Below are 257,278 nucleotides of genomic sequence, written 5' to 3'. Positions count from 1 at the left end.
GAATGGGAAGCAACTTTATAGGTCGTAGTTTCATTCAGGGACGGATTACGGACCGGGCCAGTGGGGCCGCTGCCCAGGGGCCCTTGGGGTGCAGGGGGCCCGTGGGGCCCCTAGCCCAAAACAATTTGCAACGCTTATCAACAATGTATTTTCGTTTGTCTATTTTAGAGGGCCTACATTCTTTGATCCTCTGCCTACAAGGGCCCCTGACCCTATAGGGAGGGCGTTTGGCTGCCAAGGGCCCTTGAATTGTGGTGGTGGTGGTGGGGGGGCTCGCGAACGTTTTGCCCAGGGGCCCACACAACCCATAATCCGTCCCTGGTTTCATTGGGCTTTTCTCCAGGAAAAAATTATGACATACATAAAATTATGGTTCAAAATAAGCAATGCTTTAAATAGGTTTCATGTGTAACAAAAAAAAATAAAACAGTCGGTAAGAACGAACACTTCAAATAAATTGTAGTAGGTGGGATTTTCAATGCCAGTCCACCTGAAACCCCGCTTAATACATCTGAATATAAATATAAAATCCACACGTACTGTGAAATAGCTGTCAAACCCAATTAGTGCTATCACTGCACCCGTATTTTCCGTAGAAACATTCAACTCAATGTGATTGATTAACCAGGAATAATACGCCAAGTAAAAGTCAAACTAATCCCTTCCCTCAGAAACCATTTAAAATTAAATATTGAAAAATTATTGTAACCGGCACCTTTTATTTTCAATGTGTAATGTTAGCGTGACTGTAATCAATTGCAAATACCGACTAACTAGTCACTATTACAGTATAAAATACAATATATTAAAATTAGTGTAATCATTAAGCCGAACTGCATTTCAGTTCATTAATTCTGGTTATTATATACTCGTCATTCAAAGGTTTTTGACTAATCACACATTTTATAAAACGAAAGTAGAAACATTTATTTTGATGATTGAACACTGAATATCTTGGGAAGAGCAAAAATGGGCAGGAGAGGCTTGTCGTCTTTCTACCACTAGATGTCAGTCTTGTATTACACGGAAATCGCTCTCACGATCTATTGCCATTCCTTAGTGACTACGATTCGAACATACACTGCGCTTTGCGAAATGGTTCAGTATTAACCATAGAAACGCATCAATCAAATGCTTGATTACGTATTTTCTCAACTATAAGCTACATTTTCTGAAACCACGATTTGTTTTCTTCCCGAAACATAAAAACTAAAAGCTTCAACTAATCTCCGAAACGCACCACCTTGCAAAACCGAAGGTTTGACTCAAAAACAAGGGAACTTTGTTCGCAATTAAAACTTTGCTGCCAAAGCACATACAGACTCATCAAACATATAGACCCTACTTCTATCAACTTCGCACTAGTGAACTGAAAACTACACAGGGGAAAGTGTACATGTGTAAGCCGGAAACGTAGAAAAAATAATTCATTCAGTAGATGCGAGTTTTTTTTTTTTTTAAGAGCACTGTACTGTCCAGGAATAACCTGAATAGAATCAAATACGAGATACGTTATAGTGTTGAGGTTTACAGAAAGAAAATACATTCATCATAGCAAATGGAATATAAAATACAGCAGATTTTTTGTGTCCTGTTGTTGGGCTACAGATCAAGTCAGAATGTTTTATCAGCATCACGTGCTATGCCCTCCCTGGCTGGACACTTTGGGAAATACTTCCTGCAGTGACAAATCCACTGAGAGAAGTCGTTTACAACTATGTCACCTTAAGCAGTGTGCAGCTCTGAGTGTTAACCCGGAAGGTCATCAGTTCAAATCCCATGTATTGCCGAGTGTTGTACCGATTGGTCGCTTGAGCAGGGATACGGTGTGAACCTGATCTCTCAAATGCATGTCACTTTGGAGATAAAGCATCTGCTAAATAAACTGGAAAAGCATGGAGAAAGAGTTTTCCATTCATAGTGCTGTCTGTCATATGCTTTCCACAGCTATGCCTGGAAACAAAATTGTTCCACAGGATTGAGAAAAGGGGAATAAGACCGAAGGAAGACATTTGCAAATCATCTATTCTTCTCAAAACACACACAGGACTTTGCGGAAAAAGAAAACTGACATCATCCTGAACCACAACGCAAGTACGCTCTGGCTGGTCGTGCCACCGATGTTCTTGTTCCTTCACAGCATCTCGATGACCACTGAGGAACACGTGTACATGTGTTAACTGTCCAACCGTAGCCTGGTGGTGAGGGATTTCGTGGTGGCTGACGGTTACCCAGAGCGTAATATTGCTCCCAAAGACATGTTTGATGACCATGCTCCAATCTCGCCTATGATATGGTGTCTTGTTCTTTGTCCTCATGCACGTTCTCCACTACACCTCCTCAAATCTACTTCTGCCTCTTCCTAGATTCCTTAACCAATTGCTGATCTCCATTACAGCAGAGCGCATAAACCTGAATGCATATATCCAAACAGCATTATTATTTTGTCATTGGTTTGCTTGCACTTTTAGAACAACGTATTAACTACTAAGCTTGTTAATGCTTAATCCATGACAGCTGTGTCCTCATGTTGTTTTGAGTGACACTGCTGTCTGAACGACAGCCTGAGGATAATGGTATTTTATGACACGTGCGCTTAGGGCTATGCAGAAAATATTTAAATCTGCAAATCTGTGTGTATCAGGTGATGCTGTCTAAGGTTACCATTTAGGGAACTGAAGAAAAAGTTTGGGGAAGCCGGGTTCAAAGTATCGGGTTCTGTTTGACTTTGAACAAAAAAAAAAAAACAAAAGGAAATTAAAATTCAGCTGAGAATTATTCTTCTTTGACATTAAAGGTACAAATACTGAGAAACAAACATTAAACTACGTTTAACTGAAATCCCAATTATTCAAATCTACACATAATTAGTGAGAAACATTTTAAAGCGGAAAAAGACAGGAATGCCGAATGAAAGGCTCAGCTGTTTATTAAGTCTCACCTCTCACATTTCTTACGATTCAGAGGCTTCGTACAAAGGCCCGCGAACGTGACAAAAATAAAAGCTATTCATACTTAAGTATAAAACAAACTTAAAAGCAATCAGTCCAGTTCCAAGATTATGGAACCATCTGTGAAGAGATGCGCGGGCCATCCGAGGTTCATGTTCCAGCGTTCAGGCACCGGCACGCGCACAGGTGGCAGTGGAGCCGACACAGTAATCTCCGGCATCTCACACCTGACCCAGGGGCGAACGGTAACCTTAATACGCCTCGGCACTCAGTTTCATTAAAGTCTTTATTGAATGGAAGGATAACGTCATCTGGCTTCCGCGGGCAGAAGACAGCTGCTAGGCTGGAAAGTGGCCCGATCGGTAAATGATTCGCGTCTGCGAACGGCGAATAATGTTATTTTCTATTCAAACAATGACAGTAATCAAAGTTAGTGCGGGCAAGAACAGATGAACCACTGATCCCGAGCCCCACCACTGCCAGCCTCTGTTCTGGGCTCTGAAACAATCCCAGAATCATGGGCTGTTGATAGGGGTCCTATCCGGCCCAAGCCACACGCCCGATCTAGCGGGGGGGAAATCCCCTGTGGGGTCCACCACGGCCTCGGAATCCCCCGCGGTCGCCACGGAAATTCGGACGGTTGCGCTCACGGCCCCGGTCCCCGCGGCCCGCAGAAGGCCCGCCCCTGCCACCCCTCGGGGCTCCACCACCCCGATCTGACTTAGATTTGGGGGGGGGCGACTTGGGGCGGAGCCTCTCGATCTCCTCCGTGCAGCCCGTCAGGTGGGAGTTTGGCGTGTTGAAGTGGGCCGCGTACGCCTCAGCGTTGAAGTTGCTGTTGGTCAGCGTTGGGCCCACTGTCAGCCAGCCTGAAAAACGACACCAAGATCTCCTTGCCATCATTATCCTCAACTTCGGAGTTCCCCCAAACCCATTATAAAGCACCCTTTAGCGGACGATAAAGGACGCTTTAGGGGACGATAAAGGACGCTTTAGCGGACAATAAAGCACACTTCATGCTCGGGAAGGAACATAAACACCAGGAGCTCCCAACCTTTTCATGATCGCAAAGAGGTTTGCTAGTCGTGTAAAAAACTCACAGACCGTTAGAGACGGGGGGGGGGGGGGGGGTACCAGCAGTATCATTTGGGAAGGCTTAATCTACATGAGAACGCATATTATTGCCATCACTTTAACGGGATGGTATGCAGGATGTCTACATTGATTTTTTTACGACGACGTCATAAAGACCACTCGGTGGGCTGTTAGCAGCCGCAGCTGTGTTACATTAGCGCAAACGTATGTAACAAACCCCACCCTAATCAAGATGGGCTTAGAGCAAGACCTTTCCTCAGGAGTCGTGATGAGATGGAGAACATAAAGATGACTTCAGCAATAGAAGGGATGTTTTATATGTAATAATTAGGGAAGCAGATTATGATAAGGGAGTTCAACCATGTCCATTTTGACAGAAAATGACTCAGTGGGTCGTGATGCGGTGCCTATAATCAGAAGGTTGCTGGTTCAAAGCTCAGGGTCAGCGGAGTGATTTCAGCGTCGGGCCCCTGAGTAAGGTCCTTAGCCCCCAACTGCTCCAGAGAGTGTGTGACTCTGCCTTCTCAGTTGCACATCGCTTTGGACAAAAACGTCTGCTCTATAACCTAAACGAAAATGTTTTACAGACGTTACTACTCTCATTAACGCATGCTAACCCTTAGCTTACAAGCTGAAAACAAAACGTTACAAATTTCTTTATTTAGCTTATAGGATACTTTCAAATGTATCAACGTTTGTATCGCTTAAAAATAACATTCCTTTGCACGTAGCTTTTGAGATCATTAAAAGAAGAAAAAATAAAGTCAGGGTAGGGTAACGGCAAGGACAGAAACCGATTATTCCTAAGCAAAAAAAAGACTGCGGCGAGAAGAGGGAAGTGTTTACGTTTGTTTAAATTACATCTCAATACAATCGAGAGCACTGCCTGTCCTGCAGATGTTGCCGTTGCGCGTCTGGAATAATGAGGCAGGACACAATGAAAAGGGTCCTTGGAGGACAGAGCCCCCAAAGGTTGCTCAGCACGCGGTTCAGAAATTCACCGTAATTAAGTAGGGAAACGCAGACAGAATGTTTGAGCGATGGTGTCCAAGACAACGTACTAAGCTGGTTTCTGATGCGTCTCCCCAGAAAGGGCTGACCTAGAGCGAGCTCGTGGGATACGGGGGAGGGGAAGCATCCGGCCAGGAGGCAGAGAAAGACGCCAGGACCCATTCGCGCTCACCTGGCCGGATCGTGCTGTCCCTTCCGAACAGGTGAAGACGCCTCCGTCCAAGGCAGAAGTGCTCGATGATGTGGAAGATCTCCACCGGCTTCTCGATGTTGCCGATCTCGGGCTCGTCGGTTATGATCAGGTCGATGTCCACGTTGGCGTGGATGAAGTCGCCGTCCGTACTCCTGCGCACGGTCCCTTTGATTCCCATCAGGCAATGCTCCTGGGGTGGCGGGGTAGAGAAAGGTTAAGTGGGCATCTAGATTACCATTAGGTAAATATCAGAAACATCGACCATCTGCTTTCTACATCTATCCCTATTCAGAAAAGTTAATAAAGCGAAAGTAATTGTTTTTACCCACAAAGTAACACACACACACACACCTCCCCGACTGAGACAAGCTCTGCACGTCGATGCATCTCTCTTAAGGATATTATGTCGCCTTTTAAATGTACAAAACACAGAGAAACGCTCTCAGCTCAATACTTAGCAAAACGCACAATAGCTGCATTTTCGTCTCGCCCTTTTCCCCTAGAAAGAAATTAGTTAGGTAATTTGAGTCCAATCAATAGTGATGTGGCCGAACAAAAGGGGAAACCAGTGAATGGCTTTTCAGGTCCATCGCTAGCGGCTCCCAGCGCAGGACAAACACTTCCAAGACACCCCTTCTCATCTGCATATCAATGACCATGCAGTTGGGGTAGGGGGCAGTCAGGGAAAGGGGGGGGGTGATGCATACTGTGTTTCCACAAAAGGGAGGAGGGGCAGGCAGAAATGATTATGAATTAATCAGGCCTTTCAATGGGAGAAAAGCCCCCCGCCGGCGCTGACCTGCTTCCTCCGCCTACCTTTGTTCTTTGGAAGACGGCTTTGGGGTCCAGCGTTTTCGTTTTCCCCGGGTTATTCTTGTTGGTCTTGATCCAGCAAATGTCTTCACATCTGCGGAAGCCCCATTTTCGCAGGCACTGGTGAAAAGGGGGGGGGGGGGGGGGGGGGGACTTCCAGATTCATATGAAGGCTTTACACTAGTACCAAGATCCAAGAATTTTATTTATCACATACATGAACAGAGCGGTGTGCAACAGCAGTGAACTGAAACCGGTGCTACTCCAGACTATATAAGGCAGAAGGGTAACAAAATAAGTACCAAGAAGTACACAAATATAAAAAGAAAAAAAAAAGATTATATTCAGAACATATTAGCAGGCAGATAACTTCCTGGCTTTAATAATGAACTGTATTTTGCAGCTACAAAGACATAAGATAAAAAAGCTCTCCGCACTAATGGTAATTTAATGAACATGGGCAGACGACACGGCAGCCTACTCAGGTGGCCCTCATCCAGAATAGCGCCGAGTGCTTCCTCTTCAGGTGCATGGCACTACTGTCGCTGTGGAATGCCATCAAAACTCTGCACAGCGCAAGGCCACCTTTTTGTTTAGTGATAATTTGAACGACTCCCATAATTACATAGTGGTGACAAAAGAAAACAACTGTTGCAATCAATCGAAGTGTTTTAGAAAGAAAGGTTATTTCATTAAATTAAAATTTAAGAATTACGCGTCGATTAAAAATATTGATGTCATCGGACTTTCGTCGTCGATGTCATCGGCTATGTTGACGAATCGCAGCAGCCCTAAAGCTGAACATCCTACAAAGCCGGCTAATTCAAGAGAGTAAAACTTTCCACTTTATCCAACCCTATTAATTATAAATCTGATAATCACATGGTCACACACCATGTGTGGGCTTTAGAAAGCTCCTCCCCCGATAAACCTGAAACTGCCAACACTGTAGTTTGATACGCTGTTAATTCAGAATATGACGGACGTTTCCGCAACATTACTGTTCCGGAAAAAAGGTTTGCAGTTGGACAAACTCTGAGCTCTAGTGTTGCAGTTACTGAGCTCCAGAGTTATATGAGGGAGGGAAAAAAAAACGGACAAACCTCGAGCTCGATCCAAACTGTTATGCGGGCACTCCCAAAAACGACAAAGACAGCTGTGGTTCATTTATAGAAATAAAAAATCAAGCTGAGCTTAGCGTTGCGATGGTAGCATGACCAGCATGGTGTCAGACACGAGGACCCCTCCAGAGCCGTCTAAGCTAATGCCAGATAATGATGAAATTATTAAAAACATTCCAAGCAAGCTCTGTCTGAGACTTAAGGGGTGAATCATAGAGAAAAGTTGCTCCGGTTAGACCAAGGTGGGGGGTTTTGGGGGGCTTGGGTTTGCCATCCAACATGATATTTTCATTAAACACATATCAAAGGACATTCAAAGCATAAGATTCCCAAAGTACCCTCAGAAGAAAATTAACTGATGCTACAGTAGGCCTGAAACTATTCCAGTATTCCGACATTCAGTCTTTCGACTTTAGAATATTATTACTTTCTGAAGAGTAATGCGGTTACTACGCCGCGCCTGTAATCGGAGGTTGAGGAATCGCAGGGTCGGCAGAGTGATTGCACCGGTGGGTCCTCGTAAAAGTAAAGCCCTTAACTCGCTTTCTCCTCATTAAAGTACGTTACTCTGGATAACAGCATTTACTAAATACATATACTGCTATATAAAATTAATAATAAACTAGCCAAGGTAAGTGAGCCCATAAAATTCTCTGCCACGGTGGGATATTTCCGTTTCAACGTCTCCTTCACACACGGCATGCTGTTGCATGATGGCAGTTTATTTTCTGCATATTTCACAACACACACAACCTCTGACTGTTTTAGCAGTCGACAGCAATGCCTCCTTTTGACACTTTTCTCTCTCGTATTAAATCAGTCACCAACTGTTGCTATTTTCGCTCCATGTTAAGAACACAAAATAAAATGGAATGGTTTTGTGCCTCACCCTCATGCGCAAGTGTCCGAGTAACCATTACAGATATTTGGAATGTGTGTTCTTTTCAAACATTTTCATTCCGAGATTTACTGAATACTTGTACAGCACCGTACCACAGTTTTGTTGAACAGCATAACCCAGAAGTTAAAACTACCGCAGGAACCCCAACCTCGGATCTTTACTTACCATCCTGCCGAGGTCCAGGCCTTCACCAGACCCGCACCAAAGAAAGACAAAAGACCTCAAGGCAGAAATCTCCTCAATTTCAAGTTTCATTATCTGTCGAGACACAAGAAAGCGTCACTTAAACGAGGGAAGCCGCATTCCTTTGGTAAAAAATCAATAAATCTTAACACAGGCCAGGACTCCAGACTAACTTTTTCCATTACAGCACTAATGCTCCTTCCTGAAAATTTTAGGCGACATGCAACGCATCACATTCATATTTTCTCCATCTTAACCGTATGACTGATAAATGCTTTGTTAATAAACATACGGCTTACAGAAATTACAATGTGATATTTTATTTTACAAGTCACAGTGTAAAGTTGTGCTTTTTAAATTTTTTTAATTATTATTTTTTTTTTAACAAATCACTAAAGATCATTTCATTATCACCAAAAAGGCCAAACAAGAGCACTTTTGGACCGGATAGATGACATCATGCACAGAATCATCCCCAACCCACATTGTTATGACGACTGCCTCGCGTTAGCTCTCTACTCTCACTCTCTTCTCAAACACACACACACACACACACACAAATAGGATTGGGGTAGTGTTTAGATTTTATCGAATCCAAATCTAATTCCGATTCTGTGCAACGAATTCGGTTCCAATTATGATACAGATAAAATTATGATAAAAAAAAGCTGAATGTTTCATCAGCAATACACTGCATTTATTTTCGTCTTCCTAAAACTAAATTAATGAATCAATGACCAAATTACTATATATGTACTTTTCCTGTGCAGCCTGCTTTTAAAAATGCATGAAACCCACTTAATCCATGGTTATCGCGCATTTAGCTGACATATTTGTATATAAAGACTGGAGTTAATCAGCAGGCAATTTCCAAACATACATTTGGTTCACAGTCTTAGTAACACAGTACTTTCGAATAAGAGAATAAGAGGTGGCTTGGGACATACATATCCAAAGTATTAATAGTAGCAGACCGTGTCTAATTTTTGATACCGTTCAGACATTACTTTGAGGTGTACGCTATTTTAACTATTTTAAAAAGCAATGCTATTCCTGTATCTTGAATTCCCCCAAAATAGAGTTTTGCTAAAAGGAAATGTTTCAGTATACTCTAGCGCCATTTTACCTCCCAAGCCAAAATAGTAGGTCTACTAATAAATATTTTCAGTTCATAAACATGAAAATAATATCAAGTACAAATGTGTAAGTGAAGCTCTCGTGCATTAACCCTTACATGGCTGATTAAATGTCTAGGATGTCTAGGAAATGAGAAGTGGAACCATAATTCAAATGTGTGAAATTGCTGGTTCTGAAAAATGTAGAACTGTTTCTAATTTGAAACCGGTTCTCAGTACCCACCCCCTCACACCAATTCTTACTCCCTCCTGGTGTTTCACGTAATAAACGATGATGGCGGGCGGACGACAGACAGACAAGCGAAGTCACGCTGGCGCGCATAGCTATAAATTTGCCGCACAGTTTCCAAAAAAGGCGACTAAACGGTCCTAGTCTGGGACACCCCCCAGCTAAATAAATATCGACCTGCGGCAGACCACTGCTACCAGCCGACACCCCAAATAGGACTCAGCCAAACCTAATGGCCGCAGGCCGAAGATCAACTAAACCAGTAGCACAGGCCAACTTTTAAGAATGACTCTCTACTCACATCATCCCAGGTCCAGAACTTCTCGTTGGCAATGATTCCCGACTCTCGGTAGTATTCCTCCAGCGGAGGCTCGAGGAGGATCACATCAAACTTACACTTCAGTTCTCGCAAGTCAAAATGTTCTAAATCTGCTTGTAGATACCTGAAACACACATAATACAATATCACCTGGGGTGATTTCCACACTGCTAGCACTAGCAGAAATTTATGCAAGACCGATATGATTTAACTTAAATAAAAAATAATCACCATAGTTTAATTAAAATTGAGAGAGAGAGAGAGAGAGAGAGAGAGAGAGAGAGCATTGATTCCCAAGTGATAGCTTTTGTTTACATTGAAATTGCAAAGAAAGGCTCAACTTTCTTAGGTGCTATGAAGGTATAACTATGGAGGCCTGTGAGCATGAAATGATTTCTGGCTTACATGGGTGGAGTATTCGTAGTGGAAATCAGTTCGTCTTTCAGCCTTATTAACTCTCTGAGTTTCGGATATTCCTCAAAGCGATCGGCAAGACCTACAGGCGGAGGAAAAGATTACGGAAACGGCATTGATTGTGACGGCAGAAACTCTACACAAGCTCTCCTCTTGCTGAATGAACTGATATATAGAATGCATCCATGCATACAAACAAGTAGGAACAGCATTTTTCTAGAAAGAACCTTAGGTGAGACAAAGCTAGTATGTCACATACCGACGTCCCGTATGAAGTTCTGCGGCCTGTGACCAGTATCCACAAAATGCTGACAGTAATCGTTGTGTGGATTCAAGCTTTGGGTTCCCTGGTATGAAGATTTGCAGACCATTAGTGTTATTACAGCATGACTAATGAAGAGTCAATTCCAGCCATGTTTATTTACAGGGCACATTTAAACAACGGGAGTCGAAGACAAAGTGCAGACGACGTGCCATTAAACACGGAATCACAAAACAAGAGCAACGTAACACACAATAAAAGAAACAATGGAATGAACAAAACAATGAGACTTAAAATCAGTGACAATTGATAAACTCTCAGACTGAATCAGAAAATAAGGAATAAACGTGTGTTTTTACACGAGATTCGAAAACAGGCAGTGAAGGTGCCATTCTAACATTTTGGAGTTAGCTATTCCAGGAGAACATTTTAAACTGGATCTGAGGAAGCACGTCTCTTCTCAGAGTGTAGTTAGAGTATGGAATAGTCTTTCTGTTACTGTAGTGCAAACTAAAACCCTGGGTTCCTTTACATCAGAGCTAGATAAGAATTTAACAACTCTGAGCTATTAGTTAAGTTCTCCCCAAACAAGCTTGATGGGCCGAATTTGTTCCACAGTTTAGAGCCTAGGACAGAAAACGCCTGGTCACCCCTCTGCTTTAACCCAAACTTTCTGGCAGATCAGCAGACCTGGAGGGGTATTTCACGAATAAGGATTTCTTGCTTAGCCAGATAACTTCTTGGATTTAAGGTAGTCTGGGCTAAATGGACTATATCTTTGACCACATAAATATAGCTCAGACTACCTTAAATCCAACAAGTTATCCGGCTAAGCAAGAAATCTTGCTTCGTGAAACACCCCCCTGAGAGATCTAGCTAGGGCGTAAGGAGTACTCAGGTCAGTAAGGCAGGTAGGAACAAGTCTTCGTATAGCTTTAAAGGTAAACAGAAGAACCTTGTATCAGTTTATCGTAAACTGCAAAGGAATGTGAGTACTGGCGTGATGTGGTCACGCTTCTCATTGCCTGAAAAGACCCATTCGCCATGGGAGGGATGTGAGTACTGGCGTGATGTGGTCACGCTTCTCAGTGCCTGAAAAGACCCATTCGCCATGTCTGAGCCCTGCAAACTCACCTTAAGGAACGTACTGGAATCTTTGTAAACTTCTTCATATGGCACACTCTCATCCGTCTGCTGCTGTTCCACTTCATCCTGTTGATAGATAGATAGATAGAGAGAGAGAGAGAGAGAGAGAGAGAGAGAGGGAGAGAGAGAGAGAGAGAGAGAGAGAGAGAGCATAATTCAACATTTCCAGCTATTTTAATGTACAGTCTTGGGGGGAAAGCATCCTGACAGCTATACCTTCTGTTCCTCTAAGTCTTCCTCTGTGTCCTCTCCTTCTGCTTGACATTTTCGCTTGCCACTCACAGCAGATGCATCAAATGAAGCCCTTGGATGGAACGATTCATTTTTACAGGTTAGTTGATTAGTAGTTGACTTTGCATTAAAAATTCCCTTTGAAGACAGCTGATTATTATAAGATGATGCAACTAAATAATACAAGGTGTTTTGCTGTGTGTTGCGACCCGTGAAACTTCCTCCCACAGCAAAGAGAAAAACGTCACCGTGGTACCAACTTTATCTCCACGAAAACTAAGCCTCAAGCCTGTCTTCGGAAATTCAGGCGTAATGTTATTCTTAATAGTTCATAGGGAATAGACAAATAACATAAATGCGAATGCAATTACGAAGAACAGAGAATACATGCAAATGATGCAAAATGTCACTGTTCCCCCCTACCCAAACAATATCTATAAGACTGAATAAAAACAATAAATAATAATATAAACACAAACCTGCAGGTCTCCCTGGTTTCCTCGATCTCTTTTTGTTCATCTTTGCTATTAAGTACAGCGCCGATACTGTCCGGATTCTCAGCTCCCAACTGCCGAGTACAAAAACCCCCGTGATTAGACCTTCATACGTGTTTTAAAGGATAAATACTGTCGGTTAATCCCAGCGCCAGTTCCTAAATACAATGAAATATACCCATATCCATATGCTGCAAACGTTAAAGTCTCTCAGCAAACTGTATTTTCGCAAACTGCAAACTTAGCATGCACGTTTAGCTAGCAGGACAGGCAGTAACACAAATGCACATGTTCCCACGGGATAATTTAAGGCTGTGTACTCACTACGAGTGAACAGTAATGGGAACTGCGTTTACTGTTTCGCTGCCAGTGGTGACTAAACGTGCTAATGCTACTGACATCTAACCCAGAGAGCTCACACATACTGAATAATACGATTCATAAAATTCAATACGCACGTTTCAGTGCATTACCTGCTGTGCTAGAAGTTGCCGTCTCAATTTCTGCCTCTCTCTAATCTCCAGAAGACGGCTATTCATTTTAATTCAAGACAAGTTGGGACTGTGTGTATTTTTGTTCCCTCTTTTTTTTCTTGTAAAACACATATGGCGCCCGAGAATTGCGTCACGTCCGGTTACTCGACACGCTTTATGAAAACTATTAATCGGCGAATTGATGAGACGAACAGTTAAATAAAAACTGTATAATAATAACAACAATAATGATATTTTTAATAATAATATGTTACCCCATAGTCTTTATATATTTAACACGGTATTGCAACAATAAGTCCACGATTAAAGAGATAAATCAATATTACCGCTTCTGTGGTGTTGTCCTTAATATCGTCCAATTTCGGTAATATTTCTTTTTGCAACCAACATAACGTTACAGAAGCACGTATTGATAATCTTCTCATGCAAACCACGGGAGGTTTATTAGAATTTACTATGGTGGGTGCAGCTGCTATTCACCGAAAAATAATATATTTCATCAAATAGTAAATGACACTTATTTACCATTTAAATTAAAATAATTTTGTTTGCTATTGAATATGGTACGACATCCACGCTGCAACGCGGATTCTATAGATTTAATTAAAACCGAAACTCCAATTCAAGTTGTAAGTAAGCATTAGTAAGTAAATCGTATTTATTCGATCCATTGACATTTTTTCGACTTTCAGATTCGGACTAAAGTGAGAAAGTTTAGCTTTCAAATTGAGTGTGGGGGCGCTGTACGGTCATTCTAAGCACCCCGAAGGTACAGTAAAATGTTATTATGAAATCGCGCAGTGCGCGTCGGGGGCAGCTGGGGAAGCGCATATCCTATAAGTTTTAGTTATTTTCATACAATGACTTCTTTTAAGTCTAACTTTATCTCAAAGAAGGAAGCGCCACCCCGTTAACGGAGGAGGTATATGTTTCGCTTTGATTCGCCGGCAAAAGAAGATTAAAAAAAAAAGTGTGGATCGTCGACAATTTTTTTTATTACTCACTTTCTTTGTTTTATGTTTTGTTTTTGTGGGTTTTTTTTCAGCGCTACTTTATTTTTATTTTAAAGTTACAGATAAGTTTTGGTCTCAGAATAAATGCTGGTCCTTTTTATCGTTAACATGGACACGGACTCACTGAAATTCAAGTAGAACTTGTCTTATTAAAGCTGCCTATCAGCCTGTTGCAGTTAGGGTGTCATTTGCGTTGAAATGCACTATATAAAAAATTTTTGAAGGCATAGCTAATTTGGTTGCAGTAATCTTAATGAAAACGAATGGGAAAAGCTTTCTAAGTAGTTTGTCCCTTTGGGACTTAATTAAGATGCATGAGGCGTATGGGTTCAGACAGTCCTGAACTGGGATTTATTGACCTGCTTCTGTGTGCCTCATTGGATTTGGGATCCTGTCGAGTTTGGTAAATGTTTCCCGATAAAGTGGCACGATTATGAGATCAGAAGATTTTAAAACCTAAACGAGTTTGCTGAGGGGTGATGGACGCAGGTTGAATAGCACAATGAGCGCATGTTTCCTTGTCGCGGTTATTGTGCTGATCTTCAATGGCAATCGCTGTTACGGCAGCGATCCTTCCTCATTCATTCTCCCTTTTACGGACTGCATCCAGAGCAAGGGCAAGGCGGGTTACTACCAGGGATCCATAGATGTCACCGAGTCTGGGGGAAAGTGCATGAACTGGAGCGAAGTCGCGGGCATCAAGGACAGGTATCCCGGAAAGGGACTGGGAGACCACAATTTCTGCAGAAATCCCGATGGAAGGATCAGACCGTGGTGTTTTGTCAGGAACAGCAGAGGGAGAATAGACTGGGGCTACTGTGACTGCAAACAAGGTAAACGCCAACGTGTTACTGTAACATCGCGTACTTTAATTTTCTGTGGCATTCCCTTTACAATATCGGACAATATGTTACACAATTAAACTTAAACATATTTAAACGTCACTGATATATGTGGTCGTTGAATGAGTTCTCGTTTTGTGTAGTAAAACGCACCTGTTAGCTTGGTGCACACCTTCTCTCTTCCTTTAGAAGAGCAACAAGCCTAGACACATTCAGATGGACCTCACTGGTATGCGAGTGTGTTTTGTTGGCTGAGGGCCCTGTCATATTTGGATGAGAAATAACGCGCATTTCCTGTTTTAATGGGCACAAGGGTATAAAACAATCTTTTTTTTATGCTACCAACTAACGTGACTTATTCTTACACCCATTATTGAACTTCAATCTTACAGTTTATGGATCCATTTAAGCGTAAATAATCAAAATACAGTCTTTTGATGTTTTTTATATATGGTATATATTGCTTTACAACTGTTTGAAATAACTTTATTTGTGTTCTTTATGTAAATATATGGATATTGTAAGTAATCTAGTAGCATGTCAATCATGGGTACTACCACCATATTCATTTTGTGATTTTAGTCTTTGACCTTTTGATAATCCAACCAAATTGTTTAAGCAGCCCACTGGACCCACAGAAACTATCTTTGGGAAATTGTGGAAAAGCCAGACTGCGTCTTAGTGGTGCAGTGCACCCCGTAGGCTTGTGTCTCTTGTCACATGACTGAAAAGTAAATGAGGCTTTGGTATTGGTTGTATACATGCATTTGTGGTTTATGGGCGCTTTCACATACTGCAGTGCATAATTTGTTTTGAACTGGGGCAGGACGGACCCCGAGAGCCTGTTCCGGCGAGACATGCTTTAAATAGTCTGTTTACATATAGGATGGAATTCCGGCTTCGTGTGCCAGCTTCCAGGAGGGGTCGTCACACTCCAACACGGCACGTCTATTAGACGTCTCCCTAACTTACAACCCGCTGATGAATCTGAGCACCATTAGGTCCTGGACTTTGCTGAATCTCTCCCTCTCTGACTAGGAGGAACACCAGCTGAGCTCTTAAGACCCCGGTTCAATTTATATTACATCAGCATGAAGTTTTAGCCCTTGTGCTGTCATTCATTAAGGGGCCAATTTGGAAATAGCGTCTAGCACCGGGCTGTGTTCTGCAGGGCAAACGCAAATTAGCAGATGAAATGAATAATTAGCAGTAAGCAAGGATCTGTGAATATTTCTAGCGCAAGTTTTGTTGGCAACCTTAATACTGTGCTCTGTATATCATCTGTTACTATTATTACTTCTAATTTTATCGCTAGAAGTTTTAATTATCTCTTCATTAGGCATATATATTGGAGAATGCTTAGGGTAGGTTTCTATCAGACATAATCAAAAAATCAGTCCCACAGCTACAATATAAAACAGGGGAAATTTGAATGTGTGATGAATCTTAATGAACTAAAAGGCTTAATTAGTGCTGTTGGTTATTAAATGATACTCCGGAGACCATCACATAATCTTACTTGAATGCAAACCCTCAGTGTTCTAACATACATGACATGAAAAAGAAGCTTATAATAAAAATGTAACTGAAAATGCATGTAGATACATATTCATTGCTCAAAAGGTTTAACGACAAATAGCATGTCATAATGCATGTCATAAATGGATGATGTCATAATGCATGTCATAAATAGATGATGTCATAATGCATGTTATAAATAGATGATGTCATAATGACTGGGTTAATGAATAATTGTGGATTCAGACATTACTAATGTGTCAAAGAAATGTGAGCTTTACATTAATTTATTTTAAATGTGTGTTTATTGCTAGTAATATTTTATATTTTTGTATGAGAACAAAATAGATTAGTTTTAATTTTTATTGTGTAGAACTTCTTTGTTTTATTACCTGGATGTTTTACATATACTTGAAACTTACCATAAAGAAACAAATATATTTTTTTGCCAGAGGTAGGTAGTTCAGGTGCAGAGAGTTAAAATCCAGACCAAGATTTAGTTTGAACCGACCAGCTGAGTTCTCTGTGTCTGTGACTCTTGGTTGAACCAAAACCTTGGTCTGGATTTTTACTCTCTGGACCTGAACTACCCACCTCTGTATACTGCTATATGTATCTGTCTCTGTTTAAAGCCTGGAGCCATGGAAGCAACATCTATTTCACCTTCGTAGAGCAACCAGTATGGTCCCAGACCACACACACCTCTGTCATCATCGGTTTTACCCTCTTTCCATCAGGCAGATCATGCAGGATTATCCAGGCCTGCATCTCAAGAACAGGGAAGAGTTTATTCCTGTTCTTCTGCTGAACCAACAATAATTAGTCTTGCTCGCTCTGCTGTCACGTATCAGACTGCCATATCATTTTTGTACCACTCTCTTTCTTACTGTCACATTGTCATGCTTGTTTTTACTGCCAGTTTACCTCTGTATTACCTCACGGTCATACATACCTCTTATTTTACTCATATAGTCTTTTAATCCTTGTACATTTTTAAATGCTTCTATATTTATGTAATTTTTGTATATAATTCACATTTTAGCTGTTATTTTCTTAATTTTTTTCTGCTGCATCGGCATGACAAATTTACTGTCACTGTACATTGATGACAAAGGTATTGCGTTCTATTCCGCCTGTTTACACAACATTCTTGCCGCCAGCAGGGATGCCTCTGCCCCCGATTACGGCATTAATGCATCTTTCCGCCTCCATTCAGGGTCGGTGCGTCTGCAGGGCGGCCGCAGCAAGCTGGAAGGCACGGTGGAGGTGTACCTAAACGGCGTGTGGGGCGCGATCTGCAGCGACGGCTGGGGGGACGAGGACGCGGCTGTGGTCTGTCGCCAACTGGGCCACGGGTAGGGGGATTACGCAGCGCCGTGCGCAGGCCGCCTCGCTAATCTGGATTAGCAGAGTGGATACAGGCTCCGCTCCGCCGGCTCACCATTATACTGGCGCGGTGGGACAGTCGTGTTTCACTGCTAAATCACACAGACCATCTAAGCCTCTTAGCGGTTTTATGACAAGCTATGTTAGAACACATTGTTTCTGCATTACCTGCCTTCTCAGCCAGAACCAAATATTCAGGGTCACTTAGCGCTAGGTAATGGACCATTTGGACAGACGGAGAGGTACAGTACCAGTCAAAGGTATTTGCACACACTCTGATTTTCTACATTTGCATGTTGCTCACTTAGCATTTACTAAAAATACCCTAACAAATTAATTTGCAGTATTCAAGTACCTTTATTAGCAAGAAAATATCACATCTGTGATTTGCCAAATTAACATCCACCAGCAGTTGTAACAATGGACAATTTGAGCCATTCTTTCTACAAGGGGCATTAAATACTGCTGTTTCATGGGATGTTTCATGGACAGTTAACTAGTGCATTGAAAGTTAAAGCACAGCCTAGAATGTGAATAGACCATCATCACACAACCGGTTAATAGGATGTCAGACATACAGTGACATACTCTTTCCGTGTTATAAAGGAAACTTGTTTTATTTGACTTATATTTTCATAAAAAAATTGTAGTTCATAAAATAATTGAACAAGTGGTAAAAACCTGTGGTTTGCAAAACCTTTTGACTCATTGTGTGCAGGTTGTTTACCATGGTTTTTAAAGGTATATCGCTTTAAGAACTTAAACCTGCCTGACCTCGCATGTTAAATAAAGTTCCTTAGCTTCTATGTTTATTCATATTATATTACAAAAGGGTAGCAAAGGAAATGACCAATAGGAAATTGGAATTTTTTTTTATCCTACTAATTTATCCTGTAAAGAGTTATTGGTGGGACGTGGGGGCCAGAGTACAGAGAAAGTAGGAAGAACATGCAAACCCTCCCCCACAGAAATCTAGATTCAACCCCCCAGCCGTGGTAGGTACACCAAGCCCCCTCATACTGCCCCCTAGTTGAGACTGTCCGTAAAATTTGCGGATGACGGACGAACCAGTTGACTTTGATTAAGTATATTTCAGATGCCTTTCGTCCAGTGTTTTCTGTTTAATATCAGTTTCGTGTACATTACGCCTCTGCTTTAAATCTGATATTAAAGGCTGCAGAGCGGGCCACGGGCTAAAAGCGAAGGAAGGATAACACATCTAGCACATGTTACCCATTAGTCTGTTACCCATCAGTGGAAGTTCTCCTGGTCTCCGCCCGCCTCGCATTCCAATACGGCTCATGCCCAAAGGTATTTGCCCTTCAAGCACCTGTGGTCTTCTTGATGCAACACAGATGAGGTCAGCTGAGTGGAGGCGATAATATTTTATGTCCCTAGGTGTTGATATGGGGGCAGAAGTGGGAACAGATACCTCAGTCCTGTCTGTTGAAAGGCGGTGAGAATTTCTGCAGGGTCTCCCTCCTTAACATACCACTGACATAATGACATTTAGCTGCTGTTAAAATTCAGCTATCTGAGCTCTTCATGGGGCATTGGTGGTGGGAGTCATTCCTGCCACATAGGCGCTAACCTTCTTCTTTGTCTTGACACAAAGTCCTCTGTGGGTAGATGGAAAAAACCCAGTTAGTAAAGCAGACAAGTACGATTTTTGATGAGTGTAGATTATGAGTTTGATCGAAAGATATTTTTATTTTCTTTTACTTCGTGGAAAATTCCTTAAAAATGTGCAAATCTCAGACTTTAATTGTCCATAAAATTCCAGGTGTTCATAATAGCACAGAACTCAGAGCTTCACATCTTTACTGTTCGTTTTCCTACATCAGGTTCAAGGGTCGGGCACGGCAAGGTCCCCTTTCCCGGCTGAACCTCGCCTTGGTTCACTGGCATTCGGTGCACTGCAGGGGACACGAGGACGACCTGCTGCAGTGTCCTACCGCCAGCTGGAATGGGGGGGAATGCACCAAGAAGCAGGCTGCCGCTGTGACCTGCTCCCCAGCAGAAGGTGAGTCCTGAGCCCCCACCACTACAGTCACTCTTACCTGCTTAGATGACAGTTAAATCAAAAGTGACTTTACAACTATGTTTTACTGGACTGATTCATGTGACATATCCTTCTCAGAACCCTAATGTCACTTCCTGTCACATGACAGGAAGTGACATATTTGTATGTCACTTCCTGTTATGTTTTTGTTTTATGTTATACCCGTGCCATACAGCGGATTATGAAGTAAGGCAGATTACCACATTGTGCTGTGGTGTGTCAACAATGAAAATTAGTTACTTTCACTTTACTTTAAAGCCTGCTGCTTATCCCAAGATGCACTGGGCGCATACGCATATGTACAGTTCCTTTTGCCTTGAAACCACATTATACCACTTGTGCATTTTCAATAAATAGTTCTTCTCTAATGAACTCCTAGCAGGTGAGTCTCTAGCTGTTTGTTCTGCCACAGTGATACCCATACATCTCTGGGCTTTCAGCTGCCCAGGACTTGTGCTCCATCGTTAGCGTACGGCGGCTTGCAGTGATTGGCTGCCCGTTCTCTCTTGCCCCAGCGGCCGCGTTTGTTCCCGTGCGCCTATCCGGCGGCGGTTCCGGGTACGAGGGCAGGGTGGAGGTATACCACGCCGGCCACTGGGGCACCGTGTGCGATGACCAGTGGGACGACGCCGATGCAGAGGTGGTGTGCAGGCAGCTGGGCTTTGGGTGAGCCTCCCCCCCGGCACTCATTTTCTGCTTTGCGATTTTAACTGCCTAAGTGGGAGAGATCGGCAGCCCGACGAGGCGAGAGGACAACAGGGAATGACAAGGCTGACACGTCCAGCATATGTGCAGGAATGTGAGCTATGCTCGTCGGAAAAAAAAATGTTTCCCTAAAGGAAAACGTGGACATTAAAGGTCAAACTGTGAATCGTCGCCATTGTTCCTTCTGAAATGCTGCACGGCCTTTTTCAGCACAATAGAGAGGATCGGCCTGAATTATTGTACAGAATCACTGCATATTTACAGGATACCGATTCAGAGCCCACTCCCTCTGGACTGAAATCTGCTCCGCGGTTCATTCGCGTGATCTACATTTTATAGTGTGTCTGTATTTTGAAATGTAACCTGTGTACCACATCCTTACAGTCACTGTAAGACCGGCTATATAATATACCTCAAAACAGCAGTTCATTCTTTATGTAAGTTCTGTAGTATGATTATGAATACTTAGAAGTGTCTGCGGTTAAAGGGGTGTATGGTTTAGTACCACGCACCGGCAAAGTAATTACATTCACAGATCTGCTTTAAAAAGTTTCCAGTGTAGCGATTATAGTGTTTGGGTTTGTTCTTATAAGCCATACTTGCCTTTGAGTTTTCCACATCGTCATTCTGAAATGGAACCAACCGCTCTTTCCCTGCAGTGGGACTGCGCAGGCCTGGGGCCAGGCCTACTACGGGGAAGGTTCCGGAAAGGTGCTGCTGGATGAGGTGCAGTGCTCTGGAAACGAGCTGTCCATCGAGCAGTGCGCTAAGCGTCCGTGGGGGGACCACAACTGTGAGCACCGGGAAGATGCAGGGGTCTCCTGTTTGCCAACAGCAGGTAGAGATGAAGGAACGTTCTTCCAGAATGTTACGTTGTTAAACTGCTGCTAATTCAGCCTTAAACGAAAATAAATCTCTCTTCTTTACTGGTCCATAAAAATGCTCCTCCTTTGAACAGGAAACACAGCTTATTTTTCTGCTACTGTTTGTTGTGTAAGTATGATCACTCGCCATCTTACCTTTCCTGTAGGACGATCGAGCTCTTTAACTCGCATTGATGCTTTTCTTAATATTTTACAATAGAGGCCCGTGATCTTTTCTTTTTCCAGCAGGAACAATGTGCCAAGGAGAACACTGGGGCTTCTGTAGAATTGAGAAACACACATGTTCTGGGGCTGAAAAAGTAGTGACGCTTCATAATGTGGCCAAATGTGACGTTAGCGCGGTAACTCGGGGCTCGCGAGTCCGTGACGAGCCCCCTGCCGTCCTGGGGGTGCCGTACAAAGCAAACACACTCTTTCCACATTCCATACAGCTGAGGTTGTCTCCTGTGTATTACAAAATATCAGCAGCACGCCCTGTAAAAGCCAAATCTACCTTGGAAACGCGTAAATTATCCATCTAGGTCTGTTTTTCTTCCCCCCAGACGGCTCCTTGAGGCTGGTGAATGGGTCGGCGCCCCACCGAGGGCGTCTGGAGGTTCACTACAGGGGCCAGTGGGGCACGGTGTGCGATGATGGCTGGACAGACTCAAACACGCAGGTGGCCTGCAGGCAGCTAGGTTTCAGGTGAGGAGTCCACTCTTGCTGTCATCCCCCGACAAGGAAGCTAGACGTGGATGGCACTTACACCGTTGTTTACAAATAGCGCCTAAGTTAGCTGCATGTACATAAGCCTCTCAGTTAGCTGCAAGCACATTGGCCTCTCAGGCGGTTGTGTCCCCGTAGCTTCTCAGTTAGCAGTGTGCCCCATAAGCCTCTTAGTTAGCTGTGCACCCTTAGCCTCTCAGTTAGCCATGTACCCTTAGCCTCTCAGGTAGCCGTGCACCCTTAGCCTCTCAGTTAGCCATGCACCCTTAGCCTCTCAGGTAGCCACATACCTGTAGCATCTCAGTTAGCTGTGCACCCCTTAGCATCTTGGTTATCTGTGCACCCCTTAGCGTCTGTTAGCCATACACCCCCAGCGTCTCAGTTAGCCATACACCCCCAGCGTCTCAGTTAGCCATACACCCCTAGCGTCTCAGTTAGCCATACACCCCCAGCGTCTCAGTTAGCCATACACCCCCAGCGTCTCAGTTAGCCATACACCCCCAGCGTCTCAGTTAGCCATACACCCCTAGCGTCTCAGTTAGCCATACACCCCTAGCGTCTCAGTTAGCCATACACCCCCAGCGTCTCAGTTAGCCATACACCCCTAGCGTCTCAGTTAGCCATACACCCCCAGCGTCTCAGTTAGCCATACACCCCTAGCGTCTCAGTTAGCCATACACCCCTTAGTTAACTGCAAGCACCTTATCCTCTCAGAAACCAGTGGCCCCATTTGCAAACATTCAAAAGGGTTGCTTGCCCCAAAAAGCACCATTAGAAGAAAGTAGTGACTAGGTAAAGAAAAAATATTTCAAAAGTAGTTTTGTAACAAAAGGTTATAATAATTTTGGCCAGCTGCCCAGAGCGGAGGCATTTCAAGACGGCGATATGGCGAGCATGTGAGGCCATAAGGCATCGTGAAATTTCATAAAGACCACCATCTGAAATGGGAGGGGGGGCGTGTGTCCACAGGCATGGCGAGGGAGGAGCGGAGCAGCAGTTCGGGGAGGGCATGGGTCCCATCCTGCTTGATGACATCAGCTGCATGGGGAAGGAGCCGGCACTCGTGCACTGCGGTCGCCGTGAGTGGGGGAAGCATGACTGCACCCACAGGGAGGACATTTCCATCTCCTGCAGTCCCGAGCGCCTGGCCCACGGCATCCCGACCAGTAAGCCCGCCTTCATCTGGCTGTACAGGAAGCAAAGCAGGGGACACCCTGGACAGAGCTCAGGTATACAGAACAAATATTAATTTAGCAGACACCTTATCCAAAGCAACATACATTCAAGGGACTAGAATCAGTGGCGCAAGTGAAGAGTGAATCCAAAACCCAATATGCGGGATACATTTTCTCAAAAATCTTCACAGATCACATGAGAACTGAATGAGTTTTGGTGAGCTTTTGTTAACATATGATGACAAAGCCTGACTTTAGCTCATCTCAAAAGCAACAAAATGTTGCTCTTCGTTTGGGGCTAAGGACCTTGCTCAAGGGCCCATTGGTGATCGTGGCATTTGCACCAGGGACTTTCCACATACCTCCCCAAATATACATCCCTGAAACCAGGCCTGTAGACGGAAGTAGATTTTGCCGGCGGGGGGAGTTATCAAACAAATTTCAGGGGGGCTTCTTGTCTCCTTGCCAGAAACCCGGAAGGATACTGTTGACTCCTGCCCTAACCCCCCCCAGCCTGTCCACACGCACAATTTGACATATGCGTCTACATCACACGCAGCTTAGAGACGGCGGTCTGCCTGACCTCATGCTTTGGCGAGAAACCGGAGTAGCTACAGGAAACTGACACAACAGTCAGTAGTGTGGCTGAACCCTCCAAGCCAAGCTGCATAGGAAGGTAGAACAGGCTTAAGTTAGATCACGTCTTGCTGACTAAGTTCACTTCAAATAATGTTTTTTCCAGCTTCCTACTCCGTTCTCTCCCCCCCATTCCACCTCCTCACACGCGCACCTCCTACCCTTGAGCCGTGTGGCTTCTGGAAGTAATTCCATGGTGGTATGATAATTACGGTGGCTGCTACGGTTCTAATTATAGACCCATAACTGCGGTTCCTTTCGAGAAAACTGCAGAAGTGTTTGTCTTTTTTTGTCTTTGTCATCGGGCTTCCGGAAATCTGCTCCCGCTGGTCGGGTTAGAGTGCGATCGAGTCGACTGGGGCCCTGACTTCGATCGAAACCCTTCAGGGCATCGTCGCTGCCTCCCGTCCGGGGAAGCGGTTTGTCGGCAAAGTGGATGCTTTGACGAGGAGGCTAATGGGGAAGGCCTTGTATTTTGAAAGGCGTTTTGAGGAGGAGGAAATCGTGCTTGCATACGCGGAGTGAGTAAGCTTACCTTAGGGAGAACAGGCACCCAGAGGGAAGCAGTAACTGAAGCAATGGAATATGAGCTGTCAGCTGACTGCATGCAGAAATCCCACCAGTCCTGGCGCAGGAAGCCGTCTTCTTCCCACCAAAATCTTAAAATGCAAAGACAAGAATCATAATTATCATCGAAGGTCACGTCTAGGTTCCTCTGTGTGTTTTCACACGCTATTTCACAAAAACCTGAAAGAAATTCCAACGCTTCATGAGGTTCACAGCACGTCGAGCTGACTGATTAAAAATAGCAGTCCATCTGTAGCATTTTCCTTTTTTACAGCAACACTGATGGCTTCTCGCTTATTGTAAGGCCATAATTAGTCCTTAAGAATGCAGCCAGGAATTAACACTGCTTCAGTGGCTTTTACCTACGTGATGCGGAGGTAATTATTTCATCTGTTTTGACTTTGCTGTCAGCATATATTTTCCTTGAAGTGCTAAATACACCAGTCGGATCGTGCGATTTGTTTGTGTGAAATTATATTCAGCTACTGGCAAAGCAATTATTAAAACCACTTAAAGGGCCTCTGATGTAGCAGTCATATAGTTTCACTTTGTTCCTTTAAGCTGTGTTTGCCTTTGAAATGTCAAAGCCATTCTAGCCTTCTGTGTGACACAGAACAGTTTGAGAACTTTGCTGGATTCGAAGTTCAGGGCGACCAGAAAATGGGAGCCTTCGTTCGTTTTCAATGTGACAAAACAGAATATAAAATCAATACAAGAGACGGGTCATGCCTTTCATATATTGTTTTTGTTTTTTGATAAGCATGCAAAGAACAAGGCTGTTGCTTGGAGACGTTTTTTTTTTTTTTTGGAAATAAACTTTATTCCAGTTAGAATAAACCCCAGAGTTATAAATGAGAAATAAATTAAATTAATAATAAAGGGTTGCAGGTTTGATTCTTGGCTGTGTGTGTGTGTGTGTGTAGGTATTTGTGCGTGTATACCTGCATGTGTATGTGTGTGTGTGCGTGTGTGTGTGTATAGACAGTATACTGTATGTTAAAGAAGCCCGTGTGTAATCCTGGGTGTTTGCATTGTGTGTGTGTGTGCGTGTATTTGTGCGTGTGTGTGTATATGTGTGTGTGTCTGTGTGTATAAACGTGTGTGTGTATCCGTGTGTATCCGTATGTGTGTGTGTGTGTGTGTGTGGAGTTCTGATACTTCTCCCATTTTTGCCCAGGCTTCCTCCATCTAATACGATTTCTTAGATGAACCCAAAAACATGTGGTTAGCTGAATCGGTGCTAACAGTGCTTACGTGTCCTGCAGTGGACCAGCCTCCCATCCAGAGTGTCTCCTACTGTGTGGCGTGTGCTTTGTGAGATCGCAGCTGTATACTGAGTAAGTTGTTATGGAAAATGCCTTCATTCATGGGTAAACAATTAGGGACTAAGTGGAGCAACAGTACCACATGTTATTTCGCAGTAGGTGTTCTGAAACTCTTCACATTCTAGTCAAAAGTTTATTTCAGGATGTTTTGAGTCTTTGGTCCAGTTTACTTTGAGGACCGTTGATGGAGTTATACTCGCAGCCTGTCGCGTGCATTGCTGACATGCGATGAGCGGACAATTTAGCAAGGAAGCTACGTAGCTTGTGAATCCTCTTCAACAGGCAGCCAATTAAACTGTCTCTCTGGGTATCAGTGAAAATCGTACCGTAGGTTGTAATCAAAAGTGGCATGCAGGAAGACTCAACGTAGTTTGGCACAGCATTAAGCCAGGTGTGGAGAACATCCCTAACATGTAGGAAGTAAACAATCTTAAGCTTGTTTAAAAAAATCACTGCCTAGACAATCCAAACGAAATTCATTAGACACCAGAACACCCATTAAGATCCCATCTGGGATGATGGCTGTAATTTTCTTCCCAAAGGACGGAAGTCATTGTGTCTATGTAGCACTGTCAGGAAAACAAATGATCATGTCACAGAAATTACTTCGTGACAATACTTCTGTTGTATTTATCATGGGATGATTGCGTTACGCATTTACATTTTCTGTGATTAGCAATAATTATTATTTCATTGTTATCTGAATAATTAATTTGTTGTGCATCAGTCGCATGCTTTAACAGTCTGCAGTTTCTTGGTTTGTTTATAGCACATCATTAATTTAATGTGTTGCATAAGCTGATGAATTTGTATGTCATTCAAGAAAACACGCTCAGAAAAGATGTTTCTCATTTGTAACTGGAAAGAACCAACAGTGCGCATATTTCATTAATATTATTATTTTATTTGTGTGCAAATATTTTCTTGATATATTCATTTTTCTCCCCACTGTACTTTTACATGATGCACACATTATGAGATGCTGTAAATGAAATCTCCTGTACATCCATTCCTGACTTCAGAAATATACTCCGTCCTAATCATTCCAGGGTTATTTTTGCCAGGATGGAATTATGCGTTTCATGTCTCTGGAGAACGATCGTACGCACAGGTTGCCCAGTAATCTCGGACGCATTCTGTTACCACAGCAACCCCGTGCAATCTCCATGACATCGAAAACAAATAGGAAGAATTTCTGCCTCTCTCACTACATACACGGTCATATGAAGTGTCACTGTGTCTTCTTGCCTGTTTTCATGTCCTTGTTGAGTGGCTTATTTATTTCTTATGTTTTAGGGTGCGCTTAGTTGTTATTTTACAACAAAAAAGCAGTAAAATGGTCCCAGTTGTGCAGTGGAAGCTAATGCTCCCAGTTGTGCAGTGGAGGCTAATGCTCCCAGTTGTGCAGTGGAGGCTAATGCTCCCAGTTGTGCAGTGGAGGCTAATGCTCCCAGTTGTGCAGTGGAGGCTAATGCTCCCAGTTCTGCAGTGGAGGCTAATGCTCCCAGTTGTGCAGTGGAGGCTAATGCTCCCAGTTGTGCAGTGGAAGCTATTGCTCCCAGTTGTGCAGTGGAGGCTAACGCTCCCAGTTGTGCAGTGGAAGGCTAATGCTCCCAGTTGTGCAGTGGAAGCTAATGCTCCCAACTTGCAGATAACTTGGCCTCAGGAACTTTGCTTGTAGGTTTCTGTAGAGCTGGAAAAATTCAAACTTTTTAAGAAGAATAATGTAATTAATCTGATAAGCCTAATAAGCTGAAAAGCTGCAGCAGTTTGCTTAATTACTATGCTTTCCATTCTTAATTAAAAATCCTGAAGATTCTACTGGTTTGACCCGTTGACCTGCATTGGGAAGGAGCTACATGAAGGAGATGAGTTCAGATCCCTTGCTATATAGCGAGGCTAGGCTAATGTATAAACCAAATCTGAACACTTAAACCAAAACACAAGGAAGGATTTCACCACCTCCTGCCACCTTGGGGAGTCGGTAGCCATCTCTTGAGATTGTTTGGTCTTGGTCGGTTACCTCAAGCACTGTACTGTATGCCACTGCTACCGGAGGAAGTGAAAAACGCAGTGCGTGCTTTACACTAACTACAGAGCTCAGTGCCAGTGTCAGTTCCGTGCCATTTTTGGGAAACCAGGAAGCCAGTGTGTAATTACGCTTAGGTAAATTAGATCTGCTGACAGTTCCAAGACAAAGCTCTGATGGGTACTCGCTAACGAGCGATGGTACGGGGTCGACTTACCATTGGGTAACCAGTGCGAATAAAGTCAACATTCCAGCGAGTCTTATTATTTATTAATAGCCCTGCCTAAGTCCATGTTTTTACTAAAGTGTTTTTTGATCTCATTTGAGATTCAAGACACCTTGTCCACCACCAGCTTGTAAAATTATTTAATTTCCTGGTGTGAAAACACACACAGAATAAGTCACGTCCTCCTTAGACTGTGGTTAGTGTGGAATCTGGGTGCTTCAACTTAGGGTGCTTGTCACCTCAGTGATGGAGGTGGTTAATACATTAACAGCTCATGTCACCCGTCAGGCGCAAATGCTGAGCCCCCCCCCGCTCCATTCCAGTCCACTGCTGTTTTCGTTAAATGTCATCGCAGATCCCCACAGAGTGAGACATGTATGCGTCGATGGTGAGATACGTTTAAAATGTGCCATGCTACAAAGTAACACTTCACTCTAACATTCGACGTGATGTCCGACGTCAGTCATCAGCAACTGATTCAGCTCCAATTAAACCTAATCCGTCTCTTTCGGAGTCAAAACTGTTATGACAAAGAGCTGTACTGATTTCGTCGGCTAAGGCATCTCACATGCAGTGAGAATCATAGATAACTAGCTTGTCTGAATTTCTAGTCTTGCTCTCCGATGTTAGGTGGGTCTGTAAAATGTGACACATGTGTCAACTATACCATTCGGAAAAATTTTTGTGGGGTCACAACTGCTCCACTCATCAATCTCCATGTCCCCACTGCTGTTGCAGGTTTGCCCCTCCGGCTGGTAGGTGGAGAGAATCCAAAGGAGGGCCGGGTGGAGGTGCTGATCAACGGACAGTGGGGCACCATCTGCGATGATGGATGGACCGACCGAGATGCAGACGTGGTGTGCCGGCAACTCGGTTACACGTAAGTGGTATTCATTGTTCCTGGAGCCCCAGTCAAAAAGTCACTTGAGTCAGAGGTGGAAAGTTCAGGTACAGAAAGTAAAAATCAAGACCAAGATTTTGTTTCAACCAACCAGTTGAGTACTCAGTGAATGTGACTCTTTATACTCAACTGGTTGGTTGAAACAAAATCCTGGTCTGAATTCGTACTTTCTCAACCCGAACCTGAACTTTCAACTTCTACTTTCTCCCCAAAGATGTTTTGAAAACTACGTAAAGTCAGAAGATCATAGCTAGCTAGCTGCTTCAGCATCTCATAAATAAGAAATGTATTTAAGAAATATTTAGTGTAGTGACTGTCTGTGGCTAAACCTCAGGGGCCCCATGCTAATGGGTGGTCTGATTGGTGGAGAACACCGCCGTTACTTGAAACTGACTGCCCATCACACGCCAGGGGTCAGTGGTTCATCCACCAAAGCATGTGCAAACCGGTGAAAATCCCATGTGTCTGGGTGTAGAAAGTTCTGACCTGAGTTAGAGACTGAACGGTGAGGCTGTGCGATGACAGTGAGTCAGGTTTCTGCTGAACAGTGAGGCTGTGCGATGACGGTAAGTCGGGTTTCTCCGGAATGGTGAGGTTGTGCGATGACAGTGAATCGGGTTTCTCCTGAACAGTGAGGCTGTGCAATGACGGTAGGTCGGGTTTCTCCGCAACGGTGAGGCTGTGCAATGACGGTGAGTCGGGTTTCTCCTGAACAGTGAGGCTGCGCGATGACGGTGAGGTGGGTTTCTCCGGAATGGTGAGGTTGTGCGATGACAGTGAATCGGGTTTCTCCTGAACAGTGAGGCTGTGCAATGATGGTAGGTCGGGTTTCTCCTGAACAGTGAAGCACTTTCCTGGGTTATTTTGTTATTATTCAATGTAACTATTGACATTTAACTAAGAGTTCATGAGATATTCCTTAAATTCAAATGGCATCCAATACAACATAAAATACAAACAATTATATACACACACGTGCACACACACAATTCAAATATTTTTCTCTTATATACTGAAAAGGAATTTTCCATATATAAGGGACGTGGCCTCCTCGGCTAATGCATTCTTAACATGGAAGTAACTCGACATCACATTTAGCTCCCTGAAAGCAGTGACTAAGCTGGTGCCTTTTTTTCCTGAGTCTGTGCTTCGGAAATTCCTGAAATGATATCAAACTCTTGTCATGCAAAAAAAAAAAAAAAAACGTTCATAGCTGAGATGGATGGGCAGCTGTTAGAAGCACTTCAAGCATGAGCATCTCGTTGGGGCCAAGCACAACACGTCGGCAAGGCAGTACTAGCACGCTAATGCAAATCATCGTTTCGTATCAGGTGAATTGGGCTTATTCAAACTCATCCAAAATAAGCCATTAGGATGCTGGGTGCTTGTGTTCGCTTACAATAGCCAATGAGCCGAATACTTTCCCACCTCCTTTTGTGCTCCCCTGGAGATAGATTAAAATCTCAGACACCTGTAGAGTATAACAGAACTCTAAACATGTAGTCATGGCGCACAGAAGCAATAGGAATTACCACTGGTTAGGTTCAGCTGTAGATCAGGGGAATTTCTGTGTACCAGATGACGGCTCTTTGCTGTAAGTGTGAATTGTGTATCCTATGAAAACTCCTGAGAGCGATTTTAGGATATTCTAATGTGGAAGGCATAAGAGGAGCCATAATTCATGCAGAGGGGCCAACCTTATCATTAGCCAATGATAAGTTTTGAAAAGGTGACTGACACGGGAGGAGAACTCCAAGGGCCAATCAGCTTGGGTTAGTACCTCTGTGGCCACGCCCCTGTACACAGCCCCTGTATGATGCCTATCGTGGGTATTATACTGACACCTTCTATTATAACTTCTATGATAAAATGAAGCGATGGCCTAATACTAGAAACATCCAGAATTTTTTAGACCATGTAGGTCACGGGGAAATTTCATGACCGAGTCTTTTTTTTCCAAGCCCCAAGTGGAAAGTCACGCCTGAAAGACTATTGCAAATATAGGTGCACTGTATTCGCGCATTGTGTCTCTCTTTGTATTGGGATTCTTTTTGAGGTAACCGTGTTAAAATCTTCACAGAGTATCTGTCCGCCTTGGATTCACAGTGCCGTGACAGGATATTAACACCAAGAACCTTGAAAAGCACCAAGACAAAGGCTAATGAGGCATGAATGTATGAACAGGTTAGAGGTTATTAGCGAGTGGTACCTCTATAATATTCTCGCTTCCTTATCGCACAATGCAAAGTCTCACCTGGAAGCTAGACTCTTGTTTTGCATAGCTATTTCCATTACAGGAATCTATCACCGCAATTATTTTTAACTGGGGGTAATTACTCACTAGGAAGAGTGTCTACATCTGTTCCCTTGTGAATCACAATGATCCAGGCTTTAATAACGTAATGACGACATTCTTCTCCCACAATCCCAAGTGGCCTAGCCAAAGCGAGGACGATGGCCTACTTCGGCGAAGGTCAAGGGCCCATCCACGTGGACAACGTGAAGTGCACGGGGGCCGAGCGATCGCTGGGGGACTGCATCAAGGAGCCGGTGGGCTTGCACAACTGCCGCCACAGCGAGGACGCAGGAGTCATCTGCAACTACGGCCAGAGCGGCACTGCAGCCACCAGCCAAGGTGTCGTTACTGCATTTGTTTTTAATTTGGCAATTTTCCAAAAATGTTTTCAAAACTGAAGAGTTTTAATAAGGTACTGCTTTACAATAAGGCTTCCCTTATAAAGGGTTTATGAATGGTTTATAAACCATGAAGGGTTGTAGCACCTCAGTATTCAGTAATCAGTATTCAAATTACTTTATTTCTCCCAGAAGGGCATTCAGTTCCACAACCAACCCAGTACATGTAAATAAAACTCAATGCAGAACAGCATTCAAACATTAACATTCCACAGACAACAGATCGGCATAAGGGTACAAGGACACAAGCAATGGACTCACTCTGATACTCATGGGTCTGAGTGAGAGAAAACAAACCAACATCCATCCATCCATCCATTTTCCAAACCGCTCATCCGTCAGGGTCGCGGGGGGTCCGGAGCCTATCCCGGAAGCAATGGGCACGAGGCAGGGAACAACCCAGGACGGGGGGCCGGCCCATCACAGAACAAACAAACAAATAAATAAATAAAGGAAGTCATTAATTACACTGATTTTATTTTTATATGAGTTACTTCTATTTATAAGTAGCAAAAGGGAGCTTCGTTGTAAAGCAGTACCTTTAATAGGGGAATTTAAGAAAAACATAGATAGCAAAGTAGCATTTTGCTTTATAAGCAACTGAAGTGCGAATTTCCAAAGCTCGGTCCCCAGGATACATTTTTATCAAAATTTCTGCGAACTCGCTTTGGATATAAGCTCGTCAACATCTTATAAAGCAAAATGCTTGTTTGCTAACTATGCGTTTCTAAAATCCCTTCTTTGGACTGCATGAGGTCTGAGTGAGTTTCGGTTGCTGACATTATAAAATGTGCCGAGGGAGCCTGGCTTTAGGTCATTGGCGGGTCTCATCTCAGAAACGACAAAACGTGGTCTGAGTGAGTTTTAGGAATCTGCTCTTCGGCTGCGTGATTCTGAGCCGAGTTCTGTGGCCAGACCTGCACTACTGTGCAAAGGGAGGACTTGGGCAGTGCAGGTCCTCAACCGGCAGCAGGTCAGTGCCAAAGTTAGCACTTTAAGGAGGTGACTCTGCCTTAACATACATCATAAAACCAGAATGGTTAGAGCCGTCGTCATTGATATTAGACCATCTGACCCAGTAACAGCCTCTTTCTGTCTGGCTTGCGTGAGACCACGAATCCGAAATTCTCCGTCTGATTACGAGAGCGTGACAGTTGGCAATCCTGCCACAGCTGCAAGCCTTACGTTAAAGAAAAAAAGGAAAAAAGAAAACGTTAAAGAAAAAAACAAACAAAAACAATCGCCATATTGTTGGACGGAGATGAGGCAGGGAACGTGTCAAACACAGAGAACACAAAACCAGAGACTGTTTTGGAGAATCTAAACATACATCACTAGAAAAATAATCACTGGCCTGAGAAGAGGTGTTGTGGCGGTCGGATTTAACACACACAGCCACATTGTTTAAGACAGATGGAGGGAATAATGAATAACAAACGGCTGAAAGCTCTGGGGCCTGTTTTTTAATACCGCGGCGTAGTTGGCTCTCTGTCACGCCTGTGCTCCCCTGTAGGATAGGTTAAAGCACGTTCTATACTTTCCCCATCTGGACAAAGCAAACAGTGTGAGGATCTCTTACGACTCACCCAAGAAGGGTGGTGTGGTGTGTGAGATAAAATGGGGGGGGGGGGGGTGGGACAGGTGTGTGGCAGATATTTCAACCAAAGCTTTCCGTGTAAAGAGTGAGAAGGAAATTCTTTCGCGGTCATTTGGGGGTGGGCGAGCTTTCTCGTATATTGTTCTTAATGGAATAACGTAACGTGAGGTCGCGTTTAGCTTAGCCTGTGGTTTATCCATTAGCGCATGAAACGTTCCCATGGAAGCAAAACTTGCGGTCTTAATATACGTTTGATTTTAACGAAATGCTGTGATTTCAGAGGCCTGATTCTGCCCCCCTTTCCAGATCCTGTGCGCCCAGCATGCGGAGTGCGCTATGTGCGGGCGCGGCAGAAAAGAATTATCGGTGGGGAGAATTCCTTAAGGTAAGGCTTTCGGAATGCATTGCAGATTAATCCGGGATGCCATCGTGAACGGGGGGAAAATTCCATCTGGACGGGGCTGATTTCAGCTCGGTTTATTGCTGCTGGTTTTGGATAAAATGCAGATGTTGTGTTTAAGGAGCTCAACATCAAGGTAAAAAAGAAGTGATGTGTGCCTTTGAGGTGAACCGCAAGTTATGTTGGATGATGGCTCCGATTGTGCTCTCCAAGCACATTAATCTGTCAGCGGGAGCCGTATTGTTCGAGACAGACAGCAAAGGGAGAGAGGGAAAGGCAAATAAGAACCTCATGAGCTGATGTGGATGTGGCCGGCTCTACCCGCATCGCGTCACGTGATGGGAAATGTGCTTCTCCTGAAGGGTGTGGAGGGGGGGGTCTGCACACTGGAGCCCCCCCTCCCCACCACCCACATCGTGCTGCCATAAATCTTGACTGGCCTGCGTGTGTCTGTGTGTGTGTGTGTGTGTGTGTCTGTGTGTGTGTGTGTGTGTGTGTGTGTCTGTGTGTGTCTGTGTCTGTGTGTGTGTGTGTGTGTGTGTGTGTGTGTCTGTGTGTGTGTGTGTGTGTGTCTGCGTTGTCCTGTGTGCTTCCAGGGGCGGCTGGCCCTGGCAGGCCGCCATCCGGCTGCGTGGTTCCCCGGGTGACGGGCGTCTGGTGTGTGGGGCTACGCTGGTCAGCAGCTGCTGGATCCTCACCTCAGCCCACTGCTTCAAGAGGTGAGGGATGGAGTTACAGTAAATAGAATAGAATAGAATAGAATAGAATAGAATAGAATAGAATAGAATGTTTATCTTTGTACATATACAATGAAATAGCAGTGCTACATATTATAAAAATATTTTTTGAAAAGATGACAGACAGACAGACAGACAGATAGACAGATAGATAGATAGATAGATAGATAGATAGATAGATAGATAGATAGATAGATAGATAGATAGATAGATAGATGAGTGAATAAACAATAATAACATTTATATCATGGTACTGTTCAGTTCTTGAATCTGATAAAGGGAAACTTAAAGGAAAATTTTAATTGTCAGTGGAAGAAACTTGTTCCACAAATAAATACCTAATAAATCTGCTCCGATCTGCTTCAGGTGGTTCTTTACCAAATAAATATTTAGAGATTGAAGTTGAACGTTTTGAGATTAAATTCGAAATAAACTTTTGCGGAAAAAGTGGAAAATTAAAGTGTTTTAGTTGAAGTGAAATCCGACGGATAGCTTCTCATAGCAGAATGAGCCCAAAACGCAGCTGAATGTCAGGCATCTGTATGGTGTCGTCGTGTGAGACGACTCAACTTCTACAGACGCAGCTCACGTTCACTCGCCGGTTCCTACCGTTTAACTTTTAACTGTTTTCTCAGAAGTTTATTTTGACTTTAATCTCAAACGTTTTGATTACAGTCTGAAAATGGTTTATAGTTGTTTTCCTTTCAGGTGACCCTTGTGCTCTTCTGTGGTTCTTGGCCTCCTCAGCCATGTTTTTAAAAAATTATAATGCACGACTTGTATATGTGCAGTATAACGCTGAATAGTGAGCCTATTACTGACAACACGGTTCGGATAGAAGAAAGAAGTAAAAAGTGGCTTTGGTTAGGGGGCCGCTGCGTTTGGACACGCCCCCACTCGAACCCATGGCCCCGGCAACACGCTTTTTAGTAGAGCGGCAACACTGCCATCCGAAACCTCTCAGGAATAGAAATGAACGCCCGGCGTTCCCGCGGCCCGGTTTACTGTTTGCACTTATCTGGGTCATAAAACGCCCCCCACAGAGAGCATGGAGGCAAATAAACGGCGTCCACATTGGAGCCGTTCTATGGGGATTCACGCGTAATGTGGCTGTTCCTGACTGGCAGAGCCCATCAGGGGACTGTAAATATTTGGGGGCCTCTCTGGGGAGGCACGCAAGTTTGCTCACCAACTGAAACGCAACCAGTCCGCAACTAAACCCCCCCAGCTCCCCAACACACACACACAGTCCCTAGTGGCTATCCTCTACCTATGCGATCGCTAAATTATAGGCTCTGGAACAGTAGTAAACAGCTGTCTGTCAGCCCCTAATAACTCTGTGCTATTTAGGATGGTCATAGATGTGGCCCAGAAAGTGACTGCATTTATCTAAAAAAAAGAAAGACTAAAACCTTCAGGCGTGTTTACTTACGCTAAAACCTCTGTACCATGTGACTTTCAACCTTATCTTCAATCTCAGGAAAAGAAATCTGGTTAAGGTCACTTTGCGGAATAAAGGTGGATTTTCCCATTGAATCACATTTTTAAAAATGTATCTGACGGAGGCTTGCTTAGCTTTCAACGTATTTATTTTCGGTATGAATCACAATTCCCCCGCACACCTGTTGAATCACTTATGCCTCTGTTTACTTAAGATGAACGTTTACATCGTATCACTAACATATAGCAAAACCCTGTCAAATTATGTTGATGAATGGAAACAGTGTAAGCTGTTCTTTTCCGTCCTGCGTTTTCAGTTGCTTTCAAGTCATTTATCATACAATTACTATACTTTGGCACGAGATGTTTGAAACGTATGATTTTGTGCTGTTGATAAGCATATAAAACATATAACACTGGAATTATTAGCTATTTGGCAAACATTGGCAAAAGAATATATTAAATTGCTTAAACTAAGAAAGTAAATCTGAATTTAGCATGATGAAGTTAGGTCTTTTGTATATTATGCTTCGCCAAAGATAATCAACGCATCAACAAAAAAACAACCCATTGATCAGTACTATTCTAAACCCTGATGGACATTTTGAAAGCACTTTTGTTGTGAAAGGCGCTATATAAAAAATGAATGTATGTATTGTATCAATATGGATTTTTTTTTTAACCACGGACATAGTATGTAAAAACATAACCTACATAGTTTTTTTTACCCGCATACCAAACACGAGTCTTGCCGCAGACGTGCTTGTTAGTTGACGATCCCTCGTGTAGCTAGAGCACATTAAGAAAGTGTTTGGTTGCAACTTGGGCACAGCACATGGCTCTCAATGTTTAGCGTTTCAAATCGGTTTTATGAAAATAGCCCGATGACAGACGCCCTGTGCAACATGACCGGGGACGTAGCAAAGTAAATGTCATATTATTTTTATGCATCTTGCCTCCTTTTGGCTGCTGCCCAAGGATAATGAAACGACAGTCTTCAGGCAGTAACAGGCAGAAAACATCGCCGCCACACCAAACACCAGATCTGAAGAAATGACTTGATTTAGAACCTTGGTTTGTTGACATAGCGCCACTTTAGAGTTTCACATCATAAAAATCAATAGCATTCACTTGTGCAAACATTACCTCTTCATGTGTCTCATACGATTCAGCAAAGACCTCCTGTTTACTCTTAGCAATAGACAGGAAGGGTCTGAATATTGCTCTTTGAGGAAAACAAAATATAGTTGCTGGGCAGTGAAATTATTTGAGAGACGTTGAGCTTTTCAGTGCTGGACATCGCAAGCAACATTAACTGACTAGGTGCCCAGAAGACTCGTTGACTCAATGCCATCCGACGGCAGGAAGTAGCTCTGATTTCAGGATGTTGATTTATTTCCGGAAGGATCCTGACAGCGCAACAAGCCACCCGTTTTTGGCGGCTGGCGATTCCCCCTCCCCCAGCCCCTCTTTCCATCCATGGCCTGTTGGGTGTAATTATTTTCCCACGAGTGCTGATCTGTGACAGTCGGCAGATTGGCGCTACATTCAAAACCACAAGAATGCGGGAGGGACCGCAGAAATGCCACAGCCGTGCTGGCGAACGCGTGGACCCCGGAGATCCGCATCCGAATAATCCGAAGATAAATCTGCATCTCGCGAACATTGTTAAGTCCCCTACGGGGGGGTGCCAGGGAATTCGCAAAGCGGAAATGATACTAAGGCGCTCGTACCGAGTTACGTCTTTGGTTCATTCGAAACTCTGACCTCCGGGGGCCTGGAATAAATGACCCCTATTACTTACAGCACGATATGAGATCAGAGGATATTCCGTGGCAGAACGAGACGCCGTTAATTTTGTAAGCGAGCAATCGGTGTAAATGCGGACCTGAGTGTTGTATTGATCTTCTGGGATTTCGGGAAGTTTGAAGTCTGAAAGTGTTACAAGGTTACAGGGGCAGGAAAATACCGTACAGTTGTTCTGCAATTGGAGTTTTCATATGGGGTCATTCATATATGTGTAGGATTAGAGGCACACGTACATAATTTATTTTATTGATATTTGATGGCTTTGTATTTGGTGATAAATAAACACTTCTGATTCAGTGACCAGAGTGTATCATTTCCAGTCCATAGTTATTTTTACTCAATTAAAAAGCATTCATTACTGGTAACCCTTCATGTAAAAATGGAGAGTGCTGTAATAAAAGCAGACTCCCATTCTCCCAGAGCCTGACACAGGTCCACTTGTGGAGATGGTGGGATTTTAGCGTTATTGTGTCATGTGACCCACACCCAAGCCGTGACCCGCACCGTGCCCCCTTCTCACACAGGTATGGGAACAGCACAAAGACATACAAAGTCCGAGTGGGGGACTACCACATCCTGGTGCCGGAGGAGTACGAGACAGAATACGCCGTGGAGGAGATCGTCCCCTACCCTAGCTACGAGGTCCATAGCAACGACTACGACCTGGCCCTGGTGAGGCTGTCTGGGCGGGAGGGTCGCTGTGTGACCTTCAGTCACCACGTCCTGCCGGCCTGCCTGCCCGGGCGCAAGGAGAAGGCGGCCCGGACCTCCAGCAGCTGCTACATCACTGGCTGGGGCGACACAGGTAGGAAGCCCCGCCCTCCGTTAACCTGGCTCACAAGTTCCCCGAGTCACGTGCGGGGCAGGCTAGCGTTTCAAGTCCCAGAGGCTTTGCACGACTTAAACACGACGGCACGCTCCGTAATCGAATACCATTAAAGGATCGCGCTTCAGGCCTTGCCAGCCGTTTCCGTGAAGGGAAGCGCACACTCCGTGCGCTTCTACCGCGGCGAGTTAGACGGAATCAAAGCGTTGCGATCCAAAGGTTCAGCGCATCTAATTCGGGAGCTTCAGTAACACATCCGTCTTATTCTGGCATCCCGTCCAGCGCATCCATTGAATTAATCCCTTAAATCTCTGAGTAGATGAGTCCAGGTTGGCTTCAGCCTCAATTAAAAATCAGTTTTGAATGACATGAGGCAGAGTAGATCTTTTTTTTTGGTTCTCCACCCTAAATATCACTAGGATTCACTTCTCTGCTTGGCCTGACAGCTGAAAGACATGGAATTGGACATTTTTGTGTAATTTATTTCTACAAATCCAGATTTTTTTGACATTCTGGACAGACAAAGGGCTGTCAGCATGAAAATCTTTCATGGTAAATGCGTCCACACCACTTTGACCTGCCAGAAACAATCTCACAGCTCCTGTCGCCTTCAAAATAATACATTTTTTTGGTTCAGTGGGTAACCCAGAGCAGATTTGTTTTTTTAAATAATAGCTTTTTCTTTCCAAAAAAAAAAATCATTATCTAGAGTCATATCCAAAAGTTCTGTCATCGAAACAATGATTTATAATACTTTGAGGAATTTTCTAAGGGTATATTGACTGTAATTTGTGACTGTGTTGAGAATTTGTCGTGTGGTGCAGTTTGTTCATGCTGAATACTTTGTGTGTGTGTGTGTGTGTGTGTGTGTGTGTGTGTGTGTGTGTGTGTGTGTGAGCAGGTATACCTATCCTTATGAGGACACAATGTCCCCATAATGTCATAAATATCCATTTTTTCCCTTATGGGGACCAGGAAACCTCTAAAAAGTCTATTTTATAAAAAGTCAGTGACTGCCATGAAAAAACTAAAAATGCAAAAACTCTTGGCAGGGTGGGGGTTAAGGTTGTTGTAGTTAGCGTTAGCATTTTTCCCATAGAAGTGAATGAGCGGGCCCCATAAGGATAAGTACACCCTACGTGTGTGTGTGTGTGTGTGGTTGAAGCCCTTGACATTTGGGTTGGTCAGATAGGATGAGAAGAATTGCGCTAAAGTATTAAACGTGTTTCTACAAGCTATTGACTGTTCTGCCCCAGTGAACAAACGCGTCGTGGTTGCCGTTGAACAGCCGGGAATCGCGCGTGAACGGCATCTGTCAGCTTTTTTGTTTGTTTTTCTGTATAGCTCACGTAGCTAATAAAAGAAACAGACTTTGTATAGCGCAAAAAAAAACTTCCGAAAAGGTGCAGAATATATACGGTACGAACCAGTTAGACTGTACAAGCAAAATTACACTCCATAGTGTTTTACGTAGCTCAGAATTTATTCCTTAACGATGAAGCAATTTAGCGTAAATATCTCGCGCGATGGCTGGTCTTTTGGTTCCCGTGCGCCGAGTGAGCACGTGTCTCTCCCCAGGGCGGGCATACTCTAAGACTCTGCAGCAAGCTGCCGTCTCCCTGCTCCACAAACGCCACTGCGAGGCCCACTACCCGAGCCAGTTCACCGCCCGCATGCTGTGTGCCGGCAACACGCCACCAGAACCCAGGGTGGACAGCTGCCGGGGGGACAGCGGGGGCCCACTGGTGTGTGAGCGGACTGGAGGCCGCTGGGTGCTCTACGGCGTCACCTCCTGGGGCTACTCGTGTCGACTGCAGAACTCACCTGGCGTCTACACCAAGGTGTCTGCCTTCATGCCCTGGATCCGCCGTGTGGCGGGGCTGTGATGGCGCTCGAGGGGTCAGCTGAGTGTGGCGCGTAGGTGGGAGCGAGACCCTATGAACAGAAGGGTGATACAGGGGCGGGGTCACAGGGGAACTGGCTCCAAGCTGAAAGCTGAATGGTACACTGTTCCCTGTCAATCATCAATTTAAAACATATGATTGGCTAATGATCATTTTCGCTCCTCTGTATGAATTATGGCCCCTTTTACACCTCCCCACCTTAAAAAAAATGCTCCAGCTATATTCCTTTACTACACATCAGCACTTCTCTGTTAAAAGGGACTACATTCCGAATCCTAACAAAGGCACAGAACGGGGGGGGAGTTTGGTGCTGCCTGTCGTTTTTTTTCTTCTTCAAGAAAAAGCCCAAGGAAATAAGAGTGAAACACATTTTTAATTCCTAACACGAAACTTAACAACGAACTTTGCACTTTAGGATTTAAGGAATTCATCGCAATAGTGCACTGTTAGGTGATGGGAACATTGCCTATTAAATAGGTATGCACAGTAAAAGGTGTATTCAAGGAACTCTTCATTAAAATGTCAATCGTGTACTACGTTAACGTTTAAGTGTCATTTACTGTGCCTTAAATTATGCTCTGCAGTACACTGTGACCGCTCGGCTATGGTGCTCGTACAGTATGTTTAATGCAACAGTTTTCTGCAATACTTCAGGGATTCTCCGCCTACCGATGTCCATTGTCCAGTCTGCATCGTGAGTTTCTAGTGATGCCGATTTGGTTACAACCAACCGCGATGCTAACGCAGCTGCTTTTATACATCTTAGTTTTATATTACGTTTTTGAATGTATTACTGGACTACCCCATATATGCTGATTTTACAAAAGCCTTAACGTGGTATGTCAGATTCGGAAGAAGTGAGGCGCGTCGTTAATGGATGTTGTAAAAAGTACAAAAACAAATAAACATTTAAATGCAGTGCTGATATCGGTTTGTTAATTCGTTTTGCTTTGTGGGAATTAGAAAACAATTTTCAAAACCAACTTAAAGATGAAGATTAATGCTCATAATTTGATTAATTCTCATCACTGTTATGTAAAATATACATCCAACTTTTTTCTGTAACTACTTGTCCTATTTAGGGTCACGGGGGGTCTGGAGCCTATCTCAGACGCAATGGGCTCAAGGCAGGGAACAAACCGGGATGGGGGGCCAACCCATCACAGGGCATACTGACACATGCACACCGATGGACAATTTTTGGTTTTCCCAGAGGAAACCTTACGATGGCACGGGGGGGAACATGCAAACTCCACACACAAGGAGCCATGGTGGGGTCTTGAACCCAGATCCTAGAGGTGCGAGGTACAGTAACAGTGCTAACCAGCACGCCGCCATGCCATCTCGGCCCGATGACGACTCGGCCCTTCCCCTGACTGAGGAGGGCTCGCCTGGCTGCTGACATGAGCTGTTACGGCAGCGTCTCGGTGGGAAGGAGCTCATGGAGATAAGCTGTAGCTTTCAGCTTCCTGTCCACTCTAACATCTCCGCTGGATTAAGGGGACAATTAGAAGAGGCATAAGCAGGAAGCAGGAGTCACAAGGAATGCAAGGCAGCCTGGGCTTCATACCCTAGTATCAGAACATAAATTTACCTTACATTTTTATCTATTTAGCAGGCGCTTTTATACAAAGTGACATATATTCTGCTCCCCCCCCCCGCCAGAAAAGGTCACCTTGGGCCCCCCTACCAAGTTTTACCTATTTATAGGCCCCTGTAACGTTTGGGGCTGCCAGAATCCACCAGGGTATTCACAGCCCTCTGACACCCTGTACTCAAGGCCCCAACAGTGAAAGTGATGGGACTTGAACCAGCGACCTTCTGATCAGGAGCCCATTTACATGGAAACATATTCCATTCAAACCCGGTTCTGTGCGTGGAGCTTGCATGATCTCCCTGTGCGTTTTCCAGCCCCTCCAACTTCCGCTTTCAGTCCAAAGACAAGCGGTAAGGTCACCTGGCATCCCTGAGACGCCGTTATGGTGTGATCTCCCGTCCCATCCAAGGTGTTCCCCTGCCTCGCACCCAGGTCTTTCGACTCATGCTGACCCTGTACTGTATAAGCTGTCGGAAGATGGTTAGGTGGAAACCTTATATTCACACAGGCAACAATTTACAGCCACTGCCGTGTATTGAACCAGATGTAGCTCTACAACTTCAGAGGAATATCAAGTAAGTGTTTGTCCTGCTACCGTGAAAGGATTTGATATGTCCTGGGTACGCCTGTGTTGCTGTGGAATGCATTCCGCCTTTTTCCGTCTGTTGCACTGCCTGCTTCCCACGTAAGTTGCAAATTTTTGCATTTCCAGTATGAAGCAATGCAAACGGAGGCCTGTTCACAAAAGCACTTAACACCGCGGCTCCAAAGAAAACTCACCGGCATAGCAAACATCCCAGCGTCCTCACTGTTGGCTGGACAAGCCAAATATGTTTACAGAGCGCGGTTCTAAAGGACACTGTTTGCTCGGACGTGCCGCCCGGCCACAAAAGCCGACACCTTTGCACAAGTATTCACGGGAAGTACATTCTGGTCTCCTGCGTCTAGTGTCCGGCATGACCCAAGGATCTTCAGCCTAGAAAATTCAGCCTGGAGCGAGATAAAGCAACACAGCATAGTCTATGGTTTTAATAGCAGAGGACACTTCAAAGGGCACCTTTTTATAAAGACGATGGTGAGATGTCTAAAGCACAGGGTGAAGAAAAACAAACAGGGGAAAAACGAGGGACTTCACTCGGATGCTGAAATGAGATAAACACCGACTTGCTCGACAGGAAAGTTAATTCAATTAAGAATGAATATAATTCGTAAGGCATTGGGTTAAAGGAAGATTTTTATAATGGTTTAGCGTTAGATAGTGAATACCAGCAAAAAATGTTCTTAAAATGCAGCAGTCAACACTATATGAATACGTCTTTTTAATGGTGCCTTAAAGTACTATCCATCCATCCATTTTCCAAACCGCTTATCCTATTGGGTCGCGGGGGGTCCGGAGCCTATCCCGGAATCAATGGGCACGAGGCAGGGAACAACCCAGGATGGGGGGCCAGCCCATCGCAGGGCACACTCACACACCATTCACTCACACATGCACACCTATGGGCAATTCAGCAACTCCAATTAGCCTCAGCATGTTTTTGGACTGTGGGGGGAAACCGGAGTACCCGGAGGAAACCCCACGACGACATGGGGAGAACATGCAGACTCCGCACACATGTGACCCAGGCGGAGACTCGAACCCGGGTCCCAGAGGTGTGAGGCGACAGTGCTAACCACTGCACCACCCCTCCTTAAAGTACTATGTTATGTATATATTATGATATTTTTAAGCGTCTTAGTCTCTGTTTTCAAGACATTCTGACACTTTCTTACTTTCCAAAGGTGTCCAGTCTAGGTGGAGTGATATTCCTATCTTCCTCATAACGTGATTTCCTGCGATGTGACTAGCACCCATCGGGGGTGTATCCTGTCCCCTCCTCCGTGCCTCTTGTGGATTTTTTTTTTCATTGCGGGACAATCCCGTAAAAAGTCCAGGTTTAAAATTGCATCGAACAATTTTAACTGAAGGCCGTGTACTGAAACCCCCCGCCTTTATCTGAGTACTAGAGAAATGTACGCCCGTATTTTCCACTTTCCTTAAAAAGGTGGCAAAGGTTTACAAAAAAAAAAATCAAAACAGAATAATGTTAGTAATATGGAACAGACAGGAATGATCATGCACTCTGTTCAAACTGCAAAACACCTTTAAATCTTTATGAAAGCTGAAATCTTACTGAAGTAAAGCACTTATTTAATTAACACGCACAAAAAAAACGTACAGTGCAGTAACCAAGTATCTCCTGCATGAAGAATACCGGGAAAGACGCTGCTCTAGATCCAGTAGCGCTCTGTGCTGGCAGGGATCTGTCCCGAGCCATCTGCAGGCTCCACTGTGGTGACATCTACAGTGTCACCGCCGGGTGCCAGCACCGGAGCTCCGGCGCCTCCGGCGAGCGCTCCCGCAGGATCTGGCTCGGAATGCGGTGCAGTAAATCGTAGTTTAGCACGCCCGCGTGTGAAACCGGCAGATAAGCACATTTAGTAGGTAGCTTAAAAAAAAGCTAAACCATAATATAATATAATATAATATAATATAATATCTTTGTGGGGACTCTCCATTCAATTCTATGGGGAAAACTCTAATCCCAACATAACGACCTTAACCCCAATGGGCCAAAACCGTGGAAACACTTCCCATTTTTTAGAGATTACAGAACTTTATTCAGCTGTTGCCCTAGTTACTTATTTAATCGTCCAAAGTATGATATATGTAACATTATTTGTTGATAAACATCACACAAACACACACACATGTAGGGTATACCTATCCTTATGGGGCCTGCTCATTCATTTTTATGGGAAAAATGCTAACACTAACTATGACAACCTTAACCCCCAACCTGCCCTAACCATAACCATAAGTAACTAAGCAAAATACAAGAGTTTTTGCATTTTTAGTTTTTTCATAGCACTCACTGATTTTTATAAAATAGAGTTTTCCCTTATGGGGACCAGGAAACCGGTCCTCATAGGGGAAAAAATGGATATTTATCACGTTATGGGGACATTGTGTCCCCATAAGGATAGGTATACCCGCTCACACACACACACACACACACACACACACACACACACACACACACACACACACAAACTAGAGAATAAAAAATAAAACCAGTTCGTGCTTTCTTTTACTCGCCGCTCTGTAAATAAACAGCTGTAAATGTTCATACAAAAATACAAGCATTAAATAAGTAATAACATCGTATTAAATCAGCCAAAATATTTAAAAGTATGAAGCATGTTGCTTTTGGATGTCATGTAGGGGCTGCCTCGTTGAACACTAGAGGGCACTGTAACACCGCCATATTTCAGAGCAGCGGTCAGTCTTGCCGGACCAATGCTGGTGTGTATGAACAACACAAGGGATTTATTCATTCCAGGCTGATTGAACCTCTACCACGTGACATTATTCTCAATACTAGGACATTCCTTCATACTTTTATATTTTTCAGCAATATATTGACATTTTCAGCTTTTTTGTCGTTTTATGAGAGGAATATAACATGATTAGTAAAGCCAAATTGAAAAAAGCAAGAAATACATTTTTGTATATATTTAAATGCTGTAGGTATGTGACAGATTTAGGACAAGTGGGTGTGGAAGGTGATCGGATGAGAAGGGTAGTTAATTGTGCTGTACGTTACCCATTTGTCCAATAAATGTACAAAATCATTTCAGGTGATCCTACTTGTTCAAGGATACAGAAACACTTCACTTCCTTGAGTATGAACCTTCCACATCCCAAGGAAAAAAAATGTCATTTTTTTTTTAAATAAAGAATAGTTCTTCACTGCATGGAATGAAAAAGAGAAAGACTTCCTGTTACAGTGCACAAGTATCACAGCGTCTGCCATGGGGGGCGGGGGCGGGGGGGGGGGGGGGGTGGTGGGTTTCGGAAAAGTAGCGAAATGCACAGGCACCGTGACAGGTGGTTTTAAGAAATCCTACAGATTTAAAATAAGCCCAAAAATAAGCCCACTGAGTTAATACTGCCATCTGCTATTGCCATCTTTCAGGACCCAGTTCTTCGCGATGCGACTCCAAGGCGGTTTAGCTAACGAAAATTATTTCTGCAGCACTTTTGAGTGAATGCAAATGCGATCTATTAAATTCACTGCACAGGCTTTACTGTTCACTTTTAGAACAGTATCTCATATTTGGGATGTGTTAGGAAGACGAATCAGTCCATCCATCCATCCGTCCGTCAGTCATGCTGATCTGCTGGTCAGTGTCATGAATGAATTGAATGAAAAAACGTAATTCAAATGATTAAAGTGTAATTAAGTGTAATAAAACATAATTTTCTTTGCTTAGACGATAAGCCATGTTTGTTCGTATTTATTTAGGTAGGCCTATTTTGCAGTGCAGGGTGGGTCTCTTCCTAAGGCTTTGACAGCCGTGTCCTTCCTGCGATTTGCGGTCGTCTGCCGTCATTCTTTAACCGTTGCCTGTCCAGACTCCTGCGAATCTTTCAACAGTGTTTAATTACAGCATGTCCCAGGTGCTCCCCTGGGGGCATGCTGTCATTTACCGATGTGATTTACACACATCCCGGCCCATTTATATACACAAAGTGAGAGATCCTATTAGTGTCAAGACTGCACTGCTAGAAAATCAAATGTTATTTTCGTTTCTAATAGACACGGACGATACAGGTCTCGCGCAGAATCGTTTCATGGTATTTTGCTACGATGTTTTACGTATCTGCAGCCATTTCTTATGACGATGGACATGTCAGTTCACCTATTGTCACTGCAACCCTGTACAGTGGCCATGGAAAATGGAGAGGTGATGATATGTATCCATCCATCCATCCATCCATCCATTTCCCAAACCGCTTATCCTATTGGGTCGCGGGGGGTCCCGAGCCTATCCCGGAATCAATGGGCACGAGGCAGGGAACAACCCAGGATGGAGGGCCAGCCCATCGCAGGGCACACTCACACACCAGTCACTCACACATGCACACCTACGGGCAATTCAGCAACTCCAATTAGCCTCAGCATGTTTTTGGACTGTGGGGGGAAACCGGAGTACCCGGAGGAAACCCCACGACGACACGGGGAGAACATGCAAACTCCGCACACATGTGACCCAGGCGGAGACTCGAACCCGGGTCCCAGAGGTGTGAGGCGACAGTGCTAACCACTGCACCACCATGCCGCCCCTATGATATGTATCCGAATTAAAAAAAAAGCTGTATACTTAACTTCATAAAATCATTTGTACACTGTACATAAAACTTCCACATGCTTTAAAAGTATTTCAAAAATTTAAAATAATTATAGACGTTACCATAGTACCATGCTTTAATTTTATGTATATGAACCTTCCACATTAATGAGGCGGTATTTGCTCGTGAGGATTTCAGTGATACAGGTTCGGGGTAGTTGACAGCTGGCCTTTGCAGTTCCTCAAGATGCCGTCCGGGCCAAACTCTCCAGTGCCCCCGTCCCGAGAGAGCAACAGCCGCTCTCCCTGCCAGCACAACGTGTGCGCCGACTCTATCGAACCCAAACCTCAGCCTCATTTCACGCCTGCACGCGCGCATACATACACACACACACACACACACACACACACACACACACACACAGTAGCTGCAGCAATAGAGCGACTTATTCAAGTAAAACCAAACCCTTTAAACAGAGCAATTTACTAAAACATGAACCAGTTCAGTGTTTATTGAATATACATACACTCTTTTGAAGCAATTACACAGTAAATTGAGGCAATTATTAACAAAAACACAAGTAAACCATCCAGAAAATATGCTGCAGTCCAGAGAGCGAGAGTAAGGCTAAACTGGAAACAGAAGTACACAAAGTGTCTCAGATCTTGGAATTCTTAGAATTAATTTTACATAAGGTATTTTCTTTGCTTTGTGCCATTATGGCAAGTGGTCTATTAATGATAAAAAACTAAAAATATGACATTACATTTGATCATTGTAGGCATTAGACTTCATCTCCATTCCTACCCTTAGTCTAGGTCTCATAAATACAATCAACTATGTTTCCCCCTGTGAGATGTTGGCCGCAACTCACGACCGCAACTCTCCGTCGTAAATTCCGAGTCCCTGTTACGGAAAGCGAATGTGCGCGACGCGCCGAGGTAACACGCTAAGGGGCGTCCGGGAAAGACAACCGCCGATGACGATCGACGCTCTTCCCGGGGTAATGTCCGTCCGTCCATCGAATTCGCACTCGACAGAACTCACCTTACGTGCGTTGCATTGGCTGATTGTCCACATGCCGGTGAGACATTGAACAACGAATAAATACAGACCTCAAAACATAAAAGCGGAAAGGAATCAATTTTGACGCTTGCGGTGGGACACTCAGAATTCCCTGAGTTCACATGAGTTCACCAAGGTAAGTCGTTTATAGGTCATTGATCCACGTAAGAATAGATAGCAGGCCGTGGATATTTCCAGAAGCCTCGGTACCCACATCCAAGAGCAACTCTGGACGACCGAGAGATGTCCGACTCCACATCAACGTCAGACTAATGTGCCAAAACAACCAGGGCTCCCAAACTGGAGACTCAAAAGGCTTCAGTCTCCAGACTCCATCTTGGGCTTACGATACACTCTTCATACTCATCCGTATCTACCATACTCAGCTGACGATAAACCTGTATCTTTTGAAACACAGCTGTCGTTAGGGCGAAACAAACCAAATGACCATTCTCCCTAAGCATTTTGCTTAATCGAGACAGCATAGATCCCTGCATACTCGTTAAAACCTGCATGTGCTGTGTGACCGACAGGACGTCTTCCAGGCGGCTATCGACGACGTCAATTTAAAGAAAATAAAAACAAAGTCTAAAAACTGCTTCACCGCAAAATAACCAAACAGAACCGTCTCCCGACAATCGGCTTCACTCGCACCCGTCTCCCTGCCCTTCCGTATTCTTAGTACACCCATATGAACGAGTTAGAAGTACTGGTGCATGTCTCTGTTTTTTTTTCTCAATTATTACTGTCTCTATAACGTACGAAACACAAAACACTCAGTGAGTGAGGCATGGAACGAAACTTAGTGCAAATTATCACCATGGAAACCAGACAGCTGGCCAGCACTGCACTGGAATCATAACGTAAGAGTCACTACTGGCACAAGTGCAGGCCCTCTCCAGAAACCGGAGGCCCCCCTCCGCCCCCAATACTGCTGCCTTTCAACCCCTCCACTCCCCCCTCCCCCCTCCATGGGGGACATGCCATATCTGCTCTCCACAGGTTCCTGTACTTGTGACACCACATGCCAGCACATGGAAACATTAAAACAAGGATTTTGTTTTCCTGAAGAGGTGTTTAAATCCAGGTCGGGATTCTGTGGTTCTTTTTTTAAAATTTATTTTCCCATTTTTGTTTTTTTTTTGGCAGCTGCATTTGAGGGTCGCTGGAGTCCCGTGACGAATGAGGTCCTCAAGGCTCCTGACGCTCCTTGCTATCTGACTTTCTGCAGCTCCTCCCGCAGCCAAGCCGGCAGCGGCTGGCCCAGGCGATGCAGCAGCTTGGACAGCTCGATGTTGTGGTCCTTGTAGTACTTGGACAGGAAAGCCCTGGACTGGGGAGACAAGGAGGACAGCAAGGGTGGGTCACTTCTTCGCCTTTGAAGGAATTTCAGTTCAGTAAAACTTTATTCATCTCCGTGGGGAAATTCTGTTTTCGCTCATCCCTTTGTACTCTCCAGGAGACACGCTTGGGGGTTTCAGAGAGCAGGGTCAACCAGCATCTGGCGGCTCAGGAGCAATTGGGGTTAAGGGCCTTGCTCAAGGGTCCAACAGTAGCATCGCTCTGACAGCCAAGGGATTTGAACCAGCGACCTTCCCATCACGGACACAGAATCCTAACCCGTGGAGCCGCACACTGCTCAGAATCTCAAACACTTACGCTGACGACCCTTAAATGGGTTTGTGGACTATGAACGGACGGAGAGACAGATGGACGCAAGCAAAAGAAAATACTTCCACAATATTTAAATGTATTAGTCACTTTATTTTTTATTTTCAGGGTTGGCATGTCAAAAAAGAAGCATCTTCTTTAACAGTATAGTAATAAACGTTACAATAAATATCTGTCTCTTCACAACTGTCTCATTGCTAGGTCAAGATTTAAGCCAGAAGACGAGTGGAAAGAGAGGCAAGATGTACCGGGCTGAGGCGACAAGACGGTAAGAAGTCTATAGCCTGCACTTCCCTCATGACCCAGTCTTAAGTTCTGGCTCCCCTTGTTTGAGCTGAAGCACACTGTAATTACTGACAGCGTGAAGGCAGTATAGAGACGCGCCGGGCGGAGGGGGGGGGGTGGCGAGGGGGGTGGATTGACAGCACAGCTGCAGAAGCCTCAGCCAGCTTATCTGCCGGTCAGCGCATGCCTTCAGAGAAAGGCCATGGATCTGTACGGATAGCGTCACGGTCCCTGTGGTCGTCCCTCCACAAGCCGGGCGGAATCTCTCACCAGTCCTCACCGCCATCATTTGCTATGCATTGGATGAGGCGGTTCTGTCCAGGGACTGATCCCTATCTGCTGCCATCTTTTTGCTTTGGGGGGCTTCGACGGAAGGGGCAATATGACTCCTCGTAATTAGGTTGTAACACCCCCCCCCCCCCCCCACCTGCCTCCCGATGTACGATTTTTCTGCCAGATGCTCTTCTCCTCGGGGGACTCTCGCCATGGCGATGGCGGAATGTCGCATCGCGGCATTGTCAGGGAGTCGGAAATGCCCCAAGTAAGAAGTTCAGGGGCACTTAAGGAGAATTGTGATTAACGGAGTTTTTAGTGAAATACACTAACTGATACCTGAGTAAAATTAAATACAGAGAAATAGGGCACGAACGAATCAGCTGCACAAAAGCAGAAGGCACATTTTCACATGACTGGGAATGCAAAATGAAAAAAAATGAAATGAATATTATCAGACATGCTAGACATAACACATGTGTGTGTGTGTATGTGTAGATTGTATTTAAATTACATTGTGGGGACCAAATATTCCCCATATTTGTGTGTGTGTGTGATATAAATAATACACACACAAACACACAACTCTGGAAAAAATTAAGATATCTGTATAATTTTAGAAAAATCTGCATTTTTAAATCCTGGTTTAATCCTGGTTCTGCTGTCAGAGGCTACACTGTGAGGCAGGCTGCGTCCAGGCTAAAAATTTCTAAGACAGCAGTACACGAGGAAAAAATGAAGCAGGAGACACTGGGAATGACCAGAAACCAGCCAGGTAGAGGGCAGAAGCGACTTTCTTAGGCCAGAGATGACTGTCAGCTTATCCGGCAGTGTCTCATAAATCAGAGGATGACCTCAAGTGACCTTCAAAAGGAAAGGGAAACATTAAATGTAGGTGTGAGGTGCACGGCTAGGACAGTGTGTGTCAGGCTCATAGAAGCAGGACTGAAGATCCACAAAGCAAGGAAGCAAGCAAGGAAGCAGGCAAGGAAGCAGTCTTTCATGAATGAGAAACAGGGTATGTATTACACACCGAGATACACGCACAGATTGAGAAACGAATGAAACTGAAAATTTAACTGTGGTCTCTTGTTTTAAGAGCTGCATATATTTAGGGATTAATACACAAAAAGCTGTGCATAAACATACATATATATATATCCAGTAGGATTTTATATATATAATCCAGTAGGATAAGCGGTTTGGAAAAAGGGATGGATGGATGGATATATATATATATATATATATATATATATATATACACACAAACACACAATATATATACAAACAGGTTAAGGCATGACAGTTTTTAATGCAGTTTTTAAACACACAGCTGCAGAGGCAAAGAACCAGCTAACGCGCAGCGGAATGCATTTTAAAAACGTTTAAAAACGTTTTGTGCACTAGGCCCACTACGGTACCTAAATTAGTTCCACACTTACAAGTTGAAAATGCATTTATTAGTAGAGCTACTTTCTTCTGGCAGAAATTGAACATTTCTTTTTAGTTTTTGTTAATCTGAAACGATTTTGTACGCATTGATTGACTACTGTGATTTACTGGTTGGAGCGACATGTGCGCTTATAGGAATTTAATCAATACCCTCCTGACCAATCAAATTTGAGAATTAAAAAAATGCTGTGGTATAAATATATATTAATTCCAGAACTTCCACCTGGGATCAAAAGTCTTCTTTTATCTTAAATAATTAAATACTTAAATAAGCAAAATTTTGAGATGTGTTAATATCTTTAGTATTTTAGCAAATGGACACACATAGTAAATTAACTTGTCTGTTTATATATTTGCAGAAACGTCTCACAGTCTAACAGCATCTCCTCTTCTTAGCTTAGCCCTGGTGTGACTGTATTCCTAGGAAACCCCCAATCAATCTGGCTGCTTTACAGCGTTCTGATGGGCCCTCTAGATTCACCAGCGAACATCGTTATTCCGTGCGATTCTACGCCCCCGACACTCCACAGACTCCACAATTACGACAATCAAAGTCAAATCAAAGCGAAATTGCGCAATTAAATTCCCTCAGGTAGCCGTAAGGCCAGGCAGACATTTCTGATAAAATAATTGCATTAACCCATGCTAGCTATTATTGTAATTTGTTGGAATTTCCACTATTTGTTTTCTTCACCTTTCACCTGGAAGCGTTATATCCAGGGGATTACATATATCCTCTTTCAGTCCTAAAGTAGTTTGACAAAGCTATTAGCAAACCACACTGCCAAGAAAAGAGATTCAGTTTGGCGGAGAAGGAAATAAGTTAATTAGCAATAAGTTGGGTTGGACTTGTTTTCCAGTCTACTGTACTCCCACTAATCAATAAACCTTTTAAATTTTAAAGCCCCTTTAAAAATGCAGTGTGCTTTTTTGGAACCTGGTGACAAGCTTGGCTCTCAGCCAGCCACTAACATGACCATGGGAAGTATAACATGCCACACATCCAGAGTTGGGAAAGTCCTGTTAAGTACGGATTCTTCATTTGTCTTTTGTTTTCCATTGGGCTGTTTGTTAGGGAAGGGCAGGACACACGTGCTGAAAAGGAACACTAAAATGTGATGTTTTAACGCTGAAATGTTTTAAATCGTTAAAATATACAGACATTAGGATTGTTACATTTCTTAGTTTAAATAATGCTATATGCATATTTATGGAATTAATACTACTTCATACGGGGGGAATTAATGCAAATGAATTTATAGGGAAAAGCTACTGTAACATTTTTCAAACAACAAAGAATTTATTTAATTGTTTTTAAAAAGCAGACGTTAAGTGTAACACTGGAAATGGTACAGTAACAACCGCATCTAGGGTTTTCGTTTTAATTATTGAAACTTGCTTTATGTAAAACAACTGTGAAAACGAAACACAACATCTATTTTTTTTTTTTGGAGACATTATGCTAATTTGTCAAATTAAGAGCTCTTTATTTTGAAGGTTTTTATTTTATGGCTTAAAAAAGGCCCCCTTACTCAGCAACAAGGTCTGTATGTAAACTGATACCTTTCAAAAGGCTTAAACAACACTCATAGCACTCTTCAAATGCAACTCTTTTTCTCTACAGCCATTTCTCTGTAATTTCCTTGCAGTCTCAAGTTAATTAATGCCCATAATCTCTCAGGCTCTCCGAATTCTCCACTCCAAAATATACGCATGCTACATTACATAATATTCGTATTACTGAATTGTTGAATTGCTATATGCTTAGGTATCAAATGTTTAAAGGCATGATCCATTTAACATTTGCGTGATTGTTGTAGGACACACCAGGGGTCACACAATGCTGGGCGAAAATGTGATTGGATCTATCAGCTTTTATCCAGGCCCAAATGACTTCCTGATTCCGGAAGAATCAGCTTTAGAGACGAGTCACCATCTAACTGCCACTTGTTGCCAAAAGAAGCGAATAGTTGGCTAGCAGGTATGTGCTATATTGAATAAGCTACTGGATAAAGTCTCTCTCTCTCTCTCTCCGTCCGTCCATCCGTCCGACCGTCCGTCCGTCCGACCGACCGACCGACCGACCGACCGATCGACCATCTGACTGACCGACCGACTGACCGACCGAAACAGACAAGAAGCTGTGATTTTCAAGCGCGCATGGTGAGATACCTCAGCGGTCATGGGGGGGTACTTTCGCCCTTTGCTCTTCCCTAGGCATTTTGTCTTCCCGCCTTCTAGCAGCTGACACCAAAATCCCTTCTGGGGATCGAACCTGAAAAAAAAAGAAAAGGGCGACAGCTTTACTCACACGGGGACCAATGGGATCAAAAAATGATTTACGCTAATCCAGTACTTCTCCCATCTGGAGGATTTTTCAATGTTCGTCTGTCTGTTTTTTTAAGGCCCTTGGCATTTCAGCATCGCCGCGAAAGTCGGCTGAACGTCTTGCTAATCATCAAGCGAGATCCTCACACCGAATTCCATTCTCTCAGGCATCCACATAGCTAAGCACTGAAAAAATGGTAGAATGTCAGAGGTTTCCACTTCCCAGAAAGAATATCTTGAGCTTAAAGAATACCGGTAAGATACACGAAAAACAAATGAGAGCGCGCTATACCCTCACCGCCAGTACTCTCTGACAGTCCATTAACACAAACCGAAATCTCAGCATCTTTGAAAACAAGGCACCTGTTTTCTTCAACCAATCAGGATAGTGCGGAGGTGAAGGTTGGATAACAGGAAGTGGCACTGGCCAAATGCCCTGGGGAGTTCCGCTTCGCGAGAGGCCACGTTCAGACGAGGCTAACCGGAGTGTAGTGCTGGATATTAATAAAGCGCCCTGCGTATCACATGATTGATGGACCTGTCGGGCTTGTGCATGCTGAGCTGGCTGTCGGCTGACATGGGAGCAGCGGCGGCAGAGCTTCCCAGTGCTGAGATAAGCAGCTATCTGATATCTGTATTACTGCCCGGCACCACTTCCTAAGCATCCAAACGGCACCTTCCATCTCACCCCGGGGGCATCCCAGGTGACGCATCGCTCACGCGGGCGTGGGCCCTCAGGGAATTCCTGTCCGCACAATGGAACTGAAATGGATGCGAGGCTCTGTTCAGCTGCTTGTCATCCCAAGCAATTTTTTTTCCTTCTCGCTGACCAATAAGGTGTGTTGTTTGCTAATTTTTGCAGTTGGGGACAGTGTCCATCAAAGCCCATATGGAGCACTAAGGCTGCCCCCCCCAGGATACATCACCAGCTAAATGTACTTTGTCTCAGAGGTTTACATACAGAGGTAGAAAGTTCAAATCCAGACCGAGATTTTGTTTCAACCAACAAGTGGAGTGCTCTGTATCTGCGACTCTTTATTCTCAATTGGCTGGTTGAAACAAAATCTTTTGGTCTGGATCTGTACTTTCTGGACATGAACTTTCCACCTCTGCATGTAAACTTCCGCATACGCGTCCAACCTAGCTGCAGTGAAAAAGAATGTGTATTGGGGAAGAAGATGCAGCCCTGGGCAATTGCTAGTATCAGCCCCTGATCGGAGAGTGGGGACATTATGTTTCCTACTGACTTACTTGACCATATGAGAAAAAAAAAATAGTAAAAGAGCTCATTTAATTATAACAGGATCATCCGGCTTAAATGCGGGTAACTCACGTCAAAGCCTGAGAGTAATTGTAATATGGAGAGACTCCTAAGAACTTCTGAACTTCATCCATGACTGCAGCAGGGTCGTTTCTCAACTGCTGGCCGTCGATGATCAGAAGCTATGAACACGGGTGGGGGGGGGGGGGGGGGTTCACCGGTTAGACTGCAGAACAGCTGAGATTTGTGCATTCCAATAAATCATACCCAATTGTACACAATTATAATATAATTAACTTAGATCAATCCAGGCACACCTAATATGTTCGGAGAATACTGAATGTAAATTTAGAATGTGTTCTTCACCCTGGCCCACCAGTAGGGGGCGGTGTATTACCTGGCTAGGGGGGAAGTAGGTGAGCCATCGCTCGAGGTGGGTGGCGTACAGGCCTGGGACAAGGCAGCGGCTTTGGAGGGAGTGCAGCTCAGCTGGGGAGTGGTGTCCCGCGGAGATCACCTCGTAGAAGCTGTATTGGAGGGCGGTGCGGTCCTCGTGGGCCCTCTGGTGCTACAGGGTGGGGGGGGGGGGGGGGGGGGTTAATCATAGGGTTTAGAGAGTGCATAAAAAGCAGCTGTTTACCGCGACAGGCCGCAAGTGTCCCCCCTCACAGGAGATTAATCCCCGCTAACGGAAGACCGATGCGTCTGGGAATCTTGTCTATTAACAGAAGGCGCAATAAAAGACGAGCTTCTCACTACCTCAACAAGCGGGCGAGCCATTTATCCTTTTCGAATCCCGCTGTTCGTTATCCGGAAGGGCGCCCACGCATCCCTGGGAACAAATGCGAGGCGAAAACCCGGTACGGATTCGCATTGGTCTCCGCGGATCGATACGGGAGCCTAGCAGGTGCTGATTTAGATGGTGGCAATTAAGGCCGAGACAGAAACTCATAAGTGAGCAGTAAGTCAATTAACGCCCGAGGCCACGCCCCTTTCCACGCTTCCGGGGGGGACGATGGAATTCGTCTCGAATGAAGCCTCATCCATTAACTGCAGGAAATTGAAGAGACAGCTTTTGGTGAGCGCAGCGCTCTCTCAGCAGTAATAATTGCACGCCGAGCCCGCAGGACATGCTGTTGATGAGATTTCTCTCCATTCCTCGGTCCCACCTCACCCCCCCCCCCCCACTCCCCCCACCTCCGTGCTGAACGTGCCTGAGTGTCACATGGGGGGAAACCAGAGCAATGTGTGGTGGTGAGGCCGACGCAACGGCAGAGAAAGCTATCGATCACGATACCCCTGATATGACTTTCCTTATGTCGGTTTTTACAAACTGTGTGTGTGTTGTATTATTTGGGATTGTATCGCTCCTGAGAACAATATATTGTACCAGAATTGCTACACACTCCATTTCATGATTAGCGATGTTTATGTTGGAATGAAATTGAAATAATTGAATTTAAAATTGAAATGAAGTTAAACTGACGCTGAAGTCTCCTTACATTTGTAGGGTTGTGGGTTCAAATCCCACGCCTGGGTCTGTGTGCCTGCTATCTGTATGTTCATCCTGTGTCAGAATGCATTCCCACCATGTCCAAAATCAATCTGAGCCTTTAAATGGTGTGTATATTAGTATATTATTTAAAATTTTCATTTGAAATTCAGTTCAGTTTTAATTAGTTCTCAGTGTGCTTTTATTACTTTTAATTTTAAAAGGTAAATTTCTGTTTAGTGCATATTTTAGTTTCAGTTCAAATTTCAATATTTTTATTTCTAGGGAGAGACCAAAAGTAGTAGAGATATTTTATGTGCCTGATCTGTAGAGAATCCTACATCAATACACAGTGCACATTACTAATTTCCTCAAAATGGGCAAAACATGCTGTTGGTATTATTAAAAGGTAATTAAAAAATTACTTCAGCCAAATAATATAAAAAATGGCAACTGAACGTATTTGATGTTTGTTAGTTTTGGAAGCAATATTTATTGTCTTCTTTGGTCGTAGCATTTATTTTATTTTCACATTTTACTTTATTTCCATTTTCGCTAATGTTTGCTTCCGGCTTTAGTTTTCCTTAACGATAACGACCCTGGTGTGAATGTGTGCCTGGTGACGGACTCACATGCCACCTACAGCGTTCCCACGTCTCACACCCAGAGCTTTCCGGGACAGACCGTCCGCTCACCATCACCTTGTACTAGATAAACTCTAAAGACGAATGAGTGATGGATGACCATCTATGTGTAATGTCTGGCCCAATGCTTAATCTTAGCTCTGAAAAATGTGAAGTTTAAACTTAAATTTAAGGTAAAACACAAAGGTTAGACATCGCCAACTGTGCTCCAACTACCAGTTCAGCTACTAGCTCTCAGGCATTCCTAGAAATGAATAATCAATTAAAACCAAGGAAAGCCTTATGGGAAAACGATGCGGATGAGATGTTTCACGTGGGGAATATTATGGTCTGTAAAAGCCTATACGGAGCCTGACCTTTCCTTAGGAGACCATTCTGAGAAAAAAAATGGCTTTTTAGCAAACACGTCACCCTGGGTATGGCTGCCATTAAGCCTCGACACAAAGAAATCAACACTAATGCTGCCCGGGGGCTCCGGGAGAGGAGGAGAAAGACATGGGGGGGCCCCCGGCTCTCTCCCCACACACCGATCAGGGGACTTATAATTTCAGCTGATGCATTCTGGACAGCAGCAAGTCAATAAAAAACGCAGAGCGTCGAAGTTGAAACTGAGGTCAACTCTATTTCTCTGCCACCCCCTCCCAAAACACATGCCTGCCTGAGACAGAGTGTTAAGGAGTTCAGTTCTTGGGGTTTGTGGCTTTGACCACCTTTATTACACTACCTCTTCCCTATTGGATGCCATCAGTCACATGACACAGATAGTCCAGGACCCTGTGCCAAGTCGTCCAGCACGTGCCTGACCACAACTCTGAATTCACACCCAAGGATTAATAAAACCCAGAGTGGAGATTTTGGCAAGCTAACCATGGCTGGTCTTTATAGAACGGTCATATCTGTGCAGATCGTCACCGCCGTTCACTATCAACACAAACGGAGCAATCCTCTTGAGGATCGTGGTGCTGTACTTAGCAGAAGGAACTTGAGTAGAAGCTGAAAGTGGAGTAGGGGATGGGTGCTTTTACCTGGTACCAAGAGTAAGCTCTGTCGGAGGGGTTGATTAGCAGCGTAATGATTTTGGCTTTAGGCAGCAGAGCAGCTGCCCGCCTGGGAGAGTCCTCAGACGGGAAGTAGTTGGCACTCTTTTCAAACAGGAAGTCGGTGGTCACGTTCGAAGGAACAGGGAAAAACTCCATGTACCTGCAGGAGGAAAAAAAAAAAAAGGGAAATAAAATATCCATGCATTTTGCAGAAATGCTTAGCAAGTACAGGATCGCGGTGAGCCTGGAGCGATTCCCAGAAAGCACAGGACAACAGGCGCAGGAGCACGCCGAGTCCATCACTGGGCACGCTCACACACAACAACAACACACTAGTCTGATTTAGGGACCGAAATCTGCCTAAACGCATGTTTTTGTACGCTGGACGGGAAAACAGAGTCCCTGGAGTAGACCTGCATGAGCATGGGGGAGGGTATGCAGACTTCACACAGGCGGGAGCCCCCGACCGTAGATATGGGGGCCATGTCAACATACATATGTATATACACACACATACACATCTATATATGTATATAAATATATATACATATATATACACACATACACACATTACCAGTTAAAAGTTTGAACAGTCCAACTCATGGAAAGGGTTATTTGAATTGTTTTGCATATTTTGGAATTATTATAAGGACATCAAAACTATAGAATGACATATATGTAATTATGCACTGACCAAAAAAAGTATTAAACAAAAAATAATAATTTGTTGGGAGGGAGAGGGAGACAGCTCTGTGGGTTGGGACTCAGAAGGTTGCTGGTTTACATCCCCATGGTCGGCGGAGGATTCCCACTATTAGACCCCTAAGCAAGTTCTTTAACCCCTTTTGCTCCAGGGTCTGGCTGACCCCGCGTTCTCCTCCACGCCAGTTAGTGTCCTCCTGGGATGCTTTTCCAGCTGTCCTGATCCTGAAGGATGTCTCCCATACATGCTGAGCACTCACTGCTTATTTCCTCTGGTCAAGCTTTTCCAAAAACATTTCTACTGTGTTTAGGTCACACGGCCAGGTCATGTGATTTAACACCGTCGGCAATTTATCTATCGCATTTTTTTCCCCCTCAAGATTATTTACTCCATCCCTCCATCGGTGCCACTAGAGATTTTGGAACCCATGACATAATATATTGGGCCCCCAACCACAAACCAATCCAATTATGCTCCAGTTTTTTTAGGGCCCCTGTCACTTGGAATTATGCCAACTCCCTTGCCCTTCACAGCAGCCCTCTATCTATCTATCTATCTATCTATCTATCTATCTATCTATCTATCTATCTATCTATCTATCTACACAGAATTATAATTTGTGAAAAGTGTACACACATATTGTCATAAGCCTCTATCTGTTGTCTTACTACTTTAGACCACTAATAAACTCTTGTGTAGCATCCGGAGCACAAGAATATTTGGAGGAAGTTCTGTTTTCGAGGCATGGCAGCCACACATTATGACCCGGCCATTTTAGCTGGCAGGCTAACTCCGTTCACTAGAGCGGAGCAAGGGCACCCCACGCCAGTATTAAACGGCCCGAGAAAGGAATTACCGATCACCGTGACTCTTCGGTCTGTCCCCCAAGCATTCTTGCCGAGCGCAGGCCAGAAGCAGATGAGTTAGTACGTCCCCGTCTTCCTGCAGCTGCCGTCTACGGTGCACGGTGGACGTGCGTTCAGCCTGAACAAACCTCTGATTTATTGCCCAGCCCAGTTTGTCTTCGGGCCCCTGTGCTCATGCAGCGGTTCCCAGTCGTCTCCCTGGATCTTTTGTCCTTTTACTCCCTTTCATTAACATATGTTTCACTTCCAGTGCCGCTGATTTCTGTTTATAAATCGCCTTGCTTCTACTCAATAGAAAATAGCTTAAATTGAATCTGGCCCAGGTTCTATGAATTTACATGCCCTTCCTGTGTTTTCCTGCGTGTGCCGGTTTCCTCCCACAGTCCAAACACAGCCGCAATATTTACATTTACATTTAATTTATTTAGCAGGCGCTCTTATCCGAAGCGACAAACATTCTTTTTGTTTGAGAGAGCGGGGACAGCCAGTCCCAGGCACGGCTGGGGGGGGGGGTTAAGGGCCTTACTCAAGGGCACAATGGTGAAATACTAACCCAGCCCACAATATATTTGTGAATCGCAAATCTGACTGTGACCATGTGAATGAATGGAAGTACAATCATTCGTCGCTCAACAATGAGGAAACATTCTGAGGAATGCGTTGTTAGACAGTTTCATCGTTGTGTGATCATCATAGACTGTACTTACACAAACCTATTAAACACCAAGGATTTATAGTATAGCCTAAAAACGACAGTAACTGTAACATATGACTGGCGGCTCAGTAAGGCTGCTTACACCAGCATCATGCGCTACGACGTCACTCGGCGATAGAAAATTCTCATCTCCATTATAATGTAATGGCACCAGCGTCGCATAAGCAGCCCGTCGTTGACCGAAACGTCATCATGCACCGCATGACTGTATGTTGGGATGCACTGCAATATACTGATTTGTACAGCGCCCCCAAGGGGACAGGGCCGGAAATGTTTCTTTCGAAACAGTTCTGCCTTCTCTCGCAAATTATTTTGCATTTACTCACTTAAACTTTGGCAATAACAAACCCATAGAAATTAAGCATTAATACTATATCTGTGTATATCAGTATATTAGTTCAAAGTGAAAGTCAATCAGGTGCTCCATTACCATTGGATGTGTGGGAATGTGCGTCACAGCAAAAGGTCACAAGGCAGAACATTTGCGAGAGAACACACAACTGTTAAAAAAATATATTTCGCAATGCTGTCACTTTAGGGGCTCCACAGATTTGCACCTAGTGCAAATGAAGTCAGACAGATGACTCAGAAATGAACTGAGAAATGGATTGAGATTAACCCTCAAAGACCTAGGCACTAAATATTTGAATGTCTATTTCTCGAACACACAAAACGGACCTGTTCATAATCAAGACTGCAAAACTCTGCTTTCGCTGCTCTTCCTCTGCCCTGATTTGTTCTACTAAACCTTCTTTCTTCATTGATTGCGACACGCTGCATAATATTCCTTGATATCACCATTACCCTGCTCTGCTGAAGTACGTCCAGGATCTGCTTTCTTTGGGTCTATTTCGCCTTCCATTCTGCCTTTGATTACAGACGGTAATGAACTAAATGCCCATTACATGCCATCCTGATCTTTAAAAAGTACTCTCAATACCACTGCCATGCTAAGACTGTTCGAGGACCCTCGGGGGGGGGGGGGGGGGGGTAGATTTTGCGTGATCATCACTTATCGAAAAGGGCTACTTAGAACCTCAAAAGACGGGCACAATCAATCACATAGGCAAACCGCCCCCCCCTCCCCGCATGTCCCGGCTCAATACTCCTCTTAAATTTATTGTTGGCCTCGCTGTGCCTGGTAAGCGTGAATATTCCCAGCTCACTATTGTGTATTGTTTCAGCATGCCATCCATGTGTATCCGTTCCCCAGCACACATTTTTTGAACACCGTTTTAAGACCATTTGTGTGGTATAGTGGCAACCACACAAATCGCCGATTAATGCATTCTTCATCTTCTAGCATTTTTTCCCCCCCAATTTGCTCTATGCACAGCGAGGACCCTGGGGGTGTCTAGGTTAATGCCAGACACCTCTGGTGCTAAAATATGGCTCTCCTCCCTGTTCCCTGTTTCCGCACTATGTGAGTGATTACATTTGCTCTGGACAATAGCAAACAAACACACAAGCTCCCAAATGGGAATCTGAAATATGCTTATGCAATATACCATGAGACTGGTATATTGATAATAGACTATTATGAAAGGATATCTATTTCTGTGAGAGCATCATCAGCCAGTGATAGCCTGGGCCATAAGATTACAAAAATAAATGAATACATATGCAAAACATAAAAGTAGAAACCATATGGGGAATATATATCGGAAAATCTAGTCTGCAATTGGTAGAAAAATATGCATAGTATAAAAGTCAGTCGTCAGCTGGGAATGGAAATATTGCAGTATACCAGACTAAAATGACTGTACTGGGATGAAACCCACAACCTCAGCGTGATTAGCACCTAATCGGCTGAGCCGCTTTCATTAAAATTCTTTACCTTTATGCTAGTTTCTGAGCTTAATATTTGTTTTAAAATTATTATTTGGTAGCTCATTTTATAATTTTAAGATTTTGAGTTCCAAGTATGGGTCAAATCGAGATAAATCATGTGTCAGTAAAGCATTGTTTAAGTAAAACTATTGGTGTAAGTTTCATTTTTGACCACATGAAATTATTAAAGCTGATGCTATTGGTAAAATGCTCCTTAACATCAGTTTTGGAAGCAAATTTAACGTCACTTAAAATTCGACATGATGTTCAGAAGCTGTAATTTCAGGTAGTGTGTTAATTGCCAGTAAGAGTAATTGTGGACTTGCGAGCGATTCGTTGTTGCTAACACGTGCGCGGGGTCGGCATCTCATTAACGACACAATGACATTTTAAATCCCTGTGTTATTTTATGCTAATCCACAGCTCAATGTGATGAAAGCTCAGTTCTGAAACGTGACCTTTGCAGACCTATTTTGATCCATCGCGGGGCTTTTTTATGAGTGCCGGATGACCAAAATGTCAACGTGGCACAGGCGGCGACGTGGGGGTATCCGGTCTCGCACCGGCCGACCCATGGAGGTGAATGGGACCTCGGGGACAGCTCTGGTGCCGAGCCTCAGGCGGGACGCCGCTCGATGAACCGTGTTCGCTGGAGATGACTGCTGCCGCTTGCGACTTGCAGCACCGGGTGACCTTGGCCCGGGAAGGCTGAAGCCCACGGGTCGAGTCCTGACAGGCCTGGATAAGCCCCACAGCCCACGGTGGCTCATCTCCCTGCTCTCGGGTGACCCACATGACTTGCTATGTTTCTCCTCTCGTTTAAGTTTCAAATGTTAAAGACAAGAGATGATGCTCTGAATGCAATGTATGAGATGCTGGGTGCATACAGGAGCCCCGCCCCCCAACTGAAAGCTGATTGGCTCTAAAAGAGCCCCTCCCTTACCACTCACCAATTCAAAACATATCATTGGCTAGTTCGTCCTTCCCTATGATTTATGGCCCCTCTTATACCCCCCACCTTAAAAAAAAAAATCCTAAAATGGCTGCATCATTGTGTTGTTTCAGCAATTTATAAATTCTTCCAAAAGGGCCCTCCAAGCTAACCAGCTACACCCTAACGCAACAATGAAGTTAATCATACGAGCAGAACAGAGCTGATGAAAGCACTGATCAAAAACGCTGCTTACCAGTCGATACCCTTGTGGTAGTTGTTGGTGTTGAAGAACTGAACTTCCTCGAAGGTCTTCAGACTGGGAAGGTTGCTTGATATGGAAGGGTGCATGATGAGGAAGAGGTACAGCGCTGTGGTTCCTGAGAATAAGCCATTTCGAAAGATAACGTTACGTGCTGATCGACAAGTTAGCCCCCAATTTATGAAGCACTATTATATAGTTCATACGCAAAGCGATGCTGTTGTGGTTGAAATAGGGATTACACATATCCCCAAACTTCATTTTTACTTATCTGCGCAATTATGACCATAATCTGGTCCATATTTCTATTCTAAATTTCAATACATCTTAATAAAACTCCATTTTCGCGAAATGCTACATTCTACACCATCATGGAACGTGTTATAACATGCAACAGGAGACCGAGATTTTACAGACTGAAACACTGAAAGATGGAAAACCACTAAAACTTATGAAAGAAAAAAAAAAACGCATTAGTGTTCAAATAAAATTAGCGTTCAAAGAGATCACTTTCTAAGACATCGAAATGTAAATTTACAATGGTTCCTGTTACGGGATATTACGGGAAATTTGACATGGAGCAGCTCTTGACATTTCGCATTCTTTACTTATGCCTCTGAAGACTTTTAAGGACAGTCAAGAGCTTTAAGATACGCATCTATATGTCTACAGGGCGAGATATAAAATACACAGAAATGCAAGGAGTTCTATGAAAGGACAGAGGTGTGACAGTATAAGCCATTAACACTAAACCCTCACGACAATGAGACGATGTAAGAGGGTACAAAGCCTGGAGTGTCACGCTGTCGAGTGCAGAGCGGGTCGGGATCCATGACGGTCTGGCATGCGCTTCTGCGCCGAGCTGAATTACATCCACGCACTGCCCCTCTGAAAGTCCCCTTTCATTCTGAAGTTAATTCATGTTAAACCAGCCGACTGGGGATCACAGTACAAAACGGACAAACCGGTGGAAGGAAAAGACATTCTGCAGGGAAACCCGATGGCTCACATTCCCCGCTTCACGTCTCGGACTTTAATAAACTAAATTTTTATAGCATTAGCGGGGCTTAGTGGCTGTGTTGGAAAACCGCGGAAGAGGTTTCCGATTCTCTCGACCGTGAGCGGATTCTGATTTCACTTTCCCTCCCCAAAAACACTGTTTCTGGGGCGGAGGGGGGGGGGGGGAATCAAGATGAAAGAGAAAATAAAACAGGAGTACGATGTACAGGTTGGCGTTCACTTAGGCCGTCCAGGAGCTGCGCCAGACTGCCTGGAGCAAATCAATCAAAATTAGCTCCTACGGCCCCCACATAAAGTGCCGGCGTCTGTTCTGCGTACCGGTTTTCTGCGGCCCGATCACCACGAACTTCGGCAAGCGGTCACAGGTCTTCTCTTTCGACCAAATGTCCTTGTGCCTCTTGTCGTCGCAGGGATTCTGTAATGTAAATTGGCTATTGGTCAGGCCCACAAATGGGCAGTAACACACACGAAGCCTCCGAAAAACACACATTTCAATAAAACATTCATATACTGATTTAGCGTATGTTTATATTGATTCTTATACCAATAATATTGATATTGGGGGACCATAAACTGATCACGGTGCTTTTAGTCACTTCAATCCAATGGTTCAATGTCAAACTATGCTAGGAAAGAGTAAAAGGTACCACGGCTGTATCAGGACCGGTTCTTGCTATAACAAGGCCTTCTTTTTGAAGCTCACCTGCCAGAGCGGCTGCCGCTGTTCAGGGAAGAGCTGGAAATACTTGTGAGCCAGCTGCAGTGGCGGCAGTGTGTGCAGGTTAAGGTTGGTCCAGCACTGGACGAAGTTAGCCAGGTTCACGAAGGTATAAAGACCTAGCCGGTCATTTCCGTAGTTGGATAAATGTGTCATAAAGATGCTGATCTGTAAAGGGAGGGAGAATTTTATCATCAACGGTTGGAAATGCCGACTCAGGACACCTTCCACGAACTCCCGACAGATGGCAGTAGGGGCTTCCTGAAGTACCTGGATGGGCACAGCTGTAAAATCAATCTCTGTTTGACCGCAATGGCTTATCTGACAGTTTTTAAGCTCTCGATCATCCGTTTTTAGCCGCTGATGAAGAGGGGTTTGAAAGCCCCTGTCAAAATTGTGTAAAACTGAGGGCCGCGTCTTTGTGCCGTTTAAAGCCAGTCACTCAGGAAGCCGGCTGGCGGCGCTTCTGAGAGGCGGCGATTTAAGCAAGGGCACGTCTTCAAGACGACATCGCTCATCGGTGAATGAACGGCACTCCTGCCTGACATAAGACCGGACTGATCTTTAGCTACCTCTGCCTCCAATTAATCATTTTACATTAATCCCCAGGACGCCTAAATCTAACGTATCAATTGTGCCACACAAACAAAAACACGACGGCACAAAATGCGCCGTGCTGCCGAGCTCCGGAATGTGGACGAATCGGATCGCAAAAGACACGTTTTCATCCGAGACGACCGGCAGCCAGACGATCCCACCGCTGCAACATGCCACTGCTCATCGTATTTATAAATAACGGACTGTACTTCTCAATTTGTTTTAGTACACAAGAAGGAAACTGATATTTCAGGAGTGAAACTGCAGACACTAATAGCTTTCAGTGATACTGATACAGATAGCTGGTCAGGACTTCCATTAAAATTGGTAATAATAGTGTAGATACAGTAATTAAATATATCAAATTCTCTTTGGAGAAAGTAAATATATTTCAAGTAGAGGTCAGACCTTCAGATGCTTTAAAACAAAGGACACTTCAGCCTTATCAAGCATCCCGACGACAGAGACATCTATACTGCTTATTTATCTTGCTTGGCTTTATTCTTTAATCTCCGGGAAATACACTATATGGCCAAAAATGTGGACACCGGCTTGTTCCAGGGGATTAATACAAAGTTACTCCACACTAGGCTTGTATAATAGCCTCTGATCTTCTGGAAGGCTTTTCATTAGATGTTGGCTGGTGGGATTTGCTGCCATTCAGGTTGGGTATTGATGTTGGATGATCAGGTCCCTTTCTCTGAGCGTGTGTGACTGAGCACTTCACAACTTGTTCCCAGACATTTTGACCTTCACGGTCGCTTCACCTGCAGCTGACCAGGGCAGCTCTAGCCGGGCAGATATATGGTGAGATGATTTTTTGGTAAGATGGCGTCCTAGGATGCCGCCAAGTGGGACGTCACTAACCTCTGTTTGACCTTCCATTCTGCTGCTGATGCTTGGCACAGGAGATTATGTGACCGTGTGGTTAATTAAATTCCTGTGTCAGTAATGGGTGTGGCCTAATGAGGCAGTCCTTCTAATTAACACGGGGTCCACACCCTTTTGGCCATATGGTGTAATTAGCAGAACCGCTAACTTCAGGATCACTAATACGTGCTACGCACGTCAACGTTTTGGCCCTTCTGCCATGCATGGCCATGTGCCCTGTCGCACGGAGATTTTCCGCATTGACATGGAGCCCCCCGACGAGACCCCCGTGGTGAGGTGCTGCCTCATTTGGGGCGACGAAATCCAGAGCCGGTCCAACTACCTTGACAAGCCGCAGAACTTCCTGCGGTGACTGATGGAGATATATGCATGATGTAAGATGGAGAGAGATGGCATGAAGTCAGAAGGGAATGATGCACGGGTGTGTGTGTATGTGTGTGTGTGTGTGCGTGCTCGAGCTGGTGCATGTGTGCGTATATGTTTGTGTGTGTGTGTGTGTATGTGTACGCATTATAATTATTGCCCCATGGAGACCGGATTTACCCACATTGTGATAAAAACCTGAATGCAATGACAAAACTAAAACTGTACTTATTTGGTTATTTATAGTTATGCTTACGGATGAGTAGGGATTAAGGTGGCCATTGTTGGGATTACAGTTTTTGCCCATAGAAATGGGTGGATGTTCCCCACAAAGAAACGAGTACAAGTCTGTTTGTGTGTGTGTGTGTGTGTGTGTGGGTTTGCATAGATCACATTTGGGGACCAAAATGCCCCCAAAGTTTGGTAAAACCTGAAACTTCCTTAGTTTTGGGGACACGTCTTCAGGTCCCCATTTGGATAACCTCAGTGCTATAATAAATCTGTGAATGCAATCAAAAAAGTAAAAGTGCCAAAAGTCTTGTATTTGGGGTGGTTACTTATGGTTAAGGTTAGAGCTGGGTAGGGGTTAAGGGTGTAGTGATTGGGATTATGGTTTTTCCCATAGAAATGAATGGACGGTCCCCAGTTAGATAGGAAGACCAACTTGTGTGTGTGTGTGTGTGTGTGTGTGTGTGTGCGTGTGTGTGCGTGTGTGTGCGCGCATGTTTGTGTGTGGGCTTGCCAGGCATCAGCCAGCTGTTTTTTAACAAAATACTCCAAAATCATTGGAAACTGGGGCAATGGTTCAAACTGCTCTTTTTCAATCTGAAAGACAGTACGACTTTCAGTTAATGGAGACGCAAGACAATATATAAGCTTAATTTAACCTCAGAAAAAAAAAAATTTCAATACAGCAGCCCACTTTTTTATATGGACATATATCACAGAAAGCAGTCCAAAATTATCCCTCTCATTACCAGTATTAGTGTATTTCTATTAACATACTTGCTCTTAACAGCTTTACGGAATATTTTTAAAGATCTTGAGGGTAACGATCCATTCACAATATCACAAAGGACTTCCTTTCAATACTGCCCTAATTAAACCTCAGTAGCAAACCCCAGAATCCATTTTCAGCTTCATTTCGAGAGCCTGAGGGAAGTCTGTCATCGAGAACTACTTGTTCGGAATGTCTAAATGTCTGTACTTCAGAACGACACAAATGGGCGACATCTTCTTGTGGATCTAAAACAGCATTAAACAAAGCGTTGGGCATTTCATTCATTTTCTCACTCTGAATCAGAAGTAGGAAAAAAAACATGCCTTTTCTGCTTGGTCAACCTCTAAACTTTCCTGAAAAGGGAATTTCAAGGACAAAGAGGGGGTACAGCTTCAGTAGACCTCTGTTGCCCAACAGCTATCCGTCACGGATTGAGTCACGCCGCGTTACAGAGCGATCGCTCACCGACGCTAATGCGTCTCTATCCGTGTGCGGGAAATCGACATTATCCTCCAGCCAATCAGGTCGCCGCATGCTGGCCACAGCATCCCGTCTTACCTGGGCCCTCCCCCTCCCAGCAGAGCAATGCAATTACACTCCTTTGTTACCCAACAGCTGGGAATCAAGACAATTTAATTAGCTTTGAGTATTCATAGCTGTTTGTGTCTGTCATCATATTATTCTTCATCTTTATCTGCCGCACAATAGTGTACATGAAGACATAAGTAGGAGTATGTGCTGTGCCCTCCAACGATATCATTTCATGCATCACTATATGCAATTCTGTCTTACTATGTGCACTTCACTTAAAATGCGACAATCTAGTTATTTCTGATTATTTCATCTATGTATCCATCCATTCATCCCTCCATCTAAGGCAGCATAAGACACAGGGGACGGGGACAGATTCCACATGGTGTCAACCTATCACAGCACAATTGTTATTGCTATTATTATTATTATTTTCCTGTTATATATAGTGTTTTCTGTAGAGTTCTTCAGGTATGGAATGCATAGCCTGCTGATCGGGAACAATCACTCCGGTAACTACAACCTGCTATCGCACTGTGCAACATGGGGCCACTCAATCCTGTTTGCCGGCACTCGTGCTCTGTCATATTGCATGTTCACCGGAATACAAAACGGTCCGGCTGCGGAGAGAGTGTAAAGCGAAACCGAAAAGGCCTGTCGTGACGATCAGCGACGGTAATGAAAACGCTTACAAGGGAATAAAACCTGTTCTTTTGTAATAAACTGGCGTGTCTAAAACCGGTTGATAACACAATGTTAAAAAAGCCGCCTTCTACACGTTGTCCCTCTCTCTGTAACTGCATGATACACCGTCGATATTGTGACATAATGACGGAAAGGAACCCTCTGGCTAGCTGATAACTGGTTAGAATTAAAACAAAATCTTCCTCATAAAAATCACAGTGGGTTAAACATGTGATCAGAAGGTTGTCGGTTCAGATCCCATCCTCAGTAGAATAGTCACATCACCGTTGGGGGGCAGATTAATGTCACTCAGACCCCAAGCTTCACTCTCACCTGCGCATATATATATGGTCCTTAGTAATTTATTACAACAGAACAGGTTTTATTCTCTTGTAAGCGTTTTCATTACCGTCGCTGATCGTCACAACAGGCCTTTTCGGTTTCGCTTTACACAGCCGGACCATATATATATGCATAGGTCTCGGAGGAGAGCATTGTGGAATATGCGAAAATAGGCAAGCACGTACCTATGCTCGTGCAAATGACAAAGCATCAAATCATGATAGGAGGATGGATCTGCACACAAGAGAACACCTTTGAACACGAACACCAGCATCTCCTTGCTGTTCCCATTAAGTGCTCACATCAGTACAGATGACAATTTATTCTTGGCTGTTCTGCAGGTCGTGCAGAAGTGTCACATCTAAAAGTTTATACCGCAGTTTAATAAAGATGCGAAGATGGCAACATATGCAGAGCTTATTACAGCCATGACAAAATCACAAATTAAATGTCGCGAGTACCTGTGCAAGGTGAGGAAGGAGACCCAAGATTGCCAGAGAACATTCTAGAATCATTCCACCAAAAACCAAAATTTCACCAAACTAATCTGGCAAATAAAATCAGTATTAACTTGCCTAACAGTTCATCTGCTTTCATACGATATTTCATCCCACCTATTAATCCATCGTGTCTTGAAGAAAATCAAGCTTAATAGCATAACAGACCAAGGGAATTTGGTGTGTTAATCTCGTGGACAACCAGTTCACAGTGCGGCTTCACCTTTCAGTCAACCGGCATGCTGGCAGCTAAAACCACACTCCGGTTTTGTGATTTTACACTCCAGTGGTACAAGGGGAAGTTCGAGCTTTTTCCTCCATATACGGAAAAATTCCCTAGTCAATGTCAATAAGCCAAGTTCTCCGGATACTGCGCCACAAAGGCAAAAACGCAGTTACTACGCTGGCGGTGAAACTGTGTAAAAAGCGTGTTTCACCTTGGCCGTGGTGTCGATTCTGTAGCCTCTGTAATCTTCACACTCCGTTTTCTTCCACACCGAGGGTAGCTGAACTAACATGTTTCGTCACGAGATAAAAACGGAAAGCCGAGAGATGCGATTTCCGTCATAATTCGATTGTGACAAAATATGCAGTTACGCCGTTTTGACTTTGTAGGGCAGAGGAGATAAAAATTAAATCTTTTTTTTTTTTTGGGGGGGTGGGGGTGACAGAAAAACCAAAGGAAAAAAAATGCTCAAAATGAAACTGTATATAATTACCAATGACTATGTGTGATTATTATACCGGAATTATTTCTGAGGCGCGCATTCGCCGAGCCTCGTTAATGAGCTATTTTCGGAATGACCCTCCTGCGCCCCCGCATCCGTGGTGCACCCCAACCGTGTGCCCTGTGCTGTCTGGGATAGGCTCCAGCCTCCTCATACCCCCCCACCAGGATAAGTGGCTATATGATGGATGGCTAGCACTCCTGCACTTTATACACTAAAAACAGAAACTATTAACAGGCGCATTTTAGCAGCGCGTTGAGTTTCTCTTCGTTGCATTTTGACTCGCGGAGCTCGGCATTATAATGGAAGTCCTTCGACGGATCGCGCTGCTCTCTTGAGTTTTATGAGAAAGGATTTCATAATGAAATTTGTCCCTGCCTTGAAGGGCCAGGTCCCAGCTTATATTTTCCAGCCTCGTTTAGGCCCTCAACTTAAAGTGTCACTGGAGTTTCCTTGGAATAATGCGTGACACCTTTGCTGGCGTCCTTATACACCGTAAAGGTGCCCATTCCGAAGGCCGAGCTGGACAGGGGGGCCATTAACGCACCCGCCCCCGTGGAAACGGCAATAAATATTCAGAAGAATCCATGTATCACGCCCATCTATCGCTGTGCATTTTATTTTGCTTGTTAGAAGCTACTACTGGCCACCCTGCCTTATGAGGCAGAAGGCACGGCCTGTTCGCGAGGTCTGTACAGACAGCACAACACTATTCAGTCAATCTTGTTTTTTTTTTTTTTTTTGCCTTACACTTGTTTTTGGCTTGACCCAATTTCAAGTGACAGTTGTGACAAAGAAACACACAGGCAGACTGGGTTTTAAGGGAGCCGCAGGCAGAGAGGCCTGTAATTTCAGCTCGAAGCCGGGGGGGGGAGGGGGGGGGGGGGGTCGGTACACTTCGAGACTGAGGTGCGTTTGTCAGACGCTGGGGGTAGAGAATCATGTCGCCACCACGTGACACCCCTCCCAACCCCGTTCTGGTCTCGCTTTCCTGAAGCGGCACCAAGTTCTGGGATCTTCTGCTGCGGGAACTTCCTCGATCCGTGGATTAACATGGGCTTGGGTGGTAATCGGGTATACCGCAGTATTTTGGGTGTACCACGGTATTTCGAAATCTGGGTGCTAAAAATTCACTGAGCGGAAGGGGGTGGGGGTGGGGGATGATGTAGTTGGCAAATTTTAAATTGCCATGATTTCAAAATACCAGAATAGCATCCCTTTTGATACCTCCATAATAATACAGGTCCCAGAATAATGTAAAGGAAGATTTGACAGGTTGAAAAATTAGACACTGCCTAACCCAACTTGAACTCCACCTCGAGACCACTTCACAGCAAGGGCGTAGATTTGTGTACGGACAGTAGGTGTGTGTCCTTGCCAATATTCTGGGAGTACCGTGTGTGTTTACGGGGGCGGCGGGGGTTCTGGGCTCATTTGGTTGAAACTAAACCAATGCCCTTGCTTCAGAATCACTGGCCCACATTAATTTTTCTACACATTATGCATCTTCCGCTAAAAATATTTCAAAGTGTTTTAATCCCACTATTATAACCGCTTGCGCTTATCCTAAGAGATTTCGAGAGCTTAGGATTACTTTATACTTTAAAACAACTGGACATTTAATGAAGCAATTCACATTTGGCGCTTTGTTCTAAAGTACAACCACCTCACTCTTCGGTGCCTCTCTGAATGACAGCACTGCGGCTGTTCCATCCGGTTCATTAACCACTATGCCCCCTAGAGGCCATATACTGCATGCGCATAAAGGAGAGGCCTGGCACCACTGCTTCACAGTTCCAATATCTCATTGGAGGCTCAGAGACATTATAATGCCAACTCCCTTTGCCAAATTTGTCGCCAGTGCTAATATGGCAAAAAAAAAAGACAAGTGTGGTATATGGGGATCAGTGGTCTGAAGATTTCAATGGCTCTTTGTCAAAGTGTCCAGCCCGGGCTCGTTCTTCTGTTGGATTAATTAAGAGTCAGCCAGAGCCAGTGATGAAGACAAAGTGCCAACATGTGCAGCTCTAATATTCATAACTGAGTTCTGCTGCTGCCCCAGCACTTTTCGAAGGTTCGGCCTTCGTTGTTTTCCTGAAGCCACAATGGATGATTAATTTACTTTATTCCTGAGGACTGTAAGGATCAACACGACCCCATACTGATTTATTTATGTCGTTCCACCTTCACCAAAAGTGGAGGGAGGAAGAAGCGGTTGTGCAGCTCTCATTTCACAATTATTTCTGGTGGGCAGGGGGGGTTATAATTTGGTGCTTTCCTACCTATTCCATCTGATGGGTTACCAGTTGGGATTCCAAGATTCCCCAAACAGCTGCTCCTCCTGGACTAAGTTCAAGACCGGACAGGATAATAAATTGCTCCTCTGAAACGTTCACGGTATTGACTAATGACAATGAGGGCCCGTCCATCGCCACCATTTCCGGACTGGAGGTGCGGAGTGGACACAGAGTTAGATGCTCTTGAAGGATAGCGCCTTGCCAACAAATCCACCCGAGCCGCGCGTTTCCCGGCAAACAGTAAACGGCTAACAAATATAGCCTCTATTCCACGGAGGGCTGTCCCGCTCGCATCATTAAGGAAACTCCCTTCGAAGCGTGATGACATCATCTTGCAGGTAAAACATAATAGAACAAATGCCACATTCGCTCTTTTGTTCTTCTGAGCATCTTCATTACGCTACGTAAAAAAAAAAAAGTAGCCTGCTAATTACCTTATTACTAAACAAAATCACAAGAAGAGAGGGTATCCATTAACTCCTAGGGACAGTTTGTTCTGTGGTGCTCAGGAAAAGCAGCACTGGAAATTCCTAAAATGCTGTGCACTTTTATCCAACCAATTGAGAGGGTGCTTTAAAAATGAAGCATTTGAGATGTCGTCGGCTTTTGGCAAGTCAAGTTGAGCTGTCACACAAACTGCTAATTGGTTCAATCACACATTAGGGCGTGTCTTATGATTTCTCGGCAACAGATGGCGCTTTCGCTACCTTAATCCCACTCCAGCTGCGGCTCGGCCGCCGTGCCATTTATCTGTTTAAGCGAAATATCCAACGGTGCTGTGTATTTCAGGGCGGGATTGTCGTTTCCGGGGCCACGCTCAATGTACCCCCTACCCATAAAGCCCCTACCGTCTGCGCTGGTGAAGTCCGCTGCATCCTCGTCAGCGGTTTTGCGACGAAGAAACTGGTCAAATGTAGAGACTTTGTTTATTTTATTTCCTTCGTTGGTACCGCCACGATATAATCGCTTCATGGTTGCACGTAGTATTATCGTTAGCTAATGAGTAGAGTAGGAGGATCGCAGTGAGCAAAAAAAGTGGTATAAGTGGTGGTAAAGAACGGCAGAGCTCACTTTTACAAGAGTATTTTTAACTTTTTTTTTTCCCCTACTTTCTTTACAACAAAGAACAATTGCAAAGTAAGCATATGGTGAATGTGCCCTTCATTTTGGCGTCATAAGCTAGACAAGACATACTGAACGGCGTGAGGTGAATTTAAATCCTGTGATAAAAAAAAAAATGAATAACAGGAAGGAGGATATCAATGGAAAAAGTCTGAAAAAAAGAATTGCTGGTAGAAAGATTGTAGTTTCTTGCTTAGGAATACAGCACACAAATACAATAGACTTCTCTAAATCCAGTCAGGATTACCCTGACCCAAACCTGTTGAATGTTTTCATACAAACGAGAATTTGACAGGAAACTGAAAAGCATGCTGTGACAAACAGTACAGTGGGGGATTAATTGTGCCTTAACCTGCACATCCCTCATCTGTTCACCGCTCAGTGAATCCAGCCAAATAGCATTCAAGTCACCAGCTCGTTTGGTCTGTGATGTGGAGTACAGAAGCCTGTCCCCAGTTACGGGGTTTTAGAATCTATCTTTCAGGTGGATGTAGTTTTTTTTCTTCTGTTCTCTCACTCCCTTTCTCTTCTGAGTAGGTTGCCATGGAACCCTGAATAGTTTTATGAGATAGGAAGCTCTGATTGGACACTCTTTTCCCACTATGGAGCATTAATTTTGAAACAAGTATCTTTTTCCAGTTGAAAATCATATTGCCTCTTAACCTAAGTGCTCCTGCACCTCCTTGGGAGCCTTGGGCTCCTTCCTATTGCGATGACCGACAGCTGAAGGTCAGTAAGGAATCTGGTGCCAGGTAACCTTGGTTCTCCCTAATCGGCAACCGTCTGTTCGGTTGGCATATCCGTCCTCAGACGTCAGGACCACGTTCTGAGAGAAAACGGTTATCCGCGGACATACTCCAAAAATGATCCCACTCATCCTCGCATGCTGAGGTAATCCAAAGCGAAGAAAACTGGAACTACAAAAAAAAGTGAAACTGAATGCAAGGCTGCCCAGGACAAGCAATAAGGCAGAAGTGTAAACCACTACAAAGTCTAGATCATTTGACTTTAGTCGGGCTTAATGTGGTGTTTCTCGACCTAGTCCTTGGAGACGGTGCACGGTTTTTGCTTTTTTTTTCAGCTCCCAAAACACCAGTACCAGATAGTTAGTATTCTTGATTGGCTGGAAGCTGGGTGGAAGCAAAAATGTGGACTGTCTGGTGGTCCCCAAGGACCAGGTCGAGATGTACTGGCATAACAAATGCATCCTCAAGGGTCATCCCAAGGCACAAGGAGCACCAGGCGTATGACGATCGCAGAAAGGGCAGCCGTGCCGCACTGACGGCACAGCCCCTCAAATCTCGTCTCCGCAGTGTCACTTCCGCAACATTCCCACGGAGGACGCCCGAGACCCCATTCCTGACAGGATGTGAATAGCGACGTGCCAAGATATTCTTGCGAGGCAGCCGAGATGCACGGCCCTTACGTGCCGTACCATCAGTTATGCCAACATACGGCTTCAAAGAGTCCGTGTTGAGCTTTGTGGCCACAATGAGGTGTACCGTTATATACATTTGGAGAGAGAGAGAGAGAGAGAGAGAGAGAGAGAGAGAGAGAGAAAGGGAGGGAAAAAAATTCTGCTGATATCTGGGATTTTTCTAATAAGTGAGGCAGCACTGCTAACCACTAAATGTCAAACCTGATTCATTTATACAGCTCTTTCCAAGACAGCCACATGAACACCGAGGCTGAAAAAGCCCCTCAGAGGGAATTATTTCACACAGCTTTGCTTCCGAGCACCAAAGCTTCTTTCCCATTAATATACAGCATTGGAATCGACTGAGGAGGCCATAAAACGATCAGTTTCCCTCCATCCTCGCCGCACCGCTGAACGTCGTAGTGCCCATTGATCTCGACACGGCGTTTCTATGGCGCTATTATAATGCATTATGCATAATTGGGTCCCGAGTGAAAATTACAAAAGCTCCAGCAATAAGTAACAAAAACTCACGGCGCCCTGCAGCGGCCGTCTAGAGTTTCCGCCGTCTGGGCTGCAGCTGGTCTGCGCGTCGCGACTTGGGTTCATCCTGGTGGACCTGCAGAACCCCCAGGACCGCGGCCATCGAACCATCACCCCTCAGAGCCCAGTAATCGGTTCTTAATCAACTGCCTCCTTTCACACCGACTTCAGCGTGTCACTTGGCCACCAAGATGAGCATGACAACGCCTACTGTCCTACACAACGAGCATGTGACCCCCCCCCCCCCCCCCGCCCACCGCAACAAATCAGTTCATTTCATTGCTTTTCCTTCTTGACTAATGGCTGACCCTATTGGATTTCTGTAACAGCGGGGCTACATCTATTGATTTGATGGCTGTTTAATGTAAGAGAAAACAGTTGGGTGATTGTTGATGTTTTCTGGCTGGAACGTGATCTTCAGCGATTCCCTCCCAGGCCTTGGCACACGGAAGAACTTTTCCGACCCCTTTTCCTTCTCTGCCATGAAATATTTATGTCCAGAAAGTGTGTAAGAAAATTCCGGAATCAGGGAATAAATGCGTTTTCTAGCTGATATATTTTTATAGCTGGTGTCTCTTTACGGATCATGTCGCTTAAAAGCTTAACTCTGTTGCTGTCAAAGAGCTGATGTATTTGACATAAGAATGATCTAGAAACCAGGAGATACCAGTGGGTAATGGGTACAGACAGAGAACATATTTTTAAGTGGGACACTTTTAATGAGGTGTGAGTTGCCACTGTTGCAAAGATTCCCTTCTTCCCCAACTCTCTCAGTGGGGTCACTTTTTTAAAGGCAGAACAACTGACATGAATGCCAATTGTTATACCTCCCAAAAATGTTTACTGTTCACACATGTCCCATTTTCTTGTTATAGAAACTGTTCGTCCATCCATCAGAGTATTTACCCATGCATCCATCCATCCATCCATCCATCAACCCATCCGTAACAGTTTATCCGATACAGGGTCAAGGCTGTAGTCTTTCCCAGAAAGTACAGGGCATAAGGCAGGAGGCGCCCTGGAAGGGGAGGAGGTGCCATTTTCCAGGTAATTTCATGCAAACCAAAAAGATTTTAGAATATTCAGTCATTTAATCATTAATGCCCCATCTTTGTTCTCCGGTTATCAAGCCTTAACGAGATGGAGGGAGCAACTCAGAAGCTCAGATGAGAACACAGGTACAGAGGGGCCAGAAGTGCGGCCCAGGTCCCGCCCTCTGCGGCAGCAACTGAAACAGGTAACATGGTCCAAAACCAGTGCATTACATTTCTGTACAAATTCATAAATAATACTCCAGCAATGCAAGATGAAAAATAACCGCGCATTCTGCCAACAGGCTCCCAGGTTTTAATATGTTGCATGCTGTCACTTATTTGTTAAGTATTTAAAGGGACCTATAGCAGCATCTCTAGTACACGCTGCCAGTTGTGTCAGGGCAGGATCTGCAGGAAAATGTGATCCTCTGTGAAGAGGGAACGCTACAAAGCAACGATCAGAGGTTAAAACTCTCTGTCATTTCGGATTATTTCAAAATTCAAAAACAGCTGGTGCAGGTTCTTTAAATAAATCTTAGCGGAATACAAATAGAACACTACTTAAAAAGAGCTTCATAGAATACCTTAGAAACACTTATGATGATGAGGTGGTATGGTGACTTGCGGGTAGCAACGTTGTTTTACACCTGCAGGGTTGTGGGTTCAAAACCCACCTCCTTTTGGTGTGTATGTGTGTGTGTCAGTGTATGTCTGTGTGTGTGTTTGTGTGTGTGTGTGTGTGGAGTCTGCATGTTCTCCCGGTGCTGCAGAGGTCTCCTCCCACAGTCCAAAGGCTAAGTGGAGTCTCTGTGTGGACGCCTTGTATTGTATTACCATCCTGTCCAGGGTGTACACAGCCTTGCATTCTATGCGGACTGGGATAGGTTCCAAACCCTGAGCAGTATAAGCAGTTGGAAGACGGGAGGATGTATACTGTGATGATCAGACACATATTCATACAAAGGGATAATTTTCTCCAAGAAAAAAAAAAACATTTAAAATCATTTTCCTCTAGTCGGTATTTATAATTGCACAGTGCTTCTGTGTATGACTTCTTGTTATGCATCTTGCTGTGCATCCATATTAAATTCAATATTTGAATTATCCAGCCCCTTATAAAAAGAAGCTTAGCAGCTCGTTGAATTAGGTTGATTAAGAGCATCTACAAAGCAATTATGTTCTTGATGTACCCAGTACTACAAGTAAATTCAGATCCTTTGGTGTAAATATGCAAGTGTGCGTGATTTTAACAGCACACGTACACCTGCTTGTTTCAGTAATTGAAGTTCTCCAGTTATAAAGGGCCCGTCGGATTCTGCCACATCGTTAAGTCGGCAAATGAAGCAAAGGAACTGCAAACAAAAAGTACTTGGTAAACAAAGGTAAACAGTTTATGTTCAATAAGCCTTTGCTTGTGCAAGGGGGAGCTTCGAGGGAGGAGAGAGTGGATTCTACCTCAAAAGGACAACAAAGTAGGTTGAGCTGAGATAGGATTAAGCTGGGAAATGTAATTTTTCTCATCACTGACCCACTGCACAATTTCAGAGATGTATCAAGGAGCTGCAAGTGCCTGTTCCGTGTTTAAGCGACCATGGCAGGTTTATAGCATCGCTACGCGCTATCCGTTCATGCATATTCTAGTAAAATAAAGTGCTGCTTCTAGATCCCGCGACTTCATAACTTTGAGGTTTCCTTCAGTCGTTGGTGTAGAGATGAATAACAGATGGTCTAACTCCAGAAAGTGTCACTCATCCTATTTAAAGTTATCCTCTTTATAACACATCGCTATATATTTCCGTGTGTGTTTGTATCTTCATTCATCTTCCACAACGGCTTATCCAACCCAGGGCCTGAGGTTATAAACGTTCTCTCTTAATGAATATATGGAATTAAATGCTGAAAATAAAAAATAAAAAAGTCAAATAAAGAATAACATTTAAAAAAAAAAAAACACGCCATAGTTTGGTAAAGCAATCACGTGACGATAGCGGCATGGCGGGTATCAATGTTCCGGGTTCGAATCCCAAATTTGCTCGATGTGTTGAGATTGCATATTCTCCAGGTATTGAACAGGTTACCTATGGGTACTACAGTACGAGTCAGTGTGCTCTTTATCCTGTATTCCCTGCGACAGGTTTGAGGATAAGTAGGAAATAAAAGCATATAAATATAAATATATAAATATAAATGTATCATTGACATGTATATATCGACAGTGGCAGATTAGAAAACAGACCTGTAAAGAAATGAATGCGATACTTAAAAGTATTCAAAGTTTCACTGATTATTTACAACAATTATTTTAGTATTTTACTTTGTGTTAGTATTTCTTAGTATAGCATTGCCGTGCACATTTCGTGTGATATTTTTTTACTTTGCTCAGTGTCCAATATTCAGTTATTTTGTTAGAGACAGACATTAGTCTTTGTTGCAAAACCAAATTCTGAACATGAACTGCACTATAGTTCAAAATGGCTTGAATAGATATGTTTCTCAGTCATATAAAAAATAGCATAAGAACTGGATACAAATATATATCTTTGTATAACGATATGACACTTATTTTAATGATGAAAACGGAAGAAGGAAAAAGAACTGGCAAACATTTAAGCTTCCATCTATACCTGTTATCAAATCGTAATATACTCTCTCCCGCAGGGATATGTTGAGATCTTTACTCTCACTCCAATTCCAGGGGAGTTTTAGAAAACCTTGACATCAAACTTGGAATTAGACATAGCATTCTCCTTTGACTCACAAGATATCACAATCTGCTGCCCCAAGCTACTCTGGTAATCATCTAGCGTCAAGGGCCAAATCTGGATTACATGCTTCCAGAACAGTCCGCAGAACTGATGATGCCTCAGTTTCCCCCCCCCCAAAGATGTCAGAATTTCACCTGCCCTATAACTAGGGACACCTGCCTTTCTCAGCCGCCTGTTGTCATGTGTGAATAAAGTGCAATCACCCCAGATGCATCTAGTTTAATGACATGTCGTGTGTCAACAACGATCTAAAAAGGCATTTCAAATGTTTTGGCAACAATAATCAAATAGCTGGCTGAAATATCTGCAAAATTGCTCGGCTCCGAGGCTGAATTCCAAAGCAAACCGACACTTTTGTGCCATCAAAGTAATACAGAAGCGTCACGAAGAATGAAAGGAAGAGGGATGTTAATGATTGAACTTGTCACCACTACTAACACCATTAGTGTTGATCGCCACCATATCTCCAAGGGAAACAGCGCATGAATATCAGATACGTATAATTATTTAAAATGACAGCAGACTTCCCTTCTTCTTTTCTAGGTCCTAGTTTGGGGGTAGAGGCCCAGAAATTAATGAATCAGTATTTCAAAGGATGATATGGAGTCAGGGGTTTGTTCCACACATGAAGACTAACTGTTGGATGTCGCCCGGCCATCTTTATCAGACATCGATGCTTTGGATCTGAACAGCCATCAAGTGAAGTTTCATTCATTCTTCAAGGTTTTATTTTTTTTGCCCCCTGGGGGAAGGTCACAGTCTGATTTCCAACGCAGGCTGAAGGAGGCGGGACCTGGGCCCTGATTATATGTGTGGCAGCTTGGTGTAAGTAGGCGTGAATATTTCTGTGTCACAGTAGGAGAGCCAATCAGAGGTCGCGTGCCACTCGGGTCAGACCCACCACCGTTTGCTCTACATCCCCCAACATCTGGGGGGGGGGACCTTAAATAAACCTGGTAGGGCAGAGTCACTTTCAGGGTTGCGCACATCTGGAAGAATCTGGAAGATTCCAGCGATGCATACAAACAAGACAGAACAAAAACAAAAAAACATGCAGAGGATGGCATAAGGAAAAAGAGAGGAACAGAGAGGTATTAAAAAGATACACAATTGCAGGATTTCTATTATTTAGGGCTGTAGTATTTTCTACTGTGTTTCAGGACTGTGTTTCATTGACACATTTTCAGGGTCAATAAATGTGATACTTTTCCCTGTCTGGCCTTGAACAAAATAGAAGGAGGAAATCTTATTGGGTTCACTTGACTTAAATAGCGCGAGAGCGGCTTTGACACGAGGCACTCTCAGAGGCTTTCGTCAATGACCATTCAGCGTTCGGAGAATCATCGCAATGTTTGGCCACTGCAGTTTGTCCACAGAAAGCTACAATTTTCTGCTCAGTGCTGTCTGTCCAAACACAAGCATGCGTACAAAGCCATACACTTTTGTCCACTGAGGCAGTGAAAGCGTTTGCCTATATACATACACACACACACACGTCTCTGTTTTTGTGTATGTATTAATGAGGGAAAATAATAAATGCTGCTTTAATCACTGAAAAATCACTTCCGAAGGGAAATATACGTACCACTATGCTATTTCGAGTCTTTATTACACGTTACTTACAAACGCTTTCAAACAATTCAAGTCAAAGGCGCACGGAGAATATGAAATTGTTCAGAAATTAACGATTCATTAATACTGACAGGATGCATCTCGCTCTTGGATCCCTTGAGAGCCGACTGAATCGTAAGAGAGAATTCGACAACTTTCACAATACCAGCTTCACGTGATTGCTTCTCATGATATTGTGAATAACTCTTATTTTGAAAACATTTTCCCTCCATTATGCTTAATCACGATTCTATTTTCTCAGCTACAGAATTCCTGTGAGTAATTATGGCCAATAATTCCAGCCAGAAAGCACTGTTCCCCTACATCAATTTAAATGGGCTGCCATTTAAAACACACTTTTGCATAATTCATTCCGTCAACAATTCAGACAAGCCAAATAGTTAATACAAAATTTTAAATGTTTACTGCTGCGAATTTCCAGTGCTTTCTATAGCAAAACCACGGAAACAATCCCAATTCCAAACGCGAACGATATGGTGCTTCTGACCCCCATGTTTTTAAGTTTTAATTTCATAGTTTTCAAACAGCCGCTGCAAACAGTTATTTCAGAACGACGCGAGTAACACTGTAAAGACAGCGTGCGGCTTCCATTAAAGCTCGCCTTAAAATCCATGGAGTCGGAGCGCTAGTCCCTCGCTGTGAATTCTACTGCTGACACGGTAGGGCTGTTTGTATGTGTGTGTTTTTTTTTTTTTAACCAAAGCACAGCCTTCGGAGAACACAATTACGGGCACAGTCGATTACTCACCAGCGTGACAGCGGAGAGAAATAACACAATATCACGCCGGAATCTTATACACTATTTATGTGAGCGCATGTACAAACCGAATTAGTACATGATAAGACAGAGGCAGACAAGCGTAGACGTTTATGGACGGTTGCCGGGGATGGACTCGAACAACACTAAACGGCAGGCAAGGTCTACAAGGCAGGAAGTGCTGCTGTAGGAATAATATCTGCTTTGGCTAAAATACTGTTTCTTCTGGAAGCGCCTGGTTTAGGGTTCTGTGACAAATGTGGATAACGCAGAAGAAACAGATTCTCCCTGACACATTGACATATGGGGAGTAGGTGGAAACCGCCGCTAGTTTGCATATGGTAAAAGCTCTCAACTCGGGAGCTCACGCTTGCTGGAATGATCTGAGGACGAGAAGAGGCCGGGCCTGCAGGGGTGCACACCCCCACTTCTCCGCACCTACACAGCTCTCTTCTACTGAGCTGGCACTGTTAGTTAGCAGGACGCCCCCAAGTGGGCCTTAGAATAGAGGCGCACTCTGAGTCACTGACATGGTCATGCCAGGTTATTACTACAGCTCTGCTCCGTCAGATGCTGGAAATTGGAAATCATATCGTCACTGTTTGCTGACTCTGGACAAATCCATCTGCTCCTGGATAAGAGTTCCCTGTCTTCACGCGACTTCACCAGCCACCTCTGCCTGATATTAACAACGTGACTCTGCAATACCGGATTTTATTACGTGTGATTTTTCCAGCAGTGCGTTTATTCACAACCCTAAGCAATTCCAGCATGGTGTTTTCTCTCACAGTACATAGTCACATGAGAAGTGACATCACTGAGGTATACCCTGGAGACACGAATGACTTTTGCACGTATGGAAATTCTTCTGTGCATCTTAATATCCCATTTTACCGTTTATCGTAACAGCGTTACGTAATGTATTATTATATTGCCATCTTATTTTCCTTAGTATATATGAAATGAATAGTATTTGCTGTAGTAATGGTACTATATCATCATAACGAAGTCTGTGCAACATGTTTGCGTTATCGATATTATTGTATATAAATAAGCTTTTTTTGTATATAAACACCTCAAAAATTGTTTGGCCCCAATTATTACAACATAATATTTAAATGAAAAGTTCTATATGTCTGTCTGTGTATTATTGGAAATAAACATATTATTGTACCACTGCTGGTCAAGACATTAGGTGAGGCAGCCTCTTAGGGCACCAACTTTTGGGGGGGCACAGACTTAGCAAGTGAAATGTATGTTGTCGCAGATGAGGGGCACTGGTGGGTATTGATGGGTACTGAATGGAGCTCGCAAAAATCACATGACGTACCAATAACATGCCTGATACTGGACGGAGTGGTTTTTAAAGGGGACCTGTTATACTCATTGTCAATGTTCATAATTTTTTTAGGCGTCAACCAGAATAGATTTACATGCTTCAATGTTCCCAAAACACATTCTTTTTCACGTACTGTACATCTCTATTCACCCCCCCCCCCTCCCCCGGTCTGAAATGCTCTGTTAAGCCCCAACCCTGATGAGCCCCGTGTTCTCCGATTGGTCAGCTTGCCCTACACGTTCCGCCCCTGTCTTGCAGTCTGCAGACAGATACTTGCAGGTAGGCAGCCAATAAGGATTGCGTTACAAGGTGACCTCACCACGTCGGGGAAGTATGGGCTGGAATTCCAAAAAGGCGTTTTAGGCAGATTAGAGAAGAGTGGTTTCTGTGGTGAGAGTTACTCTCTTTGTGTACTTTGGGCCTTACGACTTTGCAGACCGTTTACATGCACGCGAAGCTATATAACGCACAGAAGTAAAAGGGAAAACCGGAAAAGCATAACGGGTGCCCCTTAACGTTTATAACGAAAACTGGGGCAGGAGAGGAAGGAGGTGACACATTTGCTCTTGACGAAGTGTGTGATTAGCAGAGAAGCTTGGAAGCCCTGCAAGGGTAGAAAACAGGCATGGTGAGGGAAGCAGGGTGGGGGGGGAGTGGGGGGGGGGTCATACCGGGTTCAGCAGGACGGTGAGGAAGAGCTCCCCGCCTCTGATGCTCTTATCCAGCTCTTTGGGACCCCCGGGATACTCCTTGTAGAAGATGGTGTGTGTAAACAAGCCACAGGTTTGCCGTGGAAGTACCTGCAGGGACGAAAGCATGCAACTCAACAACGCGATTCTCCAACATAAGCAATTTATAGCAGAACAGAGGATATGAAAATATCTATGTGCAAATGCACCAAACCTCTGAGGTCCTGTTACATTTTTTTTTTCCACTTTCTTGTAAAACAGTAAGCCAGTACGTACCGAAAAACCTGGCATTATCCAAGAGATATATAATACAATCCAAAAACAAATAAATATATATATATATATATATATATATCACTGTTAAGTCACTGCGATCAGCAGAATTGCCTTTTGTTGGAAAGTCTGGAGAACAGCTGTGTTTATCTTGTGTGATTTACACAAATGACTATTTTTTTACATCTCGACGCACGAGTCCTTCGAAGGAGAAAAAAGGCTATAAACTGAGATGTGAAAAAGAATAATGTCATGAACAGTATTATTTCTTTACCAGCAGTCGTACAACTAAATGCATACTGCGGATATGGACCGTGGAAATGGAATTAGTGTGGGGGTCTTTGTCGCCTTCCGGTTTCGCCATTCGTAGACCAGGAGAAACCCAACGGAATGTCACTTTGCGCAAACCTGTGATGTCACAGCCCAGGCTGTCAGTCGTCCATGGAGACATTCCACACCCCTCTCTATTTCCCCCCTTCTATAAGCGAGGGCTTCTCGCTACACATCTGGCGGAGACCTTTTGCATAATAGGATATCATGCAACCAGAAATGATATATAATAGCAGTCACGGCTGCTGGGGACTGTGAACTGATGTCCTCAGAGGCCAGCTGTCAAAAAGTAGCTCTGCATTTTCCCCATTGCATTCTGGGACTGACTTTTTTTTTCTGTTTCATTGCTGCCTAAGAAAATATGTGCCTCACTGTTCCGATTCGGTGGTTTCATTAAGTCAGGTACGATTGGCGTCTTAAAAAATGTACGAGTGCCTTCATTTCTGATGTAAGGATAAAGACTTACGTGCGCATATTTCTGCATTTAATGATGAAATTCATTGTTTTGTTTTTTTTTTTTCGTTAAGGAAGTAGGGGTATCAGGTTATTTATGATACCAGTAAAAAAAAAAAAAGACATTTATTTGGGCTTTTTGGAAAGACACAAAGATACAGGCAACCAGGCTAGGGAACGTGTACAGCTTTGTTAAAATGACTGAGACTTCCTGCAAAAGTTTTTTTTTATTATTATTCAAAGTAACACTACTCCGTGATACGCAGCACAAAACAAGAACCTTTGTATAGAACCTGCAAGAGTGGCTAACTGGATATACTGCGTAAATGCGATATCTCTGCAATCAGGAAAACATACACAGCTACAGAAATTGTCTTTATTGTCTTAAGCCGCGGTAAGTAGCGGCCGTATACTGACTTGGCTAGTTTTGATATTCCTGAAATACTGAAAGTCATTCAATCTGTTCTAACGGGTGGCACAATTCTTCTCTATGACCAGCGTCCTGCAGAAAACCGCTACAAAAAAAAAATCTGTATTTCCAGGGAGCAATTCATGTCACTTGAAGCAGTACTGAGCCCCCCCCCCCCCTGAAACAATGCTGAATTCTCCCGCAATGGGCAAATGGGCAATACCAGTACATCACTGTGACATGCTGCACAATCTCATTTTTTTCTCCACACTGGGGCTAGAAAGGCAGCCAGGCCAAATGGGCAGGAGTAAAAAGCATAGCGTGAGGAGATTAACCTGACACTGGCTCTCAGCAACTCCCACAACGGTATCAGAGTCCACCCCCGTACGCGCTGCTCCTAGGCTGATGCAAGTTCCAGTCTTCTTAGTTCTCAGCTTGTTTCTTTTCTTTATTATTTTATTTATTTTATCACTTGCTAGCGTTTATACTCTTTCTGTAGTCCCTCGGGAGCGATATAAATCAGCTGCTAATATTTGTTTCCGCCGCTCTACCTGCGCTAACAGTCGAGGCATGCTTGGAAATCTAATGAGAGGATTTTTCTGCACATTAACGTTGGCGAGGAGCGCCGAAAACAGCGCCACTTCCCATCACAAACAGAACATTTAACATTTGCAAGGACGTGTGCAAATTACCGGAGGGGGAAAAACAGTTTATACGCTGTGTTATATAAGACGTCCGCGTACACGCATATTATTACAGATTTTATTTGCTCATGTCGTCCTATAAACACACGCATTGGCCTAATTGGTAGGCTGTATGTATATATGTGTGTGTGTATATGTGTGTGTGGGTGTGTGTGTGTGTGAGCGGGTATACCTATCCTTATGGGGACACAATGGCCCCATAACGTGATAAATATTCATTTTTTTCCCCCTATGGGGACCGGTTTCCTGGTCCCCATAAGGGAAAACTATTTTATAAAAGTCAGTATCTGCTATGAAAAAACTAAAAATGCAAAAACTCTTGTATTTTGCTTGGTTACTTATGGTTATGGTTAGGGCAGGGTGGGGGTTAAGGTTGTCATAGTTAGCGTTAGCATTTTTCCCATAGAAGTGAATGAGCGGGCCCCATAAGGATAGGTATACCCTACATATGTATGTATTTGTTCGGGTCGTTTGTGGTTCCGTGCACCGATATCAGTCCCTGCGCAGCTACGCGCTTCTGAAGCACGGGCGGACCCAAAGCCGCGGACGGTCCTGCCCCCCCATCCGGGGGGACAGAGCTCGGCATGGATGCCGTGTCTAGGTACTTATTCCTGCTACCTTCATTGATATGCAGCCTGTGTAACGCTGAATCCACAAGACATTAGAAACTTTATATAGTTTGCTCAAGCTGCCCGATTTACAAAAGGTAAAAAAAGCATTTGGCTTTGATTTAATATTTTAATCTGCCCGATGCCCTAAAATTGAATTCTGCGCAAAATGCAGTAAATCCTTCATACTGAGAGTTATGGGATTGTCTTGGCCGTCCCTCATTCCTCCACGCTGCCTTAAATGTGGAAGCACAACTGCGCTACATTAAGTTGCTCTTCTGGATCGGGTCCTAGAAAGGGCTAGAGACTTCGAAGCATCTTTCTTTGTGTTTGTGACACTATTAGCTAACTACGTTTTTTTCTAGATTTCCAGAATACCAGCGTAGACCTGCTTGAAGTTCTTTCGACGGTGATTTACGCTATGGGTAGATTTCGGAGATACAACTGCTGAGTATTGAAGCAGCTGAAAGATTACCGACCTTTAGAGTCCATCCATTAATATGAATAGCGGATCCATTTAAAATGGTAATGACGCCGCTGTCCCACAATTTAGACGAAAGAATTATATTCTGCCCCCCTTTTGTAGCACTTTTAAGCCACCGGCTCCTTTCTCCACGGTTTGCTAAGATAAGAAGCGCTACTGGGCATCTTTCCCACCTACTGACACCAGTCGCTGCAATGCCAGCCCTCACCGCCAGTCGTAACACATTTATTTGTAAACCAGGTAGTACATAACTACACATACTGTGTAAATCACATGTACGGCATCCTATTTTTAATTGTTCTATTTATCTATTCATTACGGCATTGTAGTTTTGCAGTATGTGTATTGTATCTGCATTATGTCTTGAGTTTCTGCTTGTGTATGTTACCTGTGTGTGTTATGCTCCTCTGACGCTAGCATGACAAACTCCTCCCCTGGCAGCAATAAAGTGTGCCACCCATACATCTGCAGACTGGTTGTACAGTTCACAAAATCAGACCAATCAACAATGAAGCTATAGTCTCTATACTGTACATCTTCACTGTACACTGCATAGGCCCTGTTTACACTTACTGTAGTATTAAAATGAGTGGCCGCAACCACGATCACGATGACGCGTCGTGATCTGACCATTCAAACCATTTGCCAAGGTGGTCTGGGATACATTTGACCACATACCTTTTATACTGTTAATGCTAGTGTAGAGGTCTTCTAATATGGCCCTCAATTTCAAATCCAGGCCGTGTTTTCAGTTCTCCCAAGTAGTTGGTGTAATAATTACTGATTCTGATTGGCCAGAGGCTTCACAACTGGCTCACGGGTAAAGGAAGGCTGGAAAGCCAGCAGGGACTCGGACCTTGAGGACCGGGATTTGAACAGCCCTGCCCTAATGCGCCCCCATGTCTCAGCTGTTTGCTTGTGATTCAACCACCCAAGATGCATTTTAAGATCAAGTGTAAACAGGACCTAAGTGTCCCCGAAGAAATATACCTTTTCCAGAGCTGCATGAACGGGCCAAGCAAGACCGAGCCAAGTCCTGGGGTGTGCCACTGAAGTTACTACAAAACCACAGCCAAAGAACATATTGCGCAACTTCTCAGGAGAGCAGTTCCACTGCGTTGGTAGGGCAGGACAGGATTTGCAAGTGTACAAGCCGTTGACTGTGTATTGCACTGAAAAAAGCCACAGACATCTGATAATCGTCAATATAAACGTAATATAAAATAAATCAAATATGATACAAACTAATAAGACATAAAATAAACTGTGTATGTATATAAACTTCAGATGTACAGAAGTCTTAGGCAGGCAAAGAAAATGACATTTAAATGATCGCGTTGGTGTAGAACCACATGCCTGTCAAAGTCACCACTAAAATCACCACAGTATTTGCAGCAACCATTCAGTGCACCAATGTATTTCTTGACCGACCACTAGCAGGCCTCGTGCGGCTAATTAATATGTCATTGAGTTATTTCACTAATTAAATTCAATTAAATAATGAAGTGACCCTGGTGGTGAAGTTTACCAAACACATGGAATGACGGAATTGCCCCCGAAGAAATGTCTGGGAACTGAAGCCTTGCTCATCTAGCCGTCCAGCAAGATCTTCTTCATTTTTATTATCTTACTGTTCATTTGTGTATTGTCTAACGTGAAATTGTGGGTTTTTTTTCTGAGCAAATACACACTTACTCCAGAGATAAATAACTTTAAACATTTTCTTTAACTGCCTAAGACTTTTGCACAGTGCTGTACTCGTGCATTCACGGCTTCAATGCCACAAAATGTTTGAAATGTGCGGGAGTTGACATTCAGATGAAAACAAAGCCAGATCCTACAAGAGTTTTAGGATGTCAAATGTGCACTTCTGTAAGTCTGGCACTTGATTTGAATAAATCCATTTTTCACTAACACAAGCCTTTGTCATGATGTGGTACTCCCACTGTCTTATCTACAAGCTAATTTGTACAGGAACTAAAACGCTTTCATGTGTCACCTTCACTCCTGGAACGAGCCGTTCCATTAAAACACATTTGTCTCACACAGCTGAAGATGCAAGTCAGGGGTCTTGTCTTCTGCAAGTATTTAAACAGCACAAAGAACACTTTTACAAATGACCCCTGACAGGAACATGTACTATCACTGCCCAGAAAAATCAGTGGTTAATTTCATAGCTACGCCTTATTAATACGGCATCTATAGTAATCATGAGTAGCCCCACACAGTTGAACCAAAGCTGTCATCTTGCATCACGGCTAATAGGGTATTACTGCAACACAGAGTTATTTACACTTGTTGATTGGTTGCTGCGATCCCATTACATTCTGTGCAGGGAACAAATCAAGCATTTCAAAAGTTCAGGCCAAGGTTCAGCCTTATTTTTCTCATTTAGGTTCAACTCCAAGGCTGAAGCAATCCCATGCTAAAGCACTCTTTTAGGAAAGCAGACTTTACTGCGAAGGCATGTAAAGTACCTCTATTTCATTCATGAAAGAAAAACAACAAATGGAATATTTTATTGCTCTGATATACATGGATTCCATTTTTAAGAGTGTGAATACGGCAAGCCGATTCTGCCCGCTCGCGTTCACCACTGGGAGACGTATAACTGCAATTTCAAGGGGAGATAGAAGCAAATAACCATGAAAAAAAAGCAGCCTTAGATTTGTGTTCTGAGGAGCCGCTACTGAAGGCCTTTGTAATATATAAATTTCATGAGTCAGGACAATTAGACATGAGTTAACATTTCATTTTCTATTCCCCCTGTGCAATTTTTTTGTGCTCCCTCCTGTTCAATTCAGATGCTGATTTCCCATCCCAATTAAAGTGGTGTGGTAGTTCAGTGGCCATCACTGTTGCCTCACATCAGCAGGTTCGGGGCTTTGTGCATGTGTGGACTGCAAGTCACATGAGGTCCCCTAGTCACATGGGATCCCCTAGTCACATGGGGTCCCCTAGTCACATGGGTTTGCTCTTGTTTTCCAAGGACATGCAGTAGAGTAACTCATGTCTCTCAATGGCTAGTAGAGTGTGTTTGTGTTGTGCAACAAACTGGCATCCCTTCCAGGGTGTTCTTCCTGCCCCTATGCTGTGTGGTATATGCACCAGGCCGCCCCCAAGACCTTGCTCAGGATAAGCATTTTGAAGATAGAAGGATTACAGCTTAGCGTCGCGGCAACTGCCAAGCACTGAGCCAAAATGAAAGGGCTCAAAAGGATATATGCTTTTTTTTCCTTTTTTTTTGCCAGCATCAAAAGGGCCGCCATGGCGATGACATGGAAACACAGAGAGCATTAATACGCCGTGCATCCGAGCGCTAGCTACTGTGGAGTACGAGCCGTCTGCAGAGCGCCTCGCTTTAAACGCGGCTGACGACAGGCGCGGCTGAAAGTTTCATGAGGGCACGGATGGGGGGGTACCGCAGGGTGTCTGTTAGGCCCGTGCTGCCGTCGCCCTCCAGCAGACACAAGCTGGTGACTGCAAACTGAGGCTCAACTGCTTCTACACATAACCGGCTTCCATTTGCAATCTTTTATACCCCTTTGTGTACAAAAGAACTAAAAAAAAAAGAGAATGTTACAGTATTTATTAGTCATCGGTATGTCAACCAATCAGAGTTACTTTGTTTTTTTTGTAATAAGGAGAAAATGAAAACACAAATATACAAAAGGGCTCTAACGGGAGACTCCTTGTTCTTTTCGAAATCACATTTATCAGAACCACCCCATGCTGAATGGGTCCATCCACAGAAAATACTGGCTGAGAAGTTAAGCATGAAAAATTCAAATCGAAGTATTTAACTCGGGCGCCTTCAGTCCACATCTCTCGAACTAAAGACACATCGGCCCAAAATGCCACACGAAAGAAATTCGTACAGAAACACCCGGATTACGAACGGCGATCCAAGCCCTGTCGGATCTGCTGCCGTCACCGTGCCAGGTCCAGGCGCTGGCGGCCCGGTTGCTAACGCACAGAAACCCGAGCGCCGCGCGTGACGATCATAGGAGACGTTGTCTTTCTCTGTGCTGGAATGAAAGCCAGGGCGGCGCTATTGTGGAGTTCCCATGAGGACTGCCTTCCGGAACGAGCTTCGGCGCTCGAACGTAGCGCGGTCACAGAGTCAATACATCGCTGCTGTCCGCATTTTCCATCAGCCACTTTTTATAGATATTACTAGGTTTTTTTCCGATATTTTTATACGGATGTTAAGGGATTGTTCCTTCATTCAGTTATTTATTTGCTTTTTGACACTCCTTTTAAGTAATATATATTACGAAGCCATTCTGTACCTTCCTTAGGGTCCTGGTAACCACATTAGGTCCTGGAAGGGCAATGGCATAACTCATGAATCTTCATTAAGGTGTGTGATGGCATGGAAGCCTATGGGGGTGGGGGGCACAAGTGTGTGAGTCTGGAAAATGGTACGTTTTGGCTGAAGAAGTGGGGTGCCCATTCAGGAGAATTTCTCATGGGTCCAGTCACGTCCTTCTGTCTATAGGTCCTGGAAGGGCAAGCGCGTAACGCGTGTATCTCGATCAAGGTGCTCAAAGGGGCGGATGCTCACCATGATGTTGCTGTGGATGAAGCCCTTGCGGTAGCGAGCGGGCTTGAGGTGCGGGTACTCCTCCGTACTGGTGACCCGGATCCCCCAGGCTTTCTTCCAGGCCTCGTACAGCTGCATGTGTACCGGGTACACCCCCGAGTGGTGGGGGGCCACTGCGTAGCCCATGTTGGTGGGGATGCCGTGTTCCTGCCAGTGCGTGACGTGGACACACACACACACACACAGAAAAACGAAAAACAGCAACATTAGGAGGCGGAATACGTGACAATAAACACAATATGGAAAAACAGCACTGAAGTCAGAGGCTTTTCGAACGACAGCAACAATAACAATAATAATCTTTATTCATATATCACTTTTCATGCATGAAATGCAGTGCAAGACAGACAGACAGATAGATAGTATTAAGAGTAAGGAACAAAGAAGGAGGGAAGAAAGGAAAGGAAGGAAACCTATTTCACTTACATGAAGCAGTGGAAACATAAGGGTTCTGTATCTAAATAGAAAGTTCAGTTCTGAATGTGAAAATACATGCTCTCTTCAATAACTTCCTGCCCCCTCAGCTGAGATTCATGAAAACACTACTGAAGCCATTCGTTTATAATTTATAACTCCCAGCGGGGCGATCCTGACCATAACATCAACAGCTTGACCTTGAGATGGAGACGGCCTTTTGGTGTGTCAATACAGCTCCGCCGCGCGTTAGCCGAGAGCTAACGGTGCGGCGTTACACCCCCGCGAGCGACGGCGGACAAGGCGCGCTGACTCGGACCTGGCCCAGCACCGCGCCAATCTGGCCCTTCCCCTGAAATACAATGAGTTTAACCCCCTACACCTGGCTGATAAAAAAAAAAACACATTTTCCAATTCTCCGCCAAAGCAGACGGAATTCGAAAAAACAAGAGAATGAAAATCTAGAGGATTATTCACCATAAAATATTCATGATGACCTTTTAGGCATTTCCAAATAGATAAATAATTAAGTGACCTTATGAAGCCTGCATCCCAAGTGCTCTCACAGTATTTCTGTACATTACGCTCTCCCTAAAGTCTACTCTCATGCTACTTTCGTCCTCTGCTGTTCCTTTTTCATTCGGAATTCTTTTCAAAGTTTTTCTAAACAAGCACAAGCCTCACTAATGTTATTTGCAGTATCTTTACAGACAGGCGCGGGTTTGCCCAGAATACACTCAAAAAGTTACTTCAGGCCCAGTCCCCCTGTGTAGTGCCTGTCTGTAGCCAACAGGGGGCGCCCCTAACACAAATGCATGGTTTGAGTGGCAGTAAACACCACCACTGTTTATTGAGCAGCTAGTAGAAAACCACAGCATGGCCCTTTGGAACCCGTCATCTAACAGAAACCGACTGCCGTCTAGTATTAAACTCCTAGAAAGCAACCTTCTCTCCAGCATCCCATGAATCACTAACTTTTGCAGCACTTATCTTTCATACTTATTCCCTCATTCTGCAGAAACTTGTTTTTTTATATATTAGCACTGGGAGCATTTTTTGGGATAACAAAAGCACATCTTTTTGCATTTTTCCATTTTATGAGGAGGGTGGGCGTTCACAAGAACGTTCAAGAGAAAGGCAGGGGTGCTAATCAATTAAAGCGGACATCAAGCGTTAATGCGCTTTATTGACCACACGATGCGCCTTTACTGGATTTAGATATATTACTCTCAGAGCAATTGGTTTGGAAGAAAAGGTCAACACAGGGTCAAGTAGGGCCACTTTTAGTTAAGGCTACTGACAAGCTGTGACACTTGGAATAATCATTCATTTATATGATATTATTATCGTAATTGAAAAATGTAGGGCAGGCGCACTTTTGGAAGGAGATTTCATGCTTTAACAAGCCCTTTCATGAGGTCCAGTGGCTTTTCCGTTTATGCCGCTGAGACCGATTAGCTCTTTGCGATTTTCTTCATAGATTTTCACCTCCCATTTCATCTCTCGCCTCGGGTCAAAGCCTTGACTCTGGCGAAACGCGTTAAAATATTTATAAACATAGAGCTGCATTAGCTATTACCTCACCACATTCTTATCTAAACAGCTGAAACATGTTGGTCTTTGTCACCCACAGCTGTAAAAATGTTGATCCGGCTAGTCCGTCCGAACCTGTGGGCGTATGGGTTACATTTGGGCACGAACCGCATCGTCACTTCGCTCGAATCTGCGGATAGCGCATGGGGACCGTGTCAGGATGAAACCCGTTACATCTCACACATAACGTCTACCGGTAACGTAGCATTAAAAAAAAAAAAATTCATAAGATGGACAGAAAAAAGTGAAACAAAATCCCAAGCCTACAGAAGCAGTGTCATGTGAAGACAAAAAGTTCGTACGACGTGCTATCTATCTCTGTGTGGAAACGGGAACAAGTTAATGAGTGTGAAAGCCCACTGTATTTTCTCATATGATTCTCAAAGCCATAGATGTCACCTATCATCAGAGCTTAATCTAAACTCTCCTGGACTCCCTTATTCGGCTGTATTTTTCCTTTCAGCCGAACACATGGGCTCTTGCGATCTATTGTTTTCACGTCACTTCAGCTGAAAGCTGACTCCTCTGGTTACGGCTGAAGAGTTGTGCTGTAAAAGGTTCCGTACAGCACAGGGGCCTAAAGATTTTAGTCTTGCAGAATGGCCCGCTGTTTAATTCGCACCCCCCCCCCCCCCATGTTCCCCTGGCAAGACTGTCGCTCACCAGTGCAAATTCTTTGTTAAGTATCATCTGCTCCATGAGCGACGACTCGTTGTGGAAGAGGTGCGGCTGCATGTGGCTCCACATGTGCGGGAACCACCAGAACTCATCCACGTATCTCAGTAGGAGGTCATCACCCTCATCCTCGTCCTCCGTACCTGCAGGAGAAGCCCAACAACATCGTCTAGGGCAATGTTTCCCAGTCTGGTCCTTGGGGACCCGCAGACGGCGTGCATTTTTGCACCCCGGTAAATGTGGACCGTCAGGCAGGAAGCTGGGAGGGAACAACAACATGGACCGTCTGCAGGTCCCCGAGGACCAAGTTGGGAAATACTGGTCTAGGGACGGAAAATAAATCACGTATAACACCCAGCACTGTTAAGTACAGAGGTTGGCACCATACCCAGAAGGCAAAAATAAAAATGCTTTACAGCCTCAACATGTGACAGAGACATGGAAATGCTTCAAAATCTTATATTCTAAATCAGCGTTTCCCAATCTGGTTTTCACTCCCCCCCAGCTCCCGTTAGGGAAGCAAAAAAGTGAATTGTCTGGCAGGGAGCTCAGAGGGAGCAAAAACATGGACCGACTGTGGGTCGCCGAGAACCGGATTGGGAAACGCTGTTCTAAATTATAACAAAACATAAGCCGCACTAGCTAAAGATGATTTATTTCATGCTGAAAAAATATTCAAGTTTCATGTATGTTCATCGTATAATCGTATAACGTATAAACGTATAATCCTAAATAATTTCTACAGAGTTTTATTAGTTTCATAATACCACACAAATACAAATTCTGCTCTATAATTTTACCTTTGTGCCTATAACTTCTCTCATTTAAAAGGAATTACCAGCTAGTGCCTGTAAGCCAGCATGAGCTAAAGGGTTATGGAAATAATTTGAGGGAACACTCAATTAGTTTTGTGAGTCTGAGAGTAATTGATGCCCGTTTCATTTCCGTCATCGTAATCCTCTCAGTTTCATGTAACCCACCAACCCCTCCATTGCACAAGGCTTGAAGGCTCCAGTCTTTTACCTGTGTTATCTCACAATGTCAATTATAGTCAGACACAGCATAATAATTTAGGTGGTTCTATTAGATTTTAATACACCTGGCAGTTAAAGTACTGGGAACATTACCTTGGCTCACCTTATAACAGCAACGCGCTTCTTCAGCCGGCAAACAGACATGGGCAATTCTAGGCAAGACAGACAGATGCGAGGGATCTCACCGGTATGGTAGAACTTCCCGGAAAATCCGAGGTTGAACGTGAAATTGGTGATTTGAGATCGGAGAAGGTTTTGCGTGTCCAGCAGGGCCTAAACGATCGCAAAACACAAACGAAAAATGCAAACAATGAGATTCAACGGACGATTGTGCTGCTAGAGCGAGACTGCCGAATTTTAGCGGTTCATCCGCACCTGGAAACCAGTTGCTACGGAACCTCATTTCACTCCTTTATAAATGTCACCCACGGTTATGACGAGAAGGTTTGCAGCTAGAAAGCAATCTAGTAAAACATTACCCAAGGAAGCAAAGTGAATACAATTACATGTGAATGTGTTGTTTACTGAGGCATTAAAACGATTGCACAAAATGGGTGGACAGCCCAGTGTAAATCACATTTTAAGACGGCTATAATTCAGGAAACGTAAAAGGACCACATTGTGCATAATGCTGCAAAAGCGTCCGACCATCACTCTCAGCAAGCCTGTGTGACCATGACGTTTGTTTACATTTGCCTGCACTGGCTAAAAAAGTGGAGACTCTTCTGCCACTTTTAGATGTGTGATTACGCGCAACTCCAGGTATATTTCTTAGACCTCGCATAACAGACACCATTTCCTGGGTGTCGGTGCGACATAGACCTAAATTGCCTTGCAAAATTTGTTTGGTGTCTGACCGACATGTCTAACTTTCACTGTCTGCAGATTAACTCTGGCTGTCGCCTATGACTGATCATGCAAATTTAAATGTATTTATATTTTACACGCCGATGGGCTTGGCAGAGGTAAAGTAAGAGTATGTGCGCATACTTATTGGCTGCCAGAAGAATTCTGGCTCCTATTGCCTTAAATAAGCCTTTTAAATTAGTTCATTATTTCTGGCTCTTAGACAAAATACAACACATTTCGTTTAACCAAAGGTCAAGGCTCCTAAAGCTAGGCAAACCAAGGTTTTAATAGCATTTTTCGGGTTCGGCCTGGAGAAGGTTCCAGGGGGCGGATCCTGTGTTTTAACGACCTGTATCCTGCCCTCATCTACAGAGAATGTGGTATCTTTGGAGACAGCTGCTCTAATTCCGAGCGGCCATCAAGCGACGGTTAAAACACTAAAGGTTCAGACCCTTCTACCGGAAGAGAATGAAAATCCAAAGTCAGCCAACTAATTAAATACTCCCTTCTCGGGCGAAAGGGCTGTAACGATCAATACGGCCCTAGTTGTTTTGCAGGCGGAGGATGATTTATAGAACGCACCGGGCAGATGGCAGATTCATGGCGCCAACACGAATTTTCTGATATCTTTCTCATCGAGAGCGCTTGAACGTGATCGACATCGTTCCACAGTGCATGCGGCCGTGTTCATTTTGCAGAAGGTGCGTATATACATGCCTGTTTGTGTTGGCCGGAGGTCTGCAGCCCCGGCTGCGTTCTTCGCCGCATGTATTATATGTTTGCACTGGGCATGGCGAAGCGTGCTGAACTTGTTAGCGTTTTTCACTGGGGATATTACTCAAGCTGTTATTGAAGTACCACAATGGACCAGGCAGGGACATATGAAAGTGGGACAAGCTCCAGTGGAGATCAGTACAAACGTCACATGACCATCGGTGATCTTATTCAGACGGACCGACTTCACAGGCCAGGTGGAAAGGGCATGTTTAACATGAATCTTTTCCTTGGTTTATATACATTTTTTTTGTTTGTTTGTTTCAAATTTTGGTAGTCATTGGTTAACTTCAAGTGAACCATAAAAGCTCATATTGCAGCAATACTGTGGAACCCAAATTACTGGATTAGCCGAGTCGTTCACTTTGATCAGTTGGCTGGCGTGAGATTTTCAATCCGAGACAAGTCCGCACACACATGCGCGCGCATTTACATGCATGTAACAGCTTGATTACCTTGTAAATCTGTCTGTAGGGTTGCAAACTACCTCAATGCTTTGGATGTAGCTAGTTTTAGGTTTCTAACGGAATAATATAAATTTGCCTTAAGATTTCTTGCATGGGCGCAAGAATGTGAAAGCGTGACTTGGCGACCCAGGATTAGTATTTTTCAAGGACACATAATTCAACATCTACACTTCAGAGCAATTATTTACACTGAAAATTAAATTAATTACGTCTGCAAATTCAAAGTATTAGAATTACACCTTCTTGGCCAAGAGTATAACTTGTAGATGAAATGTGCTACCGGTCTGAGCTCCTGTTACAATGTTCATGCAGACACTCACACAAACAGCGTTTTAAACTACACTGAATCTCCAGTCACTTTGCAGACGTTTTTATAAAGCAGCATCCATAAAAACCCATAAGAGATAAAGTCACATTGTACCCAGGGCCAGATTCAGGCACAGGCAAATTATGCAGCTGCCTAGGGCCCGATCTGCACAAGAGGCCCAGACAATGTCATGAAAAAAATATATTATATTATACTATACACAGGGCCGGCTCTAGTTACAGGCAGAATAGGCAGTGCCTCAGAGCCTCGGTTATCTATGTTGTGGAGTAAGCGAAATGATTGTCAGTTTTCTTGGTGGGAGGGGCCTCTCAAGTAAAACTTTGCCCAGGGCCCCTGCAAAGGCAGAGTGGGCCCTGATTTTACCACAAATCAAAAGGCATTAATTGACAAACTCCTAACGTAAAGTCACGCTTGTCTATCTGCCGAGTGGCCGCTTACTGTAAAACCCAATACAGTAAGATCAGTAAGCGGCAGAATCGGCGCCATCGAGGAGCATAAGTACATGAATATTTATTCCGTCATGCTCATGTCCCCAAAACCTTATGGGCATATTCCGAGGAGAACGATAAGGGCCTATTAATTAGCGAATGCCGAACATCGATTACATTCGTCGCATATTAAAAAGTTCTCATAGAAGAAAAAATAAAACGTTTCCAGCTACATATCACATCATCTTTGTTTATTTCCTCGGTATTTATGTCTGTGTGAAGAAGGAGAGAATGAAATTTCCCTGGCTGGCTCTGTCAGATTCATCTCAGTGTAATATGGCAATGGGAAAAAAAATGACATTCCGGAAGGTTAGTGGACGTGACAACTTTCACTGTCGTCCCTATTCTGACAGAATATCATGTCTTCCGTTCGGATACAATATATGGTAATAGTGATAAAGAATTCACCTCTGCAGAGGGTAGAGGAACCCTGAATTCATCATCTACACATCTATCTCATTCTCAGTGTTTATTGTCTAGCAAGCTTTCGCTGAAAGTGCTGGTCTTACACGTTAACACGTTCTCCTCCTGCTCTATCAACAAAGGTAAACATTAATGCAGCTACACGCTCACAGTGCCATGCCTACAAGGTCACACTATACACCGGTGGAGATTAAACCTTTATGGAATTATAACCTTTTGTATCCAGTACACAAAACAAATGGTGACGGTTTTGTAGCGAGGGTCACGGTGTGGAATTCTCGTAATATAAAAAATTAACAATTGTCCTTCGTACGAGAGGCGCTGATTGCGATTTACTTAGTGTTAATGCGCATCTGCAGCCATTATACTTCGTAAAATGACAAGATAAAGAAAGTAGGCACAGATAAACTGCAAAACATGTTTGTTTGTTGTTTATGTAATAACCTGGGTTAGTAGCTAAAAGAGAGATGGAGAGTCCAAGCTTATTCTGTTTTCGGGTAATATGTTTTGACGTAACACTGCTATTGTAATCAGGCCCGAAGACTAGTATTAATGTGTCCGTATTCGATTCTGTTCCGTTGTATGACAATAAAGATGAACTTTGCCTCAGAAAGCTGAGCTTGTTCAGGTTTAGAAGAGCAGGTGAAAGGAATACAAATGAAAACTCACCCACTGTAAGGCAGAAAAAGGTCTGTTTGGAGACAGAAAGGACTTCGATGGTGTATTGATGCTGTTAAACTGGACTATTAATATCTGCTACAGGCTCAGCGTCATGTTTGCTTCGCGATAATCGCAATACTGAGAAGTGTCTTCCCAGGCAATGGGAACAGGTGGGTCGTCTCGCACGATGGCAGTGCACTTGCGGGCAGAATCACCGCAGCGACGGAGTTCATTATTCTGCGAAGCGTGACGCCCGGGAACATCAGTGAACTCGCTTCATTTTACGCACGGAGGCACCGCTGGAGTGGCGGTCTTTGGTACCTTAACGCTTTGCGGCCCCTCCCCCCACCCGGTCTTGGCAGGGGGGGCCACGGGGAAACATGACAAGAAGCCCAGGCCTGTCAGTCTGCATGCAGTCAGGAGTCGTCCCGGCAACCTCAGTCTGAAGGCATATCCATCACTACCTGTCTCCAGCGAGGAGGAGATGACGGTGGGAGAGGATGAGTGCCTGGCTGGAATATTTATCAGTGCACGTTTAAGGAAGAAAGGAAACGTGTGAACTAAAAGAGTTCTTTTATGATGTCAAGGACTGTGGTTATTGTGATTTTTCTTGTTATTATATAGTATTCATTCATCAATTATATAGCATTCATTCATTATGTAGCATTCATTCATTCATCAATTATATAGCATTCATTCACTCAATCATCCATCCATCCATTCATCCACTGTCTACACCCATTTGTCCTACGCAGGGTTGTGAGTGTCTGGAGCCAATCCTGTAAGCAACGGACACAAGGTAGGGAATAACCCATGGTGGGGTGTCAACCCATCATAGGGCAGTGATTATTTATTATTATTATTGTTATTGTTGTTGTTGCTGATGCATTATATGTCTTCATCGATATCAATACATCAAACATCAATACTAATGCACATATTTCTCCGAGAAACAGAGCCGATCTTTTCACAGTTCAGAAGTGCTGTGGTTCAATATCTCTCCTGAAAGTTTGAACAAGCTGATGCTGGTGAGGATCTAAGTACACAAAAACCCAAACAAATATTTTCGCATGAAAGTAAAATGCCTTGTGTACTTTGGTTGGGGATATTAATCAAATGATTTGCATGGTGAGCTGTTACAAAACAACGGAACATTAAAAATAACCCGACGATTTCTTTCTTCCTCCTCCAGAAAATGTCAATCAATATCTATTAATTTTCATGAAAACCTCCATGGCATCATTTTTCAGAACATGAAGCTGTGTACAATTCAGAAAACTATGCAACTCTGCCAGCACAACTAGGCTTGCAGCTCCGGGTAGCTAATCCTGGTTTTGGCACCGAAGTATATTTTATTAATGCCCGACAAAGTGTTTGTACTATTATGCTATTACAACCTAATGAAGAGCAGGCAGCTCTGAGAAAGAAAATTACCAGCATAAGGTTTATCAGCCTTTAAAGCCTCATGGAGGCTGCGATGTTCATGAAAGCTTCCATGCAGAAGAGAGAGACACGAGGAGCAAAACAGAGACAGTTACAACACAGACATCAAAAATAAAATCTGGATCAGAAAGGACGCTGCAGGTAATGCAGCGAGAGGCTCGGGCAAAAGAAGACTTGACATGACATAGAGAGTCCCAATGCTGGTCTGATGAGGCTACTATAAAAGGTCAGCTATACGAAGAGCTTCTTCATCTAGCAAAGCAAAACACCTACAAATTTTTAGATGAAAGCGAACCCATGGCCCTCTTATCAGCCTTGCGCAACTATGATGCAATAGTGACATCACAAGGAACGCTAAAAAAAATAAAGAAAGAGGACAGAAAGTAGCGACTGCAGGCACAGTTAAAATTACATGGATAACTTGGCAAAGTGCTGCTCAGTAGATTTTACGACTTCAGTGGGAGCTGGTATGGAAGTTCTCAGTCCCGTTTGGCTTCTACATCGCTCCCAAAGGGGATGGTCAACACCGCACACACCTTTATAGCAGCATGGAATTTTCAACAGAGCGTACTACAAGCTTTCTTGTTTGTCAGAATGATTTCCCACAGTAGCTGTCAAAATCTTGCTGAGTTGAACGCGGCTCTTGCTGGGATTGGTTATGCGATGCTGTTTCAGTAATCAGATGTGTCCATTGGTGTCTCAATTCATTTTAGTTCGCTCCCCAATAGTGTAAATATCCTGCCTCATCTCAGTAGTTTATAGTGTAATGGCATCTCAAATGGAGAACCAGCCCACACCAGGACTACGAGACAGGAGAGCCAAAAGACTCTCACTGGGTTTTCAGGATGCTGTTCCTTCATATTGCATCTTTCCTCAAGTATCAAAACAGTAGCTAAATAGAACACATCACAGAACAACTACTCTGTCGGCCCTAAGGGTGTCTGACAGGCTTTTTGGGAACTTTGTTGTCAGAAATTGTGTTGTTTCAAAATGATCTCTGTCCACACTGGTGTTCCAGTTTACAGGCTTGCTGTGTATATAGCCACTCGGGCAGTCTTGAGACCACATAAACAGTGAACTCATCGGGAACTATTAGCTTTGAAAGGTAGACATTTTGTGATGCAGCACTGAAGACAATAAGTCCATTTGAAGGTTGACTTAGCAATTTCAGGAAGAAGGAGAAGATTTCCATCTACTAGATCATTCCCATTTAGAAGATACCACAGAACGTAATCTCCTTCTGGAATTGGCCAGCTATGTCTCAGTAATTTCACTCTCGTTAACCTCAGATCACACTGTATGTGGCAATAATAATAATAATAATCAGCATTATCATTCTTTTTGCAACCAGTATGGGGTCACAGAGAGATGGATCAGCAAAGTAAAACAGCAAAGGGCAGGGGGATACCCCCTTCAGGGAACCCACACAAACACAGGCACAAGCACACTCAATGAGCAATCCAGAGACACCAATTAGCTCTCAACGGAGTGTTGGAGGAAACCGGAGCATGTGGACGTAACCCACGTAACATGGGGGGAACGTGCAAGCCTCATACATAGAGTAGGGGGGACAGGAAGACGAAGAAGGAGAAACACGGGTTTCCTGGTGTAGAGATAACTGCTACTGTGAGGTCATGCATGTAATTTTTCTAGTGTCTTTTGCACCTCCCTCTGGTCCTTTTAGAATTTAGTGATCAGTGATCATTGTTGACACACCGCAGCACACAGTGCCCAACAACGAAATGTGTGCTCTGCATTTAACGAACATGTGACGACATGACACAGCAGGGAGCAGTGCTTGGGGGCGGTACCTTGCTCAGTGATGCCTTTACAGGTTCGAACACCCGGCCAGAATCTTTCAGTTACAAGTGCGCTTCTCTAGGCGTTAAGCCAGGACTCTGTCAGCATTAGTTCAACTTCTCCAGCACATTTGCCGTGATGCTAATTTTCGCCATGTCCCTCCTTAGTTTGTCGACATTCCTCAGCCTTTATGCTGGTTGTTACCTGGCTTTATCCACGTAAAAAAAAAAAAAAAAAAATGCAGCATCTAGCTACATGTTGAATTTTCTCGCCGGTGGTGAGAATCTCAATCACATATAGAGATTTTGAGGTGTGACGTTTCAGTACGTCGTTTAAGGGAGGCTCTGGTTTGCTCATGGGGGCATTGGGCAGGGATAATGTAAAGCCCTTTGAATCAATGTAATATTGTGAAAATGTACTATACAAATTGGATTGAATTATGTCAGATATATTAATAATACCATAAATGTACTCTTAGATTACATTATATCATATAAGGTGTTTAATAATACAAGTGTAATTTCCCCATAACAAAATACACAGAAAATATGATTTTCATTTTTTTTTTAAGTGTCATTCCTACACTGAATTGAAATATTTTTTAGTTATTTATTATTTTATAACAAACATGAAATCCAAATTATACGTGATTTAACAGTAAATATGCTTAGTAAATAATTATTTTTGGCCTTGGATCTGTAATTTTTCCAGCTACAATATTACCTAAGCCAAGATTTTACGGGATAAGTAAGATACATTCTGTCGCTGTAATAAGCCACCACACATTTTTCTTTGAATGGGATATTTGGCAAAACAGAGTGAAATGTAAGCCAGCTCGGCCCTTAATCTACAACCGGATGCAATTGATAATCAACGCTAATGAAATCACCGATTTTATTAAGTTAAACCTTGTCCAGATCATATTTACATGGAGAATCAGCTAGCTGTGTCATTCATTAGGAAATAATGACGCTGGCTGTTTCCTCAGCTCCTGCAGAAAAGGCATTGAGAATTAATTAAAATAATAAAAACAAAAAAACATGCACATCCCTGAAAACCGGAACGGTTCCCTCAGCTCCTGCGCCAACCCCCCAGCCAATTCGCAGCAGTGAGGCTGTAAATAACAACAGTTAACAACAGGGGCATGAGACAGAGTGTATTTGGTGGGGGGTGGGGGCAGTAGCAGGGGGGGGGGGGGGGGGGCACAGAAAAACATGTAAATCACCATCCATACGGCGATCAATTCCCAGCATGGAGAACAACATGCCGGAACCATGAGAGGAAGCTGAAGTCGCCTTCGGAAAGGAAGGAGGAGGAAAACAGCTCCCCGGGGGACGCGGTGATTCTCCAGTGGGACTGCGATCGAGCGAAACGCCGCGAGTAGCCAATACCTGTAACGTTCACCACGCGGACGGGCATCTGCGTTCCCACCTCGCCGCGTATGATCACAGACAGCAGGACGGCTGAAACGCTAATAAGATGCAAACAGAAGGCTACGGAGGACTCAAGACTTCCAGAGTCCTTCTCTGTGATTCCTTCGTGTGAAACGACACTGGACGACGAGAGCTCTACGGCAGCGTTCCGCAATTCCAGCTCCTGGCCGCGCCAGTCTGTTCAAACACACCTGACTGTGTTGCACACCGGCCCTCCAGGACTAGAATCGTAGAACCCTGCCAGAGAGGACTGATACACCGAGATCTATGGCGTATCAATTACCAAAAATAAGCTAGGCGTAACAAATTAGACATGCAAATACTTAAGAGATTAATCCTGACACAGTTCATCAAGAAGTTCTTTTAAAGCCTTATTACAACAGCAGTAATTACGCTGAACAATTCAGGAGGCCACAAAACCCATTCCCGCTTCCTATAACTGCCAGCAAAGGTATCGATTTCCGCCCCCAACAATAATTTGTCGTTAGGGGCTTTCCCTCATAATAAAACTGTGGTGCGATATTATGACATTCCATTTCCTCTAAGAAATCGGTAAATATACAGAAACACATAATTCCCATAGCAAGCGCCCATTCGAACAGAATCGCTGAAGCAAATGATAAAGCAATCGACTGGAGGCAACCGACAAATCCAAGGAAATATTACATCTTCCATCATATGGAACCGAAAATTTTTGTCTCCATCAAACTGTCGCACACAGAGCGACATGCGGGGCGCATGTGATTAAGCTAGTCAGCAACAATTTAATTAGAACAAAATGTCACTATTGGAGCTGGTGCCGGCGGTCTGAGTGCGGAGAGCACACCGGTAACCATTACAGCATGCACATGAAGCTTCATTACCGGCCTGGCGAATTATTCTCCCCTGCCACCAGGAGGATCCATTGATGAGAACATTAGCAATGGGAGGGCTGCATATTGCAAGTGTGATATCATCAACAACATATTCCAATAACTTCCCGCAAATGAAGACATATGGACGTGCGTCTGAGGGGCGGACCACTTCAGACGCTGTAACGTTGCAGCGTTGTATCGAGTAAGTTAATTGTCTGTTTTGATTTCCCGACGTCACACACAAATTGTATTTCTTCCATTTATTCCCCAAATGTAATAAAATACCACTACATTTTATTTATTTATTTATTTATTTATTTATTTATTTATCTATCAGATTTTTTTCCCCCCAAAGCAACATATATTTTTCAGAAACCAGGGTGAGACAGTCGCTGGAACAATTAGGGGTTAGGGCAGGGATATTCAAATCACGGTCCTCAAGGTCCGAGCCCTTTTCCAGCCTTCCTTTTACCTGTGAGCCAGGTGTGAAGCCTCTGGCCAATCAGAATCAGTTATTATTAAAACTAACTACCTGGGAGAACTGAAAACACGGCCTGGATTTGAAATCAAAGTCCAGATTTGAAGAACTCAGGGTTAGGGCCTCACGGTAAAGTCACTGTGCTAACGCAATAAATAAAACATTCAAGGTATACTTAAGAACATGTTATAATATACCAATGGCTGGGTAACATGTTTACAATGGAAGTAAAACAAAAAGACTGATGTTGTTCAGATCTCTTCTATTTTTTTTTTTTTTACCTGACTGCTGCAGTTAATGCTAAATTGTCAATTAAAGAGGCTGGATCTAAAAGGTTGTTTCTAGTTTCAAGAAAATTATTCATCGCAAACCCATTTGGAAGCAGCACAAAAATCTCTGCCGTCAGTTTCGTTGTGATGTAAAAACGTGCGCTATAATTACACCGCCAGCACCTCACAGCAGGATTTATTTTTTTTTGTTGAGATAACGAAAACGATCAGTTAGGAACAGTGATTTCTAAAAACATCTTTAATGGCTCTTTGAATTGATTACTCATTCTCCAATTTAAATAAATACATTTTATGTTATATATAAAAGCCACTGGGTTTGGTAATATAGGACTAATGTGAAATAAATATGCCAAAGCAGCCGAGATCAAGCAATTTAGGCCCAAAACGTTGCCACTTGTCGCATACAAATCTTCAGTCGGTCACATGCGTAGGAGCACAAATTCCATTTTGCAGCAAATTCACTTCGTATGAAAAAAAAAGAGAGACCCTGAAACTGGAGACAGACACAATAGCACGGCCTGCGTTTCCCCTCCATCCCGCTCTACGGTAAGCATGCAGAGCAGAACGACTCTCCAGTCGCCCTGCGCCGCTTGACCTTGGTTGACCTCCGCAGTGCACATGCGGTCCGAATCATATTTCAATGCTAAGTCGCTCATAAAATATCGGCGGGCGACAATGAAAACAATCTGCTTCGGAATCACTTCCCCCGAGATGACATGCTCTTCGTGCAATAACCACGTCCTCATTTCCAGGAATCTGGTGCTTTCAGAAAGATTGCTAGCCGTGTTTTAAAGTGTAATATAACAGGGGGCTCTTTAACCGGGACCCCTGGCGAGTGTGGACACAAGGCCTGTCCACATTTCCTGCTAAAGACATGCCTGCATGCGCACATAGGGGCGAAGAGTGTTGCGGAGGGGGTGACCGTGGGGGGTGGCGGGCCAGCAGCAGGGGGATGGGGAGGTGGTCCTTCACGGGGAGAGGCACAGCTGGTGAGATGAAACCACAGAAAGATACGGAATGACTGAAGAACTTCCGAGGTGAGCTACTGAACTATAACACCAAGCTACATGAACCACTGCAGTAGAAGTGAGGAGGACTCTCAAATTCTCTAAAGACTCGCTAATGAGCTTCGGCCGTATTTTGCCGCTGTGCTCTCGACTCAGCTGAAAATGTCCAGGAAAAAGTAAACGTTTTCCGCCTGATCTTAACCAGTAGGTTCTCGCTCTGCAGCTCATTCTCCCATTCTCCTTAAGGCTGTACTGCCTTAGCTGCTCTCATGCCTAGTTGACTCTTTGACAGCATGTATGTTTGTAATGTGGTATTTTCCTGACTCGTATACAGCTTTGGACAAAAGACTCTGCTAAATAAAGCTATTTTTTTCCCACATACAATTTGGCCAGGTCATCTTCTGAGTGATAATATAAGGTGAGTCACAAAAAATAATGGTACCAATGTGGGAAAGGTGCTGCCTAATTCTTATAAACGGTGATAAACAATCAGGTCTAATTTGGGTCGGCACTGCCCAGTATGAATCTGATTAACTTACCTTGGGTGTGAAGTCACCAGCTTACAGGATCTACACACCACAGTTTTGTTGAAAATCAGTCAAGAAAGGGTTACAAACCCATTTCTGAAACCATACTGGATACGGTCAAAGACATATTGTCCGCATGGAGAAAATGCGGGCCAGTAATACCCTTCCCAAGAGTGGCCACTCTGGCAAATCCATCCCCCAAAACAGCAAGCCATTAAATTGCCCATGAAGTTACAGAAAAACCTAGAAGAACATCCAGAGAGCTGTGGGCCTCTTTTTCCTCGGCTGAGGTCACCGTTAATGTCTCCACCATCAAGACACCAGCGAAAATGGGCTACATGGCAAAATATCAAGGTAGAAACCACTGCTTGGTAAGAACAGAGCTCTTGCTTTTGTTGAGAACTCCCTATACAATCTTTTGTCATTGTACCAAAATTGCAGGCCTGTTTGTTGTTTTAACTATATGTTTTCCGAAAAGCTGTAGCAGTAGCACCTCCACTTGCAACGTGAATGCAATCCAGCATCAGATGAGGTCACGTTACATCCGTTTAAACTGCCGTTTCCTTTTGCCACGAATATCAAGTGAGCTCCGCTTTTCCCTCTGCTGAGTTTCTGCACCGTCTGAGGAGGATGATGTCAGATGATATCCGACACGACATCAAAACCTCTGCCACTTCATCCAACACGGGCCCCCGCCACAGCGCCATCGGGGCCGTACATTCCGTGGGAACAAATCACACGTGGCAGCCCTACAGAGCCACAACTTATCACAGCGATGGAAATTACGCCCCCTGTCCCCTGTCAGAGGGAGCTCATTCAGACACAATTCTTCCCCTTTTCAGCCGTCCCACGTACCCAACCCCGACTCTGTTATGAAATGTAATAATCATAATGGAGTAAGTACACTCTCGGGACCAAAGTAATATTTACAAGACATTGGATTAGCGAAACCATAGTAAAACTGAAATCTCCTTGAACGGACGAAAGAGTAAAACCACATCCTTATGCCCATGCTTATGAAGGTAAAGTTGAAGAAACTGATTCTTAAATTTTATCTATAGTTACTGACAATACTGATATTCAGTCAATCAATTCATCCATAGCTGCTTATCCAGTCCAGGATCACAGTGAACCTGGAGCCAATCGCAGGAAGTACTGGACACAAGGCAGGTGACACCCTTGATAGGATACTAATACTGACAATAATGACGGTTACGATGACGTTACAGTATTATCAGTAATGACGGTTACAGTTACGTTACAGTATTATCAGTAATGACGGTTAGTTACGTTACAGTATTATCAGTAATGACAGTTACAGTTACGTTACAGTATTATCAGTAATGACGGTTAGTTACGTTACAGTATTATCAGTAATGACAGTTACAGTTACGTTACAGTATTATCAGTAATGACGGTTAGTTACGTTACAGTATTATCAGTAATGACGGTTACGATGACGTTACAGTATTATCAGTAATGACGGTTACAGTTACGTTACAGTATTATCAGTAATGACGGTTAGTTACGTTACAGTATTATCAGTAATGACGGTTACAGCTACGTTACAGTATTATCAGTAATGACGGTTACGATGACGTTACAGTATTATCAGTAATAACGGTTACAGTTACGTTACAGTGTTATCAGTAATGACGGTTACGATGACGTTACAGTATTATCAGTAATGACGGTTACGATGACGTTACAGTATTATCAGTAATAACGGTTACAGTTACGTTACAGTGTTACCAATGATAACATTACAATTACATTACAGAACTATCAATATAGATGGCTACAATATTATTGTCATTACTTAGTCTTCAGCATTACATCCTTAGTTTCAGCTACTGTTGGAAATAAATGGAAACAAAGTATGATCAACTAAAGACTTGTTCGTTGTTTTAATGCGCATCAAACCTCCAAAATATGAAGAGATCTCCTTAATTGCAAAAAGAAAGATTAAATACCTAACATGTAGGAAATAAGAGTATTCCGTGTTACATCTGAATATCTAGAACAGTTTTTCGCAACTGGTGTGTCACGATTTAAAAATTGGAAAGTACGTATATTGTTTGAATATGTTCCATTTACTATTATTGTACTGTATTTTGTGAAATAAATTTGGATTTTTTTTTTTCAGTTGTGTTGTGACTTAATGACTAAGGAAAAATGTGGTTCCTGAGGCCAGACCAATGAAAACCACTGATCTAGAGTATTAAATGCAACATCTGACTAATCTAAAGTATGGTTTGCAGCATCTGAGTGTCCAGAGAATCCCATGCAGGATATCATCTATTATGTTTAATATGTTTCTAATAACGAATGTCAGCTCATACATAAACATGAAATAAAGCTGTTCTTTGTAAGGGCAGCCCAAAGCAGAGAATCCATTTGAATGCTTTCCCCACACAGTCAAAGCAAAGCCGACCATACATCAGTAGAATGGCTTAGCTTTCTTGGACTCATTGTAAAAAAAAAAATAAAAAATAAAAAAAAATAATGTCACTCAAATCCAGACAGCCAAAATCTTTAGCATCCATACAGATACGCCGCCTTTGATCTCCTGCCTGGCTCCTCCGGGGCCTTTTTAACACAGGGGTGCCCACCAGAGCATGTGACACCGCGTGACGTGAATCCGCAAACGTCACGGCCTTCGGTTCCTGAGAGGCGTCGCATTCAGACATGCCTGAAAGTGCGTCTCAGGGCTCCGTTTTATGCATCAGGAGACAAAGAGGGGCTAAGAAGATTTAAGGCTATGTGCGCTATGTAAGAACGCGTGGACAGGCCCAGACAAAACACTGGCTCGGCTGCCTATAGCATTTTGGGGTTAAATGTCCAATCTGGTCGTGTGAACCAGGCGTGTGCCATTGTTCCTCCAGAGAGTGAACGCGTTTTCCAGCACAAATATGACTTTCTATATGCAATTCCTGCCTCACATCACCAAAAAAAAAAAGGAACAACATTTTTGTGTCTGCTTACTTTTTGCATCACTTATGACTCATTTTTGCTTCCCTGTGATGAACCTACAGGGTAAACGTTAGAGCGCAAATGTTTATATTTTGTAAGATCCTCTCGAAAGGACTTGTTTACTCACAAACTAAACCTGAGAAACCCCAACATCTGATTTAAAAAAAAAAAACACACACACATTAATGTGTTATTTTTATATTTTCTGGGATAATTTTTGATCCTGAGAGATGCTTTGAGTATGATCTCCGGTGAAGCTTCGGTAGATGAAAAACTCAATACTACACAGGTGCTCAAAGCGTGTCGTCATAGCAGCCAGGCTCCAGCTTCCGCCCCGTCATCCTTTCACACACACAGACGGCCATTTGAGGCAGAGAAAACTGAGCACTTCCTGCTGAATGAAAGCTTTTGGATTCGTTCCAACGTAAAGATAAATACAACGTAGCCATATGCATGCCAGTACTGATATCCATCGCTTTTGTAACCATTGCTCTTGATTTTAAATCACTTATGGTTTTACAAGGGAAAAAAATTATATTGTATAAAATTATATATATATATATATATTTCCCGCAATTGTAGCATCAATCTTCAGCACTCTAAAGCTACCCGAAGAAGGATAAGGACTCTGCAGCGTTTGGATAATGGCAAATTTCAGCTGTTCCTGGTTTCCTGAGTGCAAGTTTCAAACTGAGTCTTTTATAGGTTAAAAAAAAAATAATAAAAAAGTGTTCGGCAAGCAGAAAGGCGGCTTTCTTCCGTGCTCTTTTACCCGCAGAGAGGTGCCCTGAGCTCCCGGAGTAGCTGTTCCCCAAACAACGCTCTCACACAGGCGGACGGGGCGTAAGGTGCGTCGCATCTTCCGGAGTGCAGAGCCACCCAGCCAAAACAAGTGCCTCACCCAGCAACATTTTCAAAAAGCGCATGGAAAAGCATCCGAGTCCCATGATGCACTGGGATCCCAGTAACATCACACCCCGCCTCGCACCCTGTGCTCCCCACAAAGTAGCCCCAGATCCCAACATCCCAGGCTAGGTTTCGAATGGGTGAACGGCTGACGAATAAATAACTTTGTCCCATGAGACAGACGTCCTCTCAACACCAGCTGTGTTAATTATATTAATTATTTTCGCGCGCAGTAATATGTTCTCGTTTCCCCATGAGAAGCCGGTTTATGGATGCATGCTACTTCCCAATGCAGCTGCTAGAATTGTGGTTAAAAGGATCTGCATCAGATAAAGCCAAAAGGAAAATGCATATACGCCCCGAAACATATATATCTCATTCACCCTGACATGAATTATGATTATGTGCCACATCGGTTGAAGTGAGATGTCATCACTAGGGCCTTACTACAGCAGGAAAGTAATATATACAGTTGGGCCTCACAGAGCTCTGCTGATCTATGATATCGTTATGCCATTTCTTTGCTAGAGCTAGGATAACCCTACTGTAGTCCACGATAGACCTCAAGGCAAAATGAATAACAAGTGAGTCAAAAACAAAAAGATGGCATTAGCTGTTAACTGCAACCTTACAGCGAAAACTCAAAAAGCATTAGAGTGTATAGTCTTACTCTCTAACAGCAAATCAAATAAAGTACTCGTTGTCCAGATGCACTGGGAAACATCCATCTGAGCTCTACTGAAAGATTGCAAGATCGTCTCTCCCAGTAGGTTGGAGGTCTGATTTTAAATCAGAGGCGGCTGGTCCATAGAGGCAGAGGAGGCAGTACCTCTATTTAAGGTCAAAACGTGAAACAAGTCACTCTGAAATAACCATAATTTTAAACTGCCGTAACTTCATTGTCATTTCAAAACACGTTCTCTCTCTTCTTTTAGAAGATTCACAATTGCGACATTGTAAAATGTATCATCGTCTTACCTTCTCGATTGTTTTTTTTTTAGCCACCAGTCGCCATTGCATTTAATATAATGGCAGTTCACACCTACTGTCAGTAACACATCAAAGTACAAAGGGCTTGGATGGGGGTGGTGGCGGGTGGGGTGAGACCACAGCTTTGTAGGAATCTTCTGACTTTGTAGGAATCCGAAACAAGCACGCGTAAGCAATAAGACTTCTTTCAATGTTTTTTTTTTTTTTTAAAAAAACATTAGAACAGGCCATATTACACTTCCTCTAAACCTCTTATAAGCACAAAGGGTATAAAACTAGAGTACGACAACGTGTAGTACAATTACTGGGAGGAAGAGAGCAAAATAACGTCTTTACTCTCTCAAATCCCCGTGTGCTTGTCCCAGTTCTTTCAGTGCGAGTTTCTCATTTTAATGAAGTCTGGGTGAGGCCTTCTCTGTGTGAATGAAGATCCCACTTAGGAATCTCATTTGTTTCACGGCGCTATCAGTACACGGGGCGGGTTTTAAAGAGCCAGCCCCGACATACGTGGCACTTAGATTAATGATTCGAAAATGATCGCCGAAGAAAATGTACTTAAGCCCCATCCCTCAAATATAATTGTTTGGGCAGGCAGAGCCGCAGCCTGCCCTCAAAGGCCTTCCCTCTCAGGGAAGGGTTGCCGTACATCTAAGCGACCCCATGGCGCCCGAGGACCACAATCCCCACCCCAGTGGGAAAACAGCGTCCCAGATTGACAGCCAGTGACCCAGGAGACAGGTACACAATCATCCCCTGCGACTGGGGGAGCACCAGAGATACGACAAATTCGGATTTCTCTCTGGGATGTTCTGCGAAACGGTTACTGCCTGCGACTGGCCATTCGGAACGTTTTATTTAAAATTTTCAGGCAGGCTTCTGCTTGAAAAGGGGCCCGCTGAGGAGAGACATCCGAGGGTTCGTCACGTGATGCGTCAGCTCGGCTTAGCCTAGCTCAGGTAGGGCCGCGATTAAAACCCACAGAAAAGACCGGATGTGGTAAGCCATCAGACAAAGCCTTTAAATACAAATCATACGCAGACACCAGACACATGCTAATTTGTGGCTTCTGTTTCTGCGGCAGGCAGCAGTATCCAACAGTCCCGATCTGCTGCAGAGATCAACAGCTTAGCACAAAAATATGAAACCTACAGAGCAGAAAACACACCTGGCAGCTCGCAAACGCTCATTTGCATGCATTTGTCAGGTGGCACCGGCAGCTTGGTTATCGCAGAACATGGAAACGTGCAGTGTTACAACAACATAGCACGCCGCGATTAAGAATATGGGCTTTCAGCTACTAGGCCCATGGCAGGAGGAGAAGGGGGGGAGGTCCTTTTCAGTCTAGACTTTAACAAAGCGTTTAACCCCGAATTCCTTTGTCAGAGCTGCAGTTACATATAAACGCAGAAGTACTACTGTCAAAATGTATCGATGCGAACGTGGCGGTGCTGCTTACGTAAGTGTTAATTCAAAAATTCATTCCGGTACCAAGAATCTGCTCGGATAAAAACTAATGTAGCAAAAACAAAAGTGTGGCATTTCAGGTCAGAGAAGTGTGATCTGAACACAGAAGTAGAAACTTAAAAAAAGAAAAAAAAAACTGGCTTTTTGCCATCTTTTTCCTCGCCTCTTCGAAACGACTCATGGCCAAGAGCGCGGCGATGGCTCCGCCAGCCCCATGACTTCACTCGGCGTTTCAGTTTTCATCCTCGCTCCTTGCTGATAACTTTCCCCTGGGCCCAACTTTCAACTCGCGCCGCCTTTGAAAAGCACCAGGAAAAGCAAAAACACAAAGACGCACGTTTCCCGTGTCAGAACACTGTGTCAGGTTTCTTTACTCCCCCCCTACCCACCCACCCCCCCACTTTTTTCCGCCCGTAATCCTCATGTATATGCATGCTGGCACCTTACTCCTGGCGAACGCAATGGGTGAGACGTATGTTAGGGCAGAACCCATTCTAGAGATTCTGGAAGCTCTAGGCAAAAAAAAATAAAAAACTCAATGGGGCCCAGCAGCTCACTCTCCGCAGACTTCGTCAAATTTATTACCACTATTTTAGCGTAAAGTCCAAATAAATAACATCAACTAGGGCAATTCCATAAACAAGTCCTTTACTTTCCCTTTTGTAAAAAAGGGAATACACAAATATAGAAGTTTTTTTTTTTTTTTTTTGCAATGTGCTATAAAAATTGGCCCTCAGGGGCCTCTTCCCAAATCTGGGCCCCAGGCGACTGCCAGCCCTGCCCGTCCTATCGCTACTCCTCATCGTTAGAGCAAAGTTCGGGCTTTCCCCTCGAACTATGCATTCGCATAGCCTAGTTCAGTCCAGCCTGAACTCTTCCCCAAAAAAAAAACATTACAAATGTGACCCCGATGAAAAAACTCATCAAAGCTGGAAGACAGGGGGAACAAATAAATAAATAAATAAATAAAATAATTGTACGTGGAGGCAATGAGATATTTTATGCACACGGTCAAAAATCTTTCGAAGGCAATTTGTCAAAAGCCCCAAGACACTTGAGACATTACTCAGTGCCATAATGGGAGGAGATGTCAGTGGTGCACGGAGAGTGACATTCTAATCTGCGGCGTCGGCTCGCTGACTGATGACACGCGCTGACAAATCAGCCGGCGATCCTGTGCTGCCGAACACAGTCCTGTCTTGTGTGGCCGGGTGGATGCGTCTTGTACTGAGCCTCTAAATGCAAATCGGCTTCTCGCGGCTTTCAGACGACAGGAAGACAGTAGCTCCCGGGTACCTTGCTACTTTCAGAAGCGCGATGCCACCCTTAGCGTTAGCATTCGTGATAAGATGCCTTGCTTTAGCTACATGCCAAGTACCGGTGATTAACCGAATATGACAGTATTGGGTTCAGTCTCGAGAAATCACATCGTATTACAATCAGGAAAGACGAAAAACCTTCAGCCACACAGTTTGGTGTAATAGTGTGCTTAGCAAATGCATGCGTTTCTACATCGATAGCTTAATCTGCTAAATTAAATTTCATCTCGCTTCAGTAACTGATCGGACATCTTGATTGCGCAAACTTCTGGTGAGTAACGGAGTTAATGGAGAACTGCTCCGCTGTAACTTCTGTCGGCGGTTTGTTTTATGGTCATGCCTGTAAAAGACTGGTATGTTTGTTATTATATTGAGAATTATTTAATAGTGAAGGCATTAATTAATTAAAATTCAATTGTACAGGTTTAACCCTCCGGCGGGGCTCCAGCGAAATCTCCAAGGAAGCCAGCGCTGGATTAAGGAAACAATTACAAAATAATCCTTTCGAGTTCCTTCTCTACATTTTTAAGGGTACAAGCAAATTAATAAGAATAATTATAATTAGCAACATTTTACCCATCTATATGATGATCTGTCCCATCCTTTTCAGAATTGAACTTTATTGCTGTTGGCCAAACTCCCGCCCTCTTAGCGGACTAGTTTCTGCCCTAAGATCCAAACACGAGCCAAATATTAGTTTCTAAACTCTAAGCATGAGCCACATATCGGAACAGCCACAGGGGTATATTAGGCATCACTCTTTATTAATGTATTTTATAGTGGCAGAAGCTTCCAGACCAAATCAAAAATTCCTGTTGTTATGCATGCCATCGTGCTGACAGCCAATGGCAGCTTCCACAACCTCTCAGTATTATCGCCAACCGGCATTTTTATTTTTTGTCTTCTATTTCCACAGCAACAGTTACTAAGTCAAGCCTGAGCTACCTTTCTAAACTTGGCAGAAAGAAAAAAACAAAAAAGGAGAAATCAAGCCAGCGAGAACCATAAACTCCTTTCTATGGCAAAGCCATATTAAACTAGTTGTGGAGACATTTTCCGTAAACAGAGGCTGAGATAATTGAGGTTTATGGCAAATACATGGTTGATAATCAAATGCTGGCATTCAGCAGGCGAGCGTAGTCGTACATCACACAATTCTGTTGTTGGATTGTATATTTATAATTATATTTCATACATCTTTCTTTATACGTTTTTTATACTGTGCTGTTATCCTATACAAGACTATGTGTATATAGTCACTTTGCAGCTGTGAAGCAGCACGCAGCTAGATGGAGGAGGAGAGCACGGCTGCATGGAGATGTTTGACATAGGGCTGTCTAAGAGTGCCGTCCGGCTGTGCAACATCTGCGCAGGAAAAGCAAATTAAGTGCTACAAGTTGCCACTCAATTACGGTTTCATAGAACGGTCAAATATATCTAATTCTTATTCCCGTATCTTACAATTAAGGGATTAAAAATTTGTAAAAAAAAAAAACAATATTGTGGCAAGTTATGCTGTCTTACAGACATGTTCATGAAAAAATGACATAATTCCAGGCGTGTTTTTGACTGACCCAATTCTTTTTCTTTTCACTCTCTTCTTTCCTTGGAACCCATAACTCTTCCCTAGTCAAATCAAACATGGCGCTTCATTGATTAGCTACTTCCTTTCATCCAGTTCCAGTGGCTTAGTTACAGACAGACAGGCCACGGAACAAAAAGAGGGGCCGGCTCCCTCCACATCTCGGCCGTCCACCTGTTCCCAGACCGGAACGGGGCGAGAGCCACAAGCAGATGGTTCTCTGGAAGCCGGAGAGCCGGGATATGCAAATACCACAATGGACACAGGATCAAAAGACAATTTCCAGGGTCTAATTTGATTTGCTTTTGCCATCCCTCTAGGAGTTTGACGCTGACATTTTAGCTGCCCTGTCACATGGCCTAATTCCTCTGTGATCGCTCTGGCCTGGACAAAACTGTTGCAAAAGGCAATTCATATCCATCCTTTAAATTAGCTGCTCAGGGCAAATCCGTAAAAAAAAAAAATGTATGCGGATAACCTTTTAATACATCTCAAATGAATAGTTCAGAAATTAATTTGCAGAATTAGCCTGGTAAAATAATTCATCGCTGTTTCCTTTTTTTTTACTACTGCATCTGCTACTCAGCCTGTAAGTTATTCTTGGTCAGGTGTAGACATAGTTTAGTATTCAAATTATGTTTCCCACTAATGCACATGCATGATCTAACAATCTACGACACGGTCTTGAGAATGCTCTTTACTAATCAGTCTTGTAAAGTCAGACATATCTGACTGCAGCACTTGCAATCTTGTGGCCACATAATAAATATATTTCCTGTTAAACTATCATGCTGAAGGTAACGTCTCACAACTTTCATTCTGATGAAAGCAATTGAAATAATGGATTTAGTCAGCTTGGATTATATTATAGTCATATGCTGTTACATTTCAGATCTCAGACAAGGGGAATTTAAAGACTTAAATTCAATATTTTCCCTTATACATTGCAAAATCATAATCATTCTTTTCAGCATAATAATTCAACCCAATGCATACACTATAACACATCACTTGAGTAATATTAGTAAGTACTGCAATATTACTTTGGATGCAAAACTTCTGGTTAGTTAGCAATGTCCCCAGTAGTCAAAAACCGCAAAACTGCTCATGTACTGTGGTAATCCAGCAACAGCACTTTATTCTCAGCAACATTTAGGGATTAATCTACCAACACTTCCACCCGTGCTCTATGAAAACAGGACACTGTCAGCACTAACACTGAACTGCTCAACCCATTCTAAAGGTACCCTGGAGCGTAATAACTTAGAGAGAATAGCAACTGCTTCTGAGATTTCTCAGCGAGAGCTACCGAATCACTTTGCATAACTTGATGGCTTTATGCTGTTGTCACACGTCCAGCCATTGGCCTGAAAAGCCCTCAGTAAGTCATGAAGTCACAAGACAATAGACCAAGTAGAGGCCTTACACTGACTCTATAGTGACTGAGTGCCGGAACGTGAGAAAGTGTGAATGAAAGCCATCGAGGCTTTTATCCCTCTTAATGGGGCCCTTGGCCTGGCAAGAAGAGGTTGATGATATCTCCTCAAGTTTCTCTTCCCTTACCTTAACGTCATTGACGTTCATCCTGGTGCCTTCTTTCCCGACAAATATGTCGTCAATGTCCACCAAAATGTACCTTTCCAAGGACAGAGATAGCGTCTTTCCCGAGAGGAAGGAGACGGCGTCAACGAAGATGAGCCGGTGCAGCCAATAGCTGAGGCTGTGGCCGAACATGACCCGCTGGATGCCGTCATGAAGGCCCAGGTCCTGGATGACTGTGACATGCAGAGATTGGCCAGAGGGGGCCGGTCCATTGCTACTGTCCAGCTGCCTGGACTTGGCCAGAAGCACGGGTTCATACGTGGAGTGGTTGGATTGGAACACCGTCCAGTCTTCCCCAGGGAGCGGACCTCTATCTGCTTCCGCTTTTGTGATGTGGAGCAAAGGTGAGCGGGGGTTGACACAGCAATCCTTAAGGCCAAGGTTGGTGTGAAGGTACAAGGGGAAGCCCTTGAGCTTTACAACCGGCGGACTGTTTTCATTCGCCTTGTGAAAGCCAATAATTCCCACACTATACTCCACACAGTACTTGTCCAGAAGGTCCCTGTTCCACAGGTCCATGTTGACGTACTTCATCATGTTCTCATAGATGATGAGCGCATACCGTCCTCTACCCTTGTCGGTAAGGGGTGGAATGTCGCCTTTTCCCGGCGCAATCTCCGAGTGATATCGAAATTGGCTGGACTCCAGAATGGCTATAATATCCTGCCCCAGCTGGGAGTACTGACTCTCGACAAAGACCAGGACTACGGGCTCCTTCCTAGACGTGTCGATAGGCTTTGCCGTCTTCAACTCCAGAAGCCTATAAGGCAGAAACTTGAGGTCCCCACAATCCATGCCAGCCGCCCGGTCGGAGATTTCCAGCTCTTGGTTGTTGCCGCTGTACAGGTAGTAGGCCGACACGATGATGCTCACCATACAGAAAGTGGCGAGCAGGATTACCAGACGCCTCAGGTTGCGGCGCATCTTGGTGACGAAACTCATGCCGAAGCGGCGAGCCGGGCCCGTTGGTTTCGCTTTGTGTGTGTGTGCGCTCTTTCACGGGTCACGTGTTGCACAGTGGCGACGTCGCAGGGCTGTGTAGCATTCAGAGGGTTTTCATGTAACCATTGCAGTGCATGGAGGATCGTCGTTCAGAGGCGGCAGTGAAAGTGGCCCGCTTTTGGCAGACGCTGGCGGGAGGACGATTCACTGGTCGGTCACACCTTTTTCTTGAATGGGGATAGACGACGTAGGCAGCTGAGGCCTGGTGCAATTTCCTCTGTGTTATCTGTAGGAAGAGAGAGACAGAGAGAGAGAGAGAGAGAGAGAGAAGGAGGGAGGGAATGAGAGAGAGAGAGCGCGGTCGTGTGAGTCTCACAGAGGGAACAATCATGTTATTTACAACTCGAGAGGCCCCCCTTGCCGCCTTTCTGAATGTGGGGCTGTCGAATCATCAGCCACCCCTGAGCCACGGTCGCCATGTGTATCGGGGGGTCTGGAGGGCCCTGTCAGAGGAGAGGTTAATCCTGAGGACCAGAAAGAGCCCTCCAACCCCAAGGGCATTTCCTCTGCCACTTGCCAGCTGTGACCACAGGTTCCCCTGAGTGGCCCCGTGCAGATCCCTCCCGACGACAACTTCAGCAGGCAACAGGGGACGTTCACAACAGCAACTAGTAGCTTGATTTAAACACATACGAACAAAGCGAGAAGCAGCAAAAAAATGTCTCAATATTTATTTTTTATTAAACGGCTGACTGGCTTGGCCCAAAGCCTCACTCGTCATCATAACTGACCCGCTAAGAGAGACGACCATTTAACTACAGAATATTCTCATTATTTTTATAATATTCCACCTGTAGTCCACTTGAGTTTTTCAGCCGTGTCTCTGTGCTATCTTTATTCTGACAGAGATGGTCAGACTACGATAGCAACTCACTGTTGGTTCTTAATTCCTTTAACGATCTTAACAGGAACTTATGCAGCATGCAGCTGAAGATTCGCAGCTCGACGCGCACACACTGAGAGCCAACTGGTGTTTTTATCCGGAGGAAGATCTCATTCAGTCATCTCGCTCGCTGGAATAGACGCGAGAGCCATCCTCTTTAACTCCTCTTTCACAAGTAATGACACCTCTTTCAAAGAACCACTTCAATACACAGAGGAACTCGATATAGTCACACAAATAAAAGGCTTTTGGTGTCTTATTTTATCCCTCTCTTGCAAAGTGGGAAGTAAATCTGGACAAAAACCAAGCACTTTCACATGCCGTGGCTCCGTATGATTTATGGAACGCGTCTCAGGACTTGGCCGAGACTTGGGGAAGATATACCTCTGCTTTTCTGCGGTGTCATATTAGCTAGGAAACACGCTCTATGACTTATCTAGGTGGCAGATGAGCGATGTCCACTAACCGGATGTCTCGCGGTGTGAGAGGTTCTGAAAAGCCTCTATTTACATGCAAATTGGGTTTCACCACCAGAGGGCGGATATTACCAACTAGTTCCAAGAATATATAACTTTAGTATTTTTATATTACTGTATTTTAAATAATACAGCACGTCTATGAAATAGCGTATGTACTTATGGCATTCGCAAATTGTGTCACGCAAAAACTACAGAAGACGAAAAGCCAGAAATCGCAACCTCTCGAGCAACTCTAAATAAAACAATCGCAGATTGTTTCTTTTTTCCCTTCACCAGTATTTATAAGTGAGTAATTCTTAAATCTAACACTTGCAGCGCCCTGAAAGATTCATTACACACAGCCGTTTACGAATTTCAGCAGGAATGACTGAAAAGTTTTACATCACATGCTCCACATGTCCGCCTAGCAAGACTACCTTTCATCTAAATACACCAAGGTTAACTTGCCTATGTTTACATCTAAAAATAAATATTTATTCACAGTAATAACAATTAATTTCCGTAATTTGAATTAAATGCAGCGCTACAACGGTTTATACTTGTTCATAATATATGCTTTCTATAAGCATTTTTGTACAAATTACGTTTATTGACATTCACGTAACACGTATTGTGTAAAGGTTAAATGCATCGTCAGTGCATTGCAATATATGAATATAAACATATAAAAAATATATTAAAAATATAAAGCGCTCTCCGGATGCCCCTATCTTTGATCGGCAGCAGCATTTGTGCTCCCCACAGATAGACACAGGACTGCCCGTCTTCTCGTCTGTAGAGTTACAGAACCAACAAGGCGGAGATGCTCGCGGCGGCGCCTTAAAACCCGCCGCGAGGCTGCATTGCACGCGCAGACGCTCGCGAACTGGCGAATATGCATCAGTATTTCCTGCCCGTAGCCCCGGAGTCAGAGGCTGGGAAGCAGCACGCTCACTTACCTCCAGCTGAAACGGGACTCCTGCTGGGGGAAGAGGCAGAACAGAAGCCCCTCGTTCTGGAACAATTTCTGGGAGAAACTCCTTAAAATGCTGCTGCTCTAGTGACTGAACGAGGGAGTCCAATCCCATTCTCTACACAGTGCTATTTGAGGTGCAGCCAGCTGGAATGATTCAGAGCTTCATTCACCATTATTCTCCCGCAACCTCTTTCTCTGCTACACGGATTATAGCAGCGGCAAAAGACACAAGAAGTATTTAATCACCAACACGAGGGGGGGGGGGAATCCGGGCGGCTGCTGCCTCCGTCGCCTCCGTTAGCTGAGTGCTGCCGTCTCCCCGCGCGCACCTCGGGAAGTGAAGCACGAGCCGGTGTGGGAGAGTGATTGACACAAACAGCCAATTCCTCCAGCTAATCACGCTAGTATTTCAAGGGCTAGGAGCCATTTTGGTATCACTTAGCCGGCGGGATGTTACACATCACCACATTCTACTGGGGAAGCCAGCTCAGCGCTTCTGCTCAATATCCTTGTGCGTTTTTTCATGATTGATTGCATATTCCCAATGGGTGCCCCAGACCTGTCACCCTGCGCTCACATAACTTGTGCTAGTGCACGTTTAAAAAAATCTGGGTGGAGGGGTGTAAATAAACTGTTTCATAGATTTATTAAGAAAAAAATATATGACATGCCTAAATAATGTTGTTATTTCCGCGGTTTCTACCCTGGGGGTATGACTGAGGAATTTGAAGCTTTAATTAATATAGTTGATAGGAGATCTATGTACATGTTTTCTAATGCTTACTGAGCCATTAATTGCAAAAAAAAAAAAATGTAATTAAACTCTTACTTCCTGATTGATTTCCCTCATTTTTCTGCATATGGTTTCTAGAATGTGTCTCAGCAATGCAACAGCAATAGGTTGATGTAATCTATGTAAATGGAGACCAACACATGGCATACGAAGATGCAGGAGCGAAACGTCGCCTCGGAGGCGACAAAGTACTTCACGGTAGGTGGATCTGTCAGAAGTTCTGGCTTTCCCTTAGCAGAGGAAAGCTCTGCCACTTGCACAAAGCTACTTAGTCCTAAGACGGAAAGTATAGGAATGTAAAGTATTTATCGCCAAGGTGCATCACTCCTGGTCGATAACTTTATCAAGGGGGGATCAGAAACCGAGCCACAAAGGGGTAAATAAAGGTGGAGAGGTGCGTAGGAGGAGCTTCTGATCTTGCCACATGTTTTCTGGATGCCCTGACCACTGGCTTTCCGCTGAACGAAAACATTATCGTACATCGAGACAGACACGCGTTTGTTAGTGGAATTCGCAGAGAGTAAACACGCAGGAGTTATTTGTCCTTAAAAGAGGCCCCGGAGGTCTTGAAGGGCCACTGATTTACGATTTAAAGTGCCATTCGTGGCAGCATAACGCACCAAGGAGGGCCTTGTCTCAATGCCATTCTCCCTCATTGTGAGAGCAAGGGCTTTGAGAAGCCAGCTATTGTTCCTCATTAAAGAAGTTCCTAGATATTTCGCCGGGCCTTCATTACTGTCGGCTCATTTATACCGCAGCACTGGCAACATTCCAGGAACCGCTGCCACCCCCAAACGTGCCTGAACACCTCCAATAACAGACGCAAGTCGGCAAGTACGACACACCCGCAAAATTAAACGTTTATCTAATTGTCCTTTTTGGGTCGGCATCCCCGGTCCGCCGCCTACTGTGCGTCGCCGGGGCGATTTGCCTGAGAAAGTTGGCAGCAGCAGGGGAAGTTAATTTTGTAGCGATGAGCGAATGGCGAGGTGATTGCCTCCGATTCAGATTGAAATCCACAAACAAAGGGGACCTGGGTGCCATTGTTGTGTGGTGAAGTAGACAGTTTAGTTTTAAGGGTCTGACAATACCCCTCTAAAAATATCTTTTCAGGAGAGGATTGCCTCAGTGAATCAAAACAATCGGAGCACCCAACTTAAAGCCTCCTAGGCCGCGTGGGGGGTGGGGGTGGGGGGGGGGGGGTAGCTAAATATAAGCTATGCAGGGGATTTGCATTCACCTAGATTCAAACGCAACCCTTTAAAAATGTGGGCCATCACGCTGGACAGTACAGCATTTGGGAAGGACTTCACAACTGCATCAGCTGCCTCAGCTAACAACCACCTGACTAAAAACCTACAATTTTTCTCTCACTACTACACATAAACAACATGTAGATATTGCATTGCAGAGCAGACAAATCGTGGCTGATATAATCCTTTATAGCTTTTAATGATGCATTTATATTGCATTATAAATAAAAACTAGGATACCAGCAAACAAGCAACAATTTAAAAATATTACAACGCATGATTCATCTTTTAAAACTCCCAAGGCAGAATTACATGTCTAAACGGACAAATATTTGCATTCTATATGCTACAAAAAATCTTCAGAGCCCTAATAAAAACATTTATCTTATCTCAAAAACATGAACAGTCAACGCACGAGTTACGAAGCTTAAGTTAAAATTGCATTAATGAACTTCTGTGTTAAGAAATTGCTTTGTGATGCAAGAGAATCCACTAATTGCTGAAAAGTTTTACGTTGCATAAGCACCGCTTAAATATGCTGTCATCAAAATATCTTGAAAAAGACTGTCATGCTAGCATGAGTAATAAAGAAAGGCAAGCAGCACATCAGCTTAATTGGTTTTAAAAAAAAAAGTTTATAGAGCCGAACATAACATGCACACATAATGTTCATACCCAGTTATTAGCAATCGCAAATGAAAAAGGATGCAGTCACCGAATGTATTGTAAAGGTAAGCATATCAGCATTTAAAAAAATAAACAATCATTGTGTGCAGCGGCAGAGTCAAGTTTTAGTGATGATCTTAGACAGTGTCCAGGAGCCTACTTGAGATGTGATCTATTTTCGGTATAAATTTGCCTTGTGTATAATCAAACAAGGACAAACAGACCTGCACAAACAGTGTGATTTTGATATTTGAAGAGCGGTTTCCTATGAAGGAATCCTGTATTTGACAATGCCCTACAGGGACAAGAGGCTATTTGTTTCTTATCTCCTCCACAACTTAAACTCTTTGAACGGGAAATAGGTTTAACACCGGCATGCTTCACATTTATGCCCTCTGAGTCAATGGAATTAGGGTGAGGGAAATTTCCATTATCAAATCTATTATAAGTTTAATGGGATCTAGCAACCTCTTAGTCACAAAGGGGCGCTTGTTTTTTGCCCCTACTTATTCCAAATGCTAGCTATGACACCCCATGGCATAATATTGGTTTGGGCCAGGCAACTGTCTGCAGGGTCACATGACAGCTCTGTCCTCCTACATGTTCCGAAAGTTATTAATCTACAACCGGATGTGATTGGGAGAAGTACCCAGAGATGAGTGTCTTATTTACCACATTTAATGCGACACTTAATGCGCAGTCGAAGAGGTGTAACCAGGGATGGATTGCGGACCGGGCCAACAGGGCTGCTGCCCAGGGGCCCTTGGGGTGCAGGGGGCCCGTGGGCCCCTAGCCCAAAATAATTTGCAACGCTTATCAACAATGTATTTTCGTTTGTCTATTTTAGAGGGCCTACATTCTTTGATCCTCTGCCTACAAGGGCCCCTGACCCTATAGGGAGGGCGTTTGGCTGCCAAGGGCCCTTGAATTGTGGTGGTTGTGGTGGTGGTGCTGGTGGTGGGGGGGGGCCCTCACGAACATTTTGCCCAGGGGCCACACAACCCATAATCCGTCCCTGGGTGTAACGTAACACCGTGTAGCAGAAATAAAAATAGTCCGGAGCCCTTTTCATGTTTGATTCCAGACATTTGTCAGCGTACCGATTTATGAGGTGCCTCTGCATGGTTTCTGGTCGGAACCTGACTAGTTGTGGTCTTTGGTTATTTTCTATTGATGACACCTGAAAAAAAAGCCAGGAACCGTATGGCAAGAAGACATCTGAAGATATTTACACCATCCAGACACAGCTTAGTAAATAGTAAGAGGATGCCAATTAAAATGTATCACCGTGAAACACAGGCAAAATTCAGTTACTGCTAGCATGTTTAGAATCTGTTGAGCAAGATAACAAAAGCAGTATAATAATAATAATAATAATAATCCTGGATAGGTGGTTGGAAGATGGAAGGATGGATTGTTATACCTGGCCACAAGGATACATAATTACATGCAAATTTTATTTCACATGATTGTGTTAAACGAATACATCCCTGAAGTGTTTTCTGTTTGTGGCGTGAGGTTTACTTAGAAGGTGAACCGGTAAGTGTGAGTCACACTCACTGGCATAGATCAGTTCAGGGCGGACTAGTAGCCTGGCACAGAGGAGGAGAGAAAAGGACAAATGATAACGACTGACGTAAAAAAGGAAGACGGCATCAGAAAGCGTCTAGGCACGACTGCTTTTTGACAAACTTTTTAAATTCTCAAAATCGACGGGAAACGATTTGCACGCGGGCGATGTTTTTCATCGCTTCATCGCAAAAAAAAAAAAAGCGCTGCTTTGCCGTCTAATTCATTAATGGGTGAATGGATTTGCGAATATGCACAATTACTCACTGGCACTGCAACGGCGACTTTGAAAAGGCCATCGCCGCAGCCTTCAAAGAGACAACAACCTCTTCACGAGAAAACAAACTGACAGTTAACCTCTAAATCTCACATAAGCTCCATGGCAAGGCCTGCTGTAGTACGTTACACAATCTACTTGTGTTGCCTTGATTTTCCCTCGGCCTAGAGGAAACAAACGGGCCAAAAGCGGAATTTTTACCTTTTTCCTTTAACGTATGTGACCAACATACCAAGCAGCTCCTGCCCTATCAGTTATACTCCAAGCTGAATACAAAATGTACAGCTTCAGGCAACATAAACCTCTGGGTGACCTTATACTTTTGAGAGCCGTTCAGAGCGGCGGCTCACAGTAACGCAGAAATTTGTACATTTTAAATCACATTAAATACTGTGATGAACTGGCCTCCCATCCAAGGTGTCATCTTGTCAGGTATCCTCTGCTACTTGGCAAGGAGCCAAAATCCCGAAGACTCTGTACTAGATAAATGTATATAAATGGATTGATATAAATTTGATATAAATTTTACGATCATAAAATTATAATAGAGGACTAGTTACCACAGAAACAAAGCAAAATTACACAACTTAGATGTAACAGCGGCAGGGAAACGCGAAGTGATGAAAATGCCGAGAATGATCACATCACGCATGAAACCCCACGGTATCTGACGTTAAACTCTCTGCTTCTGAACGATCGTGGGATCGATATCTCAGAGCGTGCAGAATATACAAACGCTCCATATTTACATAATAATTGATAAATCAGCCAAGAATTTCACTGCATACAGTTGCATCCCACGAGGTCCAGTTCTTCAATACTCCAGAAATATATGCATCTTCACAAACACACGTGAGTTTGCACTACAGTCAATAGAAAGCCTGCCAACTGCAAAAATGCATGCATAGATAGATAGATAGATAGATAGATAGATAGATAGATAGATAGATAGATAGATAGATGGATGGATGGATGGATGGATGGATGGATGGATGGATGGATGGATGGATGGATGGATAAACAAGCAAATATGAATAAAAAGTTCTTAACGAGGAACAGGTTGTGTGGTTTATAAGGGGGGAACATTTGAGATTAAAAATAACATTTTGTTATATCTTTATATATTCACAGTCTATAAATATTTTACCGTTCCCATTGACTAAAGAGCTACTTGATATCTGACCAAACACTTAGCAAAGCAGCGCTATCCAAAGACTGTAAAGTTGACTTAAAGCGTGCGCTGATCGTCCTGCTCATTGGCGTCTGAAGTGTCGGCTTACTTCAGCTTGATCGCCCAGCGTTACCAAGCGAGGTCAGTCTCTACAGTCAGCGCGTATTTATAGATCCGCATTTATCTACCTTGTGTGGGAGTGCGTGCTTCCCCCCCCCTTTTTTTAAGGATAGTGAACTGCAAATCACCGCAACGTCTCCATGCATGGTGCACGATTTGCAGGTGGAGCGAATAAAAGGCCGGGCACCTTACCTGGAAGCTGGACGAGATGCTGCAAGACTACGCGAACTCAAAGCCTTTATTTAGTTTTCCCTTTTGCGTCCCGATCGAGCGTGGAGGCTGCGAGGCGGGGGAGGCTCCGACCACAAGAAGAACGAGAGTGGCAGCTTTCAGACACTCACATATACACACAGAGACACACAGACACATGCATATACACACAAAGACACGCAAACTCATATATAACCATCGACGCACACACCTGCTTCACAATAACACGCCTACGACGCGCAATCTCATGTCAACTTTCTTATTAAGAATAATAATTCTCCTTTTTGAATATAAATATATATTTCTCCATTGATTTGCATTGTTCAATAACAGGTTGTCATAAAATTGTCGCTGCCAGTTCTAAAGATAAATTATATGTATAGAAGTTGTTTCATAATGAAATTGGTATCCACAGTGTATTTAAATTTTACAGTACATTTAAAACACTCAAAAACTCTAACAGAAAGACATACTTATTTGAAGCGAAATATTACAGAAGTTCAAAACAGGCAATACTACCATTACATCTTGCCTTACTATAAATATAAAAATTCGACTAAACGAATCAAACGAACAATTTACAGCTGAATTTGGCCACAACAGACGTAAATTCGTTCATTTACCGTACACCTTATCCAGTACAAGGCTGGGGTATCATCATAAAGGCAATAAATCTAAAAGAATTATTCTAGTTCCGAAGTGTTTTTAAAGACCTTGTTTATAGCCTATTTGCAAGATCATATTCATTAACACTGCACAATTATAGTTCATACAACTTCATAACATCATTAGAAGGAAAATGATGCGCAAAAACATCATTAGAAGGACTGTAGGGTGCGTTAAAAAAGTGTACATAAGTACATAAAAACGTGCAAGACGCCCAATTGTCCTAAAAAGTCACATTTTACACATACCACAGGTGCACATATACATTTCAAAGTCAAAACAGGGAATTTAATTCAGTTTCAGTTCAAAAATAATTTTAGATAAAAGTATTATAGGTGCCTTCCGTTACCTTGGAAACTGTGCTAAAGATATAAATACACAACTACAAAAGCATTGTTTCTTCTCCTATAGTGGGATGGAAATGGGGCACTCTGCCTGCGAAAACCGAAAAAGGTTTGTGTAAGGAACACTTATTCCGAATAAATATAATGGAAATAGAGTTTTTTTTTTTACATAACAAAAAAAAAAAAAAACAATTATCCCCCAGCTTAATGCAATCAAAATAAGCAGTCATGTAATTGTTGTTTTACAGCCAGAAGCAAAGTAGTTTGCAGAAATGCGAAATAACTGAAATTACTGTTGCGATTGTAGGCACAGCCTCCGGAGGTTTCAAATGTTATGCATCTTTTATAACAGGGCATCTCCTAATTAATTCTGCTTTTGAAAGACAGAGAGAGAGAGAACCCCGTATTATACTTTCACAAAGATCTAGCAATGATGACGAACTTCAGTATGAACAGGACTGCCGTGCAAACGGAGAGCAAAAAACAAGCTTTCATGAAGTACAAAGGAAGAAAATAGACCACGTATAACTATGTATGTACATTAAACTGTGATTTACATTTAGGTAAAACGGTGCAAGCTAATCTATAAAATGGGAAAGCAGTTTGATTATTCACAGATGCTGAGCTTCTCCTGGTAGTTCTACTTACAGAATAATGTTCTGAGGCCAGAAGGAAAAATGATTGGTAGACAAAGATAACCAATCAGATTGTAGAGGAGGTGGCCCAGGCAACTAGAGGAGGCAGGACCAAGACATCTGATTGGTTGGTCCCACCTCTTCTAGTTCCTTGGACTCACATCCTCTATAAAAATAAAATTAGTTTCCAGCCACCTGACAGGGCACTTTAGTTTCTTATGCACTGTCCATGTAATAAAAGTAAATGTTGACTAAAAAGCAATTGTTAAAGCTACGTTTACCTCAGTACCACTGCACTAGAATAGATGCAGTTCAAGACAATAGAAGATGTTTGTACTTCGGCTACTGTTCAATGAGAGAGCAGTTACCGCACGCCAATCAGTGGAGCATTATACAAACTGTCAGAAAAAATGGTACATTCCTGGTATAGTTTTGTTGCCTCAAAGTACAAACAAGATTAATGTACCCTCAATGGTACAAAAATGTTTCCCACAGTCAATTTCAATACATTTTCTGTACATTACTGTACATCTACCTACAACTAGAACACGATTGGCAAACCCTTGGGGGTGCAGCCCCAGTGACAAGTAATTGTACCCTAAAAGGTACAAACCGGCACTTTTTTCTGACAGTGCAGACTGTCCTGAAGGAATCTCCTCCTAGCATCACTAGCCAGAGCTGAGCAACAGCAACCGAGCCAGCAGATCATCTGATGAAGGACCGGCACACTTGAGGAACTGACGCGTTTTAGCAACGTTCGACCTTCTTCCTATGCCTTTGCATGCCTTTCCCAAAAAGGTGTAGATGTGTGTCTCTGCAGGGTGGAGTAGTGGGTGTATTGAAAAGTAGGCATGTCAAAAGGTGAGACGTGCAAACGTGCAGGCATGTCCGAAAATGCTGTCAATAAATGATATTTCAAAAGGTGACCAAATATTCACCTGACATATAAATCAGGCGATGACTAGGATTAACAGATATCTGTAATGAAATGCCTGTTTTATATTTGTTCATATAGCATAAGACATGTGCTATGCTTGTTTACGTTTACTACCATACTTCCAGAAAATGCTAAAGAATTGAATGTGCGTGGCTCCACCCACTTCGCCGCACTCTATTCCTGTTGACACGCCCACAAATCTTTCGAGATGCACCCTTTCAACACCTTTCAACACACCCGTAGACCTTTTGACACTCCCAAAAACCTTTCGACACGTCCACGAACCTTTCAACACACCAACAAAGCTTTGACACGCCCATAAACCTTTTGACATGTCCATAAACCTTTCAACACTCTCACAAAACTTTTGACACGTCCAAATACCTTTTGACACTCCCACAAACCTTTTTACACACCCACATATCTTTTAACACTCCCACAAAACTTTTGACACTCCCACAACCCTATTGACATGCCAACAAACCTTTCGACACACTCACAAACCTTCTGACACACCCACAAACCTTTTGAGACACCCAGAAACCTTCTGACACTCCCACAAACCTTCTGACACACCCACAAACCTTTTGAGACACCCAGAAACCTTCTGACACTCCCACAAACGTTCTGACACACCCACAAACCTTCTGACTTATGAGTTGCACAGCAAGATATATGGGATATGAAAAAAGGCAAGTATGTCCAGCTATTAAATATCTCAGTTAAAACTGCTGGATCACTGTGCTATGAATTCATTCACAATACGCGTGGTCTTACTCTGAATGAATGAGGTAATTCTTTAGTACCCTGCAACAGCAAACAGTGCTCCCTAAATTTCTGTAATATGTGTCAAAGGTCTTAGCAAAAACTGGTTCAGTCACTTGCTCAAAATAGATGAACTGAAATGTTATCATGAAAACATTAAGAAGGAAGCATTCTGACCTGTGAACGGTACTATAACATAAATAGATATAGTGTAATTTTTACATATTTTTTTAAAAGATGCAGAAGACAAGGCATTAAATGAAAATAAAATCAGAATAAAATGTTTCACATATTTAAATATAGTGCACACATAGTTCTTTCCTTATAACGACTTCTATTCTTGTGTTTTTATTACATTTTCCAGCCAAAGGCAGCAATAAGAAATGTAAGAAAATTTCCTGTTTATATAAGTCAATATTTAACCCCCACGTCAAAATGACATCTTTTGGGCTGCCGATTAAAATCGGATTTTGATGTGATGTCAGCTCTTTGTGAGGACGGCTGTGAGAAGATCACCAGAGAGGCTCAACCATTCTGCGCTCCAGTTGCATCTCAGTGCTTCTGGGTAAACATGTCAGGAGACGGCATGTCAGCCACTGGGCTCCGCCTCCAATCGCTCCATGTGACGCGGGTTGAGCATCACAGGTGGCGTTTGCGCGAGACTTACTGCTACTTTTGTTTCATGGCCAAAGTTGCAAATAATGTGCATTTCCATTTAACGTCTTCATACTGTGTTGCTTCAAGCGTTACTGTGACACTAATTGTTTGTTCGTTAAAATCCAAGACAGGTGGCAGAGCGATTAGTCCTGTTGCCCTGCATTTCGGGGAATAGGGTTCAAGTCTTCGCCTCTACTTGTGTGAAATTTGCACTCATGGGAATTTTACTTACGCAGAAATGTTCTGAGGGCAAGAAGAAAAATGATTGGTTCAGGGAGATAACCAATCAGATTGTGGAGGAGGTGGGTCCGAGCAACTAGAGGAGGCGGGACCAACCAATCAGATGTCCCTCCTCCTGACTATGTAAGTAAATCTACCATAAGTGAAATTTGCAAGCATTCCTCAAGTTGTTGCTCAAAATTAACTAACGCTAACAAAATGTATGTACCGTGAGTAGGCGGCCCATCTGGGGTTATCCTACTTTTGAACCTTGGGGTGTTCCACAAAGCAATATTTCTCAGTTAACTTAAGCTAGTAGTCATTATTGTCCTAAAGGGATGCTCCTTACTGTCATGACCTGCTCGTTCGATCCCCCTGCGTGCCACGCCCCCTTGTTATCTCATGTAGAATCCCGATGTTCTCAGCTGTGCCTAGTTGTTGTTAATTGATTCTTGCATTTAGTGCTTCCAGGTTTGTCTTACCCCTGTCCGGTCATTGACGTTTTGTGTTTGTGTGATGTCCTGTGGTTCTGTCTTTTGCTAATAAATCGCAGTTTACCCGATTTCACGGTTGTGTGCTGCTTTCTCGGACGCAGTCCCTGACACTTACTTAAACTCTTATCAGGCAATCATGACTTGTAGCTTAAGCTTAAGCTAGCTTAACCTAGCTAACTGAGAAATCTTGGACTAAATACTGTCAGAATCTGTATATTTCTTATGTAATGCTTTGCAAAACAGGCAGCATACGTATTTCCTACTTGCTATTTAGCATAATATAGCTATCAGCTATTGTGTGCTACAGGGATCCATCCACCTAATAGTTAAAATTCATATTAACTTTGTGGATGCGACGCTGAATTCCTCAGCATCGCGCGCCTTTGCAGATATTTCGGGTTGATGTAGAGACCTTCAGCAGGACGTCAGTGTGAGAGAGTCACAGGGAAAACAAGTAGCCAAGTGGTAAATCGCTGAGCTCCTCATACTGTGTCATTCAGAGTATTAAGTTTGACTTTAATATCTCACCAATACAATATGGTTTTCTGTGCTGCTGTGGAGTCAAAAATGAGACCTCTAGTACAGATATTCTATATAAAACACCGGGCGTTTGGGGAAAATCTTTTAATAATGAAATTGTGTGTGTTTTACTACAGATAACCTTTGTTTTCCCCTGGTCTACAAAAAAAACTCCTAGAAAATACAATCTTCCACATTTTACACATTTGTTTGTGCACATAAACTTCCAATGTTACTGCCTGACAGTTTGAAGGCAGGACAAATTCTACCTGGATATCGCAACATGAAATGACATAGAAGATTATTAAAGAAAAAATACTTCTTACATGAATTGCCATGTTTCTTGTTTTATAACGCTTAACACGTTGTTTTTTAAAAGCAAGGTATGAGTACCACTGGTAACTGGTAAAAGGTCATTCCAAAACTTACCCAATAAATTTGGTTAAGAGCAACATATTAACAACCTAACTGTGTATGTTCCACAATATTTGACAGCAGTATTTGTATACAAACCAAGTAAAACAATTTTCTATGCTGTAAATATACAGTTATTTAAATTATTTATTAAAAAAAAAGAAAAACATGATACTTCTTAAATATTAAATACTTATGTTGACAGTTTTTGACTTAATTATCTTTATGCAGCCAATACAAACAGTTCTTGGCTACAGAACGGTAATCACTTAAGCCGAAAATTAACTGACGAAAACACGATGGCGTTGATTTAAAGATTAAAAAATCTCAGATTGCCATGCCTCGTTGGGAGAGGTGACTCAGCAAAAGCGTCACAGGAATGATGTAGCTCCAAGTGGACTGACCTTGTTTCCTCACGAAGCTTGAGTTACAACGCGAAATTAAATACGATCAACAACTTCTGCCCCCCGCTAATAAATTCCAATGTAATTACCAATGGCGATCAATACGTATCACATCATCACTCTTTCACTGACTTGATTGCTACGTGTTCATCACCTTCCTATCCCAAGAAATATAGATTTCTTGTTGATGAATCGTATGCTTATTTCACCAAAAAGAGAACGAGATGCAGGAAAGACCGTCACAGCTATTAGTAGGTACACAAGTGGCAGCAGTAGCATGTCTTTTAGAAATGTTTGGTAACGCTTTACCAACCTTCATAATGCCTTTATAATGCATTCATAGAACTTCAGTGCACCTTCATAACGCATTCATAGTCATAAGCAGCATGTAAGTATACATTAGCATCCTAACATACTTTAACAGCTTTAATGGCAAACATTATATCACTATAATGTTTGTTATTATCATATGATTCGTGTTATTAATGTATATTAAAGCTATAAAGGTGTGTTATGATGTTTGGGCATACTTACATGCTGCTTATGAATGCATTATGAAGGCATTATGAAGGTGCAGTTAATGTAAAGTGTTACCAGATGATTTAAATTTGTTTGAAATAATTGGCAAAATGGGTACAACCCTTTGACTCAATCCAGTTCTCAGGGACCACCCCTCCCAGACAGTCCACATATTTGCTCCCTCCAAGCTCCCAGCACACAAGACCCGAACAATCAAGAACAAACTAAACGATCAAGAACTCTGAATATCAAGTATCGGTGCGTTAGGAGCTGGGAGAGAACAAAAATGTGGATGGACTGGGGGTGCCCAAGGACTGGGTTTAGAAACACTGCTTTAACTGGTTTACCACTGGAAAAAAACAAAAAACAAAAAAAAATCACAATCCATTTGGAGAAATATCTTTCCTGCTGAGTATTATGATGGCTTGACCTCACTCAGATGTGCCCTCCCCCTCCTCCTCCCCCTGCCATTATCTGGGATTGGTGCATTCCGCAAGTCCAGCAGGTATCAGCCAGGTCGTGAACACTTTCACGTCTCCTCCATCCACCACGCGTCATGTTAATGGCGGAATGTGCCGGAGAACCAGGCTGCTTAAAATGCCGGCCTGCATGCAGCAGAAGAGCAGAAAAATCAGTCATAAATATGGCTCGTTAACTCGCGTTCTAAAATCTACACCAGGGCCAACAAGTTACCACAATGATGCTAAATGATGGTTGTTTAAATTACACTTACTCTATTAACTAGCAGAGCTTAAAATGGGAAGGGAAAAAAAATCGGATTTTTCATGCCACATATATATATTTTCTCACAGCGCAGTCTCCTTTACGGAAAATAATCGCGACATGAAAGAACACAATTCAAATGACATCGTTAAAACACCAAAGAACTGATTGCACATATAGCATCAAACAAGCATTATTAGCTGGCTCTGTGATTTCTTACACTTGTCCAGTTATTGTTGTTCTTATTTTCATTTTTATGACCCAGTAATGCTGTTATCATTTACGTCATTTAGTCATTTTGTAGGCACGCAATTACCGCTTTGTGCGATTATTTAAAAGCAGTTGTGTAATCTGTAAGCATTGCTAGACCCTGCTCAGTATTCACATGGAGTCTGCTTTCCTTTATAATATTGCATCGTTTGCAGAGGTCAGCGTTGGGTGTCCTCTGAAAAGGTGGCTTTGAAAGTGAATAAGTTCAGTCCCAATCTGGTGTGTGGGTCTGTGGGTTAGGACCCGATGTCCATGCTCAGGAGGTTGTCAGTTTAAATCCCATGTTTAGCGAAGTGAGCAAAGCCCTTAACCCCAGTTGCTCTGGGGACCGGCTGACCCCGCTTTCTTTTACTGTACGTTGCTCTGGATTAAAGCGTCTGACGAATAAGTACAAGCAATCACAGGATTAGAGCTTCATGGAAACATTAAGCTAGCAGCAAATTTACATGGGAAAAAAAACAAGCCAAAAAATGCAATGAAATGACAATAGGAACTGTAATGTTCATTGAATGGTGCAGAATGATGTAGCCTCAGTCCTGCTTGGGAGTTTGAGTCCCATCCTTGGCTCCCTGTGTGGAGTTAATATGCTCCCTCCGTATTGCCAGAGGTTTCCTAATGGAGTCTAAAACATTTAGTTGTGTCAGCTGATGCCTCTGAATGGCCTGGTGTGTGTGTGTGGATTACGTTTATATTACATCGTGGAGACCAAAGGACCAAATGTCCCCCGCAATGTAATAAAAACCGGTTTTGTTCCCCACAAAGATCAGTTAATGCAATCAAAAAAGTAAAAGTTTCGTATTTTGTTTGGTTACTTATGGTTAAGGTTAGGGCTGGGTAGGGGTTAAGGTCATCATGCTGGGATTAGAGTTATCCCCCTAGAAATGACTGGAGAGTCCCCACAAAGATAATTACAAACCTATGTGTGTGTGTGTGTGTGTGTGTGTGCACCCTGTGATGGACAGGCACCTCTAGCAGGGCGTCCCCTGATTCCTGCCCTATGCTTCCTCGATAGCCTCCAGCCTTATTGCAACCCTGCACCAGATAAGCAATTACGAAAGACGGATGGACGTATATTGAACATAAACTGCCTCGAGAAACATTTCCATTAATATTTTGATCCATCTGAAGGCAAAGGCCTTTCTCCCCCCCCCCAGCCGAAACACAGCGCAGTTTTTAAGCGCTCAGATGTGTACGGGAAATAGCTTCATCGGCAACGGAGTGGGGAGTTGTCTCTGTGAAAGACGGGCTAAGCTCGAGCAAGCTCAGCGCCTGGGATCTGGGCGGGAGGAAGTCCGCAGAGCGGTTTAGCTGCGGGAGGGAGCGTGGCGCTGCGTTGCGCATGCTGCTCTTTTTTAATTATTATCTAAGCAGCTCGTTGGGGCTTATTCGGTGGAGCCGGCTGAGTTAATGCCCGTCGGCGTAGCTGCCCCCCGTCACTCACCCGCGGAGAACGGGCGTGCTGTAACGGTGGGACACAACCGACATGCAGACCGGGCCGGCCAATCACAGCTGTGCCCCCGCAGAAAAATTTCGGGCACCTGCTCCTTGCCTGTGACAGAGACATGCCCAAATGCCCCCCCCCACCCCCCCGCCTTCTCTGCACTGTGTGACTCGGAGTGTAATAAATAGCCACCAGCTGACAGGAGCATGTAGCGGGCTCCGTGTATCCTTCACTTTTTGTCCTCGCCACTTCCTGCCACCTATAGCAAGGGGCGTGGGATTTAATACAACACATCAGAAAATACCTGCTCAAACCAGGCAGACTGTCTAAGTTATTACCACCACTCCTGAATCGCCCTTCCTTTAGGCCTCTGTATATATAAAATTCTATATCTACAAGAATTTCCCTGCTGGGATCAATAAAGTTTACTTTAATCTTAATTTCAATCGTTAAAAATAAAACTCTCCAAATAAAGTTCCTGTTTTTAAAAAAACCCTCTCTCTCTCTGTATAAATGAACTCCTTGTATTTAAACAACAATAAAAATTTTACTATGACAATCAGCTGTAAATCACAGAATTGGTAAAGGTTTTTATTTGCGCTCCTGTCTGCCTAATGCGTAACGGAGATGGATATGGCCGGATGAAGCCCGCCTGTCATGATCCGTAGTTATCGCACATGGGATTCTGCTCGTTTGACGGACGGACGTGTCGGAAAGCCCTCAAAGAAAACGGGGGAACCTCGCGCTCAATTACTTCTGATGTGCAGTCTTCCGTAAAGATGCATTTATATATATACATTTTTTTTTTTTTTTTGGGGGGGGGGGGGGGGGGTCAAAATATACAAATGGCAGAAAAGTTGACAGGACACAGATATCTTTGCATGCTGTGCGTACTGACAAGGTGACTTCTTCCGCTCATCTTTGTTCTACGTGGGCTGGAGTGGATCGCTTTCATACGCTTTACGTGGCTGTCACAAAATTTGCAGCCAAAGAGGTAATCTGAATGCTCCAAGGAATGGGGATATCTTCTGGATTGCAATTACCAGCTGCGAAAGAAGGCTGTGTAAACAACTCCGAGTAATTTCCATTAAAAAGTAATTAAAAATGTATATTTTATCAGTGCATAATTATCACTGCATTTTTTCAGGTACACGACGTCATACACATTGAGATGTAAATCTAAATACTGTTTTGGGTTAATATTGATACCAAGAACGAAGTACATATAAAATCTGTCAGGGAAAAAAAAGTATTGCAATCAGATGCTGTTATTATGTCTGCGATACCGATAAAAATATTTATAAAGCTATACCAATTAAGCATTATATTTTCCCTATTTTTATAGAGGGCAAATATGTTCCGCGGCACTTTGCAATCGCACGTACATCAAACATGCTGACTTGGTTCGTCTTGCAGTCGGATACGCTATCAAACGACATTATTCACACTTCTCTGGGTCTTATTAAACAGGTCAAATTTAGAACCGAGTCAACCTTTGAAATTATATGTGAGGTAATAAGTATGAAAGACAGTGATGAATGAAGTAATGAGCGGCATGATATTGTGTTATTTTAAGCATTGCGGGGGCTAAAGTTCTGCTCGCACCTTTTTAACATTGATTAATCTGAAAAGTTGCACCGCTGAGATGTTATCGATTGCGAAAACACGCTGCATTACCCGAGTCTTAGATGGTGGAAATCTTATTAACTTGAAAACTGTTGTTGAGTTTCTTTCGCAAATAAATGCAAACACAATTTCTTTTGATTAAAGGGCACATATCGGGCTCGTAGGCGATGCTTCACGGCACCCCGAAATGGAACCACTTAGGCCTGCTTGAAATTCATCCGGAACTCTTAAATCTAATAAAAGCCGGTTCGTCTCCTGCCATTAGAGGGCGTGCTCATAAACGTCCGTTTGTCTTGCTTTGTTCCAGCATCAGACAGGCGCCATATGCGCTAATACCAAAGGAAAAACATCAAGACCAATGAAGCTTTCCCTGTTTAATTTGCTTACTTAGATTACATTCGCTTCCTTCAAATTCCCCAACAATCGGGTGACACAACAAGTTCATTCACGACAGGCAGGCCCTCCTGCTGGCCTAAGCTGCTCCCCGGGAGCCCTGCTGAGGTTTTGTGCCCGATGGGGGCGAGCAGTTTCCCAGGGCCTTTACGGACCAGTACGCTATTCATTAATAACCACACTGAGCTCAAACCACATATTTACTGCATGTACAGAGACTGCAGAGAGAGAGATAAGCTACACATATACTTAACGTTGTTACGAGGCTTGAGAAAGTTTCTTAGTGATATATATGTATGCTTAAAATAACCGATTATCTGGAACAAGGCAAAAGGGCTCTGATGCTATTTTCCTTAATTCCTTCGGGTTTTACTCATGGTTTTACTTAAATGACAAACTGGGGGATCAGTGGGTTGATGATTTTTAGCGTTTCTTTATTTGTGTGTTTTATTTGTTAGCCTGCCATCTGTTCCTTTCTAGGGAAACATGCCTTGCTTACAGTTTACTGTCATTACCTATTAAAATGTTTTTTTTTCTTCCTTCCCTTCTTTTTAATGCTGGAAATTTACCAGTGCGATAACTGCGCAGGCAGTCTGCTGTACCATCACTCCCTCTGGTCCCGTGCCAACATCACCTTTTCGCATCCGTAACAATGACCCCACCCTAGTACCTGATTGGATGAGAGGATCTGTGCTCCTCTTATCCTGATTGGTTGAGCGGACCTGCGCTCCCCGCAACCTGATTGGTTGAGAGGACCTCCGCTCCTTTCATTCTGATTGGATGAGAGGACCTCCGCTCCTTTCATCCTGATTGGATGAGAGATTGCTGGAAATTAAAGAGTGCTTATGATTTGCCAGAAGAGCAGCCACACTTCAAAAAGGTTTGAGTATCAAAGTGCTGGTAGCCTGCCACATTTTGCCCAGTATGTGTCTTCTATATTGGCAGATATTTGCTAGCAGTGACATTGAAAATGACAGTATTACCCATCAACTGTGTTATATCTCAGCCCCAAGAGAGCCCTAATTATAGATATCTTTAGAAATCACTATTGACCAGAGGATTCACCCAATAATTAGTGCTTAATAAGTCAGGATTTCTTTTAAAGACATCGTTAAGATAACTGATTTCTGAGCAATCCACTTTAGACATTAAAGCCTTGTCAAGCAGAGTTTAAAAACCTTCTCAGATCAGATGTCTCAGGAACAAGATTTGACAGCCCTGTTATGGTATCAGACAGTACGCATATGTCAGAGATGCCTGGATTTGTGGTATTAAGATGCTGAGTAAAGTCATGAATTGTTCAAGGAAGGCAGCTCAAAGATGTGATTGTAAAAACAGGCCATTCAGGGTGATTTCTAGCAAGATGGATCGGGCTAGACCCCCAACACGCTAAAGAGTATGTGAAATTTCGAGATTAAGTCATCGAGTAATGATGACCTCGTGTCCTCCAAGATCACTCCATCTTCTTACAAATTATTATCTACAAAATTATCTACAAAACTTCAGGACACACCTTTCTACATTTCTGAAACTGAGCAAGTGTGAGAAAATTATGCAGCGCTCTGTGTACTGATACTGGGGTTACTGTTTGATCAGCTCTCACCCGAAAACTCTCACGCTTTTCCTGTTGTTGTGCAATTAGCTCTTACATCTTAAGCACTTCAGAGCTTTAAAAGTCGTACGTTCCAACTCAAAACCTGAGCGAAAAAGTAACACTGAAGCAATCCTGCCTTCAGCCTTATTTTTAGACCATTTAATAGATCCATGTAATTTGCTGAAATAATATTTCCATTATGTAAATTGTATCACTGGGGCCCTGCATGGAGGTTTGTGTCCAAAGTCATTTGATAAAGCAACAAAAGTCTTTAAATGAAAATATGTTTGTACTGAAAATTGTAATTAAATGTTTTGGCTACATTTTAAGTCACTTTCTGCTGGAGCTGATCTTATTAAAATATAATAAATATTTTATTGATATCAATGGTAATTAATTTAGTGTTATAATTGAAAGGCTTTATAAAATACTAAGTAGAATGTATGTTGTTTCCAATAGCAGTGCATATGTCTATATATAGAAAGCATATATTGCTTTTTTATTTTTTACAGTTTTTTGCATATTGTTTTCTTCCTTGCCATTAAAAAAATTAATATATAGTATTATTTCATTAACAGACATGTAATTCAGCATGGCGCCCCACCTATGCTGTTCCACTATGAAGGACAGTACATTAATAACGTCAAATTTAATCCCTTGATTGCCTTTTCTTCATAAACGTTTTGCGAATTAAACCTATTGGAGTGTAGGCTGCCATTCGTGTAATTTTTGAGAAGCACATTAGATGTCTGAAAATACCTGAAGCAAAGGTCTGCAAGCTGGATGAGATTTTAGTTGTATGCCAGATGAAACCTCACGGACGCGTTACCATTTGCCCCCCACCACTCCGATCTTCTTCCGAAAATCCCCCCCGACTTCCAAGTGCAAAGTTGGCAACAGCGACTACTTTTTGATTTATTACACATGTTGAGAAATTAATTCCAGTAGGTGTTTAATTGGCCTCGAAACAACTCAAATGTAAATCCTAATTAAAGATGCACAGACCAGGATGAGTCACTCATTAGAGGGAAGTCTCTGCTCCTGCCAGCATTCACTCCCCCCCCCCCCCCCCCCATGACTCGCACCACCACTATCCTCCACACGCTACCGACTGGGTGTAACGCGACAAATCCAGAACGGTCAAATCTATCACCGTCCCAAAGTCACGAGTTGCAAAAAAAGACTGCGAATCATCTCTGTGGAGAGTCCGACCAACCGACTCGAAAGTACGAAGCCAAGTATAGCTGCGGAAAAAATGAAGAGACCACAGCGTCATTTTTTCGCTTCACTCATTCCTCAATATATGGGTGTGCGTCTGTGCAAACTACACATTCTTTTGTAAACTGCAGCCTGGCTCTTCCCTGCTTCTCATTAATGAAGGGCTTCTTCCTTGCTTTGTGGGACTTCAGTCCTGCTTCTATGAGCCTGACACACACTGTCCTAGCAGTGCACTGCACACCTACACTTAATGTTTCCCATTCCTTTTGAAGGTCACTTGAGGTCATCCTCTGATTTATGACCCTTATGAAAATTCACTATGCTTTCCTATGGTTTTCATGTGGTAACCATAGTTTTACTATGGTACCTCATGGTCCTACACAGAGTACTACCATGGTTTATCCATAGCACTTCATGGTAGCTGTGGTACTTCTATGGTTTTACAAAGAACCCAGCAAATGTGCCCTTGCGGGGCCCATCCGGGCTTTTGTCTGGAAGTGTGGACTAAGGCCAGCCGACACCAAACCTAAATGGGCCCATTGCGGACTGTGATGAAAATAATGATATTGCAAAACACTGTATTACAAGCACTTTTTTTAAATTGTACAATCTTTCGATAGACTGTACATTGGCTGTAGAATTTATATCTTTAAAATGATTTCATTCAACATTTCTTTCAACATTGAACACACACACACACGCAAGCAATCTTTAATCTCGAATATCTGTCTCTCCTTCTGTTCCTCTCTCTTATACACACAGAGTCAGACCCAGTGATTCCATCCCAGACAACTGAGAATGAGACCTGAATGCCTTGCATGTCATTTAATAAAAATATATACAGATTGAACGATTCTCCTCCTCTTATGATTTTTGGTAGTTAGATGGAAGCATGAAGTAGGATTTTTAATTACATTTGCTGTCACATTACAAATAGCCTATTAATTGTTTGATGTCTGCATTATTGCACTACAGTTTAGTGAAACCAGATTAATGGAGCTAGAGATTTAAATAAGAAAACCCTGGTTTGTAAAAAGCATGGTTTGGAAAGACCATGGTAAAACAAAAACCATGGTTTAAAACCAAGATTATACTAGGCTTTAACTGTAGCATGATAAAACCATAGTTATGGTTTCCATAGTTACCCAAAAAACATGAAAAATGGCAAGCCCTTGTAAACCATGGTAATTTAAACATAGTAAAACCATGGTTAACTTTCATAAGGGGATCTAGGCACTGCCGGATAAGCTGACGGTCATCTCTGGCATTATAAAGTCCCTTCTGCCCTCCACCTGGCTGCTTTTTGGTTACTGCCAGTGTCTCCTGCTTCACCTTATTCTTGTGTACTGCTGTCCTAACTTTGAAACTTTCAACCTAGAAGCAACCTGCTGCTCAGCATAACTATCTGCCAGCAGAAGCACGAGTAAACCAGGATTTAAAAAAATGCAGATTTGTTTAAAAAAATAGAGTGGCATCTATTTTTTTTCCCCGCTGCCGTATATCATCCTCTGTTTTTATGGAAAATGAATAAAGCTATTTTAACAGTTCACGGAACGTGCCATTTAGCTACTTGGTAGCTAAAGTGAACCTTACGAACGGCATGCTGAGAGAGCGCACTTCCCCCTCCCATGAAACTGTAAACCGCATCCCTCATCTTCAAGCTACTGCATTCTGTAGATCCACCAGCTAAAACACCGACGTCGGAGCGACTTCCTGTTGTTGTGGTCGCCCCTAACCAATCAAATCGCATTCTTCATGAGGCCGAATGCCAATTAGCTGCAGTGAGACAAACAGCGTGAAAGGTTTCGTGGGACTACGCACTGTCACCGCAAATCACAGCGGGCCCTTTAGCCGTAACCTATTTACCACCGGAAGATGGATGCGGCCATGAGGAAACACTCTGACATCTGCGGCTGCCTATTAGTTTGGCAGCCGCAGCGCTTATTTGCAGCAGATGTTTTCCCATTTGATTGCCACTTAAGACAGATGTCTATTAAAATGCAGCTGTAAACGTCCAAGTAAATGCATGACTCTGCAAGCCGCGCGCCGGGCTGCGATGGTACCGTCGTTCCCGAGAAACACACCCCTCAGACTGTTGACATTTTACAGGGCACGAAAGAAAAATAAAAATAAAGTAATACGACGGTTCTCGGGCCACGGCGGAGTAATGTACGTGATTATAAATGCGCTTTGGTGAACTTGAACTGCAGGCTGATAGGAGCACGTGTCCAATTAGAATTCACGGTGTTTTTAGCTGATACATAATATAGTCTAGATGGTCTTAACAGGAGAGTAGCAAAGATGTGATCCTGTGAGATGGTTTGAATATTACCCGATGTTTTATATTACAAACAGAAAATGGCAGCAGTAAAATCAATCAACGGCTAAATTTATAGGTGTATTTTGTAATATATTCAGCTGATGACGATTGCATTAACATCCTCATTTAGTCTCAAAATTTTGATTCATCATCAACATCTTGGTAAATGCTCAGTCTAGATCAGTGTTTCGCAACCCAGTCCTTGGGGACCCCCCAGACAATCCACATTTTTGCTCCCTTCCAGCTCCAAACGCACCTGGGCCATGTATTTGGTGTTCTTGATTGGCTGGGAGCCAGAAGGGAGGAGAAATGTGAACTGCTGGGGGTCCGCAAGGACTTGGTTGCAAAACACTGATCTAGAGAGACAGAGAGCAACCATATACTGTAGAATGTGTGGCAGTAGGCAGTATAGTCAAGAACTTCATTGCTAAGAAGGGATGCAGTATGAAAACAGGCCAGCTTACACATTATGCTCCATTGTGTGACTGGAGAACTCTGGATGCTGAATAATCAAACTTTATCAATACAGTGCATCCATATGGCTGATGGTGATTAATCGTATGAAGGTTCATTTGGTTCAATCAGAAAATAGGGTATTCAGTTTAATTGGATAAAAAATTGGACAAAAAAATCCTATTTCTATGCAGTAACACTAAACCCCTTCGTATCTACATATTTAAACATGTGCCATAATTACAATCAATTTCCCAAGATAGATCTTTCCATGGCAGGACCTATGGAAAACTGCCAGGGAAAAAAGTCAGTATTACAGAACGATATGAGACCATCTATATAAAGTACTACGCAAATCATTCACGCACTGGCAAATTTACAGCCGGCAACTCACTGGAATTATGCAGTGTCTGCAAATACAACCTTGCTCCGGAACACAATCACATCTCACTTTTACTATGAGTTAGAAAGGTCCCCTGCCAAGTCCATCAATGGCAGCTACTCTTAAATTATACCGTTCATCAAAATTATAATTCAAACCAAGAAACACTCTATGACGTTTGTGACGCGAGGTCAGATAGTCACAAAACTTTTTTAAGCTGCATGAACGTAAGACATTCATTAAATTAGTTTAAATTACCATGTACGACGATCAGCCATAACATTAAAAACACTGACAGGTGACGTGAATAACATCGATTATCTCATTACAACAGCACCTGCCAAGGGTGACGTTATATATTGAGCAAGGGAACAGTCAGATCTTTAAGCTGATGTGGTGGAAGCAAGAAAAATGGGCAGGTGTAAAGATCTGAGCCACTCTGATTGTGATGGCTAGACAACTGGGTGAGAGCTTCTCAAAAATGACAGGTCATGTAGGGTGTTCAGTACCTACCAAGGAAGGCCAACCAGTGATGGGGTCATGGGAGCCCAAGGCTCATTGAAGCGAAGGCCAATCTGTCTGGTCTGTCCCCACATGAGAGCTACTATAGCACAAATCGCTGAAAAAGTTAATGCTGGCTATGATTCAAAGGTGTCAGGACACACACTGCATCACAGCTTACTGTGTATGGGGCTGCACAGCCCCAGACCAGTCAGGGTGCCCATGCTGACCCCCGTCCAGTGTCAAAAGCGCCTACATGGGTATGTGAGCGTCAGAGCTGGACCTTGGAGCGATGGAAGAAGGTGGTCGGGACTGATGACTCACATCTTCGGTTATATCATGTGGATAGCCGGGTACGTGTGTGCTGTTTACCTGGTCCAGGATGCATTATGGGAAGAAGGCAAGCTGGCGGAGGCAGTGTGATGCTCTCAATGCTACGAAATCTTGGGCCCTGACCTGAGATTCATACAAGGGAGCAGATTTGGGTATGGATGGTAGCGACGTCCTCCAAACCTTTTCACAATAAGATCACGCATGAAGGTTTCCTTCTGAAATTTTGTTGCGCAAAATGAACGTATCCCAGTAGTGTTTCATTTTCTTCCTTTCGTCCGTTTCAGTAGCTCACCGTTGTCCTTTTTAAGCTTCACGGGGGAGACAGAAACTAAAATAATGAAATCTATCCTAATGTGCAGGTTTGTGTGAGGTTTGTGACTCCCAGTAGCCAATGGGAGTGTGCAGCCACTCGAGACGAGAGTGCAGCTACTGATCACCAATGTCATTTGATTTCTTAATTATAAGCGCACACTATGAAAATTTCAAATGATTGTTTGGTGCAGTTTTTGCGTACTGCATGGTTTCAGCACAAAGCACTCGTTAACACACAAGCTTCTTTGACATTAAACATTCACTCCACCGGCGACAAATCGCACAGCTAATGTGGTATGATCTTCTTATGTAAAACGCGCCTAAGTGTTTCATTTTGCGTTCCCCAAATAATCTATTATTGCATCTTTATCCCATTTACTTTAGTTCTTTCACTTTGACTTTGATATTTTTGTTTTTGTCAGTTTTGAAATGTATTTATTTTTAAAGATTAGTTTTTTTTAATAGATCTGTTGTCTAGTTGACAGGATTGCAATTCTGGTGTAATGCTCAATTAATATCTTTATGTATAATACTTATGGTTAAGTTTAGGGCTGGGTAAGGGTTAAGGTTGTCATGGCTGGGATTAGGGGAATGCCCACATAAACGAATGGAGAGTCCCCACAATGACAGGAATATATGAACTAAGTGTGTTTGAGAGGACATGTGTGAGTGTGTCTCCATATGTATGTGTGTGTGTGTGTGTGTTTTCATGTGTGTGTGTGTGTGTGTGTTCAGGGGAGCAGGGGAGTTGGAGACTGATTTGGTCCCTACTGATGTTGACACCAAACCTACGACCTTGCAGTAAGAATCTGAGCAAACCTGGACACAGCCACAGTCGGCGAGCATAGCCGGAATTGAAGAAGGATAATCCGGAAGCGTAATATGCACTCCTCTCAAGTTACTCTGACACCTATTTAAACATTGTCGCAGACCTTCACGGCAGCGGTATTCCCAATGGTATGGCCTCTTTCAGCAGGATAATGCGCCCTGCCATACTGCAAAAAATTTCATCAGGAATAGTTTGCGGAAGATGGAAAAGAATTATTAAAGGTGTTGACTTTACCTCCAAACTCCCCAGATCTCAATCTAATCGAACAACTGTGCGATGTGCTGGATAAACAAGTTCAATCCTTGAAGGCCCCATGTTGCAACTTACAAAGACTTAAAGGATCTGCTGCTTACGTCTTGGTGCCCGATACCACCGGGCACCTTCAGAGGTCTTGTGTAGTTCAGGCCTCAGAGGGTCAGAGCTGTTTTGACAGCTTATGGGGCACCTACTCAGTATTAGCCTGGTGGTTTTAATGTTATGGCTCATCGGTGTGAAGTCTCTTGTTTGAAAGAACTCCTTTATATGCCTTTAATAATACAGACCTCATAATGTTAGCTTTGTACCATGCTTTAATGCATTTTAAACTTTTAAGTAAAGCATGAACCACATTCGGTGTTAGGGTGCTTATCTCGTACTGTACAACAAAGTTCCACGATTCACCTCATTATCCGAACGCCACACAAGCTCCTAATTAGTCTTCAGTAAATGAAATTAATTTGCGTAGTTAATGGCTTGCATTTCTTAACAAATGTTTCTAATCTGATTCATAATGTAACAAAAAAAAGAATCATTTAATCCCTCATTAAAATGCTGTTATTAAACCATGCGGGACACTTTAGATACACCAAATGTGGTTCCATGCTTTTGAGTGTACGAAAACAGCCGATGTACTGTCAAATTACGGTGTCTGTATCACCTTGAAAATCTGGAAATAGTTCCAAATGAATGCAGACCGGATTAATAGAAGGGACTGGATAATATACACCCCACACTGTAGAGGCAGTCGTTATAGGTGCCTACAAGATAGAGCAACCAGGGATTTAAAAATCACTGGCAGTCCTCTTCACGTCCTCTTGCGTTTTAATGCTCCGTATTTTATGATTTTCTTATGCTGTATTTTAAACATCTTAATAGGGAACGCCAACTCATTAACATCGCATACAGTGCAGCTGTTTGAGTAATGTGCAGTGGTTTAATTGCAGACAAATCACTTTGCCACACACAATAATTTAAGCATTTTTGATGTTTAATTTCACAACTTGATTACTCCTAGTTTAACTCGGCCATTGCTCTTTTGCATAGACATGTCATTTGTCTTACGCGGCCAGAAGTGCCCCGCATACCCAATGAGCTTAGCAGCTACTGACGAGATTGATTTAATAAATCATGAGCTTGTTTGTAGCGGATTTTTTTTCTAGCCATCTCTTGCAATAAATTGGACCCCATTGTCGCAGGTAATGCAAGCTGACAAACATACTGGAATAAGCGGTAATAGACTTAAGATGTGTCTGCGCTTTTTAATTTTAATTTTTTTGGACAAAATATGACACCGGCTGAGCACAGGAGCAGGGCCAGAGATATAGTGGGAGCGTCGGGGGTTAAAATGCCAAACCTTCAGATTCATTTGGTCAGACTTGAAATATATTCAAACAAAGGGGAGGTGATGCATGGCTCAGTAGGGTAGACTAGGCTTACTAGTAGGGCCACATGTGTGATCAGACCAAGGTGGTTGCATCACCACCATCTGATTGGTTGAAAGCACATATATCAATGATCTGCATCACTAAGCGTGGATTATCTAAAGGGAGAAACAACATGTTTTATATATTATTAATTATAAGTAGTATTGCACATTGTGCTGTATTGATGCATTCCCCATAACTAGGAACTTGAAAATTTCCAACTTCGTACTTTGAAAAGTACTATATCAAGTAACAGCTAAACAGGGGTTTGAACCAGCAACCTTCTGAGTCCAAACCCACAGATCTGCCCCCCAACAAATTATAATTTTTTGTTTAATATTTGTTGGTCAGTGCCTAATTCCATATAAGTTATTTTATAGTTTTGATGTCCTTATAATTATTCTAATTAGAACAGTATAAATAACTCTCCCCTTGTGTAGATGTGTCCATACTTTTGACTGTACATTCGTGTACTGTATGTCTCAGAGGAGAGCATTGTGGGATATGTGGGGAAAAAAGCATTACCATGTTTCTGTAATTGTACAAATGGTAAAGAAATCTGCATTTCATATTGTGTTCATTTTGGGTCAACTCATATTCCCCCAATAAAAAGCTAGTGAAATTATAGGATGTTTCACAAACTGGCTGTTTGGTTTCTTAGCTTATGGTGAGTTGCTAATGGACCAGAGCTGCCTGGGGACCTCAGACAGCAAAGCGGGGTCTTAAACTCTCAGGGGCTTTTCTCACCTCAGCTAAACGCCGAATGAGTTTCAAAGGTAACAGCGGGGAAGCTGGTGCATTTCAGCCGCCTACAGTGGTAATTCAGATGGTGAGGTCAGGCACCCGCCATCCAAGCAGCCCAAGCCTAAAGGACACAGCACAGTTAGCTTAAAGCTAATGGCTGCTAAACCGCGGCAAAAACGCTCAGCCCTTGCCATTAAAATATTTCACGTCAATCCCATAATACACCGGGAACAACTTGGCAACAAGGAATTATCCACGTGGTTTTGAGAGTAGGTGTTTTGGATCACAGCTGATGTGAGTGTCTGGGAAGCCACGTGCAAGTGACCGGGGCTGACATTTCATTTATGGAGAAATGCAGCAGGACTAGAGATGAGTTTGAGGTTAATTCTGATGTCAGGAGGCCAGTGTTGATGGAAAACCTACAGCTAGCTATACTGCACCAATTCCCAAACGAACGGCAGAGATCACTGGCTTTCTCTGATGACCTCAGAGCATCCAGGCAGTATGTGACCCCCCGTGACTCCACTTTCCACTATGTGTATCATCTCCATTAACATAAAAACGGCAGCGTTAATTTATCGCAAGGTGTATTTAGGAAGGGAAGTAGCATTTATTTATTTTTTTGCCTCACTAGTTCATCTCAGATATAAATTCTTGTAATTAGTCCAGAGCAGTGATAGAACATCCGTGGGTGTAAGTGGCATTTCGAGCAATGGAAATAAATGTACCGTCTGAAAGCACGTCCGCGGACAGCGAAGTCTCCAAGAACGGCGGATCTTTTGTTATGGGCACCGAATATAGCGGAACGTGATGGTAAAGTAGGCTGCAGCGACCTATGGAAAGGCAATAAGCATCCCCGGAGTTATTAATGTGATGATAGTCACTGAAAAGGAGTGAAATTTAAGGTGGCATTGCTAAAGTTACCACTTTAATCAAGTCTTTAGATCAAAGAGAAAAAAGAATCACCTATTTCTGTCCTTTAGTGAGACTGTATTTCTCGAAACCTTACCGCATTATTTTTTTCCTTGAGAAACTTAAAGTTGCCAGTTTGATGAAATCCTATATATTGCCTTTCTCAGCTTTTGAGGCCGACTGTTTATTTGTTGCCACTAAAGGCTTGATGCATGGATTATTATACAAGCGTGACAAAAAAAATTAGTTGCGCACAGCCTTGCTCGGTTAAAGGGAAAGGATGGAATATTCTCATCGATTCATAAACTCACAATATTGCTTTCAATTTCTGGGAGAAAACATAATTTTTATGCCTGTTAAAATGCTTTATATCTGTTGACTATTCAATAATAAGTATCATAAAAAATACGGACAATGCGTTTTACAGAATAATCAGGACCCAGATAATGTGTTGTTCGATGATGTGGTTCAGCTTTTACTGCTTTGTTTTTTAATTTATTGCTTATATCTATTGTTTTACTTTCTGCTGTTTATGGTATATAGCTGCAGAACATGACCTTTTGCAGAGCACACAGAGGCATCTATATCAACTTACTCTGTCCCAGACTAAACATGAAATCTTCCAGTAGTATATCTGTCTGGAATAGTGATCAGCCTATCCTGGGAAATTCTCCCGTAACTGGTATTTCATTAAAGCGACCTGTTTTTTTGGTTTATTTTTTTTCCACTAGAGTATTTCCTACAGAATTAAAATTGTGCTTAGGTGACATGCAGCCAATTTGGAGAAATAAAACACGTGTGACAACAGAAAATAAACGCGCTAAAAATAAACACACAAGCGCAGAAACACCATAAACCTGCTAACCTTAAAGTATAAATAATTTTAAAATTGGATTAAGCGTCAAGCTTAATGATAACATCCAGTTTTTAACATAAGAATTCCACATTTTCAGATTTATTGAGGAACTCTGAAATTGAAGAAAAGAGTAACTGTATCTGTGATAAAAATCCTTCCAAGCTGTTGAACGTAAATACCAGTAAATACCCAGTAATAAACTCTACACACCACCGAAAACAGGCGACAGATTTACGTTATCCATAAAAGAAAAAAGCATATTTACAGACAGCATGCACACTTTCATCCATCCATCCACCCATTTTCCAAACTGCTTATCCTACTGGGTCACAGGGGGGTCCAGAGCCTATCCTGGAAGCAATGGGCACGAGGCAGGGAACAACCCAGGATGGGGGGCCAGCCCATCACAGGGCACACTCACACACCATTCACTCACACATGCACACCTACAGGCAATTTCGCAACTCCAATTAGTCTCAGCATGTTTTTGGACTGTGGGGGGAAACCGGAGTACCCGGAGGAAACCCCACGATGACATGGGGAGAACATGCAAACTCCGCACACATGTGACCCAGGCGGAGACTCGAACCCGGGTCCCAGAGGTGTGAGGCAACAGTGCTAACCACTGCACCACCATGCGTGTTTCTACAGACTCTCCCTGACAATTTATGCAACTCAGGTCCATAGTAAGCCTCCACAACATATTCAGGCTTTGCTTCAAATAGCTATATTATTATAATTGTTTTAAAATATGTGCCTTTCCAATACAGATGCCTTCTTTACTGAGATTTGGCCGGGTTTTCCAAAAATAATGGCCTTGTCAAATATATAATGAAACCAGGCAAAACACTGTTAATCTACAGATGGCTATACTTCCGGTTATAACTACATTAGTCTAGCGGATAAATAAGCTCAGCAAGTGAGCAGGCAAAACAAACTTTTCCTATAAATCAAGCAGAAGGGCATCTATACATTAGATTAAGACTGGAATTAAACTGTGTTAATATGGTAATTTTTGTGATGGTCGCAATGGAAATCTTTAAAATTTTTGGAGGTTATTGTTACCTGTTTACATCTGAACCATAGTTTATTCAAACTGCCTCTTAACAAAGTTTACCAAAACCCATTTATATATTGAATGAGCTGTTTGAGTAATCAAAGGTGAATATTCCTATCTAACCATTGAGCGCCCTGCGTTCGGTGGACGCCTCATCCTGGGTTATTCCCTGCCTTGTGCCTGTAGCTTCCTGGACAGACTACAGACCAGAGGTGAAAAGTTCAGGTCCAGAAAGTATAGATCCAGATCAAAATTTTGTTTCAACCAACCACTTCAGCATAAAGAATCACATCACAGAATTCCCAATTGGCTGGTTGAAACAAAATCTCGGTCTGTATCTGTACTTTCTGGACCTGAACTTTTTGTTTCAGCTGTCCAGTTGAATCACAGTACTCAACCAGTTGGTTGAAACAAAATCCTGGTCTGGATTTTTACTTCCTGGCCCTGAAATTTTCCCCTCTGCCCATTACTCTGCATAGAACAAGCAGGTATGGAAAATGGATGAATGGAACTATTGAGTGTTTAAATTAAGCTGTATTACGAAGTGCAGTAATGAGGGTCTATGGATATAAATCATGAGTATGAATTACTCTTTCAGGGGAGGAGAATAATACTCAGGTTAACGTGCCTGATAGATGGTGGCAGGATGGACGGAGGTTGAACTCGATTGGTCTTCCTCAGTCTTCTGCGGGACGTGATGAAACTTTCCATGGGGACAGCGGACAGTCCCATGGGACGTTGGAGGATGGAATGGGCAGTTTATTAAGGGTTTAATTTAGGATTTTGATAGTTTAACAAACCTGCAGAAGGGAGAGGAACACAAAGGACGGCCTTCACGGCATCAGCTAAAGCGAAAAAGCAGGAGTCGAGACACGAGGGCTGAGTATTTGGTCTAGTCTGCCTGGAGGCTGAGAGGGAAAACAGGCAGCCGGCTCATGACATTTGCTACACGGCTGCAGGTGAATGGAGGGTCACTGGTCTTTTTCTTCCCAGCCTCAAACACACACCGTCCTGAATTCTGGAATTCTTTACAAAGAAAATTTCTTTATTGAGAAATTGGCTACAGGTTTTCGCAGGAAGACGCTGGTGTAGGTCTAAGTCCTAAGTCTAGTTCTGAGTCCTGGTGAAGGGTGTACAGGGACTGCAGAGCTGTTCAGGGATAGCTGCTTCATGCTGACACATTGGGGGCCTTATCCCTCTCTAGGATCAACTGCTTAGAGAAGCCCCCCCCCCCCCCCAATAAGCCCCAGGGCCCACATCCTCGCAACAGTGTGTGTGTGTGTGTGTGTGCAGGGTGACACCTGCGACTAAAGCTGTCACACACCACTCCAGTCAGCTACTTCCCATACTTTACAAAGGCAGTCGGGGTTCCAGACAACCCCCCCCTCCATCCTAAAAGCGAGTCGTACCATTAAAAGCCATCAGACGTCAACTTCACTGTTTCAGAAATGCATGAGAACGCCACAGACAGGGAAAAAAATGTGACCCGAATCGCTGGGATGAGCGGTGCCACATGAATACTTTATCTCGCCGACCAACGCGCTCTCAAGTCTGACGTCCCGCTTTTCGAGATCGATATTTCAGCTACTTTCGGTATTTAGCTACTCCACTATTTCTTTATTTCCACTGTCTCCATAAGCAGCTACTGTCTCCATAAGGAGTGCGCCGTGATTAACGGACGGCTTGCCGCTGCTGACATTAATACAGCTCGCTCCCTACAAGGGTCGGCTTCCCTCTCATCCAATCATATCGCGGGCGGCCGGATGCCCAATCACCTTCCCCACTCTTGTTGTTGACAGGAACAAATAAGGTTACGAGATTTCGCCCATTGAGCCGTGGATGAATGTATGACTGACCAGAAATTGGAAACGCGCGGCGTCCCCTGACAGGCCTATTCATCAGGACGCCTCCCTTCACGCCACACACAATGGAGAAACTGCAGCGTGGCACGTGAATCCCTCACATCCATTATTCCATTAAGAAAACCCAGCTGATGGTAGCTTAATGACTTTTACAGTACTTGAATGAATGTAGGTGTGACTTACAGGTCAGAGTTCCGTACATTCAGAATACGCTTATGAAAGTCTCACACGTCTCTGAGAGGTTTGTAATTAAGGAACAGACTGGCATTATGGTTCATCAAACGAGCCTCTTTCTTTCCCACACTTTGGTTTATTGTCTCCTGAACACACTCCCGGCTTGTTTATGCATATCCGGCGTCTATAAAGCAAACACTGCCGGCTGCTTCTCCGCCTCGGTCCTAATCAGCCGGTGCCGTCTCTGACTTTCCAGCCAAAGGCTCTGCCACAGGTATCGATTATTCTGCCGGGTCACAGAGGAGAATTGGCTTTTTCTTTTGGGGGGGGTCAGTAAAGGAATGAATCCCGAAACCTGGCATGTGGCACACGCGTGACAGGGTGCTCTCGCGCTGGCATGTAAGCGTCAGGGAGTGCGAGTCGCACGTGACGGTAAACGTCATACCGCCGTGCTCGTGTCCTTTCGCACCAGCTCGTCCTAATATGAGATGTGGAGGTATTGATCGCTGCCTCTGGCCTATTTAAGATAATGTATATATTGAGAAATAACAATGCATTCCCCATTAAGCGGATCAATGGATTGCCCCCCCCCCCCCCGCTCGATTCTCATATCTCGCATCCATCAGAAATGTCCTATTAGGCGAATTCCCAGCATCCTGAACTTCCTGTTCCTCCCTCTAACCTCTCCATCCATCTACACCCCCCCCCCATTCAGACTCCCTCCCCCGACGTGCTACCCCCCCTGAAAAGCCCTCGCTGCCTCTGGAATATCCACCCCCCACCTGTTTTCCGCCATTTCTCCCTTTGTCCTTACATGTTTGCCTCAACTAACCCTCCCCCCCTGGATTTCCCACCCTGATCCTTTTTACTATAAAACATGCCCCCTTCCACAGCCGTCTGCGATAGTTTTTTTTTCTTTTAATTCTGTTTAGATATTTCTTCAGCCTTAGTGTCATACCATCCATATACAGGCATAGCGTGTCACACCGTAATGTTCTCCCAGGGCCACGGTGTGACATATAAACATTGAAGGGGGGAGGGATCCAGGACAGTACAAAACACAGGATGGCGGGGGCTAGACACAAAGGTTTATACATACATACAAATATAAAACCTTGTGGTGCGTGTGTGTGTGTGTACTTTATATACATAGAGGGGTGGCTTAGTCACCTAAGATGCTCCACCTGTGATCAGATGGTCACTGGTTCGAATCCCAGAATCAGTAGAGTGATTGCACCATTGGGCCTCTGAGCAATTCCTTAATCCCCAGTAGTTCCTCAAACTGTATGATTCTGTCTTCAGGCAATTTTACGTAGCTTTGTATAAAAGTATCTGTAAAATAATATAAATGTAGTGCAACGTGTAAATAAAGAAAATGAAGGCTCCTCTAATATCAACAAGCACTGCCCCAGCAGCCTCAATTCATATTCCGGGCAGAAAATCTGTTCTGAGAGCCTTTACAAAAAGCAGCAGCCCAGGTCACAGCAGTGGGGTTCCAGGAAAGAGATGGAATGCCATTGGAAGGAGGCCTGCCAAGTGCAACATGAGGTCACCTCAGGAAAGCCCAGGCCGCACATGAGCCGTTTGGGGACTTCACCCCTCCACGTGGTACAGCCCACGCCTCCCCGTGCTGGTGGGAGGAAAAGTACATTCCGAAGGGATGACAGGGACTTGTGGCTCCTTAGTGCTTTTCCAGCGCGCGCCGGCGTGAGGCTCTGATCAGAGCTGTTGGCCAGACCTGCTGGCACGATGGTCGCTTCTCCGGCACACGCCGCTGTTCCCGGAGCCCTAATAGAATAACATCCACCATCTGCAATTTTCAAATTGCTTTCAATAAAGCAAAGAGGATAGGGCTGGGTCGATACTCCGTCGGAGATTACGATCATATTTGGGAGAATAATTCATCAGATTTCAATTTATGCCTTGCATAATGGTTTTCATCTAAAAGCTAATTTTTATAAATCATCGCATTACGCGGGAGGTAATAAAAGTTCATTCGATAAAAATTTCACGGACCTGCGCGAGTAAACGGGGTCTTCATGCATTATGTCGTGCTGCCTCTCTTTCAGCGCACGCTTCCAAACACTGTCACTAATTAATTGAAGTGGCCCCAAATCGATATAATGCTTGACACAGCAGATTCCAAACAACAAAAGAAAAATTTAATTTGAATTGTAACAGTCTGTCAGTGCCACCCATCCTTGTGGTTTTATTTCATTTTATTCTAATAACATGGCTTGTTTTTATCTTATTTCATATTATGTCTTTTCTTTTTAAGCACAGTCTAGGTACCATGAAGTAATAGCATGTCACTGTTGGATTGAATCGAACTGAAACTTCGCTCAGTCAAGGTTTAAAAACATGACGTCTATGGCATTTAAATGTCTTCAGGTGTTTACTATGAAGTAAAAGAAATGGATAAAAAGACAAACAATGTGATTGAGTGATAGTCAAACAAGGTGTTTGAATGTCAGAGGTAGTTATGGGGGTTTTTGGGGGGGGGGGATTTTAGGAATCTGAATCCACTATATACATGCTTCACTGTATGTACCTGAAAAACAAAACTTGAAAGTGAAAAAAGAATGTTTACTTCCCGCTTCCCCCTTTTCAGGTTCCCAACGACACCCCGGTGTTTTTAAATCATCACCCCCCCCCCCCATCACTGCCGTGTCGAATTTTCGTATCTGCAGTCCATTAACTTAGAGGAAAGCCGAGAGCGGTGGCTGCAGGAAAGTTGCAGAGAGCGGGTCACAGGCTGGCACAGTGAACGGCGAAGTGCTCGTACCCGGCTGGCCTGCTACATATTTCTGTGCAAAAAAAATAATAATAAAAGACTTCGATTAGCTTCTTATTATTTTGGAAGGCTATTAAGAATTAAAGGGAAACAGCAAGATTACTCTTCAGATTAACTCCGCGGTCCAAATAGAATCGATACCGTAACCCCAGTGTAATTTTCGAATACGAGTCTGCTGTAATGGCATCTATTTCTTGTCTGTCAGGTGCCTGTTTCAAACCAAGAAAATAGCTTCAAAGTTATTAAAATGAAACAGATTCAATCTATAGACGATGAAGTCTAGAGAAGTCTGCAGACGGGTGCGTGTAGATATAACTTACAAACCGGCGATTTCTTAAGAGCCGTGCAGGTTAAATCGCTGCCGGTGTTCGTCATGTGCGCGGAGGGAGCTGGGACTCGACCCGACGACCTCCAGGCGCTCTCTGAAGGTGCATTGGCGGGGGTTAGGGTTACCGTGCTATTCAGCCACGTAGCACTCAGATGGATAAACATGGCAAACTCAGAATCCACTCCATATATTTCCATGGCATTTTAGACTCTACATTTGATACAGATGACCGCAGCAAGCATGTAGGATGTACTTCATCATACGTCACACTTAATATAGTGAAACGCGAAATTCCATCTACCAGTTTTCCATAACTGCTCATTCACTACACCAATGTTTCTTAGTCTGGTTCTTGGGAATCCACAGATAGTCCATGTTTTTGCTCCCTCCCAGCACCCAGTAGGATGTGGACTGTCTGGTAGGGAGCCCGGAGGGAGCAAAAACATGGACTGACTGTGGGTCCCCGAGGACCGGATTGGGAGACACTACAGTAGAGGAACGGTGTGAGCCTGGAGCCAGTTCCAGCAAGCACAGGGCACAAGCCCGTAGGTGTGACTGGTGCATGACTGTGCCCTGCAATGGGTTGGTCCTCCATCCTGAGTTGATCTCTGGTTCCAGACCCCCTGCACTAGGAAAAGCAGGTACGGAAAGCGGATGGGTGGGATTATGTGACAAATGTGTTTGGCTAATTTCACTTAAGGTGTAAGTATCCTTCCTTGTATTTTTTTGTATCAAATAGTTGCAATTTTAAGGGCGACACTCACAAAGAAAAGTTTGCACAAATTAAGAAACTATTTCATTAGCAGGTGTGTATGAGCTGACTTTAATCGCTGTCAATCAAAATACATCTTTAAGACAATTTTTAAAAGCAAATAGGTTTGCCTTATAGCATTAACCAGAGGAATTTTCATCTCTGACTGTTAATTGCCCTTGAAATTAAAACTATCTTGGAGTTCAATAATGCATAGCAAAAAGTATTTAAATAATAATGCATATAAAATGATTCCTATGTGGTAATTTGACATACATGTAAATGACATTTATAAAGACAATGACGTTTATTTTATTTTTTTACTATTCTCAATCAATTATTATTATTATAATTATATATTTTATACTTGTGATTTTTCATTACCTTATATTGTATTATCTTATATTTTACTGCCCTCTAGTAAAACTACCTTAAGTTTTATGGTGTAGTAGCTAATTAATAATCATTCCACCTATGCATCTAACATCTCCTGTACTGTTAGATCTCTGGGTACTTTTCTGCTTAAATATCTCATTGTAGCGATCTAACGTGAAATCAAATACATCACCCACTTAACAGAAAATAATGATAAAATACATAGCTTGAGCTCACCAGCAAAGAATGCAGCTTGTTCATACATAGGAGGATGAATCATACCAACATTAAAATGGTTGCAATTGATTAATCAACTGCACAAGATACAACCAGTCCAGGTTAAGAATGTGTGCAAGCCTGGGTTGTCCTCAAGTAAGTCAAGCAGCAATAGAATGTCATGTGTACCTATAACCTGAGACTTGTATTGTACAATGTAGAAACAAAGCTTTTAAAAAGCATGTTTACACAAGGCCTAGAATGATCTAAATTAAATACCGTGTTTTGTACGCAGCAGAACAGATAGGTGAGTCACCGCAGATGTCCAGGAGAAGGGGACTGAAGATGGATGGATGGATGGACGGATGGATGGATGAAGCACGGATGGAAGGATGGATGGATGGAAGGATGAAGGACGGATGGATGGATGGACAGAAGGATGGATGGATGGACAGAACGACGGATGGGTGGACAGAAGGACAGATGGATGGATGGATATACAGCCAAACTGGGCCACCACTGCATCAGGCCGGACAGAGGCAACTATGAGAGGTTTGCATTCAAACAGTGAGCAAAAGGTAATAAATATTTTAGGCTCTTTCGAGTAGCTGTGCACTCAACTTATCAAATTCCAAAGTTATTTTCTTTGCTTTTCATGCTATTGTTTTTCTTGATGAATTAATTAAGAGATTCTCATCATGAGTCGCAAGACACCGAGGGCAGGGGAGAGCTGAAGATGTTTTCCTTTAACCAATAAGGCTTCCCCCTGCCCCTCGAAACGTAGCCCCTCATGACCGTACATAAACAAGGCTTCTGTGTGACACCACAGACTTCCGATATATTTATCAAAAGAGAACAATGCAAGTAAAAAAGGTGACGCCCGTTAAGAAAGGCTGCAGTAATTCCGTTCAGTTACTGTTGACGCAAGAACCCTTATGCTGATACAAACTGAAGGACACTTCAATCCAACCCTAGACTACACATAATGAAAACAAACAAGCTAGCCGCCCCAGTTCAGGATGACACGCTCACAGACATTGACACGATGGCTTCTGAGTGGGCAGATATATGCTCGCTTCACAATGCGTCTTGTGGTTTTCACACGCTTAGGCTGCAATCTCTGTTATCAAATGGCCCTTAAGACACCAGGGCTGACGAGCTTCATTTAATTGCATTTAAATATCGCAAAAACACTTGTTGATGCCATAGGGAAAAACGATCTGCATACGCATTGTTAGATCGCCAGGCACGGACGCACTTCGGAGCGCAAGGAACACTGTGAGAGTGCACCAAGAGTCCACTGATGAGGGAAGCACAGCTACTTGAGAAATCTGTTCCTCTGGACTCAACCTGAACCCCGGACAGAACCGAGAGATGCGAGCTATTGAAATGTTACCCGAGCGCTCATTATCAGCGCTTTCAAAGTGCTTCGCAAAGTGAAGGAAATTCAAAACCAAAATAAACGATGCTTAAAGCAAAAATGAAAAGAAATTAAAAAGCAGGCTTCATCCGAGGTGTCTATCGCGATCCTCCTCCGCTTCAGAGCCACGGTGGGGAGCCAGAAAGCCCCTGACCAGCAAATGAGTGATAAATTGCACGCGTAAGAACATCAGACACCTGTCACCGCCACCTCACCCCAGGTGAGCTCCAGCGCTCCAGGAAAACGGCAGGAAGAGCTCAACTCCGGAGATCCACTTTGATGGGAGAAGCTCACAGAAACGTGCATCTGGCCTGAACGAGAGGCTTGGGCAATATTGTGGAATTCTCCCCCCCCCCCCCGCCCATGAACTAGGAACAGGGCTGCGGCCTGCGCAGAGTGGGGGGGACCGCGAGCTCACGGCAGCGCTAATCTTATTGTTCGAGCCGCTGGCATCTGTCACAACCTATGACTTCCTTCCTGTCTGCCTGCAGAATCTCACGTGACTGTAATCTGAGGTCACACGGCTGGTAAGTTCATTAGCCCGGCCTGCAGGTTTTGACGCTAATGCAGCCCAGTGCTTCTTGGGAGTGTGATTCAGCAGGTGTACTTTCCTGTAGTTCAGCTCCTTAAATTTTTAATGCTTTTTATAGTGCTTATTCTCCAGATGTTGAATTCTGGGAGAGGAAAAAACAACGGAGTACAACTATAACTGCTAAATTACATTCGTACACAGTAAACAAACGGAAACCGTGCCGGATTTCTTTATTTTCTTTTTCCTCCCTTAATAACAGCCATGTCCACAATTGCGATCAACTCTCGTGTAGACGGTTTGTACGATCTGAGGTTTGCATTTACCCCGTGGAAATGCATGTGGGATAAAATGGTATCATCACCAGTAATTTAGCTGTCACTGTAGGAGTAAAACGTTCAAGCACCCGCTGAATTAGAAACATACGCAGCAGAGTGCAGGATGGAAAGTTCTAGAACGTCGCCAGGCAGTGCGGTTCGGGGCGATGACCCGCGAGTCGGGCGCCTCTTCGCAATGCTTCTCGGCAACAGGATGCATTGTGGCGAGCGCTCGGTAAATCGTCTGTGACCTAGATGGCGGCGTTGCGGTTTTTCCGTGTTTGCGTGGGAGGGAATTCGTATACGCAGGTTAGGCATGGGGGAGGGAGAGAGATGAGGATAAAACATGCTGCGATAACAATCCCCACTTCATATCGCTCTGATGTCCTATTCTGAGACACTAAGAGACTTTTGTATGTGTGGGGGGGGGGGGGGGGAATGCTATGTAGCTATAATGCTGGTATATTCATGCAAATCTGCACCAAGGCGCACTCTCTGGGTCTTAGCATGAAGGAAACTTATCTCTGAGTTGCAGATGCCCCATTGTAGAAAACGTAGTGCATCAATGAAAGGGGCTGTACACTATCTCCAAACATTTATGCTTGCCCTGCAGTTTAAATCAGTGAGTCGCGTAAATTTGTATGAAATGGAAAGATACTGAGTGAGTCTCGGAGTGAGTATCTCCCTCAAATGCGGTGGAAGGTAATTTAAAAATACCCCAGCAAGAAGAGGCTCCGGGAAGCCGGGAGTAGATCAAGCGAGTGAGGCAGTTCCGTAGCCGATTCGGTGTTAGCAATAATAAGGAAAGCCGGTGATCAAATCGCCGAATATCCCCGAGCACTCCAAAACACATCTGCGTAATGGCTCCTTTACAATGGGAGTTTTATTATTTTTTTCGTTTTTTTGCACACATGAAAAGCAGAAACGTAGCAGCCTGGCTCATGGACTGATCCCCGCTTACCTGCACGTGCCATGTCCAAATTGCGACCTACAGTATCTGACAAAGGCGACCGCCCCCCCAAAGGTATCAATTAACCCCATTCGTCAGCAGGGTGTCCAGCTAAAGGCGAAATCCTGCTGGCAGGTGGCAGCTCGGCCTATCACCCGTCAGTTCATCTCCTTCATCGTTTACCTCGAGTGGCACAGACAGCTAGATACGACATGTTACCGTGGATACCCTTCATGCACTTATTCCTCCCACTCCCCGTCTACCTTATAACCTCCTGGGCTGAAATATTGGATTTCATTAAGGCCTGATGGAGATTATATTTAGTGCCGGCACAGGTGGGTCCTTGCTACTGATTTTAGAGTGGAGGAGGCTACAATTATTTTAGGCTAGAATACAAATGAGGCACCTGATGCATTTTATAATGATGTAATCTGCATACCATTTCTTTGTATAGTGAAGAACTATTGAAAATTCAGGAGGTCGGCCATTTTGGATCAACAGCCACATATATAATTTGTGTACGAAGGAACTCCGTGTATATGTGCCATATATATGTGGGATGTATATAGCTGTGTCGTTTTTGTGAAATAAGACCATTTCTTTAACTAACAGACAGAGGCATAGACAGGGGCGGGGCCACAGTGGCACAGGGTCCAGCTGAAAGCTGATTGGTCTCCAGTGTGCCGCCTCCCCTGTCACTCAAAGACTCAAAACACATCATTGGCTCATGATAAGGTTGTCCCCTTTGTATAAATTACAGCCCTACTTATGCTCCCAACCTTAAAAAAATCCCGGAATTGCTCCTGCCAGTAGACTAGCTGTAGGGTCAATGGTATGATTTACTGTTTACTCTGAGGATTTTGCCCCAAATCCATGGTGCCACCGCACTCTGGAATCCACTGAGGCAGCTGAGGGACAGACACTCCACAATAAAAGTTTATATTACACATTTATTTCTCCGTACCGAAGCAATTTTGACCGTGACAACCAGCTAAATTTGGGGGGAAAATAAAATATCGCAAATATGATGGAAAAAATATGCTTGGGAATGAGTCTCTGCAGGACTGAAAAAAGAGTAGAGATCACAAAGAAACTGGTCTTTTTATGGACAGAAAGCCTGAAATGCCCTTGGAGTGAAAAGAAATAAAAACGATGATGAAATTAACAATCATTATTTGCCATTTACCTTATATGCAAATACTGTATGTACATTTCGAAATGAGTCCAAGTCTACTATTTTATTTATAGACTTTCAGTGAAAGTTACAGGTAAATTCCACGGTAATAAAATTTAAAGTTACGACGCAGCAGTCATTTTTATCCCCTAATCATACAGACAATGACGCAGAATTGTGGTCCGTAAGCTTCCGACAGCTCAGACATTTATTTAAAGAAACATTTTAACACATCAATTCATCGGCTGCTTCTGGGGATCTGGGAAAAAGCCAGATCGCCTAGTACTCTTGTGATAATCTATTATCTTCTAATACTGCTTTGGCAGCACAGCTAAGCATCACAGGGAAGTCAGTACAGTGGCGTTAATCCATAAAGGTGTCCAGCATGTAAAAAATGATTTATCTGTCACCGTGAAGATGTTTCAATCTCAGAATTACTTTAACGAAAAAAATGGAGGTTTTTACATTAATTCAGCCTATTAGTTTTCATATAGAACAAAGTCAGCTCCTCTTCCGTTCCAAGATCGTCCCAATTTGAGTCCTATAAACTGTAGTGGCACTATTATAAATCATATTAAGTGCTAAACAGGCCAATATTGCTATAGACGGCACAGATTTTAATCATTACTTGGCTTCTTCGCTGGCGATTACAGGGCGTTGTAAACATTAGCTGTGATGATTGCCTTTCCATCATCGCCTCACTTTCTGTTGCACACCAGTGCAAAGTGTTGATAGACGGGTGCAGGATTTCACTTCCGATACAAATGCAAGAGTCCTATATGTAGAAATGCAAAAAACAGGGTAATGATAATATGTCAGTATCATTAATATGCCACAATGGAGCTGTGTTTTTAAGAAGGAGCAAAAGTGGAAGATTATTTTGATGTAAGAGGTAGATTAAATTAGGTGTAATTTTTAGACATATACAACTATGGAAATAAATTAAGAGACCACTGCTTATTTTCTGTGAATCTGCGTTGTTAAATCCTGGTTCAACCCTGGTTCTGCTGGCAGAGGCTACGCTGTGAGGCCGGCTGCTTCCAGGCTCAAAGTTTCTAGGACAGCAGTACACAAGAATAAGGTGAAGCAGGAGACACTGGGAATGACCAGAAACCAGCCAGGTAGAGGGCAGAAGCGACTTTCTAATGCCAGAGATGACCGTCAACTTATCCGGCAGTGTCTCATAAATCAGAGGATGACCCCAAGTGACCTTCAAAAGGAATGGGAAACATAAAATGTAGGTGTGAAGCAGGACTGAAATGAAATAAAGCAAGGAAGAAGTCCTTCAACAATGAGAAACAGAGAAGATCTAGGCTGGAGTTTACAAAAGAATGTATATTTTACACATAAGGAAAAATTGAAAAATGAGTGAAACTAAAAATTATGCTGCGTAATAATTTTTTTTTCCAGAGCCGGATCTGACATTAAAAAGTACCAGAACACCTTAGTAAGTAACCCCATCTCACACAGTACTTGCAGCTTGCATCCTCTCCCGCGTTCGCAGAAAATCAAACTCCAATCTCTATAAGAAAAATTGTGTACTGAGTATTCACTCAGCAGAAATGCACCCAAAGCAGCGGGCACTAGCCGGCACACTATTTCAAGAGACATTATTCATTCATGCACCAAAATTTCTTACCAAAGCAATTCAGGGGCTGTAGTTACCTTTAAAGGTACAAGAGAAATTCCCATATGCGTGAGACACAGCTCAGCAAACGTTGAGATCACAAAGCCAGGCCGGCCCAATATGCTACCTGCGCTGAAAAAATTTTCCGCCTGAGAAGCCTTTGCGATTAAAGCACGTGCATTAAAAGATTTCAATGTGCACCCACCCCAAACATCTTATGCGGCTGGATACTCTAGCATTTAAAGGGCCGTTAACATTTTCGATGAACAGCAGAAGCACAGACCAAAAAACAGAGTGAAAACAGAATAGCCGAACATCAGAATACATCGGGCTTTCGCTTTCGGCGTGACAAGCTGCCACGTCCCGGAATGCTCCATGCTGGCAGAAGTCAGCGCGCACATCTACCGCAGCCAAAAACGCTGAAGCGGGACAAAGACACGCGTGTGAAGCTCCTTCTATTAATGCAGGACGCGGAGTGGGAAGTCAGCTGCGCCTCGGTCGCGACATTTCAGTGTTTCTCTGAGAACGTTTGATCTCTTTAACCAAAAACCTCATTTTAAACGTGCATATTCGGTTTATCAAATGCATGTGTCGTATGCATAACAAAGATAAATGTTCTGTCACACAAACAGTGTGAAACACAATGACATAGGAGAGGGTTTGACATTGGAGGGAAATAAGACTTAATAAATACAAAGGTCTACTCATTTTGGGGGGTGATGAATAAAGTTAAATATTGGGGTGTACACCCCTCTCCCATCCCCTGGGTCCAATGTCCCATGTACACATAACCATATTTTTGCATATTTGTGAACTATCAAACACAAAATACACTACAGTTATATATGTAGGACATGTATCAGTATTTAAACATGCATAAATTAATATTTAAATATACCAGCATTATGATTATTGAGAAAAGTGCCTCTGAGCTATGTGAATAAGAATGGCACAGGTCAACCACTCTGAATACAATTAAAAAACAAACCATCATTCCCCTTCATAGATATAAGAAAAGACTTTGAAGAATGTATCGCTTTTCTCGAATGTCACATGGATGCTGGCCTGAGATCATATAAACACATCGGCGGAACACCCCGCACGCTCTTACCGACGCGCGTTTCATAATATGCTATGGAAACTGCTGTACAACTCTAACTTTGTTGTCTTTGATTCCTTAAAAGGAAACATTCTGTCTTCAAGTCCTTTAAACACCAGGCATAAGCACACAGTTCTACTGATGTGAATTGCATCGGTTCAGAACAGATTGCCATATCTGCCCCTGCACGTTACAGAAATAGTTTTTGATGAATAAATGTGTAATAGGCGTCAATTAATTTTAACAATAGACTACGTCTCAAATCCCTTGGAGTGTTAAAACGAGGTTTGTATATCTGCTGCTACCCAAAAGTATTCCCTGCGGTTAATGATTCCTCATTTGTAAATTGTTAGGGTAATTTGTAATATAAAAGCGGTATATTTTTTAGCCTTTGGCTTCTGTAAAGTGGCTGAGAGCTTGCCATATTAGCTGTCGTAGCAAGAAGATGTGAGAATTCCCACAGTTCGTTATTTCCTGCATATGTGAGAATCGAGAGTGTGTGTGTGTGTGTGTGTGTGTGTGTGTGTGTGTGTGTGAGTGGGTATACCTTTCTTTAATGTCCCCATAACGTGATAAATATCCATTTTTTTTCCCTTATGCGGGCCGGTTTCCTGGTCCCCATAAGGGAAAACTCTATTTTATAAAAATCAGTGGCTGCTATGAAAAAACTAAAAACTCTTGTATTTCGTTTCTTACTTATGGTTATGGTTAGGTGGGGGGTTAAGATTGTTATAGTTAGCGTTAGCATTTTTCCCATAGAAGTGAATGAGTGGTCCCCACAAAGATAAGTATACCCTACGTGTGTGTGCGTGTGTCTGTTTCTGCCAACATGTCTGATGTGTGTCAGTGTGCCCGTGTGTGTGTCTGTGTGTGTGTGTGTCTGTGTGTGTGTGTCTGTTTCTGCCAACATGTCTGATGTGTGTCAGTGTGCCCGTGCGTGTGTCTGTGTGTGTGTGTGTCCGTTTCTGCCAACATGTCTGATGTGTGTCAGTGTGCCTGTGTGTGTGTCTGTGTGTGTGTGTCTGTTTCTGCCAACATGTCTGATGTGTGTCAGTGTGCCCGTGTGTGTGTCTGTGTGTGTGTGTGTGTGTGTGTCTGTGTGTGTGTGTGTCTGTGTGTCTGTTTCTGCCAACATGTCTGATGTGTGTCAGTGTGCCCGTGCGTGTGTCTGTGTGTGTGTGTGTGTGTGTGTGTGTGTCCGTTTCTGCCAACATGTCTGATGTGTGTCAGTGTGCCCGTGTGTGTGTGTGTGTGTGTGTGTGTCTGTCTGTTTCTGCCAACATGTCTGATGTGTGTCAGTGTGCCCGTGTGCATTTTCAGAAACTTCTTTGATTAGACCCAGCGACTTTTGTATTTTTCGACAGCAATCCTGGCGCGAAACAACTAGAAACATAAAAGGAGAGTTGCGCTATTAATTATTTATACAAGCAATTTAACTCCAAGTCACAGGAATAACAGACCCACACGCAGGCTTCCGTCGGCAAAGCCACTCGCTCTCCGTCTCAGAATGTTTCCTTTATTTTCACTATCGCGCTCCTTTCTATCTGGTCTGAAATAGGTCACGGCTAAAAATAGGAATCCATCGTCATGTTCAAAGTTGTTGCTTGAAGAAAGTTTTTATGCCAAACTTTTAGGGGACATGACAGCCTGAAGTCTATTAGAGATTCCCCCTCACCCCCACACCCCCCCCAAAAAAAAAACAGATCAACCTCCACGAAGATGATACAAACCTCGCTTATCGAGGGTGTGACAGGCAGGTCGTAGCAGCACTCTGAAGAAATGAGTTTAGTGTGGTGTTTGCTCCGCTAACCCCAAACCAGAGAGTCCTTCGCTCCGTCCAGGTATCTCCCATCTCCTGACTCTCGGGTACTCATGGGTAAGCCAAAACATTATGGTCCACTATCCCAAGGACCAGCTCACAGTCTCAATGACCTAGGTCCCCATGAATGCCTTGTGTCGATTTGGCCTGCAGCTGTGAGTCACAAAAACATTCACACTGACTAGAACAATGTAAATACTAGATCGGCATATAATGACCAGACTAAACAGAAGTGCAAAACCCAGAGGTTTCACCTCTGGTATACTGATGTTTAGGGAGGTGGATGAGGGACAAATGGGAGTAGGGGGTGCTGGCAAGGTTGAGGCACTGTCATGGTCATACCACATCATTTTCACTTGAAAATATGCCCCACCCCCAGGTAAATTTGATCGGGAAAGGCCAGAATAGAATCACTTTTTAAAATATCGTCAAAATACCGTAAACCGCGGTATAATGTCTGGATGGTATGACGGTATTAAAACTTAGATATCGTCCAAGCTCAGTGCGGGCTGGGGTTTGGGTAAATAACTTCTTGTTGGCTAATTTTACCGCATAGCAGAACGAGGGACATTCACAGCAGAGGTGGGACGTCTGAAATCCCAGGCAAACCCAGGGGTGTAAATAAGCAATATGGTGCCAGCTCTGGATAGGGGGTGTCGCACATTGTGGGGGCCTGATTGAAGGAATTTTGTCCCAGGCAGGCCAGATAACATGTGACTTTTTAGAAACAGACTCCTAGCTTCAAATTAACGGAACAGGAGTAAAAAGTGCTCAAAAAGAAGCACAGAAGCAGGTCCTAGGGGAGGGGGGGGGGGTCCTGTTTTGGTTGCCTCGGCGTCACATTTCGTGGAGGAGTTTGACGCCGCGGATACGGAGGAAGACGGAGCGGCTCTGGAAACCACGAACGCTGATCGCGCATCAGGAGACGGCGCGGGGCTTTGAGGAGCTGGAGAGGTGAGCGGGAACGTGGGCTTGTGTGTGTGGGGGGGGGGGGGGGCGAGGCGCGCCCGAGAGCGGTAAGCGTGACACGGCGGGGTGGGCGGTAGGGTGCTGCGGGGGGGATCCGAGGCGAATGATGCAAGTAGACCCGCCACGTTTGTAGGGGTGGCCGCCCCCTGGAGACAGCCTGGGGGGTTGCCGCATGGGGCGGGACACGGAGAACATGAGACTCTCCTGTGGGATCATGGGTAAAAGGCAGAACGCATACAGCTTCCAGATCAGGCCAAGCTGGCTTGTCCACAACATTTAGATCCTTTTGTTAGTTTATAACCAGGATAATCTGGTTTGTGCCCCTTAAACCCATCTGGAATCATTACAATAGATCTTTACTATTTTTTTTCAACAAAATTCTGCATCTCCTGTTTCTCTTCCTGACAAATTTCAGACTGCAGACTTACAGCAGGAACAAAGATCCACTTTGTGTTTTTTTTTTTTTTTTTTTATAAACCAAACCTTGGCTGTTTTTTTCGTCCAACGCTGACGGACCCCCTGACTGCGACACCCTCCTGTACCAAAATTATTACGGTCCTTCACGCGGTTGTCGCCTGCGTCTGACCTCGGCCGAACGGCAAAGGAACTTTGAGTAGCAGGATGACGACTCAGTTCAAAAGCACACCTGCTGATACATTCTCGAAAAACACACCCACTCCTGCTGTCTCTGGCTTTGTGGGAGCTGTAATTATGGCGGTGCAATTATGAAGTTTGCTTTCAGCGACACTTTTTTTTCGGGAAAATTAAAAGTGACATGACAAAACCTGTAGGGGCTCGAATTACAATGTAATGACAGGAAAGGCAGCCTTTGGAAGCAAACGCAGACTAAAACCAAGAAAAAGTATTCCAGATATATTCCAAATATTCAAATCAAACCATAAACGTGTGAACTAAAAGAAATCACTGTGTACTTAATAATTAAACTCTATTTTTCCCAAACAGCAGAGTAAGTATTACGGCAGATTATAAATATATTATTCAGGTCCCCACAAAGATCTGGGAATGCAATCACAAAAAGTAAAAATGCCAAAAGTCTTTTCCTATTTTGTTTGTTTGTAAGGGCGTCATGTTGGGATTAGAGTTTTCCTCATAGAAATGAACGGAGAGTCCCCACAAAGTTATAATTACACACCTGTGTGTGTGTGTGTGTGTGTGTGTATTATAATGTGATTATGTACAAGTACTTGATATCTTACTAACTAGCTGCCATTTGAACTAAGGTAAGAAGGTAAGGCAGTGCATGAATATATGTATTTTATATAATCAAACAAAAGATACTTTGTTGTATCTTAAGGCTGCAAAACACCACATTCTATGTAAATGATCTGAAGGGTTTTTTTTTACTCCTTTTTCTCCTTCATCTGGAAAATGTTACAGTGGCCTTGGGGACATTAGCTGGAATATAAATTAGCAGAATGTACTGCCTGATGTGAAATATGATCTTTGATATCAAACAGAAAACCAAGACACATGACAAACTAACTAAGGCCGAATGTACGATGCTTCACGGAGCCCCAGTGATTATTCTGCATTGGGTCTTGGGTCAAATTATGCCAACTTGGGGCTTTTTATCAATGTAAAAGCGAAGGTTTTTCTGTTCGACGGACCGGACTGAGACGGGATGGGAGTGATCCGTTGTTCTGCAGATTCGGCTGCAATTAATAATGTTGTTATTCCTGTACAAGACATGGGACAGAATCGATATTCTTTGACAAAGGGATAGAGCTTGCCTTGTGTACAGGATGACAGTAACCGGAGTCTCGCTGTTAATAGCTAAAAACCACAGCGGAGAATAGGGTTTCGCTTCTACATCTGGAAAGCATTCAATCCGACACCGTCTGCAACATCTGATACAGAACGCGCTCCTCTCCGTTCGGTAAGCCACAGGGCGGAGCAAGATAAGGGCACTCCGGAATTAGATTTCATGCATCGACTTTCAAAATTATTGTCAGAGGCTGAAGCGGAAGGGCTTCAAAAGACAGATCACCCCCCTCCCCCCAGCACGCAATCGGACATAGCATTCAGCTCCAGTAGCAGCCAAGGGGTGAGGGTTGAGGGCACTTGGTGGTGAGAGTGGTAATGGAGGTGGAGGTGCTGTTTCAGGGGGGGTTTGGGGTGCCAGTCACCGTGCCTGATGCGAGCGGCGATAATAAAGGATGTAGCTGAGAGGAGACAAAAATACCAGAAGCATGAAAGCGGGAGTAGATGTCTTGTCTCCCGGGAGAGGACAGCATGTAGCCCTGCCTCTCCGCGGCTCTCCAGCGACCGCCGCTGTCTCGGTGCCGCGCACATAGTGTGCTGCCCTCAGCTGACAGAGCCCCGCTGCCGTGAAACGGGCAGCAAATCAGATATCCCCCCTCCCCTTCTGCTTAAGAGGTTTCCTTTTATGCTAATCGGGCTCCAGATATATATCTAATCATCTGAATTTCAAAAGGGATGGATCGCAACGTGCCGTTAAGTAAGCTTAATAGAAGTAAAATGAAAAGGGACAACTTGCATAGCCTGTGACATGAATGCGTTATGTGTGACAATGACAGCTAATTGCTCCACCAATCAGATAGCAGCTTCAATAAATACTCAAAAGTATCAAATAGAAATTGCAGGAATTCCAGGAGACAGGACTGTAAACAGCAGCTGGATTGGAGAAACGGGGAAGATGGTACCTTCTGGAAGGCAAGTGTCTAATCTGTCTCACTTTACAGTCACTTGTTTGGCGGACCACAGTTCATATCATTTACGCTAATTAGTTCCTCCGGTCCACTTAACGAGTAAAAATAGCTAATGGTTTGTCGAATGGGCAAAATTTTCCCCAAGCATCTGACGCTGCAGTTTGCGTTTGCACACTCTAACGTAACACCTTTTTGCCACATCCTGGAGTGAAACGTTTTTTTTTTTTTTAAACAGACTTCAAGTTTTTTAATTCTTAACCATGCATGCTAATCAGCTTCATTGCTAAGAGTGTGCAGTGTTAATATGTGACAGAAGAAATTAGCGGTATTGACCGCCCTCGCTAATGTGTAATAGCGCCAGGGTGAACTTGCCAGCGCTTTGTTCCTGCAGATTGTTCGCCTTTTAGGGGGCGTGTCTTAAATGAACCACGACAGCTTCCCCCAAACTGCATATTCATGTCAGCATGGGTGCCTGTGGCGGGATCCTTTAATTAAGAGGGAAATAGGAACTTGCAGATTGAAGGCCCCATCACCTCCCTGACAGCCTGACACAGAGATGCTGTAGTTTATTTCGTTCCCTGAAGTGTGGACAGACATACCCTGACAATCCCACGCTAGGGAGGCCTTGTCTGGCTTTAAACGTAATAGCAATAAATATTTAATAGTACTCCTGACCTATGCCTAAATTTTTTTTTATTATGCATGACATAGACATATTGAAACAAAAACCCAATTTGATACATGTGTAAAACACATAACTGAAATGTTATACAGTATTTAAGCAAGATGCTATAATGTATTAAGTCATCCGGTGACCAGTATGCAATCTAAACGATAAAAGTCACAATAAATGACCACGAAACAAATAAAAGTCATAGAAAGCTGAGAGGCACAGATAAAGTAAATCAGAAAACCTCAGACGTAGCCGACTTTTAAGAGTAATGTGTAGCTTATTAATAATGTCCAGTTTGTTTTAGTAAACAAAAATAAAGAAGTAAGGCACAACAAAGTGATTTGAAAGGCAGGTTAATGATGTAAGAGTTAATTATTCTTTATAGACTTTAAAATGGCACAAGGCAGAAAACACCATGCTACTTAACAAGCGACAAGCAACAAGTTGCCAATTTGTTTTAACTGGTCTGGTCGTAAACTGCATGAACGAAAAAATGCTACAGAACTGTTCTAGCGTAAGTACCCGCTTAAGCCACTGAATATATCTTCGGATGAGAAATTTGGGGAATCATATAGTCTGAGGACTCACAGTCATATTTTAATCATTGTTAGACTTTTCAACCAGACATTGAATACAATAAAGTTGTCCAGTAGCAAATATATACAGAGCTTTTTGGCATTATACTGTTACATAGTTCATACATTTTGTAACCAATCCAGAAAGTTTGTTATTCATATAGTCTCCATTCTATATACTCTCACTCTATATACTCTCAAAAAAAAAAAAAAAAAAAAAAATATATATATATATATATATATATATATATATATATATATATATATATATATATATATATATATATTGGCTTGAAAACTGGGGTGTTGAGGTCTTCATCAAGGGGGGGTCCAGGGGATTCTATTGTCTGGTTTTGATTATTGGGTTACACTCTCCCCCCCAACAATTTACACCAATGAGATAGACTACCAACGATCTACAATACCTACTTTGTCTGGGCCACACATACTGTGTTCTTATTTATAGCTGCTGTGCATCATCTTTGTCAGAGGAGAGCATCAAATTGATATTGCTTTGACCGATGCACAGAAACCGGGACATGTTGACATAACTCATGAATTTACAGTGCAGCATTTACATATTGCAAAGTGCTGAGTTGCATTTCAAAGCGGTGGCCGGCCTATCAGCTGTTCCCGCTTAATCGCCCAATCAGACTTGGCGAGACATAAATTGCCCGACGTCGGTGATAAAGTGTATCTGTGCATTTCCTTCGGCACATGAGTCAGGTAGCCAGCAACTGTGTTAGTACCTTTAAGATCAAGCGTAAAAAATGAATAATAATAATAATAATAATAAAAAAGGATAATTCATTATGTGTACTGCTGGTTCCCAAGCGTGCATCCCTTAGCGACGCTAATGTTTGTGTTTGGCTGGTAGGATGTTAACGTGAGCCCCAAAATAGCATGACGCTCTCGTAAGGTATGGACCGGGGAACAGTAGAGAGTAGCTACCTCCACAGCAGGCTGCCTAGCGCATCATCTCTCCTTTTTATTACTTTCATTAAAACCAGCCTAAAATAAATGGTGTTAAAAATAATCCTGATGGTGTGATTACCAGAGACCCCATCTCTGCATAACTTAAGGTTGGTACTAAATGAGCATAGCCTTGACCTTAACGTTTATTAACAGGTATCACCTTGAAGAATGCAATCACAAAATGCAACGGTGTGACCCGACTAAATAATCCGAAAAGACAGGAAATAATCCTGGTAAATCTGGTGCCATATATAGTACGTACACAACACAATACAGCAGAGGGAATTAAAATATTAAACTGAGCTATTTTTTAAAAATCCTATGTTTGTTTTTTCCCCCCGTTGAGTATGTGTATTTGTTGTATAATAAGAATATCTTTGCCTTTAGGATGAAGCTCTCAGACAACAAGAAGCATTAACATTTCCTTTGAAAGTTAGCAATTTATTTCCATATGCTTTGTATTGGTGAAAATAACATTAAAAACAGAGGTTAGAAAGATAATGAGGCATATTTTAACTTTTAATTCTAAACAATAACTCAAGCATAGTGAAAGCAAACATATAACAGTATGCAAATTTTATCTGTGAGCTAATTATCTTAATAGCACCTATAACAAAAGAGAACGACAGCAACAGACAACAAAGCGAGGCCTAGTTTGTGACCTTTGATGTCCAATCAAAATCAGTTTCTGATCTGAACACTCCACACAGGAACTCATCTGACTCAGCGCTCAGCTAAATGTGGTGACTGCGGGCTCCTCACACCACTGTCTTTCGACGGACACCCGCAAAATTTTCACATCCATCTGAACCGAACAGATGGCAGCTTATGCAGAAAAGTAATGCGTCTAAATAATATAAAATGTGTTTTAACATAGCCTCATCTAACGCAAAACATGTTCCTCCGCTGCTGTGCGAGAAGCTAATTTGCAAACACTTTGATTGCATTTTTGTCCGTTTTAAAATTGAAAACAGACCATTGTTTTGCTTCGGAGTGTGAAAATGAGGTATTTGTAAAACATTCAAAACAGATAGATGGCGAAATGCTGTGCCAGGTTTGCTTTCCAATTCAAAATGTGCATCCTAAATTCATGGCAAACAATATGTTGTTTGACTGCCTTAGCTAATGACAAGTAGGGCCACTTTAAAATATTCAGAGGTGAACAGGCAGCACAGAGATTAACGTTGTTGATCCCATGAGAGGATCTAAGTGCAGTAGTGCTAGGTTTTATTGGTAGGATAATGATCCAAAAATAATCGGCAGTAGGTCATTGGGCAGGGCCCTGGGAGATGAAGAAAGCTAAACCCAAATTTTGATTCAAATCCACAGTCCAAACAGAGACAAAATGTCACAAATTCGCGAGAGCAGCACCGGAAAGTCACCAAATCACAAAATAAAGAGCCAGAAATCCCGAAGACCGAACACAAGTCACGCAAAGCACCAGCGCAGCCCCAACAACCACTCAATATGGAGGAAAACTCGATACAAAAGTTAACGGAAAAGCAGGCGCTTTTAATCTCTGCCAGTTAAGCAGGTCTGTGCCTGTAATTAGGGGAGGCGGGGCAGGAATCGACAGGGCGTGGCTTAATGGGTGACATGTTTGATGAGGGTGTGGCAGTCCTCCAATTGGATAGTCAGAGGTTTGAAACCTTGGCTAGTTGGGATGTTCCGCCTGATACTTAACCTCAACATGTTTATGAAAAACATCACGTTTGGGGAAAAAAAAGTCTCAGCGAAGAAATGACGTAAAAATTAATGTGCAAAACAACGTCGCACATTATATCTATATGGGTCAGCAGGAAAGACAGAAAACCTCGCAGTCACAATCGCTCAGTCACTAAAAATGCAAAAAATAGGGAAAAAAAAACACAGGATGTCGACACACTCCCAGTGCGTTTAACGCTCGCCCCTGTTCACTGGGCTTCAGGGAGCAGATCTAATTACGCACTCGCTGTTTCCGGGACCTGTCACTCTTTCTAATTTGCACTTCATTATCTTAGGACCAAATGGAGCATCTGTAAACCATAGGCCTATGAGCTTAAGGTAGAAGCCTAAAGCTCTACTTTGAAGCGAAATGTATTGATCTTGGTGTCAGCCGATGCACAACAGAATACAGAGTGCAATCCATTAACAGAGAGAGCTGCGCCATTACACTCCTCCGGCGTTCAATTAAAGTAAAACATTATCCTCCTTAATTGATGCAGCTAATCGTTTCTTGACTAATGGTTCGGAATACTGAGGAAATCTGATTGTTTAATGAGAGACTGTTAATTTAGGGTTGGAGGTTGATATCGACACAAAGACAATCAGCAAGAGCCTTGATCTATACTTAATGCTCCGGCATATTATTTCCGCGCAAATGTCACCCAGTCAGCTCACGCCGCCTTGCCGTTAGCGTTTGGCTAAAAACACTAGCTACCGCAGAGTGTGGCAGCGTGTGTATCGCCGCCCCCTTCGTGACCCGGCCTTCCCCCAATCCTCTGCCACTTCAAGCCGCACGTCGGCGGGCCCTTTCCGCAAGCCTTTGATGTCCCCACCAAAGCATCCAAGGCCCTGTGATTATGAAGGTAGAGCTGATTATTTTGTTTTTTTTTCCCCTCTTCTTGTTGAGCTTGCTGTTTTGCTTCCCTCAGTTAAAACCCTCTTTGTTCTCACAGAACAAAAAGACTCGTATCTGAGATTGAGGGGGAAAGAAGAACATCAAGCAATAGAATGAAGTGCAGGGTTGCTGCACCACAGAAGTCTCACGTGTTGTCAGGTATGGGAGCTCGTGGGAGTTTTCCTCACATATAAATGTAATGGAAAATGATTGGTTCAAGCTGATAACCGATCAGATTGTAGGGAAGGTGGCTCATATGTCAATCACATGTCTTGGTCTTGCCTCCTCTAGTTATTTGGATCCCCCCTCCTCTACAATGTGATTGGTTCTGAGAGATAACCAATCATTTTTTTTTTTCTGCCCGCAGAACATTTGTAGGTAAACCTGCCAACTGCCATGGACAGCAGGCAAAATATAAGATGATTCTAATGGAAGAAGTAGGCTTTCAGTTCCGAGACGTCCGTGACGTTTAACGCAGACAGCACTAGCAGATGATTGTTAAGCCAAGACTAATGTCATTTTTTTGAAAAACTAAATGTGCTACATATGCTTGGACTATTTTCATAGATACTATGCTTTTCTGAGAATCAGCTGAAAACAGAACAAATTAAATGTATGCCTTGTAACCGCTGGACATAAAAAAAAGCAGGTTCAAATGCATTTGGTTAGACAATCTGTGTTTTTTTTTTTGTTTTTTGTTTTATTTGAATTTAAGCACTCCCGTCTTCAGAAGCACATGTTTGCTAAAGACAAACATGCCACATCCTCTTGGTTTATCGAGATCTAAGTTGTTTCAAACTGAAATGTGCACCGCTGCCTCCGGTGGCCACACGGGAACAAGGCGGAGCCGGCCAGTGGTAAACAAACATCCGGATGCACTTTAGACCCCCAGAGTGACAAGAGCGAGAGGCGAGTAAACGAGGGCTTGAATGTAATCTGCCTAGATGATGGCGTTTTCGCATGATGCCGGCGTTCAGGGCTGTGTGCCCTTGTCCCCCGGCACCCAGATAAAAACTTGACAGGACAATTGATTGCCAGGCAGTCTCCCCCCCCCCCCCAATTTCCTTGACGTTGTTCTGCAGGCCTGTTTATCTTGGGACGTGTCCTCACTGCAGCATTTTTCCCATTAACTCACACAGCGACACAAGTTATACGGTGCAGAGCGACACCAAGAACAGCCAGTGCGCATGCAGTCAACGGCACACAAATAGAAATCGAAGATCAAATTCAAATTTTATTTGTCACATGCATCATCATGCATAGCACAACATGCAGTGAAATGCGTACTGCGATGCTCTGAGGAACTATGGGTAAAAACTATATAAAAATAGACTAGATATAGACTAACTATACTATCATTTACTGGATAAATTTACACTGGATAAACACATGCTACTAACACATTTCACGCTAACGCTATCAGCAGAAACATTATGTGCTAATGATAACAGGTTAAATATTTCTTGCTAATGCTAATGAGATGTATAAGTATTACATGCCGATGCTAACAGCTGCGACATTTAATGCTAATGCTAACGATCACAATATTTTTATTTTTTTTACTAATGACAGAAATACAGCCATCCAATTTTCATATCTGTTTATCCAGTGCAGGGCCCGGATAAGCCTTGTGCCCAATGATGAAGATTCTCGTTTAAATAAGTACATCAAAATGGTTTGTTAATTTCCATCCATCCATTTTCCAACCTGAATATTTTGTGCAAAAAATATTCTACTGGGTCGCGGGGGGTCCGGAACCTATCCCAGAAGCAATGGGCACGAGGCAGGGAACAACCCAGGATGGGGGACCAGCCCATCACAGGGCACACTCACTCACTCACGATAATGGCCTTATGACATATTAATAACATAATTATTGCAAATAAATGCAGAGAATGTGGCCTTTTTACAGTCCGATTTATCAGAAATATTTATTTCTAAAGCTTTGCCTGCATCCCCAGTATGAACGTTGTGACTTGCATTGGAATGAATGTGCATTTTGTGAGCTGAATTATCAATAAAGACAAATGACTGAACTGACCCCAGAACAGTAAATGCGGTTAAGGGGAGTTCCCAGGGAATAGGTGAAATTTCGCCCGCTCCATCTATCATAGGCAGCGGCTGTGTCGCTTGGGCTATATTGGATCTCGCCCTGAGATTTTCCTGAAACCCAAGTGAAGATGGCACACTATGGGTACAACCTTGAAACAAATCTTTTCATCGCAAAAGACCCGGCTGTATACCTGCCGACGTATTTCGGATGCTGAATTGAAACATTTATGCCCCTATTATATTGCTGCCACAGATAAAACAAAGTAATAAGTAACCTACGCTATAAATACTGGTTGTTTACCCGTGCAGAGTGATGCTCCTGCAATATGCTAGCTAATGAAGGTACGTAACGTTCGGATGTATAGAGCGGTGAGTCGGCTAAATGGATGTGTACAGTCTAGATGTGAAATGAAGTGACACTGAATTGAAAGCGGCGCACGGTGGAGCCCCAGAGATTCGGTAAGTGGTCCTTCTTTTAGAAAAGCCAGGTCCTCCAAAGGACCTCGCATCATGTTATCTGACACCATGCTAATGGGTAAAAGTCTTGTGCTCCAACTCCCACCCCCCCCCCCGCAGAAGTGCTTTCAGGGGGACCGTGCCATCATGCTGGGGGGGGGGGGGAATAAGAACCGGAAAGCACTCACCCTGGCCCTGAAGATATGCAGCACGGGTCAAAGGGGCTGAACCACCCAACCCTGATGCCAGAATGTCAGTCTGTCCAAAGTCTTGGAGACCTGGACATTTTAATAAATAGCAGGAACGATACATGGGGATGTTTTAACATAAAATTTATTTATTTATTTTTTTTAAAACATACTTTAAATCCCATTCACACCTACTGAAGACCAGTTCCTTAATACAAACTAAAAGCCCTCCATCCCAGCGACATCATTTCATTGAAAAAAAAATCCATTTAAGAGGATAAACACGTATTGCAGATATTGTTGTATCTCATGCTTATCTAGAGCACAGTATAGGGTTGAGAAAGGTAAAGCACTGGCGATCTGTTAAGAATGATGAAGAAGTGTAAGTCCAACGCATGGTGTTTGGTGGTGCATCATGGCGGTAAATGCCTACTTAAAGCAACTAATTGGCAAATGATTGCGTGCAGCAGTAAAATTAGTGACACTTAAATATGCCCGTGTTTTGTAAACATCCATAAATACGTATAATGACCAAACAGCACTGAGAGAGGGGAGACCATCCGCCTGTGTTTTACTCTCCTTTGTGAAGCTGGTTTGTTTAATGGAGCATTTTGCAGTTAATTAATATAGCGGCTAAGCATGAACAGTGTCTCTTGGCAGTGACCTCATCCCTTTGGGGGGCCTTACATAGAACTCGATGGCAAACCACGTAACTTTTTCAGGGAATTTATGAGGTGGCGGGGTAGAGGAGACCGGCGAGAAGCCACATGTTGCAAAGCTATCCAGGTGACGTCTAATTTCTCGTCGCATGATAGCGAAAGAGGTTTTAAGGCTTATGGGACTTTAACCTCCGAAGGATTGTTCCTGGGCAAGAAAACCCGAAGCAGTCAAGCGAAACTGAACAACCCGATGAATCAATTTAGGAATAAACAAACAAACAAACATAAATACACCTACTTCACACTCAATTGCAGATATTGTGTGATGGACGTGAGAAGCGTGTTTGTTATAATTATGAATAAATTATTATTTTAGAATGGAAAATCCAGTGTGTATATTTCTGGCATTTTCACAACTTAGCAGCTAAAATGAATTGACATGCCTCACTCAATATTTTTTCTTTTGGTTTGGGAGTTCTGCTGTGATCAAGAAAAGGCAACAAGCAATTGCTTCAGTGAAATCCAGTAGCCGATCACTGGGTTCTGTGCAGGCCAAGATTAATCCAGTGAGCTGTGGGTGCTATGAGGCGAAAGTAAAACTAGATTTCTGTTTTGTTCAATGTTATCTTGCAAACTGACTGTTGGCCCTTGTTACCCACTTGATATTTTCCCCCTTTCATCATGCTATAGCTGGCTAAACTGCATCTTATCTGTGGAGTGATTGGGGTGGGGTGGAGTGGGGGGGGGGGGGGGGGGAGTTGAGCCACTTTTTGTATGCGAGTCGAGTGGAAAATACTACACAGGTGCTAAAAACTGAAAGTTACACCCGCAGAAGTAAATTAGACTGAGATAAAGGTAGAGTGTTTTGGTTTTTCTTTCCCATAAAGGCTTTTTACAATTCAGCTGAAACGCTGGTGAGATGTTTTGTACGTCAACATTACCATACCATTAAAAACAAGAAATCCATAATTCAGAGCAAGCACAATTACAGCTTTATTTTCATGTCCGTGCGCTTTTTATAGTTACACTTACTGTCCAAATGCCATCCATCCATTTTACATAAATGCTTGACCGGCACACTATCGAATCCTGGAGCCTATCCCAGGAAGCACTGGGAACACCATGTACAGGATACCAGTCCATTACAGGGAACAACAAAGCATCAGCAATTTAAAGATGGCGGGTCACATGACCACATTACAAAGTCCCCCTTTTGAATCCAAGGCATTAATTGCAATTTAAAAACAAGCTCATGGGAAGTTTGCTTACACAAAATGTTCTGAGGGACGAAGGAAAAACGATTGGTTATCTATCTGAACCAATCAGATTGCAGAGGAAGTGGTCCAAGCAACTAAAGGAGGTGGGACAAACCAATCAGATGTCTGTCCCACCTCCTCTAGTTGCTAGGACCCACCTCCTCTACAATCTGATTGGTAATCTCTCTGAACCAATCATTTTTGCTTCTGCCCTCAGAATATTTTTGTGCAAGTAAAACTTCCACAAGCTAAAAACAAATCTTGACCTCTTTATTCAACTAAATGAATGGTAAAATCCATGCGAAGTATAAGATAGATTTCTTTTTTGCTGAAAGTTTGATTATTTATTAAAGATCTACTTAAATTCTTGCCGGAGAAATGGAGCAGCGGAATTCTCATGAAAAGGTGAATCATACGTGAAAGCAAGCAAGCGAGCAAGGCCCATTTGTCCTTGGTCGGGTAAATGAATAACCTGCTGTGGACCGCAGGTAACAACGATTCTGAAATGAGGCAACGTAACAAATAGAGGAAGGTTCTGCCCGCAAGGTGGGTATAAACCTCAGGTCCTGGAAAACAACGGGGTGGAGGTCTTCATCAAAGAGAGGAAAGATGGTAGGGAAAAAAACAGAAAATAGCCAGCCATCTGAGTTTGCGTGTGCTGGGTGTGTCTTTAGTACTGTGATGGATGCGATATGTATGGCCAGTGCAGAAACTTTACCGAATGGTAAAAGAAATCTATTCTATTTCCATCAATACCACTTAGAAGCCTCATCTCCAATGCTACCCAAAATAAGACACTTAATTATTTCTACACCTTGAAGGGAGGAAAGAGAAGGGAAAAAAAAAAACTGTCGACAAAAAGGTGTTTGCTTAACGCTTAATTATGTTCAGGTAGCGCCGAGCCGAAGCAGCAAGATGATTTCACCCGATTTAAGAACTCGACTGCCATGGCTGGTCAGCTTCTCTCTGACCTCATTAGCCAAACTTTTTCGTTGTGATAAAAGTGTACAATAAAAAGTACTTCTGATGTGTATCCGTGACTATAATAATTATGGTAAAACACATGTATTTATTCAAGAAATAAAGGATTCAAACACCATGCTTTGGTCTGGCTAAGTAAATTTAATATAATCTAATATACAAACCATATAAAAATAACTCGATAATAAACAACAACAACCTAATAATCCATCGTCCAACTGTTTAGCCCGTTCAGGGTCATGAAGGGTTTTCCCACAAAGAAAAAAATTCCCAATTAGTTGAATGACTTATGTGAATGCCGTCCAACGGGAGGAGAAGTATGTAGCAGTTCTACTGGACAATCCTTACCTGGCTAATGAAGAAATCCTGTTTTGTGGAATACCCCCATGGTGACGTTAATAATAATAATAATAATAATAATAATAATAATAATAGGGGCAGCACGGTGCTGCCGATGGTTAGCACTGCTGCCTGGTTTCTGTTCAGCCTGTCATGTCTGCCTGACCCTCCTGCCTCCTCCCTACCACAGCCCAGATGAGTCATGCATGTTAGTTGTTGCCTCTCATTAGTCTTTGCATATAAGACCCTGCTTGTCCCGTCATCCCCAGTCCAAACATTAACGTCAGCCCTCCTGTTGCCCGTGCCCATCCCCAAGTCACTCTTCCCGTTTTGATCCCTCGTGGTCCTGTTTGTTTCCCTGCTCCCGTTTTGACAACGAAGCCTCCTCTGCTCTCCTGACGCCTTCCCCAGAGTCGTTCGCCCCCCCCCCCCCACCCCCGTGTCATGAAACCTGGCTCCACGCATGTGGATTTTGCCTGTTTTTTCCCACGGGAATTCCTCCCGTACCACCACCCCCCAACCCCCATTACCCCGAGTCCAAAAACATGCTATGGTGGATTTGCCAGATTGTCCGTAGGTGTGAATAGTGTGCATGCCATGTAAAGGGTTGGTGCCCCATCCTGGGTTGTTCCCTGCCTTGCATGCATAGCTTCCCCCACGACCGTGTATAGTCATGAGCCGGCATGGAAAATGGGATGGATCATAATAATGATGAAAACAAATAAATATGGCCTTAAACTGCGTCATTACTATCTGGCAAACACCCCTGTGCATCACATCTTCTCAGAAATGTGCAGCTAAGGGTGATGTCACACACGCTCTCTCCCCTTTGTCCACATCCATTATGGAAGAAAGTATCTGCTGTTATTGCAGATACCTTTGTCATACCATGGGGGAGTGTGACATAAGGAATACAAATTAACGTGGGGGTACATTTTGAGTAGAATCTAAAATGTAAACTAATCATGCATTAATAATGCAAGACTCTGCTAATTTTAAGTCAACAATCCAGAATGATAACAAAAAAAAAAATTACATTTTGTTCAAGGAAAAAATAATTAAACCATGCAGTCAGTGGAAAAAAAAAGTGAGAAAACAGAATAATGAAGTAAGTGAAAAACCAAATAGTGAAGACGCTCTACAGTGATAAATATGCATGAGCAGGATGTTGTCAAAATGACAGCAGAAGTGACAAGCCTTGGGTTAAGGTGAACGATATAAAACGATGCTTATATCTCCAGAAATCATGAAACTTTTGGCATCGTTTTCGCCAACTTTCTACAGTTTATCTACTCTTCAATGTAACAGCGCTGTAAGTGCAATTTACCATATGGCTGTGCTTTTTTCAGAACATGCGTGAGTGACACAAAACAGCTGTTTTCTGATACCCTTTAACATATGGCGTGAGTGATAACATTTACTCAGCCATTCCGCATGTAGATTGCTGCCTTTAAACCTGTCCACTTTTCCCTCCATTACGCAAAGTTACACATTCCTTAAGGGCTTGGCAACCTTCACTGGTAGAGAGGAGACAAAACAGCAGCTCTGTGCACAAACTCCACTATACTGAGCTCCACAGTCTAGGTACTTCAACTGGACCTAAACAGATTTTGAGAAGGGGGATGTATTTTCATGCCTGATTCTAGGTCATTTACTGATGGTAAGTGATAACGGAAGATCTTTATCCTTGTCATTAGCTTACTCCCGGTTTATTATGATGTCATTGTTTAAAGGAGGTGCAGGAACTGAAGTGCTACAGATGACTTACAGCTTGTAGTGTTTCCCGTCTAGTGATACGGTGCTTAGTTAAATGCATATTTACTACTACTGCAATGCTTTAACCATACGAACAAATACTCATGAAATGACAATTTATACCGTAGTTTGTGCGAAGACAAGACTGCAACAACCACTTTCGTGTCATGTACATCAGTCTGGTGTTTTTTAAATTCTCTTACCAGAAATATTATTTGTCGTACTTTTCTAATAAAGTATCCGGGGATGTGTTAGATTCAATAACCATACATATCTATGCTATAAATGTCAAACCAATGACATGTGGAAGACTGATATTCTGCCATTAACACATATATTCCAAAAGTCACACGTTTCCGTACTATTGCTGAAAAAAAGCCTGAATAGTTTCTACCTCAAGGGAGAAATAACTAAAGTTATACAACGAGAAAACCCCAATAAAACGTGAGAAACGTAATTGTGGGTCAAAAGATCTCAATGAAACGACAGTTCAAAATCTCCGATGCATGTTTGCTGCAAGGAAAATAAAAAGATTTTAATTATGCAATTAAACTGTTCTTTTGCATCATTAGGTACACAATATGTTACAAATCTCTCTCTCTCTCTCTCTCTCTCTCTCTCTATATATATATATATATATATATATATATATATATATATATAAACTCTCCCCTATAAAATATGTATGTCATCTGTCAGTCCATCCATCCATCCATCCATCCATCCATCCATCCATCCATCCAGGTCAGGGTAACAGGGAGATCTGGGCCCTAGCCCTGACAAAAGGCTGGGGTACACCCTGAACAGAATGCCAGCCTTTCACAAATGTATATCAAATATTAAATGCGAAAGAATTGAATAAACAAACAAATAACATTTAACGATTTTAATTTCATGAAATTGGCACGCTTAAATAGCTTCACTTACTTTTTGCAGAAAAGGTCTATAAAATCTATTGTAGGGCATGATTAATACGCTTAACTCTTCTCCTGAAAGTGGGTGACACAAAAACACTAATGATAATGAACATACAGACAAGCTAGTTATTAACGAATCACTAGCGCATTGTACGTAATGTACACAGCGCGTGTGGATAACTGCTGATCTGAACGGATCAGGAGATCTGCTCCTATTTAACAAGAAACACTAGGTGTAACAGACCATCAGATGGTCTGCTAGGCTCAAGATGGATCAGTTGTGTCAAACGTGCATGTGCATCTTTGCAAATGATCACACATGTATCACTCGCCATTTTTTAAATATCGCTTGCAGACTGGCAGACATAAAAAATAACCTCTGTCAAAATTGATCCATGCTTGATTATTTCCTTTGGTGCGGCGTCAACATTTTACCTACCACATATATAAAAAACCAGCCCTAAATTCCAGCTCTGACTGGTAATATTGGCAGGTAGTGGCCTGAGATCTCCCAATGGTTTTCTGACATTTTAATCTTTATATTTTCTAATCTGAATTTTCCAGTCCCCCCCCCCCTCTCCACCAGGGTGAGATGGATTACCTAACAGGACCCAGACCTGTCTGACTTTGACAAACTGACACCCCCACATATATCCTGACACGCCTCTCGGCACCAGCAGAAAGTCAAGGCGATAAAGCTCGTATTGTCCGCTCGGTCCGAGCACGACGGGACCTCTTCTGTCACACGGTCATTCTCAGCCATTTTCCTCACAAAATGGCTGCCGTTGTCAGATATGAGATTGCACACTTAGAGAATGTACTTCCTCTTCCTGACCATTTCTTCCCCCAACACAGCCTCACCCACTCTGGCATCCTGGACAGCACGTCTTTCAGCATGAGAACTTTTCTCCCATGATTCATGTTTTTGTTTTTTTCCCAACAGAACTTCACCTTGTTACGGATCTCATTGAATCTCACTCTCCATAAATTCAATCGAAAACAATTAGTCACAATTCTTGCGAGGGTCAAAGTGTTTCAGAAACAAAGCAAAAAAAAAAAAAAACTGCCTTATTGTTATAATTTCCCGAGTCAAACTACCTGACAGATTGTTTCATCGTTAAATTTACCTCTTCAACAAGCAGACAATATGCTCCTTTCCATCCAAACCCAAAATAGCACTTCTGCATCGGTTTCAGTTTCCTATCCAATATGCCACCTACTGCCTCGGTCACATATGATTTCGGGATAGTCATAAAAATGATAAAATCAGATGACATTTATATATGTAGCCTCACAGTTAAAGATTGTAATTCTGTTAGCTAATAAAAAGCATGCTTTATTTTTTTCATGAATTATCCAGAACATTCAAGTGATCTGCATTTGTTATAGTGTAACGTTATGACGGAATTTTACAATATTTAATGCTGGTACAAGTCACAGCTTATTTTATTAGTATAAATAGTAAACCTACTTCCTTCACATAACCAAGATTGTGTTTATCTGATAATTATTATGTGATTTATGCAACACCCCCCGACATACACACAGACACACAGATACACAACAAGTACTCAATGCAATCATCGCACAATTCTTGCATGTCATAAATTGTCACCTTCACAGAAAATCCCTAACTATCCCAGTGAGTGCAGTGCTCTGCTTCGTCTAGCCCTGCTTTGTCCGTCTACGTCAACCTGCACGGTCTTACAGTGTCATGTCTTGTCTGTCCTACCTGCCACGTCTATTTGTGTACCGCTAGGTCATAGTGGGTGGGGGGCAGGGGTGAGCGGGGGAGGGCTGGACTGGATTGGAGTGCCTTCATTTAATGCGTTTATTTGTTCTTCAGTAAATTAAAAATAAAAGCTGTCCTCCAAAGAGGGGTGACTTACAACAACACAGCAAATTTCACAGAATCAACCCACTGGGATGATTATTGTTTTTGAAATGGTCCTCACCCCAAAGATGTTTAAGCATTCTCCAAATCCCGTCGTTTCCCTTCAACCAGGTCCGTCAAACACTCTCAACTCAAGTGTTTGATTGAAGGAGCACCTTCGGGCGTTGAAGCTCTGCAAAAAATAGCTCTCATCCCGTCTCAACAGCATCCTCCGCGGAGATCCCGGTTCTTGAAGATGTTCAGAGAGAAATCGGCACTAGCCGGCTAATGCAGGAGGTGCTCAAATCCATCATCGCAACCAATGAAACACAAGCTTGCCATCAGCTATCGGCTCCGTCAATTAGTTTGTTCAGACGAAGCGCGGGCACACTATGTGCGGCGGCGGTCGCAGGCCGTTATGTGATTGCTCGCTCATGGGTAACAGAGGGTGCAGGATTCGATGAAACATCCCCGCAAACCTAAGCTCGGGTCCTTTCATTTTCTCTTTCCCTGGGGTGCGACGGCCAAATGAGACACGACTTAAGATGTCAATATCGTGGCAGGGAGCATCAGTACGTTTTAAGGTGAGCCACATGTGCGCAGACAGCGGCTCCGGGTTTCACGAGCTTATGAGCATAGCTATCAGTCACAACAAGGATTCCTTCAGAGGTGCCGGTCTGCATGAATGGTAATATCTCCCGGGGGCACCGGCCGTTCTAAGCATAAAGCATTGAGGCACTTCTGCTGTAAGAAGGCCATTGTTGCGAAGACTACATTGGCTTGATGACATCACAATCCCCACCTGGAACAATGGAATGCATTGTGAATTCATGAATTATGCAGCTAACATAACATTGTTATGATATATAAACTACTAAACTACTATAAAAACAAAACCATTTATTGTTATAGTAACAAATATGACATATTAAACAGATTTGGACATTAATAAAAAATGCAGAGTAAGCATTCTTCTTTAGTAAAATGTTAGCTTTAATTTATTTGGGAACATTGTTTTTTCGTTCTTCATACACTATGAATTTTAATTTGTAAAAGATACACATCTTAACGCTCTCATGGTAGGTTACTGCCATATGATTCCATCCATCCATCCATTTTCCAAACCGCTTATCCTACTGGGTCGCAGGGGGTCCGGAGCCTATCCCGGAAGCAATGGGCACGAGGCAGGGAATAACCTAGGATGGGGGGCCAGCCCATCGCAGGGCACACTCACACACCATTCACTCACACATGCACACCTACGGGCAATTTAGCAAGTCCAATTAGCCTCAGCATGTCTTTGGACTGTGGGGGGAAACCGGAGTACCCGGAGGAAACCCCACGATGACATGGGGAGAACATGCAAACTCCACACACATGTAACTCAGGCGGAGACTCCCAGAGGTGTGAGGCAACAGTGCTAACCACTGCACCACCATGCCACCCCGCCATGTGATTCCTTTCAAATTATACATTGTGAATTCATGAGCATTTTACGTTTACAGCTTCATTTAGAGACCGCTTTACTTATTTAATAGCTTGTGCCACACTTTCTTTTTACCATGTTGCAAAGGCAATCAACCGGTCCTTAAAAACTCAATCAACAAGTGTGTAAAACACTGCGACTAGATATACCACTGATTAGCTGAAAATGTGATTTATGCAAACAATTGTATGACGTGTACAAATGTGTTTCGGACTGACAGTGTTCAAGAACATTAAAATGGAATATGAACTTTAAAATCTAAAACTAATAGCTAATATTTGAGCCATGATATTTAAACCAGCCTTATGTGTGCATTATATCAGGATTACATTAGAAATGTCACGACATGAGCAAACTTTCTTTCAGGAAATGACAGAACAGCAGTTTGCTCCATTATACAATTTCACAATTCAGTCTGGCAGAGTTTATCCGTAACACTATAAACACAGCAGGAGATATTAAATGCAAAAATGCTACATATCAATATAACCTCGGAGTCCGGAACCCAGGAAGCAGCTACAGTGAACTGCGAAGTTAGACTTTAGCCTTTCAATGGTGGAAAACATCTTTCGGAGACAGTAATGCATTTGTCTTGTACGTGTATGACAAAGATTATCATTCAAAAAACAGCTTTGTGTCTAGAGTTTGCGCGACCAAGATTTTTATAATTTATTCAGCCCGCCCCTGCGATTATGGCAAAACCTGGAGATTAATCTGTCCCCTGGGTTGCTTCAGGGACATACAAATACTGAAAAAAATCTATTTTTTTTTCCTTAGGATTTAGCAGAGCATCGAGCAAAGAGTGTTTACCGTGTGTTTGTTAATATATAAAGATGAAATCAGAAATGCTTACCATTTTAGATACCACTGTACAATCATTTAATTCTTAAAACAATCCTGTATTTTGAAAATTCCTTCAACTGTTGGGAAAATGGTCTTATATTTAACCGTAGCACATTTGCTAAAAAGATTGTTTGGTGTGGCATTCTGCCTGGCTGGAAACACCTCCACAGGAGTTAATACAGAAATAAAAGCAGTGATATAGACTGTGCGCTTCTGCCAGACTGAAATATCAGTGTTTACGGTATTATATATGTGTGTATATATAGTATTATTTTTATCAAAGAAAAATGGGAAGATATAATGAACATCTTACAGACCTTAAGGTTAGTCATTGTTTATTTCTTTTCTGAGTTTAACATTCAGACTACTTATTTTAAACTAGATTTCTTCATTTGCAAGTAGCTATGAATCACTTCACTAGTTGAGGTGACGCCTTCCCTGTCCTTCCATACAATTACACTTAACATGGGTACGAGAAGAAATGGAATGTTTTATCAATACGGGACTATGCAATCCTTCTGCGGCTGTGTTGGTTTGTTTGCGTGACATTTTCGGCGATGTCATCAGCTGGTAAACAAAAGGTTAGCAGGGAGCTTTGGAACTTGCAATATGTCATCACACGGTGCCAAATCCCAGCTGAGCTCATATGTCTAAAAAAGGCCGTTGAAAGCAGTGTTGTGTCACCGCACCTAGACCCGTAGCCGTACCTCAGGTGTCACCTCATTGGCTCTGTGCAAGTGAAATTTGCATGCCGTCCCAGTGGTTCCCTCCCACAGTCTAAAAACATGCACATAGGCTAATTGGTTTCTCAGAATCCCTATAGTTTATGACTATGTGGCCTGTGATGTACTGGCATCCAGTCTTGGGCATTCCCTCTCTGGTTTCTGGTGCTTCTTGGGACAAGACACAAGCTCACCATGAGCATATGGGAGTTTTACTTACACAAAAAATGTCCTGAGGGCAGAATGAAACATGATTGGTTATCTGTCTGAACCAATCATATTGTAGAGGAGGCGGGAACAAGATATCTGATTGGTTGGCCCTGCCTTCTCTAGTTGTTTGGACCCACATCCTATATAATCTGATTGGTTAGAGATAACCAATCATTTTCCACTTTGCCATCAGAACATTTTTGTGTGAGCTCACCATGATTCCAAACTGGACAAGGGGTACAGGAAATGGGAGAAGACACACAAATAGCTAGAGCATATTATGTGTATTTGCGGGCCGAGTAGTGCGGTCTACTCTAAATTGAGTTCCACTGCTTCAGCTATAAAAATCTCCCAGAAAGCAATCAAAATCTTTCAGGACAGAATCTTCAGAGCTGCATCCATGTCATTAAAAATTCCCTATTAAAAACTCGACATCTGAAATAATAATAATAAAAAAAAATATCTCCACAGATGAAGGCTCTTAATTAATATGCATTACTAGAGGTAAAACATTTCCACCAAATTAGGCTTTCGCCATCATTATTCAATAAATATCACATTTGCAGGGTCAACAGATAACCGTCCAAGATTAGAGATCAAAATCAGCGAGCCTGGTCACCAGTGTGTTGTGTCTCATTAAGATCCCAAACATGGAGCAGACACCAAAACATAATGAAACAAAATAATCACATCAGAGAAGGAAGGAGGTGTTACTTTATTAAAAGATACACAAAGGATCGTTATGTTGGGCGCTTTTAAGGGCTGGTGACAAAATTAAATAAAGCGTAATAGCTAGGCTTAATTTAAAGTGTAATTAAAAGAAAATTAAGGAAAATAAAAGCAAGAATTGTAATAAGTTGCATACTTCTAATTAACTATGGCTTTATTAATACGGTAGCATGTGTTTGTAGACATTGCGGCCTGGGATGCTAACTACTTGGTACCGTCTACAAGAATCGACACCGGAACTATGTAGCTAGTCAAAGGAAATAGTCAGGGTGAGTGGATGTGCCGCAGGTGTCCTTGAAGGTCTTAATAAACAACACCTATTTTTACACCTTGCGCCAGCTCCTGTGTGGTTGGAACTGTGTTCGTCTAGAGATGGGCTCTGTTCTGCCTGCCGTACCTCTGACCCCACCCCCTGCATCCCTCCCTGCGTGCATGCGTCTCTCATTCTTTTGCGGTGTCCTTGGACTATGGGCCAACTCGGAAAGTTTGCAGGAAGCCGTGGAAGTCGTCCAACAATGCTACATAACTCCTAAGTGTAAGAGGAAGAAAAAAACAACCTGAAATACCTTTGGGACTATTCTTACTTTATAATGATAAGTACACAGAAATGTACCCATCTCTCACTCTCTCTCTCGAGGTATAAATTTAGCTAGACATGCAGATCCACTGACAGCGCGCAGACAACAAATTCAATGCACCTAACTCCAGAATTAGTTAAACTGGGTTAAAAATTAAATGAAATACTCGTTATTTTTGCCTTAAGTCGCTTGTTTTTCTTTTCTTTTTGCGACTGTAAGACAACGTCGACATGCTTTATAACAAACTCGACTCATGAGTTTGGACCCAAGTTCATTAACTGCTTACTGAGCAGAAGGAAGAAAAGCAAATTGCCATCCCCCTAAATCTTTAAGTAAGCACTTTAAAAAGTCATTTTGATGGTTCTAATGACGAGCATTTCTGTGCAGGCCAATAAAAAGTGCTCATAAAAAAAATATATATATATATATATATATATATATATATATATATATATATCATGTCCAGAAAGAACATTTCTATTGTATCAGAGATTACAAACAAAACAACTAGATTTAAGAACTGGAGGCTAATCCACATAGAGCTTTCAACTGAATTTACATATTTTATTTACATATCGTATTGGAACCATAACATTGAACGGGCAGCTGGAACCATTACAGGAACCATTACAAAACAAGATGTCTACAAACAACGATGTAAGTAATACTTCATTTGAGGACATTGAAACCGACCACATTGCTGGTCTGGATGGTTTAGTTGTTTATTTACAAGGCAATGAGGCATGTCCTCTCTGAGAACGTCTGAAGATGCCACCACATGTGCTTAATCACACAAGACAATCACGGGAAAACCTTGCACATCTACAGTTGTGGGTTTGAACAATATGCAATACACACTGTGAAAGAGGTTTATGCGGCGTGTCCGTTTTTTTGTTAGGTAGATTCCAGTCTTCTTACTCAATCCAATTCATGCAATCCAGGTAAACATTTTGCCTTTTTTGTACATACATATATAATGTGTGCATGCGTAGCTGTGCATGAAGGTGAGACATTAGCCTCAAGCTAAAGCACGATAGCTGAGATCATCCATGGACAAATTGCTCTTAAATTCATACCAGTTTTACATACTGTGTACTCACCCATTTATTCTCGATGACTGGCTGCTCCGTTTGGCATCGCAATAAAGTGCTTACAGACTCACTTGCGTAATTCAGTAAGAAATGCAAATATATTGAATTTATAACAAAAACGACCACTTTATTCATTTGTTTTACTATATATATCTCACATTAGAATCAACCAGTAGCTTTAAGTAAAACGTTGATTTCAAGTAGTAATAAACTGAAACCCAAGTTCATTGACAAGCAGTCTCATTGGGTACTTTTTAATTAGTAACACCTTTGCAATAACATAAAAGTCCATTTAGGAATCAATGACTACAATTGCATTTAACAGCAATGGCAAGAACAGAAGTGAATGAGTCAGTCAAGAAAATGATACTTACTGAAAAGAGAATATATATGCAGATGGAGAATAACAGCCAAACAGCAATGGTGCAAAGTTTGTGTGCGATGACATAATGCTATAAAGTTGAGCTAAAGGAGCACAGGAAATTTCTGGGGAAAAAAAATAATAATTGAAAGCGGAAAAGCGCTGCTTCAGTAGTGAAGTCGCCAGCAAATTAATATGCATCAGCCACTGATTCGTTGATGGAATCAAAGGCCAATAAAGAGACTCGCCTGCAGCTGGTCTCCTCTGCACTTCCTCAGCTAGCTGTTAGAAAAGAAATTGACTGGCAAAAGAGGTTTTTATTTTTACAAATAAAACAAAAAGATGTCTGATTTATGTTTATAAAAATTGTGAATTGAATTCCTATTCTTCTTCGACCATGTGTATCAATCTCATAAAAGTTAAACATCTGGCAAAGGTGGTACTTAACGTTAAATGAAACAGCATCCTTTTGTGAATACGCACAGGTCATATTTTCTACTTACGCTCAGAATGAAATATTCATAATGTTAACCTTAAAATATTACAACAAAGGAGTGTGATACAGGCTAGCTGCAGTCAGTAAAGGGAAAGATAACCAACAATAATTTTTGTATGCTATACTGTCCTAACTTTGCTGTTGATGAGATTTTTAACGAGATTTCGGAATATCTCAAAAGATATTCACTAAACTGAATAAAATAAACGAAGCCATCTGACAGGCATAGCTAATGTTGAGATTTGATAAGTTTGTGATGCTTATATTGTGCAATCAACAGCTGTGTTATTTATTTCTTGGTCCTGGCTGATGCTGATTCGAAAATGTAAGACATCAGTGTTGGCCTGGCTGATACGTTACAACCTTAATTACCACCTATTCAAGCGTGGGTACAGGCACTAGAGGAGAGTTTATACATGAAAAGTACTGTACAGGAGTACTAGTCAGCCAAAGGAAATTATTTTTAAAGCTATTTATCTGTACAGCAACTGTATATTTGCTCAGAAAAAAGGCAGTTTTATATAGAATATATGCAGCACATATAAACAGCAACAACAGTAATAAAAAGAACTGACTACAAACATAAATGATAGATTGGCACCAACATAGAAACAGTTGCGGCTAGAGTGTAGCTCAGTGGGTTAAGTCACTGTGCCGGTGATCAAAGGGCTATCAGGTCAAGGGCCAGGGTGAGCAGAGTGATGTCACAGTTAGGCCCCTGAGTGAGGCCCCTGGCCCCAAATGCTCTGGGGACTGTCTGACCCTTTTCTGAATAAAAGAGTCAGATTAAGTTTAAATATATTGTAATTTCCAATGGCTGCCTAAGACCTTTCCATGTGACAGTTCCATGTGTATTATCCGACATATATACACGCTTATAAAAATACATACTAGCTGGCTCCTGAGTGACTGCCTGAAAAGCACCACGATGCGTCACACACTGCAAATCTGACACTCGCATCAGGGTCATGTGAGCGATCTCGTCAGGGCGCCACTTAATCCCGAATTTGCGTTCGGGGAGCCGCGCCGTCTCGGTCGCCATGGTGCCATTTCGGTCAGGGGACTCCACTGTCATTTTTCGCCTCTGCCTTAAAGGCGCCATGGATAATTACACTGACGTCTGAACAGCCTGAGGATTAGATCAAAGCGGTGAAAGAACAGAACAAAGGGGACTTCAGCAACAATGGCGTCTGTTTTTAATCCACGTCTCACGGCTCGCTCTCGGATTATTATCGTCAATTCCTCGTACTACTCGCAGGCCTTCAGGGTGCATTGCCGTCTCGGTTTTTTTTTGGCTAAAGACAAAACACTATATGCTACAAAATACCTCACAATTCATTCATTTATTCCAAGTCCCCTTATGTAAATCCACACTCTATACGTTTCGGTCATGACCACCACTTTAGGATCGAGGCATATAAATCAGGGGCATGAGCAATTTTATATTAAACTTCAGGGTATTCATCTTAATCATCAATATTACAGTGTGCACCCTTCATATAGGACGCTAGATCCACTATACCTTTAAGGTGCATAGCATGTTCAAGAAATTAATATTAATATGTCAAACATACACAGTTAACAGTGGCTATTAGGGTGGCACTGATGGATAATTTTGGGAGAATCCCGGATTCTCAGTCCATGCCCCCCCCCCCCCCCCACACACACACACACACACACACCTTGTGGCTCTTCAAGAGCTTTTATTTTATTTGGGCCACAGTGTGAAACCGGCCGAGTTTAAACTGCATAAATAACGTTCACTCTGTTAGTCGTTTCAGCCTGGGGTGTCAGGCAAGGTTAAATAAAGGCTAACTTGCATTTAGTAAGTCAGCAAATAATGACATCAAGTACAAACAAAGCATAACCTCAATTTGTTTTACCCCTAATAGAAATATTTGCTCATTACAAAGTGTAAACATCCAATCCAGATGCTCTGAATGAATTACCCATTATTACTAAAAGTCTGCATGCTTTCAATAACATAATTTCATTAACAGTTTCATTAGTTTCCTCCTGTTTTGTTTCAATCACATGTATCATATATAGCGGATACCCCCTGCAGATCGCAACAGGAACGAGAATGCTGATGGACCATTATAATGAATCGAGCAGATGGGTGTTCATCTTTTTTTAAATAGCTACAGGCTGTGTGAATGTATCTTATTCCTCTTTAGCGTGTTTGCTATTCCTGTGGACCTGGAGCAGAATCTGTGTGAGCTTCATTCAGTCCCTAGAATTTCAGTCATTAGATTTCAATGTCAGTCATCGCTTTGGTGTTCACCTGAAAATCCCCTCCCCCCACCAAAAAAAAAAAAAGCATGTTGGACATGCTCACTAGAACGTCATTATTAAGTACCAGTCACTAAAAATACTTCACGTTCGCGACATTTATTGAGCAATGAGCAGAGTTATAACACAAAGAAGCAGGGTGAGTGAAGGTAAACTGTTATGACTCATTTGAAACTCCAATCAGACCTCCTTAATGCCGATGCCATAAATGGAATCACTAGAGCATTTTCACAGGAACAGAAAGCTCACAATGCAAGAAAAAACTGCTTTACTTCCACTAGAATGACTTGTACATTCTCAGATGGTGGAAAAGAAAAACTTTAACCTTATTCATTTATTATTGCATCGATCCATTTTCCTGCCAGTATAGGGTCACAGCGTGCCTGGCGGCTACGCAGGACACAGGCCAGGGACACAGTGGACTGGATACCAGTCCATCAGTGGGTACACTGGCACCCACTATGGGCAAGTTAAAGGAATCTGTTAGGTGGGAGGAAACTGGAGAACCCGAAGGAAACCCACAGAAAAACAGGTACAGCATGCAAACTCTACACATAGAACAGATGGGATTCGACCCTCACATATACTGTATAGAGGGATAACATGCAAACTGCAAACACAGAAGAGATGGCATTCAATCCCCATACATGCACAGAGAGAACATGCAAACTCCACGTGCCCAAAAGAGACAGGATTTGACCCCCACATACATACTCTGGGAGAAAATCCACACACACAGAAGAAGTGGGATTCGACTCCCACACATACACAGGGAAAGCATGCAAACTTCACCCAAAGAAGAGATGGGATTTGACCTTAGAAATGAGGCAATGTTGCTAATCAATGAGCTAGAGAGATGCCCATTATCATCATCATTAAAACATACTGTACAAGAGAGGAAATACCTTTTAAATACACAAGGAGAATATGCAAACTCCGCACCACAATACCCCCCAGCCCCCCATCCGCTACAAATTGTTTGCTACAGATCATGTATGAAAATGAAGACTTGAAATTTACTTACACTGCCTGATTTGTGAAATCAACCGAGGGGGGGGGGACTCCCACCTCCAATTTGCTTTTGGCTAACTTCCTGCCCCCCACACAGAAGAGATGGGATTGAAATTCCCGACCCTGGAAATCTGAGGTGACATTGCTATCCAATAAGTCACTATAAATCCTCTATTATCATCATTATTATATCCTTTATTGTACCGCAGAGGAAATACCTTTTTAATTAAAGCCAATAATAATCTATATCAAGACGAGGGAGACCCTGCTAGGGACCTGGATACATCGCCGATGTGAAGCGGCGTTTCTCCCATAGCATAAAAATGACAAGTGAGAGGGAGGGAAGAAGTCGCAGGCCGTCAGGGCCGTGGATCCTCGGGGTCCCAGCGGAGCACTTCCTGAATGAGAAGGGAGGTCGTGGGGGGGTGACCTCGCGCCGCTGGGTGCTGGAGACGAGCGGGCGAGCAGCTCCTGAGCCGCCCGCCTTGGCCGCAAACGCCTTGTTATGGCGCGTGTAAGTCAAGAGGCGTAAATATTTTATCACATGGCCAAGTCGAAGCTCTCACAGCTCCGCCGGGCAAGGTCATTCGTTGGGGTGGGGGGGGGGGGGCCGGTGTGGAGCGGCAGCGGGGGCCGTTTCCATTAATCTTCCCCGAGAGCACTAAGGAACGGCTCTTGTCAGGAGGCATAATTCATTAGTGCCCACCTTTCCATCCATCAGTATATTTTAGTGCTTTCATAACCGAAGAGCATCACCACAAATCCCTGCTGTCCTGTGGGGGGGGGGGGGGGGTCGAGCTATTGGACGGGTGGGGGGGGGGGTTTAGGGGCGGCGACATGGGGAAGCCATAGCAGCAGAATCTCTGGATCCAGTTTAGTGAAAGCAGATGACGACCGCCGATATTCCTGCTGATTCTCCAAACAAAATGCATCATGCTCCCCCCCCCCCCCCCCCACCCTGGCGTCAGCCCCCCACCATCATCGGCGGGCAGCTCAAGCACACATACGTCGACAGTACTGGGAAATACATTACAGCTCCAACGGAGTCACCGAGGCACATTAACGTGAGACAGGTTAATCCAAGTGCATCATGGGAAAACAAAAGCGCAAAACCACCGCTTGTTTAAGTCCCGAATTGATACTCGCCGATCGAATTAACCTCGCTTCAAAATTTTTTTTTTAAATCGATGGAACACCGATAAAACAGACGAGTCTTTAAAAAAAAACACGCCAAGGAACATGTGCTTCTTATTTACTAATCTGCTTTCGGATTCAAACGACCTCGGCTTTTATAGGTTTTATTGCTCTCGGATATCACTGATACACAAGCCGCAATGTGGACTAAAAACAGGAGACGGGCTAAACCATGAAGCTAGCAGTGGCCACCAAATATACATCTGCTGGCTGCTACAAAGGCGAACCTGTCCTTTGATTTCTGCTGACGCCGCGGCATTCTAGCTTATTCAGGGTATTATATATTTTCAAAATGACTCAAATTCCTCAATTCATTTGGCGCTTCTTGCCAAAAGCTGCTCTAACATACCGCATGCTGTACAGCGTTCTGCTGTTGGCCGCTGTGACTGATGGCTGCAGGTCAGACACGAGCGCTTGGCCATAACGTCTCCATGGGTGATTGCACCTGCTCTGTACTGTACCACCAGCTCAGGCGCTGTGCGCGGAGATCTCAATCCCCCAGCTCCTTGAATTCATCGCCGCTATAAGCGGCCAGACCTATCCCAGGTCATCCATTTCACATACCGCCGACATTCTGAAGTGGACATCCATACCCATACAGACATATTTCTTTTTACGCTCCGTGTAACCCTGAACTAGTCGGAGAAGGGTTTTAATGAATAAAAGCAGATCAGACTTGCGGCTAGATCGATGTTCAGGGTGCGCGGTGTCTGTAGTCAGGGATACAGTAGGGGGATGGATACCGTGGTACATTTAGGGGGCCCAATACTATACAGCTGCCCTTGCATACAATTGTTAAATTTTATTTGGCACGGGGCCCCCAAGGTGACATTTTCTCAGGGGGTCCCGAATTCCTAGCTACACCCCTGTTCATAGATATACATTATTGAAGATGACAATCGCAAGGGCTGTACCTGTTAATCCTTCTGCTTCCTTTGTTCTCTGTGAAGCACTTTGAGACGCTCTCAATTGTTAAGTACACCATATACATAAAATTGATTCATTGATTCACACTGGTGCTTTGTGACACCGTAAGATTTATGGACACATAATGGAAGACCCTAGGCTCCTAACAGCCATCTACTCACATGGATGAGCTTGCTCACTCTTTTCTCTCCTACTCCCTCTCTCTCTCTCTCTCTCTTTTTCCCCACCTGTCTCATGTGCAAACAGCAACATGAATCCTCAATCATTCGCTCCAAAGCCATCACTGAAAAATGGATCGCGACACCTCGCCCATTAAGGGCATGCCGGCGAGCTTTAAAGATGCACGCAAAAATGAGGCATCTGCACATAAAATTAGACGTGAACGAGCGGTTTACACCGCCCCGGGTTTTAACGTGCAGGAGCGCTCGATACGTGGGGCGTAGCGACGCGGCAATAAAAAAAAAACAACGCCCGGTGACCTTTCCTTTTTAAACCCAACATATGTTTGACGGAAGGAATGTTTTAATAAGCCAGTGTGAAAGTGGAGAATGCGAGAGACTGGTTATGGGCGCTGATTAATGAATGGACAGCAGGAATAAAAAAGATTTGGTCCCTTGAAAACATCCAGCATGTCATAAATGTTCGGAATGCATCTGTCACACAGCTGGCCCCTAAATATGTGCTGTTCCACAAATAAACTACCACAGAACTGGATGCTGTTCCACAAACAGGCCCCGATCCGGACACAAGCAAACTAGGCAGCTGTCTTTGGCCACAAGGGGCCCAGGCAATGTCAGGAAAAAAAATTATATTATAGATTCATATGTAAAAATAAAAGCATGTACATCAAATTATAATGTTTATATGCAGGTAGAAATATAGTCGGCTCTAGATACTGCCAAAAGAGGCAGTTGCCTTGGGCCCCCAAATTACAGAAGTAGTGAAATGACCATCGGTTTTCCTGGTGGGGGGGGGGGGGGGGGCGAAGTAAATCTTTGCCTGGGGCCCCTGAGAAGATACAGCCGGCCCCATCTCCAAACCATTCAGCAAACCTTTATTTTAATTTTTTTTATTTTTTTTACATAACTCAAACCTTACAATATAAAATCTTTTACTTTACGAATTACTTTAATGCATTTTTCAAAAAAGGTGTATTGGAAGTCAGCCGGTGCCTATTTTCAATCATAATTCCATTATGAACAGGGTAACGAGAATTCTTTTTTTTTCCCCTTAGCTAAGAGACCGATGTACGTTCCTCTCAGCCATGCAGCTATATGTATCCACTGATTATGGAATTAAAACTATTTCTATGCATGCATATTTTAAATTGCATATCACTTCCAATGGAAGCAGGCTTTACCTTAACCTTTGGGATTAAGTACCAGAAAAGCTTCTGAGGTCAAACAGGGGGTGAAGTAATCAGACTAATCGCATCACGTTACCATGCAGACATGCAAGCTGCAAGCATTTTTTTTTTTCATTTTCTAAAACTCAGCAGTGACTGTATTAAGCTCAAATTGAATTTAATGTATAATCCACCCCAATGGGTGAGATCTGATGAGATTTCATTGGTTGGTTTTGCAGGGAAACAGCTGCAAGTCCGGCACTAAGAAACTGAAGTCAGTTATAGATCTCTATAACAACTCTAGATGTAGAAAACTCATTAATTTGCTCTTCGACTTCAAACTAGATTCAGACTAGTGGCCAACAGTGTGTGTTAATTTGCTAGCCATTGTCTATTCACTTATGATCAGAATTGCAAGGCTTCTGAAATCAATCCAAAAGGTTCACAGCCTAGGCTTAAGACGCCAGGCCATCATAGGGTACATATATAGCAACAGTATAGGCAATCTAGAGACAATAATCATCGTAGCTTCTTGCCTCTGGAATGTAGCAGGAAAGCTGTACAACCAGCAGAGAACATGCCAACAACATTCATGTATGGTGGGACTTGAACCAACAACCCTAATGCATAATGCAGTAACACTACCAACAAGCCATCACAACATTCATGAGTCCCTTGTCTTTCCTGAATCATAAAACCACACTAAGGCCTTGTTTACACGTACAGAGGTGTTTTTAAAAACGTTACTAAAAAAAAAACATCCGTGTTTACGTGAAAACGCTAAAACACGCTGTCAAGAGCATGCCGAGCCAACAGGTGGCGACATAACTAACCGTAAAGCCGTGTTAGCCAATCAGAAGCCTTATTGCCAAACCTGCTAGGCTAAAAACAGGTACGTGAACAGCGAACGCTGCACATTCTGACATCAAACAAAGTGGGCGACAGCGCACAGTCTAACGTTACAAGTCAAAAACTCGAAGCGGAGTTTCTGAAAACCGTCACCCTGGGCAAGGTTTTACCAAAACTCTCTCGTCAGTGACGTAAAACACCGGTTAACATTTTGGAGGTTCAGAAGGAAAATACTAATGAGTGATATTATGAAAGGCTGTGATATCTTTCTGGTCTTTGTCTGACTAATGAAATCCGGGTGACGCGGTGTCGCAAAGTCAGAAACTGACGGCATGTAAGGTGCCTTCGCATTTTCCGAGTCCGTTTTAACTCCCTGGAAAATATATATCTCATCGACGTGTCACCTGTTGCATTTTTGTCTTCCGCTCAATTTGTATACATGCATTGCAAGTAAAAAGGAATACACTTTGATCCGAACGCAGTTCCCAGGGGATTAGCTCAGTGTTCCACGCCTCTTGGCTCCGCTGCCCTATGACCACTGGTGACTGTTGTACTCCTGTTGCCTTTTATTCACGAGGCCGGAAGCTTAAGTCACAGGCCTTTGAAACAGTTTTTTTTTTTTTTTTTTTTTTTTTAGAAAAAGCATTTAGGCAGAAAAGCACTCAGCCCACACCTGATAAACAGCCCACCTACCCTAGCCGGGGCCAAACAATGCAAATACCACGGTATAAAACGTGATGAAAGACATGGCTCAGAATTAACACCATTTTCCAACTGAGAATAAATGACCAAAATTACACCTCCTGCAACATTTATCCCCAGCAGTACATCAAATACATAGCCCATTACCAGAATATTCACATTTAATCCAATTCACACATTGTTTTTATAGAAAATAAAAAGCTATCCTGTGTTAAGGCTTTATCCGCATGCCTGAATGGACTGGACAGGAAAGCATGTTGACTGAGTTACAAAGGTCTAATTAAAGTAAGGGTCTGGAAAAGTGGCAGAACTGTCAATACATTGTATCAGCAGGCCATCTAAAGATTACAGTATCAGGTCAGTACACTGTTTAGAAGGGGGAAAAAGCCTGTTTACTTCCCATTGTGCATAAGTGCACAATGAAAATGCATGGAAGAAACACACATGGGTCTTGAAGGAATGTTTAAGGCGTTGATATGAAAGATCTGTTCCTGTGAAGGTTATTCTGAAGGGATCCTATTCACACTTTCAGTCATGCCTGCAGCTACGCTACAGAGTTATAAGTTAAGTAAAAGTAAAGGCATTCTTCAGTATATCTGCTAATGTGTCCCTTTAAAAACACAATGCAGGTCCGAATACTCAGAAGCGACCATGTGGTCGTTCATAGTCAGCGTGTGGTCGACTGTTATTGACACTGACAGTACTGAGCGTGCTCAGTTTCCAGTCCTGCGAAAAATTATTCTTAATGTAACTGGGACCCGTTTGATTCCTAATTGCTAGTGCGGTACATTGAACATGCAAAAACTCAATCAATAATCAATTTACACATTTGTCATGTTGTACTTTCAAAACTTTTAAATATACTAATACAAAAATGTATGAAGATATTTCTATTTATGCGTGCATGTGTGTATATAAATTGTATTTCCCAAGGAACTCGAGAATATACAGTGTTTAATTTAAATTAACCCTGGATACACCAAGGGTAGCTAAAATGTATTGATTACTTTGGTAGGCCAAACCTTGATATCTAATAAAACCCATATAAAATCGAAAGACAGACATACCTTTCTGGCTGTAGCATTTAATTACAGTGGATGAAAATATATTCTATGTCATTTCATTTTAATTCCCAATGGAGAAAGGAAACAGAAAAGTTCTCATTATAATTTCTGCAAATTCTTTTTTTTTTTTAATTCAAAATTTTATTTCAATCAGGATTTGTAGCTGACAAGCTCATAAGATCTCATTCTTATTTTAATAAGTCTGATTTCCAATGAATAGCTATATGATGTATGTACTACAAGTTAGATTATTCAAACAGATTACATGAATGGGGAAAAGTTCACGTTTTGTTATCGTCCGCACATTGGGAGCGATCTCTCGCTCCTCCACACATCGCATGTTAGCCATTTCAATGAAAGACAACAATGTTTGAATCCAAGGACAGAGGAGCCCTTTTAGAGACAGCCGCTTCAATACAAAGAGCTGTTTTTCCCCCGGCTTTCGGGCATTGAGATGTCACAAGAGCGAAACAGTTTTGACAGATAAGTTGACATTTTCAAGTGAGGCGCCCATTGAATCCAAGCCATGCAATGATTAGAGTCAAAGGTGTTAAAAGTGAAATGGAACAAAGAACATTTCAGAACTAAATCCTGTGGCAGCATAATATTTCACATACCTTCCAGCCATTTCTAGCAAATGATTATCTTAAGAGGTCTTTTATTACCGGTAATTGTCATCATTTACATTACATTATTCAAAACCAGGCTTTCATTGAAAAGCCTTTAAATATGAACTTCTATATATCCACACATGCTTATATAATAATAATAATAATAATAATTATTATTATTATTATTTCAAAACCTTACAGTATCAAGATATATCTATGAATATTGCTAAATGAGAAAATAATAATAATAATAAACAAAATTACTAATATACCGCCATTGTGCAGGCATATTAATTATACATGCTAAATACTCAATGCCTTGTTTGGAAACTAATTTGGGTAAACAGAATTTACTGTAGCACCCGAACTGCGGTTGTCTTCAGCCGTTGCGCTCTGGTCAGTCACGCCACTGCCCTCGTCTGGTTAATGACGGCTAGAAACAGCCCAAGTGTCACAACAGCCTGAGTCATAACTGACAGTATTTCTCTTTACCACGTTCTGTATGCAGTTACCCTGAACCAAAACGATTTCCCATTAATTAGATGATAAAAAGCGTATAAAAAGCATATTTACAGCGGCATGGTAATTATTTCATTTAGAACGTCTGATAATTGATAAAATTGGTGATCAATAATGCACTTTGATTATAAACGATAAATATAAAATTTTTCAGACCAACTAAAAAGCTGCGACAGATTCATTTGCATGACGGGATGGTTACCTACCTTCTCCCTGTCGCCGCATACTACTGTAGGTGCCACGGCATAAGGAACCAGGTTAAACCCTGGTACACTTTACACCACCTAACTGGAGCTGTTCCCACTCATGCTGGTGGACGCCAAACAAGTCATTCACTCATTATATCGAATGTATGTTAGGAATCGCAGCTGTGTTTCATTTGATTAATCAAGGAACGTTGCCTATGTTAAAATAAATTAATAAAAATAAATAAATAAATAAGGTTATACAGACCTTACCCTTGTATGCAAAAATGAATGATCGACAAATTTGCAGTGTGTCGATACCTGTGGAAACGAACCTTTTTACACATAGCACACGCCATTATAGATGTTATGCAGCTAATTCCCTTTGAAATGTTTCCATGGCTCAGGAATCTACCTACTAGAAACGAGACACCGAGACACCCTCTGTAATTTCATGAATGGCGTTCCGGTAAAAATACTCGGGTGAACTGTCTGCAGAAGCAGGTCAATAACAGTTCAGACCCTTCAGTGTAATGATGGACCTCTGCTATTGATGGTTTCCGTGCCTTTGTTCAAAGCAGCCCATCATGAAGTCTGCATATACACTAAATGTACACGGAGTCATATTTAATAGTGTTAATTAACGCTTCTTTGGATGTTGATTCAGACATTTCTCGAAACATGCATCCGCTCGATGTTTCCTTAAACTTCCGAGAGGGGGGAAATTTAAATAACGTGATTGTGCAACAGTCTGGAAACAATGTCCATTGCACATCTGAGAGGTATTTCATTGTTCGTGCACAATTCCCTGCATTTATGTGTTATTACAGAACTGCCGCGGTAAATGTGAAGAAAATGAGATGTTATAAATGTTATGCGCAATGAATATTTATGAATTAGTATACTGCAGCATAGGCATGCAGCTGCGCTACAATGTAATGCAAAATCAGGCTTTTATTAATGCTATACAGTGCAAACCTAAGAAACTTTGTCATTTAAAGTTAGGGAGATAGCATAAATGTTTTACAATCTCCCATAAAATTCTGCCCAGTGAAGTAAAGAAATTGCAAATTAAACAGCTGATATTTATCCATATAGATAGATAGATAGATAGATAGATAGATAGATAGATAGATAGATAGATAGATAGATAGATAGATAGTTTATATATTAAGACATACATATTTCTAAAATTTGTGAAAAAATCCCTTCTATACACCAGCACTTGTAATTTTATTACCATACTGTTTGGGTTATGATGTTTAATGTGCATGATAGCGGAGAGGAAACACGCGTGCTTTCGAGTGCAGTTTATCGCGGCTGACGGAGAATATTAACATTCGAAGAGGTTAAATAAATCTCCCGTTGGACTAATGTGAAAGAAAACACAAGGCAGGCAAGAGCTTCAGTTAATGTAGCCTTCTGATGGGAAGCCTGTGCCTGTCCATTATCGCACAGGTTATCAGACAATGCTGACTGAATGCTGACTAATCCCCAAGGACGCTACCCTGAGCCTGAATTCCTCTCCCACAGGACGATCTCCACGCACAAATGGGCAGGACTGAACATGTCCTGTCACCGAGGTCCCTCAGCAAAATTCATATTTATTATGGCAGTCAAGCCAGAAATTCGGGAGTTAATAGCAAATCAAACCAAAATTCTGTATATAACAGAAAGGGAAACGTGTTAAAGCCACATTAAATACATTTTAGAGGATTATGATATAGTTTGAATGTACTTTGAATTTAAATGGTATTTTTCATAATAACAGTGTTTTCTATCATTAAAACCCCTGCTGTGTGCAGAATTAAGCTTTGTGGTGCTTATTAAAAGGGAGCTTGCAGGAAAATTATACTTTCACAGGGGTTCCCGAGTCAATCAATGTTTAGTGTCGACAAAGTAACTTTTGAGAGGTAGGCTTGTGTGGACGGTAAGTAGGTGTGCCTGTTTAGGAAGGGCAGACGACTCGAGTGGCACTAAACGCTGAGCTCAGCACCGAGCTGCAGCCCTTCAGCCATCTTGGACGGTGTCGGTTTAAAGAGCGTTCCGGCAAATGCGAAGCAATCACAAGGCATATGATTTAAGGCTGTTTTCCTTTTCTTTCTAATAGCATCCGCTGTCATCTCCACAAAAGGTCCTTGGAAATCAGATGACATTTAAAAAAATTTTTTCTAACGATGAAACTTACAGATCGACAGGAATGCAATTCAAGCCATTTTCTTGCCATGGAGAAACACAGCCAACCCACCTACTGTAAATAAACAAGGGCCGGGTATGGAATCCGGTGAGAGTGGGCATGAACAGAGATTATCTCCGAGGAATATGACGGCAAGAGTGCTCTCTGCTGACAGGCATAATGTCCGTAGCGTGTCAAGCTTGGAGGAGGGTTAGTGGCTGGTGTTGATTAGAAAACCACAGAAGAGCGGTAAAAGCGGTCAGGGTGTGTTGGGAGAGAAGTTGTTGACAATTAGGTCTCTTAACACATCCAGAGGCTGACAACCAGCTGGAGAGAGAGAGAGAGAGAGAGAGAGATGGAGGTAACAGCTGATGGGAATTATGGTCCCACTGTCATGTGTCTCAGTCCTGCAATGAAAAATATTCGTCAGTTAGGCAGACAGACAGGAGAAAGCACATGTCCAGAAAGATACTGACATATTTCAGAAATACAAGATATCATGTATTAGAAGCTCTGCACAGCTACCAAAATATCATATAGTACATAGTCAACATTGCATTTGTATTCTACGATACATACTGCATGTAGCTATTCTGGCGAATGTGCAAACCAGGCTTGAACCATGCGTGCAAATGTTTATATATAAATAACCATCGATCAGCTTATAAATCTTACTCATATGACCATTATGAGAACGAGGTCTCATGAGTGACTCGCATCCACTTCGCAGTGTGATTCTCGAAAGACAAAAGGTGTGGGGCGGAATCGACGCAATCAGCGGCACAAAAATAAGTAATTGGCAGCTCGTTTGGGGTTTCGGGCAAGGAATGGGATGTGATTGTCACGGCCGAGGTACGTCGAGGATCACGGCTGTTAGTGCGTCAGGATTTTTACATATAAGAATGAATAAAAGACTAGAAAAACAGTGAATATGTTTTTATTTATAAGTGAAGTTGCGTGAAATACGTACAATTAGCAGTGGTTCCTTGAGGAGTGATAACAAATGTCTCTGAGAGACACGCCACCCTGACCCTAACCTCATACTGCCGTTATAAGCTTAGCTAAAATTATAGGATAATTCAGTTCAATATTACACAAGTTATACACAGATCCTGCGCATCACGGGCTGTAAATTCAGGTCAGGTTGAGGAGCATGAGCTGATGCAGCACGTTGCCGCATCCACCACACAGCGAAACACCCTGGGATCCCGGCTGCCGACCCCCCAGGCAGACACACGGTCCAGTCCCACCCTCCAGAAATGGCCGTCCATCTGTCGCATCCAGGTGTTCAGTAGGTGTCCCCTCGGCCTGGTCCAGCCACTTGTACATACACTAACAAAAAAAAGAGTCATAATTTGTACCTTTGCTTGTCACTGGGGCTGTACCCTCAACGCTTTGCCAATTATACCCTTGTATTGTAGGTCTTTGTACCTTTTAAGGTACTGAAATGGACTCTGAGCAACATTTCTGTACCATTGATGGTACATTAATGCTGTTTGTACCTTGAGGTTATGCCTAATACTAATGTGACCAGAGTTTATTTAAGTTTCCCCCCAGTCTCCCTTGCTTTGTGAAACATCAGTATTTTAGATCATTACTCGATGCATCTGGATCCTTAATTGCTGTTCTTCAAATTCGGCATTTGGCCCATTGATCTTAAAGTGACCAGCATCATCTGGCCCGTATAGTTTGATGACAAATGGCACATGGAAGGTGGACGTTTTCGCCGATGACGACTGGTATACGTTGTAAATGTTTCGCTAGCTTTTTATTCAATAGCTAATGTGGACATAAACAGTTTATCTTATACTTGCTTATACTGAGACATGCGGTTTCTGCCTGATTTCACGAAGAAAGATTAAGTATTTGTGGTATATGTTTGTATTTGTATCTGTTCCCAAAGTTAGATGCTAATGGTCACTATGCTGCTTGTGGCGTAGAGATCCTGCCCACAACATAAAATAACAATAAACATGGTTGGAAACCATATCATTCTGTTGACCGACTGACCATCCATCCATCCATCCATCCATCCATCCATCCATCCATCCATCCTCTACTCTCTTACCCTGCTCAGGGTGGTGGTGGGGCCTGGAACCTGCCTCAAGCAGGACAGGACACAAGGCTGGGGTACACCCTGAATGGGATTCCAGTCTCGAAAAAAAAAATGTGTCCCCAAGTTTGTTTTAATCTCGGAAATAACGAGGCCCATATTTAAGCCAGATTCCCAAGAGGCTGACACAAAGAATCAAATTTTAAATAATTTCTCCTGAATGGCTCTTATCTGCCATGCTTGTATATGCCAGGCTGGCAATCTGGTGGGGATATGCGGCCGCTTTTGTAACTTCATGTGCTGCCATTGTTGCTGTTTTATCACCAATGTCACTTTTATCTGAGCTAATGCTCAGCCCACTCTTACTGCTCTTTGATAAGGATGGCTGTTATTTAATTCATGGAGCTATTAACCCAACTCGTAAATGCCGCCTTCGTAATATTACTCTCCCGTTCAGTCCCATATTCTGCATCGCTACGCCTATTCAGCCATTGTTGCCTCCTCGGTGCACTGAGTGTGTGACATTTTTCTTAGCACATGCATCCTGCGACAACCATATTGTGTGAGACTGGCGAGCTATTTCCCGAGGATCCTTTGGAAGTCACGCAGCTTTAGCATTTCGTGTTCTGTTCGGTCGGTGCCTTCGTGCTGTGTTTTAGTGTGAAAAAAAGGATGGTTCTGTTTGCTTCAGAAGTTCAGCTGAAATGGCAGTTTATTCGATTTAGCATTTAGCAGTGTTCAGGGATACACTATAAGGACAAAAGTATTGGGACTCCTGGCCATTACACCTACAGGAAGTTTTGACATCCCATTCAAAATCCATAGCATGAATATGTCCCCTTTGCAGAAATGCCAGCTGTGGGAATTTGTGTCCATTCCTCCAGCAGAGGATTTGCACTGACGTTGGACGTGAAGTCCTGGCTCGCATTCTCCGTTCTAGTCCATCCCAAAGGTGTTCAAAGGGCTCTGCGTGGGCCAGTCAAGGTCTCCCACACCAAACTCACCCAACCCTGTCTTTAGGGACCTTGCTTTATGCACTCTGTGGTAAGGCCGTGACTTTGTCTTGAGCACTGGGGGGGGGGGGGGTATAGGGGGTTGGTTTTGATTATTGGAGCAATAATCTGTCATGCTAGAACAGAAAAGGGCCTTCCCCAAACTGTTCCCAAAGTTGAAAGCATAAAATTGTCCAAAATGTCTTGGTATGCTGAAGCAATAAGAGTTCCCTTCACTAAGGGGCCGAGTCCGACCCCTGAAAAACAACCCCATACCATTATCCCCCCCCCCCCCCCAAACTTTACAGCTGGCACAATGCAGTCAGGCAGGTAATGTTCTTCTGGCTTTTGCCAAACCCAGACCCATCAGACTATCAGACAGAGAAGCGTGATCCGTCACTCCACAGAACACGTTTGCACTGCTCCAGAGCCCAGCAGCAGTGTGCTTTACACCACCCCATCCGACGCTTGACATTGCGCTCGGTGATGTGAGGCTTGCATGCAGCTGCTCGGCCATGGACGGCCATTCCATGCACAGTTTGGAACTCTGCAGTTATTGAATCAACAGAGCGTTGGTGACTTTTACACACTGTGCACCTCAGCACTCGACAGCCCTGCCCTGTTACTTTACATGGTCTGCCACTTCATGGCTGAGTTTCTGTTGTTCCTAAATGCTTCCACTTTGCAATAATACCACTTACAGTTGACCATGGAATATTTAGCACGGAAAAAAAATCATGAACTGGCTTATTGCAAAGGCGACGTCCTATGACAGCACCGTGCTTGAATTCACTGAGCTCTTCAGAATGACCCATTCTTCCGCAAATGTTTATAAACCTGACTGCATGGCTGGGTGCTTGATATACACCAGCAGCAATGGGTCTGAATGAAACACCTCAATTCAGTAACTAAGAGGTGTGTCCCAATGGTTTAGTCCATATGCTATAACTCTGTCAAATCAGATTTGCGACATGTTAATGGAAGTGCTTGTAATGTTACTTTTATGCAATTTTTAATGATTTTATAAAAAATTTATTGTAAGGAGCTGTTATGAGGTGGCTTGACACATTTAAAAACGTTCCCCTTTCCATGTCAGAAAGCACCTTATTGGCCCAGGAAGTCACCCGAGGACCTTGTTCTTTCAGCTGTTAAATTGTTGTCAGCCATGATATTGTTTTATTACGATTCATACAAATTCTTCTTCAGCTATGGCCTTATTGGAAAAATCATAATATTTTCATTTTGTGTGGCCTCATCTAAATATATGTGACAAAAAGTAAATAAAGAAATGGACGCATCTGGATTTTTAGATTAAAAACTATATAGGTACGTAACGTAAGTGCATGCATATATACAGCATATGGTGTTGACTCTGTATTGAAAGAAATAGCAGAAGAAGACCTAAGATCGTAGAAGTTGATCTTTTATGACGATATAAATTTTTGTCTTAAAGTTTGTAACAGCCGCGACCTTAAAAGTGATATTTTTAACTCCATGTTGAGGGACATAAAAATGAACTTTTAATGTCAACTGTAATGTAAATCTTATTTATTTATTTATTTTTATGGCACATGACTTCAGGCTAAAGCAGTACTACGTTTTCGCAAAGGTTTGTCCTACACAGACCTCCGCTGCAGATTCTGAATAAAATGCAAATGATAACTTGAAGGTGAATTTTAATTTGCATTTTCCATAGAATTCAGAAAATGGGTGAGAGCGCCTGTTCGTTTTACTTGCTTCATAAATTACAAAGGAGTTTGTTTTTTTGCACTGCTATCTAGAAATGGGTCTTCTGCGGTAAATGATCTTTTCAAACACACTTTTCAAGAATGAATTTATTGGAGTGCTTGTACTCTCGAACGGGAAGTGAAGATGATAAATTACTACCAAACAATTTAAAACATTTTTGTGTATTTGATTTGCTTTTCTGTTCACCTATTAAATTGTTCATTAATTTATTTCCTTATATCTGAAGTCTCGTGCACATGCTGCAGTGTCATAAGCATTTTGTATTTTCTTTCTCTAGACAGGATTTAAAACAAAATGTTGTTTACATTGTGCAGTAGCTTCAATCCAAACTAGGTTAAATATTGCACATGTTTTCTTGTGGGTTTAATTAGAAACCTGTGTATATATCCAAGGTTTGTCCATTTACAACAACAACAACAACATATTTATTTTTGTATAGCGCATTATCACAACATTACATTGTCTCAAAGCGCTTTACAGCATCCGCACCCAAAGCCCCCAGTGAGCAAGCCAAAGGCGACAGTGGCAAGGAAAAACTCCCAAGAAGGAAGAAACCTTGAGAGGGACCAGACTCAAAGGGGGAGCCCATCCTCCAGGGGCCGGCAGGGATAGTCAAATAAGAGCCAAGTCACATATTTCCCAAATCTTATGATTGGGACAAACTGGAAAGCAGGGAAGATGACAAGCCAATGCAGAGTCTTCTTCCAATCGCCAGGCAACTAAAGGTAAGGCAGTGGTGTCAGACATGAAAGATGACACAGGCATTTAGTGAAATGAAGAATTGTCATTATTGACACACCACAGCAAAATGGGTCCTCTGCATTTAACCCATAGGTCACATAGCATGGGACAACTAATTCAGCACCACTCTTCAGAATGCCCATTCAGACCAACGATCTTTCAATTACAATCCATTTCCATAACCAGTAAGCCACCACTGTCAGATCAACGACAGCAAACAAACTGGTAAAGGCAATGGACTGCGGATGACATTATAAAATAATCATTGGTACTAGTTTGAAGACTAATAAGGACATTATTTATTTCTTGCTTTGTGCATTTTCTGACTACAGGGAAATGAGTGACTATGATAGTGTCCATCTTACCGCATGTTTTTTCCCCCCTAAAACAGTAATCAATATTATATCAAGTATTCATGGACAGCAATGTAATCAATATTCGTAATCTCTACTTGCATTGTTAAATATTTTCACAGCAGTTAACATATTTTGAGTGCCATGCTCCCATTTTTGAAGAAAAAGATCAAAGATTTTACCATCATAGAGGAAACAATAATAGGTCAATAATCCTCAAAAACACTCTTCTAAAATACTCTTCTACTAATGGAGAATGTACACTGTAGTCTTTTCCTGTAGTTGTGTACTTAAAAACACAAATTTGGGCAACTTCAATTTTATGATGCCTAATACAGTTCAGGATCTGTATCAGACTGTTGCTTTGTTGTTGCTTTAATAGGGAAACAATTAAAAAAATAACCTTATTAAATATACATATAATAATAAAGCGATTCATCCATCCATCTTGCAACCTCATCATCCAGTAGAGGGATATCCATCCATCCATCCATCCATCTATCCATCCGTCTTCCTAAAGCATATTGCATCTGCTGGGTTGCAGAGCTTATTTTTATGTACCGAACCTTTACTTATTTATTTTCATGTGCAGCACTGGCTGTTTATAACACAGAACAGCACCGGCAGCGTTCTCCGAGTCCACATTTCCTGTCTCCCTGAGAAGAAGTGAAAACTTTTGCCCACGATTGTGCGAGAACGGCTATTCTTGGAGGAGCAGATTTCGCACATTCTGACATCTCCTGCAGGCCGCGCCGGTGACATGTGGTGGTCACCTAATGGTCAGCTTTACCACGAGTTTCTTCAATGGTCGACTCCGCTGTCACTGCCTTAATACTTCAGCGGACACTCTGCGGCTTCCCCACCATTTCCAATCCCTCAAAATCCCACTTTCCTTTCATTGACTGATTCATTAGGCTGGGAAACACCAGGTTATGTTGCATTCTGCCCATAAACTGGTTAATAAATGCGGAGATATGATGGCATTTCCTGTCCGTTGGCAGGTGGAAAATGAAAGGGAGCACGTCGCAGTTGTCGGACTTTCTGTCCTTGCTTCTGCTCCTGTACAGTACGTCAGTTATCGTGGGGGTGGAATGAATTGATTAGAACTGAATCTAATTACAGGGGACCGAATAGACGACTTGCGATTATGCCATTGGCGCAGTCAGCTGTAACCTTCGTCATCAGCAGAGCTGAAGTATCCTTTGGTGTTTGATGCACATGTCCATTTCGATAATTGGATTCGGCAGAGGAACCCATGAGTAAATGAAGAAAATATGTACTAATAAAGGGGCTTATTTTCCAGATATCATTCAGAAAAGCCCTAAAGACCTTTTAGTGCAGCGTTAACATTTATTTTGCAGTATGTTAATAAATAATTTGTGTAAAAATCAGACACAGTGCTAAAACACTACTGAATATATATTCGCACATTTAATGTTCAAATTAAGCAATTATTAAAGATGGCCTCTCGTGTACAGCAAAAGCTAATGGACAAAATTACATGCTGGATTCCTCTTTTAGATGTCTGAGTGACAGACATAAATGAACGTGCTCCTTTAGCATATTGATGGTCACCTGATACAGAAGTTACAGCTTTGATGAGTAATTTGTCAGGCAAATCATTAATCTTTGTGTGATGTACACATCTTTCTCCAGAACAACTGTTTGAATCTGCTGGGAAGAATATATATGTTCCGCACTCTGTTACATCACACTGTAGAAATATGGCCATTTCTGACCTTCTTGTCAAAACTCAACGAAAAATATCCAATTCTCAGTTTTCCAATGGACTCCTAGTTGGAGCAGTACAGTATTTATCAATACTAATTTATATTTTTCATAGGATTATGAAAATATATCAGCAAAAGAATGGATTCTAGAAAAATTCTATTTTATATAAAGTAAGGATATAAGTCTATCCTAAAGTTAATTTTTTTTGCTCTGTTAAGTATGCATGCCTTTAAGGTATACAGAATAATTAGCTGTGTAAAACATAGCATTCTTAAGTTTGTGTTTACTTTTGCCCCCCGGAGGGGTAACAAATTTATAGTAATTGCGAACGTAATGTCTAATTTATCCAAGAAATGTGCATACAACATAAAATAAATTAATAAAAAACACTTGTTTAAAAATGCTCTCTATTGTCATTTCATATAAATCACAGCTGGAAAGGGTGATACAGTTTAATTACTGATGGTAATTCATCTTAGCTAATTTATTGGCACACGATAAACATTTTTCTCATCGCTCATTATTAATTTGTTCATTTGCTTGTTTATTTGTGTAAGTAATGAGGAGATTAAATTCACAATACAGATCTGGAGTGCTACATGATTTATGGAAAGGTACCCATTATTACAGCTATAGCAATGCATATGACAAAAACCACAACACCGACAGTCGTTTCACTCTATCTGCGAATCATTGTGTTTGTCAGCTTATTTAATCCTCTCCCTCTACGGCCCTTCAGATATTCAGGTACCTGGAAGTATTTTTATTTCTGAGCAAACGCTTTGAAATTCGTCAATCAAAAAAGCATCGCATCGGTTAACACTGTTGCCTCATACTTCTGGAACCCGGGTTCGAGTCCCTGCCTGGGCACTTATGTGCGGAGTTTGCATGTTCTCCCCATGTCGTCGTGGGGTTTCCTCTGGGTACTCCGGTTTCCCCCCACAGTCCAAAAACATTCTGAGGCTAATTGGAGTTGCTAAATTGCACATAGGTGTGCATATGTGAGTGAATGGTGTGTGAGTGTGCCCTGCGATGGGCTGGCCCCCCTTCCTGGGTTGTTCCCTGCCTCGTGCCCATTGCTTCTGGGGTAGGCTCCGGACCCCCCGCGACCCAGTAGGATAAGCGGTTTGGAAAATGGATGGATGGATTAATAATCTGTGCCTAAATCTCCGCCAAGGGCACCGGCATTATTAAATTATACGCATATATTGCTATCATTTGGTTAAATATTGTATTTCAAGCTTGCCATGATAAAGGATATTTACTTCCCTTAAACACCGCTTGTCTTCCCTCTTAACCTTCCTAACATTATGTGGGGTAAAGGAAATAATAATGATAAAAAATAATAATTATTATGATTAATCGATAATAATAAAAGTAACACTCATTGATCATTAGAAATAATATGAATCATAATGGAAATAATAATAATAGTAATAGTTCTTATTGTTATTATTATAGGTTATGTTTATAAAGTGCCTTTTACAATCCAGAGGTTGCTTTAAAGAGGGAAAGAAGAAAAAATCAGTAATCAGGAAAAGACAGAATCATGAGATTCCAAATGACTTTTACAACTTTCTACAGGGTTAGGAACAGGCCAGACATTCATAATTCAAGACAAAGAACACAGGAGAAAGTCAAGATGAAATATTAGATTCCTTTCAAGGTGAAATCAAGTCTTAATGGAACTATGCACGGCCGTCCGTCTGTCCATCTGTCCGTCCGATACAGGGCTGCAGTCTGTCTGGCCCAAGAAGCACAGAACAGGATGTGTTGTATGTGTCCGAAATAATGAAGGAATCAATACAAAAGGAGTCAATTACAATCACCAAAACAGTAAAATCTGACGAAAATCTCAATGTTACCCAGCATCCCTTGCTGTAGATTTTAGTACCACCTCATAGCAAGATAGCATAGACAGGTCTTAATTTCATGTTTCATGCTTTGACATAATTCATTTTTTTAACACAGAGTTTAAAAATTCAGACAAATTGCACCAGGACCAACAATCCGTAAACTCAGCAGATGTAAAATTCGCAGCGTCTGTCACTTGAATTAAAATACCTACACACAGTCCACAACAGAAAAACAGAACGGAAAAAAAACAGATAGTTAACATTTTTATACAACTCTGCAGGCTCGTGCAGAACTTTAATCGGTGTTTGAATATTAGCATTGACTCACTAGACGTGCCTGATCTTGGCAGGATGAAACTCAGTGTTGCTGCCCTTGATCAAACAAATTAGCGTCTCCGGGGGGTCATTAGTCTAGAACCACAGGTCATTTGACCAGGTGAATCGGGGTGAAGTGATACACATTAAAATAATCGATTTAGCAGAGCATATATGGTATGTAGGAAAGGTCAGAAAGTCTTGACATCCTCAAAAAGTAATTTTTTCCCCTTGAAGTCCTTTTTTCTCTGGCCGGAGTCCTAGACTATTTGCGACATACAGCATGTTACCTGCCATCACACGACATGTCCAATTTAAGAGATTTACTATATACTGTCAGATAGGAAGTCACACTTGAGATGTTTATGATTTGCTTCCAACAGGAAGTGACACTACTGGTATTATTTACTATGGGGTGTTACACAGGAAGTTATGAGTAAGACATGCGTTCACCAGTGCAATGCATTTCAACAACGGGGGCTATTGCAATTCGGCGAGAATATAAATTAAAAACAAAAATCGTGCCTGTATGTGTTTAAAATGTGATGCTACGAAACTGGCATTGACACTTCAGACAATTCAAATAAGGGTTTAAGAGATTTAAAGATGCGGCCTTTGTTTTCATTTAAAATGTATTGTCCTCACAATGCCTTTTGCATTCCAGTCAGCTATACACCAAAATCAAGGTTAGTCTCGCTTTGTGAATGCTGGTTTGTTACTGAGGGACTGGTGTGATTTCTCCTGGTGCAAAACAGGAATAGGCTTACGGTTCCCAGTCAGTCTTCATAATGAAATGGAAAATCTCCTCAGTGATATTTTACTTAGCAAATACAATAGCGGGATAAGAAAAAAGACAACTAATTTCTGCTTCGGCTTCTGCTTTGTATTCAATAAAGATGCCACGCAAGCTGTCGAAAATGGAGCATGTAACACAATTTGGTTCTGAAAGATGAAAAATGAAAATTTGTTTTGTGGACACATCCGAACCTATGAGATGTATTATGAAGTCTGGGGAATCCGCCAAACATGGCCGCAAATCGGGTTTCGGCTCTTTAGCTGAGCGGGCCACTCGTCCGAACGGCACCGTGAGTTTGCTGAGCTGTATACCTGAACCTTAACACGGTGACTGCACGGATCTGCATTAAGGTCCGTTTATACAGTAGGCGTGTCAAAGGGGCGCCAAGTCAGGCACGCCACTGCAGTTATTTACCAAACGGACGCTTAAAATCTCGACGACAGATACGGGGACATGCGCGGGAAAAGCCAAACTAGTCAGTGAGCCTTCCACAGCTTCACAACCCAAACGCTGCAGTAAATACGCTTTGGCCCGCTTCCATGCGGAGGCAAGTTTGAAGAAATCACTTTGACAGAGGCGGATTGACTCGGATGTAATCAGGAAGTCAGGAATTTGCTTGGGTCCTTTCTAAAATGCGGCTGGTGGGGGCGGGGGGGGGGGGGGGGGGAGTCACATGCAACTGCAGGCAATGGGACAGGCGGACAGGCAATTGCAGCTTTCAGATTTAAACTCGAAAGAAACCTGCCTTTGTTTTGTTCCAGCGTTCTGTTTTCTTTCTGTTCGACGAAAGTCCATCACACTATAAGCTACACCTACAGCTTTGAAAGTTGTCAAAGTTAATAAAAGAGACATATTAAAGTTTCACTTCTGGTTTATCTCTAATCAGAACTTTTAATTTAATAAACACTACAGGGAATGAGTTACATCTCAAAGAGGACCCGTGTTTCTATACTGGTGTCATCTTGTAACCAGAGCAACCACCATGCTGATGGGCTTTAAATAGAGTCACGGGGATGAAAGAGAGACAACGGAACGAATGAGAAACGTTGGCCTGAGCCTGTGATCTGACAACAGCCCCTGCAAAACGAAAAGCTGCCTATCAGACCAAATAGGACGTCTTACAGTGGATCTACGTCGTTGCAAAAAAACTCCATATTGTTTACTGCAACCTGGGTTACTTCAGACAGAACCAGTGGTCAAAGACAGTCAAGGCAGTGCCATGCCTTTCAGTGTCATACTGTACACCAACATAAACATGCGCTGATACATACTCTATTTACTCACATTCACAAGAAATTCTGTTTTCGAAATTGGCTTTTTCACTCGTGGAATTATCTGCTCTACATCACGGCCAAGGAGGAATGAACTCATGCATGTTCTGTAAATAAATTCACCCCAATAACCGCTTGCTTGTTGAATTGAAAATCAAGGGGGTGATAATACATTTTAAGTATTTGAGTGCAAAATGAAAGCTTTGGCTGCTTCCCTTTAATTAAAACTATCATGCATAAATATTCTTTCTGTACATGCGAGCATGAACATGAGGACGCTTTACAGTAAATTCATGGTCTGATACAAAAAACTGCTGCGCATCGTATTTTATATATTAATTCACTATACATTTTCATCCATCCATCCATCCATCCATCCATCCCACTTATCCAGTAGAGGACTGTGTTTGGACTATCTCTGGATACACTGGGCACAGAGCAGGGGACATCTCTAATTGGGCACCAGTTACCAGTTCATCATATCATACCAGTATCATTTATTAAATCAGAATGAAGACTGGTAATCTTACAGTAGCGATCAGTGGAGAACCTGCAGCCACTGCAATTATAAAGAATAAATTCTGTTGCGATAGCTCAGATACATCGAAAAAAGACTAAAGTGGGTGATGCATTCCTTCTACAATTATAAATAACAATTCTGCTTCTTAGCAGTGACTGCCAAATGCAGTTCGTGCAAAAATCCATCGTCACGAACGTTCAAACGAAGCTGAGGACAGCATGTACATTCCGTTCATCTGAAAAGATGCGGTGAAAGAGGTCCTAAGACTTATCGAACACTAACATAAAACCATCTATAGCTAGGGGTGGGGGGTGGGGGGGTGAGACGTTATCCGGAATCCAGTTAAATATGGAATGAATAAATGCAAGCTGTTCAGAGTCTGCAGAGGGCCCAAGGGGACAGATGACAAGCCCTCAGAGTGCCGGGGACAGACGACGTTCCGAGGGAGCGCAGACACGCCGCCGCGTCCTCCAGTAACCTGCCCACTCCACCTGACACCTGAAATATTATATCTTGCTCTGGATATGACAGCGCGCTGCAGCTTAATGAATGGAACAACAGGGCCAGGCCAGAAAAAAGAGATGATGGAAAGGAGCAGAGCAACAATTTACTGCTGGGAGCCGTGATGTGACATTGAAGGATTTCAGAAAGACGATGGAACAACCCAAGCAAGAATGAAATGAAACAAAATAAATCCGACATTTACTTGTCAGTGATTGCAGTTCAATGAAATAACCTCTGCAGCTGTATATTATTATTATTATTGTTATTATTATTTCTGCTATTATTACTACTACTGCTGTTGAAAGAGCGAATGATCAACACGTATATGATATCTTACGATCCCATTGCTGTGGTCCTTCAGTGACCCCTTCTCGGACATCCAAAAACATATCTATGATGTATGCCATTTGTATAATTCATGCAGGGTTGTCAATGGCATGCAGATTCGCCATTGTTTGTTTTGGAAATTAATTTCGCAAAAGAAGACCGGCACAGCCTCGCCTAATTATCGGCTCCCGTATTTATCAGAGCAGAACCGGTGTGGCAGCAGACTAATAAATGAGTATGCTTAACCTCCGGATCTGATGATATTAGGTCTATACTTTTGCTTAACCAGTGACATTGATGGCAGCGACTTGTAGTCATGCAGAAAATCACACCATTATATCAGAATATATTACCTGCAAATATATCCATACTAAACAGATATCTTTTGTGGGTTGTTTGTGTCACACTTGCCATACCATGTGAAATAAATTTCTTTCTGGTAGTGTCATAACAGTGATTGATCTGTGGGTGCATATTTTATCACATAATATGTCAATCATCCAAATCATTATTTTATTTTTTTTTACCTACAAGAACTGCCTTGCTTGTTGCTTTATTCTGTAGACATGTTCTGAGTGTGAATCCCACCCACAAATCCTGTTTTTTTCAAATCCTATTCTTGTCATAATAACTTTAAATGAAGCGGCATTATTTTTTGTAAAATACATAAAAAGACTTTGATGAACTTACGTTCCGTACGATGAGTGGCTTTTTCCGAATAATTTATTACCAACTAGCTTTTAACTAGTTTCTAGCAAAATCTTTTAAATTGTTCTTAATAAACGTTATTTGAAATATATTTTATGTGCTTCAAATTTAAACGGTAAATAATTGATCCCATCATAAATGGAAACATCACAAATGTGAAAAGTCTGTACAAAGACTCCCGGAAGCATTCTGAAAAACCCACATTATGCTTAATGCCAAAATCTAGCGTAGCGATTCAGGATAATGAAAACTGGGCAAGTGAAATTTATAAAGGTGGCAGCATGTTCAGTAAAGGTTTTTAGATAATTTCCATGGACGGTAGCTGGAAAACATGCGACGTCGCATGAGCGGCATACCCAGGAAGAATAACCGAGAGCGCACGCATTAAAGACAAACGCTACTCCATTTGCTGTGACACAAGATCTTATTTCCTGGGCTTTGCTTACGCATTGATCTGATCCCCGACCGGCAAAAAAAGGCTCACCCCAGACATGAGCAGCCACATTTTCAGACAAGAGAAAACGCATTATTTATTTTTTTAGTCAATCATGGCCCCGTTTTTTTTTTTTTCACAGCATTGTAGCCCCATGAAAAGCAAGAGAACCGCTGAAAAAAGGGGACACGAGGACAAAGCTTTTAAAAGCTCTTCACTTACAGCAGGTGACTCGCGGAATGGAACCCACTCCAGAGATTTCCGATTGGGCTCCAACTAAGCCATTCCTGAAATACAGCCACCGGCTCTCAACAAGTACTTAATGCTTAAAGGGACGGGAAAAAAACAAAGCATCATTAAATGATGGTATTTTTTTTTCTGGTACGTGCATCCGCTGCTCCACTGAGATAAGGTCAGGGTGTATCCATTGCCATTTCCATACATTGTTCATTACGCAAAGTATCGTGATTTAACGTAAACGGTTCCGACGGCAGTCGTGTTCCCGCAATGCTTCAGGCAACCACTGAGCGATCAGGCCCTGATCCAAAGCAGCCCTCCGGAGCCTATGCTTAGAAACACCAGACGAATAGGAGCATCGGAACGAAACAGGACGCCCGGCTTTAGTACAGAACAGCCTTGCAGACAATGCCAGAAATGTTAACTTTCCAAATCAACTCAATGGTAGATACAACAAACACCAAACAGAAAAAAAAACTGACCAGACAGATGGTGCCAGAATGAAACCAAAACTCTGGAAGTATGAGATGACAACACCACCCGCCAAAAGTACTGCTGCAGCATTGAAACTGAAACAATGAGAGCGGCCTAGCGAAGAACAGCCACCACAGACTCAATAAGCCTTACAAGCAGGGCTGTAAATTTAGACAATGCAGAAGTTAAATAAAACAATGGAATATTCTTCATTTTTGAAAGGAGCTCTGTCCAAAAATGTTTTTTTTTCTCGCCCGTCAAGTCCAGAGGAAATAAGGCAGGTATCGGACGTCAAGGGGGAAAAAAAATGACAGGAAGAACACAAGGAGGATGCAGAGTGGGACAGTAACGACAAGCCTGCAAATGAAACGTACATCAGCATCGTCCCCAGTCCACCTGTGACACACTGTCTCACACTTCGTCTCCCTTAGATTACGCCTGACCTTACTCTATATTTTTTTATAAAATGGCAAAAAAAAAAAGTGTTGAGAGTTGCAGGGAGAAACAGCACCTGCTCCGCCGGATTGTGCTCCTTTTGGTTCCGTGTTCAAATTAATTCAATGAAATTCCAATAAATCACCGGGCCGGTGCTAACAGCGTTAAGCGGGGGGTGGGGCTTATCAAAAAATCACACCTCTGGCCAGTCAAAATATGGGATCTTTCTCTTCAATAAACCAAACGTGTCAGCACTGCACTTTAAACCAGAATTGGATGTTAAGCAAATGTGATAAGCGATGAATGGCGAGGGCTGTAATGGAGAATGAAAGTACAACATGACACAAGTCGGGGTTATACTCGATATTCAAAATCGAGCCAGATCTCTGAAATGATTTTTAAATAAAACACTATCACAGACCTCTAATTTCGCCTTGTGCCTCAAATGGCTAATTGTCTGTCATTTGAGCCGTAATGACTACAAACTCATTTGTAATTTTATTCCATTCTCTTGCTGGATGTAATGAATCCAGTACAGAATTGTTTGATTCATGGCCACATTGTTTTATTATTAATGAGAGAGAGGCAGAGCTTAAGGCTAGCTTGAATTTTAATGTCTGGCTGAAGTGTAGCAGTCGAAACCCCCGAAATTCAATCACACCTCTGTCTCAATACCGGCAAAGCCTTCAGGTTCAATCATCTGTATTACGGTTCAAAGTAGGTGCATTAAAATACCATTAAGCATCACACATCATTCAAGGTATTTGGGCTGCTAAATAACTCACAGGGCGACATTTTTCTCCCTTCCTTCCTAAATACCGTGAATAGCGTCCATTCATTTATCAAGAGCAAGGTGTACAAGAACAATTAATTTTGTTCCTTCTGTAGTTGCAGTCAACCTGATATGTGAGTAGTTCTGCTAAAATGCTCCATTTTCCAAGCATAACCTAGTGATCAAACCTGTGATTTTATCCATACAGGGATGTATGTCAGGTAATAGTGCATATATAGATATAAATCAAAGGTGTAGGAAGCACTCTGATAATTGTCCCCAAAGGACTCCATAACCCATTCACTGAAGATTAAACACAGCACCAAAAATATTTATCAATCTCTTAGAACAGTTAACAAATTCTCTTCCTGTATGACGTGCAACTCACCTTATGTTATTTTCTCGGTAATGCATTAATTAATAATAATGCAGTAATACACTCTTACTTAATGTATTAATTAACCAGAAACTATGTGTTAGTTATGCATTGATCCCATGGTTGTTCATTATTAATCAGTCATAACGGTTCATGTATTTAATGCAGTTACTGTATCCGTTCATGATTTGTACTTGAATAGTAACTGAGTTACTAAGCTACTTGTGCCCCCTAAGTAAAGTGTTACCATTTCCTTCGTAGCTGTTGTTTGCTTCTTGACTTTTCTATGGATTGGGCCCCTGTGTTTCATTAGCTAGCTATAACAAGATTGCATTATGAACTGTGCATTTGTTAGCAGTTCATTGTCTGCTTGAGCAGTGTGGCAGTCCATAGTAACGGGCTACACCTGCTTTTCGCTCTTTTCACCTGAAAACGGAAACTGAGAGGAGACAGCGGACACAGAGTGGACATTGTGTGATTACTTGTCCTCCGTCGTCTGCTCTGTTGCTTTCTATTAATAAAAGATTTCGATGCATTTGTTTTCAAAGAATTCCCTAATGGCGGTTCTGTTTGGTTAGCTGGTACAGCAGATTCTACAGAATCGACATACAAACGTTATAAAGACAAACAAAAGGAACAAAATCACAATAAGAGATGCTCCACTTCGTCACACAAAGATTAAAAGCATACTGATAAACAAAAACTCAGTCACAGATATGTCTTCTTTATCAGATGTCTTCTAAAAAATATCTCATCCATCCAGTTCAGCCTGAAGTTCTTGTGTATTTCTCTGGATTTGAAACTAGGCCCCGGCACTTATTTAACTTATTCAGTATGCAGCTTTAGACAAGAATGGCAGAGGCTGGGACAGCTTGTTAAATGTGGTGCAGCAGATAGTTATACTACCGCATAGTCCAGGCCAGTCAGATGTGAGGTGAGTCCGGTGGTTTCCACAGTCACCTACCCCACAGGGAGAATCCCTTCACTGGGCTGGAGTAAACCAGAAATCTTCAGCTGTACATAGCCACCAAAACCACTATGACACCTACTGCCCAAAACACATCAGTGCAAGGACCTGAGCCATTCTCCAGGCTGAGGAATGACAGTTATGTGTATAAGAAACACTAACAACAGAGTCAACACTTATTTTCACAAAACAAACGAAAACTCACCACGGGATGCATCACTTAGTAAACAAACATGTCAAAACAACATGGTATATATTTCACCAGGGCCTCGTCCTTATTTAACTCTGTGCTCATGAGCCCGAATTACAGGACGAACCGGGAGATTGTAACCCTAAAAATCAGAACCAAACAATACAACCCCCCCAATAATCATAAAATGGGTGGAGATCTCAACCCCCCCCCCCCCCCCCCCCCAATATTCAACCCAAAATTACACCCTGACCTGTGTTTTAAACACGCGTTTCAAAACCCCCACGGTCTGTCAACAGAAACACACTTACACTTGCACATTCAACAAAATACATCTGCAAGCGACGACACACGTGGAACACTCAAGAAAAATACTATTTCAGAAGCAAATTAAGATGAATATTTAAAGATATCCGCAGAGATTTTTTATTATAGACAATACAAATACATAGATATTATGTTCTTACATCAGTTTTACATCATTCTAATGCATCAACAAATATTTATATTGTGAACATGCATGCCATTTGTTCAGAATAAGATTTACAGTAATGCATTATAATATTTAACAATCACTCCAGCCCTGGGGTCAAATTGACCCTAAAGGCACATGTCAGGCGACTTCCTCTAATATAATTATTTTAGGAGCATGTAAGAGTTAAGTGTTAAATTATTACAAAGAAATAGTGAAGTCAGAGTGAAGTTTGACCCAAACCAACCCAATATTGAACGCTATGTAAATACAATGACACCTCTCAAGTTAAAACTTTTATTTTATTGCTTTTTGATTTTATTGTTTGGAATGTCATGAGATGTGGGCAAAAAGGCAAAAAATAAAGACTGGGGCTGCGGTGTTTTATGCTGGAAAGTCGCAGTCTCTTGTTTGAGGGAGAGCGATGCCCAAACTCCAGGCTCTCGTTTTAACGAGTCGCCTGTGCTCATTCTCATTATCACCCAGCTAAAGAGGCTCCACTAACACACCCGTAGCCTGGCCGCACATCACAAGTCCCTCTCTGGTCCTTCATTTGCATACAATTAAGTGTTCCAGCGCCACAAACAGAGCTTCTTCTGTGTAAAACCGGCTGCCGTGTGACACTCTAATGTTGACTGAAATCAGCGAAAGGGCTGGATTAACAGAGAACCTGCATATTGCTTCTGGAAACAGAGGATTCTGTAGCCAGGCAACCATCCCCCCCCCCGTCATCTAAAATCCCCAGAATCCATTGTATTCCATTGCTGTTCAGTTCCAGACAGTGCAGCTATTTATTAAACCTTATAAAAAGCACGATCAGAACAACGTGCCACAATGGGCCAGTCTGTATTTCCAAACACACACGTAAACAAAGTGCCATGGAGGCCTGTTTTCCGTATCACACATTCGCACTGATCGGCACTCTGGAAATAATGTCATGCCTTTTTATTTGGGCCCAAAGCAAGTCAAAAGAGCTTCTTATTAGCTGATGACACAACTGAAAAATAAAATAAAATAAAATAAAATTGTATGGTTCTTCCAAACTATGATTTATTCCCTCTTCAGCTGAACCTAAAAATCAATAATTTTCCTATTTCGGCTGTTGCCCTAAGATAACAGATTAATAACGCAAACCTATATAAGCCTGCAACTCTTCCCAGGTTGGGGGGTGAAAAAAATGCTTTAGCGCAATTTATTTGCGGCCAGCTATGAAAGCTTGATCGATACATTAATAACAATGTTTGTGCAGAACATGTCAATCCCCAGCTTTAACAAATCACTATATATTTAGAGACACATGACACCAGTCTGAAATTACTTTCCTGGCTTTCTATAGCTATGTAACCACACGCTTGTTATTTTGTGACAACCTGCTTGAATCCGTTGGTTTTGGAGAAAGCATTCTTTTTGCGACAAAACCATTTTTTTTCACCCTATAAGTGCATTACAGTTAAATCATGTTCGAAATGTTATTCCCATCTGCTTTTAACAGTAAACACATCCCCAAAGTTAACAAAAAAAACTATGATACTCCAATTTGCTCAGAAAAATCAGATGTTGTAGCTTGACGCATAACTTGGAAAAAAATTACCCAGCACAAATGCTGAAAGATGTTAAACATTCGTCAGAGAGTGCCCAGTTCCATTGCATAGAAGTTACACAAAACATGTGAATATGCGAGCAGTAACGTTGGGAAACTGAAGCTGATAAAGTCTGGTTCATCACAAGAGACTTTAGTTACATTTTATCTTAAAGTCGTCAAGCTAGAGAAAGGGAGACAGGTATAATTTCGCTCCTCTAATGTGAACAATGTCTTAATGGAAAAAGGCACTAGTGGCAAATACAATTATGCCAACAGCAGCACTTGAGTGGCAGTGATTCATTTCAGGGTAAAGCTGTCCGTTAATGGCTTCAGGCTCTCGGAACGGATGTGATTTGTTCCTTGGCAAAATAGTTTGCCATGCGGCATATTAATGTCACCATTAACATTGATGAAGGCAGCTCATTTGAAAGTGAATATACAAGCAGACAAAATGTACGCAAATCAGTAAAAAACAAACAAAAAAAGCTAATCGTTTTTGGACGTGAAGCTGAAACCTATGTCAGTGCCTGTTTTCTTACGCCTTGCTGCTTAACCAATGAAAGTGGACGCTAATGGGATTGCTTGTGGGAGTTGTACTTGCACAAAAATGTTCTGAGGGCAGAACGAAAAAGGATTGGTTCAGAGAGTGAACCAATTAGATTGTAGAGCATGTGTGTCCAAGAAACCGGAAGAGGCTGGACCAAAACATCTGATTGGTTGGTCCTGCCTCCACTAATTACTTGTACCCACCTTCTCTACAATCTTATTGGTTATCCTTGAAATGTTTTCGTTCTGTCCTCAGAACATTTCATGTATAAGTAAAACAGTCTTTAAGTCTTTAAGATTCCTTATATGTGTTTCCTGATATGCATTCATTAATAGTAGGTGATATAAGGCATGAATAGAGACAGATTTTTTTTGGAAGAATGAGATCAGACAGGTGTGGGATGTTTGAGAGCAGTGTTTGACTTCAAAGCAGATCTCCATATGTTTAAGAGAGCAGCCGGACACTAAAAGTCAGATGCCAACCTGATTCTGACAGTCCTGACAACCATTCTGACAGGTGAACCTCTCTGGACCCACTGAGATCCGGCGCCAGAGCGAGCTGACAGCTATGACACCTCGGAAGAGAAAAAGTAAGTCTTGAAGCGAGTCATGCTCACTGCCGTCACTACATGTATATTGTTTTAGCTGGTTCAGGACCCACTGGCCTGATCACCCTCGGTCTCCTCAACCTGCGAATTCCCACTAGCTTCACCAGCCCGATCCTCCACGGACCCCGAGTTCCGAATTTGCATAAAAGGGCCCAAGCGATAGTTCGTACTCTCTTCAATACGTGGGATGCATAGTGGGATACGTGCAACTGGAAAAAGAGAGAGAAAATAAAGAGGGGAGGAGAATTTCCTTTAATTTTGTTAATGATTCTAAATAATGAAGCATAAGAGAAAAGTAGAACTCTAATTTGTCTATGATTAGTATGCCCAGTGGGCGAGGCATGCCAGTCGGGCTTGGCACCTACTACCTACTTTGGGAGTTTTTGATTATTGGTTATTCATCTTCTCCAATGACTTCTCGCTTTTTCATGCCGGCAATTAAAGTTGCGAAATACTAAACACCGTTGGTTCTATTGCTAATGACATAACTAACTTTGTTCTCAAAATCTTGCAAATCTTTTGTGTTGAAGACATTGGGAAGCCATGCTAGGAAGTGCTCAAAAAAAAAAACAGAATGAAATGAAACTGCATTTAATTAAATAATGCAGTTATTAAATTAACGCAGGGTGTTACGCAGTTTCAAACTCAACTACAGAGCATCCAGCTGTCTTACTCGCCCCTGCAATACGTGCAGGGCCCGGTAAACATTTCAAATCTGCATATAATGCCAAGATCCATTCTGGCCATAACCAGAGGTTCTTAAGATGATGTAATCTGGAAAGAGGTGACCTTTTATCATTCTCTGGTTCCACCTTATGTTCTAAGTCTCCAGATGAGAATGTAAAACCCTTGAATGGTCTTTTGAGCTTTGTTATTATCCATGGACCGAAACGTGATTAGAACAGCAAATTAGAAATGTTAAAGGAATGATTGAAGCAATTTCATCAGCCTGAGAGAATTTACCATAATATGCAATAATATATACTTTAATATTGCATAAGACCTGTGACGGACTGGCGTGCCATCCAGGGTGTGTTGCTGGCTTTAGTCCTGTTCTGCTTGAGATTGGGTCCAGACCTGCACATGTACATTTTCCTCAAGGTGTGTGGGCTTCCCTTGGGTAACCCGGTCTCCTCCCACGATCCAATGACAAGAAGTGGGCTAACTGCTGTACGTGCCCTGAGACAGGCTGGCATCCCAGCCTGGTTTCCTCTGCGGCATGGGATAGACTCTAGCCCCCTTTGTGTCCCTGTCCAAAGATGGATGGACATTAATATAACCCACAGTTGCACAAACAGTTTGAGAGGAAGTATATTAACACTTACGCAAAACAGGCACCTAAATACATAATTCAAGACAAAGGGGAAGCGTGGTTATCAAATTAATATGGGTGCAGTCATATAATAGCAATATTGATTTTTTGCTCCACATTGCTTCAAAGCCATCCATTTGACAGATTCTTGTTCACTGGGCTCCGGTGGATTTCTACACATATGACGGCTCTTTCGTGTGCCACTGCTTTTCATAATATCCAGTGCTGGGTCACTGGGAGCCGGGCAGGGCGCGGGATACGGAAAACAGCCTCCACACAAACCGCCAGCGGCGGCAATCGAACCCATAACCCTAAAGGCGCAAAGCAGAAGTGCCACCCACTCCTTTGTGTGTTTGTGCGTTAATAACTGCAAATTCTCTCCTTTTGTGAGAAAAGCTGTGGTGTCAGATACACACGACAGAGGTTTAAGAAATCGTATTAGACATATCCTTTTTTTGGGATTAAATGAAAACAACCGAAAAGGATTCGCTAAAAAAAAAAAGTAATCAAGAAAAGAGATGAGGAAAAACAGAGCTTTAAATAGAAAAATATGAATATGGAATATGACTGCCATGCTTATTAGACTCTATATCCTCATTCATAACACATTATAAAACATTCATAAAGCATTATAAACACAACTATAAATATTCAAAAAAGGCATAAGACATTATAAAGCATTCATGAAGCATTATAAACATGACTATAAATATTCATAAAAAGGCATAACACATTATAGCCATGTTTATTATGCATTATGAATGCTTTATGAAGCTCTCATCTATTATAGATACATTAATAATGCAGTACAAAGTATCCTTAGTTTTTATACCAACCATTGTAATGCATTATCAGGGTATCTATAGTCTACTATAGATGACAGCTTCAATCAACACTATACAGTAATGTCTTAAATCTGTCAATAAATGATGTAACGCTTCATTAATTCTTATACTGACCATTATAATATATTATGAAGGTATCTATAAAGCATTATGGATGAGAGTTTCACTGGATCTTATGAAGAATTATAATCAACTCTATAATACCAAAAGCTTCAAGTGTTATCAAATACACGTTATTTGCCATTTGTACAAGTACATTGGATTTACTCTATTTTTTAATAGCCCATCAAACTTGCTGTAATCGATTCAGACACACATGCACATACTGTACGGGTGAGACCAGGCCTTTTTGGGAGAGATGGTGCAGCCCTCCAGAAGCGGCTGAGGTTAAGGGCCTGGCTCCAGGGTCCAGGAGTGATACCTTAACTTGACCACAAGATATAAACCCACGACCTTCCGGACCCAGATCCCCAAGCCTCTGAGCTGTAAGCCTCCCCAGCTCCCAGTCCACCTTCGGCTCCATTGCAGGGCTGGCTTACAGCTTCTTCATGAAAAATACAAAATAAAGCATAGCTGGTAAAGATCGACCCGAAGGAGCACTGTCACCTGACCCCGGCTCCCAGGATCGACTGTGACCTCTATAAAGTTACTCATCAAAAACAGCGGAGATTAGTACAATTATCAATACCAGACATTAGTACATCATCCTGTTATCATCCTTGAAACTTGGTGCCTGTTTACTATCACGAGTTTTACCCTCAAATATAGTAACCAGGCAGCCAGAAAAATAAACATATTTCTAGTAACAAAACTGGTTGTTTTTCATCTGATGAATGATACAGATTTCCCATTTTTCAAACAATATTTGTCCGTTTTCTTGAATGTTTTGAATCCACACTATTCTACATGCAGCATGCCAGGATCTGGTTTGAAAGATAATATTGCACATGTAAATACAAGTGTGGCTTACAGTATATTAAGCCTCTTCTGTCTGGCAATCAGGCCTGAGTCACTAACAAAGGCAGGTTTCACACGTTAGCTATATGCTAACTATCATCAGGGATCCAGGTAGGTTATTTTGCCTCTCTGGCTTCAGACAAGGTTTCCTAAGTAATCAGTGCTCTGCCCAGGTCCACTGCATGACCCAGTCCCATGTCTGGTAAACAATCCCCATGTGTAGGTATTTATGCTTGTTTAAGGCAATTTTGACAAACATTTTTAATTTTTACAGTTCTATTTATCAAACGTACTTCAACACCGAAATTGCATCCAAATTAACGTCCCCACTCCCAAGTAATGACTCATCACGCATTATTTCAGCATGAAATCAGCTGGAGGATACAACAGGATTCCAGTCATTTGTACGCTTCCTTTAATCCATTTTACGATCATTTCATCAAGCCGACAAACAAACGGCAATCAAGCCCGTGGACAAATATTTTATTCCTTCCTTTAGACCGGGGCTCCTTGAAAATGTCTCTTAGGTGTTTTGGCCCATGACCCATGTATTGATTTTATTTTCCTCTCTATATCCGTCTGAAATAACAGCGTGTTGAACTCCCAACAATGGGGCCACTCACAGAATCTGTGCTCTTGTTAGTAAAGCTCACTTTAAGAGGACTCTGTGATACAGAGATCTGCAACAGATCTGATCTACAATTCCAGCATTTTTGCTACTTTTTATGTGTTTATCCAAGAGACTCTTTTACATTTCAAAATGAGTCAGTACACACAGTGTTTTTTTTTTTCTTTCCTTCACGACATAAACGCAGTATGTAATACAGATAATATCCGCTCCGGGGTTTAAAATCACATAGTAATAGTGAATTACTTTCAATATTTTAAAGTGCAGGGCGTTTCACCATCATTGCATTTGTTCGTGAACAAACGAAACTTCCGATAGCTTTTTAGTACTACCTATTAAGAGACATTTGGCATGGTAATATACAGCATAAAATAACATTTCCTCACATAAAGTATGTAAAATGTGTGTAATCAGGATTGATGACCTTGTTCACTTAACTGAACGGGCCACAAAGCCTCCAATAGAATTTCCCGCCGTTGTGTGAACATTTGCACGACACCACAGCAACATTGTACTCAGAATCAGAAACAAAAAACATAACTCGCAGCACTACCACAGATCTTATTTATATGTTTGTGTACGTGATTTATACCGGTATATCATTTATATTGCTTAAAATCTCCCAGTTGGGTAGCTGTTTCATAAGCAATAGCTGCTGTTGGAAATGTGGTAGCTTATACGTAATTTCCCTCATGGATGTCACTCAGAACTTTCTTGACAAACGTTTGTTCTTGGCAACGCAGGACATAATTGGTCTATTTAACAGCTATGCCAGTTTTGGTAAGGCCAGATATTGATTGATTTAATTAACTCATCGGCATGATCTGGGATTGTCTGTGATCTCCCGTGACGTGTAGCTGAAGAATGTAACCACTGCCTGCCGCTATTCGACACGACACGCCATCCCCGCGTTAATCCAATTCCACCGCACTCCGTAACTGGGTACCATCCAGATAATTTAGATTTATTTCAAGGCGCACGCGTCATGTTTGCCGCCTTGTAGCTATTAATACCGCAGCTGACAGCCCTCCTCCCCGTTCTGTTGGAGGTACAGCACAGGCTGTGTATGCTGGAGATAAATCCGCTAGAACTGACCCGTCCCATGATGGCTCCCGCCGGCGGGAAGCCGTCGATCTGTCACCACCGGGTCTCGCTCGGCCCTCATTGTGTGGACTCATTAGAAAGGGCAGACGAGCTTCACCGCATCGCCATTCCGATTCGCTGCCTCATGCAGAAACATGTCACTGCCGACAGGGACAAGTGGCAAGACCGGTCAGGTAGGTTCAGTCATTACCTTTCCTTACTTATTGGCTACACGTTCTATAACCTACAGCTAGTCATATATGCGCATAAATACAGAAATTTATAAATTCTACATACTGTACACATCAGGGGGACCCCGCATAATTTTTGGGTTTCCCCTCATTTAACTCACCTGATTCAGCTCCTTGTGCCAATTACAGCACAGCTCTTGAGCTGAATCATTTGTGGTGGAGCAGGGAAAGAACTAAGCTACACAGGGCTCCTGCCCCCCACCCCCCAGGACTGCAGTTTGACACCCCTGGTATACATTTATAAATTCTATCTATTCTACACATTTTTTTAACTGTTTAGTAACATTTAATTCATATGGGTTCGGTGCATGACCCTTCTCTTACTGTAAAACACGACATGTATGACATCTACAAAAAATAATCATACATACGTATGACATCTACAAAAAATAATCTTCTAGCAGCATCCGGTCAGGGATTGGAGGGCCTATATTAGGTAATATAAGGTACAGGACAGGAGTACACCTGTGACAGGATGCCAGCCTATCACAAGGCAGCAGTTTAAAGATGACGTGTAACCCAACTGCACGTCTTTGTGGTATGGGAGGACAGGGGTCTGATTCAACCCAAAACCCCAGAGGTGTCGACCTCCATGACACCATTAAAAGATTTGATGATTTCCAGCGAAAGTAAATTCTTTCTCTATTCAAACAATGAGTGAGCTAAATGAGAGTATATAGTAACACAATATTAAAGGTTTACCGCACCAGCGGTAGAAGCTTATGGGGGAGGAGGCCCTGACAACGAGGCTTTTAATACCATCAAAGACTGAACAAGACACGTTTGAAAGGTTGCAGCCGTAGCCAGGTTCTGAAAGCGAGCGCTAGAGTGTAAGTGCTGCGCTTTGATCCGCGCGAGAGGTGAATCGCGCCGCTCATTGAACGTCAACTAGCATTCAGAGCGCGGCGCAATTACAAACCAGCCATCGCATTTGACACGTGCGTTAGTATGCAGTGCCCCGCGGTGCGGAGGGGAATATGCATGATTGCAAGGGGACGGCGTACCCCCTTTGCGTCGTTTTGAACAGCGACGGCAAGTACAGAGCCGCGGAAAATATTCTGTTATTGTAACGCTGATGAGTGGCACTTGTACTAATTAAAAGGTAATTGAAAAACAGTTGTTTCTCAGTATCAAACAAATGAATAAACTCCCACTCAACATGCTTTTTTTCCCTCCCCATAAGTCAATAGCAAAAAGTCAGTGGGTATGTCATGTAAAATTCATCGGTTTATATAACTTAACATAAATTCCGCATTCTTGTTCAGAGTCCGCCACCCACCTACAACCCAGACAAAGCCTAATAAAAAAACGTATTTTTTATAAACAGAATGGGAATCAAATAACTGTCAGTCCTCCCTAAATCCTTAACAACAAGGATCTGTCTATGTGCCTGCATCATGCTGTAGTCAAGCCATTCTCTTTCACATCCCACCTCTTCCTTTGTCCGTTGCCTGGGAAACCAAAACGCGCTGTCAAGTCTTGGTTCGCTTGCGAGCGAGCAGAGGCGCCCTGCTGAAGGCGGCCCGGCGAGGCTGCCATGTTTGACCTCGTCTGTGCAGCGGTCCGCAGTGCTAATGCACAGGGCCTCTTCTCCTGCGGTTCCCCCTCAATCTCCAGCACCCCCCCAGAGAGAAATCTACCGTGGAAATACATGATTCTGGCACACTAAATACACGCTTTCTAAACATTGCTCACTCCCAAAATGCTGTCGAATGACATCCAGCCCGTTGCTAACAAATTTCTGATCTTCTGGTTTAAATAATCCAGGCAGCTAGGAATAAATAAAACAAGGTTTTTTTTTTTTTTTAAAAAAAGTGGCTTTACCGTAGATTTGAACATTTTGTATGAACCGGGACGCACGTGAATTCCACAGGTAGCTTTACTGTGTATAGCGTGGGATTGTACCCGACCATACAGACCATTCAGAATGTTATCGACATTGTTATGTCATATTGATAATCAGATATAACACATTTATTATAAAGGTCTGGGTCAGTGGAATAGATCATTGTCCCAAGCAGGAGGCAGGTTCAAATCCCAGTAGGAGAGCTGGTAGGATGCCTGCGTAAGAATATCTGCAAAGCTAAATAAATAATGTTCTCCTGATGCTCTAAGAACTGCTGCCCCCTGAATGCCACAGCCATCTCCCCTTATTCTCCCCCCCCCAGAGAAACAACTTTCCCCAAAGACCCACGAACGACGAGGGCACGGAGAATGTCTTCGGCCCTAAGGCGGTACCCTAACCGCAAACTCTCTTACTGGGATTGATCAAATAGAATAATTCAGCTTCAATACGTCACATACAAAATGAAACGTCCCTCAGAGACACAAATATCTATTGGTATTTCAAGGACATTTGACAGTGCGAGATAAACATTAACATTAATCTGCAGTACGCCAGCCTGCCGTAAATGTTAAATGCCAGCTGAGTGCCAGCCTGAAGCTCATCTACAAATATGCCGGGTAAAAGGTACCTATTGCGGACTCCTAAATGAATGCAATATTGAAAAATACATATTATTAAGGGTCTTATTTAAAAGGCCTCCCAGACACATATCATTCTTTTGTGATATAGTACGTTTGTGACACTTAAAAGAATTGACCATTTTCCATATAAATATCAATAGACTTGGGTGAAATTGAAGGTAATACACAGGTATCCTTCCAAGCGCAGAAAGAAATACTCCCATTTAGACACATCAATCTTCTTACCTGATGCTGAAAATTTTGAACGGATTACCACGAGATGTGAGGATTTTATAAAGCCCATACAGCACATGTAATACAGTGTTGCCGGGATTTTTAACCGCGTGGGTCTATCAAGCATAACACCCAGGCCTGAGCATTTTAACAGACTTCATTTCTATCCATTTCCCCATAACCACTTATCTGAGTCAGGGTCAGCATGAAGCCATTTGTAGGAAGAATCAGGCACTAGGCAGGGAACAGCCTGGATGCGATACCCGTCTATCGCAGGGCACACTCTCACACACACAATGACATTGTATGATGCCAGCTCATCTAGCCACATGTTTTTGGGGGGCTGTAAAAGGGTTTTTCCTGGGAAGAGAGTAACAACCGGAAACAGAAAACCTATAGAAAGAAAATCTGTTAGACAATAGAAAAAGAACTGCGGATTTATAATCCCACAGCATCCCGTTAGTGGGCTGAGTCAGACCAGAGGACTTCATCTACATTACAGGCAATATTTTCCCTGGCCAGATAGCATAGGAAATACCCCCAGCTGTGACAAATACCCTCTAGGGTGACCTCCTCTGCCATGTCACCACCAAGGGTGAAAAGAGTACTGAAAAATCCTACTCAAGTAAACGTATTGTTACTTCTAAAAAGTTGAGCAAAAGTCTTATAGAATCTATTAAATACTAGAGTAGCTTGTTTAAAAGGTACTCAGTGTTTTTGAATTGTTTTCCCCTCTTTGTTTACTTTAAAAAAATTATTTAGCAGATGCTTTTCTGCAAAGTAACATACATTTGGGTTAGACAGCATGTCTGGTGGAATTTGGAGATAAGGGCCCCTGCCCAAGGGCCAAACCGTAAAATCACTGCGTCAGTCATGGGATTTGGACCGGCAGCCTCCAAATGACAAGCAGAGTCTTATGCCATAGAGACACAGACCCACAAACAATATGCACCATCTAAATAAACTGAAAACAGTACCAAAAAAAACCAGAAAGGACTCACATGGGCTTCCAACAATTTTACCCTGTGGGCTAAAAACATTCTGACTGAATTTACTGCTACAAATTCAACATGTGTCTTTCTGACAGGTTAGTAAGTACTTGGACCCCTTTCAAATGAAAAAAAAAACCCACCAATGAGGTTCTCAGAACATTGCACAACAAAAACCTAGCAGCTTCTCAAATTTACATTAATGTAGGTTTACTGCATGGGTCAACAATAGTGGGCCTCCATTTTGAATCAGTTTCAGAATGAGACGATTCGTTAAATTTGTGCTGTCCAGCTCAATTAGGTGTACACAGTCACCCAACGCGATGAAGAAGGTGTTCACATGCAACAGAGGCGAGTAGGGCTGTGTTCAATACGAGACACTTTCATTCATTTATTTATTTATTTTTACACAGTTCATTGTTTTAAAAGCCCAGGGCGGCAAGCTTTGCCGGTGAAGCTCAAAGACATTTTACTAAAGCAAAGTGACGCTAGCGCAACACTGCAGCACCCGAATTTCACACAGCAAGCATCTCACGTACACAGCAGCACCATCATAGCGGTGATAGCCTAAACGAAATTACTTAGCTAGCCAAGCCAGCTAAAAATATCGACCGCAAAAAAATCGTTTAACCGAGTATTGATAGCTAATGATAAACTATGTTAAAAATCATCACAGACTCTGTTGGGTTTATAATGTTCGTAGTGTGATGACGCATCTTGGCATACCATCATGGAAAAGATCATGGATGTACTAGTTCGGTAATTGGGGTACCTGGACTCCCCACAAGCTCCAGACGATGTTTTTTTACACCACAGGTCCCCACCAGTAAAGTACATGGCCTGGAGAAGATGTTTCGTGAGAAGATTTCTGTCCTAGGTCTTACACTGCCATGCCAAGAAGAAGTCTTTAATGGGGTTCAGAAGTGGGAAATATGGTGTCAGCAGTGCTTTTCTTAGTTGTGGATTGTTTCCAAAGTTTTCACGAACCCGTGCCAACTGAGGTTGTCCCATTTGATGACATCGGAAGGACAATCCATAGTCTGGTTCAATCAGAGAATCCCAAAGACCACTGAGAAATGTGGATAGATGTGGGTAGGTGGTAGCTATACCGTGTTGGTCTGGCAGCAGAGGTCTCTACCATGCCACGATTACAGCACAGAGGGTGATATTACCCGCATGCATGCCAGGGACATTCAGCAGTCAGCATTGCACCTCTAGACCTATGTGTGAAAAATTAAGCTTGTTATAGGGTGCGATCCATGACAACTGTGTTATTTATGTTGGACTGCAGCGACTGGAGTTCTGTGTATTGGAAGACATGTTGTCATGCAGAAGCCAGTAAAGGCTAAAGTTAATTGTATCCTACGATGAAATGCCGTGAGTGCAAAACAGATTTAGAAGGTCAGCTGCTTGTGTTCATTGGGTGATTATTGGGGTGATTATTATAAGTTTTGCCAAAGCAATTTTTCTTTGGATATCTCAAGAAAAGGTTTGTGGTACTGAGTCCAGATCTGTTTTAGTGAGTTAGTGATTTAAATAACTATAAACATATTTAATCACCATTATACAAGAATAGAATGACGTATATCGAGAATTTTTCCCCAACGCATCACAGTTTTCTGCGTATGGTGCCCCTTGCTTGTTATGAGCAAACTTTTTGTGACTGAGCTTAAAATGTTTTTATTTTACATATTCCATTACGTATACACAGATATTACATATTATTATGTTACTCATATCCTTAGCCCGACATCCACATATCATATGTGTTTACAAAGGCTTAAACTACAAATAAAAAAAAGTTAATTTATATGATCTTTCTATATCGAGGATTTTCACCTATCGCTGATGGGAACGTAACTTCCCAGGGGATCACTGTATTATTTATTTTTTCATTAAACTGGTACTGTCGCTCTGAGCTGCCTTTTGTAAACCGCATTCATGGAGACCCACTCCTTTCAAATCTCCACATACAGATTAATGCGATTGTCCCTCACTTCATTCAAACTTGGCTTTAATTGTAATAGATTTTTTCTTTCGGGCATTTTTAGAGAAATCTTGGTGCTGAGGATCTTTGTAAGAAAGTCAAAGCCGCTGTCTGCATGTTACGAAGTCGCTAGCTGAATTAACACAATAGGCCATTGGCTTTTTTTTTTTATGAACAGAACAATAAGTGGTGATTTTATAGACTATGTTATAATTTTCAAATCACTGTGTATCGTCACATGTCATTTCAAGGAATGTTCCGGATCATTTGCATATATTGAGTCAATCTGATTACAGAAGAGCTTCGGTTTTTCATGCATACAGCCTAAAGGCATGATGCTGGGTGTTAAATGTATGCTTGCAGCAGTTCAGGAAGTTGTTTTTTTTAGTCATTCTTATTATTAGTGTACACAGATGGCATGAATAAGCATTTTAAAAGTGTGATTTATTCAGGTGTAGTTCACAAAGTCACTTTCAAGATCAGGATAATTCATAAGACCTTCCCTCATTATTTCATTATTTTTACCAAAGATTATTATGATTATTATGCTGATGATAACACCCTCTTGAGTCCATTGTTTGCTTTTGCTGGATAGGGATATGATTTGATTAATGTAGTTTGAATTCGTGATTTGCGTTTGGAGTTTTGAAATAATGAGACGCATTCAGAATCTGTGTTATGGAAGTTGTAAAATAGCATTTAAAGCGAATAGTAATTAAGTAAATGCAGCTCAACATTCATATTATTTTCTCTCCCCCCCCCATGTGGGTCTTTCCCACTCGGTTGTCATGCAGCACATAATGTTTGCAAGCACTCCATGATGACGTTTTGGGAGAAGCTTTCTTCAATGGAGACTCATACCGTATGGCAATTTGATAACAGCACTCGCATATGAATTGTCAGCTGGCAGAGGAAACCACCCTCCATTTATAAAATCAAGTATAGTCATATGCACCTGATAGCAAGGCTTTTTTTATGTTCTGGAAAATACTCTTGGCCGTGCTGATATAATGGGCTGAAACTCCTAGGTGAACCTGTACTCTCTCCACCTGCTCGTAATTTGTGCCTTCTGTTACCTTGGCCGGAAAATAAAATACGCGTTTAATCTGTGCTATGCAGAAACATGCCACGGTTTGAACGATGGGAGTCATGAATTCTAACGGCTCCACGTCACTGCCTTCTGTGTTCAGCAGTATTTATGTAGATAGTGCTTTCAAGCACAAGCTTGGGGCTACAAAGGTTGATTTTGATGTCGTCCCTGTGTTTAGTGGAATAAGGTGCTATAAGAAAATAGCAAAAAGGTCACGAAAGTATATGGCTGCGTATTTAAAAAAATTCATCTCTAACTTTTTTTTTGTTTTTTAACCCAGTACAGGGTCAAAGTTAAGATGCAACCTTGATAACTGGGAGCAAGACAGTGGACATTTAAACGACGACGACGGAAACCTATCGTGTTGTTTATCAGTATGTATGTCTGTGTGAATTATTCAGGTGGAGAAAATTAGAAAGTGATTACCAGAATGAATAAATGGGGCTTATGGGTTATTTCCAATAAGCTACGCATTTAAGGAACAGGGGCTTGTATCACAAAGCCGGATTTCTTGCTTAGCGGGGTAACTTGTCGGATTTAAAGTATCCCAGTTTAAATGGACTTTATCTTCATTCATTTACATTTAGCCCAGACAACATTAAACCTAACAAGTTATCCAGCTAAGCAAGAAATTCAGCTTTGTGATACAGAACCCAGTTTACTATTATTATTATTATTATTATTATTATTATTATTATTATTACTACTACTACTGCTTCATTAAATCTTTAAAATTGTATACTCTTTGAATAAATATGTATGCATATATTAATTTATGGTGGTGCAGTGGTTAGCACTGTTGCCTCACACCTCTGGGACCCAGGTTCGAGTCTCCGCCTGGGCCACATGTGTGCGGAGTTTGCATATTCTCCCCATGTCGTCGTGGGGTTTCCTCCGGGTACTCCGGTTTCCCCCCACAGTCCAAAAACATGCTGAGGCTAATTGGAGTTGCTAAATTGCCCGTATATGTGAGTGAGTGGTGTGTGTGTGCGCCCTGCGATGGGCTGGCCCCCCATCCTGGGTTGTTCCCTGCCTCGTGCCCATTGCTTCCGGGATAGGCTCCCCCCGACCCAGTAGGATAAGCGGTTTGGAAGATGGATGGATGGATGGATATTTATTTATTCACCTTTGTTTGCATTTGCATTGAAACAGAATCAAAGGAATCGGCAGGAACAAAGACAACTGATCATGTGACCAGCATGACCGGTGTATTACCAAATATATTAGTGTAGGGGTATACCCCAGTGTTTCAGCAAAGACCACACTTATATCTTACATACCAAAATGGATACAGTATTCTTACTGTATGCTAGGGGTAATGAGGAGAATTTCTTCAGAAATGGGTCACAGAGGATCGGGACTGAGGGATTTGGAACAAATAAAAGAGAAGAGATAGGGATATTTTCTAACACTGTCCCAAGAGAGGAAGGGGTTCCGAAGTAGCGTTTGACAATGAGGAGCCAACGGCACTGGAAGGATTTCAAGGGGATGCACTCAAGCAGGGAAGTCTGTGAAGAAGTGACACATAATGTGAGATTTCAGCCTTTCGGAGGCTTACTTGCCAGTTCTGGAGCCTAACGGATGAGCAGCAGATGAGATGGAGTCCGAGGTCTGAAGCTGGAAGCGGGGACAGTACTTAGCGCCACCCGTGTCAGGGATGGAGCAGACAGATATGTGGTTTAATATATACTGTGAGCTTCTACATCACAGGTCGAGAGGGATTGAAACGTGATGACACACTTGGACCTAGGAAGAGGAAGACCTTATTGCCTATAATTCCTCGAATCCCTGCTGTAGGCCACATGCACAGTCTGCGATATGAAGGTTAAGCGTAGAGATACCTTCAAGAAAACGGTCTGTTCATCTAAAAAGTCCTGATCCGGCATCTATCCCCAGACACATGGATCCTGCATGAGGCATCAGCCAGGCTCCCCGAGAAAGCATTTTGAAAACAATGCATGCAGCCCGCACTGAAACTTGCCTACCCATCCATTTTCTAAGGGCTATTCCTGGGCAGGAACCTGTCCCAGGCAGCATAGATGCACGCTGGACAGAATTCCAGTCCTTCAGGAGGTGCACATACTTTGTGTAGTCCAGAAACACCAATTAGCATGTAAGCATGTCTTGGGGCTGCTGGGGAATACCTACATAACACGGGGAGACCTTCCCGCATGCATGCATAAAGGGCAGAACCCCCAACTCTGGAGATGCTATGTGCTAAGCCACAACACCTCCCTTGCCAGGCGACCAACCTGATGGAAAACTATGGAACACTTAGTTAGCTAAATACTAATTCCCAAATGTAGCAAGTAACTCCGCTAACAGTTTTTACGATACTGATGTTACAATTAAGGCACTAATAATATAAAAACAAATGAAAGGCATGTCAGAGCAGTGCATAACACTGCTGCTTTACACATCACTTTACACATCAAAAATCACATGTGTTCAAGGTTTGATGGCATGTTTGTAGTATGCACATATAGCCCCTTCATAACATAAAATTTTATTATAAAACAATATTTTTCAACATTAATTGCATTAAAAGGATGTTCGGTTAATAATCTTAACAGATAGAACCTTTATGTAAAACGTAATGAAATGTAAAACATAGAAAAAAAAAACGTTTTCAACCAACTTTTAATAGAGTTTCACGTAACATCGGGCTAAGTTCTGAGAATGTTCCCTGTTAGTGGGGAAGCTACTCACTCAAGACATACAACGCTGAATGCATGTCGGTATCATGGCTTCTCACATTATACCTTCAAACTATGGTCTCCAGATGGTAATTAAGTAATGACAGTAAAATATTGTAAATTAAGAAATTACATTTACAAACACAAGTTACGTGATATTTAATGCGGTGCACCTGTTGTAATTCACACCGTTGGTTGTACATGTTACTTGCGGTCTATGAATCTGCTGTATTTCCCTCAGTCCACCCCGCTGGGCAATAGGCTTGGAGGTCAGCCATTTATTCACAATAGGCTGTTGGAAATATCACTTCAGGGGTTACAATCCCCCGGTGCCCTTGATCACAGAATTCCATTACCAGAGCATTGCATGATGGTCCATGGGCAGGTTAGGCAATGCTAAATAATTCATCCAGTCACCCAGTCAGATAAATGTTAAATTCACTTCTGGTCTTGTAGTGGACTTTGCACCAAATTACACTCTCATATTTGGGCAACCTGATGGGTCATTTCAACTGGCATTGAATAACGTAACAAGAATCCCGTTTGATCCATATACTACTTGATTTTTTTTTTTACTCACAAAGTTAGTTATCTCAAAGTTACTTACTTAAATGTTCCAACCATTAATGAGCTGCACTTATTTGATCATTAATATGTAAAAAGCTATACTAAGAGTCTATAAGTAAAAGTTACAAAGACAGGTGATTATGACCCAGCCAGTGCTCAGGTTTGATAGTAGTATATGAACTATAAGCTGACTTGTAGCTTGCTGGTTGTGTTCAAAACTGAATATGCAAAAGGGACTGACAATTTTCATGTAAATTTACAAATGCACGCAAGGAGCACTTAATGAAGATGTTTAATTTGTTTATGAGTGACTAAGCTTTCTGGGGCGTATAATATAGGCAATAATCCATCCATTTACCCATTTTCTACATGCATAAATTCAAAGCAGTTTATTTATTCAGAGACGTGATGGAATTTCATTCTTTGTTGTACCTGTGGTCACCATTGCTTTCATTGTTGTTCATTATATAGAACGGCTGATGTAATTGGAATCCCATCCACAGAGGGGCAATTTCAGTTAGCATTAGGAAGAATAAATGTGGTGTGGTGTGGTGGCACAGTGACTAGTACAGTTACCTCACACCTCTGGAGACCAGCGTTTGAGTCTCTACCCTGGTTCTATGTGTGTGGAGTTTGCATGTTCTCGCCGTGGAGTTTCCACTGGGTTCTCTGGTTTCCCCCTACAGGCAAAAAACACAGAAAGGTGAAATGGAGTTACCAAACTGTACAGGTGCATCCGACATTCGTGATTGCCAGCCTTGTGCTCATAGCTTCTGGAAACGAACATATGGGTATAGAAGGGAAAATGTATTATAGAGGCAGGAACATGAATGAGATAAACTGGGGAAGACGAAGTCGAGCAAAAATTGTGGAACTGGATCTGTTTCAGGACACCACAAAAGTACAAAATATAATCATTTCATTGATGCAAATTATTATCTTTCAAGAACCAATCACATTCCACATATCAAATAGTAAAGTTAATTTCGCAGTAAACTTGTACCTCATTGTCTTTGGTGACGGTGCACGTGTGTATGAGTTGAGGTGGAACATATGTATGGTCTCAGCCTCTTTGATATATTTCCGTACTACGAAACTGATGTATATTTACATTTGCATTGCAGTTATCACCCACAACCCTACAGTGCATGAGTGACTGGAAGATCTCTCCCTGGTAAAAATAAGCATCTGCAAAGAACATCCAACCATCCATTTTCCAAACCGCTTATCCTACTGGGTCGCGGGGGGTCTGGAGCCTATCCCGGAATCAATGAGGGAGGGAACAACCCAGGATGGGGGGCCAGCCCATCGCAGGGCACACTCACACACCATTTACTCACGCATGCAAACCTACGGGCAATTTAGCAACTCCAGTTAGCCTCAGCATGTTTTTGGACTGTGGGGGGAAACCGGAGTACCTGGAGGAAACCCCATGACGACATGGGGAGAACATGCAAACTCCACACACGTGTCCCAGGCAGAGACTTGAACCCGGGTCCCAGAGGTGTGAGGCAACAGTGCTAACCACTGCACCACATACCACCCCTTGCAAAGAACATGAATTACAAATAATGGAAATATGTGGGCGTGTTTGATCCAATTAGAATTCAGAATTATGCACGACCCGTGGATAATTAAAATACATTTTTATTACATGTCTTAAATGATGCACCAGGAAAGTTTGGTGAAGGAACGTTGATCAACTGTGGGCAAATCTCGAATCCCGGGTTAATGATGACATTGATTGAACAGTGGGTTTGGACCTACTTTACGGGTGAGCAATGCACCACTCGGATACGGAATGACAATAATTGCACAGAAAAGTAAGCTGAAGCGTATGAGCACAGGCGGGAACAGATGTGTGCCAGGAAGAGGAGGATAGTGAGAAGAAGCACTTCGAAAGCGTGAGTGAGATAATATTTCACTGCGCCATTTTATTCAGAGAGGGAATGAAAACTGGCAACATGATGGTGGAAATCCAGGAAAATTGACCGTCTGTCCTACATAATTATTCTATCAACATGGATGAATTTATTATAAGAATGTAGTCTAAATGTCAAGTTCTAAATAAATGTTATTGTCTATCCATCTAAATTCCCTATCAGTCCAGGGTGTCCAGGCAGGCAGTGAGTGGTTCAGGGTTTTAGGGCAACGTTCTTGTGACTGGAAGGTTCTTGGTTTAAATCTTGTGGTTGGCAGAGTGATTTCACTGTTGGACCCTTAACTAAGGTGCTTAATCTCCAATTACTCCTCTTGGGGACTGATTGACTCTGATGCAGAGGTGGATCATTCAGGTCCCAAAAGTTAAAGCGCAGACCAAGAGTTCATTTCAACCAACCAGTTGAATACTCTGTGACTGTGACTCTTTATGCTCAACTGACCGGTTGAATACTCTGTGACTGTGACTCTTTATACTCAACGCACCGGTTGAAATAAAATCTTGGTCTGGGGTTTTACTTTCTGGACCTGAACTACCCAGCTAAACCCGACTGTCTTCAAAACGTATGTTACTATGAATAGAAGCCACTTCTGAGTATGTAAATTTCAATCTGCATTTTAGAGATGCCAAGTTACCTGGTACGGGGAAGACATGCAGACTCCACAGAGATAAAGCCAACATATTTTTTCTAATTTAAACAATCCTCTCTCAAGGCTACAATGCCAGTTGCCACCCAGAATCCAGAGCCTTAGTCTCTCTGCTCTGTGCATTGCTACAGGTGAGCTGACCAAGCTGCAGGTGGCTGCTACACGGCTCCACAATAATTTAACAGGGAAAAACTCAGAGCTCGTAGACTATTAGCATGCAGTCCATAATTATTGGGTAAAAAAAATAATTAGATAAGATCTGACGACAAGTGTGCCGAATTGATGAGATCAAAGCCCTTTCCAGGACAAATACTGGCCAACAAAAACAGGTTATAATATAAAGAGAGAGAGAGAGAGAGAGAGAGATAAAAAATTGGGGATAGAATCTCCACTCGTGGCCCTGAAGTTTCATGGCCGTAACTGTCAATAGACAGCCAGATAAAATTTAATGGAAGAACTGATTGCATCCTCTCGCATAAACCCTAAATTGTTGCTGATGAAGCTCAGGGAAGGGGAGGCGAACACTTCATCATAACTGTAAAAATGGCAGCAGGCTGGTGGAATGAAAGAGAGGAAATCGCATTTATAAGATCTCGACGGCAATAGCCAAGGGCCTGTATTGAGACCTGAAAACATACTCATCCCGTTATTTATACATTCAAAAGCATGCCACACGTTTTATGAATACAACCATGAATTTCTCGTTCGACAGTCATATCCTTCCATTGCGAATGATCTGGTTTCTCCTAACGAAAGCTGGAAAAGAGTTTTTTTTTTCCATTAGACGTTGATATTTTACGGAGTCGGGATGGTGGGCAGGACCACACACGGTCTTCTGCAGCTGTTGAATATATTGGATTAAAAAACAGGTTTGACGTTTAAAGATGTTGCTGCCAAGCTAGCAGCTGGTCCTCAGCTGGATATTTCTCTCTTTTTTCCTATTTGCAATGTCCACTAATACTAATGGCCACTTTTTCGAAAGGCATCAGCACATTTACACATGTTATATTAATATCAAATAAAAGAATAGCTCAAACATTTAAAAATATATATCAGTATTTCTACATTATATATTATACGTATTTATTTAGCAGGCATTTTTATGCAAAGTGACACACAAGTGAGGATCAGAGAGCGGGATAAGATGGTGTCCCTTGAGCAATTGGGGTTAATGGCCTTGCTCAAGGGTGACATCACTCGGGGGAAATACAGTATTTTAACTAGCAACTTTCTGTTCACAGGCACAGAGTCCTAGGCTCATGGGAGTCTTACTTACACAAAAATGCTCTGAGGGCAGAATGAAAAATGACTGGTTGAGAGAAATAACCAATCACGTTGTAGAAAAGGTGGGTCCAATCAACTAGAGAAGGCGGGACCAACCAATAAGTTGCACGGATCCACCTCCTCTACAATCTGATTGGTTGTCTCTCCCAACCAATCACTTTTATTTCTGTCCCCGGAACATTTTTTGTATGTAAAACTCCCAAAAGTCAGTCCTTGCCCACAGACACACACCACCTCAAATATATTTGTTTCTGCATGTTTCTGGTCCCAGAACCTTTGCAGTATGAACTGAACATGATAATCACTGTACTATGGAAACCGCTTCATATGTGCGTTGTTAAACACTGGAATACTTTTTCTTCAGGATGTCCAAATTGGTTTTAAATGGACAAATGGGTTTATTAGCCATCACTGTAGAAAAACATAGAAAAAGATAAGCCGTTTCAGTAAAGAGTACAAGATGAGCATTTAAACTATCAATAACTGAAATAGAATATAGTTAAAGATGTTTTCATGTGAAGCAGCAGGATCAGTCCCTAGAGCAACGGGGGTTAAGGGCTTCGCTCAAGGGCCCGATGTTAACATAACTCTGTCGACTTTGGGATCTGAGCCAGCAACCTCCTGATTGCAGGAAGTCCTAGAGCTTTGTAGCTTAGCAATCTAATGCTCTTCCCTGAGAAGGTTCAAACCTTGGTCAGTACCACACCTCAAACTCAGACTGAATAATTACCAAGCTTTCAGATATGAAGCTAGGTGCAGCATTCCTGCACAGCAAACCTCTCTGTGACATTTGTACTAATTAGATCTTATCATTCCTGAAAACATGCAGCACATACGCGAGCGTCCTTCGCTGGACATGCATTGCTTCTCTTCCTTCAGATCTGAACTAAAAACATTTCTCTTCCATATACCTTTTTCTTCTACCTCTTCCTCCTTTACTAATTACTGATTTTTCTCCCTCCTGTAAAGCGACGTTGGGATTGTGAAAGGAGCTATATAAATGTAACTTTTTGAATAATACAAGATGGACTATTTAAACTATCAATAACTCAAATTGTATGTACTTGCAGATGCCTTCATGCAAAGCAGCAGAGTCAGTCAGTCCCCAGAATAATTGAGGTAAAGGTCCTTACGCAAAGGCCCAGCATTGACATTAATCTGCCAACTGTGGGATCTGAACCAGCAACCTCCTGATTGCAGGGACAGAGCTCTAACCCACCAAACCACATACCACACACATGTTAATGAGATATAGGTGTAGTGGGGGGGGCAGCACTTTACAGGGGGGCTTTAATATGTAAAATTATTAAATTACACAATATAAGGTGGGGTCCAACGTGATTTTGTGTCAGGGGTCCCAGAATGTCTAACTACTTCGCCGATAGTGGAGCTCAGAACATACATGCCCACTGCGACCATAACATCCTTAAGCTAAAGCAAACGTTAGCCGAAAAGTTAGCTTTTTAGCTTAGCAATCTAATGCTCCTCCCTGAATAAGTTCAAACCTTGGTCAGTACCAGACCACACACGCAGACTAAATAATTACAGAGCTTTCAAACTACAGATATGAAGCTAGGTGCAGCATTCCTGCACAGCACACCTCTCTGCGACTTTTGTACTAATTAGATGTTATCATTCCGGAAAACATGCAGAAAAGGCAGCACATCAGCCAGCGTCCTTCACTTGACACACATGCCGTGACCTTTCCGGAACGGTCGCTGTTGTTTCGGCATCGTCTGAAAGGTCACAGGTATGTCGGCTAAGCGGCTCTGCTACGCTCAGTTAAATCACCTTCCCGGGAGAGAACGGACATTTTTATTGCGCATTACCATCTTGAATTCCTGCTGTCGTCTACGAGCACCTTGCTAAATTTGTGAAACCGTACCGTTGCACTTTAGTTAAGCACCAGATGTTTTCCTAATATATATTTTTAATGACAAATATACATGCTGGCAAGAGGCGGCATTTCCATTTATTACAATAACCGCATCCGTGACTAAATGAAGGATGTTTACAGTTAATGCAAGCCTTCTCTCAGTGGACCTTAATTGACATTGTCTTTGATATTGATGGTGGTCTGCAGAAACGTTGTAGTGGTAATGTAACGGTGAAGTGCATTCCCTGGGTGTGAAATAATCACACTCAAATTCAAATTTCCACACTTTTTCTTAAGTATGCTTTTTATTTGAAGCCTGTTCGTACAAGCAGCCCAAGTTATTAGGGATAATAAGCATATTTAAAAGCTATTGCAACACCATGACTAAAGAATAAACACTTAAATTTTGCTTTTTTAGCCCATTTAGAATAAATTTATGCAGTTTCATGTGATTTTCATCTCATCGTAACCCGAGTCAGTTGTGGCATTTCCCTGAGAGTAATGGTCTGCGACGAGAAGGATGTTTGCTGTGTATGTCTGTTATTCATCAGGCTTAAATTATGCCAGGAGAAGCATCATTTAAAAATGTTTTTTGTTCATCATAACTTTAAGTACCATGTGCAGCATGATCCTGCTGATTCAGCAGTAAAACAACACCACCAATCAATGGTTTTTATTGTCATGTCCGAAATACTTCACAAAGAGGCAAGTCTTTGTTATGTCATTGACACAAAAAATGCACATAGATGTAGGAATCTTAACATGTTAAGCCTTACTGATTTATTGCTATATATATATGTATATAAATATACACATATATATTTTGTATGCATTTATTTCCCAGCTAAAAAATAACGTGCAACAGAAAACACGCAGTTACTTTTAGATCAGTTACTAATGTTTCATTTTCTATGTGGAGTGGATACTGAGACTCAGTGTATAAACTGTATTCAGTCGCTGAATTGCAGTCTAAGCGTAATACGATCGCTCTGCTGCTTGAGCGTTAAGGACTGTGTGGTAGTGTGCGGGGCCAGGAACAGGCGTCGATGCTGTGGGCCCAGATGGAGATGGACAAAGGCTACTCACACATTATCTCAGCACATCTATTACTCATTCAGCTCTGATTTAAGGTAATTAATTACGAAGGCAAAATGTTTCCTGGGAACTAAAGAAAATAATCTGTCCTTGAAGCTGGTATTATTCAACAAACAATATGATATAAAACTATATCATGTCGCTGGTTAATATTACGACCATAGAACTAGTCATTATCTAATGTACTGGGTTAGTTGCCTAATTGTAGCTGGTACTAAGTGTGCACTACAATATGTTCTCAGGCTAGCTAAGAATGTGAGGAGATGAGCTGCCTGTACATTGAGACATGATACACGCTCATTCTGACTCGATTTTCAGGGACTCTTATTGGTCAAAGCATGTCATTCATACAGATGTATCTCAGGCCGTGCACTTTACAGCTTTGTTTCATGTTTGTTACCATGGTGAATCAATGTATGCTGAACATGTATTGTTCTCCTAAACTCAATATTAAGCTGTATTTTTAGATTATTTGTACCACACAAACCATAACCTCTTTTCATGTATCAATGAAAATGTTTGATTTGAATAAAGTAATAATTCATGACTTATAGATCATTATGAATGCTTTAGTATTTCAATCTGTCCATTCATCCATCCATCCGTCCATCCATGTATCCTTCTTTACAGCAGGGGTAACTGGATCGTCTCCAAGGCAACAGGGGAACATCCTGGATGGGATGGCACTCCATCATAGCAACACACACATATAATTTAGAGATGCCAAAAGACCAGACAGAAAGTCTTCAGCTGAAAGCCCACATAACATGAAAATTACACCTAAACTGCACACGCAGCAGGGAAGCGACCACACTGCAGACACAGTCAGCTGGCCACCCTTAGCTTAGTGTCTGCTGGCTTACTGTCTGTTGCACTTATTGTATATATGGACATTCAGAGTGACAGAACAGTGACATACAGAAGCTTTTGTGTAAGGTACAGTAATATAAGAGAACTATTAGTTGCACATCGGATAAGTACCCTGACCCCTGAACCCACTACACGGTTTAATACCTGTATAGCCATGTTTGGCTTGTTTTCCATTTTACTGTTTTTGTTACTTTTCACGCCTACGTGATGCGGTTCTTGCCCATTCTCCTCAGCAGATTTGCAGAAGCTCTCCTCGGTCGCTCGGGGATCCCTTAAGGACGGCACTTTTTACACGTTTTCGCACAGACTCTCGGTGGGATTCATAGCAGGGCTTCTGCTTGGCCTCTTGAGGACGTTCGCTCTCTTTCCCTAAATCCACTTTGCCATGGCTTTAGTGCCGTGCCTTCGGATCACTGTCCTGCACAGGGCTATGGTTCCTTCCCACTTTTATGTATTTAACAGACTGAAGCAGATCTTTCCACAAGGCACAACAACTATGATCTTTTCTAGCAGGGGTACGCTTAGCCACTTATGTTGAGATCTCAGCGGGAAACAGGACTCAGAATGAGCCTAGAGCCAAAGACTCAGACTGTTCTCGTATCAGTTCTCCCAAAAAAAAAAAAAACCGCCCCAACACTGTCACGCGAGGTTCAGTTCCCAGAAGGCTGCCGCTTCCCTCGATTCTAGGCTTCTGCTGGAGGTCAGCAGGCTTGGACTCATAGACGTCCCCTGAAGAACTTCCAGGCGGGCGTTCCTGCATCCTCACTCCTGCATCCTCTCTGGCTTGGCTCCATCACACTGTTAGCTGGTAGCGGAATCCGTCTGCCTTCTGAACCATGACTCTGCAGGTATACGGCAGGTTACTATGTCGCCTGAAGCTACGCTGCTCTCATTGGCACCTACAGACGACCAGCAAGGACATAAACCCTCAACGCGCATAGTCTGTGGTTCGCCTGTATGTGGCTACACATCCGAAACTGTAATCAAATTCGAATTAAGTGTTATATTCAAAGATACGACATGAAAAACTATTTCCGCTACATCTGTGAGTGATGGTGTAATACTGCCTTGGTGTTGTTTTCAGAAGTGAAATACTTTTTGATAGCTGTTGTTCTCTAGCACCTGAAGGCCCAGGTTTACTTTTGTTGACTTGTGCTTTGTCAGTGTAAGTTTCTCAGCAGCACGCTGTGATTTTTATCTTGCAGGTGCACTCCCTGAAGTATAGGGCACCATGGCGACATACCGAATTCCGGATTGTGCTGTATTCAGAGTTTTTGCCTTAGAAACAATGTTTTTCTCCCCCCCCCCCCGCCCCCCTCCCCCTCTGTTCTCCAAAAAAAGCCATTAAATCAAGGCGTGAAATTTCAGGTCTGTGCACCTTCACTCTGGCTTTTAAACAAATAATGGCCTCCGAGTTCCTCATTGCAATCATTCAGGCTGACTGTCTCGGGGGAAGTGGATCACGGGGGGGCGGGGGGGGGATGAATGCCTAAAAGTATTTGTACTTGCTTATTTGTTTGTTTGCAACTTGAAAACGACACAATTGATTTTCCTTATAACTTTTTAAAACGCATTAACCTTTCTGAAAAACAATAAAACAGGACGAAAAATTAATTTTAGTCAGGCTATTGACATATAATAATTATCAATTATTAATAATGGAGAACAGTTACCTTATGGTGTGATTTTTGCTGCATCGAATGTAATCTGGCTTTTGCGGATTGTGTCGTAACATTTAGTGAGTACAAAGGTTGAAACGCAAAGCCAGTTCCCATGAGGATAATTATTTTTTTTTACTATAATCATCCAGAAATTATACTAATTAATACAGGGCAACCATGGGGAATACACAGCCTGAAATAACAGATTACTTCATTTTTAGTAAAGGACAGATGGAAAAGTACTGACCGTTAAATCACCGCTGCACAAGCAAGTCGCAATTGAACGTCAGGCCACCGGTACTAAGATACAATACTGCCATCTGGTGTTGCCGAAGTGGAAGTACAAGTCTAAAACATTCATAGCTTTCATTTAACCTGGGGCATCCGGGGTACTCTTCAATCATAGTTAAGATATCATTAAATATGCAGACTTTCATGGTAATATTGTTATATCTTAATGCTAACTTAATACATTTAGTATCACACATACTCTATAAATAATAAAATATTCTGACAAAATGTTCTGACATTTTTTTCCAATCTCATCCTGCGCTGTGTGGATTAGGCCCTAGCCCCCCAGGAGCCCAAACTAAGACAAATGGTTATATTATGGATGCAGGGCAGCTGTATGAGGCCCAGAATCACTACCAGGGCCCCGGGATGGATGGATGCACTCCTATGGGCAATTTAGCAACTCCAATTAGTCTCAGCATGTATTTGGACTGTGGGGGGAAACCGGAGTACCCGGAGGACCCCATGACGACATGGGGAGAAACTCCGCACACATGTAACCCAGGCAGAGACTCGAACCCGGGTCCCAGAGGTGTGAGGCAACAGTGCTAACCACTGCACCACCATGCCACCCCCTACATTAATATTCCATATTTGTAATTTCTGTTCATTTGTAAATATTTTATATGCATGAAATGTCACAAATCAAATTGATCTGCATTAAATGCACTGCATAGTTAAAGTTCCTTAAATCTGAGTTAAATTTTAATGAACGGACCACAAAGAGGAGATGTACAGTAACACATGACAAAATGTTTGCGCAGCTAGATGCATCTTACACTGCAGTGCAGAAAGGCCACCCGATTGGTTTCCTAAATACAGACATAAAAACAGGCCATTTGCAGTTCATTAACCTGCAACAATAAGAAGGTCCAGCCTTTTGCAGTATCTACTGACTGTTACGTATAAATGCAATCCTGTTCTGAGTAAAATATTCACCCATATTCAGGCCTATATTACACAGTGAAATAAGATTGCCACTACTGTTCACTGCACATTGCACTGCACAAAGACACAGACACATAGGCAAGTGTGTATATATTTATCATTTTTTGAGATTGGAATCTACGTGAGGAAGCAAATGACATAAGTCGTGGGATACCTTGAATGGGATGCCAGTCCATAATATGGCACTATGGGTAATCTGGATATATGTTCACACACACAGGAATGAGTTAGCCAATGGTAAACTCGACATAAGTTCCAAACCGAAGTTCCGGAACAGTTTTTAATAATGTGTCAGTTGACGTTTGCCATTGTAAGCATTCTGGTAGCCGTGAGTGAGACTCAGAGAGTTGTCATGTAATCTTTGTGCCACCATAGTACCTCTGGAAGTGCTACACACTGAAAAGGCTTTCAATCTGCCACCCCGGTATAATTAGCATCGCAAACCCAATAAATAATACTCTCACTCAAGAGACTGCTCTGGCACTCTGGCTTTGTTTAAATAATAGTAATAATAATAAAAAATCCCCTTTGCTTTGCAAAGAACAAATTGTCTTGGGTGTGTAATTACACATTGTCATAAGTAATCTATTCCCAGAATATGAGCAGCAGTCATATGCAGAGAAAGACACATCTTAGTGAAGACAATCACACACTCAGAAGCTCTATAGATTTATGTTTCTCAAGGGCTGCTGCTAACATGCTTTTGTTCGTGTCGTTATACATATGAGCTCTCCATTAATCAATCGTACCTCACTGTGTGACTGTAAAGATGTTAGCTGAAGTCCAGATCTCTCTGTAATTTTAGAAATGATAAGAAATACAGCTGCAAGTTATTGTTGCATTATTTGTGAGCAGCATATTATATAATGTCCTCTTAGTATTAATTTTAAACGGTCATGATTTAGTCATATAGTTTCATGTACGTCAGAATATAGCGTACACAAAAATGTTCTGAGGGCAGAGGGGGACCTGATTGGTTCAGAGAGGTAACCAATCAGATTGGACAGGAGGTGGGTCCAAGCAACTACAAGAGGAGGGAACAAGCCATCTGATTGGTCGGTCCCACCTCCTCTAATTGCAATGCTCCTTAAGGCAGGGCATGAAGCAATACTGAACTAGCTGAAAGATGTAAATCACTATGCTATGCATCATTTACTCTAACATTTGGGTACAGTGGAGATGATTATTTGTATGCAACAAATCTAGGTTCTAGAATGATTTTGTGGGAATAAAAAAACAAACGAGCATAAATCTTGAAGGAGGAGAATTTTAATAGTGGCAAATAAACAATGGCAGATTTGTTTTTTGTGAACAGGTAAATACTGCTTCGTTCTGATTATCCACACAATTACTCTGTATATAAACCATCATCTTTTAATTAGTTAACTCAATGTAGGAATTTTGAAATCGGGTACATAACTTAAAGAGGAAACATTATTCAACCGAAATGCAGTTTAATTAATCAATTCAGTTGTATTCTTCTGAGAAGGGGCCAGTATCACAAAAACGCTATGACACATTTCAGATTTCAATCTGCAGCCGCTGATGTGATATCACTGAGAACTGAAATGAGCTATCTAATACACGCTACTGTCAACAAATACGATGTTCGTCTGGGAGGAAAACGTATTTTCACAAAGACAGGTAATTCCATTGCTGGCCATGCTGTCTATATTGGTGTAATAAAACTGAATACATTCCACGGCCTGTTACAATGATGCCTCGATTCAAAGCATTTTTATTCCTATTCAAGCTACTAAAATTGCAGTTTCTCTGAGCTGTAGCTGATAAAGGAGCAAATCTTCACTTTTTCAGACACTTTTTAGTAAATCTGAAAACAGATTGACTGAAGCAATAAAATTTCCCCGGTGAAAAACACTCGATAATGACTTTAAATAAAATGCATTCCAAGTTGTATGCAGAATGATTTGTAAACAAACTCTTTCGTGCAATCGTTTTTCTTCAAACAGAAAGTAACATTCTTACACAGATGAGTGACCATTTACCAGCCTACAAGCTAGTCCCTCAATAATTAAAGGATTCCACGGAAACAGGAAGTGGCATGGCGTTTGGTTACAGTTCTTCACTCAGCATGCAGACAACAACAACAAAAAAAATAGAAAACTATCTGTTAGACGCAGCTGTATGTGAGGCCGCTCCATTTACTGTACTGGACGGGCATTTGACACCTGACACCGCGATGACTAGTATTTCAGCTGCATTCAGGCCTAATGCAGAAGCAATATTCTTCAGCGGTCCCTTGACCTCACTCTATAAGGGAAACTCTCATTGGAAATGAATTGTTGAACTGGGGGATGAACAAAATGCATTAAAAAAAACTATTGATTACTATTGTGTCATTTCCTGTTAAAAAAAAGAGAAAGGATAAGTAAAAATGCACCGGTTTGCCAAGTTTTTGTTTTCCTTGCTCAGTCTGTTTTCCTTCAGCCGTGGCTATAAAGTCACAATGAATGAAGCACATGCTAAAAGAGAGAGGTGTTTTTTTTTGACAAACTAGTTTTTCTTCCAAGCGGTCAACTGGTATCCTATCACTGCTCCTCTGCTATCAGACAGGTATCTATTACAGGCTCATGAGGCAATTCCTTTTGTGCTCTTATGCTCCGTCTGGCCTTCTGGTGCATCCTGTGGCCAAAAGATGCACGTGCCCTGCCAGCAGGACTGCAGGATGGGGGGGGGGGGGGCGATTTCCCAAAAGAAAACTGGCGATGCCTTGGTTATGTTTAAATGGCATATGAGTCACAATCAATTCTGACAGAAAAAAACAAACATTTAGATTTATTAGGATGTATGGCAACATTATGAGGAGATATGAAAAATTACTGGCAAACAGTAAAAACAGCTATACCCAAAATGCCAAAAAAGCAAAGCACAGGTTATCAGAGTTGGGTAATTCAGGTTCAGACTGGGATTTTGTTTCAACCAGCCAGTTGACCATAAAGAGTCACAGGCACAGAGTACTCAACTGGTCGCTTGAAACAAAATCCCGGTCTGGATTTGTACTCTCTGGGCCTAATAATGGAACAAATATTCTCAATTCATCTCACGGTATGAAACTGAAGTTTCAATTACAAATAGCAGACCAGTGCACTGGCTCTTCCTGTACTTTAATGTTATCAGCTGCCATCAAAACAATCTTAACATGTTTCAAGTCTCTTGTCATAAATCATTCAATTTTATACAGTATATCAGGTACATAATAAGAATTTGTAATAAAATATTCAATTTTCCCATGTGTCAGGGAATCCCTAAACATGTTAAAATAGTTGTTTTCCTCATAAAAGTTTATTACATAATTGTTTTAATATAGAAACGTTTTGCTTTGCTTGTAATTATACAAAAAGTCTGGAAAATGCTCTTTATAGTATGACTTTCCTATATACTTTAAGGTGCAAAATAAATGATATCCAAAACATGAAGACTATATAGAAGAATGAGCAACTGAAATGAAATAAAACGAACGCCAACAAAATATTTAAGGTTTATTTATCATTAGTACGTTTGCATGTGTACATATGCGTTCATATTATATTTACAATAAGAACACACAAAAGACAATTTAAACATTTGAAAACATTAAAAAAATATCCAAAGCCAGCACCAATTAGGTCATTTATAGTGGTGGATGCCGGATTTAATGGAAATTGAACCTTTATCAAAATGTATACCTACAGGGAAAGTACAAGGCAATGTTGTAAGTAAGGGATTATTTCAGGTAGGAAAAAGCACTTATTTACGATGTCCAGGAGTGTAAACAAAAGAGTGAACAGTATCTTGGATCTCAAAAGGTAATTAACCTTCCAAAATGAAAAAAAAAAAACTGTCCAAAAACCCAGAGGTTGTACACTTATCCATTTTCAGACATTGTAGATCCACAAAAAAATCCAGAAGGAAAAGCAACTTTTTATGTGTAAAGTGCTAATCTGCAGCAACTTTTAACTGCTCTTCCTTACAGTATTAATACTGAAAAGATACGAAAGGCCCCT

The 257,278-nt window shown here is 42.7% G+C and overlaps 3 protein-coding genes and 1 long non-coding RNA gene across 7 annotated transcripts; 2 read left to right on the top strand and 2 right to left on the bottom strand.

Moving 5' to 3' along the window:
* Positions 1–2,911: 2,911 nt before the first annotated feature.
* Positions 2,912–13,132, bottom strand: mettl14 (methyltransferase 14, N6-adenosine-methyltransferase subun). Its single transcript, XM_048995758.1, has 11 exons — positions 12,973–13,132; positions 12,485–12,573; positions 11,991–12,078; positions 11,763–11,840; positions 10,626–10,713; positions 10,358–10,448; positions 9,935–10,076; positions 8,251–8,343; positions 6,067–6,183; positions 5,230–5,440; positions 2,912–3,820 (listed from the first exon to the last, which is right to left on the bottom strand). The coding sequence occupies exons 1-11, from the start codon at positions 13,036–13,038 to the stop codon at positions 3,516–3,518; spliced, it is 1,368 nt and encodes a 455-aa protein (XP_048851715.1). The 5' UTR covers positions 13,039–13,132; the 3' UTR covers positions 2,912–3,515.
* A 654-nt stretch (positions 13,133–13,786) lies between these two features.
* prss12 (serine protease 12) lies at positions 13,787–41,292 on the top strand. The gene is made up of 13 exons (XM_048995755.1): positions 13,787–14,839; positions 17,583–17,721; positions 19,597–19,775; positions 20,330–20,480; positions 21,179–21,357; positions 21,946–22,087; positions 23,078–23,274; positions 28,805–28,946; positions 31,400–31,602; positions 33,565–33,643; positions 34,255–34,377; positions 38,169–38,449; positions 40,049–41,292. The coding sequence occupies exons 1-13, from the start codon at positions 14,509–14,511 to the stop codon at positions 40,354–40,356; spliced, it is 2,454 nt and encodes an 817-aa protein (XP_048851712.1). The 5' UTR covers positions 13,787–14,508; the 3' UTR covers positions 40,357–41,292.
* Positions 41,293–47,628: 6,336 nt separating this feature from the next.
* On the bottom strand, positions 47,629–187,304 carry ndst3 (N-deacetylase/N-sulfotransferase (heparan glucosaminyl) 3). Of its 4 annotated transcripts, none has more exons than XM_048995754.1 (14): positions 187,242–187,304; positions 119,133–120,399; positions 96,700–96,787; positions 95,469–95,623; positions 92,760–92,945; positions 84,914–85,042; positions 65,689–65,871; positions 65,304–65,400; positions 63,960–64,083; positions 58,644–58,818; positions 55,880–56,050; positions 55,555–55,664; positions 54,066–54,168; positions 47,629–49,545 (listed from the first exon to the last, which is right to left on the bottom strand). In XM_048995754.1, exons 2-14 carry the CDS (start codon positions 120,111–120,113, stop codon positions 49,426–49,428), a joined length of 2,622 nt encoding a protein of 873 aa, XP_048851711.1. In that variant the 5' UTR covers positions 120,114–120,399; positions 187,242–187,304; the 3' UTR covers positions 47,629–49,425. The 4 variants fall into 4 exon arrangements, with proteins under 4 accessions (XP_048851711.1, XP_048851710.1, XP_048851708.1 ...); XM_048995753.1 differs by lacking the exon at positions 187,242–187,304 and adding an exon at positions 128,532–128,588; XM_048995751.1 differs by lacking the exon at positions 187,242–187,304 and adding an exon at positions 122,474–123,075.
* Positions 49,441–77,954, top strand: LOC125720397 (uncharacterized). Its single transcript, XR_007385437.1, has 4 exons — positions 49,441–49,571; positions 49,672–49,962; positions 50,085–50,151; positions 77,846–77,954. It is a non-coding gene; the product is annotated as an uncharacterized LOC125720397 (long non-coding RNA).
* Positions 187,305–257,278: the final 69,974 nt, after the last annotated feature.

The sequence above is a fragment of the Brienomyrus brachyistius genome, chromosome 25 (genome assembly GCF_023856365.1).
Source record: "Brienomyrus brachyistius isolate T26 chromosome 25, BBRACH_0.4, whole genome shotgun sequence".
Lineage (NCBI taxonomy): Eukaryota > Metazoa > Chordata > Actinopteri > Osteoglossiformes > Mormyridae > Brienomyrus > Brienomyrus brachyistius.
The sequence above is the reverse complement of the archived record's forward strand: the minus strand, read 5'-3'. Positions and strand labels throughout refer to the sequence as shown.

Bases quoted from the DNA above. Each gene is read 5' to 3' on its own strand.
- ndst3 (XM_048995754.1), bottom strand. From the start codon at position 120,113: ATGAGTTTCGTCACCAAGATGCGCCGCAACCTGAGGCGTCTGGTAATC. The intron at 65,401-65,688 runs GTGAGCTTCAAA...TTTACATTACAG, and splicing joins AGCGGCAGCCGCTCTGGCAG to AATCCCTGCGACGACAAGAG. The intron at 49,546-54,065 runs GTATCTCACCAT...TTGTCTCCCCAG, and splicing joins ACCCCCCCATGACCGCTGAG to TCCAGGGCTTTCCTGTCCAA.
- mettl14 (XM_048995758.1), bottom strand. From the start codon at position 13,038: ATGAATAGCCGTCTTCTGGAGATTAGAGAGAGGCAGAAATTGAGACGG. The intron at 12,079-12,484 runs GTTTGTGTTTAT...GTTCCATCCAAG, and splicing joins GAAACCAGGGAGACCTGCAG to GGCTTCATTTGATGCATCTG. The intron at 10,714-11,762 runs GTGAGTTTGCAG...TCTTCATACCAG, and splicing joins ATTCCAGTACGTTCCTTAAG to GGAACCCAAAGCTTGAATCC.
- prss12 (XM_048995755.1), top strand. From the start codon at position 14,509: ATGAGCGCATGTTTCCTTGTCGCGGTTATTGTGCTGATCTTCAATGGC. The intron at 23,275-28,804 runs GTAAGCCCGCCT...CTGCTGTTGCAG, and splicing joins GGCCCACGGCATCCCGACCA to GTTTGCCCCTCCGGCTGGTA. The intron at 33,644-34,254 runs GTAAGGCTTTCG...GTGTGCTTCCAG, and splicing joins GGTGGGGAGAATTCCTTAAG to GGGCGGCTGGCCCTGGCAGG.